A 277,214-nucleotide genomic window follows, 5' to 3' on the forward strand; every position below is an offset into this window, starting at 1 on the left:
GACCCATAAATTGTTTATATTCATCCAAATTCCACGAAAATTTTCATGACTTCGTCCAAAATACTCAAATTTGGGCGAAGGCAGTAATAGGTGTTGTAATTTAGTTGTTGGCCCATATTTCAGGTACCTACCATACCAAAAGTCCCTAAAAATTTAACTTTCTGTACTATAAAATCGTTATATGTAGATAAATTAAGTATAATAGTTTTTTGTTATTTTTATTATAATATAAAAACTATTTGATATCCTTTAATAACTAATAAATTACTTTTTTATAATTCACAACATTTTCAAACACACATCATATATATATATATATATATATATATATATATTGTCTTCCCAAATGTACGATTTAGTATCATCCACATTATAATCTCGGGCCTTTACTTTATGGCTGTTTAAAGATATTACAAGGTCGGTTTGTAATATAAAATACTAAATAAAATCCTTATTTAACTCGGCTTTAACAAAAGTTCGGGCTGCTACTAATTATTTGTTGGCATGACTTGTTAGCATCTTGTGAAAGTCGCTCAAAAGGTATTGTACTGCACTTTGCATATCCCATGCCATGAACTAATATTTTTCTGTATGAACTTTCCACAAAGGTAATTCATGTGCGACCTCTAAATTTAGATTATAAGATTATGTCTCAAATGATCTGATAAATAAGTATAATCTTCAAACTGACTGAAAATTTATTTAAAAGCTATATTTTAAAACCAATTCTCCCATATCTCCGCTTCGAATAACGTTTTCACCACTTAATTGCACATTTTATGTAAAATATTGTATTATTACTATGTTCTGAATCCATTTTCTCCTTCCTATTTGACCCTCAATAACTTATTTAATTGTATACATAACATATTTGACCATTCGCTTCTAACCATTTCATGAATATGCCATATTTTTTCATAAGGTGGTCACCAAAAAAGTTAAATAACTCTTAGGACCGCAGGACTCCGCAGCTAATTTTTTTTATTCCTTAAATAACACACTTTTCACCACTCAAATAAAAAAAATTAGAGCTAACCTTTTTTAAACTTTTTTTTTCTGCTCCACTAATTTCAAAATTTGTTTTACAAATTTGATGAACTAAGTACTACAAGTGTGGACGACTGTATACACCATATGATATCTATATATATATACAAACTAAAGCGAATCCTAGTTTTTACATCCACAGCAACCAAAATAAACACTTTTATAATAACCGTTAATTTGAATATTCAAATATTTGAGCATCAGAAAAACACACCCATTTTTCGAAAATATGGTAAAAAATCAGTTTATAAATAATTATCAGATTTGAACCTTTGTAGAGACAAAACTACTCGACATATCGATATAAAATTTCATATTTATTCTAATTGGAGTATTTTCTATCAATCCTCATCAAAAAATTTGTCCTCCGTGGTACTTGGTTTTGACCATTTTTGGCCGCGGTCGTGACACTGTGCTATTTTGTGGTATTTAATTCAATTATATTTTGCAAAGAATAATAATCATTGAAATGGAAAAATTTTCAGTTTTAATTCCACTTCATGTAAACATTATTGAATAGATATGGTTTTAATAATGGGGGGATGGTGTAGGGACAAAGAATGTGGGAATTGAATAGGAAAGAATTGGATAAATTGTATGTATATAATGTTGTGTTGATTTGAAAAATGGAATTGCAAAGAATTATTAAAATCTACGCCAATTGGACTGATAGTCCTTTGAAAATATTCTTTATAAAATCGACGCCTATTGGAGAGATAGTCCTTTGAAAATATTCTTTATAAAATCGACGCCTATTGGAGTAATAGTCCTTTGGAAATATTCTTTATAAAATCGACGCCTATTGGAGAGATAGTCCTTTGAAAATATTCTTTATAAAATCCACGCCTATTGGAGAGATAGTCCTTTTAAAATATTTTTTATAAAATCGACGCCTATTGGAGTGATAGTCCTTCGAAAATATCCTTTGAAAATATTCTTTATGAAATCCACGCCTATTGGAGTGATAATCCTTTAAAAATATTCTTTATGAAATCCACGCCTATTGGAGTGATAATCCTTTAAAAATATTCTTTATGAAATCCACGCCTATTGGAGTGATAATCCTTTAAAAATATTCTTTATGAAATCCACGCCTATTGGAGTGATAATCCTTTAAAAATATTCTTTATGAAATCCACGCCTATTGGAGTGATAATCCTTTAAAAATATTCTTTATGAAATCCACGCCTATTGGAGCGATAGTCAATTGAAAATATTCTTTATAAAATCCACGCCTATTGGAGTGATAATCCTTTGAAAATATTCTTTATGAAATCCACGCCTATTGGAGTGATAATCCTTTAAAAATATTCTTTATGAAATCCACGCCTATTGGAGCGATAGTCAATTGAAAATATTCTTTATAAAATCCACGCCTATTGGAGTGATAGTCCTTTGAAAATATTCTTTATAAAATCCACGCCTATTGGAGTGATAGTCCTTTGAAAATATTCTTTATAAAATCCACGCCTATTGGAGTGATAGTCAATTGAAAATATTCTTTATAAAATCCACGCCTATTGGAGTGATAGTCAATTGAAAATATTCTTTATAAAATCACGCCGATTGGAGTGATAGTCCTTTGAAAATATTCTTTATAAAATCCATGCCTATTGGAGTGATAGTCAATTGAAAATATTCTTTATAAAATCCACGCCTATTGGAGTGATAGTCCTTTGAAAATATTCTTTATAAAATCCACGCCTATTGGAGTGATAGTCAATTGAAAATATTCTTTATAAAATCCACGCCTATTGGAGTGATAGTCCTTTGAAAATATTCTTTATAAAATCCACGCCTATTGGAGTGATAGTCCTTTGAAAATATTCTTTATAAAATCCACGCCTATTGGAGTGATAGTCCTTTGAAAATATTCTTTATAAAATCCACGCCTATTGGAGTGATAGTCCTTTGAAAATATTCTTTATAAAATCCACGCCTATTGGAGTGATAGTCCTTTGAAAATATTCTTTATAAAATCCACGCCTATTGGAGTGATAGTCCTTTGAAAATATTCTTTATAAAATCCACGCATATTGGAGTGATAGTCCTTTCAAAATATTCTTTATAAAATCCACGCCTATTGGAGTGATAGTCGTTTGAAAATATTCTTAATAAAATCCACGCCTATTGGAGTGATAGTCCTTTAAAAATATTCTTAATAAAATCCACGCCTATTGGAGTGATAGTCCTTTAAAAATATTATTTATAAAATCCACGCCTATTGGAGTGATAGTCGTTTGAAAATATTCTTTTTAACATCCACGCCTATTGGAGTGTTAGTCCTTTGAAAATATTCTTTATAAAATCCACGCCTATTGGAGTGATAGGTCTTTGAAAATATTCTTTTTTTCTTTTCCTACGATAAATGTACTTTCCCATGGTTCCATTTTCATTTCGGCCCAAAGTTTCAATTTTATAATTCCCTACATTTAATTTCCTCAAAATACCTGGATTAAATTCTTCAGTAGCAATTTAAACACCCAAAGGCATTAAATTTAAAATATCTCATACACACAATTAAGCTTAACCTATTGTAATTGAATTTTTCGAATAAAATACTCTTTTTAATGTTAACCTCTAACACACACACACACACACTCTCATTTATATACATTTCAATCATCGCAGTATGATTAAATTAGCTAAGGTCTGTCTATGGTGTTGAACTGATCCCTTTTCATATGACTCCTCATATCATCACAAAACACTTTATATATCCATATATATTTTTCGTAGATAAGATTAAAATAGCAAATGACAAGAAGACGTGACTGCTCATGACATGACCCCATAAAGAAATGGCAAAGGGTCGAAATAATACCACAAAAATCGAATAGAGTTGTAACATTCATCTTCACGCAGATATCAGATAGAATGGCTAATATAATGGCTGTTGTTGGTTTGAAAATCAAGCTGAATAATCATTTTATGTTCGAAACCTTTTTTTCGTTAAGCTCTTTACGTTTTTTGTTTGGGAAAATAAAGAAATGCAGCTTAAAAATGGTTGATTTTTATGCTGAGCATTTGCCAGTGAATTGTTTAGTATGTGTTGTTACCGTAAAGTAATACGACAATAAAATCCTAAACCATTGTAAATTGAAATGTGAAATGCAATGTGTGTGTTTTTTTTTGTTTCAATCTGACCCCAAACACCTTTGTCCTGAGAGAGCAAGCTTACGATGGTTGTATAACAATCATAAACCTGTTGAAAAGGATAAAAGTTCCTTCTGTTTTCTTGTGCGAATATGTATTCGAAAGCTCACATTTCATTCATTTTGAATCAAAATAAGCATTGAACAGTGTGTATATCTGAGAATGTTTCTATTCACTATAAGATGAAGGATATATCAATAAGCGTGGATTTTTAAAAATTTTATTCCAAGGACTATCAGACAAAAATATTTTTCAATTGCGTATCAGATGCATAAGCGTTATTTTTTAAGATTAGTTTCCGGAATTATTGGGGCTATAAGCAAGAATATATGAAATTGGATTTAAACAAATGTTTCCCCGTTGATTTTTGGATATAAAAGGGTAGATTTTTCAGAACTTTTCTTGAAAATAGAAATAAATTCATATAGACTACCAGAGCTATAAGTGTAGAAGCAAGAATTTTACGAAGGCATATCAGAGTAGTAAGCACGGATTTTTAAATAACGTTTTCGAAGGAATAACAGGCATATAGGTTTGTAATACTTTTAGAAGCTCTATCCAGCCTATTACATCTTAAAGGACTATTAGTTATATAAGCGGGAAGTATTAAATAATTTCTACAAAGGATTTCAGGTCCATAGGCGTGGGGTCTTAAATATTTTTTTGGAAGGGTCTTCAGACCTAAAAGCGTGTATTTGTATATAATTTTTTGAACGACAATCACAATCAGTGTCGATTTTTAATGCTTTCAAAGGACTATTTTTGGACATTGATGTTTAAACAATTTTCAGGGACTATTCGGCCCACAAGTGGGATTTTTCAATATTTTTTTCGAAGGACTGTCAGACCTATAAGCGTAGATTTTTCAGTATTGTTTTCTAAGGGCTGTCAGAGAAATAAACGTAGAGGTTTTTATATTTTTTTCTTCGAATTCTTTCAGACTTGGATTTTTCAATAACATTTTTCGAAAGTCTATCGGACCCATATGCGCGGATTTTTAAATATTTTTTTCAGGGACTATCAGGGCTACAATCGCGAATTTTCCAATATTTTTTCGAAGGATTGTGAGATATATTTGCATCGATATTGAAATAATATTTCAAAGGACCATTAGACTTATAAGTGTTGATTTTTAAGTATACCGATCGTCATATCTCGACTAGCTGAGTCGATCTAGACATGTGTGTCCGTCCGTCCGTCCGTCTGTCCATTATAATTTGTAAACACGATACAGGCCACAATTATGGACCAATCTTCACGAAATTTTGCAAGTAGAATGGGTTTAGGCCAATGAAGACCCTTATTGTTTTTGGAAAAGATCGGTTAATAATTAGGGGATGGAATGGACCAAAAGCTTTATTTTAGTCTGATTTTCTGGTCGCTCCAGAGGCCGCAATTATGGCTCAAACACCACGAATTTTTGCATGGAGAAGGGGATCGGGCCAAGGAAAAAGTATGCCTGTTTTGAAAAAGATCGGTCAATATTTAGCGGGTCAAATGGACCCTGACGTATATATTTGCCCCTGAAGAACCTAGACCCAAAAAGTTGATAGTATGTTATAGAGGAGTGGTTGACCTTTAAATTAATACCAATTATAGGGTCGTATGTACTCAGATGTGGGAGCTACACTTAAATATTTACAGGTGCTTACGTATTCAGACAATATTTAGTAACCCAAACCCACACTAGAGGGTGGAAATATAGCGCTGATCGCTTTGAAAATTTCCATGAGATTCCAGTTATGGTCAAGGACAACGCCTATAACTTTCTGTGATGATCAAAAAATAATTTTGGGATGAAGTGGACCGAAGGCTTAATTTTTTATTTGTGTTATTTTCGAGTCGATCTATAGACCACAAATGAAAGCCGAACATCACAACGCAACCCACGGTGAAAGGAATCTGGACAATAGCTGTACTGAATACTCGTAATATTCGGAAAATATGTCAGTGTAAGGAAGAGGTGCTGCTTACCTCTAATCGGGCAAGAGGAAGGAATTATCACGAAATATTGCCCAGGCTCGGAATAAACATCCGCAGAAAGTTCGGTAGTTGTGTAGGGTATCGTATGGTCGGCCTCATCCGACTATACTGCTCCGCTCACTGGTTTAATAACACTGTGCTACAAAATAACAAAAACATTTTTTTCAGGGGTTCTAATGTACCAATTCTGTTTAGTTGGAGTCCCTGGACCACGAAAATACCATTGGTTTTTCTGGGTCACTTCGAAAATTAATTTTATAACGGTAAATATAAAGAAAAACGTGGTTTCATGGATTTTTAATTTTAAACTTGAATAACTTATTTACTATATAACGGATTTATATTATTCTTTTTTTCTTTCGAAGAGTACAATTTTTCCTTTCAAACAAGATATATATTTGGTAAATCGGTTGAGGATTGGCTGAGTTACAGCGGTTGAAATGTGAAAAAATACGCTTAAAATTACAAAATTTATTTTTCTTCGGACTGTACGATGAAATTATGATATCAAGCCATATATGTTTTATTATATTACGGGGAAGAAAATTAAATTAGCTTTCGAAAATGATAAAAATCAAAAAAATCGGTTAAAAAATGTATAACTTATACACATTTTTGTATTGATTCTATGCATATTCTCTAAAGGAAATATGGGTCTGTATCGTTTCCTGTTACAAACCGTTATGTTTGCAACAGGCAAAAGGAAGTGAGATAGACCCATATTTCCTTTAGGGAATATTCATCAATACAAAAATGTGTATAAGTCATCCATTTTTTAACCGATTTTTTTTTTGATTTTTATCATTTTCGAAAGCTAATTTAATTTTCTTCCCCGTAATATAATAAAACATATATGGCTTGATATCATAATTTCATCGTACAGTCCGAAGAAAAATAAATTTTGTCATTTTAAGCGTATTTTTTCACATTTCAACCGCTGTAACTCAGCCAATCCTCAACCGATTTACCAAATATATATCTTGTTTGAAAGGAAAAATTTTACTCTTCGAAAGAAAAAAGAATAATATAAATCCGTTATAAAGTAAATAAGTTATTCAAGTTTAAAATTGAAAATCCATGAAACCACGTTTTTCTTTATATTTACCGTTATAAAATTAATTTTCGAAGTGACCCAGAAAAACCAATGGTATTTTCGTGGTCCAGGGACCCCAACTAAACAGAATTGGTACATTAGAACCCTTGAAAAATTTTCGTGTCGCACAGTGTAATTTAAGAAGGACGTTCAGAGTAATAAGCGTGAAGGTTTCAATATTTTTTCAGGGACTATCAGACCTATCGAAGGACCCTCAGACCTATAAACATATATTTTTTTACATTTCTTTCTAAGGCAGTATCAGACTAGTGTATTTAAAAAATATATATTATTTATTTGCACGAACATCAGACCTATAATCGTAAATTTAATAAGAAAATGGAAGGACTATCAGACCTATAAGCATGATTATCTGAGCTACAATAGTGACGGTTAAAGTTTTTTTTTTCGAAGACTATCCAAGTTTCTGTTTGCACGGAAGATTCTGGTATTGTTATTTATATTAAAATGTTTTTATATCCTACGTAATATTAAATATATTATATGAAAATAGCAGATATGATTATTCCATCAAAGCAGAGTGGCGCAGTGGAAGCGTGCTGGGCCCATAACCCAGAGGTCCGAGGATCGAAACCTTGCTCTGCTAACTGTATTTTTTGCTAAATCGAAAAAGCTATTTTATTTAAAAAAAATATATGTTTCGTTTTAAAATAATATATAAAATACAAGAAATTTTCTACATAAAAGTTGATAGCAGAGCAAGGTTTCGATCCTCGGTCATCTCGGTTCACTGTGCCTCGCTGCTTGCTGTCATAAACATGAACATTGCTCTGTCAATATTGATTGTTATATTTTATTTGAACCGAAAATGAATATAATTTCCCGGCTATAATTTTCTTAAAGAAACATATAGATTTTTATTTGAAATTAAATATAAAACTATAAATCTTATGAAAATTGTAGCAGAGCAAGGTTTCGATCCTCGGACCTCTGGGTTATGGGCCCAACACGCTTCCACTGCGCCACTCTGCTTGGTGCATTGTGTGCGGAAAACTAAAACAATGGGCCATCTGGTACAAGACACATTTGTCAACCGAAGAGAATTTGCCATTATGGATTCATGGTGGGCGAACAATTTCTACGCTCAAAATTCTTAATATAGGTTAATGTTTGAAGATTCACGGTACTTTTAAGGTCCAGCCGAATCCCGGCTGGCGGTAATTTATTATGACATCGCATCCAAAGGGCATGTTAGAAATGTCGAGATAAGTTTGTCTTTTAGTGCGGTAATAGTAATACTAAATAATAGTATAATATATAGAACTCTTCATATATTTTAGTATATCTCCCATATCCGACAGGGCTTTGAACTTATATTATCCTCACACCATTGTTGTGTAGGAAATGAAAAAATGTATCCAGAGCATTTCTTGTAACCATTTAATGATACCTACGGATTTTCGGTATTTATAATATTAAGCATGCAGGAAGGTATTGTTATACAAAAATGTTAGGTTCGAAATTTAGCTATATCGGTCCTCATTTGCTCGTAGGCATATCACCTCATATAATGATGACTCAAACTATTCGGTAATTCCTACACGATGTAATTAATGTTGGTATCGTTTTAATTAGAGGCTCCTGGAACGTACGAATACAATTTGTTTTTCTTCAATGACAATTTTCATATTGAACCAGTAGCTTTTATCCCACCCCTCGAAATAAAATCCTGTGTACGTTGGTAATGGCCTCAAATAAATTTGCCTCATCTTCACATCATTTTGGGGATTTTATACATATGTTCTACCCTACCATGCGTCGTCAAAATCGTCCCACATTTTAGGTTTTGGTTTACAACAATGGCTTGGTACAATTGTTGTTATAGATATACTTTTTTGTATTTTCCCTACATTCTCATTTCAAGTAACTATCAGTACTTACTTAAACCCGAACTTAAAGCGTTTTTCACTTGTTATGTTTACCAGCAGGAATCGATGAGAAACACATGACTGCGAATATTTCATAATTTCCTCTAATATCAATACTGTGAAGAGGAGTTCAACGAGCAAGATATTTCTACATAAGTGGTTCAAGCTCAGCTGGTCCTATTTCTCATTTTAGATTTTCAAAGTCCTTACCATCAATTTTCAGAAACCATAAACCTCAAAAGCGAGTACGGTTACTGAAAAACATTTTTTTGCCAAGTTTCAAGCCGTCAATCTAACCACGAAGTAAGGCAACATTGAACTTCTCAGTGAGGTGGTATCGCTGATAAAGAAGTTATAAGAGTCCGTAACTACAGTCTTCATACCTTACAAACTTAGTTTAAGTTCAAAGATGGGGAATATCGTTCCACCCCTTCTGTTACCTCCCCCACAAAATGGTCAATATTCTGTTAAAAATTAATTTTATAATAACTTGCAAACTTACTATCCGATTTTTACGAAACTTTGTACAACCTATTAGCCTAGATGAAGTACCTCCCCCACAGAGGGTAAAAATTTTCAATATTTACAATACCAATATCAGGCTAATGGAATGTCCGCTTTGAACAAAACTTTGCACAACCTATTAGCAAGCCTAGATCCATTGGTCCACTCTTTCTGGTGCCTCCCCTACAAAATGATCAAAATTGTGCTAACAATTAATTTTATAATAACATGCAAACAGACTATCCGATTTTAATGAAACTTTGTACAACATATTATATATACCAAACCTAGATCAAGTAGGAAGATGGGCCCTATTGGTCAACTCCTTCTGGTACCTCCCCCACAAATGGTCAAAATCCAATATCAGACGAATGGAATGTCCGATGTAAACCAAAATTTGCACAATCTATTATCTTTACCAACCCTAGATCAGGTCCGAAAATGGGAACCATTGGTCGACTCCTTCTGGTACCTCCCCCAAGAATGGTCAAAATTTTCAATGTTTATAAATGCAATATCTGCCGTATGGAATGTCATATTTCAACCAAATCTTGCACAATGTATTATCTTTACCGACCCTATATCAATTCCGAAGATGGGATCCAGTGGTCCATTCCTTCCGGAGTGGCTAAACATGTGAATGGCGTTTATGGTTCCGGTACTATAACAGCCAATTATGTGCAATTTTGGTTTCGTAGATTTCGTTCAGAAATTTTTGATATTAAAGATGCACCACGGTCGTCGAAAATGTCCATAAAATCGGAGAAATGGTCGAATAAATAATAATGGATTTATTATATATATATATTCATATATTTTATAAAATAAAATATATATATTTTCCTCCAATTTTATGTAAATGGCGCCTCAATCTTCCAAAGTTTGTCGTAATGAGATAAACCACATAAAAATCTATGTAGCATCTGCTGTATCCACCCAAAGTTCGGATTTTCTTCTTTCCTTACTGGTTTAAAGCAAATTTAAAATTTTCTTTTATTTCAGAGAATTAAAGATGATTAAAAAAATTAAATGCAGATTGCTTATTTATAACAAAAACTTGCCCTTCCAAGTTTAATAGACACTCAAATCAGAATACAATAGAATATTCTTCTTTTAACCAATTTCACTCGCATTTCATTTACCTTTAACTAAATTGCAGAACTCAAACCCCTTAAAATTAATAAGGAAATGTTTCCTTTCCTTTGTTATTATTTACACAAAAACACAAAAGAGGTAGTTTTACTTAAAGTAGGTCATTGGAGAACATTGAAGGTAAAGAATGCAAAACATAAGCCGGTTTATTTTCGTTTTATATTTTAAGGAAATGTAAACTATGGCTTACACAGCAAATCATTAGTGAATATAATCTATCAACAACAGATCATCATATTTTACCAATTACAGTTTTAAAACTCATTGCCAAACGCATGCTATCGGAGAAGTACATTTAACGTGAATTCTATTGTTACATTGCAATATCATGAATCAAATAAGGAGTAAATTTAATATCACATTCAAAACGTATATATTCTGAACGTTTTCAATATGGAATAATTTTGTAATAAATCATTAGTTTGAAAATCATCATTCATGTTTATTTCACATCATTACTTTAGTTTATTCTTTTTTTGTAATAAAAATTTACTGAACGCAAGGGGTGTTCATCATCATGCGTTCTTCACAATATGTGATTACGATTTTTTTTTGTAATGTAGAAAAATGAACAAAAACCAGTAAGGAAAGTAGTAAAGTCGGACGGGGCCGACTATATGATACCCTTCACCACTTTGGGTATATGCAATAGATGAATCTTAACAGACGTCGCATTTTTGAAGGAACAGTAAAATGAAATTGGACCCATAAACATATCCTTCTGCAACCTATACTAAATTTTTCATGTGGTCAGATATAGAATTGCTTCTTACAATGGGACAGAGTTATGTAAATCCATTTAAAGCATATATCAATCCGTTGATTATTTGGATACATATATGATAAACATGAGGAGTTTAGTGCACTATTTACCTCAAATCGGACGAAAATATTTATAAAAGCTATATCGAAATCTAAGCCGATTTCATCGAAACTTGTTACAGAATATCGGCCACATTTTGAGTTCTTGGTGCATCATTTAGTTTAAATAGGGAGAAAATATTGCAGCTCTACCCAATTTGAACCGATTGCAACAAAACTTTCCACATGCTAGGTTATATAAACTATATAACATTGGGTCTTTGATGCACAATTTACTTAAAATCTGATGTAACTATATATAGGAACTATATATAAATCTGAACTAATTTTAACAAAACTTGCCACACGTTATCTCATAATGACTTCTATAATTTGTGCAAAATTGTGTGCCAATCCGACTCACCTGGGGAATTCGGTGCATCATTTATATCTAAATTATAAGTTCATTACGAAAGATATATAGGGACTCTGGTGCACCATTTACCTAAAATCGGACGAAAATATATATTGGAACAATATCTAAATCTTGACCGATTTTCACGAAACTTGAAACACATCATTGCACACTTTATTCAGTACGCTGTACCAAATTTCGTGGAAATCGAAAGATATATAGGGATTTTGGTACACCATCGGACGAAAATATATATGGGAGCTATATCTAAATCTAAACCGATTTTCAGGAAACTTAACACGCATCATTCTAGACTCAATTCATTATGCTGTGCCAAATTTCGTGCAAATCGAAAGAAATATAGGGACTCTGGTGAATAATTTACCTAAAATCGGACGAAAATATATATGGGAGCGATATCTAAATCGGAACCGATTTTCACGAAACTTAACATACATTATTCTAGACTTTATTCAGTTCGATATGCCAAATTTCGTGCATATCGAAAGACATTTAGGGACGTTGGTACACCATATTCCTTCAATCTAACGAAAATATATATTGGAGCTATATCTAAATCGGAACCGATTTTTACGAAATTTAACACACATCATTCTATACTATGTTCAGTATGCTATACCAAATTTCGTGCAAATCGAAAGATATGTAGGGACTTTGGTGCACCATATACCTTAAATCGGACGAAAATATATATGGGAGCTATATCTAAATCTGAACCGATTTTTCCCAATTTCAATAGGGTTCGTCCTTGGGTCAAATAAGTGACGTGTGCCAAATTTCATCCAATTCGGATAATAAATGCGACCTGTACTTTGTTTACATGGACAGACAGACAGATGCATAAATCGACTTAAAAATCGAGTTTCTCCGGTAGTATAAGTTATGATGTTTTGTGTAACTTAAGGGACCCCACCCATTCTCGATTTTAATTTTTCATGATTTTCAATGGGCTGGTAATTCAATACCAATGCTTGTTATGGTTTGTAACTTTGCACTTATATATTTGAAGATTTAAAAAGGAAGAAAAATAATTTACAAAAAATTTTTGTTATTGCTTTGCTGTTGTTTTTGTGATCAAAGAAAAGTCCTTATTTTTGATGGCGGGCATGATAACTCCTCACTGGATCATCGGAATCCGAAAATTCCAACGGTGTTAGAAAGAGTACATGTCTGGTTCTCGTATGAACTAGGATTATTGACTTCGCTCTAAAATTAATAAAATGGCGGACCTTTGAATTTTTTTTTTTTTTTTTTTGAAAAATCGCCGATTTTTTACCAAGAACCAAGTTAAAAAATAAGGAAGATCTTCACCGATTGGCTTTATCCTAGTTCATACGAATGCTATACACTCACAGAGAAACGTGTAAAAATTTGAAATTGATTGGGTTATTAGTTTTTAAATTATCGTGCCCGCTATTCGCCGTCACTTGATGCTGACACAATCGCCGTCACTTGATGCTGACACAATAAATCGGCTATATCTTCAAGAGTTCTTGAGATTTTCACTTGAAATTTTGTAGAGACATTCTTGAATTAGCGTAGAATCGAATTAAGTAAAAAAATTGACCCCGAGAATGGGGGGTCCCCTTAAATGGTCTATTTGGTTTTGTTACTATGCTTAATAAATGAAAAAAGTGATTCTATGCATATTCTCAAAAGGAACCATGTGTCTATCTCGTTTCCTTTTGTCTGTTACAAAAATATGCACAAAGACATAATACCCTGTACCACAGTGTGTTGAAGGGTATAAATATAATTTATGTTATCTTTCTTGATACATCGATTAGCAGATGTTGAAATTTTTTTGAACGTACCTATATTTCATTGCAATTTTTGTTGTGGATGTATTTGACGTACGAGTGAGTGAAAGTAATATCGATTATTCATTAGCAATTTTAGGTAATGTAAATAAAGAACACATTATATTCTGCAATCAAAAAAAGGAAATAAAGTTGGTACTTAAATCAGTTAATATCACTGCAATATCATTATGTAGGCCAAACTTATTTCTATAAAATGTAATTCGAAATACATATTTCAATATTTAAAAGTATATTTTGTGAACAAATATACGTTGCTTTCATTATTTTTAAATTTTAATATAAATTAAACGAATAATTAAAAACGAACCTTTTGTGCCACATTACATCATATAAATTTGTCTATATGTACATTACCTAAAATTGTACATAGTTTTTCTAAGAATATATGAGTTACATATAGCTTTGAGTTAGTTACATACATATTACTCCTGATAACCAGTCACAAAGTCAAGTCATTCTGTGGGCGAATAAATAAATATAAGGGTTCTTTGGAAATTTACATAAAAATAATTTTGCAACAAATTGTTTACATTTTTTGAGAAGTTTTGAAAAATTATACATATATTTATGTAAACATAAATATACTTTTCATCATATATTTTACATTTGTATAATAAGTAAATATGTTTTTATATTTATATGCATATGAATGTGGTTTACATAAAACAAAATAAATATATATTTTCAAACATAAATATACAGACTGATAAATAAAACAACAAAGTGTCAGTCGATGTTGCCGACTGATTAATACCCCCAGTTTGCAGAGGATTAAGAAATTAATTAATTATTCGCTTTATATAAGCTATAGGTTTTTATTAAGTAGAAGAGTTTGCTCTATAGAAAAATAAGTTTGAGGGGGTCATCTTCGCACCTGGGTCATCTAGGTTTGGTAATAGTATTACGATGTGTAAAGTTTGCATCAAATCGAACGAATGCAATCGCTTGGTATTGAATTTAAGAATTTTTAAATGTTGACATTAACACAACAATTAGAAGGCCAACATTATCTTTTTCTTACACTGGCAATTTCTCCAGACCATATAATCCTGAGGTGGATATACGAGGGCTACCATATGAAGCGTTATACATTTTATGATTTCAAAAGTACTGGAATTCGATATCTGCAAAACTATTTTATTAAACCTTTTTCTTTTGTTAAAAGTTTGACATTGGCGAAAATGAATCGCTTAACTAACACACAATTCATACAAACATCAAAACCTATTACCAAAATGGTGATCCTGCCGCCGTCACTTATCCTTCTTTAAGATGGGATTAAGGTTTACATAATTGTCCTAATACTCAAGCAATAGATAACATTGTGAAGAAATTTGAAGAGACTGGATCAGCTACAGATATTGTAAGGCATATGCATTATTGACCCGCTGTTTTGTTGAAAATATCGCTGCTGTAAGTTAAAGACATGCCGAAGACCCGAATGTGTCGATCTATCGTCGTTCTCAGAAATTATGACTATGTTACGGCACATATAGCGTATTTTGCATCCATATAAAGTCCAAAGCACGGAAAAACTGAATTCAGGTGACCATTCATAACGTCGTAAATAGGTGGAATGGGTGCTAGAACAACAATAATTGAAGAGGGGTCATTACATCCAGGAAAATTAACTCTTTGCTTTGCTCTGTGGTCTTCGAAAACGAACGGAACGACTGTAAAACTCGCGATATGTGTACCCTCTTGACCGATTATAGGTCAACAGTTCCTCTTTCTTACCTTGGCCTATTTTCCTAATATTATTTGAAACAAGTGAAAATTTACGCCATATGATACCAATTTTGACCTGATGAATATTGATCGATCATAATGTAGTATGGGTTCTGGCAAATGAAGACCCCTATAGTTTTTGGAAAAGACCGATTAATATTTAGGGGATGAAATGGACCAAAAACATTATTTTTGTCGGTTTTTCTGGTCGCTCCAGAGGCCGCAATTATGGCCCAAACACCGCGAATTTTTGCATGGAGAATGGGATCGGTCAATATTTAGCGGGTCAAATGGACCCTGACTTTTGTGTGAAAAATGACAAAATTTGTATTCTATGGCACATATATTTACTCCTGGAGGATGTAGACCCGAGGAGTTGATAGCATATCCAAGAGGAGTGGTTGGCCTTTAAATTTATACCAAATATAGTGATGTATCTACTCAGATGTGGGAGTTACAGTCAAATATTTACAGGTGCTTACGTATTCAGATATTATTTAGTAACCCATTACCACATTAGAGGGGGAAATATCGCGCTGATGGCTTTAAAATTTTTCATGAAGTTCCAGTTATGGTCAAGAACAACGCCTACAATTTTCGGTGATGATCAGATTAAAATTTTGGGATGAAATGGACCGAAAACTTATTTTTTTGTGTGTTTCGAGTCGAGTATAATCCGAAAATCACAACACAACCCATCGTTAAGGTAATCTGGACAAGTAATTAGAAGGACTGTACTGAATATTCGAAAAAGTAAGGAAGAGGTGTTGTTGACCTCTAATCGGGCAAGAGGGGGCAAATATCACGAAATATTACTCAGACTCGAAATAAACATCCTCAGAAAGTTAGAGTTCGTGGTAGTTGTGTAGGGTATCGTATGGTCGGCCCCGTCCGACTGTACTGCTCCGATCACTGGTTTGTAAATCGTACAACAATTTTTAAAGATTGTCTGATTGATATGAAATTCTGCAGCGTACCGAATTGAGAAATAATAATAATTCGTATATTATACTAATAGTGTTGCATAATTTATGAATGCGATTAATGCAGAAAGTGAAAAAATATCTTGGCACAGAAACGGTCCGTCGTCTTAATTTTTCTATTTTGTATTATGTTAAGTTTCGCCTCGTTTCTTTTTATCACGAACTTGTCTTGCGTCATTGCACGATCATATTTAATGTTAAACATTCAATCGGGCTTGTTGCTCGTATCAACATTTGTTTGATATATTGTATATGACATTTATATCGAAATAATTAGGAAAATACATATGCGAATTTAATAACACAATGCTGAGGTCAGTAAAGATCATTTCATTTCGATCATTTCTCCAATCTGTGCGTGGTGCATTTTTAATATCAAAAATTCCTGAACGGAATCTACGAAAGTAAAATTGCAAAAAATTGGCAGTTACAGTATCAGAACCATCAACACCATTCACAATTTTAGCCGCTTGGCTTGCATTTTCGCCTTAGTCAAAGAAAAGCTGTAAAATGTACAAAATGTCCTCTTTGTTCACTTCCATTTTTAACACCCTGTAACTCACAACTGAATGCAACAAACAAAAACCAGCAAAATTATTTTTTACTTCGAAATTCCACCCTTCCAACGAGCATAAATCTGAAATTGTTTGATCGATACTTTACGAGAAATCTATCAGTACAGCCATCTGTCGAAAAAATAATGCATTTTTTTCCCCAAACTTAATATAGTTTCAACATATTTGGTCTAAATATTGCTTCAAATATCCATTAGTAGCATATGCCCGCAACTTCGTTAGCGAATGTAGGAAATATTTAATAATGTATTAACATATTATTTTATTTTTACAGCAAACTGCATACGTCAAAAAAAAAAAAAACAATCCACACTTAATATCGACCATAAATTAAATTTGGGTAAATTTGAGTACCAATTTAGTATCAAATTTCATGATCCGAGGTCTAAAGATTCACCCAAATTCACATTTTAACAAATTTTCCATTTAGTACACATTATTTCCATACGTACCCACCTTAACCAATGATTCCAAATTCATATTTCAGGATTCCAACTCTAATAATTCACCCACAATTGAAATTGTACCGAATTTAGTAGTAAAGTTTCCAAAACTTCCTACTTAACCCAAACCTACACCCCGACACCCTTTATTCCTAAACAATTTAAATTGTACCAAATTTAGTACATAGTTGTACCAATTTCCGAAACTTCCTACAGGATTTCAGGATTCCAACTCGATCGGTTCACTCACAATTCAAATTGTACCATATCTCAATCTTACACCTCAACAGTGATCCTGGCTCCAAATTTCATGATTCTAGATCTATTGTACCAAATGTACACTCCGACGGTAATTTTAATTTCGAATTCCAGGATTCCAGCTCGATTTGTACCTCCAAATCAAATTTGTACCAAATATAGTACTTTTCGTACACATGAGTACACGCTTTCCAAACTCTCCTCATATCGACCCTAATTCTCAACCTTAATTTGCATTCCAAGTTTCAAGTTTTTAGCTCAATCCATTCACATGCTACGAAATTGTACCAAATTTAGTACTTTTCCGATACTTATAGTTCGAATTTGCAAAAAGTCCTTTTCTACATCTATTCTACACTCCATCAGTGACCCTCAATCCAAATTTCAGATTTCTAGCTCTACTAGTTCGCCAAATACAAATGATAACATATTTAGTACTTTTTAGCCTTATCTGTCATTTTTGGACCAAAAGTGACACTCACCCAAAATGTCAAGATTCTAGCTTCGTTGATGAATCGTTAAATCAGTCAATCAATCACTTTACTCTTTTATTAGTATAGATTAAATTTGTACCAAATACAGTACCATATAGTACTTTTCGTACACATGAGTAAGCGCATTCAAAACCTTATCCTTAAATGCACCCTACATCTGAACCTTAATTCACACTCCAAATTTCAAGTTTTTAACGCTACCCGTTCACATGCTACAGAATTGTACCAAATTTAGTACATTTTCGTACTTTTCGGATAGTTATAGTTCGAATCTCCAAAAACCCTTTGGTACATCTATCCTACATTTCATCAACGACCACCAAACCAAATTTCAGAGTTCTAGCTCCACTGGTTCGCCAAATACAAATGGTATCACATTTAGTACTTTTCGTACCGTTCTAGTACGAATTTCCAAAAACCCAGCCTTAACTGTCACTTTTGGACCAAGGGTGACCCTCACCCAAAATTACAAGATTCTAGCTTCAGCCGTTTCGTCTGGGCGTTGATGAATCGTTAAATCAGTCAGTCAATCACTTTACTCTTTTATTAGTATAGATTTATTCAGATTTCAGTCTGTGTTGCAGCGTGTATGTATGGATTGATTAAAGTTGGATCATATTTACATATAGATATAATATTAAATTTCGATCGGTGTCATTTCCCAAGTTCACCAAAGATGCTAACTCTGCCCGATTTCAACGATAGTGTACCCATACCACAGAAACCATTTGAAGCCTTATGATCCTCTCTGGGATATTCCCTTAGTGGTGCAGCGTATAATATAATCTGCCCGTGCTACTTTTGTCCTTACTGGTTTTAATTACAATGAACTGAAAAATTACGAAATATTTTGTTCACATATTTTGTATGTCGTTAAATTAATTTTATATTAAAAAATATATATTTACTCCTATCAAGCAAAGCTCAATATTAAAATTTATTTCAATTCACCTACCATAGCTCTATTTTTAACATGAAAGTGAATATTTAAACTTATAAATATAGAATAGTGGTTAAATAGTATTTCATATCAAAATGTATTCATTGAGGTAGTTTGCAGACTGTGTGGTGTTGGTGGTGGCTGTGTTGTGGTCTAGAATATGGATGGCATCATAGCTTGAGGCTTTTGGATAAATATGTCACACAAGACTTTGTAGATTGTCGGGTAAAACGAAAAAGTAATTATGTTCTACATTGATGGCTGTCATTTGCAACAAACCCCTAGAAGTGCATGGATGGTATGCCTTGGGTCGATGGTTATAGAGCAAAGTTTTATTATAAATACTACTGCTTGTTTGGCTTTTGATACCTGGTTCAAATATATACACATGGATATGCACACACACACACAGACAAACATCAATTGACCATAGGCAAATTTTAGAAATATTGAGAAGAAAAAGTATATGCTAACAACTATCGACATACATAGAATTTGAGTAAAAATATTTGCTTCACTTCACTGGTTGGTGTAGAATGTTCAAAGCAAAGGATTGTATAGACAAAAAAACCAGAGTGAAAAAAACTTTGTAGTAGCTTGTTATTAGTTTTATATATTTTTCTAGTAATAATATGGCCAAAATATTTCCTTTTTAATGAATATGTAAAATATATTGTATTCAGCATAGATATATGTATGGAAAGTATATCGTCAGCTAAACTGCAAAAAGGCGTAACTAACAAAAGCATAATTGTGTAGGAGAAACAAAAAACGGTTTTGAATGAAAACTATAAACATGTCATGTGAAATGAAAAAGTATGCCCGGCAGGTTGATATTGCATATGACGAATAATAGACTATAATTTTTTTAACAAATTTAGTTATTTAGTTTAATGGCAGTCATAACAATTAAGTAAAAATTTGAATTTTTTGTTAGTTTATCAAATAAACCCACTTGTAGTTACGTCTTTTTGTTTTTTGTTAATAGAAGCTCCTCTTTTGACCGCTGACGTATAAAACTTTGTCACCACATGTAGTTTATTGACATTCACAATATTCATTCAAAACGTCAATTTTCAATCTTTTGTTAGTTACGCCTTTAGTTTTTGCATTTTAGCTAACGATATGCTTTATTCATATTGCATAAAAATATCTATAAACATGATGTGCTGAAAAATTGTTTTTAAAATTCAAAAGCAAAAGGAGTAAAGGATGAAAACAAGCAATATATATCCCCTCATAACATAACAAAAAAATTTAACAAATATTCAGATGATGTACTTATTTAGGAAGATAAAAATCAGTAAATAAAATAAATTACATCGATATCAATCAAAGGATATAAATAAACACTTTTTACATTAGGGAATGAATCCTTTATGTAGTTATAGTACCAATTGCACCATTTTATACCTACCCAGGATATCTTAAGCTAACCATATCTACAATACCCTCCTGCATAGTACCACCGGAAATTATAATTGATTTCATTGATTGAAATAGAAAGATACCTAATTAGTTTATTAGCCCATATATATATTCTCCCTCCCTACCTCTACGACTTGTTCCTATTGCTGCTAATTGTATTTTTTGTATGTGTTAATCTAATAATGACAATGTAAATATTGCTTATCATCGATGACGATAAATAAATAAATAAAACTTGAGGTTTTTTGTTATTGACGTCGACAACAAACTGACAAATATAAATACAAATAAATAATCACAAACGCAGAGGGAACCACAAGTATATTCACCCAAACAACGCCGACAAGGATGGGAGGGAAATAAATCAAAGTAACGAATTAAATCATTGGTGCGTACAAATTATTGTAATTTATTCAACAATTACAATGAATCAAATGTTGTGATTACAATTAACTAAACACAAATATGTACACAAAAACGTTAGCATACCTGAATTGTTGAGCTTATATTAATGTAAATAAATTAAGAAATCAATGAAAAAATGTGGATACTAAACACCATATAGTATATTATATTCTACTCCTACATGACAGATAGTCCTTTGAAAATATTCTTTATAAAGTCCAAGCCTATGGGACAGATAGTCCTTTGAAAATATTCTTTATAAAATCCAAGCCTATGGGACAGATAGTCCTTTGAAAATATTCTTTATAAAATCCAAGCCTATGGGACAGATAGTCCTTTGAAAATATTATTTATAAAATCATTGGTGCGTACAAATTATTGTAATTTATTCAACAATTACAATGAATCAAATGTTGTGATTACAATTAACTAAACACAAATATGTACACAAAAACGTTAGCATACCTGAATTCCTTATATTAATGTAAATAAATTAAGAAATTGAAAAAATGTGGATACTAAACACCATAGTATATTATATTCTACTCCTACATGACAGATAGTCCTTTGAAAATATTCTTTATAAAATCCAAGCCTATGGGACAGATAGTCCTTTGAAAATATTCTTTATAAAATCCAAGCCTATGGGACAGATAGTCCTTTGAAAATATTCTTTATAAAATCCAAGCCTATGGGACAGATAGTCCTTTGAAAATATTATTTATAAAATCCACGCCTATTGGAGAGATAGTCCTTTGAAAATATTCTTTATAAAATCGACGCCTATTGGAGTGATAGTCCTTTGAAAATATTCTTTATAAAATCCACGCCTATTGGAGTGATAGTCCTTTGAAAATATTCTTTATAAAATCCAAGCCTATGGGACAGATAGTCCTTTGAAAATATTATTTATAAAATCCACGCCTATTGGAGTGATAGTCCTTTGAAAATATTCTTTATAAAATCCACGCCTATTGGAGTGATAGTCCTTTGAAAATATTCTTTATAAAATCCACGCCTATTGGAGTGATAGTCCTTTGAAAATATTCTTTATAAAATCCACGCCTGTGGGACAGATAGTCCTTTGAAAATATTCTTTATAAAATCCACGCCTATTGGAGTGATAGTTCTTTGAAAATATTATTTATAAAATCCACGCCTATGGGACAGATAGTCCTTTGAAAATATTATTTATAAAATCCAAGCATATGGGACAGGTAGTCATTTGAAAATATTCTTTATAAAATCCACGCCTGTGGGACAGATAGTCCTTTGAAAATATTCTTTATAAAATCCACGCCTATTGGAGTGATAGTTCTTTGAAAATATTATTTATAAAATCCACGCCTATTGGAGTGATAGTTCTTTGAAAATATTATTTATAAAATCCACGCCTATGGGACAGATAGTCCTTTGAAAATATTATTTATAAAATCCAAGCATATGGGACAGGTAGTCATTTGAAAATATTCTTTATAAAATCCACGCCTGTGGGACAGATAGTCCTTTGAAAAATATTCTTTATAAAATCCACGCCTATGGGACAGATAGTCCTTTGAAAAATATTCTTTATAAATTCCACGCCTATGGGACAGTCCTTTAAAAATATTCTTTATAAAATCCACGCCTTGTAGAGGCCTTTGAAAATATTCTTTATAAATTCCACGCCTATGGGACAGATAGTCCTTTAAAAATATTCTTTATAAAATCCACGCCTATTGGAGTGATAGTCCTTTGAAAATATTCTTTATAAAATCCAAGCCTATGGGACAGATAGTCCTTTGAAAATATTCTTTATAAAATCCAAGCATATGGGACAGGTAGTCATTTGAAAATATTCTTCATAAAATCCACGACTGTGGGACAGATAGTCCTTTGAAAATATTCTTTATAAAATCCACGCCTATCGGAGTGATATTCCTTTGAAAAATATTCTTTATAAATTCCACGCCTATGGGACAGATAGTCCTTTAAAAATATTCTTTATAAAATCCGCGCCTCCTTTGAAAATATTCTTTATAAAATCCACTCCTATTGAGCTGATAGTCCTGTGAAAGTAAAAATAAAATCCACTCTTATAGCTCTAATAATCCTGATGAATTATTCTTTATAAATCCAGACCTATATATCTGATATGTTTACATTTGCAAACATTGTTCCACTTCGTATTGTTGTTTTAAAGACATACACACAACAATTTTCATTTCCACAAATAAACGGAAACTTCTAATGTACTCAGAATTCCAAACAAACTGGCCTGGAGAACAATTAATTGTTGAACAAAAGGAATTCTTCGCTGTCATTTCATTTAAAAGGAATACAATATTTTTATACATACTTACGTAGGAAGTAGTTCATGCGACATTTTTTATTTTGTATAACAATAATTTTAATATTCCAAATAATATTTTCATTGAAAATACGATTTGTATATAATTAAATAATATTTTGTGGTTTTTTGGTTTGCAATTAATTTTTTCTATGGATATTTGATATTTGTATATTTTTGCTTATTTGAATTTGCTCGATTTGAATAGAATAATTAGATTGAAATAAATGTATTTATATTTTATCTTGAATTTGTCTTTTTGCATCAAATAAATACATATGGCTAATTTAATTAACTTCATATTTATACATGTTTATAGGTTGTAGGTATGTGCCTATTATTTGCAATTTTAACGAATTATTTCTATTTGTTTGAACAATTAGGTGAAGAGTGGTATAATTATCAACATAAGGTCGTACGTTAATAAATTAAGCAAACATTCGAGGCAATCAAGTTCATTATTTTTTCATAACACGGTGCAACAATATTTTTGGGGGTGGAAAATTCCTTATGGGTATGAAAGACCTAGGTAATATTGTCTATAACAATGGTAAAGGTATAGACAAAAATCTTCTTTAAGCAATATAAAATATAGATTGATATCGTCACGACAAAAAATTATGCGACCAGGAAATAGCTCTCTCTTAAAGCCACATTCGCTCGAGTTGTCTGGCATCTGCACTGGCATCTGAAAACACATATTCCCCAATTCGTATTCTTTAATAGTAGCCAAAAAATCTGTTATCCTTTGACCATAACGCTCCGAATTGACCTTCGGGTCCTAATACGACAATTTTATTTATTAACATACCCACCGAGTTAGAAATGTACTTCATCGATCTGCAGCATTTGGTTCGAAAAATTGCCGTCCACAGACTTTGAACTGAAAAGGAAAAAAAATAGTTTAACAACTTTATTTGACATATGTCGAATTCAGCCACATGCTATTATTTTCTTGCATGCAGTTCAAAGATGTGATATATTAATCCACCTATTTAATTTTATATTTCTGATTATAATACAAAATGTGAATACCCTCAATTTTCGGTAATTTGATATTTCGGTTCATCATGAATTAAATACTATAAATTTATTGCTGCACACAAAAAAAAAATAATAATAATGAATAGTTTCATAATTTTATTCGTAGTTTATTTTTTCGATATTGTAGATGTACCTCGCTTAGAATAAAAGTAAAAGTTATCATAATCATGAGAAAGCAACTATTTTGTCCAAAAAAATGTAAACTTTTCATTAATTTCAACATTATTTTTAAATGAAAATAAAAAACTTAAAACAAAAGTGATTTGCCATAGAAAATCAAACAACACTCCAAAGTTGTTTTTTCATTCTATCTGACAAGGAACCAGTATGTAAAGTTTTATGAATTGCGTTCATAAAATGCAGAAATCCGGACATTAAAACGATTTTTTATACCCTACACAACTATGTTGTCAGGGTATTATAGCTTTGTGCAGCCCCAAAAGTTTGTAACGCCGCGAAATATTGGTCCTAGACCTACCTTTAAGTATACCGATCGTCATATCTCGACTAGCTGAGTCGATCTAGACATGTGTGCCCGTCCGTCCGTCTGTCCATTATAATTTGTAAACACGATACAGGCCACAGTTATGGACCAATCTTCACGAAATTTTGCATGTAGAATGGGTTCTGGCCATTGAAGACCCCTTTTTGGAAAGATCAGTTAATATTAAGGGGGTGAAATGGACCAAAAACTTTATTTTTGTCTGATTTTCTGGTCGCTCCAGAGGCCGCAATTATGGCCCAAACACCGCGAAATTTTGCGTGGAGAAGGGGATCGGGCCAGAGAATAACCATGCCTGTTTTTATAAAGATCGGTCAATATTTTGCGGGTCAAATTGACCCTGACTTTTGTGTGATAAAAATTTGTATTCTATAGCATATATATTTACTCCTGAAGGACATAGAGCCGAGACGTTGATAGTATATCCAAGAGGATTGGTTGGCCTTTAAATACCAATTATACCAATACCAATTATATTGTCGTATGTACCTGGATGTGGGAGTTACACGTAAATATTTACAGGTGCTTCCACAATATAGGGCGGAAATATAGCGCTGATCGCTTTGAATTGTTCCATGAGGTTCCAGTTATGGGCAAGTACAACGCCTATAATTTAATAATAAAGTGGACCGAAAACTTAATTTTTTGTGTTTTTTCGAGTTGATCTATAGGCCATAATTGAAAGCCGAACATCACAACACAACACCTGGTGAAAGAAATCGGGGCAAGTAATTATGATGTACTGAATATTATTAATATTTGTTGGCCTCTAGTCGATCAAGGGGGTGCAAATATCGCGAATTATTGCCCAATCTCAGAATGTAGTATCACGGAAAGTTAGATTTTCGTGGAAGTTGTGTACTGCTCCGCTCACTGGTTTTTTCTGTGATTGGAAATTGTCTAAAAAGTTTTTATAAAAAAATGACTGTAATTTCTGGAGCTCTGTGTGTTACAAAATGTGATCGATTAAGCCATCAGAGGTTTAACCCGGCCAGGAATTCCTGATGATGTTGTTGCATAGTATCCGGAAATATTTTAATAAATAAATTGAAGACAAGAGTAAGTCTGCGATTTTCATGTAGATTTACATCTGCTCTAGGCTTTGAGATTTCTCCCGCTAATGTTTCATTCCAAACTATCGAGGAATAGCCGATATTGAGGCAAATACTGCCATAATAATAGTGCTCATTTAAAGGTCCATATTATTTTCGGTATTTCAATATTTGGCGCAGTTTTAAACCTAAGATTGAAATCACATTCTGAAACAGTATACTAAGTTCAGAAACCAACATAAGATAGTCCACCTATTAAGGAAACTAACAAATACAGGCCCGGGTTTTTTTAGTTTCGAGGTCTATTATTGTCCTTTGAAAATATTCTTTATAAAATCCAGGCCTATAGGACTGATAGTCCTTGAAAATATTCTCTATAAAATCCACACATGTAGGACTGATAGTTCTTTGAATATATTCTCTATAAATTCACTCATATAGGGAATATTTTTTATAAAATGACGCATATGCGAATGATATCCTTTGAAAAATATTAGTTTTAAAATCCACGCCTATTGGGGTGATAGTTCTTTATGTTTTTTATAGTCCTTTGAAATTCATAAGATCGTCCCCATAGTCCCGACCACGTTTATTGAAAGTTTTTGCCGAATTTTCGAACCTGAGTATATGTATTTTTTTTAATGTAAAACAGGTTAGCAGTGTTTAAGTAGCTATAATTTAGGGGTTTTCCCTATGTCGAAATAACACATTCCATTTTAAGTCCATACATTTTAAAAATGTATGTCTACATTCTTATATATATATATATATATATATCCAATATGACTTCACATATTTCCTATTAAAACCTATTTCTTCTTGTTACAATTCTTTGTTCCACTTTTACACTCTACCTTAATAAATATAATCTTGTTATCTTATGAAAGGGAAATGTGTTTGAAATGCATACACACATACATATATATGTTGTATGCATACGTCCCGACACAAAGTGCAATAAACAATTTAATTACAAAGACAAACGTTGTTGAACTCAAACAATGCAATCAAAGCGCCTGCCAAACACACACACGCACTTCGACACAGCCACACACGTACACACTAACAAACTTACATATTTCTAAAAGTTCAAATGCAATTGCAAATAAAATGCCTTAAGGCTCATTTCATCTTTAATCAAGTTATAACCAAACTCTTGTACGAGGATTTCTGAATTTCTGTTTGTCAGGTAAAATGGTTGTTGTGTGGAATAGCACATCCCAGATGTAATACGAAATTGAAAAATCGTATTTTGCATGCGAAGAAACAGAAATGTTTGTTACTAATGATTTGCCATTCATTCATAAGTCTTAGCTAACGATTCTCTATTCAAATTGTAAATATACGTATTCTGTTTTAAATTTAATTTGCTCGTTTAATTGTTTAACTCACATTTACGTTATGTTCGTATCTCTCTCTGTCATTGTAGCATGCTGGGCGGTGTAGCTGGTCGACATATGTCGAATCGACGTCGTGGATCATCACCTATGGTCCGTCTAAGTGGCAGCATGCTAAATGCTGGCAGCTTAGATGGTAGCATAGGTGGTGAGGGCAGCGGTAATGGTCCAAATGCCCAGTACATACCGAAAATACCGCCGAGGCGCAGACGTGCCGTAACAACAAGCGACCACAAGAGTTGTGCTCTTATACAAACTAGACTGAAATTGGGTGATATCATGTAAGTATTAGTAATTAATAAGGTTTTATATTATAAATTATAAAGCAATATCTAGTATAAAGCCAATGCAATCTACAAAGTTTATGACTTCTAATACATTTCAGTACAATTTTCCAAAAAACTATGTATCATAACTGACCTACATTTCGTGATAATAGCTTTATCCGTTTTTGGGATGTTTTATTTGTATCTGAAATATACATAAAATTTAAAATTTAAATCCTCATAAAAAATATTTAAGGGAACCCCCCATTCTCGATTTTATTTTTTCAATATTTTCAATGGGCTGGTAAATCAAAACCAATTCTTGTTAAGATTTGTGACTTTGCACATATATATTTGAAGATTTAAAAGAGAAAAAAAAATAATTTACAAAATATTGTAATTGTTTTGTTGTTGTTTTTTGTAATTAAAGAGAAGTCCTTATGATAACTCCTCACTGGAACATCGGAATCCGAAAATTCCGACGGTGTTAGAAAGATTTCATGTCTGGCTCTCGTAGGAACTAGGATTATTGACTTCGCTCTAAAATTAACAAAATGGCGACCTTTGAAAAAATATTTTTGGAAAATCGCCCATTTTTGACAAAAAACCAATTTACAAAATAAGGAAGATCTTCACCGATTGGCTTTATCCTAGTTCATACGATATCTATACACTCACAGAGAAACGTGTAAAAATTTGGAATCGATTGGGTTATTAGCTTTTGAGTTACCGTGCCCGCCATTCGCAAAAGAGAAAACCGCGTTTAAAGTTTGAGAAGCCCGTTAGCCGTCATTTGATGCTGACACAATAAATCGGGTTTCCACATGAAATTTTGTAGGGACATTCTTGAATTAGTGTAGATTCGAATTAAATCAAAAAAAATGTTGACCCGAGAATGGGTGGGTCCCCTTTAACTGAGATAAACACCCAAAAATCCTCGTATAATGACTTTTCATCACTACCTCTCATTGAGGACAGTGCAAAAATTATCCTTGGTAACAAGGCCAACTACTTGAACTCCTTCTTAAATGCCAAAAACAAAAACCATGTCATGTTCTCTGACTCCAGCTATGAGCCACATGTATTTATTTATTTTTTATTTAATTATCTGTGGATGCTGATACTGCTTTCAACAGTTGGCACACATACACCCAAACGTTCATATAATTGCTCCGGAATCTTTTAAGTTAATGTCTGTCAGTTAAAATGGATAATATTACTTTAATTGCCTGTAATTCGTTACCTGCAACACATAATTGGCCTGTTTATGTTTGGTTGTCTACAATGTTTTAAATGCACACAGACCCACCCACAAAAACATCAGCCTGTAAGGATGTTTGTGCCTGTTAAGGAAATGCTTCTTTTTAAAATACAACAACAAACTTGAAGCAGTAAGCTGTTGGGTTTATCCTGATGCTTTAAGTTTGCCAAAAGCAACAACAGTTATGGAATTCAGTTATTTATGTACATGCATACATACATACATTTCTCATGAATTTTTATTTTGTCTGTTGAATAAAACATGTAAGAAAATTGTAAATATGTTGTGCATCGGAAGAAAATCTGTTCTGAGGGTCAATTTGAGCAAGTTTTTCAATCAAAGCATGTATTTTGAAAGTATATTTTTTGAAAGGACTACTAGAGGTATATGTGTGGATTTTTAAAGCACATTTTTTTAAGCGTTACCATAGGTACAAGTGAAGATTTCTTATGCTTATTTTCGAGGGCTATGAGTAATTTTAGCGTTGATTTTTAAATAATATTTTTACGAGGGCTATCAGAGGTATACGCGTGGATTTATGAAACATATTTTTACGAGGGATTTCAGATGTATAAGCGATTTTTAAAGTATATGTATGAAGATTTTAAATAAAGTGAACTTAGCATCTTATATTATTGTAATATTTTTACCAATCCTAGATCGTCCCACTCCTCTTGGTACCTCACCCACAAAGTGTCAACATTTTCAATATTTATATTGTCCTTAATATATTCATCATACGTAATTTATTGTTAGTGTTATTAACCTACTCCAGCATGTAAATATACCTCTACAAATTAAATAATCTTAAATAAATTAAGAAGAAAACAAATAAATCCATACTGGCGATTAACACAGTTGTTCTATTTTCCAGAAACCTATTCTTGGGAAACCCAATACTTAAGAAATTGTTCTATTCAGGTCATGAGACGCATGAATATCAATCGAGAGATGTTTTTTCTAACCCTTTCCTTTCTTGAGTGTGTATGTTCAACTGCCGGACATGTGGTGAAGTAAACCACCACTATTTAAAGGAAAAGGAATCAACAAACTCCATTTAGAATATGCATACAATCACTTTCTGAACATAAACTAAATTTTGTAAATCAATTTAAAGCAAACTTGACAAACGCAATGTGGTTTCCTGCACTGTTCACAATTTAATCTTAATCAGACACCCGTTAATTATTTGGTGCACAATTAACATAAAGCCAGTCGAAAATATATATGGAAGCTATGTCTGCATCAACTTCGACAAAACGCAATAACGCCATTCTAGTCTCAATTTCATACGTTGTGCAAAATTTCGTGTCAATTGAACAAACATTAGAAAATTTGTGGCCACATTTACTAATCCTGACTCAATTCAGTACGCTATGCCAATTTAGTCAGAATTTTTAAAGAATTAAGGTGCTTTGTTGCACTTTTTACTTAAAATCGGACAAAAATAACTATGGATGAATTATCTGAATCTGAACCGAATTTCACGAAACTTAGCACACACATCATTTTAGACTCAGTTTAGTACGCTATCCCTACAACCATATCAATACTCATACTGTATACAATTTTGCATACTGTTGACAGTCAAACATATTAGATATAGGTTTAACATTTAATAAAAAATTTCAGGTTTAGATATGCGAGTATATTTGTTTTTATGTACCAAATGACTAAAGTTTGTTCGCTTAGTGCACAACGTTTTAAGCCGGCAGGTGTGCACGAAATCCGTTACAATCATCGAGTGTTAGATAGTAACGAATTTCTTACAAACTTTGTTCATCGTAATATTTCTTCCAAAGTAAGAATAAGTTTGAACATTTTAAATATCGGATTACTCGTACTACTGTCGAATACGTGTATAACGAACGCCTGTTATAACGAACTTCATCTATAGCGAACACTTTTCCAGGTTCCAAATTTTTAAGACATATTTTTCATACAAATCTTCACTCCTTTAACGAAGTACGGATTTAGCTAACTTTTTTATAACGAACTATTTATTCGGTCATAATATTCATTTTTCACAAAAACATACCCGTTTCTAACTATAATATTCTTTTTCTGCGAAGCCTATGTTTTGCCTTACCTTGGATATAAGGAACTTCTTCTATATCGAATTAATTTCCTTGGTCCCCACAAGCTCGCTATAATCGCACTCGACTGTAGTAACTTCCCCACATAATGGTCAAAATTTAGCTGAAAATTTATTTTATAATGTAATGCGAACGGAGCATGCGATTCGTATCAAAGTTGGCACAGCCTCATCGTTTAACCAAACCCTTCTAATGTTTGAAGATGGCTCCATCTAGTTCCTCCTACACTAAGTATCAATATTCGGATTTTTTTTTAAATTTTGAATGAACCGAACGGAATGTCCCATTCAAGTCCGAAGACGGGATTCGTCGTTCCACCCCTTCTGGTACCTTCCCCACAAAGTGTCAACATTTTTAAATGCAATACTAAGCGATTAGATTGTCTTAATATTGAATCTGATTTTATCAAAATTTAGCTTATCGTAGAAATTTTACCAACATTAAATCAATCGGTCGACTTCATGTCATACCACCCACACTGAGGGTGACAATTTTGAATAGTTGTTAATCAAATATCAAGGGAATGGAATGTCCGACTTGATACAAAATGTGCGCATCGTAATATTTATTTCAAAATTATACCAAGTTCGAAGGTGGGGACCGATTGACTTCTTCAGTGCAAGTCTCCCATAAAGTGGTCACAATTGTGCTGAAATGATTTTTTAATTTCATGCGAAGCTAAATTTCATGAACCAAAATTTACACAACCTAATATTTTAACCTACACTTATCGGTCCTCTCTTTCGGGTACAAGCCTACATCGAGAATGGGACTGGTCGATGATACCTCCCCCAAATGGTCAACATTTTAAATGTCCGATTTGATTCAAACTTTGCAAATCTTAATACTCTTATCAAACCTAGATCAACTGCTTCTTTCTGGTCCAATAACAAGCGAATAGAATGTACGAATCGAACAAAACTTTCTACATCATACTATTTTAACCTATTCTAGTTTAAGACCGTAAATGAGAACTGGTGTAATAAAAATTATGGTACCTCACTCACTAAGGGTCAACAAGTTTAAACTTGTAAATTTCATAAGAAACGTATGGAGTATCTACTTTGGAAAATGTTGATTACAGCCGCATCAAGCAAACCTCCGCACGCGTGCTCTCTTTGAGAGTAATTTGTATGAAAAAGAGCGTTCAAAACGGTTCTCTGCCTGACCCTGTATTACAGAAATTAACACTTACCATAGATTTAGTGCTACATACTATCGGGTACATAGGTCTATCATATATGGTATCGTATATAGTGTATACTACTCCGACTCGCACTCTTGTTTCTTTTTAATGACAATGACAAAACATGTTCTTGTTGTTGTTATGCAGATTAACTTTTCATCTTTCCAAGTAGGATATACACGTTTGTAAATATAAAACATGATGGGTTGATATTAAAAACATATGTTCACGAAACAACAATGCAGTAATCAATCGAAATCCAATCCACACCTGTTGCTGTTACTATTGACAACAAGCTTTTTTGGAATATTTTGGAACATAAAGCTTCTAGCAACATTTAAAAGTATCTAGCGGGGACACAAACCAAAGGAAATGAAGAAAAAAAGGAAAAATTTTTCGAATATAAAAGAAACAAAAACAAATAATAACTTTACATTAATAATAAGATAGAATCATCAATCGATCTATTTAGAACTATATTCGATTTCCAATTTATTAAATTAATGCATTTTATTTCACCGCCATCAAAGCTTTAATTTTGACATTTACAAAAAATCGAAAGCCCCCGCTGATGTTTTCAGTCATCACAACTGTTACTTTACTTACATCTGCCTGTCAGCCAGCGAGAATACAAACAAACACGAGCCAAACAACTTTTTCGTGTACGTGTGAATGAAGAGGGGGTTGTTTTCACTGACACATTAACACACCAACGAATGAATGTCGGTCGTCGGTCGTTTCGGTTAGTGGTGGTGCGTTCCGCATGCTGATGGTGATGACGATGATGATGAAACGACTATAGGCCTCAGCCGACCGATAAAGAAAGACAAATATAGAATACCCCGCCGTGTGTTTTGGGTTAAAACATGTGGCCGAACATAGATTTATCCCATTTGCACAAAGTGAATTAAAATTCTAAACCACCAAGGAGTAGCATGCCGTCATTTCTTTCCTTTTTGACATTTCTAAGCTCAAACATGCACCAATACCAACACATTCGGTTACGAATTTTACAATGCTTACAATGTCGGTGTAGGGATATGGCGTGTGTAGTGGTGCATATGTATGATTTGTGCAGACTAAACGAATGAAGCTGAAGGAAGAAAACACCAGCTACAAATACACGATGTGTGAGTGTGTGCGAGTCTGTGTCGGAGCGTATGCATGTGTGTGTGCGTGTGCAGTGCAAAGTTTTGAGAGATTCGTTGAAATTTTTTCCCCAAATGGTTAGACAAAAATCGCTGGTAGCTCTGTGAAAAATTAAAAAATATTTGGTAAAACTTAGTGAAAATCCAATGAAATTATAAGAAAAAGTTTTCTAAAACACTGCTGCATCGAATGCACATGAAATTCGAACATTTGAAATAAATGCAAAGGCAAAAAGTGTGAAATGAAAATTGTGCCCCAGTGAAACGTAATCAAATTTGGCCAAGACAAAAGAATGAAAAAAAAAAAATGAAAATGTTAAAGAAAAATTAATTCTCTACTTTGCTAAGCGTGAAAACATGAAAAACCAAATAGCAAAACGCCTTTGTGACTATTTGGAAATGAATTTAGTGAAAAATATGCAAAAATTTAGATTTTCATTTAATTTTTTTATGGAAAATTCAATACACATGTATGCAGGTTTTTGGGTCAGGGGGCTGGTGCTGGCACTAGAATTGGTGCTTGTGCTGGTGCTGCTGCTGATACAAGTGAATCTCAAAGCAAAAGTGAAGAAGAGCGGGTGTGCGCGGTCTAATACGAGGTTGAGGGAAATTCCTTATACCTACATGAATTTAAACGATCAAAAAGGAAAAAATCTCATAAAAAATACTAAATCAAATAAGAAAAAATATTGTATTTAAAAAATTATTGTTTAAACATTGTAAAAAATTAAAATAGATAGAACAATTCAAAGCAAAAAATCACAAGTGAAAAAGTTTTCTCAAATCGAAAAAAAGTTTCATGCCAACCAACCAGCCAAAAAGGCATAGAAAAAGTATAACAAACCCGTAACCTAATTTGAGGCAAACGAAACGAAAAAAAAAGAAAATTGTTCATCTCTCACCACTCTCGCTGCATGCTACGATGGTGCTCTCATTCCGGCCCTGCTATTAAACAGCCGAAAAGTGCGAACGATAATATCGAAGGAAAATCAGAAAAAAATGTGTTTTTCTTTTTTGTTTGTGACAAAACATTACAACTTGAACAGAAACAAATTGTTTACAACATAAATAAAATAGTAATTAAAGTTGTTAATAGCATATCAAATAATTTAATAATTATTATCGGTATTTTTTTATTTAATACGAATTTCCTGTTCATAAAAAAAAATATATATTTATTATGAAAATAGGTTATTCTCTAGTCACGAACTTTGTCTGCAAAGAATTTAGGGCAATAGCATTTTTTATAATTAATGAAAAAAATTAGTTTTTCGTATTAAATGAGAAAATTCAACTTGATTTATATTAAAAATATGTGTTGATTAAAAAAACTTTTATTAGTTTCAAAAATCTGCAAACAAATTATTTAATATGTTAATGAATGTTGGGTCATAACTTTACGTGGTTCTATTTTAACAATGTATCTCTGTAATTCTGTCAAAAATTGGAAAACATATTTTTTATGATTAAAACATCAATGTTTAGAGGTTTTCAAATGCGGATCCACTAATTTTTAATTAAACACCATGAAGTTAAAGAAAAACCAATAAGGAAAGATCAAAAGCCGGACGGCTATATGATACCCTTCACCACTTTGGGAACATACAAGAGATGATAATGTGCACAATATTATGCTGATAGTACAGACATAGCATCTTTGGATGACCTTTGGCATGGAATTTGGTGAAAAAATGTTTTCTACATAGATATTTGAACATGTCAAACCGGCAAAATTTTATATGGGAGATATATATATTTTGGGGGCTAATCTGAACCGATTTCAACAAAACTTCACACACATCAAACTGGACTTAATTCAGTATGCTGTGCAAAATTTCGTCTCAATCAGACAAATATTGGGAGTTTGGTGCACCATTTACCTATAATCGGACGAAAATATATATGAGAGCTATATCTAAATTGGACCGATTTCAACAAAAATTCACAGATGTCAAACTGGACTAAATTCCAAAATTTTGTCCCAATCGGGCAAGGATTTTCAGTTTGGTGACCGTTTACCTAAAATCGGACGAAATATATATGGGAGCTATATCTAAATCAGAACCGATTCCACCAAAACTTCATTACGTAATTCTGTACTCTGTGTAAAATATTGACAGTATGGTTTACCATTTAAATTAAAATGGACGAAAGTATTTATGGAAGCTATATTTATAGCTGAACCGATTTCAACAATTCAATACTCTGTGCTAAAATTTGTTTTAATCGGACCAATATTGGGAGTTTGGTGCACCATTTACATAGAATAGGACATAATGGAAGCTAAATCTAAATCTGAACCGATTTTCTCAAATTTCAATAGGGTTCGTTCTTGGGCCAAATGAATGAGCTGTACTAAATTTTATCCAAATCGGATAATAACTGCGATCTGTACTTTGTTTGCAATTTTACATGGACAGACAGACCGACGGACATGGATATATCGACTCAGAAAGTAATTCTATGCATATTCTCAAAAGTAACCATGGATCTATCTCGATTCCTTTTGCCTGTTACAAACATATGCACAAAGATATAATACCCTGTACCACAGTGAGGTGAAGGGTATAAAAGGGGTGGTTTAATATACCACATGTCCGTCATAAGAACCGGCGAAATTGGTAGGACATGCGGCCGTAGTAAGACATGCACTTAAGCATGTCCTATTGATATTGGTATCCTTATACAGCCGACAATCAAGGCACCGGCGAAGTGGTCGCTATAAGCGCTATCTTGAAAGGGGCATACAATTTTTGAGACCTTTATTATAAGCGATCTGTCTTTTAAAACAAATTTGTATGTACTTATAGGAATTTTGATCAATCATCAATAGTATATTTTCCCATGAATAGGTTCGCAAAAGCTGGGCAGTGGCATATGAAATGATTTAACGTTTGGCTGGGCTCCCCACATGCTCTACACCTGCTGCTTCCGACGTATCTAATCATGTGTAGGCTTAAAGGTTATGTGAGAGTAACGATCAGTCTGCTGATTTCCAGTCCCCTCGTAATTCTAAAGGATTGTGTGGCCCTTTACTAACTTCTAGACGAGTTTTGGCGTTGTTCACATCTATAGTGTGTAAGTCAAGTAGCACTTCTTTGCTAGAGTTCTGTTAGCTTAGACTCTCTTTTGGATCAAAACTACTCTTGTTTCAGTTATTGTAGCCTATATTGTTGTGCGATGTTTATCGCTGTTTAAGCCTTCCTGAATAGTGGGCGAGTATGTGGCCTTATAAGAGCTTATAATGCGCTAGTGACCCCACAAGTACATGATTCGCACGGAAAAACCCTGTCCCGCCCTTCCTGCTATCAGAGGACATTTGTGATTGTGTTCTGTTAGCTTATGAGTCTCTTTTTTGTATAAAAACTCACATGATTTAATTATTCTTTTTTCGGGTATTCGGATTGACCATGGTATTATTATAAAAGGTAACCTTAAAAATTTCTCAAAAAAGACGATCTTGAACAATTATGGATCTTACTTAAATGAGCTGATTAAATACCTATTGTAGCGTATACTTTTTTGTGTCCAGTATTGATCCTGTTTCTACCTTTCTGGCCTAGCTCCACTAAAGTCGATTTTACAGCCGCAACGATCTTCGAGCATATTGGGTATTTGAATTAAATCCTCGGTTATGACCCTTAATACACCATTAATAATGGCGACTCACAGGAGTAGCGATATAATCCCTTCTTTCGGTGTCTCTTACCCTACTTATTCTCTCCGATTTCCTGGTCAACTTGAAATGCTTCCAAGGATTGGATAAGCGTTTCGGTGTTGAAGACTCCCTTGATTAATTAACGTGTGCTTTTTCTGGGCTAAGTTTCACTCAATATCGCCCCGTTTGCATATGTACGTTTTCTGGGCTAACGTGCCTTCAATATCTCCCCGTTTACATAAGAACTTTTTTATATTTTAGCGTGTCGTTGGGAAAGTTGCTTTTAATCATGCTGTTGACATATCTTGCCGATTGAATTTCATCCAAATTCCAAAACAAAATAGTCAACATTATGAAAAGGAACTAATCTAAAATATCATTGGAATATAGTATCCGATTCCAAACTGCACACATTTTAGTATTCTTACCAAAACTTAAATTAAATCCGAAGATGGAGTCTATCAGTACACACTTTTTGGCACACTCCTCCTCAAATATGGGCCCATTGTGAAAAACTTGTAAATTAGATACGAAAATTAATTGTAATATTTTTACCAATCACAGATCATGCGTGAAGATTGGCCAGTCCTCTAGTACCTCCTACATAAAGACCAATATTTTGAAAAGTTGTAAACTAACACACCCAAATAAGTTTTATACATTAAGTGTTTCTGGGATTATTCATGAGAGTTGACATCTTAAAGACAACTTTCCCGAGGGTGTCGAGGGTCCTTTGAAAAACAATACGTGATCACATTTGCGGCAGGGACGTTGGCATGGAGGTCACTGGTCCCGGCAGCTCTCTGATTTTTACAACCTTTTTGGCTGACGGTACCCCTAAAAATCATCACGTACGTTCATTTTAAATAATGTAATTATTAATAAACCATACTTTACAATTTTTTATTAATATTTTATTATTATATTATTATTTATTAATATTTCCCAATCTTTACACTCTTTGGAAATGGTAGCAAAAATATTCCTCTTCGTCTTGTAAGGACCGTCACTTCTCGTTTTCTGTTCTGAGGGCATTCTGCTGAAAGGAAATTAAGGTGGATGAGCATCAGTGTTAAAATTCACTACAATATTCAGCCAGTGTTATCATTAGTAATGCTATGATGTATGAATGAACTTCATAACAATAAATAAACAATTTTATATAATTGTAACTAATAACAATTATTTTACAATTCAAAATAACCATTTGAATTAAAATATACTTTATTCCTGAATTTTCTCTTTTTTCTTTGCCTTTAAAACGACACGGTTGAGAGCAAAAACGAGAGAGAAAGCCCAGTGTCTGACACAGAAATAAATTCCCTAGTACACCAGAAAACGTGTACTCATTGTCGGTGTTTTTTGTTGTTGTTGTTATAATTCTGCCTGTAATATCCATGTCAACACTTACACTTTACTCTTTTCGCTTTTGTGTTTTCCTTTTTTTTCGCTATCAGCCATCGACATCATCTATCTTTGCCATAAGGCCAAACAAAACAGTCCAAAATTGCTCTCTTCTAATGGAGGAGGAATATATTGGCTTATATTAACCATGTGGTGGAATATACGAACACAGACGAACAAAAAACTATCCCCAAAATGTTTCGTTAAGTCGTTTGCCTTTCTGTTTTGTGAATTACTTGCTCTCGCAAAGCACACAGACACACACAGGAGCATACACCACAAATTTCCTTTGCCAAAGGGAAAACAATGAAAAGAGCTGCTCGTAGCATTAAACAGGCAATATGTAATCACTCTCTCTTTCCGCCAAAGAGAGCAAGAGTATGTGAGAACTTACCGTTGCTTGTCTTCCTGCTGTTATTTTCTATTTTGTGTGTTTTTCAATTTCTTTCCCTTTTTTGATTATCGCACTTTCTTCTATATCTGGTGTACGTAAGTCTTGACAGGTCGTTGTATCCCCAGCACAGCTGATTTTAATTGTTCATTGAGTGTGTGCAAGAGAGCGAGTGTGTGTGTGTGTGCACACGGTGTATGAGACCAATATACCCAAATACAAACAACACCACTCATTTGAATAGTGCTGCTGTTCGTTCGTTCGGCGATGTGCCTCGTGTGTGTTGCATTGCTGCTTGTTTTATTCAAAACAACAACATACCCCCTCAAACAACAACCCACTGGGCTATCAAGTGTTTTTTGGGTGTTTTTGTTTTTCCAAAATGAAATAAATAAAAATTGCGTTCATTTAGCTGTTTATGCATTTTTCATTTCATATTGTGTTGTTGTTTTTGTTGTTGCTTTACATGTACCACATTACAATATCGGCATTCGTCAATTGTTTATGTTTGATTTGTTTACTCGTAGCCTTTTTTATCTATATATAGGCAATTCATGTGGTATCGTTTGTGAGTTTGGAATTGATTTTGTTTTTGGTATAAATAAAGTACAATATTTTAGTACATGTGTTTATTGAAATATTCAGAAAGCTATTTATTTTCATCAATCTCGCTATGCTTTGAGAGCAATAGCCTAATCAGTTAGGAAGTTTTTCGATTTATCCAGTTTAAATAGACAATATAGTATATGTTCTTTCAGAACTAATCGATAAACGGAATAGCAATTCTGAAGTAATATTTATCGGATATGTGAACGAAGTCGAATTCGAATTCATGAAATATGTAATTAACCACCTTTTGTAAGTCAAGAAAACATTAACATAATTTTTGTGATTTAAAAAAAAAACTTATTTTTTTGCGACGGTTGTGATTTGCGTTCACTGGAACATTGAAAACAGAAATTCCTACGGGATTCGAAAGAGTAAATGTCAGACGTACTTTTGATTTATAGACTTCATAACATATATACTTATTTTCTATTATTAAAATTCAGACTCAAAAGACGTATATTGAGAAAAATATTTATAATCGCTCTTGGCGATTACACCTTTAACAGTGTTTAAAATGTTTACTTTAAATTTAACAAGTAAAAAAGTATCAGTCCGTGTTGCCGATATCCTCAGCCTATGTACTGTATGTTACTGTCTAGTGTCGAATTTTAGTATTATTTTTTATTAATTTATAATTTTTCAAAATTGTGACAGGTTTTTGGTGCTGGTACCAGATATGGTGCAACACATCTTGTTTAAAAATACAGGGTTTACTATTCGCTTTATATAAAAAAAAAAATGTTTTAAATTTTCAAAATATTGTTGACCTTTTGTTGACCCATTGTGGGGAAGGTACTAGAAGCAGTGGACCTGTCTCATCTTCAAACATTACACATGTGTAGAAGAATATTAAATTGTGCAAAGTTTGGTTGAAATAGAATGATAATTTCAGAGTTAAGTTGAAATTGAATATTCCATTTGTTTAATATTGCATTTATAAACATTAAACATGTTGACACTTTCTGACGGAGGTACCAGATGCAGTGGACTGATGGGTCCCATCTTCGGATTTGTTTTAGGTTCAGTAAAAATATTGCTATATGCAAAGTTTGGATTAAAGGGATCTTCATATGATATTAGGTTGGGGAAAAAGAAATCCATAATTTTTTCGGCAGATGGCTGTACTGATAGATTTCGCGTAAAGCATCGATCAAATAATTTCAGGTTTATGCTCATTGGAAGACATTTCGCAATAATAAAAAAAATACTTTTGCTGTTTTATGTTTGGTGCATTCAGTTGTGAGAAAAATTGGTAAATTTTACAGTTTTTTTTTTTTTTTTTGACAAAGGCGAAAATGCAAGCCAAGCGGCTAAAATTGTGAATGGTGTTTATGGTTCCAATACTGTAATAGATTCCGTTCAGAAATTTTTGATGTTAAAAATGCACTTCGCACAGATAGGCCGGTCGTCGAACATTTCGATAAAATCGGAGAAAAGATCGAGAAAAGGCTTTTAAAATGACAACAAAACGGTACATATTTGGTCCAAATCGGACATCCCGAAGCATGTTAAATAAAGTCCTATAGTTCATATAAAAATAATGGATTTCTTTTTCTCCAACCTAATATTTACAAGATTTCAAAATATTGAGCCTTTGAGATGAGGTACTAGAACTTTATATAAGCATGCTTAGTTTGTGTGAAGTTCGGTTTATATCGGATAGACCATTTTCTTGACATTATAAAATTAAGTTTCAGCAAAATGTCCAACATTTTGTAGAGAATGTAAATGCCCCGGCCGATTTCCTGTATTGACCTCCTCAAACATGTTCAATAGAAATGGATAATTTCGGTCCTGAATACGGTTTGCTCCAGAAAAGGAACTAGGCTTTCATTAAAGAAATTTTTTATTTGTATTTATTTTGATACTATAACTCCTCAAAAATGTCTCTTTAAAATTTCAAAAACTTATTTCAAAACAAAAACGAAAATAGGCAATTCTCAAAAAAGTCTTGTCCGATACTTTGCTAATTTTTAATCTTCAGAGTCAGATATTTGCTCTTTTTAATTGCGTTGGAATTTTGAGATTCGGATGTTCCAGAGATTGGCAATCATGATTATGAAAAGAAGGACTTTTCGTCAAATAATAAAATAAACGAGTCTTTAATTCTTCGAATACATATACGCCAAGTTACAATTCCATAACATGGTGAATGCTCATTAGCCAGTGATAATCGCCGAAATTCAAAGCGAGTCAGATAATTCATCTATTGAACGGGAAGATGTAAATGGATCCAACTCAGATTGTTTGGTCCGTATATATTTTAGATCCGTATTTTAATTTACATATGACAATAGTTTTAAAGTTCGTCACAGTAATAAGTGGACCATTCAAATATCTATAATCGGTCGGAAACGCAGAAAACGATTATACAAACACATTGACAATTTATGTTACGGGGTTATCCTTTGAATTCAGAAAATTAAAATTTCATAGACTGCTGATAGGATCTTCTAAAAAGAGCTAATCTTTTCTTTCAGTGATATCTGAATATGTCTATATCACCCATTTTTTATTCCAATTTCTTGTCTAATATTAATAATATTTATGATAGTACAGGATTTCATTGTTTTCTCTACCATAATTTATTGACCGTCATACGTTGCTCAAGCGAAACAATCCCTACATGACTTGTTTTATCGAAAAAAAATGTGCAACAATTGCCTAAAAATACTTCCTCCATAAACAACGAATGTATGCAGGTGAAAGAAATTCCAAAAGTATGCCTATATCTCACATGATGAACTTGCTCAGTTCACGCAGGGCATAACGGCCGTTTTTGCACGATCAAATGGCGACATATCGCCATCCAATGCTGTTTTCTAAAATTACAACTTCAGAGCTTCTACACTTTTATACCAATTTATATTTAATAATTATTGACTTTTTTTAATTTTTTTAATCTGTGGCATTGTATTTATTGATTCTATCCATGATAGTCTCGGTGGTCTTTAGTTAATTTTCTGGTCTATTTTTAAATTTCAAAAATTTTAAAATATATTGTTGTCATGTAAATATTTCAATATTTTCGTTATTCAGTACCCCAAATGACGTTGTTTGATATTTATTTGACACCAGCAAAAAATAGATAAAAATGCTATAATTTGTGTAATACGTGTGTAAAATGCATTTGTAAAAAGTCAGTAGTTCATACAGACTATCGTGCATGGCTAAATTTGGCCAGTGTTATAGCAAATGTTCTTTTTTGTCGTTAGGCTTCCCTGTTCAATGACTAATGTGTAAATTGAATTATATTTGTTGTATTTATGGATTAGTGTCACAAGGTGCTATAAGTAGTCTATATAACATATGTGTACATATTTTGCAAATGAATTGATTGGTAATAATTCAATTTATTTTTATAACAATTATGTTATTGAGTTTTAAAATGATTATTTCAGATGAAATAGAAGATGATAGTTAAACCATATGCTATGATGTGATATCAAAAATTAATTAAAAATATACATATATTTTATAATTTTAATCTGACCTTATTTTTTATTATCCACAAAGAAACATTTCTACGAGATCGAATAACATACCTCGACTTATTGCCACAATTATTATGGACACATAATTATTGATTTCTTGGATACAAAATTTGAATCATTAGTGAATTCTTTCTTAAGATATGAGGATATATCTACCCTTATTATAATACTAGTTCTTTAATACATTTTATTAAAAAAATTCACGCTTTTTATAGTAATTGAAAAAATATTTTAAATATTCACGTTTTTTATAATCCTAGAAAAAATCACGCTTTTTATAGCCCTTGAAAAAAAATATTTTAAATATTCCCGTTTTTTATAGTCCTTGAACAAATCAATTTTGAATATTCATGTTTTTTATATTTAAAAATTCATTCTTTTCATAATTCTTGAGAATAATGTATTTGAAAATTCCACGCTGCTAATAGTTCTTGAAAATTATCCACGCTTATGTTGGTCCTAACTTAAACCATTTTTCACTACTAAATATTGACCGATCTTCATGAAAACAGTCATGCCAATTCTATGGTCTGTGTTAAATTTCGTGATGTTAGGGTCATAATTGTGGTCTCTTGAGCGACCAGAAAAAACAGACAAAAATAAAGTTGTTGGTCCATTTGATCCCCTAAATATATACGGATCATTACCATAGGCGTCTTCTTTGGCCAGAAGCTCACTTACATGCAAAATTTCATGACGATTGGTCCATAACTGTGGCCTGTATCCTGTTTACAAATTGTAATGGACGGACATACAGATCGACTTAGCTAGTCGAGATATAAAGATCGGTATACCTATTGGTGGGTCTAGGACCAATATCACGCGCTGTTACAAACTATATAATACCATAGCATCATAGTTGCGTAGGGTATAAAATCTACGCCAATAATGAACATTAATAAATTGTCCTCTAAAAATGGAGAGATGGAGGTATTTTTCTTCCTAGAGGAGAACTGTAGGTATTCTTCTTCCTGTGGAAGAGCTGCAAATATTCTGTTTCCTTTGAAAGAGCTGGAGGTATTCTTCTACCTATAGGGGAGATGGAGGTATTTTTCGTTCTTGAGGAGAACTGCAGGTATTCTTCTTCCTAGAGGAGAACTGTAGGAATTCTTCTTCCTTTGAAAGAGCTGAAGGTATTCTTAGTCCTTTGAAAGAGCTGAAGGTATTCTGCTTCCTTTGAAAGAGCTGGAGGTATGGTATGCTGGTATACCTTTTCCTATGGAAGAGCTGCAGATACTTCTCTTCCTATGGAAGAGCTGCATATACTTCTCTTCCTATGGAAGAGTTGCATGTAGTATTCTTCCTTTGAAAGAGCTTCCTGTGGAAGAGCTGCAGGTATTCTTTTTCCTCTGGAAGAGTTGTAGATACTCCTCTTCTTATGGAAGAGCTGCAGGTATTATTCTTCCTTTGAAAGAGCTGCAGATATTCTGCTTCCTTTGAAAGAGCTGAAGGTATTCTTCTTCCTATGGAAGAGCTGCAGGTATTCTTCTTCCTTTGAAAGAGCTGCAGATATTCTGCTTCCTTTGAAAGAACTGGAGGTATTTTTCTTCCTATAGGAGAGCAGGATGTGTTCTTAATCCTATAGCAGAGCTGCAGATATTCTTCTTCCTGTGGAAGAGCTTATTTTTCTCTCCTTGAAAAAATTTAAGCTTTCATATTACTTGAAAGAATTTTATTAAAAATACCCACCATGATTACTATCCTTTAAAATATCTTTAAAGAAATCCACGTTTAAGTTGGTGCATAAAAAATACACGCTCCTTAAAGTCTATGACAAATGTATTTTTTTTAAATCCACGCTCCTTAAAATCTATGAAAAATGTATTTTTTTAAATCCACGCTCCTTAAAGTCTATGAAAAATGTATTTTTTTAAATCTACGCTCCTTAAAGTCTATGAAAAATGTATTTTTTTAAATCCACGCTCCTTAAAGTCTATGAAAAATGTATTTTTTTAAATCTACGCTCCTTAAAGTCTATGAAAAATGTATTTTTTAAAAAAATCCACGCTCCTTAAATTAAAGACCATTAAGAAATATTCTTAAAAAATCCACGCTCCTTAAACTCTATGAAGAAATAGTTTTTAAAAAATCCACGCTTATTATAGTCTCCGCTTCTTATAGTCCCTAAAAATATTCTTTAAGAAATCCTCCCTTCTTATAGTCCCTAAAAAATATTCTTTAAAATCCACACTTTCAGCCTTGAAAAAGTATTCTTAAAAACAGTTTTTTTAATGTTCATGAAAAAAATATTCATTAAAAAGTCTCCATTTATAGTCCTTTAAAAATATTGTGTAATAAGTCTTCAAATCTTATAGCTTCTTAAAAATATTCTTTAAAAAATTTACGCTTTTTGAAATTCACGTTTATTTTGGTCCTTGAAATCAGATTCTTTGAAGTATTTAAAAATCCTCGAAAGCCACGCTTTTTATATCTCCTGAAAAATTTTCATTAAAAAAACTTCACGCTTCCTATAGTCCTTAAAAAATTTTCATTAAGAAATCAACGGTTGTGTTGGTCCTTGAAAAAATATTCGTTAAAAAATCCATGCTCTTATTGCCTTTGAAGAAGTAATCTTAAAAAGTCCACACTTTTTACAGTTCTTGAAAAATAATATTCTTGTAAAAAATCCTCTATCAAAAAGACCTTTAAGTATTGTCCTATATTTTGCTTTTATCGAGTGTATTAATTTAGCTTGCTTCCAAAATGGGTTCTGGCATAATTTTAAATATTGATGGGGTACTTAATAAAATTATTCAATCTCTAGCATATTGGCGTGCTAGAGATTGATAACAATACTTATCTACATATATATCTCTAAAATTCGTTATCTTTATGACCTTAACTATCCACTTATAATATGCATACATTGATTTTCTTTCTATTTTTGTGGAAAATGTCAAATAGTTATCCTCCCCCACACACACACACACTATAAATACACCAACAAAAAAGTGGGATACACCACCCTCTTTGTGTTATTAATAACTTTTTTTCCTTTTATTTTCAACAATTTGGCATCGTTGTTTGTTATGTGCCATATTCTTCTGTCATTTATGCAGTTAAATTATTTGACAATAACCCCTAATTATTGCATGACGCCATACCATACCATCTATCCATGTATGGTGTATTGTAAGTCAGTCTGTCTGTCCGTTCTAAGAGATGGTTAATATTCATACAAGTGTTTGAATTTGAGACAGTAAAGATATATCTCAGTGTGTGCATACACCACATACATATAAATTATCCTTATACGAATATGCTACACATGCATATACATATGTTAATATATTTGTATGTTTGTATATATTCAGCAAAGTATTAGATTGTGGGTTTTGTCTTTTGCTGCTAAGCTGGCGCTTGTCATACAACAAAATAAACTTGTTGCCTTAACCCATTACAACAATGACAACAACACGAGAATAATTCTTTCACCCCCTTGTTGTTTGTTGGTATATTTATTATTAGCTAAGCACAAAATACACTCCTCCGCTTCTCATTTTCTGTTATACAAAAAATATTCATTATTATTAAATTTTCCTTTGTTGTTGTTGCTGTAACCATGAAGGTGGAAAGTAAAATCTTCTTTGTTGCAACTAAAAATAGACAGGCATATTATAAATGTGCCATCACACTGTGTTGCTTTGAACTTTTGTCTGCTCTATACCATATAAAGATGTTTCCAGCATATCGTATGTAGCCCTTAAAAGTTCAATATGAGAATAACGAATTGATTTTTCCACCTAGGCACCAACAACAAGTTGCACATGGCCCATAGCATTTACTAAAAGATACATTGGCCGAATTGCCTTTTTTCTCGGTAGATGATGATGATAATAATATTGACCTTTCTTTGAAGTAGTTTTAGAAAATATTTTGAATCCTATTTGCAGTTGTTGTGCTTTTGTTTAGTAATGTTTTTTTTTTCATATAAGGAAATGTTAAATTACACTATGTTACAAATTATTTGTCAATTCCTTAAAAAACAACATTTATTTTAGTCCTTGACAAATATTCTTTAAAAAATCCACGCCTCTTAAATTTCTTACAAATATTCATCTACACTTCTTGCAGACAAAATATTCTTAAAAATCCATGCTCAATAATGATACTTAAAAACATATTTAAAATAAATCCACGCATAATGATGGTCCTTGAAAAACAATCTACTTCTCCAATAGTCCATGAAAAATATTTTTTAAAAAAATCGACGTCTTTGATAGATCTTAAATAAATTACGCCTCTTAGCTCTTGAAAAAATATCCTTTAAAAATTAAAGCCTTCTTAGAGTCCTTGAAAAAATATCCTTTAAAAATTTAATCCCCTTGAGACCCTACCTTTCTTAAAGCTCTTGAAAAAATATTATTTAAAAAATATACGCCTCTTAGGGTCACACTTCTCATATTCCTTGAAAAAATGTTCCTTAAAAAATCTACGCTACGTATAAACGCTTAATGGTGTTCTTAGAAGGTGCACTTCTCACATTTTTTAATGTTTTAAAAGCACGTTGAGTTTTCACAATTGACGTCTTCTGTTGAATGTAAATTTCAACTTTTTCAGAGCGCTGGCGTGTATTGGTTCATGGTAAAAATCTGCGATGTGACATCTCTGTCAAAAGTTATGGCGTTGCCAGATGGGTCCATCGAATATGTGCAACCCTGTAGTTCTTGAATATATCTTGAAATATTCTTTAAAAAATCTACACTTCTTATAGTTCTTGTATATATCTTGAAATATTCTTTAATAAATCTGCGCTTCTTATAGTCCTTAATAATATATGATTTAAAAAATCTACAATTCTTGTAATCCTTTAAAATCATACGCTTCTTATAGCACTGGAAACAAACTTACTTGTTTCCAGGGCTTGTTTTTCAGTATGCTTTAGAACCTCCAGAGAGCATAGACCAGGGATGGTCCGTGTGACGAATTTTTAGGTTTTCGACTGTTTATATGGTGTCTTCTGATTAAAGAGCATTACCTGTATAAAATGTATAAACGCTTAATGGTGTTCTTAGAACGTCATTTCACATTTGTTAATGTTTTAAAAGCACGCAGTTTACACAGTTATTTTCTGTTGAATATATATTTCAATTATTTCATATGGCGTGTACTGTTTCATGGTAAAAATCTGCTTGGACTGACGCTTCAAACGCGGTATGTCATTAAGCGATGTGACATCTCTGTCAAAAGTTATGGCTTGTAGTTCTTGAATATATCTTGAAATATTCTTAAAAATGTACACTTCTTATAGTTCTTAAATATATCTTGAAATATTCTGTAATAAATCTGCGCTTCTTATAGTCCTTAATAATATATTCTTTAAAAAATCTACACTTCTTGTAATCCTTTAAAATCATACGCTTCTTATAGCCCTGGAAAAAATTACTTGTTTCCAGGGCTTGTTTTTCAGCAGGCTTCAGAACCTCCAGAGAGCATATACCTATATATCCTAGCTCAAAACCAGTCAGCAAGATAGACGAACCTTCTTCAATTGATTCCAAATTGGCTGAAACGGATTTGGTCCAAAGACCCTCGGGGTCATAAATCAATATTTCGATGACGCACTTTTCCATCGTATTGATGTGTATATACCCTAATTAGCCATAAGGCTAATGGTGTAAAAATGCATTGAAAATGTGTTCCTGGCCACCTTTACAAAAGTGTAAGGTATAAAAACTGGGTTCCATAATTTTAGAAATGATATCACACATTACACTAATACTGAAAAAATTCTTGATAAAATCTACCAAATACCGTCCATCGAGTCCGCCAAGGCTTTATCCTAGATCTTTTATTGACCAGACAAACGTTGAATTCTATTGATATGGCTATTATCTATAATTTTTTTGTGGATCTTCAGTTGGAAATTAAATTTAAAGTTAACTATTTTTGCTGTTGTTTAGTGTAATTTAATGAATAACAATCAACATTTTATTATGGCACGCCACAATGTGTTAAATATTATTTCTGTCTGGTACTGTTGAAAATATACAGACAAATAGTTTGCGGCGGATATTAAGCAAAATAAAAATTTGATGTGATCATCGTTTGTTTACAAAATTAGACATTTTATAGTTTTGTTTGCAATTATACGAATTTACGGAGATGCTTAAGATCTCCTGAGATTAATATTTGAAATTATAACACAGCAAACAAAACTCATTACTAAATATTAAAATTGTTATATTATACATAAAATCGTGTTACATTACAAAAAAGTCTATTATACTTTTTGGAATGTTATATATTTAGTTGTAATTGATCTTTCCGTACCATTTAATGTATTTTTTAAGACCATTGGTATTCAAATAACCCCCGACACTACAGTCCTTTGGAATGAATTCGAAGAACTTCGATAAAACGTAATTTCGGAAAGATAAGCAAAATGTTATTATAAAATAGGTAAATTATTCTGAAATTTTCACAAAATATTCAACTATTTTTCATAAAATAATCTACCAGTTTATAATCTTTTGCGATATGTTTCAATTGCGTTATGTGATATCTGAAAAACGGTCTGTCTGCCTCATTTTTTTTAATTTGTTTTCCAAGAGAACACTATTTATTGGCATTTCGCTTGTGAATCTGATATGCCTAATATTTACTTCAAATATTGCGACTCGTATCAATCAATGTCAATTGTATGGAAATTTCCCGATACAACTCAATTGCTCGCCAAAACATAATATGTAGAATCTGTACTTGTTTTTTTGTATATTGTTTGATCATGTACAAAATAATTGAAGAAGTTTTATCAATTCAATTGTGGAACATCAAAGCATACATGGTGTTGTATAAAATGTATTTTGTTTATTATTCTTGTATTTTATTGGAAACATAAATAGGGAGAAATATCATGATTCTATGTCAGAAGATAAAATTCAATTTATTGATCGAAATATGTGAAAAATAACACAAAATTCCATATGTAGATCGAATTATTTGCTATTATAAAAATTATCAAAGATATGACTACTTAAAAAGTTTGGTATGCAGTAGGGTTTTTTTTATAAATATGGATTTCAATATGAATATTTTTGAATTTTTTTTTTATGCTTGATTAAAAGTAAGGGGTTTCTAGTTAAGGGGTTTTTATACCCTACACAACTATGTTGTCAGGGTATTATAGCTTTGTGCAGCACCAAAAGTTTGTAACGCCGAGAAATATTGGTCCTAGTCCCACCTTTAAGTATACCGATCGTCATATCTCGACTAACTGAGTCGATCTAGACATGTGTGTCCGTCCGTCCGTCTGTCAGTCCATTATAATTTGTAAACACGATACAGGCCACAGTTATGGACCAATCATCACGAAATTTTGCATGTAGGATGGGTACTGACCAATGAAGACCCCTATTGTTTGTGGAAAAGATCGGTTAAGGGGATATTTCAAAAACTTTATTTTTGTCGGTTTTTCTGGTCGCTCCAGAGGCCACAATTATGGTCCAAACACCGCGAATTTTTACATGGAGAAGGGGATCGGGCCAAAGAATAAGCATGCCTGTTTCGATAAAGATCGGTCAATATTTAGAGGGTCAAATGGACCCTAACTTTTGTGTGAAAAATGACAAAATTTGTATTCTATAGAGTATATATTTACCACTGAAGGACATAGACCCGAGAAGTTGACAATATATCCAAGAGGAGTGGTTGACCTTTAAATTGATACCAATGCGGGAGTTACACTTAAATATTTACAGGTGCTTACGTATTCATATATTATTTAGTAACCTATTACCACACTTGAGTGCGGAAATATAGCGCTAACCGCTTTGAAATGTTCCATGAGGTTCCAGTTATGGTCAAGGACAACGCCAAAAATGTTAGGTGATGATCAGATAATAATTTTTTGGATGAAGTGGACCGAAAACTTGATTATTTGTTCCTTTCGAGTCGAGAGCCGAACATCACAACACAACCCACGGTGAAGGGAATCTGGACAAGTAATTAGAGGGGCTGTACTGATTATAAGTAACATTTGCTGACCTCTAGCCAGTCAAAAGTGTGCAAATATTGCCCAATCTGAGAATATAGATCCACAGAATGTTAGATTTTCATGGAAGTTGTGTAGGGTATCGTATGGTCGGCCCCGTCCGACTATATTGCTCCGCTCACTGGTTTTCATATAGAAAATGGTGATCAGAATTATGAGCTGATCACCATTTTTTTCTAAGGGCAATTAGGACTATAAGCGTAGATTCCCCCAAGGTTTTGTAGGTATGTGGGCATTGATAAAACAAATGTATCCAGGAGTATTAGGCGTTGACTTTTTAAACATTTCCAGAGGACCACCTATACTAATAAAAGAGTAAAGTGGTTGGCTAACTTAACGATTAATCAAGGCCCAGACAAAACGGCTGAAGCTAGAATCTTAAAATTTTGGGTGTGACCCTCACCCTTGACCCAAAGGTGACAGATAGGCGGGTTTTTTGAAATTCGTACTAGAACGGTACGAAAAGTGGTGGAGCTAGAACTCTTAAAACTCCGAAAAGTACCAAAATGTTGAGAAGTAAGGTCGATATAAGAATATGGTTTTGAAAGCGTGTACTCATGTATACGAAAGGTACTAAATTGTACTAAATTTGGATTTAAAGAAACAGGTGGAGCTGGAATCCTGAAATATTTAATTAACATTACCGTCGAAGTGTAGGATTTTGATATGTAGGTAGTTTTAGAAATGTGTACTTATGTGTACGATAAGTACTATATATGGTACAATTTGGATTTGGGTGAACACTGAAGTTTTGAATTTAGATTACTACTGCATTGTAGAATTGAGTTGGTAGTATGGGAAATAATTCGTACTTATGTGTATTAAATTTGGTACTATTTGGATTTAGATGAACCGATAGAGCCAGAATTTGTTTCTGTTGCGATAGGAATACTATAAGAGAACATAGAAACTAAAATTTAAATATGGTTTGTATTGGTTTTCAAATAAATCCCACATTCGCCAACGAAGTAGCGGGCATATGCTAGTTAGACATTTTTTGGTTTTCCCAAGATCTAAAGCTACAACCGAAAAGTCATTTTAAGAAAGAAACGCTTTTTGTATAGCATTTCCTCGAGGACTGTTATGTCCATTAAATGGAACGTTTCTAAAACGTTCCCAAAATTAAGGCGACATATGCGAATGTTTAAGATTTGTTTCTTTAAAAAAATCTTTTCGGTCTTTTTTATGATAGGCCTGGAAATCCAATGTGGATATAGAAAAGAAGAGTCCCATGAATTGGGATAAGAGTCTATATTCTATTAACTTTTCGCGTGGGCTATATACGAGGATTATTAAAAGAAATTTGATTTAAAATTTTACACACTCATTGCTACTATTGTTTGTTACTGAAAATGGGTCATGTCGTTCCATGGGTTGTTATAGACCCATATAATGTTACGTTTTTAAATCGAATTTGCAGTAATTCTGTATTTTGGATTTATATTGAGTAGGAAACCAACCTTCAAAAATGATCAATATCTACCACAATTTTAGACAGTATTAATCATTTTTGGTATCCATAAAACCATACCCCCATTGTTTTTGAGCATCTTTAGCACCACGTAGTTTCTAATTCGATAAAATAAATCTTCCCACCTATCAATATCTGATCTCGTGTTGATTTGGGCCCACAATTATTGGGCACCCACAATTATTGGTATTTTGTAGATAACAGACATATGGGCCCCAAGTTGATATATGATATCTTCATTGAATTATTGAATAGCCCCTTTATAAATGTCTATCCTCTTTATAGATATTTGGGTGTTCATAGACGCAATTTCCAAGTATTTAGCACTACGGGGCGGTGTTTCAAGATTTTGATGGGTAAATTACTTCTTTAAAGAAAATGTTTCCATATGGGCCAATGTTTGTAATTTTGTATTCCATTTTCTGCATTTTGAATCCACTCCATGTTGGTGGGCACAAAAAGTTCGGGTCAGTCGTTGTTAATAAAGTCTAAAAAACTAAGGCGGTCCTGTAATATACAAACAATTTTCAGGGGTTTTAAAGGAACATTGCCAATAGTTCTCTACTCAGTTTAGAGTAAAAAATCTTAAAATTTTCAAAAAAAACTCTAAATCGGGAAGTGTTTCCTAAACATAAACGAAATAATTTCTTGTAGAAAAATATATTAAATTTCTTCATTCATTCAAACCCCCCAAAAAGTTAAAGATGATTTCATTCGCAAAATCCTTCATCTTAAAAATTCGCATCGTTTGCCAATATCTGAAATAAAATTATGAATAAACTTAAAAAAACTTGGTTTGTGGAGTACAAGTGTTTTGTTTTTGGTTTTACAAAAACAAAAACACTGAAACCAAACACTTTGTTGGCCATAGAATTTATGACGGCACCAAAACGACGCATATCCTCAAACTCCAAAAAAGTGAAAAGCACATATTTCATTCCCACTTTCGTTGTAATATTTTTCTTCTTCCACTATTGCTATTTGCACAAAAAAAGAAAAATAAATGTCTATGTGTATACAACAATAATAATAAGCCAGAAAAAAAAAACGAGAAAGCAAAAGGGAAAATGAAAAACAACAATAAAAATTCTCCCCAAAGATGTCACAAAGAAATAGAAAAACGAATAACAAAAAAAGGAGCAGTCATGTAAAATTTTGTTCCAAAAATAAATTACAAAACCGAAAAGGAAATCCCAAACAAAAAAGAAAATCAAATCGGCAACAAACAAGCAAACAAATATATTATGGAGCAGCAATTGTATAGCGGCGAGAGTGAGTGAATGTGTGGAGAGATAACGCGAGAGTAATAAGGAAAAACTTAACGAAACTTTGTTGGTTGGTTGGCTGGCTGGCATACACGTGCTATACACAATCACACACACACTTACATGTAATTAGAAAGCAGCAGCAGCTAACGGCACTTGTGCCTATACCAGAGATTATGTATATCCAGCCGCCCCCTCCTTGCAGTGTGTAATGTAATAAAATACAGTGGCCCAAAAAATACTCACAGTGTGTGTGCGAGGAAAAACCACACAAAGAGAGAACAATAACACTGAGAGCGAGAGAGCTTGTGTCTGTGTGTAAAAATATGACAGCATAAAATGTAAACTAGTCGTCATTTTGGGGTTTTCCGTGGTGTTCCGAGAAATAACCAAATCAAAAAAACTCAGTGTGGAAAAAAACTTCACAGTGAGCGAACATATAACTATATGTGCATCCGTGTGTGTGTTTCCTAGTGTTTCTGTTTTCCAATTGGATTTTTTTTGAAAAATCCAATTAAAAATATATTTATTTAATTTTTTTAGGTTTGTTTTGGAAGAATTGAATGCAAGCAAGCAAGTGTAGAGTGCAAGGTTCCAAAGAGAATTTATTAAAAAAAATTGCAGTGTTGGAACTGGAAGTGAAAAAATAAAATAGTAAATAAAAGAAAATTGCCAAAGCAAAAATTTTGGGAAAAAATTATTAAAGTGTATAAAAATTATAAAAAAAAAACACAACAACAACAAAAATATCATCGTTAAAAAATCATAACAAAAATTTCAACTAAAAAAGAGTTTCGTTAAGAATTAATGAAGTGCCTGTTAAGGCCTTCAGAGAATAGTTCTTTCAAAGAAATTTGAATAGTGCAGCTCCTTCATGATTGAAATAAACACCAACAAAAAACAAATTCTGTAAATAGTTAAATTAACAACAAAAACAACTGTCATTCAAACATCTCCGTCATCATTTGTCGAAAATCTAACCAAACCAAAAAATACTCGGATTCGGTAAATCAAAAATTAACCGAAATATATATAGAATACCCGTTTAAAGAATACATAGGAAAAAATTTAATCTGTGATTTTTGTGATTTATTTAAACAAAATTTTCTCCATTACACAAAAAACCAAACCAACAACAACATAACCAAAATTTTTTCAAATTATTGTTTTAATGTTTCACTCAACACCACAACAAAAAAATTAAAACATCATACTGCTCTGTAAATATACTCATCATTACAACAAACAGCGGAAAGTTTAGATGTAAAAATAACAACTACAACATCCCATAAATAATCAAAAACAACAACATTCAAAAATAAAAATTGGAGTTCGAAAAAAAAACAATTGAAATCGGGGAAAACAACAAAACGTTTCAACGAATTCGGTAAAAAAGAAACAACAGAGAATAATACAACAACAAGGAAATCGTGGAAAATTGTAGTAGTATAAAACAACAACAACACATTACTTTAAAGTAAATACTACGAAAAAACATAATTCTCCTGATTTTATTTTGCTGATCGCAAAAACCATACATAAAATCGTGGTAAAACTTAAAATCATCTGACGATTCGAACCGCAGTTTTGGATTAGACGAAAAGCCAAAGCCACATTTGCAGCAGAAGCATTTAACACTTCGTCAATAACACTAAAACAAATTTTGTCGTACTCTTGTTTCCTGTTATCCTGCTTGAAATACTCGCAACACACACACATACACAAAATAACCCCACTTGAGTGTTGCGTATTTTTTCTACGCTCTCCGACCAAAACAACAAGGCAATACACACTCTCTCACATAGAAAGGAAACTTGTGATAATTGTCACCGCCGACGCCGCTCTTTTAAGTTCAGCAAAACGCGTCTATATGTGTATGTAAAAGCGCGTGGTCGTCGTCATCATCGTCGTCGTCCTTTTTGTAAGTGTGTTGTTTAATTAACACCAATAAGAGAAGTACCACCACAAGGAGAGAAAAATAAAATCAAAAAGGAAAAACCCACAAAAAATAATAGTAGCCGGAACAACGGAGTAACGAATATATCCGAAATAAAACACCAACCGAAAAAGCCCACTGTCGTCGTTGTAGTCGTCTAAAGGAAACTCTTCTTATTATCTGTGTCATCGTCATCGTCGATTGCATGCCATGTGTATGACGTGTCAATCTACACAAATGTGTGTGGCCGTACATCTGGTGTAACACAATTATGGCCGAGCGGTCGTCCTATCAATATCAGAAATTGGATATACTGACGGTAGGTAACATTTAATATATATCTATATACAAACATTTTGTTTTGGGGAAAGTGATTTTAAAGAAAATGCTGAAAAAACGTTGTTATACCAATGTGTCGTTTAAGTAACCTTTACTTTTTTACCAAATGGTTTCTATTTATATTTCGGATTCATCAATAATAACAAAACTAAATTTAAATTAAATTAAAATTATTTTTTTAATAACTCAGTATATGAATAAAAATAAAATTTTAGTTTCTAAAAATTAAGGAAAATGTCGTTAGAAGATTATCGGTCCTCTACTTCGGTACTGAGGTGCCAAAAAATATTTTTCAAAGTAACATACCTTTTAATATATACAGATATTTTATTAACTAATAATTTTTAGTACACTGTAATAGGGTACTCTTATAATATCACCCCAATGACATATCAGTATTCAGCAGCTAAGGAATTGAATCAGTCTCTTGGGAGGTATATCACGAAAATTAATATTACCTAGTAAAAAAAAAATTATAAAACAAATTAATAGAAATCAATAATCATTATCTTAAGTTCAAAAATTTATAATTAGGATGGGGAATCATGACATTGAAATAGGCAATCATTTAAAAAATTGTAATCCCTCTGCTTCTGTCATTCGTAGACGTCGAAAGTCAGTATATTTAATGTCAGGGAATGAAATATTATTATCTTAGCTTATGTGGGCATGACTCATCAATTCGATATCCTCAAGTTTTCTAAATAATTGTCAATTTTTGGTCGAGGCCATCCTTTGTATGTCACTTAGATGAAATCAGGCGATTTTATCTATGGAAGCTTCGTCTTCATGTGGGGCGAGGTAGGATAAATTTTAGATACATTATTACACTTATGCATAGGTATAAGGGTATTATAGCTTTATGTGTCCCCATGCGTTTGTAACGCCACGAAATATATCTCGGACCTTTTAGTATACCGATCGTCATATCTCGACTAGCTGAGTCGATCTAGAAATGTATGCCCAGGTAAAATAAATTTTACATACATTATTACACCTATGCATAGGTATAAGGATATTATAGCTTTTTGTGTCCCCATGCGTTTGTAACGCCACGAAATATATCTTGGACCTTTTAGTATACCGATCGTCATATCTCGACTAGCTGAGTCGATCTAGAAATGTATGCCCGTCCGACCAAGTTATTGACCAATCGTCACGAAATTTAACATGAGATTCCTATTGTTATTGGTGATGTTCGGTTAATATTTCGGGGATAAAATCAGGGACGTACGCAGAGTGGAAGCCCGGGGACCCGTGTCCTACCCGAAATTATTTTTTTCACAGTAAATTTATGTTTGCAACAGTGAATTTTTTCATTTTGTACTACAGGGCCTAACCACAATAGAAGAAGGAAATGTCGCGTTGATAGAAAGGAAATTTTGCATGAGGTTCAAGTTAGGGTCGCCTATAATTTTCGATGTTGATCAAAAGATATTTCGGGGATGAAATGGACCGATAATTTTATTTTGTTTGGTTTTCTAGTGGCTCTAGTTCTGACCAACTATTTTTTATGGCTGTCTTGTTTGTTTATAATAAAAAAATTTGAATATTATGGAGTATATTTTTACTTCGGAAATACACGATTCTGAAAATATGCTGCCAAGGGGCTGTTGGCCTCTAATTGGTAAAGAGAGTGCAAATATTGCGAAATATTTCCCTGGCTAGGAATATAGGAACTTAGAGTTCAGTTGTAGTTGTATAGGGTTCACCGCCCACTGGTTTCATATGCCCTGATCAAATTCATCTGTCCTGATCAAATGGCACATTTTATTCTATGAACGATTCTGGGTCACTTGCAAAATGTTCGAATGTTTGGTTCATAATTTAAATGAAATCGGACGATAGAGACTCTAACTATATCTAAACCGATTTTCATCAATCTAATAGATCCCAGCTAATCTCGATATATTGTACAAAATGTTATTTCAATAAGAACATATGTTTTGTCTTAGGCTCATTTAGATGAAATCGAAAGAAATATGTATTTTAAAGTAAATAAAAAACATTAAGGGCTACTGTGTATATTTTCGGTCCAATATTTTGCGTTTATACTGGTTTGTTATTTTTCAAAGTATTAATAGACTTTTTTCTAAGCTTAAGACAAGATTTATATCAGAAACCACTTTCGAAATAAAGGACTCATATTTTGAATATATTTGGGAGACGATCTTCTATACATTGAAATTACTATTGAAAAATGAGGTCTAATGGGACCATTATTTCCAATTTAGCACTTTTAGATTTATCACATTTTAAACTTATTTAGCACCAACAAAATTGATATTGTTTCTGGAATTTTTAAAAATGTTTGGTGCTTTTGTGTTATTTCAAACAAATTCGACATTTGCACATTGATATTTCCGTTTGTTTCACGCTATAATTTTGAATTTCCAATATAAAAAAGTAAATTTTTTTTAAAGTGGTAGTACCCGACCGTATGTTTGGTTGTTTATTTGGGAAAATGAAAATCCAAATTAAGAGATGCCTTTGAATGGGAGCGATATAAAAGTCATAAACTTAAATTGGAACATTTCTTATTTTTTTTTTAATATTCTAATATGAGGGCTATTGTGAAGATACAAAATAATGAAAAGAGGGTGGTACCGTTATATGGTAGAACGTAGACCAGTATTAATATTTTTTGTGGGAAGGTTTCACACCACATTATAATCAAAAGTGAAAAATGATCGTCAATTTGATTGAAAAGCGCGACCGTTCTATGTGTGCTACCCCGAAAACATGGACCAATATTGATAATTCTTGGTAGGGATATTTTCTACCCAATAATAATCCAAAATGTTAAAATGGAGCAATTTCGGTTGAAAATTGTGGCGAATAATTGAGGCACCGCACTATGGGGCCTACACCGAAACATGGACCACTATTAATGATTTTTGGTGGGGTGATTTTTTACAATGATAAACCAAAATATCAAATTAGTGATAATTTGGTTATAAAACGAGTTAATTGGGTCTATCCTAAAAATTTACTAATATTGATAAAGAAGAAGCATTGAAAAAACGCTTCAAAATATTTAATATTGAATGAAGGATATATCCTATCAATTTCTTTCTAAAATTTTTTTAAACTTTTTTGAACATTTCTAGAACTTTTCTTTATTTTTTAATCAAATAATGATCAAATTCTCAAATTGTTTTAGCTCTGATTTAATTTTTCAGATTTCGTAGTAAATCTAAAAAGGTTATTTTTTTACCCATTGAGATCCTGATTCCGATTATTGATATTTCTTCTATACATTTTATTAAAAACGGCAAAACTGATTATATGGTATAACACGTGTACCGTGTGTCTGCCATTATAACTAATCGATTTACGAGGCGCATAATTTCTCGATTCTTATCAAGGAGATGGCCTGGCCTAAAACACTATTTTTGTATGTTTTCCTAATCATTCTACAGACCACAGTTATAATGCGAACACTACTGAGTTTTCTTCGGGCCTTTGATTAAGCATGCATGTGCTGATGACCATTTAGCACATCTAATTTTATAGTGTGAAAAGGGCTCGGATAGGGAAGATTTAATATTACTATTACTACTAGCTCTTTTTACTATTACCATTAGCACACTAGAGGTCGTAAATGTGTGACAACTGTCACTGTAATTTAAATTGGGAACATGGTTTATTTCTGTTATATGCATTTGTAATTTTAGTTTCGTGGGATATGACAATAAATCAATATCACCTAATTGTTAGCAATAAAAAAACAAATCATTTAACTATGTTAGTGCATTGGTGTTAGATTTTGAAAATTAATCACATATGCAGATTTACACCTACGTTTTGGATTTTGTCACTAAACGAGCGGACAACTGTACAATTCTTACCGATTGTATTGTTTTCCATGCAACTTAACATTTAACACCAGCAGTGTAATTTAGATCATTGCAAATTGGGTTATTGAAAACGATTTATAACTTATGATGCAATTTTGAAAATTAATTGAATGTATATCAAACAAATCAACGTCTGTCATATTTGGAGGCGGTACAAAGGAATTACAACTTTTCTGAAGAGTATCCAAACTTTTTTTCTCGACTAGTACATGGCAAGTCAGATGAACATACAACATTTAACAAAGATAATGATATGGTATATGATTTCTTAAGGGATAGAAAACCCCCCTATATTTGAAGTATTTTAAAAATCGGACTTTTATTTTCCAACCCGATGTGACTGCAATATAGAATTACAGGAATATTTTTATATCAATATTATTGTTCTTCGATTGGTAGAGGGTATACAAAGTTATGACTGGTGGAACATAATGATTTTTTCTTGTATTTTTTGAATACAATTTTTTCAATATTTTCAAAGCCCGATCACTTCTGGTCATATCATCCAGGTATTATATTGGTTAACAAGAAACTTAAAGGGAAGTTTTTAGCTCATTATACCATTACAAATATGAATCAAATCCGAGAGATTTTATTGTAGACTACATTTGGCTTACTGACGTCTTAGTATTGAACATGTGTGTAAAAAGCTCTATATACGACTTTCTTTTTTTCTTATAAATACCAACATATTGACTCTCTTCGAATGAGACTAGATCTGAAAAATCTGAAAAATATTATTCGGGAATAAAAAAGAGGTCCATAATAATATAGGCAGGAACTTCATTCTTGTTGAAATAAATTCAAAATCTTAAGCCATATTTAATTTTGTGACACTCCTCAGCAATGCACGAAGTTCCATTTTTAAAACTAAGTAACATAAGCCCCAAGGGATTCTCTTCTCTAATAATCGTTCTTTTGTTCTTAAATACAACATAAATTCTACCCTGACTTATTTGCATATTCTTGGCACATCAAAATTGCCATCGAATGTGTCATTTATCAGTTTAATCCTTATAATAAATACATACTCGTACATATCTACATACATTGCTTCTTCATCTTAGGGCATAGTTTACTTGCAGTTTTTGACCTCAATAGAGTCGAAGCATGTCATCGTTTTGTTGGATACCATAACAGGCTGCAGCTCCCCAGCTTTGTGTTCTTTTTTTTCCATGTTTTTTATACATTTAATTAATTGCAATGTTTTTACACTGGGGCTAAGAAACAAAAACCAAGTAACAATAACAATAAAAAAGAAAACTATGAAAACCTTAAAAACAATTCTGCAGCAATCATGCATATTTCTTTTACATTTTTCCTTTATTGGGTTGCCGTTTTTTGTGCTCAAACTATTGCTGTTTCCGTTGCAAGTCAATGGTGGTTTTTGTTTCATTGCTCACGCATAAGGGAAGGGAAGTTAGGTTTTTTGTCCGTCTCAATATCAAGTGACAATATCCAACCAACATGCATAAAATTCACATGATATAGAATTGGATGGTATGATTGTTGTTGGTTATTTATGTGTTTGTATGTATGCTTGTCCTAGCCATGAAGCCTGTTTTAGGCCAAGTCTTGTTGGCCACAGTATTTATGGTGGTTTGCATGTTTCGTTTGGGGTTTCTTTGTTTTTAATAGATGCCTGTCAGACTAAAATATCAATAAACGTGGCACTTGCCCTACAAGTACAATAACAACAATCGTTTTTACTGATATGACTACAAAAATTTACATATATTAAGGTAATGATTTGCTGTTGATATTCATGTTAGATTGGTAGGTTATTATTTTCGACGAAATTCTCTATAAATGTCAGGGAGTTAAAAATAGAGATAATCTGTCAACTGTCATTGACATTTTTTGACAAATTAAGATAACACAGAAACAAAATATTGCCGGGTCAATCAAATAAAAACATTTTAGATATGAACCAGTGAGCGGAGCAGTATAGTTGCACGGGGCCGACCATACGATACCCTACACAACTATCACGAAAATCTAACTTTCTGCGGATTTTTATTCCGAGCCTGGCAATATTTCGTGATAATTGCACCCTCTTGCCCGATTAGAGGTCAACAGCACCTTTTCCTTACATTGACATCTTTTCCGAATATTACTAATATTCAGTCCTTCTAATTACTTGTCCATATTCCCTTGACCGTGGGTTGTGTTGTGATGTTCGGTTTGTAATTGTGGACTATAGATCGATTCGAAAAAAATAAGTTTTCGGTCCACTTCATCCCAAAATTATTATCTGATCATCACCGAAAATTATAGCCGTTGACCTTGACCACTGCCGGAACCTCATGAAATATTTCAAAGCGATCAGCTCTATATTTCCGTCCTCCAGTGTGGTAATGGGTTACTAAATAATATCTCAGTACGTAAGCACCTGTAAATATTTAAGTGTAACTCCCACATCTGAGTACATACGACCATATAATTGGTATCAATTTAAAGGTCGACCACTCCTCTTGGATATGCTATCAACTTCTCGGGTCTTTGTTCTTCATGGGTAAACATATACGCTATAGAATATAAAATTTGTCATTATTCACAAAAAAGTCAGGGTCCATTTGACCCGCTAAATATTGACCAATCTTTATCAAAACAGGCATGTTTATTCCTTGGCCCGATCCCCTTCTCCATGCAAAAAATCGCGGTGTTTGGACATAATTTCGGCCTCTGGAGCGACCAGAAAAACCGACAAAAATAAAGTTTTTGGTCCATTTCATCCCCTAAATATTAACCAATCATTTCCAATAGGGGTCTTCATTGCCCAGGACACATCCTACATGCAAAATTTCGTGAAGATTGGTCCATAACTGTGGCCTGTATCGTGTTTACAAATTATAATGGACAGACGGACGGACACACATGTCTAGATCGACTCAGCTAGTCGAGATATGATGATCGGTATACTTAAAGGTGGGTCTAGGATCAATATTTCGCGGCGTTACAAACATTTGGGGCTGCACAAAGCTATAATACCCTGACAACATAGTTTTGTAGGGTATAATGACAACATAGTTTTGTAGGGTATAAAAATTATGAAGAAGATTATTTCCATTCTGGCGATATTAATGAAATCACAGTAGAGGTCCACATTTTAGGCATGACTCCAAGAAATTTCGATCAACTATGTAAAAAATGTGTATGTACTTCACCATAGGTATTTCGCAGTTTCATCAATCTATCAAATCGGGCACTCTATACGCTTATCTTCGGACTTGATATAGGCTTGGTAATAATATCAGTTCGTTTTTTATGAGGTTTACAAGTACTAGAAGAAGTAAACCGATAGATCCATCATCGGATATGATATAGGTTTGGTAAAAATATTGGGTATAAAATCGCATACTACATTCGCATAATATTATAAATTTTTTTCAGCAGAATGTTAACCAGTTTGTAGAGGATTTTCCAGATTCATGGCTCTGAATATTGCGAAGAGCAAAGTTTTGAAAGTTTCAAATAAAAAAACATTAAACATATCGGTTCTAAATTTTAACATGTCACTCTGAACCTCCGTAGCTCTCGTATAAATGGGATATATCCAATCGGTGAAGATCTTCATTACATTCCAGCTTGGTTTTTGAGCAAAAATATACGATTTTCAAAAAAAAAATCTTTTCTATGTTCGCCATTTTGGCAATTTCCAAGCAAAGTCAATAATCCTAGTTGATACCAGAGTCAGAAATGTAGTCTTTCTAATTGCAGTGGAATTCTTATATTTGGACGTTCCACCGATTCGCAATCACTCCCCGTCGAAAAGAAGGACTTTTCTTTAATTACAAACATAATTTTTATTCAATTCAATTTATTTTATTCTTTAAGTCTACAAATACATGTATGCAAAGTTAGATGTCATTAACATGATATATTGCTAGCCGGCTGAAACTCGTCGAAATTTGAAATCGAGAATGGGCGAGGTCCCCTTAAAAAACAAGCGTGTCCATTACCAGCTCATTTAAATACGTCGAACTTTTAATGGCAAACAATCATCACCAAAAATTATATGTATCCTTAGTGGTGCGCCATAACAGACTTGCATAGAATATTGAAAAAATATTTCATTTCAAAATAGTTTCTGGATGACGTTATACCAAATGTAAAAAAACAGCTTTTAAAACCTTTCATTAAATTGTTTACTGTTTAAATTTATTGTTTACATTCTGACTACGACCACTATCTGAACTATTACCCCATTTCGCCACTTAGAGGCCAACCATATGCAAAACAAATGCGAACATAAAACAACCCAGGCCATGTGCTGGGCCTATGCAGTCATTTAGGAAACATTATCCATTGCATGATGATGATGACGATGAGGACGTTGATGCCAGTAAATCAAACAACACAACTAGAACGAACAAACAACCAACCCAACAGATTGTCATCATTATTCAGTGACCCTTGGTGGAAACATGGGATGGGATGCAAATTCAAAAATGTACCCCTTTAAAACAGCAACACAGCAACTTGATTACATTATAATTTTATTGGCCACCAAAAAGAGTGGAACTGCGAAACAGAAACAATGAATTTGATTGGCACCACAATTAAGTGAAACTGCAAATGAAGTGAAATTTAATTTAAGGAGACGGAGAGAATGGGTAGCAAATAACTTTTGAAAAAAGTGTTGCACTTAACTGTGGATATATGTGACAAAATTTGTATCACTACCACAGCCAGTGAATAACAACAGATTCAATGTGCCACATAAACACTTTAACACGCAAGCGCTTGCATGCAGATTTTTCCCTCTTCAGTTGGGTAAACAGAGAAAAAACAAATAAAATCGTTCATGCGGCGGTATCGTATTTCCTTCGTGCCGTTTTTAAATGCTGCCCATATCAGCCTATCTACCAAACCAAACCCAACATATGATTGAAACACAAAAAACAATATCCACCCCACCAAAAGAAAACCATTGAACAGAAGACGATAACAGAAGAAATTGTAACAGACCTGAACCTCAACCACCACCAACACCACTACCATAACCACCAGTTTAGCCATCACCTTCAAACATACATATCACCCCGTCGACGTCCGATATAAGTCACCCTTGGCGCTCCACAAAAAACATGAAAGGACACCACACAATCGCATTTAAAACGGAAAGGCAATAATGTATGCTGCTTTTGGTTCAGAGGGGGTTTTTGTTTGTTTGGTTGCTATTTTTTGTTCATTCATTCAGACGGTCGGTAGGTCGGACTAAACTTAAGTTCATTTATTGTAAAAAAATAACATAACTTTCGTTCCATTGAACTGAACCATGGCATACTTTTTTCGCGTCATTGTTGTGTTTCGCTGATTTTAGTTCATTCTTGTTTTCTTATTCTTTGCTATGCGTTGTAGGCCATCACATTGTGGCTATCGATATAGGAATACGAAGAAAACATATATTGTTAAGTAGCAAAAATTTCCATTTACACAGGAGAACACAATTTACATAAAAATCAGTAGGAAATCGCTTGATTAAAACCGGTACAAAAATCGAGTTTGAAATCTGAACATACAGTTCCAAAAATTTCGTCAAATAAAGTGTTTGGTATAATGAGATGTATTTATGCTAAATAATAGATAAGGCGAATCCGAAAATTCTTTAATATCTACAATCTATACGGAATGGGGGCTATCCTAAAATGTAGGCCAATATGGCAGGAATATGTGCTACCCAATGATAATTCAAAATATCAAACTAGCCGAATCGGTCGTAAAATGCTCCCAAACTCATTAAAATAATGACCATTGGATGCCGTTATAAGGGGCTATAGTAAAAATTTTTGGTAGTGAGATTTGACACCCAATTGGAATTAAAAATACCAGATTTACAGCCAATTCGGATAGAAAACGTGCCCAAACGCCGCCAAATGTCGAAATTTTAATGATATGGATATTCTAAAAAAGGGGTTTTACCAATTGGAACCCAAAGTATACAAATTCGCCAATACGGTTGGAAAAAATTACAAAATACCGAATATTCGGGGGTACCGTTATATGAGGGCTACACCAACACTTGGGCCGAAATATCCCGTTTTCAATACCTTAATATTCTGTGAGTAATAAAACTATATCAAGAATCAGGAACATATTAGGTTGGGGAAAAATTCCATTATTTTTTCGGTAAATAGCTCTACTGATAGATTTCTCGTAAAGTATCGATAAAACAATTTCAGATTTATGCTCGTTGAAAGGGTTTTTTCTGATGCATTGAGTTGCGAGTTGCAGGGTGTTAAAAATGGAAGTGAACAAATAGAAAATTCGGTACATTTTACAGTTTTTATTTGACAATGGTGAAAATACAAGCCAAGCGGCTAAAATTGTGAATGGTGTTTATAGTTCCGACACTGTAACAGCCAAATATGTGCAATTTTGGTTTCGTAGATTCAGTTCAGGAAATGTTGTTCGCACAGGTAGGCCGGTTGTCGAAAATGTCGATAAAATCGGACAAATGATCGAAGTTGACCGCCTTGTTAGCAGTCGTAACATCGCACAGGAGCTAAAAATCGACTATAAAACTGTTTAAAACCATTTACAATTGACCAGAAACGGCCAGAATTGGCCAACAGGAGTGGTGCCTTGTTCCACCAGGACAACGCTAGGCAACACACATCTACAGTGACTCGCCAGAAACTTCAGGACCATGGTTGGGAAGTTTTGATGCATACGCCGTACAGTCCGGAATTGGCACTAAGCGACAATCATCTTTTTCTTGCATTGCAAAATGTCTTTAATGATAAAATAATTGTATTTAGAGAGGATTGTGAAAATCGACTATCCCAGGAGCAGGACTTCTATGAGAGAGACATTATGAATTTATCTTTAAAATAGCAACAAATCATACAACAAAACGGACATTCCGAAGCATGTCATAGCCCCTATAGACAGAAGAAATATTATACGGTCCTTATAACTATAGAAAATATAAATATCCTTCCTCATTTTTTTAATTTTAAGGTTTTAGCAGCAATATGCTAACAAAGTGGCTGAAATTTGGCTCATTTCAAATACTCCTAGGATGTTTTGTATCGCAAATGGGATATATAGGTCCACGCTTCACTATAGCACCCATAGGATACAGGTCGTTATGTAGTTGGCACAAAACCTCTTCTATACATTCGCATGAATACAATTGGAAAACTTATTCCCGAAATTCATTCAATAACATTTCTAAACTAGTATACCCATAGTGTTTGTGTATACTCAAGACTAATAAGTCGTTGTCGTTTTTATTATTTTCTTGTTGTTGTTTGTGGTACTTCTGTTTGTTTTCCTTCTTTTATAGAACCCTATTATCAGAAAGGTAGTTACCAGCAATAGGAGCAGCACCACCAACATATTTTTTGCCAAATGAAAAGCACAACGAAACGAAAATGATTTCTCTTGATAAAACAACACAAAAATAAGAAACAAAAATCGTGTCGGCAAAAGGACTCTTATTGCATACACATGAACCTAAATGGAAGCACACACACACACACATCTATGCTAAAGTTATACACACACAGCCTTAAGTTGAATGTTTGCAAAATACTCTCGTTTTGTAGTATTGCATTACGATTACGATTTGTAAACGAGGAGAGCAAAATATTGGGCAAATACGGACAGAAGAACACAAGAGAAGTGCTGGGAAGAGAAAGGACAAAGAAGAGTGTGTGCGTTTTAGTGCTGTTTTTTTCATTTGTTTGTTTGTGTTTGACATGAAAACTCAAGGTAGAAAACATTGCCCTTAATGGTCAACAATTAAGAAGAGTGGTGGAAACATGGAAATGAGGTCACTTTCCGCATTTGACCGATATTTTTGTTTCATTGTTTGTCTGTTTGTTATTGTAATGTATTTTTAATACATTCGACAAACATACATGCATAAATACAAAAAAAAAAAGACATTCGCCACTGTCGTCGGCATAATTTGCTGTTTTTTGTCAAAGCAATCTTTTGCGGAAAAATTGCAATTTAATGGAAAAGGAGAAGAAGAACATTTCAATATAACTATGGTGGAAGAAAATCAAAACTACATACATGCATGTATGGATATTGAATTTGGAACATATTAGAGGGGTAACACGAATCATGAGTTAAATTCTAAAAAACATGAATGAAATCCTTTCTTAAAGTTTTGCAAAATTAAAATTATCCGTATTTTTTGAAAAACTTTTGGGTGTCCTTTCTGTAATGAATGCCTAAAATTATTGCGAACTATATAAGATATTTTTCACGTTGTTTTTGTTAAATTTAAAATGAACGAATTTGAGGTAATGAACACCAACAATCTATATTGATTTAAAACAAAAATTAACGAAATATTGTTTGAAGAAGACTTGTTGCTGTTTTCGGTGTTTACAGTTCCAGCCGGGAAACAGAGATTATCCCCAAAAAGGACTGCTAGGAATAAAGAAATTTGAAAAGTCTATTACCGATTTCTTAACAACACTTTTGTGATTAACAAAAGAAACATTTTTAGTTAAATCGGAATCAAAATAATTAAATAATCGATTCTAATATATTTTCATGTAAAAATTCAATAATAATGTGATTGCCATCATATTATGGTATGGCCTCAATTTTCAGTATGTTTAAATCTTTACCGAATTTCGGATAATTGGAGGTGATGTAATGTATTTATTTTGGCATACTCCTGTAGGAAGAATAGGGCTACCAGAAAGCATCGACATTTTACTCCATAAGCCATTTTTATAGTTTCGTTAACCATTGTCTGCTTTAGCTTGCCCTAGGTAGCGAGGCTGCCATCTATCGGTTAGGGTTTAAATAGAGATTTAAATTCAGTACAAACATTATTATTACTCCTAGAATGCTTAGTATTGAAAATTGGATATATCGGTAAAAGTGGTAGTGTTGACATTATTAAACGACATCGTCTCTTTTTCCAGTAATTTAAATATTTTTTTTTCATTGTCTGTGGTAGCCTGTCCTAGTTGACGAGGCTGTCATCTGTCGTTGCCTAGAAACAACGCCTCCCTGAATTTTGTGCAGTGGGGTCCTTCCTTATTTAATGTCGAGCTTGGTAATTAGAATATGTCGGGGGCTCTTCGAATGCATTTCATGTCTAATAGTTAAAAAAACTACTGATAGATAAATTACAACGAAAGTAAAAATACCCAATATCTTTAATAAACAGATGACATTCTTTTATGTATTTAACTCCACTTCTACATGCCCACATCCACTTATACAGATGAATGAAAAATATTTTCCACAGCTTTGTACAAAGAAAAGCTTATATGGGCCATCTATGGACATGGAAGACCTTCTACAGGCCTTCTATGGACATAGAATACCTTCTACATGCCTTCTATAAAAATAAAAGTCCCTTTCTGTATATAGATGACCTTTCTCAGAGAAACTATCACAGGTCTTCTACAGACATGAGAGGATCTCTTCTGTATACAGAGGGTCTTCAACATGTTTTCTTAAAAAGGGTTCATTGTGCTGAAATTCTGTAGGCAGCAGAAATTCTAAAATTTTTCAGTACACCGTAATATATTTGTACGTTATATATATACAAAAGTGCATCAGTCCATCTTCTATAGACAGATACAGTTTACCTTAATACAGGATGGTCCTCTATCCACGAAAGACCTTCAGCAAGTTATCTGCAAAAAATCTCTCACATCTATATCAAATACCGATATCTGGTCATCAGTGTGCAGAATACCGTCTGAAGTTCTACTATACTCAGATGTCATTCTACTGACCTTATAGCTATAGAAAAAGGTATATTATTCCAATTAGTGGGAGGGATGACACATACTGGGGATCTATGCAGAGGGGCCCAGAGTGTTGGACCTCTCGAAATATTTTTTTAATCAAAAAAATTATTTTTGTAATGAACATTTTCATTTTCATGCAAATATCGGAAAAATCCGTTATATGGGGTACATAATGGGTTTTTGCCAATTTTGACCGATATCTGGTCATCAGAGTGCAAAATACCGTCTGAAGTTCTACTATACCCAGATGTCATTCTACTGACCTTATAGCTATAGAAAAACGTATATTATTCCAATTAGTGGGAAGGATGATACATACTAGGGATGTACGCATAGGGGCCCAGAGTGTTGGACCTCTCAAAATATTTTTTTTAATCAAAAAAAAAAAAAAATATATATATATTTTTGTAATGAACATTTTCATGTTCATGCAAATATCGAAAAAATCCGTTATATGGGGTACATAACGGGTTTTTGCCAATTTTTGGAATTTTGAAGATGTTTGGCACGTTTCCAACTGTAGTATAAAATGTTGGGTTTTGATTTGGTTCAAAATATTACTTCGAATATTATCAATATAGATCTCTATTGATAATTATACCATCAGCCTTATGCCTAATGATAAGACAAAAAATTTTAGAACCTACGTGTCTTTGAACCAAATACATTTCAGAAAATATTCAATCGATTTAAAAGTGGACACTAATTTTTTCTCATGCTGGCTGGTTCAAATTTGATTGAATTTTTGCATATCGTAATATTCCATGAATTGTAGATCAAGTTCGGATATTGAGACTGATGGTTCCTCCTGATACCAAATGTTCAAATTTAATGTTTTGGTATAAAAAAATGTGATCAAAATTCTGGCAGTCTATGTCGGCAGTTAGTGGGTCTATACTCAAATTTGGATAAATACTCGGGTATTTACCCAAGTACTTACCCATGTATTTAAAGTATTTATAAAATGTATAAAGCTTTCAAATTTTGAGTCGATTTGATAACAGAAACCCGGAAATAGGGTGTAATGGATATTTACCCACCCTTTGAGTATTTACCCAATAAATAGCATCTCTAATTACGGTAACAAGGTATCCGATTTGATTCAAAATTTGCACAACCTAATATTTGGGCTATGTTAGAAGAAGAGGATTGTTGGTTCAGTCCGAAGTGACTGGAATTTAGCATTTCTGGTGGCAAGTGGGTTCCAAAATTAGCTTGTGAAAAATATTTTTTTTAATAGAATTCTGCAAATTGTTGGTTAATATAAGAATACAATGAATTTGCATTAATTCCCTCTGTCCTCTGTATTTAATTATCTGCTCCATATACCAAATTATTTCTTATTCTATTTAAAACGTAATTATAAGCCTCAACGGATCATCTATAATTTTTTTTCTTGTAATGATTTTGGCAACATTATCCAGCCAAAAAGTATTAGTCATTACAATGTGTGGGTTTCTTTGTAAATTTTAGTTTTATTTTTCAATTTTAAAAACATGCTATACTCGTACCCTATGGAAAAATACACACAAAACCCCGCTTCCTTCATTTATTGATATTATTTCCCTTTGTATATATACGAGTTGGCCGGAAAATAAAAATGCCCGTAATAGATATCAAGCAATACAAATAAATAACAAAACCAACTATTTCATCTTACTGTCGTCGCCGTCTTCTTCTTCTTCTTGGCCATTGGAGACATAGCATTTTTAATATTTTCTTTTTTTCGTTTTGTCATATTGCCATCTATAAATGTCATAGGTTGTGCTACTACTCTCTATGTTCAAAAGTCACGTCTTTTCACATTTAAGTACCAGCCAGAGATTTGTGTCTCCTATTATTTTCTGTTGGTTAGTTTTGTTGTTTGGATAGTTCCTACACACAATACCAAATTATACAGTTTCTAGCTATGTACGTGTATGTTTGTATATTTGTGTGTATGTATGGACATGACCAGAAATAAAATTATTTAATGTTGTTGAACAAATATTTATACAATAACTAAGTTATAGACAACACAAAATAAACAATTTGTAGTGTCTGGCTAGTTGTTGATAATATTCTCCGTGTGTGTACTTTTTAGTGTGTTTTGGTATTAGTTGAAAAGTCATTAACTCAAATATGAGGTGTTTTATTGGTAAATAAAATTGACTTTAATAGTTTGCAATTATTATTATTCTGAACAATATGATAATGGCTGATATTGAGTTGAAGAAATTAAAAGGCTTTGTTGAAGCAATACAACTAAGTTGGTAGTAGATTCACTAACCTACCTGTCTACGGTTTTGAAACTATGATACAGAGGAAATTGAGAAGAATAAAACATTCGATTTGTCTCTACATTTATTTATTTTTATTAATTTTGAAATATTTTAGATAGAAAGTCTTCTACAGGTCATCTATACGCAAAAGACCTTCTGGAGGTCTTTTGCGTATAGATGACCTGTGGTCTTCTAAAGACCACTTATATCTTTATACCCTACACAACTATGATGTCAGGGTATTATAGCTTTGTGCAGCCCCAAGAGTTTGTAACACCGCGAAATATTGGTCCTAGACCCACCTTTAAGTATACCGACCGCCATATCTCGACTAGCTGAGTCGATCTAGACATGTGTGTCCGTCCGTCCGTCTGTCCATTATAATTTGTATACACGATAGAGGCCACAGTAGTGGACCAATCTTCACGAAATTTTGCATATAGGATGGGTTCTGGCCAATGAAGACCCCCATTGTTTTTGGTAAAGATTGTTTAATATTTAGGGGATGAAATGGACCAAATACTAACTTTTTGTCGGTTTTTTCGGTCGCTCCAGAGGCCACAATTATGGCCCGAACATCGTGAAATTTTACATGGAGAAGGGGATCGGACCAAAGAAAAGACATGCCTGTTTTGATAAAGATCGGTCAATATTTAGCGGGTCAAATAGACCCTGACTTTTGTGTGAAACATTACAAATTTTGGATTCTATGGCGTATATATTTACTCCTAAAGAACATATACCCGTTGATAGTATATTCAAGAGAAGTGGCTGACCTTTAAATTGATACCAATTATATTTTCGTATGTTCTCGGATGTGGGAGTTACACTTAAATATTTACTGGTGCTTAAGTATTCAGATATTATATAGTAACCCTTACCACACTGGAGGGCGGAAATATAACGCCGATCGATTTGACATTTTCCATGGGGTTCCAGTTATGGTCAAGGACAGCGCTTGTAATTTTCGGTGATGATCAGATAATAATTTTGGGATGAAGTGGACCGAAAACTTATTTTTTTTTGCAATTTTTCGAACCGATATATAGGCCACAGTTATAAGCCGATCATCACCATTCACCCCACGCTGAAGTCAATCTGGACAAGTAATAAGAAGGGCTGTACTGAATATTAGTAATATTCGGAAAATATGTCGGTGTATGGAAGATGTGCTGTTGACCTCTAATCGGGCAAGAGGGTGCAAATGTCACGTAAAATTTCCCAGGCTCGGAATAAAGTTCTTTAGAAAGTTAGAACTCAGTCGTAGTTGTGTAGGGTATCGTATGGTCGGCCCCGTCCGACTATACTGCTCCGCTCACTGGTTTTTAGAATATGGCCTTATACAGGAATTGGATAGGCTGTAGACTATCTATAGTTTTCTTTAACACTAAATTGCTGAAGGTGGTCATTTTGACCATTTTTCAATTTCAAGTACAAACACAACTGTACATGTACTTACACTACACTTTTTTTTTAATTTGGTGACTTTTTGTACCACACAGAATTACGATTATTATAAAAAAGTCACCAAAATTTAAAAAAAAAAAAACTGTGCCATTATATACACAGTTGTTTTTGTATTTGAAATTGAAAAATGACCGCCTTCGGCAATCTAGTGTTAAACGCAAAGTAGTTATGTGGAAATTAGTCTGTTCAAAGGGCTTGTATACTTTTGAAAATTACTTTACAAACAGAATCGAAATTGTCTTCTATTAAACAAAATGTAAATTTTTGAAAATGGTGATAGGGGAAAGCTATACATAACATTTTCTGTGGAGAACTGTTTTAATAAGCCACTTCGATTGTAAAATACCTATAGAACTATAAAAGTGGAATATGGCGCTTGTCCTTTATCTCAATACATGGGTATACACCGAGAATTCTGCCTTTCAACCTCCATAGACCTATATTACCACTCCTGTCGTTTTGTAAATGTGCCTTGGCCAACAAAATATCTAAAGTTTGGCAAGATAATGTCTATCGTGGAGCTGCGTCAAAATATGAGCTTGCATTGAACAATATTTGGGTAGGAAACAAACCCGGAATGCTAAATTACAGCCATTTCCAAATCTTGCAATATTTTTATCAAAACTAGATCAAGTCCAAAAATGGGAGCCGCCTCACCACTCCTTCTGAAACCACTTCCACCAAGATTTCTATACAGGGAAGCCAATTTTATAAGGTATTTTATATCCAGACAACGCCCATTGACAGACGGAGAACCTCTTAAAGGTTTTGTATGAAAACATGTTTCCTGTCGGTTAGCCTGGTGTTGTTAAAAAAAAAACTTGAACCTAATTTCGATGTTATATTCATACCCTTAGCGTATTATAACTTTGTGGGCCCCCTTTGATCAAGAAATATTGTTCTTGATCCACTTATTGGTCCTATAATCAGCTAGCCGAGATATGACGATCGTAGTATACCGACCGAGAGACTAGACATGTGTATTTGTCCATTATAATTTGTAAACACGATACAGGGTACATTTATGGGCCAAATTACACGTATGCTGAAGACCCTATTGTTTTTGGCAGTGGTCGGTTAATATTAAGAGGATGAAATGGAACAAAAACATTATTTTTCTATTTTTTCTGGTTGCACTAGATGCTACAATTATGACCGAAACACAGAGCGGGTCAAATGGACTCAGGTTTTTGTGTGAAAAAAATACAAAAATTGTATCCTATGACGTATATACTCTGTCCTGAATGAAATAGACCTGAGAACTTTAAAATATATGCAAGAGGAGTGATTGACCTTTAAATCGATACCCATTATATTGTCGTATGTACTCGGATGTGGGAGATTTACTTGCATACTTAAATGTGTCCATTTTGATATTGTTTTCCATTATTGATATTGTTTTCCATTAACACCCTAGATGGCAGAAATGTACGTTTATGGCTAAGAAATTTAGCTTGAGATTACCGTCGATGATGATCAGATGATAGCGGGGCTGAAATGGACATAAAACTTTATTTTTGTCTTGTTGCCTAGAGGCCACTCCCTGGGGAGCTTCGCGGGGGTTGTGGTTTCGCCTCTCACCAAGGGGGGGAGTGTGCCTTCTGCATGCTCTCCAATTGGTACAGTACTTCGGTGCTGGAGCGCTGCTGGGCGCTTTTCCGCCTGTGGCTCAGCCACTGTGAGGTAGGCCTATTGGCAGGAACTCACATAAACTCTTCAAGATACTTGTCTAGGGGCCACTATTATAAGCCCAACATCATAAGTTTTCCATGTGGAAGACGTTCTGGCCAATTAATTGGAATGGTTGCCTTAATATTTAATGGGTTAAATGAAATATTTACTTCGGGAAAACTTGATTCAGAAAATATGCCGAAGAACTGTTAACCACTAATCGGCCAAGAGAGTGTAAATATCGCGAAATATTTCCCAGACTCAGAAACGTAAAGCACAGGGGTAGTTGTGTAGGGTATCATATGATCGGTCCCGCCCCACTATACCGCGGATTTATATTCTTACTTACTTACTTAGCTGGCTTGTTACAGAACGGTTGTTCCATAAGCCGAAATTCACCGTCGACGCAGATCGGCCCGTAGATCTTTCGAAGAATTTTTCTCTCAAACACCCCAAGAGCTGCCTCATCTGCTTGCGCAAGTACCCATGCTTCTGATCCATATAATAGCACGGGTAGTATCAGCGTCTCGTAAAGTGTGAGTTTGGTCTGGCGGGAGGTGACCTTGTTTCTAAACTGCTTACTTAGACCATAGTAGCATCTGTTGGCCATCACAATCCTTCTCCGAATTTCATAACTGACGTCATTCGTTTCATTTATGGCGGTACCAAGGTATTTATATTCCGAGTCTGGGAAATATTTCGCGATATTTACACTCTCTTGACCGTTTAGTGGTTTACTGCCCTTTCGCGATGTCTTTTCTGAATCATATTTTCACCGAGTAAAAATATTACCCATAAGATTAAAGTTTTCTTATTTTAATGAAAAAAAAAAAAAAAAATGGTTAATTTGACGTAAAATATTGAGAAAGTGATTTTTTATTTGTGAATCTCAAATGGAACAAATTAATTTTTAGAGCAGTTGTTAAGATTGTAAATTTAGGGAAAAACAGATGAATTGTTTTTCGAGATATTTTAAAAATTACGTATGATTCTAAAAATGTCTAAATAAGTCGGTGAACTAAACCGATTAAAAAAAAAAAAAAATTATAATAATTCTGGGCTCAATTTAGTGAATTGTACAAAATATGGTCGGAACCGAAGAAAAGTTAGAAAAAAATCTTGGAAATCTAATTGGAACGATACGGAAATGTTGGTTCTAACCAAACAACGAAAATCAGACAAAAATATATATCTTCTTAAAAATAGGTTTTGCCCATTTGAGTTATTTTTGCTATAGAGTTTGATTAAAAAAAGTTGTATCAACGTTTTTTTTTAATATTAGATATAATTTCTATACTTTGTTACTATTAGTATTACTTTAACCATAATAAAGCCGAGTAAATAAAAACAAGTAGGTATATAGATATCCAAAAATAACATTAGCAATTCCAAAAATAATAGATACAGCAATATTCACAAATACCAACTTATTTTATAGTTTAACGTAAAACCGACAAATTGGCTTAAATTATTTTTGGTTATTACAGTGTGTGTGTGTGTGTGTTTACATTTTTTTTCGTTTCTGTTATTGTTGTTGACATCAAATGGACACAAAACAACAAAATAAAACGGCAACCAAACAGGTGAATAAACACCTTAAATATTAAATTTACATGCCACTTTTGTATAAACACATACACACACATTGTTATTGACATGCATGCGAGTCTGTCTGTCCCCGTCTTTATGTGTTGTATTTTTGTTACCAACAAAATTGAACAATGTATGAACATAGTTATTGTATAAACAAATACATACACACATAAATTTTATTTTTCATTCATTCATGTTAAACAAATACGACACATTGACAAATGCCCAGGAAAAACAACCCCCCCTTCCCCCAAACAATTTCAAATTATCAAACAAATTCCGCAAACGATTGTTTTTGGTGGGTTCGCTAGCTGGCTGACTGGCAGATTGGTTCGTCCGTGGTTTTATCATTCCCTTCGGTTGTAAAATGATGACGTCAGCTTTGATATGACCAAACAAAGTTAGCTAAAAACAGGACTATAAGGGAGAAAAGCTTTTTTTCGAGCAAAGGGAGAAAGTGAAAAACTGCACAGTATAGGAAAAATAAATGTTTTTGGGAAATAACTATGACTAAAAAAAATTACTATGTAATAAGGAAAAGCACAAAAACATATGTGGGAGTATTAGGAACTTTCTAAATGGAATGTTTGGAATGTTTTATACAGGGTGTCACATATAATATTAATTCAACTAATATTTGGTAAGTTTTGAGTTTTCTTTTTAACAAAAACTGAAGATAATGCAAGTGACATATAACGACATAGGCTTTTGCAATATTTTCCAAACAAATTTACTAAATTTGAAAGCCTCCAATGTCAAATTTAATGTCATCCGGGCAGACGTACAGGGCAGGGAGAGGGTGAAATCTTCGGACTTGATTAGGCTTGGTAAATATAGTAGGTTGTGCAAATTGTTGGACATTGGGCTTAAAAAATATAATGACAATTTGGATTATTTAGTAGCAGAAGGAGTGGACCAATAGGTCCTATATTCGGTCTTTATCTAGGAGTGCTGAAAATTATAAAAAATGCAAAGATAATAAATACCTTATTTTTTCAAAGATAAGCATATCGTGTTGTGTTTTTTTCAGTTTTCAATGGGGAACTTAAGGGGACCCCCCCCATTCACGGGGTCAAAATTTTTTTTTGATTTAATTCGAATCTACACTAATTTAAGAATGTCCCCTACAAAATTTCGTGTGAAAATCTCAAGAACTCTTGAAGATATAGACGATTTATTGTTAACGCGTTTTTCTCTTTTGCGAATGGCGGGCACGATAACTCAAAACCTAATAACCCAATCGATTCCAAATTTTTAAACGTTTCTCTGTGACTGTATAGCTATCGGATGAACTATGATAAAGCCAATCGGTGAATATCTTCCTTATTTAATTGGTTTCTGGTCAAAAATCGGCGATTTTCAAAAATATATTTTCAATGGTCCGCCATTTTGTTAATTTCAGAGCGAAGTCATGTACTCTTTCTAACACCGTTGGAATTTTCGGATTCCGATGTTCCAGTGAGGCATGCCATCAAAAATAAGGACTTCTCTTTAATTACAAAAAACAACAACAAAACAATTACAAAATTTTTTTTGTAAATTATTTTTCTTCTCTTTTAAATCTTCAATTATATATGTGCAAAATTACAAACCTTAACAAGCATTGGTATTGATTTACCAGCCCATTGAAAATCTTGAAAAAATAATTCACAAATGGTAGCAGGCCTACATGCCGGAAAATATCAAGAATGTTATTTTATTTCTGAAAAAATCGGAGAGCCAGATTGCCTTTCGCAAAAGCTCATACTAATTGGAATCCGACTCAGTGGAGAAATATAATGTTCTCGGATGAATTAGAGTTAAATATTAAAGACTCGGACATGAAAAAATACCATGAGAAAGTCCAAAAAATGAAAGGCTCATGCCACAGTATTTAAAGGATACTGGGAAGCATGGAGGAGGGTACGATTGTTGAGCTAATGGTGTTGAGCTGTTTTTTATGGAGTTCAATCTATTTACGAAATTTATGAAGTAATGGATCGAATTGTTTATAAAAAATGTGTTAGAAAACACTATGGTTCCCTTCTCGAAGAAAATATATCTCTTGTTTTGGGTGGTTTCAACAACCTCCGAACATACCCTAAAACATATTAAAGGTTGTTGCGGGAGTTAAAAATCAGGGTTTTCTAATGGCCAACACAATCATCAGATCTTTACCCTATAGACGATTTTCTAAATTATTCTAAATTAGATAGCAAAATCAAAAGATTTTCAAAGACAAACAGACAGAATAGCCAAAATCCCTGTAAGTATCCAATCCTCAAAATACCAGTGATTAACAAAAATATCACAATACAGTCAATTCGGGGAGCATTAGCAAACCCGGATCCAATTTGGTGCATATTAAATCCACTAATTCCCATGGGTATAAGGAGAGTTTGTGCGAATAGTCCCATACAAACTTTCGACTGTTATCGCCGAGTGTCTGTAATTTGATACTTAATTTTCTCAGAGCATGACTACCTACTAGCAGACAATTTGAAATTATATACACTCTGATATACACTCTCTATATAGTTCTCAATAAGTTAGGTCCTGCTGTACATTAAATCATTTTACTTGTTCTCCTTTTTTTATTTTTTTCCTCTGATATACGTCCGAATTTTTCAAATTCTCGAAACACTTCTGAAACGTGCTTCTGGACCAAGAGCTCCTGATTCGGGATTATTCATTTATCTCCCCCCATCGGTGCAACACTTTCATCCATGTCTTTAGTATTAGGTAGATAAAAAAGTTTTACGAATTTCTTCGCATTTCTACGAATTTTTTTAGTAGTACTCCTAACTTGAAGGTAATACTCCTTATTGACCGCAGGATATTGTGGAAAAAGATCATGATGTACCACCCCATTGATTTCGAATAAAACTGTCATGTTTGGCTGACAGTTTCTATTTGGTTTTAATGTTATGATCATACACTCATGATTCGTCACCAGTTATGAATTTTCTGCTCCACTAATTTTGTAGTAATCTTCGATTCGCATGCAGAAGCAGAAGGGAATGCCAATATTCGAAGCAATATATTTCATAGTGATTCGACGATTATCCAAAACCATTTTTATCAATGCAAAATTCTAAGATAAGTAGCTCTGAAAACTTTAAAATAACGGTGTTTATCAGACCTCATATGGACCCGATGGCTAATTAGACATGAAAGTGTCCCCTTTATAAAGAAAGTATATTTTTTAGAATGCTGTCTTTGATTTTTAATAAATGCTGTCTTTACTATGACGCCAAATAAATAACTATGCCTAATTTAGTCAGCATTTAGGCATCTCTTATGCACTTCATACCTTTTTCGAGCATTTATTTTTGGTACATGATTCAGCATATTGTGAAAATCATATTTATTTTGCTTCCAAAAATTAACTTGCTCTCCCAAAACAACTAATCTCCACTATTATTGATGACAAGATACTCAAAACTTGTTTTGGCAATTCTTTTTTATTTTAAGTAGCCATATAATTTACTTTTAACTTCTTACCAATCCCAATTTGCAAGACACCCTCCTTCTTCTTCATCTTCATTTTTTTCGGATGGCAAATAAAACTAAATTTATAATAAAAAAAAGCGTCATGATGGCGCGTAACATTGGCGCTTAGCCATTGACAAGACAACAATAATAAACAACGATAAACGAAAAAACCACACGCAGTCTAACATAGATTAAACCCACTGTACATACTCTACAATTCTTCTGAATGTGATTGTGGCGAACAAGGGCAAATAAAACAAAAATTTTACTCTAGTTGAAACTTAAAGATTCCGGAAATGAAAGTAAAAACAAAAGCAACAAACTGAAATGAAAAGGAAATCAACGAAATCTAATATGTAAAACGGGGCATTTCAATTATATCATAAGTAAGAAGGAGAATGAAATGAGTGCGTAAGGGAGCCGATATGTCTCAGGACATCATACTCTCTACACGACATAGATGTCAGATGAAAAAAATATATACGCATTTGAACACACACATACTTAAACATGGAAGATAAAGATATATGCTATATGTGTGTGAGTGGATTTTTGGCCAAACATTTATACATACTGGCATCACCAGCAGCATCAGCCGTATCATCATCTTCTCAGTGTCATACCAGCACGCACTCGTTTTATTGTTTTTTGTTGTATGCGTATTTGTGTGTTTTTTTCTTCTTCTTTGGAGGCCACCGCCAGTACTTAACAACACTTTCGATATTTGGGCCACCAAGAGTTACTTACTTTGTGACTGTACGATGGTGGAAATGTCCCCCGTTTTGATGTTGTATGAGTCACTCTGTAATGTACAAAGTAGAACCGCTGCCAGTAAATCTATAGATAATCATACATTGTTTGTTTGGTTCCTTTCTTCTCGTTTTCTGTTACTAAGGATATCTGATATTTATGAGTGCCTGTGTGTGGGATATACTAATCTGCTGTAGCAAAAGTCATGCAAACATTCGCCCATATTTTACAATGATTTTATTATGATTGATGCTAATGATTCATTTGAAAGTGGAGGAGTTAAACAAATGAAACGTTTGTTATTTTTTATTTAAAACGGCAAACGATTACTATAGAGCATATAAACGAAAAAATCAAACCTATTTATCGAAAAATAATTTCGTCATTTTACAGAGGAAGCATTTGAAATGTTAGTCTTTCTTTCCAAAAACAATAGGACATTTATTCATTTTGTCTAACCTCTAACAAAAATAACATTTTCATAGCTAATTTAAAGTTTCATTAATAAAGAATACTACTTTTTCTGTATGTAAAATTAGTGGAAGCAAATATATTTGGTAAAAATGCTTACTACAGATTCATTTTTTCACATGGCCCCAATCCGAATTTTCAAAAAAGCTCGAAATGAGAATCTTAATATAATTACCACCATCTGGTGGAGTCTGTAAATATAGTAAAGAAAGAACTAAGGTGGGGCGAGACCGACTTTGAGTATATATCGATGATGATGATGACAACAATGATGCTGTCGATGATGATAATATTTGTATTGGTCTCAGCTTGGCCCACACTCATAATAATAGAGCCATACGCAATCTATTAACTATTGGGTCCGTCTACTTTGCACTCAGCTGTTCGACCTTAAATACAACCTTAAACCAGTGAGCGGAGCAGTATAATCTGACGGGGCCGACCATATGATACCCTACACAACTTCCACGAAAATATAACATTCTGTGGTTCTATATTCTGAGCTTGGGCAATATTTCGCGATATTTGCACGCTATTGGCCGTCTAGAGGTCAGCAAATATTACTAATATTCAGTACAGCCCTTCTAATTACTTGTGCAGATTCCCTTCACCGTGGGTTGTTTTGTGACGTTCAGCTTTCAATTGTGGCTATAGATCGACTTGAAAACACACAAAAATTTAAGTTTTCAGTCCACTTCATCCCAAAATTATTATCTGATTATCATCGAAAATTATAGGCGTTGTCCAGTGACCATACCTGGATCCTCATGGAAAATTTCAAAGCGATCAGCGCTATATTTACGCTCTCTAGTGTGGAAATGGGTTACTAAATAATATCTGAATACGTAAGCACTTGTAAATATTTAAGGGAACCCCCCCCCCCATTCCCGATTTTAATTTTTCATGATTTTCAATGTGCTGGTAAATGAATACAAGTGCTTGTTAAGGTTTGTGACTTTGCACATATATAATTGAAGATTTAAAAGAGAAGAAAAATAATTTACAAAAAAAATGTTGTTATTGTTTTGTTGTTGTTTTTTGTAATTAATGAAAAGTCCTTATATTTGATGGCGGGCGTAATAACTCCTCACTGGAACATCGGAATCCGAAAATTCTAACGGTGTTAGAAAGAGTACATGTCTCTCTTATTGACTTCGCTCTAAAATTAACAAAATGGTGGACCTTTGAAAAAATATTTTTGGAAAATCGCCGATTTTTTACTAAAAACCAAGTTAAAAAATAAGGAAGATTGGCTTTATCCTAGTTCATACGAGAGCTGTTCACTCCCAGAGAAACGTTGCAAAATTTGGAACCGATTGGATTATTAGTTTTTGAGTTATCGTGCCCGCCATTCGCAAAAAAATGTTTAGAGAAAAACGCGTTTAAAGTTTGAGAAGTCCTTCAGCCGTCACTTGATGCTGACACAATAAATCGGCTATATCTTCAAGAGTTCTTGAGATTTTCACTTGAAATTTTGTAGAGACATTCTTTAATCAGTGTAGATTCGAATTATATCAACAAAAATTTTGACGTCGAGAATGGGGGGGGTCCCCTTAAGTGCAACTCCACACCTGAGTACATACGACAATATAATTGGTATCAATTTAAAGGTCAACCACTCCTCTTGGATATACTATCAACTTCTCGGGTCTATATCCTTCAGGATTAAATATATACGCCATAGAATTTGTAATTTTTCACACAAGAGTCAGGGTCCATTTGACCCGCTAAATATTGACCTATCTTTATTAAAACAAACATGCTTATTCTTTGGCCCGATCCCTTTCTCCATGTAAAATTTCGAAGTTCGGGCCATAATTGCGTCCTCTGGAGCCACCAGAAAAACGGACAAAAATTAAGTATTTGGTCTATTTCATCCCCTAAATATAATCGCATCTTTACCAAAAACAATAGGGGTCTTCATTGGCCAGAACCCATTCTACATGCAAAATTTCGTGAAGATTGGTCAATAACTGTGGCCTGTATCGTGTTTACAAATTATAAGGGAGAGACGGACGGACGGACACACATGTCTAGACCGACTCAGCTAGTCGAGATATTACGATCGGTATACTTAAAGGACCAATATTTCGCGGCGTTACATACTTTTGGGGCTGCACTAAGCTATAATACCCTGACAACATTGTTGTGTAGGGTATAATAAAAAATCTTCTTTTTTATGATTTTTCGCACTGGATATTAATTTGACCAATAATATATGACTGGAAGATAAAAGAAAACCAAACAACTTTTCTTACAACACCGTTCGGATTCGATGACTTTTTCACATGGTTATAGTCTCCAAATTCATCAAAAATTAACAAATTGTACGAACCGAAATGTCAGAGTACTAAAAATGGGACGATTCTGATGTAGAATACATCCCAGCTTTAGTGTGAGATCTATGTCAACATAAATAAACCGAAATAAAAAATTACAACTAATTTGTATGAAAAATAAAGCTACAATTTTTAAAATATTAAAAATGAAGCGGAAACGTTCTGTATAGAACAATATTTCCCTTTATAATACGAAGATCCGATGCTTTGTAAGTCGTAGACCCACTCCACCAAGCTCCATATCTCTATGTAGCTATGTGTCCGTTCATGGACAAAAACATTAGTTTTGTATATTTGTTTTTTGAGAGCAGATCTTTTACATATAAAATATTCATAAAGAGAGCACAAGTGCGGGTGTTTGCCTGATGCTGCCCCTAGATGCCACAATAATTATTCAAACATCACGATATGTTATACAGATTTAGGATCTGATCAACAAATGCGCACGGTTGGTTAGATGTTGATCGGCAAAAATAAACTTTTTGTGTAGTGCCTGTGTGTCCAATACGAATGATTGTGTGCCGATTTGTTCAGTGTTTTTCTAATGATAAATTTGTAGTCTATCTACTTTCTGAGTTTCCGGTTCAGTCCTACGCCTTTTCTATATAAAACAGCATCTGAAACTACAATATCACCATCATTGACACTCTCACTAACAAGAGTTTTATGTACGTGTATAACGTTAAAGTATCGGGGAAAGTCATAAAATTTTCGGCAAACATATGATGCGATGTCTTGGTGTTGATTGTTTTGCGTAAATGGCATATTTCATGCGCCATGTCACTGATTCATGAGCATTGTTTCGCACTTTGCCATTGTTGTTTGTGCCGTTATTGTTCCGCTTTTATTTCACATAGTTACATTAACACATTTACAAACACTTTTCTAAGGACTGTCCAAAGAAAGCACTTTAAAATAAAACAATATAATCAACTATTTAGTAGGAACAATTAAAAACGTTGTTAAGTTTATACTCTCCATCATGAGGTGACGGATAATGGGTCTTTCCTAAAAAATGGCTAAAGTATTGATAATTCCAAAATACCGAAATTAAGGAGGCATTGTTATAGGGGGCTATCCTAAAAAGTGTACCAATATTGAGAGTTTTTGGTAGTGTGATTTGACACCCAATGAGAACTAACAAAATACTAAATTACAACTCAAGCGGATGAAAAAAGTTTTCAAAGTCTCCAGACATTTGGGAGGAACCGCAATATGGGAGATATCACAAAAAGGTACCAATATTAAGGGATCCCACCCCATGTTTCAAAAAAATTAATTTTGTGTTTTGTTTTAATTCGAAACTACACTCATTCATGAATGTCTCTATAAAATTTCAAGTGAATTTATTGTGTTAACATCAAGTAACGGGAAGAGTGATCCCCAAACTTTAAACCCTTTTTTTCTAGGAACAGTGTTTTTACGAAGTGCAAGCTCGATTACAAATTATAGCTATCGTATGAACTAGGATAAATCCAATCGGTGAAGATCTTCCTTAGTTTAACATAGCTTGCGGAAAAAATAGGCGATTTCAAAAAAAAAAAAAAAAAAAATCGAAGGTCCGCCATTTTTTAAATTTTTGGCGAAGTCAATAATGCTAGTTCATACGAGTGCCAGACCTGTACTTTTTTAACACCGTTGGAATTTTCGGATTCCGACGTTCCAGTGAGGAGGTATCATGTCCGCCATGAAAAATAACGAATTTTTTAATCAACCTTGAAATATATATGTGCAACGTTACAAACCTTAACAAGCATTAGTATTCATTTACCAACCCTTTGAAGATCTTGGAAATTTAAAATCGAGAAGAAGGTCGGCTTCCCTTAATAATTCTTGGTAATTTGGTACTTTGTAATGTAATAGGATAACACTATTAGAGTCCAAAGTACAGCCAATTCGATTGAAAATTCCGACGAATATTTTGGGAAGAATTAAAAATAACACGCAAAGTCAATTCGGGTACAAAATGTATCGAAATGTCCCAAAATCCGGAATTTGGGAAGACCGATGCATTCCAAGCATCATAGGAAGGGGGGAAATGTATATGCAAAATTGCATAGCTCTAACTTTAATATTGCGAACTCTATCGTGATTTTAGCATATAATGCTATTCTGATCAAGCATATATCAACTTTGTGGGGTCTCAAGTTCATATTTTGAGGTGTTGCGAACGGGATGGAAAATTTAATATACACTCCACCTTATGCCGGAGAATATAAAATATGGAGTACTTACAAACCCCTATAGATTTAATATATATATTAAATCTTTTAATATGTATATATATATATATATATGTGAACCAGGACAATATTAGACATATTGAGACAAGTATATGTTATCATCATATGTATATGTCATCAGAAAAGAATAGCTGAGGACCAGATCAAGACAATAATCTGATCCTCAGCTATTCTTTTCCGTTCTCAAATCTCAAAAGAATTATTGCTGGAAATATTAGCCGAATGAACAGGTGATCGATTATATAAAAATGTGGGTACACACACAAAAATTATATAAAAAGATTCCGATACAAATATATAAACTCCACCCTGGGTTTCTCCATAAACCGAACTGCCAAATAATAAGCACTTTTGTTGGCAATTGTGACTAAAAGCTGTAATCATTAATTATTCACCTCATTGCCATTGTAAAAAAATAATGTCATTTTGTACGTTTATAATAAGAATTGGATTTTTTACTCTATTCGTACATCCTAGTACTGTCGGTACATTTTAGTATGAATTTTTCCGTGCACTTACAGTCCGCCTGTGATACTCAGTCGAAATCGAAATCGGTTCTTCAAATACAAATGTTAACATATTTAGTACTCCTTAGTATGAACACCAACTCACATGCATATTATAGAGTCAGATGTTTCTTTCAGAGAGTCGATGATAACGCAGTGTTAACTGTCCCAATCTGATATTTCAATGTGGAAATTTAATATATTTTAGAATAAACGTACTCACTGCAGTTCAACATACGTCCATGTGCTATGTTGTTTACAGTGACTACATCATCGAAACTTTAATTTTGGTTAAAAATGTTTAGTAACAATTCGTATGTCGCCCCCCACCCCCTTGGAAGCAATTATTACGGAATGGTTTATCAAAAAATATTTCATTATTTAAAACCTCGTTTAAAAATATTCCGTAATCCTCTACCTCCATATACATCATTGATAAAAACCCCGAATATGTTATGCTAACAAACTCAATAAATAATCAATTCAATAAAACCATCATATAACCACCTCCCTTTCAAACTTATACAAAAAAGCTTCATCAATTATTTACCAGAACAGTCCTTACATTACAGATCCACATGTTAAATACATACATGTATAGACAACTTGGCATAAATGTTAAACAAAAGGATTTGTAACACATACTTTCGCTCTCCAATGTGCAATTAACAATGATTTATTGTCAAATGATGTAATGCTGCTGTTGTTGCTGCTATTGCTACCGCAACACAGACAAACACAAAAAACATATCATTGAAAATAATAAAAATGCAAAATGCCAAAAAATGTTTTTTTTTTCTTCTTTTTCATATATAAATAAACCACCACTATGTATATATCGCCGTATTTTAAGGCTTTTATTTGCTGTTGTTTTTTTCTACCACATAATGTGCGAAGAATTATTTTTTTTTTTTATTATCATTTATTGTTATTATTTTATACTTTATACTCTCACATGGTTACCACTGGCCTATTGTTGTCACATACATACATACGTATATATGAATCTATGTCAATCCCCATCTATCTGGGGCTGAGATATATCAATGGCTGAGTGGTTGGTTGGCTGGCTGCTGGATTGCATGAATGGTTGGTTGGTTGTCTGTATGATTATCAAGTATTATCGAAAATTTCAATGGGTTCATAGACATGCAAAGCATCTATTATATACGTACGTACATACATAAATCTTTTTATATATTGCTTATATACTTAGGATATACAATGTGCATTGTTTCTATTCTCGCCATAATTTTGTTCCAAATTTCAATGAATTTACGGAGAGGGGTAGAGACAAAAGATATGCTGAATCTGATATATAATTTGAAATAAAATCAATAAATTACATACACACATAGACAAAGTAAGGATCCCATTGTATGTGTATATAATTTCCAGTTAGTTGACATGAAAGCTAGTACACTTCAAAGGACCACAACCATCGCTACCACCACAACCTAATTTTATCATGCAAAGTACCACCAATTATCACCACAACAGTAAAGGCAGTGTCGTAATACTTTTCATACAAACAAACAAAACAAAATATATATTCGCTGACTGTCAGCGCTGAAGTTAAGTATATTAGCTGTTAAGAAAGGGGGACAATTGTTAAAATATGCACATATTATACTACAAACAATAGAAATATTTGTCACACACACTCTCATTCGTATGTAACACACCTTTCCGCTCCCCCTTTCCGTAGGGAATAGCTTAATGGGAATATGTTTTATTTTTCCATATAATAAATGGATTGCATAAAATTATGTTAACCTTTTGGAAAGAAGACAAAAGGAGGAACCATTAACCACAGCGGCCACTTAGGGGATAAGTTAGGGTGAGGCATCGGAGGCATAACATATATTTAATGAATAATTATGGAATTGTTCGTGTTATAATAATTACATCGTAAATATTTTGAATAATTTTAAATGGGACATAAATTAAAATCCTGCTTATATCCCTTAGAGTATTTTGATATAATAATACCTACGAAGGGTCACTAAAAATATGCCTGGCCTACTATTAAAAAAGCAAATGTTTATCATAAAAAATTATGTTATTGTTTTTTTTAAGTATTTGCGATTTATACACTTTTTTCGTACGTTCAATCAAATTTCCGAGTTTATTTGTTAACTCCGTTTGAGTTACTTTCAAAATATATGTTTTTGAAAGCCCCAAAATCATTGACAAAAAATTTTACTTTTCACACCGTCTCTAATAGCTCGATGTATTTATCAGAGAATCCATAAATTACATACATAAATTCCGGATCAGAATAAAATTCTATGTTGATACGTCCTTCGGTGTGAGCGTCTTTTGTAATTGCGATAGAGCACGTCCTATTTATAATGTAGCTTCGAACTACAAGTGCTTCTAGGATGTTTGGTATAACAAATTTAATTTATCGGTTCACGTTTTGATATAGGAGAGTACCGTTATCCAGTTTTCGATATTTAAGGAATTTGTATATAGAAAATAGAGAAACTAACTTAATTCATATAATGATAGTCGCCATTATTAGCAAAATCCGAAATAATTTTTTTTAATATTGGTCCACTTCGGTATTTGATGAAGTTTGACCACGTTTTCAGCCAAAATTGCTATAATAATACACCACACAAATATTTTGTAAGGATATTATAGCCTTGTGCGGTCCCAGGAGTTTGTAATGCTGCGCATTATTGGTCATAGACCCATCTTTTAGTATACCGATCGTCCTATACCGGCTAGCTACTTCGATCTATACATGTGTGTCCGTTCGTCTGTCCATAATAATTTGAAAACATGATACAGGCTAAAGAACAATCGCCACGAAGCATGTAATATTTGGGAAAAAATATTTTTGACACACTTCTGTATTAGAGGCCAATATGATCCGAACATTACAAATCTTACGCAGAGAAAGGGGACGGGCGTGGAATGTTTTGATGGAGATCAGTCAGTATTTAGCAGGTCATATGGACCCAAACATTTGCTTGAAAAATTCAAGAAAATGTATTCTATGGCGTATATATTTATTGATGAAGGACATCGACCCGAGAAGTTGATAGTATATCCAAGAAGAGGGGTTGACTTGTACATTGATAACAATTTTATTGTCATATCTACTTGGATGTCGAACAGTTACTTAATAACTATTCCGATATTGTATAGCATTACCATTACCACATTAGAGAGCATACATTTTCGAGCTGATAGCTAGAAATTTTGCATGAGGTTCAAGTTATGGTCAAGGACGACGTCTCTATTATCTCTCTCGGTGATTAATTTTTGTACAATTCGAATCTTATTTTTGTATTTTTTACACATTGAATGACATTGATGATAATGAAAGGTCAATACTAAGCGGATCGAATGAGCCAAAACATTTTTGTGTAAAATAACAAAATTCGAATCTTATGGAGTATTTCGTCCAGGCTCGGAAAAGATGCCACAGTCATTGAGAGCTGTTGGCATATAATCTCCCTACGAGATATGTATAAATATTGGCTCAAGTCTCGGCTAACTCCCAATACAGTTTGACTTTAATATTATGTTTTTGCTCATAGGTAAAATCTTTCTACTAATGTTTATTAATATATTCTTGATTTGGTACATACTAGCCAATTTTAGTTTTTTGATAATTTCGGAATGTTCAAGACCCATTTTCCAACTTCATAATCTTAAGTTTGATATTCCCTTTTCTCCTGACAGAAATGTATCAGGACATAAAACTTATAGAAAAATCTTAATGACTGTATGTATTTTGACTGTGCAACTCGATGTAGAGATTACAAAAAGTTCTGCCCGGCCGAACGTATAGGTGTCATTGGTTGTCATTGATGGCCATATCAGGTCTGTATGTTTTGTTTTAAAAATTTTATTGTGGGTGAGGGACCAGAAGAAGTGAACCAATGTGACCCATTAAAGATATTTTTTAGTTTTGGCAAAATTTCGATAAATTCGGGTTCTCATTTAGCTTAATATGGGATTTACTCATAATTAAAATGTGGACCCTTTTTGGAGATTTACTAGAAAAAGTGGATCTTGACATGGTAAACATACTGAAATATGTCACATTTTGATAACGATTTTTACCTTTTTTAGCGTTATAGAAGATGTGGAAATATATTCGCTTCAATCGAACATGACTTTCGTTTTTAAGACATATAACGTATGCAGCAGCTAGGATAACTGAACGGGCATGAACTGATGAATGTACATATTGACTCTAAAATCTGTATATGATTTAGCCCAGAATTCTCTCTATGTTAGTATTGTGATATTGTCACCTCAAATCATTGTGCAAACGCATTAACGCTGAAAAATATCAGCGTTAATTAGTGAGGAATTCAAAATAACTTACAAAAATATCAATAATTAGTTGGTCTAAAGACGTGTCTTCTGAAACTATTAATAAGAGTAAAAAGGGCCGAATTCCTAACATGGACCTAAATTGCAAAATGTCTACCCGGGTGTTTTTCTATCTTCCTTTAAAATAAAATATCAATTTTCAAACATCTCCGCCAGAGAATGGTCTACAATCCATAACGACCCGAGTCTCTTTATGTCAAAGTATGTCACCTCAACCCATTCTGCAAACGCATTAAGGCTGCTACAACAGCAACTAAAAAATGTCATTGGCAAAACGGAGAAAGGACGGAGCGTTTTAAGAGGGCTTTGTAAAAACATTGAGAATTTTCGGGAAACATGTTGTTACCGTGCGGTAAAATGGGGAACCTATTTTCATATTTTTGGTTTTTTGGGTTCATGTAAAGACTCATGTAAATTTCTTTGTATAAATATTAAATGTTGAGTATGGTGATTGGTCATTCCCAAATGTATGTATTTCTTCAAAAAATGACAATATTTGAGCTTTATTGCATTTTGGAATGCAGTATGGCGACAACATGTAAAGTTTGGTCGATCGGATCTTTATATACTCTTACCAAGAGATTTTGCTATAAATATATTGATATTTTTTCTTGACATATGTTACCTATTGAGAAACCGCAAATCTACAATAATTCATTTGGAAATTACGGTTAGGACCTTTAAACTACGGAATCTTTCTATGACGGCTATTTTCAAAAATCCACTGAAATCTTAAAATGTCAAATTACAGCCACTTTACTTGGAATTTCAAAATACTCAAATTTGGTCTTTATTTCAGATATTTTTTTTTAAACTACACAATATCGATAAATTTCCCACAAAATTTCAAACATCCTTATTATCTTTGCCATACTAGTAAATAAACTTTATCTGACTTAATCTTCCTTTTGAACTACAAAAATTAGTAAATACATTACCGAAGAAAATAAAAACTAATAAAAAATGTCAACCACCAAATATAGTGGTTAACCTACAAAATTGAATAGACATTTGCCAAAAGCCATTTGATTTATAATAAGCCAACTTTAACAACAGCATCCAACAACCACAAAAATTCAACAGCACAGTAATAGTAACAACAACACAAATAATAATAAACATAAAAACAATAAAAATAAACTGGACTAAATAATAAAAACTGAAATAAGTAACTGTGGCGAATATTAATTATCCTTTTTTTGTGTCGTCTATTTTCTATTTACAGGTTGGCAGCGGCTCAGGAAGCGGCGCTAGCAGGGCATCAACAGGGCTCCACAAGCGGGGGGCACTCGGGTCGAAGGGGAGCCCATCGCTTAGCTGATAGAATGGGTGGCCCAAAGAAAGAAGAGACACCACCTGGTGGTGGTCCCACATCATTATTTATCCTCACCGAGGATAATCCAATTAGAAAATACACACGTTTCATAATAGAATGGCCGCCCTTCGAGTACACTGTGTTATTGACAATCATTGCCAACTGCGTTGTGTTGGCATTAGAAGAACATTTGCCTGAGTGTGATAAAACAGTATTGGCCCAAAAGCTGGTAAGTTTCAAGTGCCAAAAAAGCAAACAAACAATCCTAAAAAATACTCAAATCAAAAAATGGATCCATGGCTTGTTGCAACAGAAGCCATGCAGTCAGGATGGCTATTAGTCGGGCGAGCAAGCATAAAACGCCAACGGCCAGCTGTTGCCATAAATTAATGTTTAATTGAATTTTTTTGTCGTTCGTTCTGAAACAAAAAACGGCGGTTTGCTGGCAATTTTGTTATTTATTGAAAATATGTTTGTCCATTTCTTTCTTCTTTTTCATCTTTAGGAAAAAACGGAGACCTATTTTTTATGCATTTTCTGTGTAGAAGCATCGCTCAAGATCCTTGCCTTAGGTCTAGTTTTGCATAAACACTCCTACCTCAGGAATATTTGGAACATCATGGATTTCTTTGTAGTAGTGACGGGGTAAGTTTTTCATTTTTTCGATTTGCAATGAAAATTCCAAATTTCTTTTGTTAAAATATTTGTTTGTTTGTTTTTATTTCTATTTCGTGTTTTTGTTTTGTCTTGAAAACAAAAAACCACCAATTATGTTTTTATTTGTTATTGTAATTTTACTTTATTAACAACTTTTTTCCTTTAAATATTAACACACACGTTTCAAATTTTGTGAGTGTTTGTGTGATCCAATCTACAACTCTCCCAATCTTCGTTGAGTATGCGTTTTTTTGAAAAACCGATACTTTTTCTTTTCATTCTATTTTTTTTTTCTTTTAAAGAACCATATTTTCCTGCAAATTCTCCCCCCGCCCCTAACACCATGACTCTTTTGTTTGTTTTTCGTTCGTTTTCTGCGAGCCGTTTCTAACGCTTTCTTTCTTCTCTCTTGCTGTCTTTTATTTGTGTTTAAATTAAAAAAAATAACTCTCATTTTCTTGTTTTGTTTTATGACATTTTTGTGTTGTTCTTGTTTTTGTTTATCCTGTTTTTTAAATTTTGCGCATTTTGTTTTTTTTATTTGTTTGGTTTTCTTTTTTCTATTTTTTTTTATAATTTTCACAACTTTATCTCGCCGCGTTGGTTGCGTTCCCAATATAAAAAAACCGAAATGACCGCAATTTTGAATGAATGATTTTTGTACACCACCACCAAACAATATGGGGTTTGGGTCCAATCAAAACACACACACCTCAACCACGCACCCCAACCACAACTCACATTAGAGCCATGACAATCTTTGCCGAGGCCAACATAGATGTCGATCTTCGTATGTTAAGATCATTCCGTGTTTTACGGCCATTGAAACTTGTTTCAAGAATTCCAAGTAAGCTTCAATATTTACTTTCTATCAACAACAACAACAATAAACAAATTACAAATCACTGTGTAGGATGAAATTAGTTCTTCAAAATACAATCGATTATTTCAAAATCTTAGGCAGCTAGATAAATATTTGTTAACAAAAATTGAATTAAAATAAATAATATTTCTCTTACATCTCTAGTAATGAAAACCAAAACCGCTAGGGTAATCATCGTTAGTTTGATCTATGTATCATCTAGATAAAACTCAATGTGTGTGTGTCTGTGACTTAAGTCAACACAAAATTGTCATTTTAATTTTCTAAATAAATTTTAGTGTTTTAGAAAGCTCGAACAAAGTATTTATTTAAAAAAATTAGTGAGTATCATAAAAAATGTCTCAAATCTTTTAAACAAGGTGTGTGTCTCTAATACTACTTTTTTATTTTTAATTTTATATATTTTAAAACATCTAGATATAGCATAATATGTGTAGTCTAAACCTAACAACAATTTGAAACATAATAAACTTACATGTATGTAAAATACATTAATAAGAAATATACGATGTGGATGTAATAATACGAGAGTTAATATATATATATATATCGACGCCTCCGAACCATAGTATGCTAAGTCGACTTAGCATGTTTTAAAGTTCTTTACGTGTTTAGATACTACGGCCCTTAATTTAAATTCACTGAAATTTTGGTAATCATCGGCCAATCCAAACCAAAGTTATAAGCAAAAATGTACTTAGCATGGCACGTAAGATTAAAGAAACTTCCATACTTTGAAAACTTCTACTGAAAAACTCACTTTTCAGACTTAGCATACTATGGTTCGGAGGCGTCGATATATATACATCTGTTCTATGCAACATTAAAAGTTGACTTGAACATCTGACATATCCATTGTACGGATAGACATTTTGTAGCCTGAACGTAGTCAGAGTGCCAATCACAAACTGGGTTCAAATCACTTCGAAAGAGAAAAACGTGTTTCAAAGTGGGTTTCAAATATTTGTGAGGCTTACATCCTCCTACATTGAGTCCGAAGCCCCCTGACATTATATAGAATCAACTTCGGCATCAACGCAATGAGAATGACACAAAATTGGAATGGAAAATAGGTAAATGTCAACACTAATAAAGCAATATCCCCAACCACTGCACATAATTTAAGGTGTCGTTGTTTCTAGACTACGATAGATGACCCATATGATAGTCTACAGCAGACCAATCATCTACTTAGCAGGAATAAAAACAATAAAATTAGCATAGAAAACTAATACAAGGTCTAATCGTGTAAAACACTTTGTTTTTTGAAAGACCTATGCTCCCAAGACAAGTAACGGGAGAAAAACTTCAATATGGTTTGACGTACGAACATGTGTTGTGTTGTTTACAATGACTTGGAAAATCAATGGAATTAACTTGTGAAAATATTTGTTCGATAATTTTTCACATCTTTCGACGTGGATTATGACGGCATGAGTGCATCTGTGAACTCAAATGTGTGTATGGCGATTAAGAACTATCCTATATCGCTGTACAAAATTGGTTTTATAATTTTAGTCGTTGTGGTCCAAAAAACGTCGAAGATGAAGAAAATTTAACGAATATTTTTCTTGAACGGAGCATTGACAAGCAAATGGTAGCCTGTTTATTTGGCAAAACTAGTCATGTGACGATTGTTCCGTCATGTTCCGAAGTCGCCAAAGAAACATATTCGTATACAAAATATCGTGGCAGTATTCGAAAAGCATGGCTTGGAGATGAAAACTTGTATAAATAGGGTTGGAAATACTTTGAGAAGCAAAACAACATATAGTAGCCATTTCGCGGAAAGGTACCAGGATGAGCGCTCCGATTGGACTCCAAATTGGCGAAGACATTTATATCAACTGTGATTATTTTTGATTTTTGTCAATCAAAAATGAACACAATAAGAAAAGAGGTTCGTCACCTTCTCAAACTGAGCTCATGGGAATGTCAAGATTGAATCTATATATTTGGTACCAGAAGGTTCTGGTAGAAGAACTATATGTAATATGTTCCATTTCGAACTTGATGTCCCACAATTTGGCATACACCGTCGCTTTTTTAGCAGAAATCAAATACTCCCTCCTAGCTCAATTTTGTTTTGGTGTTTTTCGTACCCCACACCACTATGTTGTCAGGGTATTACAGCTTTGTGCAGTCCCAAGAGTTTGTAACGCCGTGAAATATTGGCCCTAGAGACACCTTCAAATATACCGTTCGTCATATCTCGACTAAATGAGTCGATCTAGACATGTGTGTCCGTCCGTCTGTCCATTATAATTTGTAAACACGATACAGGCCACAGCTATGAACCAATCTTCCCGGAATTTATATTTTAACGTGGGTTTTGACCAATGAAGACCCCTATTGTTTATGGGACAGATCGGTTAATATTTAGGGGATAAAATGGACCAAATATGGGAATGGGCCGCATATAGCATATATTGATCTATAGGTCACAATTATAAGCCGAACATCACAACACAACCCACGGTGAAGGAAATCTGTACAAGTAATTAGAAGGGATGCACTGAATATTAGTAATATTCGGAAAATATTTCAGTGTAAAGAAGAGGTGTTCTTGACCTCTACTCGAATGCAAATATCACCAAATATTGCCCAGGTCGTGAAAAAACATCCCCAGAAAGCAAGGCATCCATGGTAGGTGGGTAGGGTCGGTCCGGTCCGGTCCGACTATACTGCTCCCCTCACTTTTTTTGCAGGGTTCCATACTTCATGAAAACTGGATTTTCTCTCTGTATACCCCTCACCACACTGTGGTCCAGGTTATTATGTTTTTGTGCATATGTTTGTAACAGGCAAAAGGAAACGAAATAGACACAGGGTTCCTTTCTGAGTCCATTTGAGCGTGTCCGTCCGTGTTAAATTGTAAACAAAGTACAGGTCGCATTTATGATCTGAATCGGATGAAATTTGGCACAAGGACGAGCCCTATTGAAAACGAGAAAAATCGGTTCTGATTTACATAAAGCTCTCATATACAGTTCCGTCCGTTTTTAACAAATGGTGCACCAAATACCCAAAGTCCTATTTTAAGTAAATGGTGCACCAAACTCCTCATGATTGATAGATTGACACTACGTTTTCCAAAACGTACAAAATTGGGCGTAGAATAACGTAATTGCGTTTTGTAGCAATACATACATAGCCCATATATATTATATTTTCGACCGACTTCATGTTAATTAGGCACCAAATTGTCCGATTAAGATTTGCTTTAAATCGATTTACATAATTTTGTCCCATTGCAAACAAATGACGTTATACATGTTCAAATGAAAAATTTTGTTTAGGTTGCAGAATGACAAGAAAATGAACTGGAGAGACTGGCTCTCAATGTTGGGCTTGAGATCAACATCAAGAAAACAAGGTCAATGTTAATAAAAACACCAGTACAAAAGAATTAAAAGCCAAACAAATGAAAACGTCGATAGCTATTGCGGTGCAGAAATGGGCACAATGAATATATAAAACAAAACGAGAGCAGTATTCGGACGAATGCAAGGTGTGTCGAGAGATCTATAAATCGGTTCTACTATTCTGCACCCAAAACCTGCAGGTATTCCCAAACAAATACCTAAGGATAATATAAAGTATATTCTGACCCAACACTATAAGTAATAAATAATGAAATGATAATAAATGAGAGCTATATCTAGATTTGAAGGGGTACAATTGGGTTCTAGAGGCCAAAATTAATTAGTTCTCCCAAATGTTATCTAAATTACTTAAAAATGTAAACAAGCTGATGTTGAGTATCGTGGCTTTATTTAATTACATGGGAACGTGGATTTATGTGTTTCACTGTACCTGTAAAGACTTAATAAAGTACTGTTAATTTTTTAATATTAGTTACAAAATTATGTATTTCTAAAAATTTTTTAAATGAAATTTACTTTGTGGATGTGCTAATTTACTATTTTTAACCCTTCTTATTAATAAATAAAAACTGAAATATCCGGAAATGTTTTATATACAATGTATGTATTTGTGGAATATTATCGTTAAAATCTTATAAAAAATGTTTCAAATTGTTGTTAAGGTATAACTGAAAAAAATATATATTTAATTTTTTAGTTAGATACCGAAAAGCTAAAAATACAAATAGCTACAGAAATAGGTATTTAGATAATGCTAAAAAAGATTCATCATAATTTATCAGAAAAACATATAGTTTTTTTTTTTTAATTTTCAAAACACAAAATAGCTCTCGTTAGTTTATTATATACATTTTTAAATATAATTTAAAAATATATTATTATTTCTATTGTTTTAAATTAGTCACACAAAAATACAGTTGTTTCAAAATAAAGGGAGTCAAATATTTGTTATATATATGTTTTTCAAAAAACCTTTTTTATAAAGCTATCATATATTTTTAGTCATATTTTTATACCCTGAAACATTAAAAATATTCCCGATCTTTTTTTTCGAATTTGAAACAACTGTACCAAAACAATATGCAATTTTAGTTATATCTGCTTGGGTCTCTATTACGCGGAATGTGTGGAATATATATATTTTGTTTGATTTCTTAATTTGTTGAACGTTTCTGTTATTGTTTTCTTATGATTTTCTTGTTTGATTTGTCGTTTTGCTTTGAATGTAGCTTTTCATTAAAACAAAACAATTTTTGTTTAATTTTCTTTCATTAATAATTCTTTTTCAATATTAACCACCAACAAATTCATATATATTTACAAAAAAAATTATAATTTTTAGTTTTAGATGCTAGTTAAATTAATAGTAATATCTATTATCATAAATTAAATATATACATATCTACAATATATATTTCTTTTTTTGGTTTCTCTTTTCATTTTCTTTACCTACAAAACAAACAAAAATTTTGATAAATTGTTGAAACTATTGCTAACAAATGTTGCAAAACCATTATAAACAAAACAAACTGAAAATCTGAAAACCAATCCGCTTTATAACTGAGCAGATTCATGACACAATTCCCACAATTAGGGCCCGAAGTAGATCTAAGAACTCTTAGGGCCATACGTGTGCTAAGGCCCCTAAAATTAGTCTCTGGAATTCCTAGTGAGTAGTTAATTAGTATTTAATTATATTTGAAATCTTTAAACCAAATTGAAATAAATAATAATGTAGAAACAACATAAATGTATAATATTTTTAAGTTGTAGTAATTTTCATTTAAAAAAAATCGTAGTAATTTTTTTGCTAAAAAATAAAAAAAAAATATTTTATTTGCTAGTGAAAAAAATATATAGAAAAATAAATAGCTAATGTTTTAGTGATACATATTTTTATTATAATAAAAAAAATAAATTAAAATCTCTTTCCAAGATCAAATACTAATCTATTATTTTCTCTTTTCCCCCCTTCACCCTAATACCTTTCTCTCTTTCTCTACAAACAACTTTCTTATATATTTACAGGTTTACAAGTAGTTTTAAAGTCCATAATAAAAGCAATGGCACCGTTGCTGCAAATCGGTCTCTTGGTGTTGTTTGCGATCGTTATATTTGCCATCATTGGACTCGAGTTCTATTCGGGTGCTTTACATAAGACTTGTTATAGTTTAGAAGATCCAAGTATTTATCGTCCAACAACAAAAATAAAAAAAAAATAACTACAAAAAAACTGAACTAAGAAACAAGGCAAATCTGTTTTGCCCTGTTTCAGAAAAAAAATGAAAACAATATTGTGAAACACTTCCGGTGTGATCGAAACAAAACCACAAAAATATCTCACAAGTGTTCATTTCTTTTTTCCAGATAAGCCTGTAAAAGAGGGTGAATCAGAAACACCGTGTAATACGGATAACGCCACAGATAAATCAGGTGGTTCATATGTATGTAATTATACGACGAGTATGTGTTTGGAAAAATGGGATGGACCAAATTCTGGCATAACTAGTTTTGACAATATCGGTTTTGCCATGTTGACTGTATTCCAATGTATCACTATGGAAGGCTGGACAGCAATACTGTATTGGGTAAATGACTTTTAAAATTCAAATCAAAAAAATAACAAAAACAAAAAACCAAAGTCCTCAAGTATTTCTCTATCTCTCTGTTTCCACTACTAATGTGTAAATCTATCTTTGCTATTTTGCTCTGTGTACTATAAAATATCCCTTCTATGCTAGTTTTGGTTTATTATGACCAAAAATATATATATAAATATAATCAACTCAAAACTTCTTGCTAAGATTCAACTCATTTTTTTTTTAATTCATTCAAATATTAAGATTGGTGTAACAATAATTTTATATGGCTATTTTTTATAAAATACGATTAAGTATGCTGGGGTTTATATAAATAATCGATTACAGTATTATTATAGCTGAAAAGTAGTTGGTAGTTGCAAGAATTATTCTATTTTTAATTTTTTTATTTTTATTCAAAAATATTTTTTTTATTTTTAGTTTTATTTTTTTATTTTAAGTTATTGTATATTTATATATACAATTAAATAAAAAAATATATAATTACAAATTATTTACTTCAAAAAAAAAGATCCACCCTGGGATCAAAATATCTCCTCTAAGAAGAGATAACAATTTACAACATACTACGAGGGCTGCTACATGTATTTTTGGCCTAATAATAAGATATAATAACGTCATTCGGTTTCTAAAACACCTTAAATCAATCAGGACTATTATGTGATCCTGATAAATTGCTATCAGAAGAAAAACGAAATTCAAAATTACAGACGTGATGAGTAACCTCTAAATATGAATATAATGAAACATGGACTTATGTTCTGTAAAGCATTGTTTACAGCCACTTCGTATTGTTAAAAATAGCCACTTCGGTTGGAAAATGCGCCTAGGGCCTAGAATTAAATTACAGGGGACTGGATCATTATATGGGATTTATAACAAAAGATTGACCGGATGTTATAAGTTTTGGTTGAAAGATTTACGATACAATGAGAACTACACATTTCAGGTTAGAACCATGTCGTTTAAAAACCCGTGCCTGTAATACTAACAATACCGTAAATCAGGGCTAACGTTGTATGAGGTCTATATGGACCTATTTTGATAATTTTTGTATGAAAAATTGAAAAAAGTGCCAAAACAACATGTCATTGATACCGCGCCGATACTCCCCTAAATTAGAGTTACCATAAAAAGCAGATCAATATTTATAATTGGGGAGAAAAATGTGCCAAAAATTCCCAAAAAATTAGGTTGGTGAAAAAGAAATCCATTATTTTTATTTCAACTAAAGGACTTTATTTAACTCTTTGAGCCCCGAATTATTTCTGTGATCATGGAACGATTTTCTGTGTACAGATTTAATGCAACTGTCCTAAATGGGATATGAACAAAATTTGACGTCGCTACATCTTCCCAACCAAGCTCCCGAAATTTCTGGCAAGTCACTGTAGATGTGTGTGGCCGTTTCTGGTCAATTGCTATCTTCAAACGGTCCAGTTGTTGACAGTAGAGAACTTATATAGCATAGCAGAACCTTACTGGCCGTTGGTACTGGTTTGGCGAGTTACTGTAGATGTCTGTGGCCTAGCGTTGTCCTGGTGAAACACAACACATCTCATGTTGGCCAATTCTGGCCGTCCAGTTGTTGACAGTAGAGAACTCATATAGCATAGCAGAACCTTACTGGTCGTTAGTACTGGTTTGGCCACCGTTTGAGATGCTTCACCGCTCTTTGACCACGATCGTTGTCGCACAGGGTTATCGTATGTGATCCATTTCTCATCTCCAATCATCATCAGTTTAATAAATGGGTTTATCTCATTCCGTTTGGCCAAGGTTTCGTACATGGAAATCCATCTTATTTTTTCTGTTAATTGGTGTGGCACACAAAATCATCATTCTCCCATTTTATCGATGACCGGCTTAATGGATTTCTTTTTCCCCAACCTAAAACATGTAAAGCATGTTTCCGGAAATTCCTAATTCCGTTCTTTCTCCGATTTATTTTTACCATTTTTATGTAAATTATATATTATATTATTTTATAAGGATAATTTCTTGTTCAAACTCCAAATGCTTTTCAGCAAAACTGCAACGTTTTCGTGGTATCGAATGTAAAATATGCAATAACTATCGTAAGAAAGGAAAATAAGAAATAAACCCCCATATCTCTCTGTAATTATAACCCTACAACCTTTTTCAATCAGAACGAGTCTGCTACGATTTCTCTTTTCGAACAATGAATTTATTTGCGAAATTGTTTATATTGTGGTAAAATCGACAAACATCAATAACAAAAGAAAGCTCAATTCAAATTTTAACGAATTTCAAATAAATAAATAAACGGATTTTTTCCTTGCCATACTAACTGAGAATATTTTTGTACGTATGATCTAATTAACGCCTGTTTAACATGTGTGCCGTCAAATCAAATTTTTTGAACGCGATGATCATTAAGTACATTGTTATGATAACGGTAATAAATATCTTAGTAAGCTGAATAACGGAAGAAGAATCCTCCATCTTAATAATATGAAATAGAGTAATGTATTTATTTTCTTCATGAGTGTGTAATAATTTACCTAATACAGAATTGCCTATCGTTGATCGGTAGCGCTCTATATATTTTAAAGTTAAAAAACATAAACTTCAGATTATTTATGAAATTCACTTGATTTTTAATACAAGTGAATACTTATTACAAGTTCTCTTTGATGCATTTTCTAGGGCATAAAATGAATTTCAAAAACAAAAGAAATTTAAATTACGAACTGTGATATTCAGTCATTGTTATTGGTGTAAATTGGTTCAACAATCGGGTTTCAATTCGCAATTTTATTTTGAGTTAAGAGATGAGAATAAAACTTATTCAATCTATTTAGAACTTTAAGCATATAGGAAAATAATAAATTTCTCCAATGTGTGTGTTTTTTTTACATCTGGGTAGCAAAAGAATCTAATTATGGCCACTTCAATGTGAAAATACGGCTAGGACATTTGAAGTGCCAAAATCGGATTGTGATTGTGTATACGAAAAACATGGGCCTATTAAAAAATCTTCAGTTTAAGTTTTAACTTTGAGACCGGAAATCTAAATTCGGACGGTATTTTTATCTATACTAATAAAACAGTAAAGTAATTAATTGACTGACTTACCGATTCATCAACGCCCAGACGAAACGGCTTCAGCAAGAATATTGAAATTTTGGGTGAGGGTCACTCTTAGTCCAACGTTTTCAGATAAGACTGGGTTGTTGGAAATTCTTACTAAAACGGCACGAAAAGTACTAAATATGGTACTATTTGTATTTTTGCGAACCTATGGAGCTAGAACTCTGAAACTTGGATTGTGAATCAAGGTTCATATTAGAAGGTGGATTTGGAAGTTTAGTCATGTATACGAAAAGTACTAAACGGTACTATATTTGGTGTAGTTTGGATTTTGATGAACCGATAGGGCTGAAACTGAAATTTGGAGTTAGGATCACTCTAAGGGTGTAGAATTGGGGTGCCTAGGAAGTTTTGGAAATTTATTCTAATGTATACTAAATTGCACTACAATTTGGATTTAGGTGAACCGATAGAGACAAAATCTTTAAATTTAGAATTAAGATTGGGATATGATGGAAGTTTTTGAAAATTTGTACATATGATTGTTAAGGCCTGGATATGAATATTGAAGCTAGGTCGTATTAACACTAGAACGCCGAAGGCGGTCATTTTGACCGCTTTCCAATTTCAAGTACAAAAGCAACTGTGCATTTAATGACACTTTTATTTTAAATTTGGTGTTTTTTTTTATAATAAACGTAATTCTATGAGATACAAAAAGTCACCAAATTTTTTAAAAAAAAGTGTCATTAAATGTACAGTTGCTTTTTTTGGAAAGCGGTCAAAATGACTGCCTTCGGCGTTCTAGTGTTAAACTTATATAAATTTGACTTCACGGTTTGAAAATTCGGTGGGAGCCTTAAAATAACTTAAATCGAAAGCTTCAAGAAATTAGGATGTATTGTTAAATATTGCTCACAAACGTTCCATTTTCAACACCATTTTCAAGGATAATTTCGAGTTACTTCCTAAAGAATTTTATTTTTTTTTTATCGATTTCTGAAAATTATAACCAACAAAGAACTTCGGCAAATTAGGATTCTGTCATTAAAAACCCCTGATATATTTCTGGTAGAAACATTTTACACACGAAAATATTAAATTAAATCCAATTTGATTAAAAAAAGTGTCCAAAATCTCCAAAATACCTAAGAAAATGGAGTACCTGTATATATAGCCTACTCCGAAACTTAAGTCAATACATTCAATACATTACATTCAATTTGGTCGGAAAAGGTGTTAAAATTTCACAAAATAACGAAATTTGGTTGGTACCGTTATATGGGGGCTACCCTAAAAAGTAGTAGTTGATCATTTTGATACCGAAAAATAAAGCAAAATCGGCTAAGGAATATACCAAACGTACCTAAATTTGCATCAATATCCAAAAATTGGATAAATATGAAATATATCTGGTAGAAATATTTATTGCCCAATTCAGTTGAAGACGTGCACAAAGTGGCACCGTTATAAGGGGCCATATTAAAATTTGATCCTATATATACATATATATCTATTACATTATACGAAATTCAAAATACCAAACATCCTAGGTGTAGACATCCTAAACTGAACAGACATTATGTTGTAACCCATCATGTCTGTTGAAATCTGGTAATTCGCAACAGGTCAAAGTTTTGAGATATAGGGGATTTGCTCCTTTTAGATAAATTCGTTGCCATACTATAAGAATAGAGTACATTTTCGGTAGAATCCTTAACACTAAGATTTCGATATTTGAATGTTTAATTATTTGTATAACTTCCGTCCAATTCTTTGTATTAATAAATTAGTTAATAAATTTGTATTAATAAATTCCATACAAATTGAAATTGTGAAGTTCTGCAGAATTAGCCTGAAGCATTTACCAGAAGCTTATTTAGTTATGCCGATCATGCAATTGACATTTCTCCTCGGATTTTTTTAAACTGGATTTAATTAATAAAAGCACTTAAAGTCAGTCAGACAAGGTTGACTCTTAAACAAATAGTGTGGTCTTTAGATTATTAAAGCAGTTTATTTTTTTTAAGAAAATATATCTCAAATTAAAAACAATATCAAATTTCCAGCAATTCATTTTTGTTTGTAAAATGCATCACCGACAGGACTTTATCAAGTAAATTTAAATACCAAATACTATATGTAGTAGATTGTTAACATATATACATTGTTTTGAGTTATAATTTTTTATTAGAGATTGATATCATTCTGAAATTGGTAAATTATTGGACAAAAAACAACAAAATCAAAACTAACAACAAAGGAAAATTCTCATAATTTTCGTTCTCCAAAAAAGAAACCACTCAGCGCACACACTAATAATAAAAATTAAAAAAAAAATTGCTTTAAAAAATTAAAAACAAAATATATATTTTTTTTGTTTGCGAATTTGATATAATTGAGCAAAAGTAATTGAAATTGAATAATAATAATTAATATGTTTACCACAATTATTCACATTTCATTTTCCTTAATCCTTCTTTATTCTAATTCTAATTGTCATTCAAATTCTCTATTATTAATTTCACGTACATATTGCCAAATTGTTTTGAGTTATTGCTTTTTACACACATGCATACGTAAAATAGTATGTCATCTGATGCCATCTGAATTGAATTGGGTTTTCATGCGAAACGAAAAAAATCAAATTCATATCATTGTATTGAAATAGCATATAAATAACATTGTAATTATTTAGAATTAAGAAAAATAAACTAAAGTAATATTTATTTTATTTATTAATTTAAAAAAATGTAATATATATAATTTAGATATACATATATGGAGTTATATGGCAATTTGTTATGAAAGGTTGGTCCCCTCTCACTTTAGAGAGAGAGAGATCTAGCCAATTTTTAGCCAAAAGTACATTTTTGCTTATAACTTTGGTTTGAATTGGCCGATGATTACCAAAATTACAGAGAATGTAAATTAAGGACCGTAGTATCTAATAACGTAAAGAACTTTAAAACATGCTAAGTCGACTTAGCATACTACGGTTCGGAGGCGTCGATATTATCTCTGTTATTGTCATATGACTCGTTTGTCCATTAAGCTTGTGACTCAACCGAGATTCAAAACTCAATATGTAACAAATCTCAAATTTTTCAAAAATAATTATTTTTTTACTAACATTTTTCTCATTTTTTCTCTCTTAATTCCCATTGTGTGTCACATGAAACATTTCTTTACAGACCAACGATGCTTTAGGTTCACAATTTAATTGGATATACTTCGTGCCTCTTATAGTTATAGGCTCATTTTTTATGCTCAACTTAGTTCTTGGTGTTCTTAGCGGGTAAGTCGGCACAAAAACTTATAAATGTTAATTTGAATTCTTCCTATATATTATTATATAAATTATTTATATTATTTAATATCTTAATTCTGTTCTGTTATTATTAAATTTATTTTCTATCAATATTTTTAATGTCTTATTTTAAATTATAAATTCTATTTTATTATTTCCGCCAAAAAAGAAAAATTAATACTTTTTTATATTATTGAATTTCTTTTATATTGCAAATTTATTTTCAAGTGAATTTTCCAATGAACGTAATCGCGTCGAACGTCGCATGGAATTTCAGAAATGTCGTTTTAAAACCATGTTTCAAACGGCCATGGTCTCATACCTTGATTGGATAACAGAAGCAGGTTTATATACAAAAAAACAATATTTCTATGCAAAATTAAGCAGAACCAAAAACAAAAATAATTATGAAAAAATATACAGATACCAAAAAAATACCCATACGCTATACAAATTATTCGGTTGATTAGTTATCAAAGCTACAACAGTTACCAAAATTAAAGCTAATGTCCCTCCAAGCAGTTTCCATCTACCCCTCCGCCCCCTTATACTCAAGCAACTGCAACAATGACAGCAAGATACATGTGTCTCTTTAGAAAAAAATATTCAATCAACCAAGCAAACAACAACAAAAACTCTTTCTCTATAAATAAAACAGAATGTTATTTAAGACCCCCAAACCCAATTCCGCCACCATCCACAAAAAACAGATACTGTTCCTGCCCCCCAATCCAAAAATAGATAGTCTCAATCCCTTGTCTTTGGAACATAACAGAAAATATTACACCTGGCACACACACACTCACAAATATTTTTGTTTGTTGGTATTTTGTATACGAAATCGGAGGTGGGTAATATTAGAAAAAGATACTGTGTCACAGGAAGCTGGGTTCTAAATTAAGAAGTAGGGAAATGCTATAGGCCATCCTTAATATAAACCAAGGGTAGCCTTTGCGGAAATCTCAACAATACAAGAGCTAATAATCATGGATGTTATGCCGGACGATACTGTAGGAGATATATTGCTAAAACTGTATTCAATTCCAAAACAGTAAAAACTAGAGAAAACGTTCTGCGAATCTATATTCCGAACCTGGGTGATTCCTCGTGATACCCTTAAATAAATTTTATAATTATAACCTACACAACTATGTTGTAAGGGTGTTATAGATTTAGTCGATCTAGCCATGTGTGTCTGTCCGTACATTATAATTTGGCCATACACAAACACAGGCCACAGTTATTTAACAATCGTCACGAGATTTCGCTTGTAGGACGGGTTCTGAATAAATAAGACTCCTATTAAGGATCCGTTAATATTTGGGTGATGAAAAGGAGCATATGATCCGAATATCACGAAATTTTACAAGGGGAAGGGATTTAGCCAGTGAATAAACATGACCCTTTTCAAGGCAATCGGTCAATATTTAACAGGTTAGATGTACCCATACTATTGTGTGAAAAATTACAATTTTTTTATTTTATTGCATATATATTTACTCATGAAGGACATAGACCCGACAAGTTGATAGTATATCCAAGAGGAGTGGTTGACCTTTAAATTGTTGCCAATTATTTTGTTGTACGTACTCGGATGTGGTATGTACCAAAATACTTAGGTAGATCCCTACCTATTTTGATATTGTTTAGTATTACCATTACCACAATAGAAGCAGGAAATGTAGCGCTGATGTCTAGGCAAGTATACATGAGGTTCCGGTTATAATCGAGGCAAATACTATATTTTCGATGATATTTTGGGGGTGGACTGACCAAAAATCTTATTTTTGTCTGGTTTTCTAGTCATCCAAGACCCCATAATTTTAAGCCGACCTGATTCGGAAAAGCTACCGCAGAGGAGCTATAGGCCTCTTAGCGGTCATGAGGCTCGGAATATAGATCCTCACTTGTTTACAACGATGTTGGAAAGCGTGTCCACAATCCCTTATATTTGATGTTACCAAAATATATTTTATAAACTGTCCTGGAATATGTAATATGATAGCTAACGGAATGAGTAATGTAATATACTCTCCATCTTTAAGTTATACCCTAAACGGTGGAGCAGTGGATTTTATAAAATTGTGCACATCCAGTCCATACTGACCTGAAAACGAAGTATTTTGACTCTTGCAGAATAATTCAAATAAGACGTTCATATTTGTATATACAGATAAACATATCGTATACCTTTATAAAAACCACAATACATCCTATATTTCGTCTATGATTGCCAATATGTCCTTCACACCCTCTTTCATATTTAATATTCATATTTACAAGTCCCCCCTTCATTAGATATCCGATTTAAAAAAGCTAAACTCCTCAAACAACCAACAAAACCCTTTCTAACTTTGTTTCGTGTGTGTGTGTGTACTCATGTGTAATACATATGTATTCCACTCACATAGTATGTTAGTGTGTATGCTCTTTAATTTAATGTTTAGTTTATAGTGTGTTGTTATACCAGCTGCAAAATACGTTTGTCTGATGAAATTAATACGTATGTAATAATATTTTTTTATAAATTATTGTCTGTACTTGAGCGAAATGCGATTTTGATTGATGAATGGTAAATTACAATGACAATGATGATGATGATGTTGTTAATACGTTTTGTGATGGCGTTACTGATCTGTTTCAATGATTGCAAATTTCCAGAAAAAATATGTCCAGTAGAAAAAAGTACAAAAATACAAAACAAATCATGCAATGGAAAATAATCGTATCTATGTGTAAATGAAAATCACAGTAATTGCACAACATTATTATGTTTAAATATTAAAACAAACCCAAAAAAACAACAACTACTATAACTCCTTTTGTGTAATGATGCACTCACTGTTCAAAAACTAAGTATCAAGTTATTATTAAATATATTAACCCACACGGTTAGGATGAGACCCCTTCGTAACATTTGCCAAAACATTTCATAAATTGTCATCAAAAAACATAAAACATTAATCAATACAACACTTGTTTTATAAATAAATATTTACATTGAAACATTAATAATAATAATAATCTTCGAATTTAATTTGGGCTCTCCCTAAGACATAATTCATTTTCGTCTGAGAATATATTTAAATATACATGAAATGGTTCTGGAACTTCATATGATTATTACATATGGATCACTTGATTGGAAATTGCGGTTGGACCTTCAAAAAGCCCAAAACGAATCGGGAATATATATATATATATGGAGGATATATTCGAAAACTTGGTCTATATTATTCACCTGTCAGCAGATATTTTTGGAATCGAAATTAAATTATGCATTGACAAATTGATTCAGGTTGTCTTTTATGTTTATCTGAACTTCCACATAACAGCCATATAGATTAGACACTACTATTAGGACGTTAAAGATTTTAAAAATAAAATTCTGGCATAATGGACATATTTATCTTCATAAATAATATATTTATCTTCAGCATTATGGCTAATGAGAGTATATAACCTCTGATACCAAATCCGTTTCAAACAATATGGAGGTCGATTTATAAATGTCGGTCTGTCTGTAGCGATTACTCTCGAATGGAATAACCGTTTTCGTCCAAACTTTACACATCTTAATATTTCTTCCAAACTTAGTTTAAGTTCGAAGATGGGGAATATCGATCCATTCCTTCCGGTACCTCCCACAAAAAATGGTCAACATTTTGCTAAGAATTAATTTTTTATTATTATGCGATAGACTATTGGGTTTGAACCAAACTTCTCACAACCTGATAGTTTGCAGAAGCCTATATACTGTTGGAAGGTGTGAAATACTGTAGAACTTTTTCCAGTATGATTAGAAAGGATTAAACCATGATTTTTGAACGCATCAACAGCATCTGCTGTTGACGAAAATAGTTGAATTTTCCATCAATATTTCGAATTTCTCCAACGATTTCAGGCAAATTGTAATATACCTCTCAGAAATTGTGGAAGTCATTCATCCACAAACATTTTCATAGGATTTGGCTCGTCTTCGAAGACCAACACGATCGATGATTATTTTTTTTTCGAACTCATTTTATGATACGTCCATAGTGATGGTCTTCTCAACGAGCTCTTTGTGCGATATTCACACTAATGAATACTGCCTGGTATTCATCTAATAACGAGAATATGCCCAAGGATGCTTTTATTTTGTGATATATCACATGACGAACTTCCATAAACATAGCATGTACGAAATCAGCATTCTGTGGCACAATGGCAATTTTAGAAAGACCTATGTCTTTGAACATTTCCGCCACGTTTGGAATTTTGAAACCAGTTTGTCACTATGCTATAGAATGACGTTTTATTGATGCAATTTTGTCGTGATAGTACACATGGAATATTGTGAAAAATTATCACACAAAAATGTTCCCGAGGTAATGTGATTTTTCAAGCCACGTAGGTAAACGTACCAGGAACGCTAAACATTTCAAACTTTTCAATGGACTTAGTGTTGCATTCTATAACATACCTCGTGGATAAAGAAGAGAGGAAACTTTATTTGTGTTCAAATACCCTGAAATCAGAATTATACCCGTTCAAATGGTGAATATAATCTCCAAAGTTCCAAAATCACATCCTCAAGGTTTTATTATTTTTTTTTTTATCTGCTGAAGTTTTTTTTAACTGGCTGACTCCGCAAAAATATTAATAAATACTGCGCCACATTCGACTGTACTCCCTTTGAGAATTGAAAATATAATCGACATGATCCAATAATATATAAACACAGCATTGAATTCTACTGGGTCACACATTACGAGGGCCGCGGGCCATTTCAAATATTAAATTTTGGGTTTCTATTTAATTCAAAGCCGATTTCTAGTGCCTGCATCAAGTGAGGGCAGAAGTGCTTATCATACTTTAAGAACATTTTTCTCGAAACAGTATTTCTACAAATGGCGGGAACGCCATATTCTGCACGTATATAGCTCGGCCAAGATCTTCTTTATTTTTTCGATTTGTGGTCGAAAATACGGAATTTTGTTAATTTTTGTTCGATGTTAATACTTCAAGTTCAGACCGGTGCCAGATATTTACTCTCTCGAATACCGTTGGAATTTTGGAATCGGACGTTCCAGTGATCAGAAAAGAAGGCCAACTATAAAACAACATACAAAATTATGTCAACTAATTTTCTAATACTTTAATTCTTAAAGTCTTTTTTTATAAAGCTTCCAGTGCTTAATGTAATGCATGTCCATTTGCCGATTGAAAATCGTAAAAAGTTGAAATCGGAATAGAGGGAAGCTGTGCCAACGTGTACCCATTGCAAATATTTCTAAAACATTGAAAATATCGAAAATAGGTTATGTTTCCAGAATTTGGATCAATATATTTTATTTTCATATATATTTTATTTCTACATATTGTCCGATTCCAACAGGCAGTTAAACATTCATTCGTGTGTTCGATTTATCCAATCTTCGTTTTTTAAATTATGTGGCAATTTAAAATTTGAATAATGACCAGGATACAAGCAGTATTTCTATTATATATTCACAGATTTATACATCTTTTGAGGTGGATAATACGATTGCAACACATAGATATTAGTAACCAAAAATCGATAAAAGTCGGACCTTAAGATCATATTTATTCAAATATAATTATATGGGGTGGGTATTCTTAAAGGGTGATTCGATGTTCCAATGGGAACAACTATTGAGAAACAATTCTATTTAATAAACAATTTTAAGCAGGGTTATCATTCTAAATATATTTGTAGAGAAAAGCTCGTCCTTGCATAAAGACCCTAAATAGCTAGAATCAATGTTTGAACCCCCCTTGTCCAATCTAGGATCTTATTTCCTTTTGAGAATATTGTGATATTTCGGAAATCATTTATAAAATTCATGCTTTACACCAATCAACTTGAATCATAATGCAGAAATCATAGATCTCTTCTACATAATGCTGTCATTTATTTTATATATTCATTATTTTTATTTTTAATTTCATATATATTATTTTTCTTATGTTACAAAAATGTATTTATAAACATTTTCATTAGCATACAATTCATACATCCTTTTGCTTATTTTTATTATTTTCTATTTATTTTATTTATTGCCTTTTCGTTTTATTTTCATTTGTAATATATAAAAAATACAAAAACAACATCAATTAATCAATCAACCAACCAAAAATATTTCATTTTGTAGTGAATTCGCAAAAGAACGTGAAAAAGTAGAAAATAGACAAGAGTTTCTTAAACTTAGAAGACAACAGCAACTAGAAAGAGAATTAAACGGCTATGTTCAGTGGATATGTAGAGCTGGTATAGTATTTTGTTAATTAAAAAATAAGAAACACACACACACTACTACACAACTAAAAACACATTTACTAACACTGACAGCAATACAAAAACAAACATATTTAACATTTACTAAAAAACATCACTCACACACACACAAATACACCAATACATTTCTTATATACACATACATTTTTATGTATAACAACACTTTTTGTAAAATGTCTAAAATAAAAAAAAAATCTTTTATTTATTTAATATTTTATTTGAGTTATGAATATTGAACTAATCTATTTCATTGGGTGTATTAATTTTGTAATTCACAGAGGAAGTGATATTAGCCGAAGAGCGTACAACAGAAGAGGAGAGAATGCACATAATGGAGGGTATATATTGCCAAACAATTAAAAATACATCTCTGGAGGAACACTCATAATAAATATTGTCCTTTTTTTCTTCAACATTTTAGCACGAAGACGAAATGCTGCCAAAAGAAAAAAACTGAAAAGTCTGGGCAAATCGAAATCAACCGATACTGAAGAAGAGGAGGGTGAAGAAGATTATGGTGATGATGGTATGTTAATTATGAAATGTTTTTTTGTTTTATTATTTTCTATCTATCAAACAAAAAACCGAATACACTTTGTCTGACACACACACACAAAAACCTTGTACTAAATGTTCAACAACAACAAATCTATTACCAAAAAAACAAAAAAAAAAATAATGCAAAAATTCAAAAGAAACCACTACACTTTAATAATAAAATAAATTGCAAATAAAATATGGAATGTTTTCAAATTATAAAAGAACAAAAAATAACAAAATTTGAAAAAAAACACACACACACAAATTTTCAACAACGTTTTCGTAGCACCCTGTTACACCAGAATAATTTACACGGTGACCCACACAAACAATCAAATTTACTAACAATGTTAATATTCAATACAAACTGAAAAGTTCAATACACTCAAAAATTTGTATTATTCAATTTATTTAGGATTTGTTTTGAAAAGTGTATTTTGTACCAAATATTGTTAAATGGAAAAATTGTGTACACTTGTTATATACATACAGTTTTTTACAGTAAATTAGGTATTTTTCAACACTTTGTCAATATTAAAGATATGTTTTGTATAGTAAATTTTTGTATGTTTATTTCTGTTCTTTCAATTTTCTTTCATTATTTCGTTTTGTATTACTTTTATATTATTTCTATTGTGTATGCCAAAACCAAAACCAAAAAAATACAACTATCTCCAAACTAACTAACCAGAGGGTGGCGAAAAAGCCGAAGGTAATTTCATTTGATTTTTCTTCGATTTGTTTCTGTTTTAGTTTGTCGAATTTTTTGCTATAGTATTTTTTTAGATTTTGTTAAATTTACCTTTTTAATAAAGTTAATATTTTTTTTTTTGGTTTATGTTCGCTAAATATTTTTTCTCTTGTATAACTTTGAAAATAAGTTTTAACTCCAAAGGAAATCAATTGACTTAAAAGCGACCTAATGATTCCTATCAATATATTCTTTAGGGTTTAAACCCCAATCTTCACCTTCGAAATATTAAAAAATATACTATGTAGTAACATTTTCATGACGATCGAAATATGTTTAAGAGATTTATTATACCCAAAACAAAATTTTGTTTTAATTTTTCCACTTTTTAAAAAATATATTTCGCTATTTTTCCTTTATTTCTTAATTTTTTTTTTTTTTGCTTCTTAGTTTTCCTAATGACTGCTCTAGATCATTAAAATAACTCTGTGCAACACAAAAAATAATTATAGGGAAATTCCAGAAAATACTACGATAGATGAGCTAAAAATACAAGACAAAATAAGAAGACGTGTATCGGCATTTTGAAAGTTTACAACATGCGTTGCAATGTTTCTCATTTCCAAAATATTTGAAAATATTCTAATTAAGATTTCTCGAAATCTTTGCATTTTAGGTATATGATGTCTTTGACAGTATCACCGAAATGTGAATTTTTTGTCTAATACGTCAACTCTCAAACGGGATTATATAGGGTCAGAATGTTCAACAAAAATATTGCCCATAAAGTTTTACTATAAGGCTCAAAATAGACCAAAAAATAATAAAACTCTTTTTAAGGTTAAAACCGATCTTATTCCCAGTTTGTACAAATTTTTCCCACTAGATGTCGTTATTTAAAACATACATTTATACTACTTCTAGGATGTTTAATATTAAACATTGGATATATGGTACACTTTTCAGGGTAGTTGCCATATTATTTTGTTTAGCAAATCGTCCTACGAAAATATATTAACATTGGCCCAAATCCCCCCACATAACGTTATCTTTCCATTAATCGGCACGTTTTAAACTCCTACACAGAACATTTTCAGTAAAAGTCCATATTATGCTCAAGGTCATAGATAAATTTTCCATCCCCGGTGTCTGTAGTTTGGAATTACGGTTTCTCCTAGCAGTAATATACCTTGGCATATGAACATCAATTTAGGGTATTTTGAATTCGCACTGTAGTCTTGATCAATCTCGTTCAGTACAGTGATCGAACGAACTTGGTCATTTCTTTAAAATTGAACTAGGTCGTTCACCTCGTTCATTTGCCTTATATCTTTCAAATGGTCAATCGGTTCAATTGCTATTGCATTCAAGCTGTCAGTTCCATCAACCGCAAAGAATGACGAGCTTTCCCAATCATTAGAAGAACTTGACTATGCACTCCGTTATATTCGGCTGCACATTTGTTTGCACTACAGTTGTTGCTCCGGACATTTATGCCACTTCTTCCGGAGTTTCCAGCTCCCTTTTAACGTCTGTCCATGGGAGTCCATTTAAGCAAATGGGTGCTATCCTTTTAAATGTCACTTCAAATTATTTACTGTCGTCCTAGCAATGTTTAAAACGCTACTGTAGTAAATGCATTTGGTCTTTTGAACACCGCAATGGAATAGCAATGGACTAATTTTCCGAGTGTCTTTTCAATTTATCAGATTTTACATGAAGTTTATTTCTTTTTTGACGCCGTTCAGTAGATCAAAGCCCGAACACCCATGAACGACAATGAAGGTGTAGAATAAAATTCTATGTCGTTCAGTGGCCAACGTCGTTCAAATCAAAATAGTTTCATGAACGACAATAATAAACATTTAACTATGTCGTTCACTCGTTCAGTGGAGTGACTCCTTCAATTGCACTAGGTCGTTCACGAACGACACAAGACTACAGCATAGCATGGTTAGGTTATAAATAGTTCTCTTCGAAAAGAGGAATTTTTGGACGATTTTCGAATGTTAGGTATCCAAAAAGGATTGAACTTTTTATGGGTTTTTGTAATATTAAGTTATTATTAAGTATTAAATGTATGCTGGATATTTTCATCTCACGGTAACTCACATGACGATTTTGCGTTTTCAGTTGCCATACAAAGATTTATGTTCATTGATGCACTCTTGTCGCGAAATGTTCTCATAATAATACATTTTTTTGACAAATTGATTTCTAAAATCACAGTAAACAACACAACACATGGTCGTACGTCTAACTGTACTGCGTAAGTTTGTGCCAAAAAATGTCAAACCTTTCAATAGAAATTTCAGATGTCGCTAATAATGCTGGGCGTAAGAAGTAATATAAAATTAATTTCAAAAAGTAAATAATCATTTGGAGTTAAACTGTACTAAAATATTTATTTTCATTTTAATGTGATACTCTTATTAACTCTATAACAGTTACATTTTTATATAAACCCAGTAATGCTTGTTTCATTTTAAATGTATTTATTTTTTGTTAGTTTTTAATGGATCGTTTCAAAATATCGAACGGTCAAAATCGGTCTGTCTCACAATCTACACTAATCTTCTTTTAATAAGAATTGTTTTCGGTTTTCCTTTTTATATTTGAGTATATTTTATTGGAACATTAGTACTCAATTGCGTTCGATATTGTGAAACAGAACTTGTTATTCTATAACCAAAAGATCACTTTTATGTGTCAATAGATTAGGAACAAAAAAAATTGTATTACAAACGTTATTGTTTTATGGTTGTTGTTATACTTTTCTTTAATGTCTATATAGAGTTCCACTTTTAAATATACAATTTTCCTCAATTTTTTATTTGATTTCTTAATTCCATATGTATATTTAATTATTTCCTCTACGAGTTATTTTTTTGATTTGTTATATTGTTAATTTTTTTATATATAAATTCTTCTTCTATGTGTTGTTAAAAGTTATATAAAACGTTTTCTAACGTTTATTAATTTATTTATTTTTCTAAAAAAAATAGAAAACATAAACAAACTTAAATTAATACTCTATAATTTTATTTAATTTCTTTGTCGAAAAACAAAATATAAAAAATACAACGAATATTTTTATTGAAATTATGTAAGTAAATTTTGTTTAATTCAATCAACAAATGAAAACTTTTTTTAAAGAACAACTATTTTCACAAAGTATTTACGATTCAAATACTCTTTCACGTATTTTTCTCAACACACCCACACACAAATCACAAAATCGTATTATGTCTCATAGGCCTAGAGAAAGCATTTTTTTTAATACAAAGCAAATAATGTAATAAATTTAGTTGATGATCATGAGATAGAAACAATTTCAACTGCAAAAGTTGCACACTTCCCCCAATAATAAATTGAAGTAAAATTTTGTAGAAAGTCGATGCAAAACATTAAGCTTTATAATTATAGATAAAATATGACAAATCAAAACATTTTGAGCCCCATGATAAATACACCATTTTAAACACCAATGCTAATCATTTATTAATCATTGACATTTTTTAATAAACATTATACACATTCATTTTATTCTATAAATGCTATAACGAAATTAAAAATCTGGAAATATTATGACACACTGAAAAAATATTTATAGAGATCCCTATTACATATAAGAAATACCAAAAAAAGCAAAAATAATAATATGAACCAATTATAATGTTTAATAATATTTAATAATTTAATTTTATATACATTATTATATTTTTAATATAAAAATAATATAATCATAAAGAAAATAGTATTCTCCATTAACAATGCAGTAAAACTACAAAAATGTTATTAGAAACATCCTATAAATCCCTTAGCTTCCAGAAAAAAAACATTACTTTAGGTTACAAATTTTAATAAATATATACTCGTATGTTGGTAATATCAGATATTTGGTTTTAACGGTTTGTTTTTGGCAGATAAAAAGTTTATTTGTGTTTTAAGATTTGTGTAAAAAAATAAATTAAACGTGCAAGGAAATTTGAAATGCTGACAGTGGCGTTTGGCGAGTTAAATTCGGTTATAACCGGTTTAAAGAAGCCAGGGTAGATTTCAAAGACGATGTTCGTCATTGTCGTCCGAGCGAGTACCAAACACCAACAATTTTTTTCACAATCGTCGAATTACTATCGTAGAGATTTCTGATGATGATCTCGGCATATCGTTTGGTTCATGTCAAGCTATTTTTACGTATGTATAAGGCATGAAATGTGCCAGAGCGTATATGGTTCAAAAATTGTTAATTTGGAGCAAAAGTATAGGTACATGGACATCGGTCATAGGGTTTTGAAAATCGTTGTTCCGCACTACTTTTTATAATATTTTTTTTGCGTACGCCAAGACCAAATATACAACTATCACCAAACTAACTAATAGAGGGTGGCGAAAAAGCGGTTTTAGTTTTTCAAATTCTACATTACCTTAAAAAGGTCATAAGTGATGGTGAATCATGGGTGCCCAATCATCCAAAATGGAAATGTCCAAAAGAACCAATCCCGAAAAGAGGTTTCTTTAACGGTACGAGATTGTTATTGATCGATAAATAGACGTTGCATTTTGTATCAGACCTTATCGGGTTGTTTTTGATGACCCTCATATACTCTTACGACAAAAATATTTGTTAAGGTCCCATAGTTTCCTTGGACCAAATCCGTTTCAGACAATTTTGAGCCGTTTTACTAACAGCCCTCTTTCTAACTTATATCCAGTTTGAGATTTAGAATATCGGTGCACTGCTTCTGGTACCTTCTTCAATGTGCCACAACAAAATGTACAACAAATGTACCTCATGGTTTCCTTTGACCAAATCCGTTTCATACAATTAGGAGGCAATTTATAAATGTCCATCTGTATTTCTGACTGATGCGTAGGTGTATCCGATTTCGTCCAAAATTTGCACATAGTCATTTTTCTAATCGAAATATTAGATTTATACCCCAAGTTTTTTTTGGCAAACCTAATTTGTAATTAATAAAATCGAACACTATATTATAACCGATTGCATTCAAACTTTACACTTTGTAATATTTTTCCAAACCTAATTCAAAACCGCATATGGCACCTCTGACTACAGATGTTCAGCTCATTAATACAAATTTGTTCATAATACAAAGCGAATGATGAATCCTGTGTGGTCTAAACTTGGCAGACGCTAATATTTTCACTAGTCATACAATTTGTGCAACTATCAGCAATATAGGACCATCATCTCCAATAAGCTGTTATTCTTTTGTAATACCTATATCGAAATTTGTTTAAAATTATTCATTTTTCAAACATAAATATTTTTTGAAAGTCTTTCGTATGAGTCCCATTACAACTGAAGCGCTATACATTAAAAAATAAAATAAAATATTTTAAATATTATTTTGGCTATTCTTACATTTTTTAAAAGTTGTTCAGATGTGAAGGACTACAAGAGTAATATATTCTGTAATAAAAAAAAACCAGGAGTATTATTTGATCTGTAATCATCCGATATAATACGATAGTGCCATTATCAAGCACAATAGTCTTGTCAATTAGTAATGCTTCAACAAATTTTACTAAGCACAATAATAAAAAATATAACATTCTAATACTACCATAACATTTTATTTTAATTTATTTATAATAATTTTAAGATTACCAAAAATGTACTCCCCAAATATTATAAAAAAAATAGTACATAGAAACAGTGTGTCTTCAAAATTTGTAACGAAAACATCAGTATACATCTTTCACATACATATGCGAATTTTACATAAACCAACATACAACATTCATTAGTTTTTAGGATTTTTATACTATAAAAAATTATGACAATACTATTTTCTATGACATATAAATAATACCAAATTTTATTTTTCTCTCTTATCCCACAAATAGGCTATTTGAAAACACGTTCAAAACCTCAAGGAAGCTGTACGGGTTTTTGGCGTATAGAGAAAAGTTTTCGTTATTGGATACGAAAAACCGTGAAGAAACAATGGTTCTATTGGTTTGTCATAGTGCTGGTGTTCTTGAATACAGTGTGTGTAGCAGTCGAACACTATGGTCAGCCGCCGTATTTATCCGATTTTTTATGTAAGTCAAGCGATTATGAAATGAAATCACTCAGATTAAAATATGGTAACATGTGAATTTATTTGGCGGATATTTTTAATGTTTTTTCTTTCTCTTAATCTTTTTCTCCTTTTGTTTTCTTCTCTTGTATGCTTTTTTCGTTTCTCTTTTTACAGACTATGCTGAATTTGTGTTTCTGGGCCTGTTCATGTCGGAAATGTTCATCAAGATCTATGCCATGGGTCCAAGGATATATTTCGAATCGTCATTTAATCGTTTCGATTGTGTCGTCATTAGTGGTTCGATATTCGAAGTTATATGGTCTGAAGTTAAGGGTGGCTCATTCGGTCTATCCGTTTTGAGAGCGTTACGTTTGCTGCGTATATTTAAAGTGACCAAATATTGGTCGTCACTGCGAAATCTTGTGATTTCGCTATTGAACTCGATGAGATCCATCATTTCATTGTTGTTCCTGCTCTTCTTGTTCATACTGATATTTGCCCTACTTGGCATGCAATTGTTTGGCGGGCAATTTAATTTTAGTACGGAAACTCCCGAAACAAATTTCAACACCTTCCCCATAGCCTTACTGACTGTCTTTCAAATTCTAACCGGTGAAGATTGGAATGAAGTTATGTATCAGGGTATTATATCACAAGGTGGCGCTAAAAGAGGAATGATTTACTCTGTGTAAGTTTTTATTTCGTTTTCTTCTTCTTCCCCCTTACTACTACAACTTCTACTTGCCTATTTATCCTCTCGTTATCCTACCCCCAAAGCCTTCCGATAAATATTTTTATGTTTGGCCTTATTTTATCCTTTATTTTAGTATTTTTTTTTTTTGATCTCCCATTCAGTTTGAACTTTTTTGAAATTAGATTTTTCTTAAAACTACAATAATGAACAAATTCCAATTCTCCTTGTAAAATATCTATCAAACCACCAAATAATATCAACAAAAAAATGAAGATTATTGCTAAAAAAATTAAAATATCAAAGCTTTTATCTTCCATTTTTTATCCCTCTAAAATAATTAAATAGCTTAGATTGGTTTAACCAATTAATATTAACTCAAATTGTAGCTTCTCTTTTTTCTATTGTCCTTATTCTGTTTTTATTTTACTGCTTTTTTGTTCGACATTCGTTTAGTTGTCCTTTTAGTTTCTCCCATTTTTTTACTTACAACTATTTTATTCCTACTATAAATGTGGTGTCACTTTTTACGAAAAATCAAAAAAAAAAAAACTGAAAGAAAATCAATAACTCTTAGGAAACAAATAATTAGCTTAGTCGATCTATTCCACCAACAAATCATAAAATTCTCCTTCTTCAACCAAGACATTGATGTCAAAACGTAAAAAAAATCATCAATGTTTTCTAAATCAAAAAGTAGTAAAACTTTCCTTTTTTAGATTTTCCATATCAACTTTATAAGAAAATATTTTTTTAACTAGAATACCCGTTTAGAATTGAAGAAACTAAAATAATTCACAATCACCAGCTAATCATAAATTTTTTTGTGGGGTTTAATAGCAAAATTTCTATTTTCTATGAACTTTAAAGCAGTAGAATATCATTTCCATGTTATTAGTATTTGGTAAGCTAGTATGCTTCTATACACGAAGAAAACTTAAAGGAATGTATACGATGTGAGTATGTGTGAGTTGGAATATTTAAGTATTTCTATTTATTTAAAAATTGAAATTAATAATTGTAGTCTAATATTGTTATACCCTATGTTAGAACTTAATGCCTATTACGTATCATTTTGCTATATATTTCAGGCCTAAAAATGAATATACGTATATTTATCATTATATTTATGATGTATGATTTACATGTGCTCAAACTAATTGATTTTAGGATGCCATTTTTATGATGTACGACACAAAAAAGACAGGTCAGGGCAAAAGTTATGTGTGTTCTCTTTTTTTTTCTAATTTCTTCGAAGACGTCAGACACACAAATTGTGATGTTCCACTCAAAGCGACCATATTTTCCAATGAAAGATGCGACCGTTTTATGTGCCTCTGCAGCGAACAAGCACTTCAAACATCTTATAAACGTCTTTTTACGGAAGTTTAAAAACAATTATTTCGAGAAAATGTTCACGTGTTAATTCAAACATTTGGGAAAATAATTTTTTAAGTCACTGTAAAAATACAACACATGATCGTACATCAACCTGTCCTGAATCAAGAAGTATAGTCGGACTTCCACGAAAATCTAACTTTGCGTGGTTCTATATTCTGAGCTTGCTCAATATTTCGCGATATTTGCATCCTCTTGACCTACTAGAGGTAATTAAATATTACTAATATTCCGTACAGTCCTTCTAATTACTTGTCTAGATTCCCTTCACCGTGGGTTGTAATGTGATGTTCGGTTTTCAATTGTGGCCTATAGATCGGCTCGAAAAAAAAAAAACAAACACAAAACACTCCATCCCAATATAATTATCTGATCAACACCTGGATCCTCATGGAACATTTCAAAGCGATCAGCTCTATATTTTCGCCCAATAGTTTGGTTACTGAATAATATATGAATACGTAAGCACCTTTAAAAATTTTAAGTGTAACTCCCACATCCGAATACGGCAATATAATTGGTATCAATTTAAAGGTCAACCACTCCTCTTGGATGTACTATCAACTTCCCGGGTCTATGTCCTTCTGGTGTAAATATATACGCTATACAATACAAATGTTGTCATATTTCACACAAAAGTCTGGGTCCATTTGACCCGCTAAATATTGACCTATTTTTATCAAAACAGGCATGCTAATTCTTTAGCCTGACCCCTTCTCCAAGTAATAATTCGCGATGTTTGGGTCATAGTTTCGGCCTCTGGAGCGACCAGAAAACCCGACAAGAAAAAAGTTTTTGGTCCATTTCATCCCCTGAATATTAACCGTTATTTACCACTTGCGACTGCACAAAGTTATAATAACCTGACAACATAGTTGTGTAGGGTATAATAATACGTTGGCATTTAAGGGAACCCCCCCCCCCCATTCTCGATTTTTTATTTTTAAGATTTTAAATGGGCTGGTAAATGAATGCCAATGCTTGTTAAGGTTTGTAACTTTGCATATATATATTTGAAGATTTAAAGAGGAAGAAAAATAATTTACAAAAAATTTTTGTTATTGTTTTGTTGTTGTTTTTTGTAATTAAAGAAAAGTCCTTATTTTTGATGGCGGGCATGATAGCTCCTCACTGGAACATCGGAATCCGAAAATTCCACGGTGTTAGAAAGAGTACATGTCTGGCTCTCGTATGAACTAGGATTATTGACTTCGGCTATATCTTCAAGAGTTCTTGAGATTTTCACTTGAAATTTTGTAGAGAAATTCTTTAATCAGTGTAGATTCGAATTTTATCAACAAAAATTTTGACCCCGAGAATGGGGGGGTCCCCTTAAGTCAGTATTTAGTGACAGGGGTTCGGATATACTGCAGCACAGCGTCATGGCGTTGAGTTCATCATATTTTGGCACTTTTCAACAGAAATGGAATCCCATGCACCCTTAACAACCTCCCACAATGAGGCGTTGCTTGTAGGTTTTCTTTGCGCAACCACAGCCTTTGCATCACACCATAAATTCTCAATGGAATTGAGATCGGGAGACTGTTCTTGTCATTCCAATACCCTTATGTTATTTTCTGCCAACCACTGTTTTGCAAGAAGGCTAGTGTGGTTTGTGGTTTCGTCTTCAGCATATGGAAGTATTACTTCATATAATATTTTGACGTACCAGTGGCGATCCATGATATATGTGATAAAGTACATTGGTCCAACTCCGTAGAAAGAAAAACATGCCCATATCATTACACTGAGTTCTCCACGTTTTACAGCCTTTAACGTAAATTTTGGATTATTTTCTGAATTAGGAGGCCGTCTTATGTGAGCTCGTGAGCCTTTCCGCCATATAGGACAATTTTCGACTCATCGGTCCACAAAACATTCCTCCATTTTTCAGTGGGCCAATCCAGGTGCTCATTAGCTAATTTTGATCGATTACCTACATGTCGCGTCGCATCTTGAAGATTTGAGGGAACAGTTTCTACCCTAGCTTCCTCAAAAAATGGAGTGTATTTTATAACATTGCGTATCATAGTCGGCGAGCAGCCATAAATTAGTTTTACTTCATAAGATTTTCCTTCCGAAATCAGCCTTCTTATCAACAATCGTTTTTCTACTGTACAATTCGCGCCATGTCCCATTAAAAAAATAAAAATAAACAAAATTTTGTTAAATAATATACCTATTTTATTTAAAATAAATTATGTTTACCTGTAAACACTGAAAACTTGTAAAACGTAATCTTGATCAGTATATAATGTAATTTCGTAAATTGGGTTATTAATATGTAGCAGATCGATTCGCAATTTCCTTAATGTTAAGTCTAGGGTATAACAATATTTTATTATGCGACATATTAAAAAATTCTCATATTTTACCAAATTTTATGTTAAAGATTGATTTCAAATATTTATTAAATAAATTTGAAAAAAATCAGACATCAATAAAACTGTATATAATCTGCAAAAGTCTAAATCAGCTTACAAAACCCATTTTTGGCAGTATTCCCCATAATTAATACTGTATACATGATAAACATATTCAATATATTTTATAATTAATATATACACAATAGAAGTAATCTATATTATAAATCCTGGCTAATTTTTAATATTTACAAACCATCTTTTGCTTAATATATACACAATTCAAATTTTAAAAATATTCATAAAATTAAATATTATAGTTCCAGATATATTTTGTAAGCCTAAAAATATTTATATCATATAAATTTTGCTTCAAAGATCTTTTTATGTTTTAAACAGTTATACAGATACCTTACATATAATTTCTTATTTATTCAACGCACATCTCTAGTATACATTCCTTTAAGTTTAGAAGAAAAAAATTATTTCCACTCATTCAAAATTTAAAGAAATTTAAATTAAAAAAAACTACAACAACATGCCCCCATCCCTAATAACACATACCCTTAACAAAGAAAATGTCTATTTAATGCTAAACAACAACAACAAAAGTTTATAACTACGCCAACTATAAATCCAGTATTAAATAGAGCTTTTCATCCTTACTCAATAGCATATATATTTCAATTTCGAAGGGTTAGTGAATAATTGTTGAGTTGTTGTTCTAATAACATTAGAAATAAAACAAGAAACAACAACAAAAACAATCACTAAATATTTTGAATCCCTGCTACGATGTTTAGAACGTCGAACCATTAATGTGTGCAATCCTATTTTGTGTGTGTGTGTGGTAGTGTAATCATGAGGATAAACCTAAAATGAAACTTTGTGAATCCTTGTTCACCAAACCAACTACGTAAAAAACAAAGCTTTAAAAGTTTGTTTACATTTGTCATACAAAATAACAAATTTCAAGTTTGTAACATAAAGGTTATACCTTATGTTCGATCCATGACAAATAAACAAACTTTTAAAATTTAGAAGCTTCATTTCCCCCCAAATGCAGGTATTAGTAGAATTAAAAAAAAAAAGTTTGGTTTTTTAGCAACAAAAACATCGTAACTTGTGTATAGTATTATTAATTGTTAACAAAGTTTCTCGTTCAATTTATACATAAACAACAAAATACAACCATTTCATAATTTCGTAGAGTTATTTTTCTTAGATAGCTTTCATTTCTGTTAATCTAAAATTGTAGTTAAAATACACATTTTCTTCACCATTTATAAAAAAAACAGATTTCAATTTGTTCCAAAGAAAACAACAACAAGAAATTCTACTCATAAATTTTTACGAAACATTTGGGTAGTGTTTTACACATTTATAGATTTTTATTTTATTAGCAATTTTTTCAGTGCATTTTTTTACAATTGCATGATGTAGAAGTTTTCATAAGACACCACAAAATACAATTTTTTTGAAAATGTATATGAGGCACAATTTTACAAAGTTTCAAATTGAAGGCATTAAATTACAAATAAAAAATTATCACAACATGATATACAAAAATTGCTAAAGATCATCGATCTGTAATTTGAAAATCACATCTATTTATTTTTCACATTTGTGTCATCTTACAGCTTGTACAGTACATAGCTGCCTTATTCAATATCAATTTCATTCTTCTAAATACTTTTTTCGTTGCATCTGCTTTAACATATATATTTTTTTCAAGTTTATTTTTGCCTTTTAGTTTAAAAATACTATGGATTGTATGAAAGTCAATATCAATGTGCAGATTTAAATATTATATTTATTACATACATGTATTGATTTTGGTCCTTCGTCCTAATTTATACTCGGCAAAATATCGAATTACCAAATGATAAGATTTTTTGCATTACCAAATAAATTTGTTTAGCAATCAAATAATATAAAATTTTAACAGAAATTGTTGTGTACAGTCCAAAATATTTAACACATCGAGGCACAATATTGTTCACAAAAAACAAAATTTTTAGGAGGAGTTCGTCTTCAAACAGCTTACAAGAACTCTCCCTTATAGGAGTAAATCACGTCTACCCACTTTAAAAGGAAATGTATTACACTTCTGTCTGAAAGTCAACATTAATGTGTAGAAATAAAAATACAATATATTTGGTCCTTCGACTAATTTCTACTCGACAAAATATCGAACTACCAATTTATAAGCATTTTCGGTTTACCAATCAGCTAGTCTAAAATGGGACCAGAAAGTGCATTGTGTACAGTCAAAAATATTTAACACATAGAGGACAATGTTGTGTAAAAAACAAAATGTTTTGGCGCTTTTGTTGTTTTTAAACAATTTTTCCTTCCAAAAATGCAACTTATTTTTGTACTCTGAAACGCTTTAAAAAGACCCTTTTAGTAGCTTTACTACTAAAATGCACAGTAATAGAACAAATATTATTTATTTTACTTTTTTTAAGCAAAATAATTTTTGTTACCAATTTTTCGTTCACCAGCCAATTTTTTAATTGCTGTGTTCAGAAATGCTTGAGTACATATGTCCCTTTTGCGGTCTTACCCCACGGTGCTGTAAACACCAGTTAATATAACGAAATATTACCAAATTTCACACGTATTTGGGCCCTTTCATGAATTGCTGTGTACAGTTAAAATGGACATTTTCAAAATTCAAAAACGAACAAAAATAACAAAAAATTAATTGCTGTGTACAGTTAAAATGAAAAGGAGGAGAATATATAATAAATGTTTCGTACCGTAAATTCCAAATAAAAATTTTATTTATTTTAAGCAAATATTATATGGATAATATGATGTACTGTACACTAAAAACTCTAATTCTAATGCACTTGATTTCACTTTCACTACAATCCATATAACAAATCAAAAAGCTTTCAATAGATGCATTACAATTTCAAGATATACCAAAGCACAATAAAATAGAACCTTTGGAATCAGGATAAATAAATAGGCTGAACAATTTTGAAATTAGATCAAAAATCCATCAAAGAATATATCAGGATCATAAAATTAGATTCAAAAACTTATAGATTTCAAAACAAAAGAAATAACCAAAGGTTGACTATATATTGCAGTAGTAGTTTACTTGTTAGAAATAAATTTTTAGGTATCAAATTATTCAAAGTCAAGTTGATCGATAGTGCGGTGTAAATGTGTCGATATTTCAGTGGTGTTGAAAAAATCAGAAAAAAGTTATAAGGATCCGCGGTATGTACAAGTATTCCAATGGATTAAGAATGTATATTTTCAGCTTCTTCAGATAAATCGATTTTATCGATTATCTTCAGTGAGGTCAGTGTGGAAAAAATTGATCCTATCTACATGGTTTACAACATACATATATATATGATCGGAGGATTTAGATTATTAATCAGAGCGGAACGAAGATTCTACTGAAATAAGACCAAATAAATTAGAGAAAATATGTGCCAATAAATTCGAGGAAACCTGCAGAAAATATTTTTGAATGCTTTCTAACCAGTCTAAAGAAACCATTTTCAATTTTCGATTATTACGAAACAGTCTCTGAAATAAATAATTTAATCATAATCCAACTGAAAAGAACTCCGAAATATTAATTATATATCTCCAATATGTTTGGTTATTAATGCAGAGTCCATCTAAAATATATCTCATCTCTGTTCAGAAAATATTTTTTCGATAACTTGAGTCTGATAAAAATCTGAACTAATTATGTCGTAATAGATTCTGATAGAACTAATTTAAATCGCTTCAGGAAATCTTTCTTTCCGATGTCCTTCAGACATAACTGATGAAATTCTAAAACAATGTCACAATAACCAAATATGACAGAACATAGAAATAATTCTAAAATTTGTGGATTTGTTCTTCTTCTTCATATTACGTCTACTCTCTTAGAAAATATTTTTTTTCGATTACTTTTAGACCATTCTGATAATATTCGGAAATAATTTCCTCATAATCAAGCTTGACAGTACACAGAGTAGTTCGAATATTCCTTGTCTTATTATTTTTCATTAGTTAATACATCCGGCGGAGCCCGTCTTGGGGCCTTTGAAGGAATGCATTCAAGTTTCGACAGAAAACAAAAATCCGATTATTGTAAGACACATCTGATAAAAAGATGATACCAATCGAACAGAAATAGTTTTAATATTTTTAGAAATTAGTATTAAATAAATGCAAATATATTTCACAATTTACATATTTATCACATAGGACAATTAAATATGTACCATTTTTTCATTAAAAAAAAATCACAGTTTTTTAAAGCACACCACTGAAGAGTTTATTTTTTATACACACACACAAAACACTGCATTATCGATTATTAAGTGTTTGACTAGCAAAGAGGAACAAAATTTTGAATGACAAAATAACAAAATTGAAATAAACACACACGTTTATTCCACACACCATTTAAAACATGCATGAGTTCAAATATAAACCAAACAATAATAAAAAAGTTATGATGCATGAAGCTCTTATAAATGAACGAATTTTTAAATTTGTCACGAAATGTTATCCACAGGTGGACAACTGTTTCAAAATACTCCTGGATATACATATAAACCTATATGTGAATGAACAACTGGAGGACTGAAAAAAATACAACAGGAAACAACGTTTATCAAAAAACAAAAACATTTTTATAATCTTTTCATTAATTAGGAGTTTAACTTAAAAATTTAAGATATTCCAATTTGGGAATTTGCTTAAAATTTTCAGTTAAATTCAAAGAATTTTTGCAATTAAATGCAAAAAATTCCAAATTTGTGCTAGTATAGAAATAATAAAGATTATAAAAATGTTTTCAAAAAATAATTTCAAGTAAATTTCAACGATATTACGATTGCAAGACGTAAATTTACTTTTGAAATTAGGTGATGGATTTTAATCGAGTTCTGGCGAAAGCTCAACGCATCGTTATACACATTTGCTAGTTGCCATTTTTTTATTCTACTTCTTCTTCGATTGTAAGCTATTTGTATCTAATCGTAATCGAAAACCACGTTTTGTAATTTTTTTCTCATTTTATATATAAGTTGCAGCTTTATATCATGTGGACTACCTATAACTATTCTACGCTATCCTTTACTTCTAAAAGTAAAAAAAAAAAGTAAAAAAACAAAAGCTACATTCGTGTGTATATGCCATTTGTATATATGTATCTCTTATAGATTTAAGGTTTTTTAATTACTACACTTGAATATATTTTAAACTTTTTACTATATATTTTTTTTAAATAACGAAATACAATTTCTACGTGCTCCAAAATGCTTAAATTCTCCGATGCAACGGGTCACAAATCTTTTGGCAAGACTAACGTTAACGAACAACAGAGAGAGTTATCATCTAAAATATTAACAAAAACAATGTGCTATACAATTTGTGAAAAATTGTATATTGCATTAAATTTTGATGTCTTCAATTGCGAAAACTTTAGAAAACCTATTGACATTTTTTTGTTATGTATGACAAAAAAAATTATATAGATTTTCTTTAGTTTTCCCTTGAAAAATAATGTATATTTTTTTCAAAATAATATTTGCATTTTTTAACAAACTTTTTTCTCATAACAAAACTTTTTTCATAAAAAGTTCATTAATTCTCAATATTTCACATAAATGTGTGTACAGTACGGTGACAAAAGTGATGCCAACCCATTAACGATCTGAATGTTGATCAACAGCATTATCGACTCTTTATCCAACATTCTAAAGATGAAAATCAGTATTAGCGACTTAATAACAATTACCGTTAATTATACGCTATTACCAACAAATTATTAGACAGAACTCAAAAATATTTCTGATGCAAATAACAAAAATTAACGATTTTTTTTACAAATACTGTTCATTGTACTGTACACTTTTTTTTATATATTTACATACCCATTTAAATTTCATTACCACCTTTTTAAATATTCACAAACATTATGTAGCTTTCATAATAATATATTCCAGTTCAAACATTTTTTTATTATACCCTACATACAATTTTAATATCTTTGTTAAGATAACAATTAACCCTATTATAATTTATTTTATTAATTAATTTATTTATATAATGGCTTTTAAAAACGAAAAGCCTGCAATCAAATCCCCCATAATTAAAAATTCCTACAGAAAAACAAAAAAAAAAAAAAACTAATTCATGCTAACAAAAATCAAGAAACTTTAAACCTTATGCAAAACATTATGTCTCTCTCTTTCCCCCCAAAAAACAAAATAAAATTATATATAAACAAATTAACAACATCAACAACGATCTGGCCCCACACATGACCCTCCGTTGTCTACGACTGATCTACGATACCTTATACCCTCTACTGCCCTCATCATTGCAACATTTTGGATTCAAATATCAAACAGTTACTTTATCGTTTTGGTACTCTTCGGTAATTATACATTGCTAAACGTGTTCTTGGCTATCGCTGTTGATAATTTAGCAAACGCCCAAGAATTAACTGCTGCCGAAGAGGAACAAGTCGAGGAAGATAAAGAGAAACAATTACAAGAATTGGAAAAAGAAATGGAAGCGCTACAAGGTGATGGTGTCCATGTTGAGAATGGCGGTGACGGTGCGACAGCGGTCAAAGCGAAAAGCAAAAAGAAGGAAGAGGAAAAGAAAGAGGAGGAAGAAGTTACGGAGGGTCCAAAACCAATGTTGCCATATTCATCAATGTTTATATTATCACCGACAAATCCGTAAATACTCATTTTTCTATTTATATATTTATTTTTGTTTGTCTATTCGTCTGTCTGTCTGCTGTCAGTCTCTATTTCTTTGTCTCTCTCTATATATGATATTTGTTATTTTTATATTTGTATTACTAATATATCATATGCCGTATATTTCTCATATATGCTTTTGATTTTCATTTTTGAAAAAAAAAACTTAATCTCCTTAACTTTTCGCTATACATACATAATATTGATTCATATATATTTTTTGCGAGAAAAAGGGTTAAGTATTTCGTAGTGATTTTTTTTGAAGTTTTTTTCTTTTTCTTTATGTTTTGAGGATGTCACAAGGGACCTGGAAGCCTATTAATTAGTTATTGAGTAAGAAAATGAACTGTATAGACGATGGGCGCCAAAGTTTGTAAATTGGGCGCCAGATTTGAAATGATGATGGATATATGTTGGGCGCCAAGAAGTTCTTGAACTTTTCTTTAACATTCAGATTTATTAAGTTGGATTTAGGTGTCGTTGGGCGCCAATTTTGAAATTATGTTTTAGCGTATTCTCTTTTTTTTCTAATATATTGTATATTTTCTGTCTTCAAATAGTTACATTATTCTGATTTCTTCTTTAGCGCCAAATAGATATTCTCTTTTTGATTTATATTGTCTTGAATATTTGAACGCCAAATCTATTCTTTCATAATTAGTCTTTGCAAGATAACATTAAGATTTAAATGCCGCCAGCCGCCATTAGTCAAATCTTTATAAGACTATTTTTTTTTAATTTCTACCTCAAATCTAGAGGTCCCTCTGGGCGAAAAAATAATTTGAAGTTTGTGACAGATTTTCATATGTTGGGCGCCAACACAAACTTCACTTTTTGTAGCCCAATAATGCTTACAATCAGAGATTGAATCATAGCTCCTAATATTTTAGAAATGAAGACCTAAGACGTTTTGGATTTCGAGAATTTGGAATACATTATGAGAGAAAGACATTTTTTTACTTCTTTCAATGATTGATAATAAAGGATCAGGAAAATTTTCAATAAATAATTCAGGAAATACGTATCATTACGTGAAATACTCAACTGTATTTTGTCTGTTGGGCGCCAACACAACCTTCATGTACGGTTCATAGCACAATCCACAAAAATTGAGGATGATACCAATGTTAACTTAATGAAATAGTATCAAAAAGTCCATTATGTATATTCCTAGTCTTCGACAAATCCATAGGCTTGTATTGTCATTCTGTTCTCTTTTGGCACAAGTTCATATTATTCCTTGGTTCGTAGTTGCTCGTCTCCTTCAATACCTTCGATTTCTTTCAGGGTTCTTCCATCGTACTTTAAAATTAAGCTAGCCTCCCTTTCCGAATCATGAAGCTTTCAGTCATACTTTTTTTAAATCGACAGTATGCTAGAGTTCGAAAATTAATCAAAAATGTTCTACCGATTTAAGGTAGTTTAAGGTTTTCTTTTTTAGTGATACCTTCAATCGATATGGCCGAATCTGGACTTTATTATTGGTACACAACATTTCCCCAGCAAATATTGTCAGAAAGCCTCATGTTTTGGTTTTAGAACAGTGGCGTTCCGCACACATAGCACATAGAGAATTATGTGCATGTGTGTTGGTAGTGGATATCGAAATGCGCGTTTCTGGTTTTGAACGCCACAAAAACGAATAAACGTTGTTGATTGAAATATTTGAAAATATTTCGATCAATTCAAAAACCATAGGATTTTTCTCTAGGCTTTTTGAAGTGATTTTTTGTCGGTGTCTATTAAATTCTCTCTAGAGTTGTATTTGGAAAGTATAAAAAAGTTGTTGGATTCAAAACATCTCGCAATATTCATTAGGCACCGCGTATATTATATATTATATATGTGAGTAGTCATAGTCAATCCGGGCATTCAGGGTGTAAAATACCAACTAAAAAAATATTTGAAATATAGGTCTATGTTCGCTTCATTTTAGATATTTTAAAGGATCAAGACACATTTTTAAACCGACAATTGGAACTACAGGTGTATGTTTTGATATAGCCTCATTTTAGATATTTTAGTGGTCTTAGACGCATTTTAGAGGTCCCAAATGCCGGTACTTGAAATATTGGGTTTTCAAAGAATATAAAACCTGTAGAAAAATGTTAAGGTAGATCCACGATTTTACATATTTATTATATAAGATTAACGTATAATTTTAGACATTTGTAAAGGACATTTGCAAAATCATGTCACTATGCAGATCTATGCTTGGACTCTAATATTAGCACCCGGGACCTGAGAGGTTACACCAAAACATTGGAATATCTTAGCTTCTCATTTCGCATTCCAAGAATATTTCGATGATAGGTCCATCAAAGAATAAAAACCACCTACAATTTGTCGTTGATATTTTGAAGGTGATGTTCGGTGAAGGTTTTTTTACCTATGGTGGTTGATTTATAAATTCGGACCTGTGGGACTTTTACTTCGTAATTTAAAGTGGCTATTGGATGATCTTGTAAACCCCTAGTTCTAGGGTTTGTTGGACTTTAGGTTTTTATTGTTTGTATAGGTGTGCTCCAATTGATTTTGGCTTAATTAGTTGTATAATATCGATAATTTCAAAACGTTTTAGAATTACCAGGTCATAAAAATACGAAATTATAGCATCCTCTGTTATGGGTTTGAGTTATTCGTGGTTAAGGAACTCTATAATTGAGATTTAGTCTCAATTAAACTATAGTTCGGGGATAGAAATTATTTCCTCCATACTTCTCCATTTTTGTTTGATTTTGAACAGTGAATAACAAAACTTCTTGACATAAAATTGTCATTGTATGCTTAATTTACCGTATGGGCCCAAGTCATCAATTTTAGAAAATTTTCTAAGGCCATAGTTCCTCATTTTTGGTAAGGTTCTATTAATTCAGAGGTTTAGAATTGATAACCGTTTATAGTGTCTTTTATTTTTTCTACATCGAAATACGAATAAGAAGCGTCATGAAATCCCTCAAAAAATTTCCAGATCCCCTTCAAACATCCTCATATTTTTTCTTTTCCTTCATTCACATAAATACTTATTATATTCTAAAAAATATCTCTCATATCTTCTCTGTAAGTTAGTTCTATAAGATTTTCATAAATAATCTCTAAGTGTTATACTTTTTGTCTTCTTAAGCAGAGGTAAACGAAACAAATGATTAATATAAACTTTTTCTCTTTTTTATATCCTCTTTTTGGTTTGAAATTTTTATTTTTTGTTTGTTTTTTTTTTTTTTTTGTATTTTTTCTATGACTCCCTGTTTTCTTATGTGGATATGATTTCTTTAATTTATGATTTGATGATCATAACGTCATCATTGCTATCATCATCAACAACAACAACTTCAACTGCTTTGCATGATGCACGATAAAAAACCAACAATCATCAACAAAAATATCATGCGTTTATTGTATTGCTAAAAACAAACTCTACTCCCCTACAACTTGCCAAACAAACAAAAAATCATCATCTGCCATGGAAAAAAAAATCACAACACGAAACCACGATGAACAAAATATCACCCCAAAAAAATAAAAACAAATTACGAATGCGCCCAAAACCAAAAATACACCCAATACACCAATGCTTTTACAACAACCACAACAACAAATTGGATACACCCCCTACCTAAAAAACCCCGAAAAACACACCAATTGGAATGACAAAATTTTGAAAATTGATACCAAACAAAAATCGCAAAAACCAAAACCACAAAATGTTGGCGAAAATTTGAATACCTCCCAACCCCCAAAAAATACCAAAAAACAATATTTGAAAAATCCAAACAAATACAGCATCAGACGTGGCGCCCATTGGGTCGTTAATTTACGTTACTTTGATTTTTTCATTATGGTCGTCATCTCATTGTCATCGATAGCGTTAGCGGCTGAAGATCCCGTTCGTGAGAATTCACCACGAAATAAAATTTTGAATTATTTCGATTATGCATTTACCGGCGTATTCACAATAGAAATGTTACTGAAAATTGTAGATTTAGGTGTTATATTACATCCTGGCAGCTATTTAAGAGAATTCTGGAATATTATGGATGCTGTGGTCGTTATATGCGCTGCTGTTAGTTTTGGTTTCGATATGAGCGGTAGCAGTGCTGGACAAAATTTATCAACAATCAAATCGTTGCGTGTCCTTCGTGTCCTGCGACCATTAAAGACAATTAAGCGCGTACCCAAATTGAAAGCCGTCTTCGACTGCGTAGTTAATTCATTGAAAAATGTTGTTAACATTCTAATCGTGTACATATTATTTCAATTTATATTTTCTGTCATTGGTGTACAATTATTCAATGGGAAATTTTTTTATTGTACGGACGAAAGTAAACATACTGCCGAAGAGTGCCAGTAAGTAAAAAACCAAACTAAATTTTTTAATCAAATTCCTTACATTTTTAGTTTGTTTTTGTTTTCAATATAAATTTATTGCTAAATGTTTTTATTTTCTAATTTTTATAATCATTTAAAAAATGTATTATTTTTTTTTCAAAAATAACATATACTATATATTAATTTTAAATTTTTTTCTTGGTATTGCTAACAACAAATTTATGCTACAACATAACAAAAAATATTAACAATAGTCCTGTCTAGGTCCATACTTGTTGTCGTAATTTCATTTCTTCTTTCTAGAAAGCTAGAAAACTTTTAACTACTCAACTGACTAATTTTTGTGTGTTTGTTCTTTTCGTTAAGAATCGCTACAAACTAAACATAAATGTTTTTGATAAACCAATCAATCAATTTTTGTTTAAACATTTCAACAACTAACACAACAACAACAAGTAGTTTATCGAATTTACTTACACACGTAACACAAACGACACGCCTACATTTCTGTCTGTTCTCTGTTTTTTTTTTTAAATTAAATGTAAACTTCGTTCGTCGTACTTACGTAACGTAAACGTAACGTCTATATTTTAGTTATTACTACTACTTCTTCTTCCTCCATCACTTTTGTATTTCTCTTCATTATATACAAAAATTATTTTTGTTCCATATCAAAGTAAAGCAAGAAAAAAAAACGCAACGTACTAGATTCGCGAATATCTTTTGTCTCGTCTGCCTATATCCATATTTTCCATGATTGATTATATTTCGTTTCTATCCAAACGTCTTAGTAAAAATAAGAACAAAACGCTCTTTTCCTTGAATCCAAACATCCCTTCCGAAATAAATATTTTTTTATTTCTGTTAATTTTAAATTCATCCTAAATTTATTAGACGTTCGTTCTATTTGATTTTGTTCACGAAAAATAGTAACAAAAATATTTATAACTCATTATAAACAAAAAATTAGAAAATTAATTGTAAATATATATTTCGCTAGACAAATATTTGATCGATAAACAATTTATGTTAACTAAATAAAATTAGTTTTTAAATTAGAACTTCGAAAATATAGTGATGGCATTTAATGAATATTTTAACAAATAAATAAAAATAATCAAAATTATATAAAATGACATCTCCAGTCGATAGTGTAAAAAAAGTTCCTACAACTGTTCAAAATTATTGAAATATACAAGCTTTGGTAGTCCCTGATTTAATTATTTAACATAATGTGAAAAATAAAAATATTGTAAAAATATATTTAAAAATCAGTGAGCGAAGCCGTATATATGACGGGGCCGGCCACATGATACCCTACACAACTACAACGAAAATCTAAAATTCTTAGCCTGGGCAATATATCGCGATATCTGCACCCTCTTGACCGATTATAGAACCGAACAACTCCACTTTCTAACCCTGGCATATTTTCTAAATATTATTTTCCTGAGGTGAATATTTACGCCACAAAATAAAAATTCGATCACTTTAGGTTTTGGTTGATTTGACCCTCGTAATATTGACCGATCACCACCTAAAAAGCCATTTGGTCAGATCCCCTTCACCGTGTAAAGTATGAGATGTTCTGCATATAATAATGCCATCTGCAGCGACTAGAAAATCAGACAAAAATAAAGTTTTCGGATCATTGCACCCACTAAATATTATCTTAACATTATCGAAAATTATAGGCGTCATTCTTGACCATAAAAGGAACTTCATGTAAAATTTCAAAGCGATCAGCCCAACATTTCCCTCTAAGAGTCAGAATACAAATTTTCACACAAAAATCTGGGTCCGCTAAATATTTGTTTTTAATCTTCTTCCCGGTCAGAAAACAGACAAAAATAAAGTTTTTGGTCCAAAATAATAATACATAAAACAACAGGGGCCAGAACCCATCCTACATGCAACATTTCGAGGCGATTTGCATCGTGTTTTCAAATTATAATGGAAAGACGGACACAAATGTCTAGATCGACTCAAATAGTCGAGATATGTACCACAAAGCTATAGTACCCCTACGACATAGTTGTGCAGGGTATTAAAAACACATATTTTTGTAGACTTAAAAAAAGCCTTTGAAAAATTTTACCTAATTCACAATTGAATTTTCCTTAAAATATATATATTAAATAGCTTCGATAGCCCTTGTGAAAAATGTCCTTTAAGAAAACTACGATCTAAGAAAACTATTCCTTGAAAAAGTGTCCTTTAATATAACAATGATTTCATAGTTCCTGAAAAATTATTTATAAAGAAATCTACGCTTCGACAGTGATTTAGAACAAATTTCCTCAAGGAAACTACGCTTCGATCTCCCTGAGAAAACGATACTTTAGGAAAACATTGTTACTACTTAAAAAATATTCCTTAAGAAAACTATGATTCCATAGTCCCTGAAACAATATTCTGAAAGAAACCTACGCTTCGAAAGTCCTTTAGAAAAAATATTCTCAAAGAAACTACGCTTCGATAGGTCTTAAGAACAAATTTCCCTTAAGAAAATTATACTCTAGAGAAATTATACATTGTTAGTCCTTAGAAAATATCCTTTAAGAAAACTATAGTTCCATATTTTTAAAGACGTCTACTTCTTATTTTTCTTCGAAAGTCATTTTGAAAAAATATGCTCAAAGAAACTACGTTTCGATAGTCCTTGGGAAAAAATGCACCTTAAGAAACCCATGCTCTTGGAAAACTGCACATTGTTAGTCCTTCAAAAAGTCCTTTAGAAAAAATATTCTCAAGGAAACTACGCTTCGATAGGTCTTAAGAAAAAAATTTCCTTAAAAAAATTATACTCTAGGGAAACTATACATTGTTAGTCCTTAAAAAATATCCTTTAAGAAAACTATAGTTCCATAGTCCCTGAAAAAAATATTCTTAAAGACGTCTACCATAATTCCATAGTACATGAAAAATTTTCTTATTTTTCTTCGAAAGTCCTTCAGAAAAAATATCCTCAAGAAAACCACTTTTCAATAGTTCTTGAAAAAAATGTCCCTTAAGAAAAATATGCTCTAGGAAAACTACACATTGTTAAAAAAATTATGTTCTAGAAAACCTCGTCATCTGAAGTGTAAATTTTTAAAATCTACATTAAAGATATCTAGGCTTCGAAAAAGAAAATATCTTCAAGGAAATATATTCCTTTGGAATAGTCCTCAAGAAAGAAATGTCCGTAGTCATAGTACCTGAAGAAATAAATTTAAAAAACCACTTCGGCTAAGCTCCCTCCAAACAAAAAAAACTTTGAAAGTTCTAAAAAAATTCTTAACCCTTAACCTTTAGCTGCCCATAAGAAGGGCACTGAGACTTAATAATCAAAATATTTAATAACTCTTTTTTCACCTCAATTTTTTGTGCAAAAATCATGTATGTGTTTTGTTAGAATTTATTAGATGCTATCACTAATATAGCTAAATTTCAAAATAATTAGTTAGCCAATCAGATAAACTCAAAATACATTATCACGTTTACATATGATGGAATATAATTAGAGCTCACAAAATTAGAAAAGAAACATATAAAATGTAGATGTAGAAGAAAACTCGATACAAATGGTTTTTATAAAGTAGTATACAATATAAAACGAGCCTTCAATACACATTTATAAAAAAGGACCCTCAGGGAAGTTTATGTAAATTATAAGTTATTTTTTTATCCCAATTCAAAAAGTTTAAAAATATGTTCCTACATGTTACGAAAATAGAAGCTAAGCATTTGCAAATTATTAAGCCCCTCAGTCCACACATCGATTAGCTCCATAAAACGATTTTTTAATTCTTCTCATAATTTGAATTCAACAATGCAATGTAGAATACATAACGGTTAAAATTTTATCAGTGGCCTTAATCCTTAAACTAAATATTTTTCAAAAAATTAGAGTTAATCGATATGTGGGCTCATATAAAATCACTTTTTCTAAAATTAAAAATGTTATATATAAAGTATGCGTATAAATTAAAATGGTATGTTAATACATAATTTATTATACGTTACATAAAATGATATATTAAATATATTGCCGGGAATAATGTTATCTGAATTATTTAATATTTATTCATTAATAATGATTTACCTTTCAGTTTAAAACTTGAACAACCAAGGACACTATATGTAAGTACTTTATATTACACCCAAATGTAACGAGTTTTCTGCTAAATTATTTCAAGAAAAATATAGTATAATTATTAATTTAATTGATGTTACATTTCTTAATTAGAAAAAAATACTCTATTAGTTTAGAAAAAAAAAACATTCCACTAAATTCTATCATATGTAAACAAAATTAGTAAACAAAAAAATTCCAGAGAGAGAATTAAAATGTTAGGTTTCAAAACAAAATTCTTTCAAAACCGAAAAAAGTGAAAAGAGCGCAATATTTATCAGGATTACCAGGATGCCAACTTTTAGGATAATTTCAAAAATATTTCTATTTATTGATAATGAAGAAACGTTAACGAAAAACCCATCGATGACGCCAAGTGTTGAATAAAGAAAAAAGTGCAGATATATTTCAACAAATATTAATAATACTAACTTCACGACGACTTTAAAATAATTACTTTTGATTGCACTGAAAGTCTGTACACTAGAGGCAATGAGGTGCCTTTTAGAGTTAGGAGAAAAAAAACAAGAACAATAAAAAATTAATCAAACAAAATAAAGCTCAGCTGAGACACGCACACATTTAAGCCAAAATAACAAAAATAAAAAAAATCCACAAGCTGTGAACAAATATTTAAATGTTTTTTTGAATAAGAATGTCAGAAGAAAGAAAAAAACAAAAGCAAACAACCAAACATTGAATGAAATATATTTCAAAATAATAAAAATTTAGAGAAAAATTTGAATTTGGAAATAAATTCATGACCGAAAGTCAACATCCCCTTTAAACTTTTCAATACAAAATATCGATTAGTCGAAAAACCACGCTCAGGCCTCATATAATATATAGCTGTGTAAATTTTATACTTAAACTTCTTCCATAATGTGACAACTTCTCCGGAAAAATGACATATGTCCATCTTCCTAACTAAAACAATTGTGGGTAATTTTTGCGTCTTCAATATTAAGCGATTATCACTAACAATCAAATACTAGATTTTTCAGAATGCGAACAGCAACAGGGTATATCGTCATGAGGACTACTTTTATGTAGTACTTGGATTTACAAATAGCGATATTTTTTTGTTAACCAAACTTTATGTCTTATTCGTTTGGTCGCGTTTTTTAACCAAGTCAACTGTTATTTTACATTTTTTGTATCTGAAATCTACCAAATTGTTCCACTACACATTGTTAGTCCTTAAAAAAATATCCTATGATATGAAACTATGATTTCATAGTCCCTGAAAAAATATTTTTAAAGACATCTACACCTCGAAAGTTCTTTAAAAATATATTGAGAAGTCCCTAAAAAAATATATTTTAAAGGAATCTAATTTTCGAAATTCCTTTAGAAAAAAATATTCCCAAGAAAGAAAAAGAAAAAATGTCGCTTATGAAAAATATGCTCTAGGAAAATTACACATTGTTAGTCCTTGACAAAATATCCTTTTAGAAAAATGTGATTCCAAAGTCCTTGAAAAACTATTCTTAAAGAAATCTACGCTCTGATAGTTCTGAAGACAAAATATCCCCAAGGAAACTACGCTTCGATTGTCCTCGAGAAAAAATGTCCCTTAAGAAAACTATGCTCTAGGAAAACTTCACATTGTTAGTCATTGAAAAAATACCCTTTAAGAAAACTATGATTCCGTAGCATGAAAAACTATTCTTAAATAAATCTACGCTTCGAATGTACTTTAGAAAAAATATTCTTAAAGATATCTACGCTTCGAAAGTCCTTTAGAAAAAATATCACCAAGAAATCTACGCTTCGATTGTCCTTGAGAAAAAAATGTCCCTTAAGAAAAATATGCTCTATAAAAACTACACATTTTTAGTCCTTGACAAAATATCCTTTAAGAAAATTAAAAAATATTCCCATAAAATAAATATGATATATTTGTGTATTTGTTAAAATTTGTTACAAATCTTCTCAACAAAAATTAAAATTTGTTACAAATCTTTTGGGTAAAACTCCCCATCAAGTCAAGTTCCAGATCCTTTATAGACATTTGGATGATCGTGCATTCAAAATTCCATCGCTTTTTCTGATATTCTTCAATATAATGATATTGTTCACTGGCTGTTTACACACATTCAAACTTTTGCAAAGAAACACACACACACAAAAACACAGACAGACAAAAAACTGTCAATACAAAGCCTTCGAAAAAAAAAACAACAAATAGATCTTAACGTGCAATAAAAAGTTACAAATTTCCCATAATTGAAAAATGAGTGTTTCTTTTAAGTTCTTCATAGAGTTTTGCTCATTTCTTTGTTAAGTTGAAAACATTTTACTTTTTAGTTTAGTTTTTTTTTGTTTTCATTAGAAAAAAAGAAAAATATATGCGTGCACAGATTTTACAGAATGTAAGAGTAGCATTTTAAAGTTTCCCCGCTTGTTTATTTGCCTGATTACACTTTTGCCAAAAAAGTTGCCAAAATCATGCAAGCAAACAATGCTGAAAATGAACCTAACCGAACCAAAAACGAATTTGAAAAAAATCATAAGACAAAACACTGGCTTCCAATTCGTAGAGAAAAAAAAGCAAAATAAATATATAAAAAATTACGAAAAATTCCAGAATTACAAAACAAACCAAATTCCAATCAGATGAGGAAATATCAATTTATATCTATAGGAAAAGAAGAAGAAGAAAAAAGGCGAGAGCGATGCTTTAAAAATGTTGTTACAAACAATCGATTATTAGACATTTGAATTTAATACTTTTTCTTATTTTTGCCGTCTACTTTTGCATTTTGAGTAGTACAAAATCTTAATAAGGATAATTATCACAAACTCTATCACAATGTCACTGATAATAAGCTGCTATGGCGTTTCTAACAAACAAACAAAATCTAAAATTAAAACAAACCAAAAAAATAGAAAAGCTGAATATTTTGTGAATTGGGTATTTTATTTTGTTTAAGTTATAAAATACCAAAGGTCCATACTACTGCCAGAAGATTTCTTAATAAGCTTTATAAACACGCGCGCTCAAAATTCCAATTCACAATTCTATTTTTATCCAATTAGCAACAAAATTTTGAACATGGCATAGCTAGATATGTGCATAACAATATTTTGCTGCACATCTCTACACCGCCAAACAAAAACTCTCAAAATCCAAAAAAAATCAAGAGGAAATTCTCAAGTCTGGATTTAGTCAATCTCAAATACTACTCATTTACTACTTAACTATACATAAATATATATTTTTTTAAACAAAATATATAATCAAATTAATTAGATAATAATTAAACTCTTAAAAACAAAGCATCTTAAACTCCTTTTGAACTCCTCATCCTTAAACTAAAAAAAAGTAATGCTGCTAGCAAATTAAATAAATTAACGGCAAAAACAACAACAATTAGCTTTAATTTTATTTAGAAAAATCGAATTAGAACAATTAGCAATTTCGATATTCGCCATTAGAATCAAAAACAAATTAGTTATTATACTACCCATTAAATAAATTAGTTAACAAAATTTAGAAAATTTTATCAAAAATCGAATTTTTAGAAAGCTAACAAAAATTATATGGCAAAAAAATTAGTACATCTTTTTTGTTTGTTTAGATATTAGATATTCAGAAAATCGATCAAATAATCACAATAACCGACGATTGGTATTTGTGTTATGTTCCCTCCTCTCTATATATATTTTTTGTTTTTGGTTATAGAACATATATATCTTATATATACTCGTATGTGTGTATAACTATACCCGATAACTATTTATTAATTTCTTCTTAATTAATTTTCTTATTATGAAACCTTAAAACAAAAACAACTACCTACCTAATTAATTAATTAACTAACCGATCTTACAACACACTCAATATCTCAATGTTTGATGTAAATAATTTATATATTCATTTATAAATTATTTATCGTATTAATTTTAACAAACGAACAAAAGATTTGTAATCTTTTGACTGTTTGCCTTCGTGTGCAATTCAACTTTTACAAAAAGCGAGATAAACAAACCGATGGTGTTAACTTTTTTTTAAAAAAAATCGGTTGTACATAAATGATACAGTGTTTTGGGTATACCGAGATATATGGGTATAATAAAGGTAGGAATATTTATCATAAAAATGGGTTAATTGTATTTCCGAACGTTTTACCCCTTTTATAGCATTCCCTTGACACTGGCTTCAGCCAGTTTCCACTAAAAATTATTCGTCATTTTTGAGTGTTTTCAATCAACTAATATTTTTATTAGGTGTCAAATCTTCTTACCACAACTATCAATACGGGTCGAAATTGTTGGTGTCCGATCCATTTTAATAAAAGGAACAAAAAAAGTTTCAGTCGCTGTTGTCGACAGATAGATTGCACACAGTTCTTATTATTCGTTTTATCTAAGGTGTATGTTTTTATCAAAGAGGTTTCGGATTTAATGTGGATCAAATGTTTATATGAAACTTTTTTTGGGGGAGGAACCAGAGGAGAGGGCAGACGGGTCCCACTTTCGTAATTGATTTAGGCTTGGTAAACATTGTAGATTGCGCAAAGGTTTGTTCAAATCGGATGGACATGACCAATGGGTCCGATCTTTGGACTTCATCTCCGCTTGGTAAAAGTAATAGGCTGCAAAATTTTTTTTTTAAATCGGATAGTCCGTTCGCATTATATTATAAAATATTTTTTTTTGCACAATTTGACCATTCCATTTTGGGTGGGAGGTACCTGAAGGAGTGGACAAATTGGACATTTTGTTCACCTAATATTGGATTTATAAATATTGAAAAGGTTTACCATTTGTGGGGGAGGTACCGGTGGGAGTGGATCAATAGGTCTCATCTTTGGACTTGATTTAGGCTTGGTAAAGACAATAGGTTGTGCAAAGTTTGGTTCAAATCGGTCATTCCATTCTACTAATATTGAATTTATAAATATTGAAAATGTTGACCACTTGTGGACAGGTACCAGAAGAAGTGGACAAATGAGTCCCATCTACGGACCAGGTGTAGACTTGGAAAAAATAATATGTCCTGCAAAGTATGGTTAAAATCTATTGTCCCAATTTCCGATGTAGCATCCCTTAAAAATCCAAAAAAAAAAATATATATATATATATATATATATATATATATGATTGGTCCAACCAAATTGGTTATAATGCGATAGTTTGTATTCTCAGAGTGTGACAAATATTCTAACAAAAAATAATTAAGAATATCGGGCCATGTTTCGGGGTAGCCGCAATATAACGGTACCGTCCATTTTTTTGCAATTTGTCTCCTGGAGCAATCTGGGATTTTCTCTATTACAAAAATATACTTGTTATAAGAACAAGGATAATTTCCCCCTGGTAACCTCAAAACCCCATGTGTACGCCATCGTTTAACGGTCAAACTTATTTCAAGTTCAAGCTCCTTCATATTTTGCTGGTTCTAGGAACATTTTCCAACTAAACATAACTGTTTTAGTATTTCTTCACACAAAATGTGCAATATAATGACATGTTTAAACTTGCAATCCATATAAAGGTCACTTGACATTTTCGGAATGTGCAGTGTTAGGTTTTTGTCCTGACTTCATGGCATAGCCTCTCTGTAGTCCCATTCGATTTTAGTTACTTGAATGTCCACAAAAAGTTCAGAATTTAACGACGTTTTTCTGTAAAACTATGAAATTCTGTGGGATCTTGATTTTTCAAGTCTCTGTAAACAACATATGACTCCAATCAGCGTTTAAATGTCACCTATGTCACCTATAGTGGCCCTCGTAAACATGCAATTTCTGAAACAGTTGTAAAAATGTCGTGGAAATATTACCCATAATAATTTCAAAAATATTAATGAAAGACCATAAAACACGCATTGCATCGCTTGTCTTAAAAATGTACGATAATGCCTCAAACAAATGCCAACAAATGGTCGGAAGAGTATTCATTCAAACCCAGGATAAGAAATTGAATTATGCACATGAACCAGTGAGTGGAGTGGACGGGGCCGACCATATGATACCCTACACAACTTCCACGAAAATATAATTTTATGTGGTTCTATATTCTGAGCTTGGGCAATTTAAACCATGCTCTTGACCGTCTAGAGGTCAACAACTATTGCAAATATTCAGTACAGCCCTTACTTACTTGTCCAGATTCCCTTCGCCGTGGGTTGTGTTGTGATCGAATCGAAAAAAACACAAAAATTAAGTTTTCGGTCCACTTCATCCCAATGTAATTATCTGATCACCACCGAAAATTATAGGCGTTGCCCTAGACCATATCTGGATCCTCATGGAAAATTTCAAAGCTATCAGCGCTATATTTCCGCCCTCTAGTGTGGTTATGGGTTACTACGTAATATATGAATGCATAAGCACCATAAGCACAAATATTTACGTGTAGCTCCCACATCCGAGTACATACGACAAAATAATTGGTATCAATTTAAAGGCCAACCACTCATCTTGCATATACTATCAACTTTTCGAGTCTATGTCCTTCAGGAGTAAATATATATGCTATAAAATACAACATTTGTAATTTTTCACACAAAAGTCAGGTTTCATTTGACCCGCTAAATATTGACCAATCTTTATCAAAAAAGGCATACTTATTCTTTGGCCCGATCCCCATCTCCATGTAAAATTTCGCGATGTTCGGGCCATAATTGCGGCCCGAATATTCATCCCCTAAATATGCGCCGATCTTTACCAAAACAATAGGGCTCTTCATTGGCCATAACCTATCCTACATGCAAAATTTCGTGAAGATTGGTCCATAACTGTGGCCTTTATCGTGTTTACAAATTATAATGGACAGACGGACGGACGGACTGACACACATGTCTAGATCGACTCAGCTAGCCGAGATATGACGATCGGCATACTTAAAGGTGGGTCTAGGACCAATATTTCGCTGCACAAAGCTATAATACCCTGACAGGGTATACAAATTACAAAATTGTGGAGAAGGGTATACAAAGGATTCATAAAGACTTTTTATACATTACATTATAAAAAAAACATACTAAAAATTAAAAAAAAAAAAAAACATTTTTCAAATTTCTACACAAAAAGGTTCTTATACTTCCCTCAAAATATAGTTATGTTATACCCAACATACCCTATAACCTATAAGGGTTAATGATAGCTTCATAAAGGTAAACTAATAATAAAATACCATACCATACCATGATCGAAACCGCTTAAAATTATATTTGAAATATTAGCATTTCATATTTACAATTTCTATAAAAATTTCTCCATTCTTCAAAACCTTTTTCCTTTTTCAAAATCTAACTATTAGGTATTTTTAGGATTAAAAACACTGTATCATTCATGAAAAAAAGCTTTTTGATTAAAAGTATATCTTAATTATTATAAATATTTTTTAGTATTTAAAAAAATGAAAAAGAAACCAAAAAAAATTTTAAACACAAACTAAGAAAGAATGCTCACAATATTCGATAGAAAAACGAGAAGAAAGAAAATCAATACAGCAACAACAAGAAAATCTATAACATTATTAAACAATTAAGCGCCTAAATAATATAAAACGAAAAACAATAACATATACCAACCAAAAAACACAAATTCTCAAAAGCTGTCATTCGAAAAATACAATCAGTCAGTCTTAACATGCGATTCTGCTTCTAAAAAACTATAAAAAATATCACCAAGGAAACAAAAACTCACAACGCTTCTTTCTACTTGCTTAAAAAAAAAAAAAAACGTAGTGACGATTTTGTAACATTTACTATTTCTTTACGCCTAATTTGTGTAAAGAGAAAACTTGTCATGCAAAATACACCTATAACAATACAACAACAAAAAACATAAAAAGCTTCCTTCACAAAATTACCCCGATCCAAAAAACTGCAATAACAATACCAAGCATTTAATCATTTTTACTCACAATTACATACAACATACATGCCTACTCTCATTAGCTTTTAGTAGTTGTAGCATTGTATTTTATACATTTTTATATTTTTTAAGTTAAGTTATTTAAATTTTTTAAGTTATTTAAATTTTAATTTTTTTCGTTAATTTTTTATTTTGTTAAAAATTATTTTTTTATACCAACAAATATTTTTATTAAAAAATATATATAAATCAACAATTTACTTCAAAATAATAAAACCACCACCACCACTACCACCAAACAACCAACCAATCAATCAACCACACAAATCAAAAATTTCATCATCCTTGAAATTTATCCCAACCCAACCAACCAACAACCATCGTCGTCGTGTGTTGTGTTCTTGAATCACCTCAGGGGTTCGTATTTTAAATTCGAAGAAGGAGAACTACTGCCAAGACAAGAGGCTCGAATTTGGAAGCCGCAAAGTTTTCACTACGACAATGTTGCTGCGGCGATGTTAACACTATTCGCAGTACAAACCGGCGAAGGATGGCCACAGTAAGCTAAACGTTTTTCCTTCCTATTCTAGCATTTATTTAGTGATAAGTTATTTTTTGTAAATAACACAAACGAAAAGTTTATTGTTAAGTTTTTTTCTAACACCAAACCTAGAGTTAATATATTTAAGAAAATTATACGAATTTTATTTGTTTTTTAACCAAACAATCCAAAATATTTAAACCAATTATTCTAATCACCATTATTTAAATACTTGTGTTATTATTATTACAAATCAATAATTTAGAGTACTGCAACACTCCATGGCTGCCACTTACGAAGATAGGGGTCCAATACAAAATTTCCGGATTGAAATGTCCATATTTTATATCGTTTATTTTATCGTATTTCCATTCTTCTTTGTAAACATATTCGTGGCCTTGATTATCATTACATTCCAAGAGCAAGGCGAAGCTGAATTACAAGATGGTGAAATTGATAAGAATCAGGTGAGATTAAAACGCCACAATCTGCGGCTAATATTTCTTTTTCGTAAACAAAATTTAATTCGTACTAACTCGAAAACAATAATAACAACAACAACCAAACTAACAATAAATATAATCTGCTAAAAAAATTGGCTTGCTTAAATTTAACTTAAAACTAAAAAAAAAAACTATTTGATAGATGTGTACATTTTTGTTTATATGTTTGTCTGTGTGTAAAAACTAATAAAAACAACAACAAAAAATGCTAAAATCTATTAGAATTAGTTCAAAATTATTTGCTAAAAAAACAACAGCTTCAAAAATATTAATCTACGCAAAAAAATAAACTCTTAATGGTCTATGTGCTAAGTGAAATGTTTTGAAATCTAGTTTATAGAAAATTTAATCATTTATCAGCTAGAAACATATATACATTAATCATTATGCACATTAACTCCACATATATGTATTATAAAATTATAAATATTTAAATTAATTATTTCATTATCATATGTAATCGTCATACACCTTCTTCTCCTCTTACACAGTAGCTTATATATTATTGCAATATGTGTATTGTCCGAACACATCAAAAGTGAAATGAATTTTAAAACCTAAATATGCAGCCCGATCATATTTTGTTTGGATGGAATTTCCACGTTTCAGAGTTTACGGAATACCTACATTTCGCTTTGCGAATATATGTTCCATGCGGATAATTTGTTCTTGATGTAAGAAAGGGGAAATACGAGATATTCTATGGATTTATTATTCGTGATTTGGTTAATAGATGATAAAAATAAGATATATAAGGCGAAGTGTATATTAAATTTGTCCTCCACTCGCGCATTGCAATTTTGCATATACATTGATATTAGACCGTTTTTTAATATCGTGCATTTTGGGTATTTTTGGTACATTTTCCACCGAATTGGCCGTTATTTGGTATGTTTAACTCCCAATGGGAAGCAAATTTTCCTACCATAAATGATCAATATTAGACTATTTTTTAGGATAGCCGCCATAAACAGTATTTTGAATGACTTACGCTTATTTCCCAACAAAATAAGTCTTAGAGGCTGGCAGATGCAGAAAATTGTCAATTTAGGTCATGGTTTGGAGATAACCCCCCATATAAAAGTATACGTTTTTTTTAATATTTCACGTTTTATGGTTTTAAATTATAAAAAACTAAACTCTCTCCACACTACAAATCGAATACTTAATTTATGCAATCCAAGCGGAAGCTGTGCTGGATTCGTATTCCAGTTGGGTGGGAGGATACTATTGGTAGCGGGCCAATCTGTGGGTAAGGGATTCAAACAAAATCAAACGGAATTTCCCATCCTTATCCTTTCCGTTACGTTTCAAATGCTTGCGGATGGCAACAGGCTTCTTGATGCTGTGATACACATATTCTAGTATATCGGCTTTAATGCCGACAGATTTCATTATGCGCAAAATCTTTCTATCATTGACAAACCCGACTTGAGCGAAATCATTGGAATCCTGAAGAAACCATTCTTGCCCTTGATTAGCGTTAATTTTCAACCACAAGGGAGCGGTTCTTCTGTAGGGTAAAACTGATTGGGAAATACCCTTGCCAGGAGCGTGCATACGACCCATCCTCTCAGATGTTTATTTCACACAGCATTGCCCCTTTAAATTGAGTGTAATTTGGTATTGCGGGTTCTTGTTGGGTAAAACTTATTTAACAGAAAGGCTGCGTCACATTTGCTTACTTTTTAAGACTTTGGAAACATTTTCCCACCGAAGTTGCTGTAATTTAAAAAATACATTTGTTGCATAATTTGATATGGCTCCCATATAAAGTCGTGATCCATTTGCGATATTCTGAAGTGGCTGTATGAAGTTCTTTCCAGAAAATCTTTACTAAAGATTATTGATTTTTACATCGCTCCCATACAAAGCCCCGCTTAATTCTCAGTTTGTTGATCTATCTGCTTTAAGTTACAAAGACTACTATACAATTCTGGCCCTACAATGAAAATACGAATATTTATCGTTTCAAATGGTTTTATTTCAAAGAAGTTGAAACTAATTCTTAAGAAAATTTTTCTTGATGTTTGGCGGATGACCTCTCCATTCCACGTTTTGGCCGATAAAGAAGGTGCTGGTTTGAATCTATATGTAAGAGATCGCTTTGTTGTGAAGCATAATAATTAGTTTTCTCTTCTTCGTTTTTCGAATATCTTCGAAGATTTATGTCAATCAAATGGTGGTGAACTGCTCGTCTCCGAGGGCCCCCTTTTGTTTCGGGCTCATACACATAAATCTGTTCTCCATCGCCTGTGAACCCGCATATACCCTCGGCGAATATATTTTTTGTATGATCCCATAGTTTATGAAAATTGCGCTACGTTTTATTTTTTCTATTGTTATTTTTGAGATGCCAGGTGTACAATTGAATGAGGAATGTTTTTGGGGGAATGTTCGTCTTGTGACTGCAACAGGATTCATACCAATTGCTCGAAATTTTGCACGTAGAACCGGTTTTGACCAAAGTAGACATATATTGCTTCTGATAATTATCGGTTAATATTTAAGGGGTGAAATGGACCAACTATTTTATTTTTATCAGTTTTTCTGGTCTATTTAGAGGCTAAAATTTTTACACGCAGAAGGGTATATGACTAAGGATCTCTTACAATATTTGCATAATATGGCGCAATTTTTTCAATCCCGAAGGACATAAAACCGCAGAAGTTTGCAATATATTCAACCGGAGTGATTGACCTTTAAATGTATACTAATTATAGTGATGTATCTACTCGATTGTGGGTTATACTTAAATATTTACATGTGTCTACGTATTCTGATATTATTTAGTAACTTACTACCACATTAGAGGGCGCAAAAGTACCGCTATGGAGTTTTACATGAAGTTCTGATTTGGGTTAAGGGCGACAACTATTGTTTTCGATATTGATCAGATGATATATAGGCGATAAAATAAACCGAAAATATATATTTTTATGAAATTTTCATATCTGTCCAAGGGATAAATTTATAAGCAGAAGATCACAAATTTTCACAGGGAAGGGTATCTGATCTACTTTTGAAAATTGCTGTTTTGATAATGATCATTATCAATTCCGGGTACTGGGTACCTTGCCAATGGAAATATTAGATTGTGACAGAAAATACCAGAAATATAATCTTTGTATTCCTAAAGGTTTACGTTGTGTGTATCGTGAAGTGCATATATCAACGGCTTTTTCACTTGTGGATGAAATACCCCTTTCTCCATATGACTCATTTCCCATATTTTCACGTAAAATGTTTTGTTTGATAAAGCATGGACTTCGTTCCGTCATTAACATTCTCATTTTTTAACTTATATCTCATCCTTTTTCCCTAGCAACCTCTCAAAGGAGGTGTTAGCTGTCTGATAGTTTACGCCTTCACCATTTTCTAGCTCTTCACGTTGTTTCATATAAACATTTTATAGCCGAAGCGACAGTAAAACATTTTAAAATTGTCGAGGTCTAATTGGTTGGGAGTTGCAACATAAAAAAATTTTACAACTCTGTGAGTTTCTAATGAATAGCTTCACGAAAACTGCAGGAGGGATTATTCATCTTTGCTCCCGACGACTTTGTAGCCAGATTTAATGATGCACCACGCAATTGCAGTCATATAACCGAGCTTGCATACTTCTTTAGGACGTTTCCAATGCAATGATTGGGAATTGATTTCAACATTATCATTAGTTATGTCCTTTTTGAGGTAACCTGGATCAATGTTCATCAACGACGGTATTTCAAATATCCTTGACGTTTAATTAAATTTTTACACAAAACTGAATCCAGTTTTTTCGATCAATTCTTTGGAAAAGTAAAATATCAGGTCTAACAATAAAAAAACGAAATTTTGAAATTAACGGTTCAGATCTCGTATATTCTATACAAACTCATAATCTTGTCGTAAGGCAGATAAACATATGTGTTAAAATCAGACTAATTGTGATTTTGAAAATTAACCCTGTTCACTAATATTTATTATCAATATATTTTTTGGTACAAAACATCTGAACATTTTCAGGAAATAATAATTTTTTAGAACAACGAAGGGTCAATTTTTCATTAAGTTTCAAGTATTAGGTGACAAAACTAGATATCTTTACAATTACTTATGAATTATAATAGTTAAATTAACTATAAAACATTTCACTTAGCATTATAACGCCATTTGCATAATAATACTACGAAAACAACATTTCTACTTTGCTAGCAAAATTTTTTAGTAAAAAAAAAAAACGAGATCATTGTGCATAGTTTTAGTCTCTCATCAAAAAACCAAAAAAAACGTAGTTGATTTTATATAATTTATTTTTATTGTATATAAAAAAATGAAAAAAAAAATCTTCTAGATAACCTAGATGCTAGTCCTTAACGGCCGACTCTTCTTTCATTCATAGTTTTTTAATTTCTTTTAAGTCATCTTTTTTATAATTAATAATTTTCTTTATTATTTTTTTGTAATGTGTATAAATGTTGAACATTTTCCGGAAGTTGATAAAAAAGTTTTTAATTACAATTATTAACTTTCACAATGACAAAGCATGATTTTATGCAAAACAATTTATTTGCTCAATATTCAAATTGAGTAAATGAAATGTTTTGCAATAAAATTTGCAAATGAACTTAAATTTTTTTTCTATAAACAATTTACAAAACTAATATGTGTATGTGTCTGTATGCTATTAACAAGGTTTGTATGAAGCTTTTAGATGAAGAAAAAAACACAAGAAATGAGAAAAATTAGCTGCATAAGATTTTTGTTCAATTTTTTTTAATGCTATATATAATTATATTAATTGCTAATTAGATAGCTGGAAATGAAATGCAATTTAGTTTTAATTTAAACGGCACAAAAATAATATTTAATTTATAGTATGTTTTTTTTTTTTTTTTTGAACGAAATCAGATGTTAATTTATTTAAAAAAATAATATAATTTATCTTAAGAAAATCGGGAAACCGAACGGTAATAGTTTAAAAAAATAAAAACAAATATTTTCAAAATGAATATTAAAACAATAAATTAATAAAAAATATGCTGATAAAAATATTACAGGCCATTTAAAAAAAGAAAAATTCATTTCCGCTTATTTAAATTAATTAATTTAATATTAATTCAGAAATAAAATAAATTAATCTAAATTGAAAATAATATTCAAATATTTCTCTGTGGGTTATTTAACATCTGATTTCATTGTTCTCTTTAAATTATTGTATTTTATTTATTACAATTACAATTAGAAAAAAGATTTTAATTGCCAAAAAATTACCATTCACATGCTTCTATTTTAACACAAAAATTATCAAATTTTAATTTAATATGATTTTCTATTTTCATTTATTTGTTTTTTTTTTACAAAGCTCAAACTAATTAATTAACCTAGTTTATAGATAATTTAAAATATAAGTGTGGAACGTCTGTAAAATCAAATATCTGCTGTAAACAAATCTTGGCAATGTCTTCTAAACTCTTATCTGTAATAAGTTAACATCAACAACTACAACAACATCAACAAACTAAACCAACAACTAATATAAAATTAAATTACTATTTACCCATTAATTAATTGTGATTATATTACGAAACTCTTTTTACAGAAATCATGTATAGACTTTACAATAGGAGCGCGACCATTAGAACGTTACATGCCCAAAAATCGTAATACATTTAAATATAAAGTATGGCGTATTGTCGTATCGACACCATTCGAATACTTTATAATGATGCTAATTGTGTTCAATACTTTATTGCTGATGATGAAGGTAAGTTCATGTGAACCTAAAAATATTTCCTGCTCCCCAAAAAACACTCGACATTTTTTCATAACATATATCATAGTATCATATAAAAAGATCATGTATTTTGGATTTAGAAACATAAATGCATTTTTTATTGTCATCATCTCCGATATCCGTTAGTAGATGTTGTGATTTGTTATTTATTTTTTTGTTATTTTTTTATAAAAGTGGTAGTTTTATTAGGTGTATTTTATTCGAAATAATCTAAAAATCAAGCAACCAAGGGTTCACATACTGAACCCTAAGATTTATATTTTTTTACGTCGTAGAAATGTGTCTTTTTCCATAATTTGTAAATTATTTGTATATGTTGTTTATATTAACCAAAAAATTGTATAAAATCATTTAACTTTGCATGGACTACAACAAACATAACCATTTATTTGACTAACACTTTTATTTTGTTTAAAAATTTTGTTTTTTTTCTAAATGTAAATTATTCATTAGTATATATGTTAAAGCTAAATCAGTTAACATCTGTCTAGCAAAAATAAGTATAAGTAAAATTTGGACGCAATTTCATATTTCACAGAGAAAAAAAAAAATAAAAAACGGGATTTTGATTCCAATTTTCATACCTGACTAGAATTGAACATGACATATTTGATTTATTGTGTTGAAACAGCCTTAAGGGTATTGAGTGTACAATACGATCAAAATGATCCTCTTGGTAATATCGATTTTAGACTCCATGTGTCTTTGACCACATGAGTTTAAGAAAATTTGGAATCGATTTAAAAATATGCGTCTGGCTTATCAAATTAAATGAAAGCTTAAGGGGACCCCCCATTCTCGGGGTCAAAATTTTTGTTGATATAATTCGAATCTACACTGATTAAAGAATGTCTCTACAAAATTTCAAGTGAAAATCTCAAGAACTCTTGAAGATATAGCCGATTTATTGTGTCAGCATCAAGTGACGGCTGAAGGGCTTCTCAAACTTTAAACGCGTTTTTCTCTAAACATTTTTTTTGCGAATGGCGGGCACGAGAACTCAAAAACTAATAATCCAATCGGTTCCAAATTTTGCAACGTTTCTCTGGGAGTGTATAGCTCTCGTATGAACTAGGATAAAGCCAATCGGTGAAGATCTTCCTGATTTTTTAACTTGGTTTTTGGTAAAAAATCGGCGATTTTCCAAAAATATTTTTTCAAAGGTCCACCATTTTCTTAATTTTAGAGCGAATATCGATGCACTTATTCTAGTACCTACATCACATAATTTATTATATCGTGAGAACGGATTATCCGAATTGACCTCAGTTTTACACCTGGTAATATTTTACTAAAACCTGTTAACTGCTGAAGATGGGACCCATCGGTCCACCTCCCAGAACTGATTTGATCGCACCCTTGTCCTACTTAAGGTTTTATCAAACTTACGATACATCGGTCAATTCCAACTAGCCCCTCATCACAATGGGTAAAATAATAAATCTCATATTTAGGCAATTAATTCAAGTTTTTCAAACCTAGAGCAAGTCCAATGATGGGGCAGCTTAGTACACATCTTTTGGTACCTCACCTACAAATTATTTACACAATTATCATATATGATGTCTAATTAAAAAAGAATCGTTGGATTCAGATGAAATGGCTTTGCCCATAGGTCACATAATTTCATAATTTCCTATTTACCTTACGACCTTGAGTCACCTTCATAAGTCACCACGCCATTGCAGTTGAAGAAAACATTGAACAAATCTTCACATTTGACCCTTGTCTATTTTTGACGGCCTTGTCTATTCTGGCCGTTTCCGCTGGGATGATTGAGCATTCATTCCAATGTCATAGCCATACACCAATCTTGTTTCTAAGCGATATTCATGGAACTTAATTTATGATTAAAATATAATATATAATTTTGAAAAAAAAAAATATCCGTAAAAATAGCTTGGCATGTGCCGAATGATATGCCAATTTCATCAGCTACCTCTCTAATTGTGATTCGATTAACAAAACCACCAAAATCATATTCTTTACGTATTCATCGTTTTCATCAGTAGTTAACGTGCTTGGGTGACCAGAATGAGCATCGTCATTATCTTGGACTTCCTTACGGTCAGTCAGTCAATCAATTTACTATTTTATTGATATCGATTCATCGGGTTTATGTTAAAATAGCATTGTTTCATATTTATTTATGGAACTATATGGAACATTTTCTGAAGGTATGTTCTTTTTAGGCACTTCAAAACAATTAAAATGACCTTTATAATGACCATGTAAATACAGAAATCCAATGTGAATCCAATTTGATTGAAAAACGCACACAAAGTTGAATCTTTAGGGTGTAAATACTATCGATAACTTTGTACAAAATGTTATGATATTTAGATGTTGTATGCATTCTAAGTTATTTGTTTTAAAAATACACATTTGTTCTGATCATTACAAAAATACATACTTCAATAGTACTGAATTCGTTATTACTTATATATGTGTATATCATAATATCCGATTCACAGTAAATCCCATCAAATATTAATTTTCATATATAGATCCATTCCCGAATTCATATACTGTATATCCATACATTAAAAATAATATAAATTAGTATCAACTTCTGTATGTCCACTCATCTGTACAAAATTCCCCTCATTTCCCCACTCAAACAAAAAAATATATATATACTAAATGCAAAATACGCTTATCTGATATAAATACGTTTTTTCATTATTGAATTTTTTTACCCATTATGTTGTTGTTATTATTATTACCATTAGTATCATAATCAAGGTGAGATGTATGAAAAATCGCTGAAATATATCAACATGGGATTTACGGGAATGTTCAGTGTTGAAACAGTACTGAAAATCATCGGATTCGGTGTGAAGGTACGTAAGATATGCAAGTGAAAAGGGAATAATTAAATTTATTTCTAATATATAATAAAAAACGATGTACAAATTGTACTTATAGGCTTATTATGAAAATTGCCTTCTTTTATAAAGCTGTACAAACAAATTTGAACAAATGCTGAAATTTACAATGTTTTCACTTCAAGGTTAATTTATATAAATATTACAATATTATATTTTATTTTTTTTTTTTTAATTTAATATCTTAATACCACTATTAACAATATTTTACATATTTACTGCTACTGCTAATTTGATTGCATTAATTAATTTTTGATTTTAAAGGTGAAGGTAAGTTTAACTAACTTGGTTGCGGGCCATTACAAATAATTTAAGAAATGAAAGGTTGCATGACTGAAATTTTTACTTTTATTTAAGTCTAATTTTGGTTTTATTTTGTAATATTAACATATGACACAAAATAGCATGTCAATTTCTTTCAAATTTAACGCAAATTCAAATACCAATATAAAAATAACTTTATAATAAGTACATCCGGAAAAGACACAAAACAACAGGTTTAAATTCAATTTTTTAATTTTCGTGTTATTGCCTTTAATGCTATCTAATTCTACGAACATGATATCAGATCTATTGAAGCTAAAATTCGGACAACAAAATGAAATCTTTATCTAATGCGAAATTTTGTTTATAAATAAATTAAATATTTTTAGGTAGTTTTATCTCATTCGAGTCCCCGAAAGTCGACTTACGATTTAGACTTCTCGAATAGCTAAATAGTGGTCTGACATTCTTTTTCAAGTAGATTTTCTACTTTTTGAGATCCACAATTATCCATTTAAATTCGCAAAAATACTTGAAATAGCATTTACCTTTGTATATGAATATCAACGATTCTGAAAGTTATGTGTGTATTTTATATATAGCCAAGCCTGGCGCAATATATTAAGATGACCAGTAAAAAATGTTTATCGACTGTTCTGTCAATAACTATCAAAGCCAACGATTTATTATTTAACGTCTATTCAAGACGTGATTTTTTGCAAAATTGACGCCTATCCAAGGCTTCAACGAATAGTTTTTCAATGAGCTTTATGTTTGCAATTTTAACGAATAAAACTTCTTTTCAAGTTAAGGAATTTTATAATGGATATTGTTTCATCGATTATCCAAGGTCCACAATTTTTAGAGGATAATTTGTCATCGGTTTTTTATATATTGTGCCACATCAATCATAGGTGTGGATTTAAAAAAAAAAAAATAAATTTTCAACGTCTATTCAGTGCGTGAATTTTTTATAAATAGTTTTTATTGGCTATCCTAGGGAAATTTCCAACGGAATTAGGATTCCATTAGGAACACTTTAATAAAGCCTATCTAAAATCGGTTCCTAGATTAACTTCTAGATTAATAATATGCCCACTAAGAAAACATAAGCTCAACTGCGTTAGATTTCAGTAGAGAAATCCTCAATTCAGCACATCTGAATTGTTTTCGCTCCGGTATCATGAATTCAGCTATGGATAAATCAGTTTTTCCTCATAAATCAAATCAGCTTAGCTGAATTAGGTTTCCGTTAGGAATTCTTCAATACAGATCAGCTGAATTATGTTACCGTTAGGAATTCTTCAATACAGATCAGCTGAATTATGTTACCGTTAGGAATTCTTTAATTCAGTTTAAATGAATTAGGTTTCCGTTAGGAATTATTCAGTTCAGAATATTTATATCATGAATTGTTGAAAATACATTTTCAATATCTGCCCGATTTTTGGATTTTAAGGGGTCTGAACAGAATAATACGGGGTATGCTAAATGAATTCATGTCCTAGTTGTATAGAATTTTACATTGATTTCTCTGTTATGAAATAATGTGCATTATCTCTAAATTAACAATTCTGATTTTCAACATTCTTCATATATAATGTGACAACGATAATATCGGGCTTTCTGCAATCGAAGCCATGTTAAAAAATGAACTTTTTCATCTATTAGTTTTAGTTCAAGTTTTAATATTATTACTGGCCATATAAGTCAATTTCCTTTTTACACATCCTTTAACGTTTTTGTTTTATCATTTCCAAATGCATTTATCCAAAATCCAAAAACAGACTTCAATTTAATTTTACTATCTTGTATTTTACTATTATATTATTTGTAATTGATTATTTTTCTCCAAATTGAATATTTTATTTTATTCTTTTAGTATCACGATGCACCACCGAAACACAATGAAATATTGATCATTCTAAATTTGATCTTAACATTTTTCTTTTCACTGGAAACTCTAATGAAATTAATAGCATTTGGTATAAAGGTAAGATGAACAAAGCAATAAAGGTGAAGCAAAAAAATGGATTTCAGCTAAAAGGGAAACATTGAAAATTTCAGCAAAGGCTTTATAAAAATCGTACAATAACAAAAGATAAAAATGTTTTTATAAAAAATAAATAAAATGTGTTCTTATAAAATGTATTAATCAATTTCATTCTTTTAGAATTTCTTTAAAGATCCCTGGAATATCTTCGATTTGATAACAGTCTTGGGCAGTATTGTGGATGCACTATGGATGGAATTTGGGGTAAATATTGTCAATATTAAATTTTTTATTATTATAAATATATATTGATTTATGCTGTGGCAAATATTCAAAAATATTTGAAACATTACATAATTTGTTAGGTATTTGTTTGATGAAAAAAAAAATACAATGGAAAATAATAATGAAATATATAAAAGAACACTAGAGAAGACTCAATTAAACGTTATTGCTTTATATATAAAAAAACATCAAGTTGCTTTAACAAGGTCTTTAGTACCGAAATCTTATTATGTCCAAATGATTATTTTTAATTTAATTATTCTGTAATGTCTTGCGTTTGTTAAGGGGTTACTTCATTGTAATAAATTTTACACCAAGTTTATGTTGTGAAATGATAATGATGATGAACAAAAAAATACTCAAAATATGACTGCATTATGTTAACTTTTATGGAGCTTTAGCTTATATATATTTTAAGGGTTTTTTGGAAATAGGTTTCTTTAAATTGCAAATAATATATAAACATCAATACATATATAAATAGCAACATTATTTTATAAATATATATAAAGTTTCTTTTATATACATATATAATATATATATATTTATATGGGAATACAAATGTTATTGTTTAATATTTAACGTTTTTTCTTAAATAACATAACTATAATAATAATATGCTCATTTATAATCATAAGCCATTTTGAATATAATTAATCTCATATATTTCTTTTTTAATTTTCCTTTTTTTCATAATTTATTATAAATGTGTACGATTGAAAACAATTTGACCATAACGACAACAAAAACAAAAATTAAATGAAATGGGGTCTGACCAAAACAAACAAAAAATTATTTGCAAATATTAAAATAATTGAAACACCCAACAACAACCAACACCTACCAACGTTACCCTGCAATGACACTTATGAACGAACCCTCTACCTACACACGCCACAATCTTCAACACTGTTGCTACACTCAATACCACCACCAACACCACCAATACTTTTTTTCAATCTCATCATGAAAATTCGACTCAAAATTTGCCAAATTGACTTTTGTCTTCAAAATTTTTATTCCATTCTCCGCTGACAAATATTCCCCTCATCATCCGAAAATCATCAAAATTTTCAACGTCATTTTTATCAACAACAACAACAATAAAAAACGAAAATTTCTATAACTCTCTTCAACAACATGAATATCTATCAATCATCAACAACAAAATATACAACAAATATTAAAAAAAAACACCAACAAAAAATAATCTCATCTCCACCACCACCACGAACTCTCTATAAAACTACAACAACAACAGCACGATGTAAGTACAGATATAAATATTAAAAAAAAACACTAACGTTTAAGTAAAACAGACTAATCTTAAAAAACAACGACAACAAAACATCATATCAAAAAAAGAAACACTTTTTTCTCGTTGATTTCCTCATTGCCTTTATTTCGATCCACAACTATCCCCCGTAACCTTACCCATTACCCTTTCCCTTTGAACTACTCATACATCTAACATCTACCTAGTTAGAAGAAGAATCGATCGATGTCGTTCCATAAATGTCATTATTATTTATCAGTTTAGTTGGTTTTGCTATACTAACCCCATCATTTTCGTTTATTGCATTGATATGGCAACTCTAAATTTTTAATAAGCATTATTTGGGACTCAAAATTATTATCCTTTCCCATTGAATGTTTTTTCTTCACCAATTGATAGTATAAAAAAAATATTAAGTAATTCAATGTTTAGTTTGATGTTTTTCGATTATACCCCCATATTTTGTCATATGTTTAAGTTTATTTCTGGAATTTGTGAGAATTTAAAAAAAAAACTTTTAAAATTTTTGAATAGTGGATTTATGAACAAACATATTTCTTTCGACATATTTTTTAATCCACATTTTTTTCAATAATATATTTTATGCGAAATTATATAACTTCTATTACCATGCATTTATTTTTCTTAATCGGGCCTTATCAGTTGGGTCATGAATAGTATAATTTCCCAAGTATTGAATTCGAATGTCTGCAAAAGCGGCCCAATGGAATAGGAAATGTTACAATGTTTCGTTTTTTTTCAGCATGTGTTAAAGTGCGTGCAAGTCCTAGGAGAATACCTGTCCGTTTGCAGATTTATTTTTGGTAAAACCTTAAGATTAGCTTGGTGTTATCTTCATTTAGATCTGCCCATACAATTTATGTGTTATTTCCAGTCCTCTTGTTGTTCAAAAGTATTTAGTAGGACTCTCTCGTCCAGGAACTAATTTCTAGACTTGTTCCGCTGGAAGGTTTGACGTTGTTCCCATCATAGTGTGAAGGTCATCTTTGAATTAAATTAAGGCATTTGCGCAACGATTTCAGCATCGATAGTATCAAAATAGCGAAAGATAACAATATACAATATATAAAATTCCGTATATTTTGTACTGCTCCTCAGCATAAAATGTCAGTTCTTTTCTATTCCATAGCATTGAACCACCACAATTATAACAGCTTGTGAGAGATAGTTGTACTAGCGTTCCATCAATCCAGGAGCCATTTTGCGAAATTTTTAAAGACACTTTTTTAACCTCCTGAAATATTTAAATATTCAATGTTGAAGGAAAATGTGTCAGAATTGATTTAATCACACGTTTGTGGGATCTATAGTAAATCTATAGCCGTTCCATGAAAGTTTTCTATATAGATGTTCTTACAGATATTTAACTTAATGTGAAATATTATTCCACATATTCAGAAAAAATGGTACATGAAAATATCCCATTTGAAGCATAATACTAGAAATTATGAGGAAAATGTTACGTTCCATAGATTTTGAAATTACGTTTACACAGCATTGACTGTGAACAAATAAAAAAATAAAATAAAATGGTTTCGTATTAGGATAGTGTCTTGAATAAGTAGATTTTTTGAAATATTTTTCCCCAAAGCGGTCCATAGGTTCAAACATATACACAGTTAGAAAACTGGGGTTATGGCATCTGAATGTGAAATTTGTACGAAGCCTTCTGACTTTCTAATAAACTGGTCTCGTCATCAGCATCACCACATGAGGAAAACACAACATAGGAATAGCGGGGTATAGCGCCACCTATAGGAAAATAGTAACACAACAATTACAGGCTCCACCAATGGGAAATTAGGTGGATGTTGTTTCTAGTCAAAAGTTGATGGCAGTCCTATTAACAAGGACAGACTGCATCAGACCAATCATCTTCTTTTTTAGAATAAATGCCGGTGATAACAACACCTAGAGGAAAATATCAAACCTAACATCATAGACCAATAAAACTGACAAAATTCAGATGGGCTTTGTTTCTAGGAGACAATATATGGCAGTTCCACAATCTAGGTCATGTTACAACAGACCAATCCTGACATTCTAATTATCAACCTGACATCAACAATAGAACATGAATATAGCACAAAATAGGAATATCATAGGATAGCACCAACAAGAGACTTAAACCACTGTAGAAATTAAAGTGGGCGTTTTTCTATGAGAATATAGATGGCAGTCCGACCATATATGACATGACAGAACATGTATATTGAAAAATTTCCCCAGAGATGTTTTCACCCTCTAAGAACCAGAAATACCGGACTAACCTGTAAATACACTTTTTTTTATCAATTTATTTCATTTTCTATGTAATTAAGTTGTTAACTTCCTAAATCAATAATTTAATGGCTGATATTATATCTATCATCGTCAAAATTCAATCATAAAAATGTCAAGTTTTATTGTGATTTTAACAGAGGCATATAAACATTTTTTACCGAAAAATTACTTATAAATGCGAATTTATTAAAACAGGACTGTTTGAACATAATTGTATTTTGCTCTATTATAAAAAAATATATAAGTTTTGGTTATGTAATTAATAATTAATTAAAACATACAGTCGAAAATTTTTATTGCAAAACCAATTTGGAACCAAAAAATTTTAAAACTCTCTCTTATAAATATCAACTAGTAAATTGAAAATATATAAACATTTTCGACTGTTTCATATTCTCACAAATTCTATTGTAGTTTATTATTTCAATACATACATATTGTTTTAGTTTTTCATTTTTGTATACATACACAAAAATATCCTTACAACTGTACTTCCCACCTCAAAACAGTAAAAAAAACATATTCATCATCATTATAGAAAAACTAAAACTGCAAAAACACATTACATTAAAAAGGTCATATACTGCAAAAGAAAATCAACAGTAACCCAAAAACAAAAGAACAAAATTCAATACGAAAACTCTAAAATTTAACACAATTACTATTATAACGCTTTTCGAATGTCTAAATGTTGAGTTTCTTTATGTCCAATCAATCAACTAAAAAAAAAAACTAAAACTAAATTTAATTTTTGGAATGCTATTTCATTTTCAGTAAACAAATCAAATCAATTATTAACCAAAAAATTATCTTTTTTACTTAACCAGTAGCTAATAAAGAAAAAACATGAAACGAGAAAAAATGTAAACCCATCTAAATGATATTTAAACTATTTATTGGTTATCTATTATAAGTTTAAAAGTAAAAATTAATTTTTAATGTTTTAATTTTTTCTTAATTTTATTGAAGATATATTATTTTGATTTAAAATATTTTTTTTGTTTCTATATAACACTACTGTTTATCACTACTGAACTGAACTGTTTTTTAACACTGTTTCTTGTATTTTTTCTATTTTTTGGTTTATTTGTGTTTTGAACAAATCTCTTTCAACAAAACAAAACACCAATTTTTTCCAATGAAACAAAATAAATAAAACACCTATGAAACACCACAAAACCACCACCACCAACCACGAAACACCTTTACCTACCCACCGATAATTTGACATTGCCTACAATATTTTTTGAAATGAAAAACAAAAATCAATATAAATATTTCTCAACTGCAACTATTACGACATTGAATATTAAAAAAAAATACATCATTGTTGCCTTTTTTGAAAAAAATAATAACCTGAAATGTCGTTCATTTTGATGTCATAAAACAAAAAACAAAAAAAAACCTTGTCACTGATTGAAACAAAAATGCTTGGCTGTTGTTCCCTTGAAATGATAACCCAAAACAAATTAAAACACTCATCATTTAATGAAACAAAAAATAACCCGAAACACTGAATCATTGAATGTTACACTGGTTCTACAAAAACAAATAAATATCCCAATACTCAACTCTGGCAAATAATCATCATCTCTGTCTGTCTATGTGCCTCTGTGAAACAACACCCAAAAAATAACTACACCACCTACTAAAAAAAAAAACATCTACAAAACAAACTACAACAACAACAATTTGAAACCAACATCTACAACAACTACAATTGCCTGCCAAAACCCAACTCAAACGAAAATCGTACGAATGAATGGCTTTGATATGTGAAAATAACCCACCAAAAAACCCAAACACACTAAACAACACACCATACCAAAACCAAAAAATTACACCGATTACACAAAACTTTAAAAACCCATCAGCAAACTCCTCCAGTTATAGAATACCATTACACCTACAACCACTATATCAGTTCCAATCACACCGCAAGGCAATTTACAGTCCATATCGATCATCAGCAAACTTTAACTGTAAGTAAAAACCGAACCAATTTACAATGCTATTGAATATTAAATTTATTAAAAAAACAAATAATATATATTTAAAAAAAAATCGAAAAACCAAATTCTAAATACTTTGCCTATATATATTTTTTTTAAATCAAGTAAAAAATTTGCAAAAATATATTTGTTTTATAAAAAATGTAATTCATGTAAAATTTTGAAATCACCAGATAAAATTCAAAATAATAATAGGTATCATCTGAGATTTCATATACTCCTACTTTATACTAATTAGTTGCATTTGCAGAAGATGAAGAAGAAGAAAACTTTCTCTTTTTTTGGTTTGCCTTGTAAAAATAAACAAATAAGCATTTCTTTTTTTTAATTTAACTTCCTAAATAATAATCACTTCAGCATTTAAATTGTAATGGCTTATTTTGCTCACAAAATTACACCTATTTAATACACCCACCTTTGTCGTCTCTGTCCCGCTATCTAACTCTTTCTGTCTGTCTATGTCGTCTATCTCTATCACTGCCTTGGCAAATAGCAATTATTTTTTCTATCTAATAAAAAACAGCATTTTGTTTTATAAATATTCTTAAAGAAACTCACAATTGTCTTCAGTTTTTTTTTTTTTTGTATTAAATGGAATTGTCCCACCCAATTTTTCGCTCTATGAAATATTTAAAATAATAAACAGCACCAACAAATGTTTTACTTCTTTGACAAAAAAATAATTTTTCAAAGTAGTTTAAACGATGGCATGTTTGGTATAAAATTAATTTTGTAAAAAAATATTCTCCACCTAATTTTTTTCTCTAAAAATGTTTAAGGTTGTACACAATATACTCTTTTCCTCACCTTTTTGTACGTCACCACGTTTGTTCGTTTTCTCCCTCTAACACTTTGCAATAAAAACAAATTAAATTTTTAAAACACTGAATTTATATATTTTTTCTTTTAAACTAAACACCTCTATTTTTGTTGATAGTATGAACACAGTTTAAGTAATTTTTTTTATTATAATTACATTTTTAAGTTTATTGTATTATATTTATTTATTATTTTCAGTTATATATTTTTATTTGAAAAATATTATAAAAAGTGAAAAAGAAAACAACTTAAGTATTCAAATGTGATGGGTTAACATAATAAAAATAATTATGTCGTCGTCGTCCAATGAAATTTACAATCATTTAAATATATACTTGTATATATATAAATATATATTTATTTTACAAGTGTAAATCATCCAAATGTTTTTGTTTTAGAGTGTAGTAGTTGTGTAAAGTACTCTCACAAATACATGGTCATAGTTATGTATGTATGTGAAAAATTAGAATATTTACAATTATATATATAAAATGAAATTAGCTATATGAACATAAAGAAAAATAGCTTTACAATGTACGTGCAGAATTATTAAGTTAATTACCTGGAAAATCAATCGAGAAACTGGGAGAAATTTTGACAACCCTCATGACATATTTGGTGACTAAACAATTGTATGCAAAATATACCTACACAAAAGGTCCGTTTTTGAACCTCGCGAAAAGCTTCCGCTAAGACTAAAAATGTTCCCTAATGTTATTTTTTCAATTTGTGGTACACTTTTTCAACGTATATAGAAATATAAAATAACATTCTTAATACAGACCATTTGGGATCATATAAATAATGGAAGAATAACACACACTTATTCAATATTTAAGATCGGCCACCTCGAACCTTTTTATATCCTCCACCATGAGGTTGTCATTCAAAATAAATAAAATAGATCGAGGCTTTGATATGAGAATATTAGATACTAAATGCCAGGTTCAAACACTCAGAAAAACTAAATACCAAACCTTGCTTCTTTTGTTAATAGTTTTTTACCCACTCAGATTCCGAATTGGCTAAGTACAGCTTTTTGATAATGTTAAAATAGAGTGTCTCCGGTTGAAAAATATGCCTAGGGCCATCAAAATACCTGCATATTTTTTGAGAAATATTCCAGTAAGGAAACCGGTTCGTCATCGTTCGTCATCGCCGAACATTTTTAACCTCCATCATGAGGTGAACATTCATAATAACTAACTTCAATCGGTACATGGATATGTATTGAAATACTAAATACCGAGTACAAACACTGATGAAAATTTAATACCAAACGACAGGCACTCAGGTTAGAAAATTAGCATATATGGAATATTCCTTCTGTGAAGAATTTTTTATTCACTCAGATCCTGAATTACCAAGTTCAGCCTTTTCGAAATACCAAAATATAATGAATTCTGTTGGAAAATACGGCTAGGAGATATACCTTAAGATCAACCGATATTAATATTTTTTGTGAATTATTTTTTAACCATACAGATTCAGAATTGACAAAGTACAACCTCTTCGTAATACCAACATATAGTGACTTCTGCAGAACCTTTATTTGGAGGATATACCGGCAGATAAACCGATATTTATAACTTTTGGTAAGAAGATACCAAAAATTGGGGTAGAGATCAATAGCACCTGTTCCTTACACTTACATATTTACCGAACATTCCCAACATTCCGTATAGCCCTAATTAACTAATATAGCCCTCCAATTACTTGTGCAGATTCCCTCCACCGTGGGTTGTGTTGTGATGTTTGTTTTGTGGCCTATAGATGGACTCGAAAAAAACCTAAAAAATAAGTTTTCGGTCCATTTCATTCCAAATTTTTTATGTGATCATCACCGAAATAAGGATAACGACCATAACAGAAACCTCTTGGAAAATTTTAAAGCGATCAGCGCTATATTTATGCCCTCTAATGTTAATGGGTTACTAAACAATATCTGAATACGTAAGCACCTATATATTTAAGTTTAACTCCCACATCCGATTATATAAGACAATATAATTGGTATCAATTTAAAGGTCAACCACTCCTCTTGGATATACTGGTATATACTGGCAACTTCTCGGGTCTATGTTCTTCATACAAATATGTCCATAGAATACATATTTTGTAATTTTTCACACATGTAAAATTTCGGGCCATAATTGCGGTTTCTGGAGCGAGCAGAAAAAACAAAGTTTTTGATCCATTTCATCCATTAAATATTAACCGAACAATAGGAGTCTTCATTGGCCAGAACTCATCCTACAAGCAAAATTTCGTGAATTTTCGTCCATACCTGTGGCCTGTACCGTGTTCAAAAATTGTAATGGACTCAGCTAGTCGCGATATGACAATCCGTATACTTAAAGGTTGGTCTAGGATCAATATTTCGCGGCGTTACAAACTCTTGGGGCTTTAATACCCTGTCAACGTAGTTGTGTAGGGTATAACAAGAACCAATTCAGTAAAAAAACGTACCCAAAATACGAAAAATGAGGGTATGTGTGCTACTTCGAAACCTGGAGGCGATATTGATCATTTTGGGAACTAAATCTCGAAGGAAGTCACAAATTTCATCCAAACTTTGCACTTAGTTCAAGTTCGAAGAAGGGAAATATCGGTCAACTTATTCTGGTACCTCCTCCACAAAACGGTCAAAAATGTGCTAAAAATACTTTCATAGGATTTGAACAAAATTTTTACCACCTATTCAAGGTCAATTTCAAATATGGGACACATTTGCCCACTCCTTCTGCACCTCCCCTACAAAATGCTCAAAATTGTGGAAATAATATTTTTTTAAATATCATGCGAATAGATAGTTTGAGATGATGATGATAACAAGTCTAGATCAAGTCCGAAGATAGGACCCATTGGTATCCTCATTATGGCACTGACCCTTTGGGGAGAAGTACTTTTCCAATATTTATAAATTCAATATTAGGTGAATGGATTGTCTGATTTGAACCAAACATTGGAAAACCTATTATCTTTACCAAGCCTAGTACCAGAAATACCATTCCTTCTGGAAAATATTGTTAAGGCCTCCAAAATAACTATTGTGTAGAAGAGCTCCCAGTGGAATCAGGGAAAATATAGTAATAAGGTGTCATTCCAATATTTGCAAAATCGGAACTCAAATCTTGTTTATAGAAAAACAACAAACTTCGATTACGCCTGACTATTTTGCAATAAACAAGATTACCAATATCAATATTCTTTATAGCATTCTGGTTTAACCCAAACTAATAGGATGTGTTCATACACAATTAGAACTTAAATAAATCAGACTCGGTTTAAACAAAATGGTTGATACAAAAATTGTGGAAATTATTTGCAAACCTAAGTTTTGAGATATCAAGGACCTAGCAATACAGTGTAATATTATATTTAGCCAAACAAATTAAAAAAGGCCGGGCTAGGAATAATAAAATGTTGCTAAGAAATTGTTCAACCAGAATAGATATTCAAAGAAGTCCCCTACCTTTCTGTAAGATTAGGTCTTCTGTTAACAGCCAACATTGATATTAAATTTAGTTAAAAAAATTATTCGCGCCTATTTTGTATGATTTTAGGTCTATACAAGAAAGTGTACATGTTCATATAGCTAATTTCATGGAAAATATAAATTATAACAACAATTAGACAAATAACTATTAAAAACATAAATTGTCGATGTTTATTGATATGAATAAACTATAAAACAAAATAATAATACACTTTAGAACCAGTATACACAAATATTCACACTAATTCCATCCTGCATAAGAAACACAAACATTTGAATCTTGCGTGTTAGAGGAGAAACATTTAATTGTAAAGTCCCATCTATGGGTGCATAATTTCCTATTTCGATGAAAAAAAAAACAATCATTCATTTCAAAAATTCATAATCATTCATATGTGTGTATGATTTTGTTAGCAAAAATACTACAAAACCCTAGTAAAAAATGCTTACACAAACACACAATACTTTCAACACCCAAAATATAAACTCTTAACAGAAATAAACAACCAAACATTCAACACAAACAACAATTAGAAACAAACAAACAAACAAACAACAGAAATGCCTCGTTACAAATGAAACTTGTATTTTTCAAAAAATTAGATCAGATTCCAAAATCAGAAAATAAAAATCCAAAGTTGTACCATACCCTAGAGCTGTGTATAAAAATTCCAACAACAAAGAAATGTTAGTTTACAGAAAGAAAAACCAAAAACAAAATGCTATTGAAAATTTTCTTTAGATAATTTATTTTCATGTTGTTGTATTAAATTTACAAAATGTTGCTGCTTGTTCGTTATTATTTGTTTTATGAAAAAAAAAATAAATAAAAAAATTAAAATTATATGAAGTCATCATCACCACCAAACACCACAATTAACAATTTGTTCAATCACCAAAATGTTCAATGTTTTTGTTTGATCTAACCGAAATGAAGGCTTTTCAATAAGATACTATATATTTATAATTTTGGTTTCTTATTACTTTTTTAATTTGCCAATTGTTGTTTACAGAAGAATACAATTTGTTATCCTACAGCTACAGCGAATATATCCTTAATTATGTTTTTTGTGTTGTTCAAAAAAACAAAACCCCTCTGAATACAAACAACAATACACAGAATTCTGTTTTGTTCAAATTTCAGAAACAAAAGATACAAAATTAAACCAAATTTCTATATCTTTCTTTTTCTTCTACTTTTTTTATTCTTATAACAAAAAAAAAAAAAAAAAAAAACAACAAAAATATATTGTGGAAAACTTTTTTTTTATAAAAATATATATATAATTTTCAAATTTGTTTGAAATATTGAACACCGGCAACATCTTGAATAAATAAAATACGCAAAAAAAATTTTAAAAAAATCTACAAAAACCTGGGCTTGTGTGCAACTTGACAAATTGATTGACTCAAATCGATTACACTACAATAAACAAAAATTTTAATTTTGAAATAAAAATGTGAATGATTGTGTTGTTCGTTCTCTCATTATTAAAAATATATTTACAAAACAAATATATATCCTGTGTTATTTTCAACCAAAAACAACAACAACAAAACTCTTTGCAAAAATAACAACGTCCCAAAATCCATTGATGCAATTCTTGGAATGCTTGTTGAAAACAAACTGCAACAACAATACCCTATTGACACCCACCTGCAAATTTGCAACAAAAAATCAAATCAAAAATACAAATAATCAATATGTATCGATCATTTTCAAAACCAAATCACCACCACAACCACTATCTACTACTACTACCAAACAACCAACCAATCAACATCATTAACAACTTTTTTGCCTATCAACTACTACAACTATTATCACAACAAAATTCAATACCAAATCTAAATCACGAACCAAATTCAAAATGCCAACAAAATGGTAAAAATGTTATTTAAAATTTTCATCTTAAATAAAAAAAAAAACAAATATTCAAAAAAATTAAAACAACAAAAACTAAAATTTACACCACATCATTTGAATTTGAAAATCAAATTGAAAACAATTTTTTTAAATCACATTCAGGATGTAAGTACTGGTAGCAAAAAATAAAAAACAATTCTAATTGTATATATATTTAAAATTTCTTATATATACTCTTATGTATGTATTTCCAATTATTACTATTAATTTTGCTATTGAGTGTTATTTTTATATAGTTCTACAAAATTATTTTTTTTTTATAAAATAGATCTGTTCATTTTGAAAAAAAAAACAAATAAGTACACTGAAAGAAATCTTCATTATTTTAAAACACATTCTAAAACTATTTTAACGTAGAAAGTGTAGACTATGACGAATTTAAAAAAGTCAGAGGAGGCGAATTCATGTTGCGAGAATTAATGGTCCATATTGATAATTTTTGCTAGATTTTCTAACTCCCCAAAAACCAAAATTTGCGGATATGCAATTTAATGGGATCTACCCTACAATATGGGCAAACATTTATAATTTAAATTAAAGCCAAATTTAAGCCAATTAGCTGGAAAAAAAGCCCAAAGTGTTTGGTGGTCTGTTGAAGACATAGTAATCCACTTTATAACGCATATTGAGCGAAATTTCAGTTAAAACTTGTTGAATATTGTTTTAAAGTGCACGAGAGTTGAAGATTTATCAGCATAAACAGGAACTTTCGCGTAGCCCCATAAAAATGTATAATAAATCACATGATCTTGGTGGCCAGTTGATATTGTCACCATGAGAAATTACAAAGGAAATGCCTCTTGCAATAAAGCCATGTGGCACCGTCTTGTTGAAACCACATATTCTCCAATTCGCATTCTTCAAAAGAAGGTAATAAAAAGTATGTTATATCGTTCATTTGCTGCAAGACCGGCTTAAATCAAAAAATTGTGATTTTTGAGTTAATGATGCAGAATTATTCGCTATATTAGACTTCCCACTTATTAAGGTGTAAGTAAACTGAAAACATATATAATGTTCTACAAAATCAATATTTTTATTTATGCAAGTCGAAGAAGTTAGGTCCCATCACACATTCGGGCTTCAATTATTTGAGGATTCTCAGAATCACAAATATGTTTATTATCATGCCCGTAGTATGTGAACCACAATCTCCTCTTAAAGCATGATTTGTGGCTTTCCCAGAATCACCATTTTATATACCCTCAATATACCATCATGGTTAATGATGGTATATATATTTTGCCACGAAAAGAATGTGCCTCTTCGAAATATTATATTTAGACCCCATTTTTCTTTGGACCAAATTTAGAGTCGATTTAAGTCCGTCTTTTGGCCTGGATGGCTGATGCGCACGATAACTTTCGAAGGTAGTAACCGATTTCATTCAAACTTTGCATATCGTAATATTTCTTTCGAAGATGTGAGCCATTGATCCACATATTCTGGAATCTCCCAACCAAAATTGTCAAAATTTTACTAAAAAATTAATGTTGTAATATCATGCGAACGGACTATCGGATTTGAACATAACTTGCATGAACATTTCATATGTAGAGAACGGAAAATATATATATATTTTTAGCAAGCCTGTATAGTGTTGGAAGATGGGAATTATCGGTACACTCCTTCTAGAACCTACTCCACAAAGGGTCAAAATGTTGATAGTGTGTTTATACAACGAATTTTTGTCAATCATAGATCAAGTCCACCCTATCGGGCACATTATAATTCCAAGCTCTTTTTAAAATTCCAACCTCTTCACATCGTCATATTTTTACCAAATATAAATCTAGTTCGATGATGGGACCCATTGTTCCATTCCATCAGTAACCTATTCCACGAACAGTACATTTAATGAACTTGATAATCCAAAAACACGGAATGTCCGAAAATACCCACATTTTGATATTTCTTTCAAACTAAAATCAAGTTCGAGGGTGGGACCCGTCGGTCCTCCATTTCTGGTACGTCCCCCACAATGAGTCAACATCTTACAAACTTCCAAATAAATAATAATTCCATAGACCTCCGCAATTCATAGGCTGAGGGTACAGCTAACATTGTGAGATGCTCATATCAAGTGGGGAAGCACTTTTTCCACTCTGATTGAGACACATCCAAAACGTGATTCTTGGACGTTTCAACTGAATTTTTTGGCTACGAAATCGATAATCAGACGTTCGGGAATGAATATATTTTATTAGGTTCCTCGTCATAGATTACCCATCACTTCCACATTTTGCTGGTCAAAAAGCATTACTTTAAACCAATGTTTGAGAGGTTCCATTATCACAATGATTTGTTTTCCCTTACTCGTTTTTCGGATTCTCCAAAGACTTGAGGCACACAATTTCTGATGTGGCACTTAGAATTTACCTCCTGTGTTCTTTAAAAAGAACAGTCTTTTTGCGGAAGTAACAGCCTACCATTTTCTTTTAAGAACAACTTCTTTGGATTGGTCTCGTCTTTGAAGACCTGCACTGCCGATTACTGGCACCACTCTAACATTATACATACCAAATATCCTAAAAGTTTAATTTCAAGGCACCATTATAATGTTAAATTACTGAAGGCATCCTTTTCATTCAGTGTACATAAAAAAATACAGTAGATATCGAATATAAGAAACTCAAAAAAGCCGGCGATTTTTTTCTTATATGCGTTTTTTTCTTATATGGAATTATCGGATATAAGAAAGTATAAGCTCGGTTTTTTTATAATCTTTCTTATATGCTATTTTTCTTATATGAGATGTGCTTATATCCGATATCTACTGTATTTTAATCTCTAAAATTTTTATTCTGATATCTATGATTAAAGATACCTGCAATTTCTATTTGCTTTTATCCCAATTATTTTTTTCATAGCATAGAAATCAAATATATATATTTTTGCAATGGCTTAATATAAATGTGTGTTTCAATGGCTTTACGAACAGATCTATTTTTAGTTTTTTTTCTTTATAGAATATACTATTTATTATTAAAAATGTTTGCAAAATTCTATAACCACAAAAAAAATCTATTAGAACTATCTAGACCAAAAACTCAATATAGAAATAAACTTGACTGATCGATGAATGTGAAAACACGCTGATTTAAAATTGTATACTTTTGAATGTTGAATTTTCGTATGGAATTAAATAGTTTACAGCTATTGTAATACCAGGGCTAGGAATGTAAATGAAAGTATTCTCCAGCATGATTTATACACTTTTTCATGCGCTCAAATCTACATCGATTGAGAATCTTTAAAAATCATCAGCATCTACTGGCAACGAAAATCGCTGACCCACGCATTTTTTTTTTTTTTGTGGAAGTTTGGAAATAAAAATAAGTCACTGGGTGTCAAGGGTCAGGAATGAAGGGCAGATGACCCATAAATTCCACATTTTTACCGTTCAAAAAGGCGCTAGTTTGCGATATCGAAAGTTGTGAAAAATTTTAGAATGAAAATGTTCACAAATGAAATCCCTTTTTTTGCAAATTGACAAATTAAGTCACTGTAAACAACACAACTTTGCAATGAAAATGTCAGATTGTGTAATTTTATGCTGCCTAGGCCGGCTATAGATATAATAGCCCTCATAATTAAAATTAAACTATTAATTTTATATTTTAAATGGGGATGTGCCGTGGTATTAAAATCAATGAGACCAAACGATACAAAATCGAACACACGGAGACACCGAACATTTCCTATATTGTTGAGACCTTATGTTATAATCTAAAGCTATTACATTGGCTTTTTGCAGATGAAAAACCAGTGAGCGGAGCAGTATAGTCGGAGGGGGCCGACCATATGATACCCTACACAACTTCCATGAACATCTAACTTTCTGTGGCATCAAATTCTGAGCATGGTCAATATTTCGCGATGTTTGCACCCTCTTGACCCACTAGAGGTCAACAAATATTACTTCTATTCAGTGCAGTCCTTCTAATTACTTGTCCAGATTCCCTTCAACGTGTGTTGTTTTGTGATGTTACTTGTCCAGATTCCCTTCAACGTGTGTTGTTTTGTGATGTTCGGCTTTCAATTGTGGACTGTACATCGACTCGAAAAAAATACGTTTTCGGTCCACTTCATCCCAATATTATTATCTGATCATCACCAAATATTATAGGCGTTGTCCTTGACCATACCAGGATACTAGTGAAAATTTTCAAAGCGATGAGCGCTATATTTCCGCCCTCTAGTGTGGCAATGGGTTAATAAATAATATCTGAGTACGTAAGCACCTGTAAACATTTAAGTGTAACTCCCACATCCGAGAACATACGACAATAAAATTGGTATCAATTTAAAGGTCAACCACTCCTCTTGGGTATACTATTAACGCTATAGGATACAAATTTTGTCATCCCCTAAATATTAACCTATCTTTTCCAAAAACAATAGGCGTCTCCATTGGCCACAACCCATTCCACATGCAAAATTTCGTGAAGATTGGTCCATAACTGTGGCCTGTATCGTGTTTACAAATTATAATGGACAGACGAACGGACGGACAAACATGTCGACTCAGCTAGCCGATATATGACGATCGGTATACTTAAAGGTGGGTCTAGGACCAATATTTCGCGGCGTTACAAACTTTTGGGGCTGCACAAAGCTATAATACCCTGACAACATAGTTGTGTAGGGTATTATGATTATTCCTGAATTGTAAGACCTGTTTTGTCTATTCCTTAAAATTCTTCTAGATATTGAATATCGTTTTGGGAAATTTTTCAATATAAGGAATGTTTGATTATTCCTATGATATAATAGGTTTATATGAACAGAAATAAAATGACTATATAGGTACAGAATATTCCCTATCAATTCTGTGTGTTTTCACATTCAACATTTTATATAACTATTTGTTTTTAAATACTACTCTTACTTTTATTTCAACTGATTTTTTCATAACTCTTTGTTTTTAACAAATACGGGGCGGGCTTAGATGAACGTCGGAAAAATAAACCAATAAGGTTTCTCTTCCCCAAAACTATTTAGAATCTCTCCAGTCTCTCGATGTATGCCAATAGATCACCAATGTAGTTCAACTTACATAAATTTTAAGAATTATTATTTTTGAATTTGCTTTCCATACTTTTTTTCATTTGTATATTTATAGCGAAACAAATTGAACTAGTCCTAACTATAACTTTTGAAACTATATCTCCTATACATATATACCTAACTATTGCTATTTAGTTTTATATAAAAAACATGCCAATTTATATCTATATTTAGTTTTAAGCATAAATGACGAGAAACATTATATGGAAAAAGGCCATATATTTTATTTAATCTCAAGATATTTATATGGTGATATGTGATGAATAAAGCTGTGAAGCCATACTGCGAGGCGGTATACGTCATAACATTAGCTGGCTTCTCTGACACTCGGCAAAAAAATATATGAATTGAATATTACTATTATATAATGTCGGATAGCTGCTGATGCGTAAAATATTTTGGTCATTTCTGAAAAGTGAAAACAGATTTTTGAATATCATTTAACCATCACCACCAATAGAGAATGTGTTGCACATTCTGTGGATTTGAAAAAAATCTACCTCAAATGATATTTAAAAAATCATAATTAGGAAAGTTATATTCTGTCTATTAATTGATGGTGTATTTTAGCTATAATTTATATTTATTTACTTTTGTGTTAAACTAAAATAAATTATTTACAGTTTTTATAAAATTGGCATTATATTACAAATTATATTTCACTATTGTAGAGATTAAAAATTCGAGTAAATGGTGAATTGTTGGATTTGTTGCAATATCTTCTAACCTATTCCGCATTAAGTACATTTTTAAAAATTTTACAATTTAAAATAAATTACTTCTTCTATAATCGTGAAACAGATAGAATATCGAAAATTCCAAATAAAATGTTTTCAATTTTAATTCTTGGTACTTCTTTTGTAACAATCAAACAATTCACAATTTATTCCTCCCTATTAGTTATTAGCATCTATCTCAATCTAAAATTGGCATAAAAATAAGTTAACAAAATTCTCCATTTAACATAAATATTATTTTCAGTATATTTTTTAAATTAATTATCTTTAAGTTGTAATAATAAATATTAGTTCCGAAATCTCTTGCATTGGATCTATATTTTCTTTCGATTCTTGAAATTAAAATCTGTCAGTATTATTATTTCTTATTATTATTTTAAATACCTCTTTCTCTACTCTACTCTTGCTCTTTTGATCCTGTGTAAAACTAACCCAAAAATACTCTATCACTCTTTCTATGCGCTATACTTTCTACTCCTCTCTTTCCCTCTAATTTTTTGCAAATGATTTAAGTAATATTAAAGAGAGAATAGCCCACCAAATTCCCTCCTTATTGTAAATTTTCCCAAGCGAAGAAAACTTCTTTATGAAAATTTTTTCTTAACAAAATATTTATATATACTTCAATAATATCCCATCACAATATTCCTATCCCAATTCAGCATCTAGTATATATCTTGATGAACATTATTTCCTTTGTAAAAATATCCCGATAGTTCCCTATTTTCAAATAAAAATGGTGGAACTTTAAAGTCAACAGTTTATGGAAAGTTTCGATATTTAAAAGAAATTGCATAGGCCTCAAATGAGAAAAAAAAAACAACAAAAATACAAAATAGATTTTGTTCAGATCATATCAGAGAGATGCCTTAATGGATTTCCTATATATTTACACATCCTCACCTTTGAATATTGTAATTATAGAAGAAAGAAGATCTGCTATAGGATTTCTATAAACGAAGTAACCAATAAGCGATAAATCTCAGAAAAATATTAACTTATTCCACGGAACCTCCCATATATTTCCTATCTATTGCAGACATTCCGAATCCAAAATTCGAAATGCCTAATTATAGCCACATCGGTTCGTAATACTTACTATGGGAACGGACCTCTCTATGGTGGCTAAGTAAAAACATTCTGACAAAGGTAATTTTATGATCGTTAAATCCGAAATGACTAATTATCGGTTGGAAATGCGTCTGGTACTTTCAAAGTTTTTCCGTTGGAAAATACGACTAAGGGAATACCTTCCATATGTTTTCGTATATAAAACCGCTTTACAGGTTTTCTATAAATAGAAGGTCTTCATGAAGTCTGCTACAAAGAGGAGATCTTCCGTATGCATATTTAAGGCGATCAACTGCTGATGTATCATACCAAGATCATATAAGACTATTCGATTTGTCTTCTATCCTCAATTTTCTTCTATATAAAACTTCATATCAGTTTTCTGTAGACAAAAAATCTTCACGAGATCTGTTAAAATTAAAAAAAAACTCCCGTAAGTCCCTTTTATGAAATAGAAACATGGTATAGAGCGATTTGCACTCCTTTTAGAGGTATTTTATAGATGGAAAGGTAACCACATAATATCCTGAAGAGATGTTTTATATCGAGGAGATTTTCAGGAGGTCCTTTTCTGAATGAATACTCTAATGGGTTATTCTGTAAGCTTTTCAGTATTCCTTCCCTAAATTCATGAAACTTTTTTCACATATTTTCGAACTTCATTAAGGCCCTTTTATGAAATAGAAACATGAGAGGTCTTCAATAAATAGATCGATTTGGAGACTTTTAAGAGATAAAAATATAGATAAAAAGCCTCAGAAAGTATTGTGCAGTATAGCATACCAAGATCGTCAATAATATAACCAATTTAACACGACTTCTTTAAGTAGATATCCTTCCTACAGAATGAAAAAAAAACAGGGAGTTATTCCCTAAAATTAATCTGAAGAGATGTTTTATAGCGAGAAGATTTGCAGGCGGCCCTTTCTCTAAATAAATTGCTTTCACACAATAAATAAATGTCCTTCCTACATACCGAAAAAAATCCAGTTATTCCCTATAATAATCTGAAGAGAAATTTTATAGAGAGAGGATTTTCAGACAGTTCTTCTCTGGTAGAAGACTCTCAGTTGATCTTCTGGAAGGGTTTCCGTATTCCTTTCCTAAATATATGAAACCGTTTTTAAATATTTTCTGTAGAAATAAATAAAAGTCCTTCATACAGTCCGAATATCCGAAAAGACCCTTGTGAATAAGGGACATCTATAAATAACACCTTGCAGGAGTTTTCTTGATTGATTAAAGTGGTATTTTTCATATAGAAGATTTTCCCCTAGAAATATAGAACCCCTTTCAAATATTTTCTGTAGATAGGCGTCTTTGCAGGCCCTTGATAAACGTGGAACATCAGATGTCTTCTATGGATAGATAGTCTCGGATTTTCTTTCCTATAAAAAAAATCTTCTTCTATTACAAGGCATTCAAAATTTTATTTTTAGATATTAGACTTCCTGGGAGGCTTTCAGAATTCCTTCCTTATATACATAGAACTCCTTATTCACATTTAATGTTCCGCAGTTCTACATTAACATAAAAACCCAAACTTCAATATGGATTCAATTATTATCCTTAAAATATCATACACATTTCCCATACAAAGAAGATTTTTAAATGGCCTACTAAGATCATCAAAATATGTACTATGAGTACAATTTGATCTCTAATAGATTTTTGTTAAATTTTCAAAATTTGTTAAATGTCAAAATTATAACGTATATCTTAACAAATTTATACCATTTCCAACGACAACTGTCTGCAACCTTCCATATATATATTTTTCTTATTATAGGTTTCTAAAAAATTAAGGAGTTTTCAACACACAAAATATTCCCTGTTGACTTTAAAATTTAACCATATGTATTTAAGATTTTTTGTAATATTATTACTCTCAAATTAATTTATTATCATTATTTTCTATTAATTTCTTGTAAAAAAGAAAATAATTTTACTAATTGGTGTCTTGTAAAAATATGTTTTCATTGGTTACAATTCTATGTTTCGTTTCAAAATCACAGTTAAAAATTATTTGATTTGCTTTAAATATTTTTTATTATTTTGCTTTACATTTGGTTTTTGTTTTTATTTTAAACAATTAATGTCTTTTTCTCATTTTGTTCACCAAAAAATAACAATTGACAACAAAAACAAAACTTGTATATCTTGTTCGAACTATTTCTATCTAAATTATTTTTTATTTTTGTGTTATGCCTTAATTAGTCGAAAATAAAACTAGTGTAATAATGAACTGCTGAATCGATTCTAAATTTATATATAATTTTTTTTATATTCTCTTAACAAAAAACCAAAAAACTATTCTTTACCAAAATATAACTAACAGTAAATTTTTGTTTACTTTATGAGTATTAAAAAAAAAATCCCCCTTCTGCCCCACCCAAAGAAAAACGTAAAACAAATAACAAAAATTTTAACTTTTTAACACATTACAAAAAAAAGAACATACACAACACATTACCAATACCAGTAAAAAATCCGGCTAATTATTTCGAATTCTTGTTGTTTCCTTTTCCTTTTTTTCTTCTTCAATCTACATTTTCTATTACATACATATATATTCTATATATAATCCTGTGTGTTACATCTGTCGTATGTAAACGCTATCGTTGTGCGTATATGACCAAAAATATTTTACAGTCGAACTCAATCAACGTTGGCTTCCTGCGTTTATTTCGTGCGGCGCGTCTTATCAAATTGCTTCGTCAAGGATACACGATACGTATTCTCCTGTGGACATTTGTACAATCATTCAAAGCACTTCCATATGTCTGTCTGTTGATAGCCATGTTATTTTTTATCTATGCCATTATTGGTATGCAGGTAAGTTGTCGTTTCAATTGTTTGTTATTACTATTATTAATTAATAATAAATATTTTTGTTTTATACTTTATAAATATTATATATATTAAAAAAAATTATTTGTTTCCATATATTATTTTTTATTAAATGTATATTTTTTATTATAAATATGGAAATCCGTTTGATTAACTATTGATTAAAACAAAAAAATATATTTCCATATTTATAAGAAGTCTTTTATTTTTATTTCAATAATTACTTATGCTTAATTATTTCATATTTCTTTGATTTAATAATATATCTTTATAATTTTAAATATATATTTGGCTAATTGGGCCTTAGCACCCAATTTATAGTGAACATTTAGGGAACCTTCTTTGTTACAAAAAACAGTTTTATGAGGTTATAGTCACAATTTGATCAAAAATTTATTTTGAATAGCAGTTAAAAATAATAGTTTATTTAACATTTAGGGATCTAATTATTTTAAATTAGATATAGTTATAAAATATTTATTATTCGCTAGGAAAATCAATATTTTTTTCTTCACATATTTAGATGAATAGAAAATGAACGAATAACAAGGGAATGGAATTTATTTCGATTTACAAAAGTGCACCAATTTATAAACGTACAATTATTGAGGGAGCATTATTTTTATAGAATAATTAAAAAATGAGGTATTTAGTCTGACATAAATTACAAAATATTTAAATCGCTTAAACTTTACATTATTCGGATAAATCGAAACATTGACCTCTTTTCATACAAAATTCTACATAAATTTATTTCTGGCCTAATAATAACAATTTTATAATATATTATCAAAAAGTTTTATTATTTTTCAAGGTATACTCGCTCATGACTTCGCATACCCTTCTTCTTCGAGCGTTCGAAACAATTGTCGAACACTTTACCACTTCAATATTGTTGTTGTGCATTTTGTGGCGAAAACAAATTTTGACAACGTATTTATTTCTTATTACCTATTTGAAATAGAACATTTGTTCCATAAGCCGATCGGTCCGATCTCTTCCAGTTTGATAGACTGTGTTTCGAAATGTTGTCTTCCACTTTCCATCTTCCCCTTCTGCGTGAACCATCTGTTGGCTCGCTTTTATATGCCTGGGGCATCCTCATCCATTCTCACAACATGACCTAGACAACGCAGTCGCTGCAGCTCGATACTACTGACTATGTCGATGTCCGAGTATAGATGGTACAACTCACGGTTCATTCGACGGCGATATTTACCGTTAACGCAGATCGACCAATACTAGAAATTATATTTCAAACTCCAAGAGCTGCCTCATCTGTTTGCGCAAGTACCCATGCTTCAGATCCATACAACATATTTTGTAGGAATGCCGAACGCAGACATAAGCTCTTTGATGCGGCTTTATAGTAGAATGTGCCGATGTCTTTTTTGGGAGCTTTTTTATTTATTTATCATTAAGACGGGTGCGAACCTTGGCTGGTACAAGGTAATGGTCCGAATCGCTTCTCGGATCGATCGAACGTCTAAAACACTAGATGAATGCCTTCAGCCTATCACAACATGATCATTTTAATTTCTTGTTGCTTGAACGGGAGAAATCCAAGTGGCGTTTTGTATATCGAGATGCTTGAATCTGGTGCTGCTAACTACTATGTTTTTTGCTGCCGCGAAGTCAATCAATCTCATGCCGTTGTCTGGTGTTTCTTCATGGAGGCTGAATACTCTCTTCCGTTTTTTGCATTAAAATCAGCGGTCATATGCTGTTTATAGCCTTCGGAGCATGGGCTTTCGCCCATGAAGACGTGGTCTTTTATTCTCTTGTTAACTATAAATCCACAGCCAATTCATGTCTATTTTCATAGCAGCTATAATACACTGTGCAATCGTCTTATTTACTTACGCCTGTCCATTTCCATCGCATTTCCTGTAAGGCAATAATATCGGCTTTGTACTTCTGAGTACATCCACCAAGGCTAAAAATGCGCATGTTTTGTACAACGTGCGCCCATTCCATGTTCAGATTCGCAGATCGTGGTCCTTTATACGTTTGCAGGGATCGTCAACATTCGGGGGTTTAGGTTTCTTTTTCATAGTTCTCATGGATGAACTCGCGGCCATAATTGAGATGAAAGAGGGGCCAAGATAAAGTCCTCTAGAAACTAAACACATTTCAAGGATTCCGGAACTTAGTGATTTTTACATTTAAATTTGAAAGATTATTTGACGAACAACAATATCCTCTTGGTGCACTTTTTTTAAATGTATATAAACATTTTGGAATTAATATTTCTTTATATTTAAATAAATAATTTGATCTATATTTCACAAATCTTCCCTCGTTATTCATTTATAAAGAAACATATTGTATAGGAATTTTATATATATTAACCAGTATATTTGATTATAAAAATTATTAGTAATTTCTTATTTTCTTCCTCTCTATAAAAAAATAATACAAAACCAACCAAACAAATATATTAATAACGAAACATATATATTTATTATTTATATATGAAAAATCAAACCTTAACACAATCAAAACGCTATATATACGAAAACGTAAAAAAAATCCCTTCAACGAAATGAAATCGTAATACGAAAACCAAAACCGAAAAAACAACTGTTACAAATTTCTAAAGGTTTTCGGCAATATAAAATACGATCCGAGATCTGAGCTAAACCGGCACAATAATTTTCAATCGTTCTCCGGAGGGATCATGCTGCTTTTTCGGTAAAAACCATTGTTGATTTTGAACAAGTATTTGCAAAACAAAGTAATTATTTTTTTAAAAAGTATATTTCGTATTCAGAAAAAAACCAAAACTAATATGAAAAAAACTACATTCCCCCCAAAACCAAAGAAACAAAATTTTAGTTAATGTTGTTCTTTTTTTGTTTTGTTTATGTAGTCACATAACCAACCATACAAAGTTTTTAGTACAACAAACATACAAACGTTGAATTACGAATTGCCAAAATGCAAATACACACAATTGCCACCAACCAAACAAACAAACTACCAACCAACCACTCCACCCACCAAATATCACCACTACTCGTACAACAACAATGAATCAAATTTGATCAATTTGTATACTATACAACATACTATAATCTATATACTATATATATACATATACAACAAAATGTATAATTACCAACTTAAAAAAATCAATATAACGTTACCTTAGATTTTGTTGATGATCTCTATATAAACGATTTCTATATACAATAATAATTATATAATTAACCAATTAAAATGCTACTAATAATAAATTTATCGATAATTTTTAATTATTGAGGGTTCCTTTTGAAAAGTAGTTAGTGATTTGATATTGAATTGAAAAATAAATATTAAAAATACCTATGAAGTATTTCTTTAAATAATAATAATATATTTGTTAAATATTCAGAGTGTTGTTGTTTATTTTTATAATTTTCTTTGAATGCTTCGTTTTTCAGTTTCGTTGGTTTGTTTTATTTGTATTTTCATTCATTCGTTCGTTCTTTCTTTCATTCATTTATGTGCATAAAAGTTAAGAAATTAGTTTATTGTTTAATTATTTGTGCAGCAAAAATGCAATAAAAAAATTAGAAAAAGTGTACATGTAAACAAAACAGTTACGTTTTTATTGATGTTGGATTAAAGTATTGATTCCAAAACCTCCTCCAAATTTTCAAAACAAAAATTACATGAGAATATCACAAATTGAGTAATTTCCCCCCTATCCAATTGTTAACACCCCAACGTTAATATTAGATTAGAAGTAATTATAAAAAATAACACAAAAACAAGGACATTTTTGCTAAGAGAATGTTTAAATGTGAATGTATTTTTTTGTTTTTGTGTAATATAAAAAATAAAATATATAATGATATTATTTTTAATATTTTCCATACTTAAATCAGCTATTTCGCAAACACCACCGCTATCCAAATATGAGTAGTAATAGAAAAGTCATTTACTCATCTAATATTGTTATTACAACGTCGTCTATCGGGCTTATACGGCTAAAACATCCACTCTTCAGTAAGACCTTCAAAAAATATTTTTAAATCATCCACTCTTCAGTTAGACCTTCAAAAATATTTTTTAAACATCCATTCTTCAGTTAGAAGACTATTCACGCATCTGTTAGACCTTTAGGCATTTATTGAAAACAACACCTTTGATATACCTTTAGAAATTTATTAAAAAAAAACATATTTGACAGACCTTTAGAAATTTACCATGCCTATTTTTTTCTTCTAAAATACAACAAATGTATTCTAGAAAATCCACGCCTATTGTAGAACCTCAAACCGATTATCTTTTTTATTTAAAAAATATTCGATAGCATTTCAAAAATATTACATCCGCTAGTCTTTCAAAACTATTAAAAACCAGTGAGCGGAGCAGTATAGTCGGACGGGGTCGACCATATGATACTACACAACTTCCACGAAAAAGTAACTCTGTGTGGTTCTATATTCAGAGCTTGGACAATATTTCGCGATATTTGCACGCTCTTGACCGACTAGAGATCAACAAATATTACTAATATTCAGCCCTTCTAATTACTTGATGTTCGGCTTCTGGCCTATAGATCGACTCGAAAAAAACAAAACAAATTAAGTTTTCGGTCCACTTTATACCAATATTATTATCTGATCATCACTGAAAATTATAGGCGTTGTCCTTGACGATACCTGGATCCTCATGGAAAATTTCAAAGCGATCAGCGCTATATTTGCGACCTCCAGTGTGGTAATGGGTTACTAAATAATATCTGAATAAGTAAGCACCTGTAAATATTTACGTGTAACTCCCACATCTTAGTACATACGACAATATAATTGGTATCAATTTAAAGGTCACCCACTCCTCTTGGATATACTATCAATTTCTCGGGTCTATTTCCTTCAGGGTAAAATATATACGCTATAGAATACAATTTTTGTCATTTTCCACACAAAAGTTAGGGTATATTTGACCCGCTAAATTTTGACCGATCTTTATCAAAGCAGGCCAGCTTATTTTGTGGCCATAATTGCGGGCTCTGGAGCGAACCGATATGAACCGATCTTTTCCAAAAACAATAGTGGTCTTCATTGGCCAGAGCCCATCCTACATGCAAAATTTCGTGAAGATTGGTCCATAACTGTGGCCGGTATCATGTTTACAAATTATAATGGACAGACGGACGGACACATATGTCTAGATCGACTCAGCTATACGAGATATGACGATCGGTAAACTTAAAGTTGGGTCTAGGACCAATATTTCGCGGCGTTACTAACTCTTTATTTTTAAAAAATTCCCATTTCAGTTAGACCTTCAAACAATATTTTTTCAATCCTCCGCCTCAGTCATTAAAAAATACATTTTAAAAAAATCCACGCCGCAGTTAGTCTTCAAGCTCAAAGGTTTGGTCCCAAATCATATCAGGATATTACCTGCTTCCATGCCCGCTTTATATTGTAAGATGTCGTGTCGAGATCAACATACTTTTTTCGGAGGATGATCTCTGTGGCCATGTGGCCAGTTTTGGTTTCCTACCAATTGTGCATTTCGACACAGCATTCTCAACTGAAAAACGTATGTTTGGTATCAACTAGAACGTAATTTTTTCGTATATGCAAAGTGGTGAACTGCCTCTAGATCGATAGGGAAGATACCAGCTGTTACAAGACCGACACCGTTCTGAATGATTAAGTAACACGGAGCGCCGCAGCTATTTGTACAGATAATAAAAAAATAAAATTCCCTCAAAAAGTAACAACATGACGTTTCCGAGACTTTACAGAATAAAGTCTAGAATGATGTGTTTTAAGTTTCGTGAAAATAAGTTCCGGTTTAGATATAGCTCCCATATATATTTTCCTCCGATTTAATATAAATGGTGTACCAAAGTCCCTATATATCTTTCGAATTGCACGAAATTTAGCATATCGCACTGAATTGTGTCTGAAAATCAGTTCAGATTTATATAAAGCTCCTATATATATTTTCTTCCGATTTTATGTAAACTGTGCACTAATGACCTAAAGTTAGTCCGATTAACATACTATTTTATACAATGTACTGAGGTTAATATAAATTAATCTCTGACAAGTTTCGATGAAATCGGTTCAGGTTTACATATAGTTTCCACATATACATTTTCCTCCTACTTAATGTAAATGGTGTACCAAAGTCCCTATACTGAATTAAGTCTAGAATGCTTTATGCTAATTTTCGTGGAAATCGGTTTAGATTTAGATATAGATCCCATATATATTATTTAATGTAAATTGTACCCTTAAGACGCAATGTACTGAATTTATTAGAGACTAATTTCATACAAGTGTCGTTGAAATCGGTACGGATTTAGTTATAGCTCCTATATAGTTTCGTGCGTCTGATTTTATTTAAATGGTTCATCGTGGAGCCTACGACTGTTCCATATACACGAAATGAAATTGTGGACAACGCACTGTGCTGCAGCTCAATTAGGTCCAGAGTTACATACATTCATAATTTTGCTTGGTTTTATACAAATGGTGCACCAACGAATCGAAGTCTCCCCGATTGACCAGGAATTTTTCATAGATTTCAGAATAGTATGCGTACGGGATTCTTGTAATAGGTTCAAATATCTATGTTGATCACACATTTAATTCCATTTCAGAGGTCCTCTAAAGATGGTATGTCTTTTCTATCTACAGGATATTGTACATATGAGCATCCCAAAATGGTGAAGGGTATCATATAGTCGGCCCAGTCCGACTTTGTAACTTTCTTTACTGGTGTTATATAAATTATATCCTGGTTTTAGTAAGGTAAACAGAAGAAGGATATATTCCTCATTCGATTTGACCGAAGATAAGTCATCTCAAAATTAACCTGCAATATCCTAAAACAATGATATTAAGTTTTTTCTGCGAATCGAATGTCTAATTTGTCCTTCTTGGTTCTTTATATACTCTCCAATGGCTTTCATCCCCATAAGAAAATTTTCTCCCCCAGACAATGAGCGAAATTTTATGTCACTGTAAAATTTGCGTAGTTATTGTATGGAAATTATAACAAAAGTTTGATGAACTTGATAAATTTTCAATTCAACATTACTTATTTAACTCTAAGAAATAAAAATAAAAAATTACAATAAATTTAACTTACCAAAATATTTATCACATTCACATATCCTTAGCGTGAAAAAATGTCCTTGACCTTAGATATCCAATATATCCAAATATGTTGAATTTTGTTTAGTAATATTTGCAATTGTTTTTGATTATCTGAAACAAAAGATAACAAAAAAATAAAATGTTATTTATTTAAACGAGTTGTTATTTGTAGTTAAACAAGTTCTTCTTTGTACTTTAAATTTAGAACGCTTTTCTATAATTTCGTTCTGATCATTTACATGAAACACTCCACAACTAATGATATATTTATTTCTATATATTTTTTTATTTTATTGGTATAATTATATAGACTTTTTTGTTCTTTATATTTACTTTTATTAATTTTTTATTTTATTACAAAACATTTATATATCTATATAAGAAGATTTATTATTTTTAATTTCATATTTTTATAAAACTCATTTAATTCACAAAAAACCAAACAAAAAAACTAAAACTTATTTTGACATTCGTAACGCGTGTGTCGCTGTGTGTGTACTGTTGTTATTGTATCGCAAATAGGTATTCGGAAATATCAAACTAGGGACAGTGGAAAATACGATAACTAGGCACAACAACTTCCAATCATTTGTACAAGGTGTTATGCTCCTATTCAGGTATGTAATGCTGTTTTAAACTTAACCAAACAAACAATGAACTAAAAAAAAAAAAAAAAAAAAGAATACAAAAAAACCTAACAACAAAAAACTCTAAAATTATCTACTTTGGAAAATAGTACAAGACAATTAAATGCAAAAACGAAAAATCGAAAATTACAATAATTTGATATAGTTAAATGTTCAATAATCAGAATAAAACGAATATTCATTTTTTCTTATATCCTCTCTATAATAGAAACAAAAAAAAAAGAATTAGAAAGTAAATCTTTTTACAAAGTTAGCTGTTTACTCGACTCTAGATAATCATGAAATATAGGCCTTAGGCTTATATTTCCCTACATGTCATTAGGGTTTATTAGGTGGAAAAAAATAATAAATCAATTATCTGTTTTTATAGACGGTTCACATATACATAGATAATAATTTCGTTACATAAATGTCAGTTTTTCTTACTTTCAACATTTTCAATTTTCAAAATAAAATAAAAATATTTACAAGGAAACTAGTTCTTTGTTAATAGTTTTCATTCAATTTTTTTAATATATAATTTTTTATCATTTTTGTTTTCTCTTTATTTGTCTAAGCTTTATGTTTCAAAAATAAAAATTTTTAATTATTTTTAGCTCTTTCAAAATGAAAAAAAAAATATGAAAACAAAAACTCTACAACAAATGAAAACTACAACTAGAACACTGAAAAACTCACACTTTATAACTCGCCGCATATTCATATAATTATGGTTATGGTTTCATCTTTTTTCTAGTTGATTTGTCATTCTTGAAACAGAAGACTATGTTGAGTTTATTCGTTGATATAAAGCTTGCATTGTTCAATAAGTTACAACTTGTGTTTTAAATATGGTTTATAATATTATTATAACTATTATTCTCAAACAAATATTCTGATTAAAAAATAAAACAAATTAAAAACAAAACAAAACGCTAAGAATTTGCACATACAATTTGTTTAATATATAGTTGTGAAAAAAGCTACATATTATTTTAATTTTTTTAGTTTTAATTTCTATGTTAAATCAATTTAGTTTTGTTGTAATTATACCCCCATTACGTAGAGAAATTAAAATATGTTGCAGTAAAATATTTTATGCATATATATATATAAATATATATATATTAATATTTTTGTTTGTAGATGGTAATTTTTAAAACAACAACAAAAAATATATAAATATTTACTCCAAAAATCTAAAACATTTTTGTATGAAATAATGAAGTGGAATTAAAAATGGACTATTTTGTTACACCCTCCATCATAGGTACATTGATTTTTATTTGAAATAACATTTCAATAAACTAATGAATTGAATCGTGTAGTAGGTTGGGAAAAAATCCATTATATTTATATGGACTTTTTTAACATGCTTCGGAATGTCCAAATTTGTCCAAATATGCACCGGTTTGTTACCATTTTAATGGTAACTTCATAATGCCTCTCTCATAGAAGTCCGGCTCTCAATTAAAAAAAAAAAAAAAAATTAAAAACTCTAGTAGACGATTTTCACAATCCTCCCTAGATACCAATTTCTCACCGTTAAAGAAATTTTGCAATTTGAGAAAAAGTTGATAATCGCTGGGTGCTAAGTCCAGAATGTATGTCGAATGCATTAAAAATTCCCAACCAAGCTCCCGAAGTTTCTGGCGAGTCACTGTAGATGTGTGTGGGTTACCGTTGTTCTGGTGGAACACGACATCTCTCCTATTGGCCAATTCTGGCCGTTTCTGGTCAATTTGGCTGTTACAGTATCGGAACCATAAACACCATTCACAATTTTAGCCGATTGGCGTGCAAAAAACAACTAAATATTTTTTTAGTGCAAAATGTTACCCCTCCAACGAGTATAAATCTGGAATTGTTTTATCGACACTTTACGAAAAATCTATTAGTACAGCCATCTGCCCAAAAAAATAATGAATTTATTTTTCCCCAACTTAATAAATGCAATATTAGCCGGAAGGAATGTCAAATTAAAAAAAATCTTGCAAAACCTATTATCTTATCAGTCTATTTCATATCCGAAGAGAGATCCATTGGTCCACCCATTCTGGTAAAAAAAATCTTGCAAAACCTATTATCTTATCAGTCTAGTTCATATCCGAAGAGGGATCCATTGGTCCACCCATTCTGGTACTTCCCCAATAAATGACTAACATTTTCAATATATATATATATAAATCATTCACCGGGATTTATATATATATATATCAAACACCTTAGCAAAACCCATTATCTTTACCAAGCCTAGTTCAAGTCTGAAGATGGGACATATTGGCCCATCCCTTCTGGTACCCCTCCACAAATCCAATATTAGGCCAATGAAATGTTCGATGTGAACCAAACTTTGCACTATCTATTATACTTACCAAACCTTATCAAGTCCGCAGGTGAGACGCGTAATATTTTATAAACTTAAAATTTAATATTACAATGCGCAATATTTTATAAACTTACAATTTTAATTTGAATCGAATTGAATAACCGAGTTGGTCTACCTTAAATTTTTTTATAAAAGGTATAATAAAACCTGTGAGTACTTCCTAGGAACTCCGCAAACCATAGACTGTGGGTATGTATGAATGTATCTGTCGGCAAGACCGACTGGCACTTTGTTACTGATTTATTATAAAGTTGAAATTTTGCAAGCATTGATTACTTTGAGGTAATATTCCAATTGAGGGCATAAACATGATCTTTCACATAGCCAAGAATTCCAAAATGTCGCATGATCTTGGTGGTCAGTTGATATTACCACGACGAGAAATTACGCGACCGGGAAATGCATGTTACAATAAATCTATATTCGTTCTAGTGGTGTGGCCTGTGGCACCGTTTTGTTGAAACCACACATTATCTAAATGGTAGTCTTCAATAGCATGCAAAAATAATCGGTGACATGTCGTTTTCGAAGAAGTAAGGTCCATTCACAGCGCACCAAACAGGTACGTTTTGTTGATGTAATGGCCTCTCTTCAATTACTTGAGGATTCTCAGAAATGCTCAATGTTGTACATTAATATATCCTCCCAGTGAGAAATATGCTTTATCGCTGAAGAAAACACCCATTACACGTGTCTACGACGTTGTGAATTGACCATAGAATGTCCATAGAAGTACGAGGAATCGACCCTTTTGGGACGAGCTAAACGATGATTAATAGGCTTTACAATATTTCTATACTTTTCAGTCTCTTTAAATTTCTCGCTAACGCAGTTGGACGATTATTTAAATCATAATCGGCTTTTAATGTACGAATGTGGCAGGATCACAAAAAAAGTTTAAAAACAAATGTTGCATTTTTTGACCCATACATTTGATAACCCTGTAATATGAATTTTGATACAATTGTTTGGCATGAGCCGAACAGCTGATTTCAGTTTTAGCGTGAGCTGGACTTTATATGGATGTAAGTCCATTGATCCATGGATCTGAATGACTCTAACACCCGAAAACTACGAGGAACGAGCGAAACGATGATTCATTGGCCTTACAATATTTCTAACCTCTTCAGTCTCTTCAAATGTCTCGCTTTCGTAGTTGGACGATTATTTAAAGCACCATCTGCTCTTAAATCACGACAGTGACAGAATCACTGAAAAAAATATAGTTGTCGAATTCTGATACATTTTATGACCCTGTAATATGGATCGTCTTTGACGATGTTCAACAACTTCTGCGCGAAGTCCATGCGACGTTGTTTTTGCAATTTAGCAATTTAGGAACAGTAGACATGCCAAACGCCACAGTCTTCATTTCAAATGCCCTTGCGCATTTAATTTATTTTTTTACACAAAATTTAATACAACTTCGTTGATCCATTTAAATAGTAAAAATTCAAAGAGTATGGCAAACCTCGGTTAACCTTTTTATCTTCCAAATGGTTGATATTATCAGGCAACTATTAAAACAAAACTTTTTTTAGACCCTCCATAATGATCGTATACCCTCCAAAATGAGATGGACACTCCAAAAATCTAAGTTCAGGGAGTATCTCTTTATGCGGGGGCGTTTTTTTACCATGCGAGAAAATGAAATACAAAATTACAGACATTTATATTGGAAAATTAAGCTATATGTAGTAAAGGACAAATATTCAGAATTTTAAATACAAGACGGCACTCACATTGGATAGAAAATACGCCTCTTTCCATGAAAATACAGAAAATAAGGCGGAACCTTTATAAGATTGATTTTCTGTTACATCTTGGGACTACAGAGCTTCCTCAAATCATTGACATAGGTTAGTTTCGTTTTTTTTTATTCCGGCTTGGTCCTTTTACTGCCATCTATCGTTGCATAAAGCAACCCCTACTTCAATGTTGTGCAAAGCTTGGGGTCCTTGTTTATTTAATATTGTAATTTTCATCGGCGTATTGTAATTTTCATCTTCTGCCATTTATTTTCGTGTTATGCACAATGCATCTCCTTCGGTTAGCTTTGCTTATTATTTTAGCTATGTAGATGATTGCTAGCCTACCCTAGGTGGTGAGACTGCCATCTATCGTTGCCTAGAATCAACATCTCTTTCAAGTTTATGCAGTGGTTGGGGTCCTTGCTTATTTAGTGTTGTTATTTTACTATGGGTGATGCTATCTCTTGTCATTCCTATTAGTGTTATCCTCATATGTTGATCTTGATGGGGATGTTAATTAGTCGATGGACTTCAGATGCATTTCATCAAGTGGGGGATGTAAGCCAGTTTTTACAAATATTCAGAAGCGCTCTAAAATCATGTTTCCTCCCCCGATTCAAACCTGGGAGCCACCAGTTTGAAGTCTTGCACACTACCCACTTCATTACGGCATATTTCTTTAAGTTTTTTTAACCAAAGACGGTCAGGAAATTTATATATATTTGGTAAGTTAATAATAAAAATATTAAATATAATCAAATTAAAAAATAATAAATATTTTACTGCAACATAATTATGAACACAAAATTATCACAAATTGGCAATTTCATTAGCATATTTTTTTAGAAATTAGAATTGGCAATATTAGATTATCATAACGAAAACAAAATATGCATTTCTTAGGTTTTTAATAAAATTAGGCTATTAAATTTTATTTTTGTTTAATTTATTCCTCCCACGGCCCTTTGTTTTCTAGTTTACCACTTCCCAATCTAAAAAAAATTCAAAATTTTAACAAAAACCAAAAATCAAGTACTAATTAATGTTAGTGTGTAAATATAATTAAATATTTTTCAAGTAGATAATTTGAGTTTTGAAAATATTTAACAATTTTAACTATAACAAAGTAATAATAATAACATTAATAACAAATATATAATACCCAAAAAACTACAAACAAACCAACAATTTATAGTATATAGTAATATAAAAAATTGTGTAGTATAAATGAGAAAAAATAACAAATCAATGAAGACACTAACACAATAACAAACATAATTTTGTTAATTTTCTCCATGTAATGGAATGGAAAATTAGACAAAATATATTACACAAAACAAATTGAACACAATTTTCCCACAAAAGAAAAAACAAACAATTTTTCTGAACAACAAACCAAACAAGACATACTCGTTTTTATCCCATTTTATTAGAGTTGAACATACATTTGACATACATTGTTACAAAAAAAAATTTACTACTACTACTCTAGTATTTTGTGAAATTTGACAATTTCTTTTTTCAGTTTATTAGTTTTGTAACTTTTGACATAATATCCTTTATTAACACTAATATACTCTCTCTATATATATTAACCAGAAAAAACACATAGACATACTTTTGATATATCAATAACATATGTATTTTTTTAAACATTTTAAAAAACACATTTTCCCGATGAGATCATACTAATACATTGTCATTTTAGATGTGCAACGGGCGAGGCGTGGCCGAACATTATGCTGGCGTGCCTTAAGGGGAGGCCATGCGATGAAGAAGCCGAAAAGGGTGACGAAACCTGTGGTTCGACATTGGCCTATGCCTATTTTGTATCGTTTATATTCTTCTGTTCATTTCTAATGTTGAATTTATTCGTTGCTGTCATTATGGATAATTTCGATTATCTAACAAGAGATTCCAGTATATTGGGTGCCCATCATTTAGATGAATTTGTTCGGATATGGGCTGAATATGATCCAAATGCGACGTAATTATCAATTTAATATAATTAACTAATTAATTACTTATTCGTCTCTGTGTATATCTATTTGTTAATCATTGTTACAATTGTAGTTATAAATTTATTTTTTGTTGATTTTTATTTTGTTGTTAGCATTCTTTTTTATGTTTATTCATTGCAACGTATTTTTATTAATTTATATGTGTGCGTGTGTTAATTTCATCTGCAATTTTTCACTATCTATATGTGTATGTTGTTTTAATTTGCAAAATGTTGTGTTTTAACAAAAAAAAATATTTTATGTTTGTATTTTTTTTTATTTATTCGTGGTGGATACCTAGATGAGATCACCTATTTCAATATTGAAGGAAGATGGAAAAATACAATGGAAATTGTAGGGCAATTGTCTGGGTTGATTGGGATTAAAGACCCACAGAATTAAAAACACTAATATTCAAATTCAAACTAGAATTTGGCCCTTTTAAATTTCAAAAATCGTCCGGTGCCGTTATATAAGAACCAATATATTAATAAAATGTCACATCATGTCAAAATTCAAGATCTTTCAAACACTAATTTTGGCCTTATGGGTAATATACCAAGATATCATGTTTTTATTAATTTCATTTGATGAATATTAATCTATATTATCCAATACCTATAGATATTGATAAATCAAATCAGCTCATAATATCGGTTTGCAAAATGTTGGACCAAGAACATTAATTACTAGAAGGAATGAAAATCCTTATATATGTCCTTTATTTAGAAAAAAATTAAGTCAGTTTAAGTTCTGATACAAATATTGGTTTTCAAGGAAAGTTTACAAAATATATTATGTTATATATTCTATCATGATTAAGGACACAAATCTACAAACCGAATTAATACCACTTAACAATATTTTTAAAACAAATGAAGCCCAATCATTTAAATATGTCAATATGAGAAGATATTGGCTCAAACCCCTCTCTATTTTTTATTAAAGATATTATTTTGGCCGAATAATTTTATATATAGGTATCCACCAAAAATTGAGAAAATATTCAGATTAAAATGTAAAATTCTTTCAGAACTTAAAATGGGGCTGGACCGTTGTATTTCGACTATATATAAACTTTGACTAATATTAATACGAATACATTTTTCCGCAATGAAATCTTCTATCCTCTGAAAATCTAAATCCCAAATTACAGACTATTTGGCTAAAAAATAGCCAAGGGCCTTTAACAACAATCTGTCGGTACCTCCATGTTGTGTAGATCATTTATCCTTCGAATTAGAGTAGCCATAATAGATTTTCTACACCAGACATGGTCCCCTCTGACTTCAAAGGAACAATATAATCATTGAGGAATAAATTAGATTTATGTCAGACCTTAGCGGTACTTTTTATACCCTCAGATTCATTGCTAAATGTGCTTCACCGACATTTTGCATTTGGACCCCATGTTTCTTTGGACCAAATTCGTTTCATTTTTAACTGAATGCATTTTTTTTACTGCGAAATGTCACTCTTCCAACGAGTATAAATCTGAAATTGTTTGATCGATACTTTACGAGAAATCTATCAGTACAGCCATCTGCCGAAAGAATAATGGATTTCTTTTTCTCTAGCCTAATATGATTTTTTCCTAAGGTTCTATGGACGAAAATTCCAACACAATCTTAAAAGGATGAATTGAATGTCTTATATTATAAAAGACCTTTTCAGAGCTATTCTTTTTTGGACATTTTTTTAGAGAACACAGGTTTTTTCAGACCTAATATATTTTTAGAAGACATTTGGAAAATCCGAATAATCTTTGTAAAGAACTTTAGGGTGATGGTCTGGACGACGCTCAACTCTTGAAAACGCCGTGGAATTGCGTTTTCCTTCTGATATGACATCTTCAGAAAATCTTATCGAGTCTAGCCCTCTCAGAAATATTAATATTAATTGTTGAGTTCTTTAGAATTTTTTGTCTATGGGAAGCTATGAGATGTCCATTAGAAGACCAATCGATATTATTTGGGAGATTGACCATTTAAGTTTGAATCATAAAACTAGATAGTCTGTTATTTTGGGGATATATAATTTACCAAATCCCCTTTCAATACAATTTGGCTATATCGAAGACATACCAGAGATTAATTGTCGATCGAAGGCCCTTTTGATGAAATTTCAGACATTTTTTGAACTTTTCTTTTTAAGAATTCTACAAAATTTTTATAGGAAGATTGTTTTTCTGAATGGTAAGACCTTAAGTTAATTTCCGATTTTTATATTCTTATGTATTCTAACAAATACCGGCCTAAGAAACACTGAGTTTACTACATCAGTTTCCGGTGCTCACAGTAGCACGAAAACGAATGAACCGACCAGCATATATTTAAGTAGGATAATTAAGAAATAAATGAAATTGTATTTAAGGGAAAAATAATTAGCAATTTTCTTTTTTAAAAAGGTAAGCTGTCAAATTAAAATCAGTATTTTTTAAAAGATTTTGAACCTATAAGTTTTGAAAAATATCCCATTTAAATTTCAAGTTATTGTGTCAGCATCAGTCGACTCAAAATTTTCTCGAAGCAGTGTTTTTACGATTGGCGGGCACGATAACCCAAAAACCATTCCAATCGACTCCAAAATTTAATATATTATTCTGGACCTACATAGTTATCGTTAGGTTAAATCCAATGGTGAATATTTTCCCCAATTCTCAGCATGTTTTCACCGAAAATAGGCGATTTTTCCAAAAAAAAACTTTCCTAGATCGTCTATTGTGCTAATTTTCCAGAGAAGTCAATAAGAGTGTAGAAATAGTTACAATTTATGAATATCGGGTATACATCATTTTGAGCATCGTATTTTATGATCCAATATGATTAGAGGTATAATCAAAACTAAAACTTTAAAAATGTAATATATAAAATATAAAAAATGTCGATATTGCTGACACTTACCTTAAGGGGACCCCCCCATTCTCGGGGTCAAAATTTTTGTTGACTTAATTCCAATCTACACTAATTCAAGAATGTCCCTGCAAAATTTCAAGTTAAAATCTCAAGAACTCTGGAAGATATAGCCGATTTATTGTGTCAGCATCAAGTGACGGCTGAAGGGCTTCTCAAACTTTAAACGCGTTTTTCTCTAAACATTTTTTTGCGAATGGCGGGCACGATAACTCAAAAACTAATAACCCAATCGACTTCAAATTTTTACACGTTTCTCTGTGAGTGTATAGCTATCGTATGAACTAGGATAAAGCCAATCGGTGAACATCTTCCTTATTTTTTAACTTGGTTTTTGGTCAAAAATCGGCGATTTTCAAAAAAATATTTTTTCAAACGTCAGCCATTTTGTTAATTTTAGAGCGAGGTCAATTATCCTAGTTCATACGAGAGCCAGACATGTACTCTTTCTAACACCGTTGGAATTTTCGGATTCCGATGTTCCAGTGAGGAGTTATCATGCCCGCCATCAAAAATAAGGACTTTTCTTTGATCACAAAAAACAACAACAAAACAACAACAAAAATTTTTTGTAAAATATTTTTCTTCCTTTTTAAATCTTCAAATACATATGTGCAAAGTTACAAACCTTAACAAGCATTGGTATTCATTTGCCAGCCCAGTTAAAATCTTAAAAATAAAAAATCGAGAATGGGGGGGGGTTCCCTTAAGTGAAATAAGACTGATTTTTTTACTGCTTCCTGATACATATTTGTAATAGTTAACGCAAACACATTGTTGTATTTTTTCTGAAAAAAGAAAAAAAAAATAGTTTTCTACACAGTAGTGTTTGGCCAAAATAGTCAGGCTTAATCCCAGTTTGTTGTTTTTATAAAAAACAACATTTATTAGTTATGGCATTGTCCGCCAAGGGGTAAGGCAGGGAAGACTATAGTTTCGGATCTCGCCACTGATCCTCATCAGTTCCCTTCTACACAGTCAAGAATTTTGTGGTAAAGTTTCTTTAATGAAATACATTTATTTCTATTTTCCATTAAAAGAAGCATACTGACTACTGAATATTTTCTCAATTTTCTTTCATTTTTTATAAATGATCGGTGTTGTTTTAATTGTAGATAGTTGTTGTAAAATATTTCAAAAAAATCTTTGACATTCATTATTTTTTGTTATAATTTTGTTCATACGTAATTTGTGATTATTTGATGTTTTATGTTTTAATTTTCTATTTGGTCAATTTTATCAAACAAATGTTATTATATATTTAAGCTTTTTAACAAAAAAACTCACATTGTTTAAGTTTCGTTATTTAACACAAAATTTAAAAACCAAACAAAAACAATAATTTTTGCAATACACCCAAATGCAAAAACAACTCTAAAAAGCTTAAAGCGTTTATATTAAATGATTATTATTTGATCGTATTTGTTTCATATGCGCAATTGCAATTTGATAAAAAACACATATCTAAAAAACTCCAAACCAAACCAAAACAAACAACAATAACAACGTTCCACAAAAACACAATAACTCTCAAAACAAAAAGGTAACCAAAATTTATTTTATAAATTTCAATGCTAAAATATAAAGCTTACCTTAATATACTTTCAAAACTAAATATCCTCTTTAGTCAAAAGCTAGTTCTCCTTAATAAAAAAACCTAATTTTAGCAATCTCAGAAAAAAAAGAAAATTAGTCTTCAAATAGCTCAGTCATATCTAAAAGCTTCAATAACTTTTTTCCACAAAATATGAAGCTTTTTCTCAAATAATAGAAGAAACATGTTTAGCCATGCCATTTAATTTAAGCACCAAACAAGGCTTAAAGCTAGCTACCATTTATTTAAGCTAAAAACCAATATCACTCTCTTAACTCAACATTACACTTAACTACTTTTTTCCTAAATTTTAAATTTCCTCATATATATTTTTAAAACTAAACATAAAAATCTAAAATTTCGTATTTTAAAATTTATTTCTACGTAAATGTTTCTTAATATAAATTTTAAAAAGAAAATTCTCAATGTTGTTGCTAACGTATATTTATTATATATATGTAATATATGTGTGTATGTGTGTGTCTTTTGTGTATAACTTGTTGCTGAAATGCTAAACAACAACAACATGAGATATATAATTAAGCTTACTTTCAAAATTTTGATTACTGAAATTAATTTCAAAACGTTTTATCTTCACATTCGTTTTATGTGTATATTGGGGGTCTTTCTAACCGTCCGCCGATCGCCTTCACAAAACAAAATCGTTCTTGTCCATTACAATCTGTATAAAGTGGTCGTATACTCTATACGGAAATGTATGACATGTTAAAAAATATGGATCCTCCATTGGGGTTCGGTAACAAATGTCCCAATCGCCTCGCCTTCAAGAAATTAATACGAATGAATATGCCCCTGGATGATGAGATGAGAGTACAGTTTACGACCACACTATTTGCATTGATACGAGAGAATCTTAGTATAAAAATGAGACCGGGTAAGTACAGAAGAACAGTTGATGATTGTAAATAAAATAATAAAATTACCCTACAACACCACAACATGATCCCGTGACATTTCTCATATGTAATAGCACGTATATGAGTTCTACTGTTTCTATTATAATTGTAAAAATGCGAATATTTATAATCAAAAATTGTTGTATTGTTTTTCAAGGTATTCTCAAAACCAATTGTCTAAGCATTTTTTTTACAGGAATCCCTATAATGTTCTTCATAGCAATAAAATGCTATGTCCGTCTCTCTGTGAAATCGCGAGCTCGCATTCTTATATTATAGCTTCCATATTAAGCTCCCGCTCCACTTTTTTGCTACATTTTCCAACCAAGTAAAATTTTTGTAGAGTTTTTTCCCAGAGTGGCTGTAAAGTGCAGTTCTGGATTCCTGGTGAATAATCAAGTTCTTCTCAGAAACTAGCCAAGCTGGCTTGTGACAGAACGTTCGTTCCAAAAGCCGTCAGTCTTGTTCCGAGATATTGTCTTCCTCGATCTTTCCATTGGATTCGTGGCCTTCCCTTTCTGCGTGAACCATCACTTGGCTCGCTTTTATATGCTTTTTGAGCTGGGGCAGCTCGATGCATCTGACCGGTTCCATAGACGGCTATATTCACCGCCGACGCAGATCGGTCCATAGATCTTTCGGAGAATTTTCCTCTAAAACACTCCAAGAGCTGCCTCAACCGTTTTCGAAGGTACCCATGCTTCAGATCAGTGGCATGTGGAGTGTGAGTTTGGTCTGAAAAGAGGTTGTCTTATTCCTAAATTGCTAACTCAGACCATAGTATCATCTATTGGCCAACACTCTTATTCTCCGGATTTCAAAGCTGATGTTAGAAGTTTTGTTTATGACGGTACCAAGGTATATGAAATCAAGGTATGGTCCGACTCTACTGAACGTCTTGTGCGTTGATACCATTAGGTTGGTCTTCTCATCATTTACTGCCCACTTTGGCAGACTCCTTCTCAATTCGTTCAAAGGTGACTGCTCGTAATGTTCGACCCATTATGTTGATGTCGTCGGCGCAGGTGAGTAACATATGCTGTTTGGTATACAGAGTGCCATTTCTGTTCACATTTGCATCTCCTATGACCTTTTCCAGCAGGTTTAACAGGTCACACGACAAACTGTCACCTTGTCTGAACCCTCGTTCGGTATTGAAGGGAAGTCTTTTTCAATTTTAACAGCTGACCTTGGGCCAGCTAAAGTTACGCTGCGTAGCCGTATTAATTTTGCAGGAATGCCGAACCCAGATATGGCTTTAAACACCTCTGAGCGGATTGGGCTGTCGTATGGGGCTTTGTAGTCGACAAATAAGTGGAATGTGTCGATGTGTTGTGGGTCTTCTCCAGTATTTGGCGCAGTGTGATTGGCAAGGTCTGAAGCCGCATTGGTATGGTCCAATAAAGTAATTGACCATTGAACGACTGAAGCCAATATGCGATGGGAAGGATAGGGCACAGGTTCCAATCATTGGGCATGCATTCCTCTATCCAAATTGTACTAATCAATTGATGCATGCTCCAGATCAGCGTCTGACCACCGGTCTTGAATAGTTCAGCTGGCAATCCATCGGCTCCTGCTGCTTTATTGTTCTTCAGCCGATTTATTACTATTCTGACCTCAACTTGGCTAGGTGGTATATATATCTGTATATCTCGATTTAAAATTGAGATGATAGAGGGGCGAAGATAAACCTGGGTTTCGCCATCTTAAAACCAATCAGAGCCGTTGCCTTGTATCTATCATCCCCTACGCCATATCACATACCACGAAAATTTTCTCGTGTTATTCCATTTTTGAGGGGCGAAGTAAACCTGGGTTTCACATGTTAAAACAACACAACTCATGGTAGTATCGACGCCATATCACATACCACGAAAATTTTCTAGAGTTACGTTTTTATTCAAAAAAAAAAACTTTCAAAATAAAACTTAAAAAAAAAAAAAAAATAGAAATGTCCTGCATCCAAACTTTGCACAATGTAATATTTTTACCAAACAAATAAGATTGTACCCTTCAGGTAACTCGTCCATGTTGTGCCAATATTTTCAAAATTTGTATGTAAATCTAATATTAAATAAATGGTGGTTCGGATTTCGATCTACTTATTCTGGTATTTCATATATCATTTAAATCGAATGAAGTATTAGATTTGATGGGTTAATTGGAATTATATGACTTTGTTTTCAGTGTTATAGCCATGTACCCATGATTCGTCACCAGTTATCATATTTATTTATTTTCTTTGAAAGTAGAACGAATTCAATCCTTTGGATATTTGCGATTTTTCATTGTGGTGGTGTAGGTTAATATCATAAAAATAAAAAATAAAGTGTTTCTAGTCTCTTAGTTCAACAATTTCAAAAATATTTGTATTCATTTCATTTTCCAAATAATATTCTATTGTTTTTCCAAAACAAAAATTATAGCTGAAGAAATGGATCAAGCCGATTCGGAACTTAGGGAAACAATAGAAAAAATCTGGCCATTGCAAGCCAAAAAAATGCTGGATCTACTGGTGCCGCCCAATGATCAATTGAACAAGGGCAAAATGACAGTGGGTAAAATCTATACAGGATTATTATTGCTGGAAGCATATCGTTTAAGACGAGATGGCGGCGGCGGCCAAGGTGGAATGCCGGTAAGTTTTTTCATGATCTTTTCTATGCAATTTAAGAACATCTTAAAGATTACTTTTCATAAAATACAAGAAATTAAGAAAGAAAATAAAAAAGAAAATTTATTAAATTTTTATGAAATATTATATATATAAAAAATAATTAAAGAACTATGGTATATATGATAAGGGTATATAAAACAAAAATTGGCTTTAAGTTTGAATCAACAAAAAAATTAATAACTATAAGTTTTCAGGATATTATTATTATTTAAATGTGTTTTGTCAAAATTATGCTTAAGGAAAAACAAAAATTAATTAAATTATTATTTCTATTGTAAATATTTCCATTAGATTTTATTTTTATAAAGCAAAACTATGTGGTAGTATTTTGTAAAAACAACTACAATTTAGGAAAACAATACCTAGCGTTTATTATTGGCACAAACAAAAACAAAAAATCTTAGAGTGATTTTCTTTATTAACATAAAAATGCTCACTGTTTCGTAAATAAAAAAAAAAAGAAAAACAATGTGGAAAACTAACAAAAAAAGTATGAAAACTCATAAGACACGTTGATTATAAATTGATGATTTAACTTGCACCAATACGACCTATTTTTTAATAATATATATTTAAGCAATCGAAAATAGATTTATTTGTAATACATTATTGAAAATCAAAAAACAAATTATCTTATTTTTAAGCGTCTTAAATTCTTTGATATATGTTAATTTGATTTATTTTTAACTTCTTTTCACTTGCTCGTAAAACAAAAAAAATTGTTTCAAAAACTTGGTCATCAAAACTTTTGTTAACAATTCTCTAACAAAAACACCCAAACAAAAAATTTGTGTAAAATCAAATTCAAAAATTATAGCAGAATTGGAAAGAGGTACTTATTACTCTCTTACACCAAAGTTAATATTATTAATGTTTTAAATATTGTTACATCAAATATATATTTAATTTGTTGTTGACAACATATACTCGTTTGTATTCCAATATTAAAAAAAACAAGTTAATTAGTTTATTTTTCCAATATTTGATATTTAATGAATATATATTTACGAGAGTTTAAAAAATATACATATTTAAATTTATTTTATTTATTTTTTTACATATTTAAACATGTTTTAACTATGTAACCCCTTAACATGTACTTTAGAAAAACCTCTGCGATGATCATTTGAAATTGAAAATGAGTCAAATTTTCTTGAAACGCCTCTAAACAAAATCTACAATAGATACAAATTCTGAGAGCGCATTTAAAAAGTTATCTATCCTCGAAGCTTCAAAAAAAAAAAAAAATGGAAAATGATTTTCAGATTAAGTTGAAAATATCATGCGAACACCGTATCAGATTTTTACCACACCTATCAAAGGTCAAAATTGATTCTGCCACATATACAACAGCCAGGCAAGGCATTTTGTGCGCTTTGGAAAGAAAGATTATTACTAGTCCTCCAATACCTCTCGAAATTACATGTTTTGTTGAAGTCCTTGAGCATTTTGAATTGGGTTCACCAATGAAGGATAGTGTCACGAATTTGGATTTGAAGATTCCCTGTCCAGGACTTCATGCTAGCGGAGAGTCATATGTGCAACAACACTCACCAGAGTTAATTTGTGCTAGTGCTCCGTTGGCGCACAAGTCTCTGTACAGGTATTTTGTATCGGGACAGGGATTTTATTTGAATAGTCATTGAATGTATAAATAATAAAAGGTATCAAAGCTCAAGTTGGTGTTATCTGTTTTGTTCAAAAAATATACCCAGGCAACATGTACTCTGAAATTTCTGAAGTGCTTTTGCAGTATATTTTTCTCCATTGCAGTGTATCATCTTTGAACTGAAACCCCATATAGATCCTAAGGCTCTTATCGACCCATTGCTGTAAGTGGTATTTTCATTTGAGCTTCCTACTCAAGATAACCTCTAGGTATTTAAAATAATTGGATATGGATATTTCTTTCTTTTAGAAGATTGACACCTTATACCGTTCTAGTTTTTATACCCTACACAACTATGATGTCAGGGTATTATAGCTTTGTGCAGCCCCAAGAGTTTGTAACGCAGCGAAACATTGGTCCTAGACCCACCTTTAAGTATACCGATCGTCATATCTCGACTAGCTGAGTCGATCTAGACATGTGTGTCCGTCCGTCTGTCCATTATAATTTGTAAACACGATACAGGCCACAGTTATGGACCAATCTTCACGAAATTTTGCATGTACGAAGGGTTCGGCCCAATGAAGACCCCTATTGTTTTTGGTAAAAATCGGTTAATAATTAGGGGATGAAATGGACCAAATACTTAATTTTTGTCGGTTTTTCTGGTCGTTCCAGAGGACGCAATTATGGCCCAAACATCTCGAATTTTTACATGAAGAAGGGGATTGGGCCAAAGAATAAGCATACCTGTTTTGAAAAAGATCGGTCAATATTTAGCGGGTCAAATGGACCCTGACTTTTGTGTGAAAAATTACAAAAGTTGTATTCTACAGCGTATATAATTACTCCTGAAGGACATAGAGCCGAGAAGTTAATAGTTTATCCAAGAGGAGTGATGGGCTTTTAAATTGATACCAATTATATTGTCGTATGTACACGGATGTGGGAGCTATACGTAAATATTTACGTACTTACGTATACAGAAGTGGACCGAAAACTTATTTTTTGTGTTTTTTTTTCGATTCGATCAATAGGCTACTATTATAAGCCGAACATCACAACACAACCCACGGTGAAGGGAATGTGGACAAGTAATTAGAAGGGCTGTACTGAATATTGGTAATATTCGGAAAATATGTCAGTGTAGGGAAGAGGTGCTATTGACCTCTAATCGGTAAAGAGGGTGCAACTATCACGTAATATTACCCAGGCTCGGAATAACAATACGCAAAACAAATAAAGTTCTGTGGTAGTTGTGTAGGGTATCGTATGGTCGGCCCCGTCCGACTATACTGCTCCGCTCACTGGTTATTTTTGTAAATGGGCCACCAAACTCTCATGGTTTGTCCGATTGTGACGAAATTTTGCATAGCATCCCGTATTGAGTCTAGAATGATATATGTTAACTGGTTTGTTGCAGAACGGTTGTTCCATAAACCGAGCTTAAAAATGATTTTCAAGCGCGTCGTCTACTGCGCATCTCCTACAATTCGAAACACCATGTTCCGAGATGTCTTCTGCTTTATCTTTCCATCTAATCCATGGCCTTCCTCGTCTGCGTGAACCATCAGTTGGCTCGCCACGTATAGTTTGTAAAGCTCATGGTTCATTCGACGCCGATATTCACCGTCGACGCAGATCAGCCCGTAGATCTTTCGGAGAATTTTTCTCTCAAACACCCCAAGAGCTGCCTCATGCTTGCGCAAGTACCCATGCTTCAGATTCTTATAACAGCACGGGTAGTATCAGCGTCTTGTAAAGTGTGAGTTTGGTCTGGCTGAAGGTGGCCTTGTTTCTAAACTGATTACTTAGACCATAGTAAAATCTGTTGGATAACACTATCCTTATCCCAAGGTATATAAAATCTTTAAATACCTCGAAGATGTAGTTCTCAAATCCCCTCTGATCTTTCCTTTGTATTTACATGATGTTTATATTTTAACGGATGTTAGTGTCGTCTCTTCTTAATATACTAAGTTTTTTCATTATCGATATCAATCAAATATATTATTTTTTTTCACATTAAATGAAAACGAACAAAATTGGTCTACGAATAAAATAATAACTCTCGTAAATATTCATTAAATTATTAATACAAATATTTATTTCAATATATTCCTCAATTATGTTAAAGTTATAAAATTCAGGTTGATGATAACCATTATCGTTGTGATATTATTTTTTTTTTCGTTTACAAGTTTAGACCATAGCCCAGTAAAGTATATTTTTTAATATAAAAAAATCAAAAAAAAAACTTGTGGCATGTTTTTGTTGCCTTAGATGTTAAACAAAGTAAATTAATATAAAAAATTAACGTTGTGAAGTTGATGTATTTTAGGTGGTATATAAACAATATATATTTTAAATATTTTGAGGTTCTTAAATATTTTATGTTTTGGAAGAATTGTTAATTTATAAAACCAATAAATGCACGATGTTATATTTTATATGGCCCCTATATGTTATTATATGAGACAAAATGATTTTCGGTCAAGGTAGTCCTTTATAACGGATCCTATTGGGCACTAATAGGTTAAACAATTCTTCCATAATACCTTTTTATATTTATTTTGTTTTTTATTTTTCCTTTAAAAATATATTAATATGTGTCACATACATATAATAAAAAACAATTATATATATATATACAAACCAATACCACCATGTCACATAAACATATAACAAACAAATAATATAAATATATATAAACCAATTCATTGAGATATTAAATATTTTCATTCTTCTATATTCAAAAAAATAACATTCATTTGTATGTGTTCGCGTCTGTATGTGTGTGTGTACAAAAAATTCAAAAACATATCGAAATTACTTCGATAGCGGAAGGGTCGTGGTGAAGATGATGAAGAACAAATGCTCAGTCCAACAGCTGATGAAGAACCGGTATATAACTAACACCAACTAATGGTTTTTCTTGTATTGTACAAAACAAAACAAAAAATATCAATTATTTCTATTTGTTTTCCAAATATGTTATGCGTTTTCTTCCATAAAATCCCAAAAACAAAACACCAAAAAACAAACTTCCTGTGTATGGCTATTTTGTATATGATTGTATAGAAGAACGTCAGCAAACAAACAAAAACAATGAAGCTAGATGAATGTACATAATCTCTAAACTGATATGTCCCACCACCAACAACAAAATGCTCGTTTTTTTAATAATTATCATATTTCTGTTTCCTTTTTTGTGTCACATACAAAATAAAAATGAATGCCTGTCCCCAAACAAATGGCTATGAAAAATATATCCTTTGCAAAACAAAATACACCTTGCCATTTTTCTCTATATATATGCTGAATATTGAAAATGAATTGTAAATGATTCCGCTTCTTTTTTTCGAAAAAAAAACCAAAACATTTATGCTCCGATATATATAAATGTTGTTATGATTCAATTAATGAATGAATATCTCATATATATACATAAATATATACAATACATTTGCATCCCTTCTAAGCCACCACCAAAAATTACATTTAATTAAAAACCTAAACAAATATATATTTGTTTTGTCATAGTGATTGAGAGACTTTAGCGAAAATATTTGAAATCAATAATTAAGAAATGTCTTAATAAGGTAAGAATGTAATGAAAATGCAAATATGTCCTAGCTGAAATTTCTCCACTTCGAGACAACTTCAAAACATAAGTTGTCTCTTACTTACTTATTTAGTTTGTTTGAGACAGAACATTTGTACCATAAGCCGAACGTGCTTTGATATGTCCTATTCGTTCGATCGAATTCGTGGCCTTTCTCTTCTGCGTGAACCATCAGTAGGATCGCTTTTATATGACTATTGAGCTGATGCCCAAGCCACTGCAGTCGCTGGAGCTCAATACGCCTGAATATATCGATATCCGTGTATAGATTGTATACTGCGTGGTTCATTCGACTCGTAGTCGCATCGACAAATAAGTCGAATGTGTCGATGTGTTTTTCGTGGGTCTCGTTTGCTACTCTGACCTCATCTTGGCTATGGGTTATACAATCTAATCCGTCACCTCTTATTGGTTCTGGGGTATCTTCTGCACCGCCACTATTTGATACCAGAAGCTTTGCAAAATGCCAGGTTTCAATCTTCATCTCTACAGGAGTGTGTCTTCACCAAAGCCTTTTACGTCTCGATTTGCTCCCGCTCAAGTTATTCTTGTTTTTTCGGAAAACATGTGTCTCCTCTCTCCTTTTCACTCGCTGCGTTTTCCACATCCGTAGCATTATGACTCCTGATCGTACCATGGATTTTTTGATGGTGCTGTTGCTTCCATATAACGGCCCACTATTAGGGATTTTGGGCATTGTTTTCATCCGAATGGGTTTTAATTTGATAATTATGTTCCTCTACCCACCAAAAATTATATTGATATGTCCTCGTTAAGGTATAGCCCCAATATAACGGTACACCCAAATTTTGATGATTATGCTAAATAGTCTTACTATTCTTCGGAACATAGGGTTTCCACAAAGCATTGCCACCTTACTCGATTAATTGCCGTAGTTTTTGCATCTTCGCAAGTATATTCGAGAAAAAAAAACAAAATTTTCGATTGTGCTTTAAGTTATTTTTTGCATTTTATGGATGGAATTCATAAAACTTTAAATAATGGTTTCTTGTCAGAGAGAGTTAACAAAAAAAAAAAAAAAAACTTTGGATTCTGTGTGTTTGGTAGTGGATGGCGGGTTTCTATGGCACATAAATTCTTTGTCGTTTTAATTTTTCTATTTTAATTTTGTTTCTTTCTTCTTTGTTATGTCCTGTCGGAATCCTTCTTATTTGCTTACATGTTCATGTTCTGTGTCATTAGAACAACCATATTTGATAAATTGTATTTATATCGAAATAATTTGGAAAATATATATGCGAATTTTGTAGCACCAATGTAGTGGTCGGTAAGAGTGTGTGGTATACAAAAACAATGAAAAACTTGTCAAAATCGAGTAAGTGGAACTTAAACAGCAGTAAAATAAAAGAGTGGTTGTGATGGTGTTTTTTTTTATATTTTTCTCATTCTTCTTATTTTTTATAAGAAATTTCATTAATTTTTTTCGTGCTCTACGTTACTTATGGTGTTGGATCAGAATGTCCTACAGATGATCCCGAGGCATTTGTTTATGAATACCTGTAGTTTTTGCGTAAAATCTAACACCAAGATTGACTGAAGTATAACAGAATCCGTTTTATACATGCTTCGAATATTTTAATATTGGGTTTCCTGGTTATACGTGATTTTCTCTACAGTTTGCATCATAATAATGCAATGTGTGACAAATTATAATTAAGAAAACTTATAATCTTATAATACAGCAACAGTCTCTCAATCACTATGTATAAAACCTAAATCCTAATATTTTTATCATATTACACCTAAACACAATAAAACTAAAAATTTACACATTTCGACGCAAATAGTGACAAAATAATTGGTATACAATTGGACTGATAATATAACTACAAAAAATTAATATAAGAAACAAATTATAAAAATATATACAATTACACTAAATTAATAAAAAAAATTTGCGAAGAAACCAAACTTTTTATAATTAGCATAAACACATAAAGTGAACGAAACAAACAAATATGAGCACCACAAATAAATTTGTATTTATGAAGCACCAATTTATTTTTCCTATATCAAGTTTATTCGTATTTATTATGTATATATAAAATAATTAAAACTTAATTTTTGTAATGTTTTCTCTTGTTAAAAAACACTATACGCTATGGTCTTATTGTTATATAGAATTTTAGATAATAATAATTATATAAAGAAATGTTTTTTTTTCATATTCTTCGTTAAACCTAGATTAGATGCCAAAACAAATAAACCAAAATCACTTATCATTAACAACTTAAAGCGTAAACAAAAACTATATTTAAAAAATCTCCAAAATCAATGTGAAATTAATTATTATTAGAAATTTGAAAAACAAAAAATAAGACAAAAGAAAAATTTTAAACTAGTAACAGCCAGGAATACATGTGTCCTATATTTAAAAACAAATGTTACAATTCATAGAATTTTTAGTGTTTTGGTTTTGTGATTTATTTACTTCTTTATTTATAAAAACTATGAATAGTATTTAGTGTTTTAGTTTTAATTTTTCCGTTTTCATATAGTTTTAGTTGTTTAATTTATAATTTATTAATTTTCCTGTATATGGCTAGCAGTATTAGCATGTAAATAATTTGTATTGTTTTTTTTTCAATGAAACAAGCATGTTTCATTTTTGATTTAATTGATTTTATAATTTGTAAAAAAAACTTGTCTTCCATAACAAAGTCACTCGTTTGTCTCCAAGTCTTTTTACATTTTTCAATTGTTTTTCTTATTTTTCTTCATAGTCCTTTGTAAGATTAGATTCACATATTTTATTATTACATCAAAATTCCAGCATGTATTTTCTTCCACATAAATATATTTTTTACAAAATAATATTTCAATTTAATATTTTTCATCCGTTTAGAAATGAAAACACTACCTCTGTATACTAGAAATAATGTGGATACTATAAAGAAACCCAAAATGGAAGACTATGTCTATATGAATATATTTCTGGTCTTATTGGTTCTCAAAATATTCTTCGGGATATTTTCTAAAATTTTCTCCTCTAACCTTACACAGACTTCTGAAGCTAAGGGTAGACTTTTGCGGTACTTATATACAATGAAATACCTTTAGATCTTGTATGGTCAATAGAAGCCCAGATCTAGATCTTCTGTAGACAACATTACACCTCTTGACATTTTATAGAAGACGAAGAGACGTAGTTTTATTTATACAGTAAAAATACTCTATGCCTTATATAAACAATAGACTAGATACAGTTTAAGGTCTATAATATCGAAATAATTTGGAAAATACATATGCAAATTTTGTAAGACCAATGTAGAAAGAAACAATGGAATACAAAACTAGTCACAATCGCGTGAGTGGAAAGACGGCAATTGTTAGCAACAGAAACAGTAGTCAAATAAACCGTTCCAAAAATAACAAACACCAGGCAAGGGGAGAGGTGAAGAACGATACCAAAACACAACCGAGCAATGATTGATGATTGTGGTGGTGAAAAAAAAAAATCTTTTCAAAAAAAGAGAGAGAGAAAGGAAAAAATAGTGGTAAGTGTAGGGCAAATCAGGAAAACAATTGTGATGTGTTTATATTTTTGTGGAAAAATAGTGGCTTTCTAATCAGTATAAGATTTTTTCTTGGATTCAAAGTGGGGTAAATGTACAATATGGGAAAATTAACTATGAATTAAATTTTGAAGTTATTCATTAAATTTTTTACTTATGGCTACTTATGATGTTGGGCCAGAATGTCTTACAGATGATTCTGAGACATTTGTTTACGAATACATAGAACTTACAATGTATAGCCTTCAGAAGAATTCTGTGTCTTTTATAGGTAATAGAAGACCTTCTGTAAGCCCTTTATCTATCTATATACAATAAACGACTTTTAGGTCTTTTAAAAACTGTCGCAGACCTCCACAAAAGCACTGTACTAAGTATTTGTTTTTACCAATATATGCAATAAAGGACTTCTAGGTATTTTGAGAACTGTCGCAGGCCTCTACATATCTACATAAATACTAGAAGACCCATATGTCTTCCATAGACGATAGAAGAGCTCCATGTTGTCTATTATCGACAGAAGAGCTCCATGTTGTCTATTACTGACAGAAGAGCTCCAGGTATTCTATAGCCAACGAGGGTTATAATCAATGGAATACCATAGAATTTCTGTGTTAATAAAATTCAATTAGGCCTCTAGATAATGGGAGATCTCATGGTAGATATCTTGCTTGGTTATAAACAAGAGAATATTCCTAGATCTAAACGATTTCCAACGACCAAGTCTTCTTTAGCCATTGATCTTCTAGGCTTTCTATGGCCAATAACAGGCATCTAGGTGTTCTATGGACAATGATTGACTGGTTTTTCGTTAACAGTAAAATTCCTTAGGCAATATAAAATTTGTAGAAAATCTATGGGCAGTAGAAAACATAGATGGTCGGCGATAGACAATACAGAGTGATAAAGACCTATAGGTCTTCTACATACTGTGGAAGGTAAATAGGTATTTTATAGACAATTGAATAATTGTATGTTTTTTAGAGACAATATAAAACATCAGTAGGAATTCAGTAGAGAATGTAAGTCCCCTTGATCTTATAAAGACTTTAGAAGGTCAAACGATACATAATAGACAATAAATTACCTTAAGGATCAATATGGACAAAAAAATCTAGATTTTGTATCCACCAGCTCTTCTATAGATTAATATCATAGGACCTCCTCCTACCATTAATTAATTAATAGTGTTTTCATTTCAAAACATTTATTTCTTTTTTCCCCTAATTGCACTTAGAGATTTATATAGAAAAAAAACTAAACATTTTTTTAAATAAAATCAATTAATAACAAAATAAAAAATTGCCTGTAAAATAAATAAAAACTAAAGCTAAAAATTAGTAGTTAAAAATATAAAAAACTAAACACTTAGAAAGAAAAGCTAGCAATAGTAATGCAACTTTTTTCTCTCTGTACAACTATATATATACAAACAAAAAATATTTAACAAATTTATCAGCGAGCTAAAACCAAATAAACATCACATTTTTTCTCTTCTTATTACTTATTATTATTCTTAAGTATATTTACTCTAAACTTATTTATATACATTTATATATAATTACCAACCAAATATTAACATTTTTTCTTTATATTTTTCAACTGAAAATGACATTGAGTACCAATCATTATTAATCATATTTTTTATATATTTTTTCGTTTTTCTTCATTCAAAATGAAAACCAATTTTTTTTATGTTTTGTGTACGTTACGATGTGAACGAATCGTTTGGGGTGTCTATTTGCAAAACAAACAAAATGTCTTCCTCGAAAATTTTGAAAATATCAACACATTATTGTATTATATGAAAAAAAAACCAAAATAAATCAAATGTTTGTGTCTGAAATCTATCAATCAATCAAATCATCACCAAATACAAAAAATCAAATCACTTACATGGATCGTAAAAAATGTCTATCACCAAAACAAAAACAACAACAACAACTCTAATAACAACGAAAATCAAAATGCACTACTGTACAAATAAATCTGTCCGCTATTTTTTTAACAAACAACACCCACCTAACTAAAAAAAATAAAAATAATGTAAATTGAAACTCAACACTTGTACGACAAAATGCCATTCAATCGAATCAATTAACGAAAAATCCAAAATCACCCACATACACACACACAGAAACAATCATTTTTCGATTGTTTGCTCGATATGACTGCCCTTGACAAAGGAGGATCACGTCAAGGCTCAATTAGTTACGAAGCAAACGGCCACGATGCTGCCAATTCACAAACGCATTTATTGGCCAATGTCCATCATCAGCCAAATGGTGATACGGAACAAGGTAGCTTGGCAACACTGGCCCGCCGGAGTACAATGCGTAAACGTTCTGTTAGGTAATATTTTTTCGTTTATTATTTTGAAGTTTTTTGAAAAAAAATATACAGTCTTTTATGTTTATCTCATTATTCATTCATCTACACATACACGTACTAATTGATGAGGATAATCTGTGATATTTTATTTATAACTTATTGACCTATCAATCGTCTATATACAATAACAGACATCAAGGGTTTATATAGGCACTAAAAAGACTACATGGCCTTCAATAATCAATTTATGACATATAGGTGACAACGTAGACAGAAGAAGATATCTATAGACAACATAGCACATCTTTGTTTTATATGGGTAATATATAACTTCTGGTTCTTTTCTAAACAAAATAAAACCGATATAAGACTGTTTGAAAATATAGATGGATATAAGTTATTTTGTCTTTATTAATAAAATATTCATAGTGGACTAAAATCTTGAGTTATTTTGTCCAAATTAATAGGGTGGTTTGTTGGGAATTCTTAGTAGAACGGGACAAAAGTGCTAAAAAGTACTAAATATGGCGTCATTTGTACTTGGCGAACAGGTGGAGTTAGTACTTTCTAAATTTGGAATGAGAATCACTGATGGAATGTAGGACAGAAGTACGAATTATAATTTGGGTGTACGGTTGGAGCTGGAATCCTGAAAGTGTAGAATTGGTATATATACGTAGCTTTGGAAAAATGTTATTTATGAGTACGAAAAGTACTAAATCGTACTATAATTGGTATAAAAAAATTCTAGGTCTTTTGAAGATATTTTTTCCACAGACTATAGAAGAGCTCCAAGTCTCATATAGTCAACAAAAGAACTCAAGTTTTTCCGTAGCCAACGATGATTATTAGACATCTTCAGGGAATAGAATTGCTGTGGGGTGTCTATAGGTTATAGACAATCTAATCTAGTAGGTCTAAGCGACTTCCATAGACCAAGTCTTCTTTAGCCATTGGTCTTCTAGGTTTTCTATGGAAAATAGCAGGCATTTAGGTCTCTATTGACAATGATTGACCTCTGGGTTTTCCGTAAACAATGAAATACCCCAAGACAATATAAAACCTCTAGGATATCTGTTGGTAATAGAAAACAATAAACAATAGGGAGTTAGAAAGACCTATAGGTGGAATATCTACGATAATTCGTAGATCTTTTAGATAACCGTATCTTTTATAGTCCACTGATTACTAGTAAGTCTGTTCGCGAATTCTACAGAAAATGTAAAACCTGTACATTCTCAATCTTCAATTTAAACTCCTTTATAGACAGTATAAGTTCTCTGGGTTTTTTATAGACAACTGAAGACCTCTAGATATTCTATAGATCATAGAAGGGCAAGGATTATTCTAAACTACCTCTTTAAAAAATAATAGCTCCAATAGCAGACTTTCATATTTTCTACCCTGGGGAAGATCTCTAGGGCTTATATGGACAATATTAGTCATCTTGGTCTTCTAGATTCTCTCTGACCTAAAGAAGACATAGGAAATAAATGATGTGGTATGTAGTCTTCCAGAGCCTAAACAAGGCATCCAGACAGTCATAAGATAAGCTCTGCATATTGGTACGGATAAAATTTTGGGTATTTTGAACGTCGTGCTCACGTTTTTACATATTTTTAAGGTTCATGATGTATTTTCGAAATGTTATTCGATATTTCAGGTTTTCAATAGGTATAAGACCTCCTCGCAATAAATGTTCAAAATAGCCTCATAGTTCTTGAGCGCTCTTTTCATTTGTTTCGATCTGGCAACTTCTTCATATATAAACAGGTGTTCAAAAAAGACGCATCTGCAATTTTTTACAATGAAAACACGCATTTCTAATGTTTCCATAATAAAAAACTTAAACGTCAGGTTTAAGAATGAAATATATCGCCCTGCTTTTATGCCCCCATATAATGCTATCTACCGATTTTCGGTATTTTTAATACAGATTTTCGGTATTTTTAATATTTAGCGATGTGATGCAAAAATGTTAGTTCCGAAATTGAACTACATCAGTCCTCAATTAGGCATAGCACCTCATATAATGACAACTCCAAATGATCGATAATTCCCACACGATGTAATCAATATTGGTCCCTCTTTATGCAGAGCCTCATATTGAACCAACAGCTTTCACCCCACCCCCCGAAATAAAATCCTGTGTAAGTTCGTGATGTCCACATATAACTTGCCCTCTTAACTGTCTATGCCTCTTAATTATATTATATAATTATAGACAATTTTACACTTTTATTATATTCTAAGTTGAGGTTTTATGAACAATTTCTATAATTTTTCTCCATGAACTTTTCCTTATATACTCAATTTTACAATATCACAGATTACCCATAGACAAATATATATTCAATTATATCTCGTACAAAAAAAAAATATACCATTACTAAAACACATTTTCATCAAATAGGCAAAAACAAAATCATCATACGACAAATATATCATCGAACAAAATCATTCAAAATAACATTCACAACCATTTAATATTCTAATAATAAAAAAAAAAGCAAAAAAAAAAAAATACAAAATATTTAATCAAACGATCTACATTACTTTTACATTATTTAATTTATTTTATAATTTTTCTCAAATTTCAGAAACAATAAAAAGGTGAATAAGAAAAATGTGTGTTATGATCACAAAATCAAAAGATATATCATCAAATTAAATGGTAACACGTACAACAACAACAAAATTTTCCAATGCCAAAATTATTAACCAATATCACCAATCCAAAACCAACAACTACCCATTCCCAAAAGAAAGTAACCCATAACTAACAAAAAAAAGAAATATGCAATTAAAAAAACAACAACCAGCATATCCAAATCCTTTAACAAATTCACATATACATATATACGTAATCTACATATATATGTGTACACGTACCCTTGTCCTTTGTATACCTCCTAATAATAATCGTATACTCTTTGTGTATGTGTGTGTGTGTGTAATTCTCCATATATATCAATACATACATATATACATTTTTCTGTGTGTGTGTGCAATTATTTAAATCAGTGTGATTTCATTAATATGTGTCTCCTTATTTGTTGTGTAAAAAACAGAACTACAACAACGTTGCAATATATCCTTTTTTCATTTGTTGTTAAATTATGAAAACTAGGAAAACAAAGTCAGTACTCGTTACTTTTTTCTGTTTATTTGGTGTACATATAAATTATTAGGTGTTAGTATATACAAATTCACAATAGATGTCAGAGGTTTTTCTTGTGGTTATAACTCACATGAAACTCTGACACTTTAACTAATTAGAAATGCAATAAATTATGAAAAAGTCAATAGTTGTATTTTGATACTGTAGTAAAATTACAACGAATGTTATAAATTTGTCGTTGTAATAATCTTTGTTTAGGTTTATACAAAATAATGTAGGTATTTCTTCTAAATATTGAAAAGAAAAGAAAACTGTGTGCTCGTGTTATGTAAACGAAAAAATTTAATTATTTTAGTCTCAAAATTGCTTGTGTGCAATTACCTGTTCGAGGAAACGTATAAAGCAATAATAAGAGACTTTACAGATAATAATCAAATAACGTATGGTTTTAAAAGCCATATCGAATTCTTTGGTGTTCTAATTAATTTTCGAATTATCTAGCACTGTGGTTAATTATAAATACATTTTTCTAATTTGTTAAAAAAAATAGATAGAAAAGTATCTTCTCATTCCGCAATTTGAAATAATTAACAATTCGTTGTTAAAAATATATATGAGAAATACGAAATACAATTATTTTTATATCTGAGCACACTGTTTTTTTTTTTTTTTTTTTTGTCTATAAAACAATAATCATTTCAAAACTCAAATAGTTTTTTAAAAGTAGATGGGAAAACTAAATAACTAAATTTTAATAAACATTTTAAATTAGTCAATAATTAATTAGATAAAATATGACAAATTACTCTACAATATTCAAATTCGGGCCTGAGGATGTGTTTGAATCACTTTTGGACAATTATAAAGCATTCATTCTTGAACGATGTGGGCCTTGTGTTAATGGTCATTATCTTATCTATCTCTTTCACATTTCAATCCCAGTTTTGCACATTTCAATCTAATTCCTTCAATAAAAACGAGATTTTCTATCCCGGAAGCGCCCGTACAGTCCCATACAATTACAAAGCTTCATCCGTGCTATATGGTTGGAATTGTATGCCGCATATGGTTCACGGCTTTATTCGCCCTGTCCCATACCTTACTTGTTTTATTCGACCCAAACAAGTTAAATTTGCTTTCATCACCAAAAATAACAGATTTTCAAAATGAGCGAATCGAACGAACTCCAAACTGATCTTCCGGTTTTTGGGGTTTATGAATGGCTTTTTCAGTGAAACTCTACCATAAAGACCATGCTTACGCAAAATTCTTTGCGATTTCAGTAAGTTTAAGTACACTTAGCCTTGGATTATCAGATTATTCACTTTTTGTCTCTTATATAGAATATTTTCGGTTCACATTTTCCAAGTTCATGGTGGTAAAGAAAGATAAAGATTTTGGTGCAATATTTGTGTGGCGTACCATGGCTTCAAATTTTCACAATGGCTAAGAAAATTCTTGTTCATTAAAAATAATAAAATTGTATTGATTAATTAACACGCACTTATGGAGTTTCTATAATGATTTTGATGCACATTGTTCACCAAATATCGCATTGACTTTTTAACAGCTTTAGCATACCGAATACATCAAATCGGCCCATTAATTGTTTTCGATTATCGTATCCTCTTATTTTGAAGTTGTAAGGATTATGGATGAATGTAATTAAATATCTTTTGTCCTCATTGGGTGACTAATTTTTTTTTTTTTGCTTTTCTTGCTTGGTCCCACCAATATTTGCTATTTTAATAATTTCAGACATGTTTTTTTAACCGAGTTCTTTTTGATATGATATTTTGAGCTTTCATTGGGTTGCAAATTCTCCTACCAAAATATCTGTTAATCCTTGTATATAGACCTCATAAAAAGTGGGTAATATTTCTACATATTATCCATATAAAGATCATGTGTCATTTTTGGTGTGTTAAATGTCTGAGCCCAAGTTTCCAACCTGGATATCTGCAGTTTGTTAATTTTTGTGCAAAGTCAATAATCCTAGTACATACGAGATCCAGACATGTACTCTTTCTAATGCCATTGGAATTTTAGGATTCCCATGTTCCAGTTATCATGCCCGCTATTGAAAATAAGGGATTTCCTTGAAAATTTGAAATGGTGAATGGGGGTCCCCTTACCCCTTTGTGGCCCAATGTTGCCCACAGGCAACAAAATGTTTTAGAGCTTATATTTAATATGCAGCTAGTAGATATGTATTATTTGGATTTCATATCAATTTAGTTTCATATCATATCAAGAGAAAAATAAAAAAATTCAAAGTGTTGGTAAAGTTATCAGCTTTTCAATATAGAGAAGAGGCTAAATTTGTGTACAGTACCAATTTCTGTATACAGTCCAAATTATTTAAATCGCTTCGTTTTTAAATTGTATGAATTCTGCCATCAAAATTATTTTTGATTCTTGTAAAAATTAATATAGAGAATAATTTAAAATGATTTTTCAGCAGATTTTGCATTTGGTTTTCTTGATATTGGACTTTAATTTTTCCGAAAGAATGTACTGTATCTCCCAAATGCAAGGATGTAGCGATGTCAAATTTTGAGCATGTCCTATTTGGGATAGTTGCATTAAATCGGTGAACAGAAATTTGTTCTATGATTGCGGAAAAAAATTCGGGGCTCAAAGGGTTAAAGAAGCATATTTTTCCTTGTATATGCCTACCCCTTAATCCCAGAAATAAGATTAAATCTCTTTTAAATAATGACCATTTCCATCAAAACTAATTAATTTTTTATACAAAATATAAACATCTTTGTTTATGTTCTCCCAGTAAGTGCCATAGGTCGTTTTTATATCCTTCTATGTTGATTTGTATTTCGAAAGAGAAAAACTGACTTAAATAAAAATAATTCAAACTGTATGTAGAAATAATAATAATATATTTTTAAATATATTTATTTTTTAAATCTGGCATTCAAATTTTCTTAGTTGATTTTCAAAAAAAAAAAAAAAAAAAAATATTAAATGAGTATCTTATGTGATTTCGAATATTACGACAATTTTCAAAAATTATTGCCTGTCTATTTTTGCAGTCACCTGTTTTTTTTTGCGTCCGCAAATAATTTTATTCCAAAAGATTCGCTTCAGAATATATTCGATTTTCATATGTATCCACGGTATACATTAAGAAATGTGTACACATTGTACATTTTATAAAATGTCTTATGCATTTTACTCACATTTCTTCTTCTCTCATTTCTGGAATATACTCAAGAACTCCAATAACAAATAATATAAGAATAAAAATAACATTTCACCGAAGAGTTACCATGATTTTGGAGACATCACAAAAACCAGTGATACATGTCATTTTATTTTGACTTTCTTCTCAATTTGTTTGTAATTTTCTTCTGGTCAAACATTTTGCAGGAGCTGGGTTAAAATTCAAATCCTTAAAGGAATCGTGCCAATAAATTTACTTTCAGCTGAATAAATATTATTTGGGATTAAAATAATGTTTTCAATATAAAATATATTTAATAGATCATATTGTAAATAAATAATTTACAAATAGCTTCATACAATCATTTTTAGCACCACACCCCACTGTACATAGCAACAAATACACACTCATTTACCATCAGTATTATTTGTATTAATTATTTTTTTATCATTTATCACTAAAAAAAATATATTAACAATACATGGTAAGTATGGCTTTGCTTCGCTGTAAATATTGCCTTAATGTGTTATTCGAAAATAAACAAAATATTAGTGAATGCAAATATTAAATTAAATTAATGTATATTTTGCCACAAATTGTATAGATGCAAATAGAAGGTCACATCACAACTAGTGTGATATGTTATTATTTTTCATTTTTAATCTATCTTAAAAAAGTTTGTAGTTTTTTTGTTTTTAAAAAAATAAATTTTTTTTAGTTAAAAAATATTTTTTTCAAATTTAAATTTTTAATTTAAAAAAGTTTTAGTTAAATTTTTCTTTTCAAAAAAATATAGTTCTAAATATAGGACAGAAAAAAACTACAAAATAGAAAAAAATATAATCTAATAAAATTATTGTATTACAAAAAAACACAAAAATTATAAAAATTAGAACAACAACAAAAATATGAGAAAAAGAAAAAAATTCATAATACAAAAGCCATCATATGAAAATGAAATTTGTTATGAATTTTTAATGTAGGGGATTTCTCTCTCTATATATCAATGGTTAGTTATCGTATATCATCATCATTAGTTTTATATACATATATAATATTGTTATAAACAAAAAACCAAAACAATACTAAGTAGTATTATTTTCAATGAAATGTTTAAATGTTAATTAAAAATATATATTTTACTCAATATATATATTTTGAAATGTTACATTACCCCCGCCCGCCCGTTTTTCCCTATAATCCTGCATTGTAACTCCAAAATAACCAATCAACCAATCCACATTGATAATAATATTTATAGTTCATAATCCAATCCAATACACCTTTACCAAAACTAAAGTTTATTTGTAATATGTTTCGAATTTGTTTTCATATTGTTATTTATTAAAACAAAAATCCTAAAAAATTATTTTTAAAAATACATTCCTAATATCAATTTTTTATTTTTATTCCCATTAATTAAACTAATATTCTAGATGCTGGAATTAAGGGATGCACCCAGGCATCCATCTCAGGAATCATTAACCGGTGCCGATGCTGGTCATTTACATCCTGGACACGCCTATCAAAATGGTCATCGCCGATCACCTAGTTTAAGGTAACTTTTCCATTTGCCCACTGTAATGTGAAAGGATTTTTTATTTCTGCTTACAGATTTCTAAGATTTTCTTGTTTAATAATCTACGTGCTGCCTTCTTTTTTCTATATCTATACCATGCTCATCAATATCAATAATCATCAAACTATCTCTGGTGGAGAAAAGATCTCAGATAGAATATTGTTCCTACGAATTACTGAATTTTAACTATCAGTTTAAAGGTGGTTTATTTATAAATTTTCTGTTACTATTCAATTGACAATGAAAGGTTGTTTTGAAAACGAGTTTTTAGTATTATTATTTTTTTTTACTTTCTGCATGATTGAATGACCTCAGAAAAAATATTATCCCACAAATGATATTGAACTTTGCGACCTTCGTTGTAAGAATGCACATATAATTGTTGCCCGATTGATTCTAGTATTCACCCTGCTGATTATTACCCTAAATGTGTATGATCGGATATTTGTTTCGCAAGATTATTTCTATATTTCAAACGCATTGATTTTTTTTATTGTGAAATTGAAAACTTCCAAAAAAGAAAACACACACAATCGAATTGTTTGCTGATTCAGAGAGCAGTAACAATTTGGTTCATATGCACATTTGCAATTTGCTATATTGAATAAATATAGAAGTAATCTTTTTATGATGGTTAGGTCTGAAATGAAAAGTCCGAAGGGAAATTTAAAGTACATGTATGTCGCAAACTATGGAGTAAAATATAAGCAGAACCCTTTTTAAAAAAAATGAAAAAAAAAAAATTGTCGAATTTTTCTCGAAGTCAGTGCCCGCTATAGCTCGAAAGCTGCTGTACTGACCATCATATTATATTTTAGGCTTATTATTAATGGAAAAAATAACTTTTTTTTGGTCTTGTTTTGTATGTCACCCTCCCTTTGTCATTGTCCGTGCAGCTAGTCCTCCACTTATCACCAACACACTCCCGAATAATAGTGCTGTACCACGTACTATCCCCATCCACCACATCAGAAGACGTGAGCCCTACATCTCACCTCTAGATCAAGCGGCACGGCGTCAATCTGCATTTGCAGCGCCTCGTCAGTTTCTCCTTCAGCCGATCAAAGTGAGCAAGAAAATTCAACTTATATATACCGTTATTTAGAGATACTTAACAGTACTAGAAGCAGTAAAAAAAACCAGCTCGAATGAAGGGAGAACGACTGTGTGCCAGCATACCTTTCCGTAGCATAAGCGTCCTCTTCTCGGTTGCAACCTTCACTCCAACTCGTTCACTCGAGGTTTACCCCATCTGCATAGCTTGCTCGCCAAGATTTTCCAGTTCAAGCCGAATATTCCCTTCTACCACGATGAGCAAGTCGTCCGCATACGCACAAACCTTGAAGGAGGCTGCTAGCTCCCGTAGCAAAGGATCCATCATCATGAAGTTCCATATACATGAACCACAAATGAAACCCTGTGGACAAACCGAAGCACAGGCTGCCACGACGCAAGCCTTCCCGTCCCGGAAATAACTCGCCTAGAGAGCAATCTCACTACAGCCGATCTCTGACAACTTTGTGAGCAGCTATCCCATACAACGAAGTAAATGCTCTTTTGAATCACAAATATTCCAAGGACATATTTGAAAATTGGACCCGCCTGTTGTTCAAGCACCCATTCCACTTTTCTACGACATTATGGCTAATAAGGGTATATACACCAAATCCGTTTCAGAAAATTTGCAGCCGATTTACAAACGCCCGTCCGTCCGCCGGTTGTCCGTCTGTCTGGCTGGCTGATGCGCACGATAACTATCGATGGAGATAATCGATTTCATCCTAACTATTCATATCTCATTATTTCTTCCAAACTTCGATAATCATCTTCCTCTTGCATTACAAAATGTTCTAGAGAGCATTAAAAAAATTATGAAACCTTTAAAATGACAACAAATCATACAACAAAACGGCGCATATTTGGCCCAAATCGGTCATTCCTAAGCATTTTAAATAGAGTCATATAGTTCATATAAAATAATGGACTTCTTTTTCCCCAACCTAATAAGTTATACAAATATTTAAATGACAACAAAGCTCGCTTTCACACAAAAAAACGGGACATATCTTGTGCGCAATTTGAAAGACCATGTGCCAATGTCATCATCCCCTTGATCTTTCCGTCGAGTTCGTGGCTTTCCCCTTCTGCGAGAACCATTAGTTGGCTCGCGTTTGTATACCTTTTGAGATGGGGCATCCTCATCCATTATCACAACATGACCTACCCAATGTTGTAGTCGCTGCAGCTCGATACGTCTGACTATTTCTGAAAATAGATTGTACAACTAACTCATAGTTCATTCGAAGTCGATATTCACCGTCAACGCAAATTGTCTCATAGGTCCTTCGTATAATTTTTCTCTCAAACACTCCAAGAGCTGTCTCATCTGCTTGCGCAAGTATCCATGCTTCAGATCCATACAACAGCACGGGTAGTATCTGTTGCGTCTTTTAGAGCGTGAGTTTGGTCTAGCGAGAGGTGGCCTTGTTTTGAATTGCTATTCTCCTCCGGATTTCTAAGCTGATTTTATTAGTTTTGTTTATGACGGTACCGAGGTATATAAAACATTTCACTAACTCGAAGCTGTGGTTTTAATGTTCCACATTTGGTCCGAGTCTACTGGACGTCTTGGTCTTCTCGCCATTTACTGTCAGTCCCACTTTGCAAACTCCTTCTCATATCGTTCAAAAGTAGCTGTTGTGTACGACAACTATGTCGATATCGTCGGCGTATGCGATTAACATACGCAATTTAGTGTACAGAGTGCCATTTCTGTTCACATTTTTATCTCGTATGACCTTTTCCAGCAGGATGTTAAACAAGTTACACGACAAACTGTCACCTTGTCTGAGTTCTCGTTCGGTAGTGAAGGGCTCCGAGAGGTCTTTTCCGACTTTAACTGCTGGCAGGATGTTAAACAAGTTCCATCAGGATGTTAAACAAGTTACACGACAAACTGTCACCTTGTCTGAGTTCTCGTTCGGTAGTGAAGGGCTCCGAGAGGTCCTTTCCGACTTTAAGTGCTGGCCTTGTGGCAGTTAAAGTTATCCTGCATAGCCGTATTAATTTTGCAGGAATGCTGAAAGCAGACTGTCGAATGCGGCTTTGTTATTCGTCGACTTAGTTTGTTATGTGTCGATGTATTTTTCGTGGGTATTTTCCAGGATTTGAAACAGTGTGAAAATCTGGTCTATAGTCCATTTGCCAGGTCTAAACTCGCATTGATAGTATCCAATAATATCATTGATCATTGGCTTCCGTCGTTTGCACAGCACGCTGGATAGCATTTAGTATGCAATGGGAAGGAGGCTAATCCTGATATTGTCTAAATACGGAAATAAGTCCACAGAGATTCAAAAGTTGTCACATATTGATGAGACGTCTGCTGATCTCATGATAACTATACCCGATTTTCTGATGAACTGTAGCTATTAAACATCGTTTCATCTCTTAGATTTGGATTTACTATGTGGAAGGATAGGCTCATCTACCCCATACCAATCTCTATTTTATTAAACGCATACCGCACTCCTAATGGAAATACAAGATGTTCATATAGAACTGTTTCCATACAATGGAACTTTCCTGTTTTATGAAATCCCTCCATGAAATTGGACAATTTTAAACATGTTCCTCTAAATTCTACTGCCACACGATTTTCATCAGTTGCAACATATTTTAATGTTGTATAATTTCAAATTTTGGTTTATTTTTCTTTTGAGTTGAAATAAATTATCGGTGTTGGTTAACCGAGTTATTAGTTGATAATTTGTATTTATAACGAAGTTATTGCGAAATTGCGTCTGCGAAGTGAATTCCAACGTATTAAGGTCCGATATTTGTCATAACTTCAAGAACAGTTCTTTTCAAAGTAGGTTTTGAAATTTGAAATTTAATTCTACGTGAAACTACAATTGACAAATTTCTTTTTTCTATACAAAATTAAACTACCCATGCTGAAGATCTTTTCTCTCACAAACAAACTCACCCAATCACAAATCATCGCCATCATTTAAAAACTTTTTCTTCCGCAATATTAATCTTCTATATGTATATAAATGAAGCTATCATCAGCACTGCTTTAAACAAGTTTTTTTCCAACAAGCATCACGCAAATATAGCTAGCTGGTGGTGGTGGTTGATAAACAAAAGATCTTCGATTTCGTAGACCCATACTACTTATTTTTACCTATCGTAAATCGGAGATCTTTTGTTACAACACCACCCTGCAGATCGCTGTTATTCTACTACTACTCCCACTTCTTCTTCTACATCTTCTTATGGATTACTCTGTGATTTTATTGACAAGCAAGCAATCAACCAAAACAAAACAACTCTTCTTCTTTTATAGATCACCAAGTCCTCGACGGCGTGGCCATCCATACACACATCATGATATTGGGTTCTCTGATACTGTATCTAATGTGGTGGAGATGGTCAAGGAAACCCGTCACCCAAGAGGATATGGTCATCATGCGCGTTATCCAAGAGGTATTTATTTTTGTCTTATTTAAAACAAAAACAAAAAATAAATAAATTTACAAAAATACATTTTGAATTTTTGGTGTGTTCTTTTTCGAAACTCTTATACAATATATAAAGTTTATTTTAAAAATATATATTATTTATATAAAATTCTATTCAATTTATGATTTTATTTTTATTATTATCCTATGGCTTTTTATAATTAACAAAAAACGACAACCATACGTACATTGTTTTTTCTCTAAATTTTTATTTTATAATGCATGTTTATTGTAAATTTTATGTTTTATAAATATTTATTTTTTTATTTATTCTATGTAACTTTTTCCCATTTTATCGTATATTGAAATACTGAAAAAAACATTGTGGATTTTTACCAACCACACATTAACACATTTATAAAAAAATTTAAAAAAAAAACAAAACAATTGAATTGAAACAATTGCATGACACCAATTTAATGTTGTCTGTTGTTGTGAACAAAAGCAACAATACCAAAAAACAAAACATACTGAAATCTAATCCCATTTTTAATCAGGGTGCAAAACACTAAGAAAAGAGTATATATTACAGCACAACATTTTACATTTTCCTACATACTTTTACTCTTCAATATTATAAAGAAAAATAATGTTTCATTATTTTTACAAATCATGTCAAATATACAAACATAGTTAAAATTACTATTTACATAGTTCATTTATGATATTATGATAAGAGTAGTTTAATATTGATAATACCACTCCTGAACTTATTACAAGTATGTCCAAAAACAAAAGGTATAGACGAACTTAAACTATTGAAAATATCAATTTATTATAACTTGAGAGCTTCTTTGGCAAATACACACCACACCCCTAAAGTTACAACGATATGGAAATATAAAACGTATGCTGGAACTTCCCTTTATTAGCTTTAGTATTCTCTCCTTTCTTCCACCAAGGAATTCGCAAATATTAAACATATTTCTCTAATTACTCCTGTCTGTCTAAGTTGCGACTTCCTCTAGCCTGTCAATGGCGACAAATATACCCCCCTAGACACATACTGACCTCTATTTATACCCTACACAACTATGTTGTCATGGTATTATAGCTTTGTGTAGCAAACAAAAGAAATAACACGGGCGCAATTAATATTCTGATTAGGGATGGTCCGTATGACGAATTTTTAGGTTTTCGGCTGTCAAAAAGGTGTAAACGTCGAAAACGTCATATACCTGTATAAAATGCAATAAATGTAGAAAACGTCATTTATTCAAATATTATTACCATATACCGTTATTTTCAAAAATACATATTATTTTTACATATTTCTGGGGACTAGAACTAATACAAAATTCTAAACTTTTTGGAGAAAACATTTTTGAAATTTTTTATGGATTTCAGTAAAGCATACGTAATTTCCAAATTCAATAATGGAAATAAGTATTTTGTCAAAAACCTAGTGTTTTGGGTTGGTTTCCGACGTTTCTGACGTATGTAATATACGTCGAAAATGTATGTCATTTACGTCACTGTTTCTGACGGACCATCTCTGATTCTGATTAACGTAATCTCTATTTTATTAAATGCATATCGTACTTCAAAAACAAATACAATATGCCCGTATTTAATTTTTTTAATACGATGGAACTTGGAGAGAAGCAAATCCATTATATTCTTTTTGTCGATTTTTAGCTCCTGGGCGATGTCACGACTGCTAACATGCCAGTCAACTTCGATCATCATTTCTACCGGCCTACCTGTGCGACGACCTTTAACAGCAAAAATTCCTGAACGGAATCTATGAAACCAAAATTGCACATAATTGGCTGTTACAATATCGGAACCATTCACATTCACCATTCACAATTTTAGCCTCTTGGCTTGCATTTGTCAAAGAAAAACCGTTAAATGTACCGAATTTCCTCTTTGTTCACTTTCATTTTTAACACCCTATAACTCACAACTTAATGCACCAAAAAACAGCAGAATATTTTTTTTACTGCGAAATGTCACACTTTCCACGAGGATAAATCTGAAATTATTTGATCGATACTTTACGAGTGATCTATCAATACAGCCATCTGCCGAAAAAATAGATTTCTTCTTCCCAACCTAATATTTGCCTAACATCTTTTAGTACTGTGTTATTTCCCCATACCACACATCTCCTGACCTATCGCATTTCTAATTGCCAATACGAAATAACGATTGTTCTATACGATGCAAATTCCGATCATTATCTAAAAATTGACTCCTTGCATTGCATTGACAAATACATTGAAGCGAAATTCTTTAATAAAGAGCTATTATCTTTGTTTCAATGTAAAAAATCTTCAGTTTGGTTTATAATTTAACCATTTTTCGTTTTATAAACGAGCTTCAATCCTTGAACCAGATTTGAAAGAAATTCCTTTCCTATAGCTCTTAAAAATCACCATTTATATTAGGGCTAGTTCAACACAATCTGTTTTGTGCATAAAATTCTTTTTTCATTTTTCGAACTTCTAACAATAATTCAAACAAATGTGGTATACCAGTCAAAGGCCGCCAAACACTCACAAACCGAGGTACAGGTATGGGTGAGAAACGTAACTCTCTATAAGTCAGGGACCCGGTTGCAGTGTAAATCCAGGCCGAAACATTACTTGATTTGGAAATGAACGACAGCCTAAACGGTGAACTCTAACACCCAACTGGCAGGCTCTTTGCGTTCCTAAAAGCCTTGACAGCATCTGCTATTGAAGATTTTCGGTCAGGTTCATAGTCTTAAACTGCTCCTAGTCAGAGATGGTCTGTCAGAAACAGTGACGTAAATGACATACATGAAAATTACGTATGCTTTACTCAAATCCATATCAAATTTCAAAATTTTATTCTCAAAAAAGTTTGGAATTTTTTATCCGTTCTAAGTAATATTCAGATATGTGCAAAAATGATATATATTATTCTAAAATAACCGTATACGTTTACTACATTTTATACATCTAACAATTTGTCACACGGACATTCTCTGCTCCTAGTAGAACTCCAAACAGGTCGCACAGAATATAGCATCTACCCAACCTTATACCCCAAGCTACTACCTTTTATGTCAAATTAAATTTTCAAGTCATTGTAAACGACGCAACACATGGTCGTACGTCGGACCATTTATGTTACAAAAAATCAAATTATGCAATGGAAACGTTCGATGGATCAAGCCCACACTTAGTGTATCCTTGGCCAGAAATAAGCATACTCGTATGTAGTCTTGTATTTCACACAAGGTAAATGGAGAATCTGATGTGGTATAAACTTTACGTACATTCATATTTGTACTAAACAATGAAGACAGACTATATAGATCCATTTTCTCCAGAACCTTCCCCATAACTGGTTAATATTTTTAGAAACTATTCTAAAATTTGCGAAATGATTTCCAGATCAACAATGTTGTGAAGGTATTATAGCTTTGTGTGATCTCAACAGTTTGTAACTCTGTGATATATTAGTCCTAGACCTTTTAATATACCGATAGTCATATCTCGACTAGCTGAGTCGATCCATACAATTGTGTCCGTCCGTCTGTCCATAATAATTTGTAAATACAATACACAGTTATTTACCAATCGTCACGAAGGAAGATCTAGGGGATGAAATTGTCCATGAACTTGATTTTTGTCAATTTGTCAGGTCATTCTGGAGGCCACAATCATGTTTCGCCTTACCATAGAATAAGCATGACTGCTTTGATGAAGATCGATCAATATTTAGCGAGTCAAATGGCCCAAAATGGCAAAGTTTACTCCTGGACATGGTCCTGAGAAGTTGATATGATATCCAAGAGGATGGGTTAACCTTTAAATTTACATCATTCATGTTGTTTTATGCACTCGGATGTGGGAGTTATACGCAAATATTTGCAGGAGTCTACTTACTGTGATATTATTTAGTATTAAATTTAGTGTGTGGTACTACAGGGAGGAAATGCCGTGCTGATGGCTAGAATCATACTGCTATGCATTTGTTTGGACTGGAAGGGTGTTATTTATTATGATTTGCTTCCATTTGGCCCATTCTGATCTCTACTGTCAACATCTGGACCAGGCCACACGATAATAACATAAAATATGAATGAGATAGCGCCACCTAGACAGAAAATGGCAACACTAATATGTAGCGATACATGGCAGCCGCATCACCTAGGACAGATGCAATAAAACCAACGATAAACGTTTTTTAAAGATTTAGTTATATTTTTATATCAAACATTCTGACAAACTTTTAAAGTCGACACAATATCTATCCGATTGATACGAAATTTAGCACATCGTACTGAAATACGCTGTCAGTTCGATTGGTTCTATTTTATAATTTTCTTTGAAAACATATAAGTAATTTACTATGTTTTGATATTTGACGTGTATTTAATTATACAAACAATGATTTTAACTAGCTAATACCCAATATTTCGTTCACCCAATCTATTTATTTTTTAGTTTGCATTTTTCTTCTCCTCCTACTGCTACTTATATTATATAACATATAATATTCTATATCTTTAAATTCATATTTTAGAATTTGTATTTATTTTAAGTTTTTTTTATTCTATTATATTTTGTTTGCTCAACGAAAATAAAGTTAAGAAGAAAAGACTAATCTAACGACAAATATACGAAACACAAAAATGCTATACTTTTCGTTTGTTCGTTTAACCTAACTTCGTATGTGTATCTATTATTTATTGCCTATTTGTTGTTGTTTTTTTTTTCTTTTTTCGATATTTATATGGTAACGCCAAACCAACAAAAAAATAATAATAATATACAGGTTCATGGTCAGCATCGACAAGTCCGGCCCGTTCGCCTTCACCGTCACGTTATGGTGGCCACACCAGACGCCCTGAACTGCCTTATCCCTCATATGGGACAACAAGTCTATGTCAAAGATCACGATCACCGAGTCCTGCTCGATTGCAGGAGATGCGTGAAAGAGATAGACTTGGCTATGGGATTGATATGGGTACTTTCTCTCTCTTCACACAAACACTCTGTCTCTCACATTCACAAAACAATAAACAAAAATACGCAACAGTCATACATAATACAGCAAATAATCGATTAATTTTACATGCGCATAATTTTCAGAAAAAATACAAAAAACAAAATCGCCTTACACTACTACTACAACAAATTTCTAGACTAACTCTAAAATCTGTGTTACTTCCTCTCTCTCTCTATCTACATTGATCTCTATCTATCTACTATCTTACTGTCTGTCTGTCTTGCCTTTGTCAAAAACATGCATACATATTTACATAATAATATATACTCATATACATAACATATAACATTCAAAAAAATTGTTATACTCGATTTGTCTATTAATCTCGCTCTCGTACTATCTCTCTCTCTCGCTCATTTTCACAGTTACACTGTTCGTTATTGTATTTGTTTTGTCTCAAATACAGTTCATGCATTTAGCTTACAAAGGATATTTCCCATTTCTTTTAATATCCTTCATTCGAATTGAACAACTACAACAACACAAAGAACACTTTATTCAAAATGAAACAGTCAACTCTATTCTACTCCGTTTTATTTTCCTTAGCAAATTACAAAGACACACATTCAAACCTTTCTCTCACACACACACACACAACTAGAGAATGTAGCAAACAGCAGCGCCTCATCATTCAAAACTGACAGTCATACCTCCTATTTTGTTGTCTACGTAGTGCAGTTTAACTATCGAATTGAATTGAATTTTTTTCCTAATAACAACCTTAGTTGAATGTGTCAGCCGCAGAGTCACTTCATTTCAAAATGCATTCCGTAATTTGGCCATCATCCGTCCGTATCGTCCCATAATAATAATAAATACCTATTTTCTGTTACTAAAAATCAAAACATGTCTCCTGTGGACTCAGTCAATCAATCGATCTCATCATCTGAATAACCGAATAAATTTAAAAAAATATACGTTTGCCTAACACTTTTTGAATCCAAGAACCTAGTTTACTACTAACCAAATGTCAAATCAATGTGTTGCGCCGCCTCTCATCACTCTTGTCATTCTCGTACTTGTGTCATGCGTCAGTCAGTCATCATAACCAAACAACTTCCATCCGTATGATTTTTTTTCGTCTTCAGTGGGTTATGCGTTCGTTCTTAAAATCATCTATCAAATCTAGAAGTAATTCTCATTCTCGTTCGATATAATTTTGTGCTGGATATATTGAAGCTGTGTTTTTTATTTTCGTTTTTTACTTTTTTATGCTTAATGTGGTTTTTCATTTTCTTTTTGTGGGTATATTTGTACTTTTTGTGTTGTTCTCACCTTGAAATATATATTTTTTTGTGTTTCACTTGTGTTGTAGAAATTTGTTGTTGTGATATCAATAAAAATAAATATTATTTGTTTTTCTTATAATTTTTCTATTACTAGCTGTAAGCATAATTATCATTAATGGATGAAAATAAAATTAAGTGTTTCAATATTTTATTGTATATAAATTCTCGTAGACCTACGTAAAAAATTACAGGATTATCCACTTCGAGGTTTTATTTTGTTCATGATATACAATTTTTATACTCTTCACCACACTGTGGTGCAGGTCACTTATTTGGCCCAAGGACGAACCCGAACAAAATTTGGCACAGCGTACTGAACTAAGTCCAGTACAGATTCACGTCCGTGAAGTTTTGTTGAAATCGGTTCAGATTTACATATAGCTCCCATATATAGTTTTGTCCGATTTTATTTGAATGGAGCACCATACTGTCAAATTTTGTCCTATTGAGACAAACATTTGCACAGAGTATTGACATATGCCCTGATTGATGTATGCGAAGTTTTGTTGGAATCGATTTCCATTTTATCGGTTTAGATGTATATATAGCTCCCACATATATTTTTGTCCGATTTTATGCAAATGTCCAAATGGAGCCTATGTATGTTCGCTTTACATGAAATACTACGTAGCGTATTAGATTGTAGTCGTTTCAGATTTATATATAGTTTCCATTGTGTTGGATTTAAGTCAAGAAAATTTTTCATTGCGCACTGTGCTGCAGCATACAAATGATTGACATAAAATTGTTCATAAATGTCAGATTGCTATGTGTATGGGTTATTTTAATTTAGTTCAAATACCAACATATGTACTTCAAGCAGTTAATTTCGTCCGATTTCATTTCAATGGTCTTCCCAAGAAGCTATGTGTATTCTATCAAGAGGATATTGTACATATGATTATCTCTTTTATGTACCCAAAGTGAAGAGTATAATATAGTTGTATAGAGTAGTATAATATACTTCCCTTACTGGTTATTATTAAACAGCATCTAAATTACCTCCACGCGAAATGTCACAAGCATTGATTCTTTTGAGGTAATTTGAGACCATTTGTTGACACATGCTGGACGGTATCTCAGCCATAACTTGACGAATGTCGATTCTTAACGACGAGAAATTACGTGATAGGAAATTTTTCTTGCCTATCGCCTTAAGTTGTGTAGCGTAGCCCAAGTCCTATTTTTCAATAGCAGGCAAAAAGTCGGTATCACATGATCATAACCTCCGAGTGAGAAATTTGTTCCATCGTTGAAGAAAATTTTGTTAGAAAAACTGTCGTCTGTTGTTCTATGGCGTATATATTTAGTCTGATGGACATAGACCCGAGAAGTTGATAGTGTAGGCAAGAGGAGTGACTGACCTTTAAATTTGTACCACTTATATCGGTGTATGTCCTCGAATGTAGGAGTTATAATTCAATACTTACAGGGATATTGGATTTTGATTAGTATTAGTATTACCACATTAGATGGCGTAAATTACGCTCTGATGGCTAGGAAATTTTGATTGAGGTTCGGCGACAATTACATGAGGAAGGGAATCTGGCCAACTAATTATAAGGGCTGTTTTGATAATAATCGGCCAATATTCAGCAGGTCAAATCAATAAAGACCTTTCTGTGTAAATTAAAAATTTGCAAGTTATGGCGTAAATGTTCAATCCAGAATTACAAAATTCGGAAAATATGGCAGGGTAAGAAAAAGGAGCTGTTGATGTGACATGAGGCTGCAAATGTGAAATATTGGCCATGCTCAAAATATAAATGCAGTTATGGCGTAAAAGTTCAATCCGGAAATACCAAATTCGGAAATATTGCCCATGTTAAAAATATAGATCCGCAGAATGTTAGAACTCACTGGTTTGTACTATAATTTGAAGTAGATAAATCTCAGTATGATGTTGTTTTTGTTGCGGAATTGTACGAGTCTTACATATCTCTGATCGCAGACATACAGCACTGATTTCTTCCTAGTGGGTATTCATGCATTTGGGATCTTTTGTGTAGTCATTCAGAGCCACAAGTAGTTCTTCGAAGTCTCCAGAGTCTTGTACATCCATATTTTTTTTACCTTGGTCAAGTCAAAGAGCTCCTGCATTGAATAAACTTTTTCTTTAGTCCACAGCGCACGTATGATTCCAGAAGAATTGTTAGTTTTTCCTTAATGGATTGGTACAATATATGCGGGGAATTGAATAGATTACTCCACATAGCTTTAAGTACCATAGCGATCCTTCCTGTCCTTAACTTGTCAGTGGGGATATTTGAAGCGCCAAATACCTTGTATTTTCTGGGGCAAGCTACTCCGTTCAACCCAAAGTATACCCAATGAAAAATACGCACCAATGAAAATAGAAAATTGAATGTAATGGAAAGGAGTAGTTCCCATAACAGAACGCATAATGAGTGGTACTTAGAATGGGCTGATTTATTTTGGCTATAATCAAACCAAATTTGAAAGGAGTAGCTACCATAACAGACCCCAAAGGAGAGTTCTGCACAAATGTATCCGTGTTTATTTGAATGTAAAGGACAAAAATGAGACACCATAATAATTTTAATTAAAAATATGCTGCGCATGTGGTCTTAAGGTTCAAATGAAATATTTTATTTTGACTATAATGTTATAAACTTAAGATTCCTGCATTAAATAATTTCATACAAAATGGTAGTTAATAGTGTGTTTCTAAAAAATGGATAAATTTAATAAGTATTTTAAATAACACTTATCTCATTTTGATAACCAAGAGGTACTCCATTTTCAACACGAAATCTTTGGTAAGAATGTCATTCAAAAACTGAAAAAAATAGAATAAAAATATATTAATTGATATTTAATAATAATAAGACCGAATCGGAAATTTTAGATTTTTCTAGTCAAAAATATTAGATTTCTGAATTTTTGATCAATTTCTCAGATCAGAATAAAATTCTTAGTCCATTTAGGTTCACTTTTTAGGATACCTCAAAAATTTGGGGAATTTGGACCAGTTTTCAATGAAATAGGTAGTATATTTTAATTTCGGATTCTCAGTTTGGAAGTATAATAGGATCTATTATATATTAAATGATATATATTTATATATTATAAAACTAATTTGAAACACAATTTTATTTTCATCCAATTACATACATATAAAATTCTAAAAAGAAATATACAAAAAAAACCCTCATGCATGTTCTCGAAAACCTCATTGTATGTCAAAAAGTACTACTAACGCACTAAATATATTTTTATTTTTCGATGTCTAAAATTATTTAACAAAAAATATCAAACGTATTTCATTTCAAACAGCCTACAAAACATTTGTCAAAACAACTACTACTTACATACAAAAAATCTGTTCAATCATTAAAAAAAAGAAACAAAAACTAATATTATTGTTTATCAGTTCATTATCTAACACATTGACTCAAAACTATAAAACTCCATGTACATATTTTAATAAATAAATTCAATTTATGTTTATGTTTTAATAAATAGGTGGACCCCATGGCCAACATAGTTACCCAAATTTAAACCATCGCCGTGGTGGTGGTAGACGTTTGCCACCCACACCCAGTAAACCATCGACCTTGCAGCTAAAGCCAACAAATATTAATTTTCCAAAATTAAATGCAAGTCCAACACATGTAAGTAAACAAATGTCTGTGTAAAGGAAAAACGTCTTTTTGTTGTGTTTTTGTTTTATATGTTTTTTGTTTATTGTTTATAATTATTGGTTTCGTATGTGAAATAAAACGCTACATACAAAAACATTTCCAATGGAAGTATCGACTTGTCATTCCACACAAAAAAAGTCATTTAAATAAATTTAGGATATGAAGAATCGCATTTCGAAAATATTATCCAGTGCTTGCCAATATAAGGCCGGATAGAACCATTTGCCACATAATCATATGGCTTCGCAATAAAAATATAGTTGCGTAGGAGATAAACATAAATTCGACTTAGAGTAGTGATAATGTTTATTTCGAATCATGTGTGTCATTTTCAAAATATAGGCCTAATGAAAATAATGTCAATTTATGGCTCTGTGCTAGTATTTCGATTTCTGGAAGACATTCTTCACTGGATTAAATTTAATATAATTTGAATCAAGGAAATTTTATGAAGAATACCTCGACGTTAAAACACTGGTTTTGACTTGATGATGCAAAAATAAACATATTGCAAGAAAAGAATTGTTTCATTGGGCTTTATGAATATAACAAGTGAAGTACGGAAGGTATTACGTGATAATCGGAAACCTTGAAATATTAGACGGAGTCCTCAAAAATTTTATAAATTCTTAATTCAAGTTGATTTTTCGCATTTTATGGCTAAAGTTTTTGAAGACCATTTATGTCTTTTGAAGAAAAACTCTTGGCCGATTTATAGGAGAAGCATCAGCGTCGGGAGCGATTTAAAAACCCTAAATATGTTTTTTTTAAATAGGGCTTTTAATAAAACCAGTTCCTTATTTTGGTTCGTCATTCAGGAACTAAAATCACTAAACTTTATTTGTGTCTGAAAAATATGATATTTGTAACGCCGTTGGAGATTAAGGATTCTGAAATTTATCGATCACACCTCTCTACTTGAATTCGAACGGGAGTACTCCTGCGGGTACTATTTTAGTTTTTGTCATACCGTAATCGTAAGTGTGGGAATTTTCACAATCCACAACTGCAAACGAAAAAAAACTCTATTTTCAACATTTTGAGTCCCACTATTATTTATCAAAAAGTTATATCGCTCGGCTGGGAGTCGAACTGACTTCTGACTGACGTCCACTCATTATAAATAAAAAGTCGCGGACAATCAAATTCGCAGGTCTTAAGTCACTTCCTACATAACTGGCCTCTTTAACACTAGGGTGTTTGCCGACCTCGTGTCCATCAGTGTTAAAGGTTGCAGTCGCGGTCCCGATTCTACCCGAACGAAACCCCGTTTATACCTGAGCGCCTCAAAAAGCTTTTTAAAGCTTAGCTGACGAGTCCTTATCATGATAAGAGGCTATGCCATGGCTGACCTCAAGTACTCACTTCAAAAACGTTTATGGTGCCGACCTTTAAGTACCCCACGCCCCTTATTCTTCAAACAATAAACATGTTATTGAAAGTGATTTTTCGACTAATGATGGTGTGGCTTCCTTGGCACCCTCAGTCTCGAAATCCACAAGGTTAGATCCCAATCAACCTCCAAAAAAGGATGACGACCAATGCTAATGTACCGCACCACTCTTCTATTTCATCAAACCAAATCACTCTCCACGCAAGCCTGGAGGGACATACGGACCATCTCCACGACCTTATTGAGGAAACCACTTCTTAACGCCTTAGTCAGAAGAGTATATAGATTCATATCTGGAATGACTTACCCTTGGCAGACGAAGAAGATGTTATGGATACTGTGATTAGCACTAGAGTGATTAACACAATGACAATCCTGATGATTCCTCCAAATCATGGAGAGTCCTCCCCGATGATGAGAAAATATGCAATCCCTGGCGAGGATGAAGATCCCAACTCTATCTCCACGGCGTGCAGTGAAGTCTTAACACTTCTGAGGAAGCTGGTGCTGATAACCCTCCCGTCGAAACGATGGATGTATCATCAGCACAAGAAACTATCAAACGCTTTAATGCCAAGGAGATCTTTGACAATAATATTTACCGGAGAGAAGTTAACTTCTGCAACCGATTTAAGGGAGGGGACGGGCACACTATTACTGACAACGACAGGATGTCAAATTCATTCAGAAGTTCTCTTGCAACTATCCGAATAACATTGCAAGTGACTTCTTAATTGAAAGAAAGTCGACCACAGTAGCCCCTCCAAAGGAGGATAAGACTATACGTAGTCTGATTACAACCAGGAATTTGATGGAAGGGACCTATCCCTCCAAGGGCAATCCGCCTACTGCCTACCTAAATGCAGGGTTTTGAAAATTGATCAGTTGTTGCTAGAGAAACCAAAAGTGGCAAATACTACGCAAGTGCACCCAAAATTGGTAAAGATTTTGTTCCACTTGAGTGCGTTTTTCAACCAAATTCGCAGTAATATGGTATTTTGGATTCGTATTTGTTAACAAATCTCCCTACCAAAAATTATTAATATTCGGTATCTTTTGGGGGAGCCCCATATAACCCCGTTTTTATATTAAAAACGTTAACTCATTTATATCGCATTATCAGGGTTCAACTCGAACTTGTCAGTTTATATCCTGCAAAGTGTGGAATTCTATGACAATTTAGCCATTTCCGTCCGTCTGTACATCTGTTCTTATCATACTACATTCGAAGGATATCAAGATACAAATCTGAAAGGTCTGTTTCGAAAATGAGCTATATATTTAGGTAAAGCCCTCATATAATGATTAATCTCACTTTTCGGTATTTTAATTGTTAAGTGCCAGGATGGTATCGAGATACAAAACTAAAGGGTTCGGTTCGAAAATGAGTTATATGGGTTCACATTTAGGCATCATACCCATATATTGATATCTCCCGATTTTCGATATTTCCTAACAGAGGTATTCAATATTTGTCCCCTTTGTTGGTATGGCCAAATAAATAGAAGTATTTTGAGGATTTTAGGCGCATGTTGCACCTTACCATACATTATCAATTTCGGTCCACAGTTTGGAGTTTTAGAAAAAATCCCCATTAAAAGTTGCTGGAATTTATATTTCATGTGCATAGTGATTTACATAATATTATAATCCCACCCGTTAACCATTACAGTTAACCCGTTAACCATAACAGTATAAGACGCGACAGTATAATACCTCCCTCATCATCAAAATTGCTGCAATTTAGCATTTCTGGTCTCCAATAGAGTCTATGATATCACTGGAAAACATTGTTTAAATTTTTTTTATGTGTCCTATCAAACGATCCCACCCATTTTTGGATTACATCGGAGTTTTTAGCCACATGGGGTTGGAACTCTCATGTCAAGTAACTCTCTATGTACCTATGGTGGTATCCAAAGTTTGTCCTGTGCGCTCGTTTTACATTGGATGAGTAACAGAACTCCCAGAAAATGTCCCTAAAATAATGGTCGTATTAGGTATTTTTAAGGATGTAACTGCCTTTTCCAATCGATGTGGCTATAGTTTTGCATTTCGGATTATCAGAAGAAAAAATGCCATGCATCCTTGCCTTATTAACATAACTTCAGTCAAATGATATCACCTATACCTTTTTGAATACTTTAAGCAAACTATAAGCAATTTGACATAGAGATAATCCCTATTGCTATGCTACTAGAATTATTACATAATGATCCAAGATATAATTCCGATTTCTTGGCAAGAAAATATTTTACTGAAACAGAGGTTATCAGCGATACGACCAGTATTGCGATTGGAGTTCCCCCACATTTTTTTTTTTTTTTTTTTTTTTTTTTTTTTTTTGTATTTAATGATGTTGTTACAGAATGTGACATCTATCCTTTACAGTCTGTATTTTCCTTCCTAAAATTAAATATAACATCCGTGAACTTCTACTATATCTTATACGTACACATAAATTAAACATGAACCGACTCCACTTAGAAGGTTTGGAATCTTTTCTATATTTTGCTTGTTTAAGGGATTTTTAAACTAGGAGCTCTTATATTGTATCTGGTGTTGAATTGTCTATCATGATTTTTGAAATACGATAATTCAAAGCTTCTAGTCAGAATGTCTACCAATTACAATTATGAACTTCTATTCTAAGAGCTTCTAATTCGCTGTTCTTCATACTGTTCTAAAAATCTCAGGTAACACCAGACTTTAGATGTGAGTAAGCAAAAGTTTTAAGATCTACAATTCATCTAAATTTATACTTTAAATCAATTGGGGTGTGTGAAGCACATTGGCCTAAATGGACTGATTCGAATTTCGTATACAAAAATATAATTAATTTTCTGTGATTAGATCTTCCCATAGGAAACATACTTTTCACATCACTTCTCACAAAAAATCTATGACAATTTTTGGAAGTTATATAGAATAGCCGCAAAATACCTTAATCACTGTTATGTCAGCTTGAACTTAGTATTGTATTAACTTCCAAAATCAACAGCAAATTCTGCCTGCAAATAGAAACTACATTCATACATACATTAATAATTACTGTACAAGAAAATCAAACAGATTGTCGATTATTCATTTGTCAGTCAGTCAATAGTTTAGAGATAATTCACATATTTTTTTCTAAATGTTTCATAAATTCAAACTAACCGAACCGAACAGAGTGCTCGTCGAGTGCATGCCCAACTCGAGGTTATATTATTAAAATTGTGAAAACAAATGAAAATCAAACTTTAAACTTAATGTGAATGAATGCATTTTTGTTTTTGTGTAACTACAAAAATCACTCAAAGCCTAGATGTTATACGAAAACTTTTAATTTTTAGTAGTGATGAAAACCAATTGCTACGCAACTTCAGTTTGTAAGGCAAAACAAAATCCGATTAGACACAAACAGAGAAAGTGAGAAAAAAATCAGGCAGGCAGGCCGAGAAGTTCTGGAGGTACAACCGATCATTGACTTCGTTCGAACTTCAGTAACAAACAAAAAATAACAGGCTTCATACTACAAATCCAAAAAATATCCCGAAAAACGAATGCGGGGGACAACGTGTCTTCACAACATTCCCACCTACCAATTGTTCTTCTTCTACTTCTGCTACTACTACTACTTCTTTCGATTCCAACCAAGTTCGTCAAGTTTGCTTATGCATGATTTGCAACCCAGCTACAGATGTTTATTAATTGGCGTTCCCCAATTCTGTTTTCTGTTGCAGACACATCACTCAACACCTCATAGTGTTCACTCGTTGGTAAACCACCGCGATCTAATACCGGACCCTAGAGAGTTGTATTATAGCAGTAGAGAACGTGAACGGGATCGCGCTCGTTACAGGGACCGCTTACGTGACTACGATCCACGATATGAATATCGGGATCGAGAACGTGAGCTATACGAACGAGAACGAGAGTTGGAGTATGAAAGAGAAAGGTAAGTCGGGAGAGATTTCCCATTTCAGATTTCAATATTTAAATATTTTTGTTTTGTTTATTGAAATTTAGACTGGAATACATACCACCCTTGTCGTTTGAACAAGCGGTTGCTATGGGCCGAACGGGGAGAGTGTTACCCTCGCCGGTAATGAATGGCTATAAGCCAAAGGGTAGCCACCATGCACGCCACTCCGATTCCGACGAAGAGGACTGGTGCTAGCAAAGGCTTTGATTGCGATCGCGTGATCGAAGGGAACAGATCTGGGTATAGCATCAGGCCATATTGCAAACCGCACTGTCCGCACCAGATTTAGATCATAATTTTGATACAATACCAATGCAACATTTTCTTCACCCACAGCACCACCATCACTACCGCCGCCACCACCACCAACAACTACAACGACCAGCCATTACCGCCGCCATGTCATATAACGATCTCTATAGTTTGCAAACACCACTCGATGAAAACCAAAGACTTATGATGCCGCCATCACGACCGCCACCACCACAGCCACCAACATCGCCGACAACACCCACGTCACCCCAACAATCACTGCTAGAGTCGGAGGAACGCAAACGCTACGAACAGCGTCTGCGCAACCTAACATCGTTGGCATTCCTGAGGCACACCTATGCCTCAGATGTGGATGACGCTGATGCAGCGTTGGAGCGCATCATAGCAGAGACAACGTTTATGCAACCAAATATAGCAACAACAAAAGTTTATTCAGATCATGAGATAAATTATATCACAACTAGAAATTCAGATGCAGCAACAACAGCCACCAACAATAATACCAACAACAGCAACAAAAATCATTTAAACAAGACCAATAACAGCAACAACAACAAAAACGACACTACTACACTACCAACAACACATGTCGGCAGCACTGCCGTTGTAATGACACCGCCGTCGGATATAACCGCAACGGATGCGGAAATATTTATGGAGCCAATACGAGAGTCAAGCATAAGGGCCAGTACTTCAGGCAACACTGCTGCAACATCACAACAACAGCAACAAGAACAACATCTTTATCACACTTTATAAGGAAAACAAAAGGAAAAAACCAACAAACCAGCAACAACAACAAAACAACAACATCTCGAAAACCATCCATCATCAAATTCATCATCGATCGTTCTAAACCAAACCAAAGACTTTTTTAAAAATTACAAAAAAAATATTAAAAATAACGGAAGTAAAAAAACAACAACATTATTAACTCAAAATAAATCGAACCACAAGAAGAACAAAAGGAAAACATAAATAAAAATCTATAAATTTTTTATAACTGCAAAAACAAATAAAAAACCAAGAAAAAAAAATTAAATATACCTGCATTTGCCAGCCAGCAGCCGCAGCAGCTAACCGAATACCGAAAATCACTAACCTTAGCTTCATTTTAGTTTAAAAAAATAATGTATTTATAAATTTTTAATAATTTTTTTGTGAAATAATTAAAATTAAAAAATTAATGGAAAAGAAAAAAATGAAATACCACACACACACGTTTGTAAAAGCTTTAAATTAATTTAAGTACCTTAAGCGACATACTAACTACTCTTGATACCAAAAACAAAAGAAAAAACCGCAAAACAAACCGAAACCAAAACTTAATACCAAAATACAAAAATATTAAATCCAGTCAAAAAGAAGGTCAGCAGGAATTTATTTTTTTGTTTTGTTAGATTTTCATGGAAAATCCGTTTCTTTGTTACCAAAAAATATACATAGGAGATTTAAAAAAAAGCATATTTTAAAACGCATCTATTAAAATTATTTTACATACATACTTACATATACATATATAAGCCAATTTGTTACGTTTTATACTTGTTTTCATTGTTTTAGCCAAATTTTTTATCCTGTCTCTTAATTGCAAATCACTACAACAACAAAACTACTACGCATAGCTTTTATTTACCAAATTAGGCATTTAGGGGTTAATGAGGGTCATGTTTTTTAGCTTTTCTTCTCTAGGGCCAAATTTGTTTGCTTGCGAAAACTACTATATCTAATGGATCTCGCTGAAAATGTTGTTAAACCAATTGTTTTTAAATTTTTTATTAAAAAAAGAAGTAAAAAGAAGTATACATTTTACATAAAATATATTAATCAAAAAAAGTAGCTATAAATTTTAATAGTATGGTGTAAAAAAATTAAATAAGAAGTGGAGAGGAGAATCTGACAAATTTTAAAATCTAAATTTTTTGAAAGAGATTTTTTTGAAAATATTCGATAGGTTAATTTCTATCTACAATAGAGAAAGACTAGGTTGGCATCTTTAGTTTTAAACAACTATTAATATATGAAATCGAAAACAGGCGTTACCACTTAATAATTTTTTTGAAACAAGTCAAACTCAATCCTTTAAATTTCTTAATAATATAAAACACGGACCTAAATCATTTTCAAAATAAACGACTCAATTTCAAACGAAGTTTTCTATTATGTCCGGCATATAATGAAATCACATATTATTGAAGCATCTGGATGAACTAGGAACAGAGTATCTAACCAAAGTCCTCAAATCGGAGTTATCTATCCTAAAAGTTCTCGATATCTTGAAAATAGGTAGAATTATCCCGCTAGGCAAGGATGTCAACAAAGAATAATCATACAGACCGATTTCATTTTTGTCGCCCACCCAAACATTCAAGATTACTATCCAATTTGCCGAATATTAATACGGATTCCGGAAGCAGCACAGAAGGACAACCGATCTGTACAATATTTCCGTGTAACGTTGTATCATGGACTATATTAATCGTACGTATATAATTCAGAATAAAGAAGTCAAAACCCCGTATAGTGCAACATTTCTCCGGGACTGTTTAATCTTGATCTTTTTGGTATTCTACGTCCATCATCTGCCATAGGTTGAATATTTGTCTGGTAGAAATATTCCATACGAGGAATATGAAAATATCCGCTACGAAGTTAATGACCTCACTGTTAACCACATAAACACCGGAGATTCGACTACCTTACCAGGTCGATATGCCCATAATTCCGACCACTTATTAATTTGAGAGGTCACATTCGAAGCGATACTGGACCATATGAAAACCCAACACAATTACCACTGCAGTAGTTCTGTAAGGTACCTATATACCAAGCCCGGACAATATTTTTCGCGATTTTCACTCTCTTGGCCGACTGGAGGTCAACAACTCACCTTCCTTACCCTGAACATTTAAATCACAAGATTAAAATGTTCTTATTTTACACACAAATTTCTTGGCTCATTTGACCGATCATTAAATTCTCAATAGCAGATAGCAGATTCCCTTCCTCGTGTAAAATATGTGATTTCGGCTTATAATTAGTCCTCTACACTGACTAAAAAACATGTCAACAATATATTCTTCGGTCCATAGGGGATGACCCTATATATCATATGATCACTACCTTGACCCCAAATGGAACTTCACAGTGGAAGCTCTCTAGTGTGCTAATGTGTTACTCAATAAATATTTATGTGTAACTCCCACATTCGGGTAGATACATCACTATCATGTCTACGTCATTCAGTGTTAGTTACCACATGAAGGACATACGCCATTAATACAAATGTTGCCAGCTAGGTATGTCAGGAAGGATCATCATGATCTATAGAGGTCTAGAGGTACAAAAGAGAGCATATAGGGTTAGCCAACAATACATACATATGTAAATTACAATGATGGTTTTGTGCACACTGATAGAATCATTGAGAGAATAATTTTCGATGTCGAGAATAATGTCGAGTGCGAACACATAATTTGGATTGTATTTATACTCTATCAAAGTGACCATGGTTGCCTTTTTGGTGAAAATTGATCTATATCAAGAGATTTAGTAAACAGAATTGAATTCAATTCACAATGATTCAGTTGAGGATGCAATATAGACTTAGAACACCCACCACTGATAGCAGAAGCTTCCAAAACAAGCCAGAGGGTTTTTTTAATAGCTGAGATTAGGGAGGTGTGCTGGGGCCGAATTGATGACATGGTCCACATGACATAGTATAGCTCTTCAATTGCAACTAACCCCTTGTAAGGCCAATAATATTTAACCCTAACAACCAGATACGTTCGTACCTTTTTTAATTAAAAATGCTGTAAAATTTGCAGTAATGGAGATATTTGGATCAAATTATGAGGAATCATTCTCGAGGTGTTTCTACTCATAATGGATGAAAAAATTAAAAAATATATATATATTATTTACATGGATCTAAATTAGTGGTTCCCCAATCTGCCTTCTACGAGCCGCCATGATGGTCCCTTGTTATCTAGAGCTATAAAAATGTCCAGAGATGTTGGGGAATACCTAAACTAGATCCCTATAAAAATAAGGTTTTTCATCAATTATGAAAAAACCTTAACACATTTAGAAACTTTAACGAAATAACTATATCTGATGTATATAGATTATCAATTAACCTGGATTTTAATATATATACCCTTAATGTATAAATAATTTTGAGTTCCTACATCTAGCTCAGAGTCGTATAAACATATTTCTAAATGAATGAATCCTAAGTCTAGAAACCTTTTCAAAGATCTGTGTATATCTATATCGGAAATGCAAAAGAAGAATATCATCGAACAATCGGAAACTCTTTCCAACATAAGAAGAATATCGAAGTTTCTAAGCCAAGGGATATCTGAAGTGTGTGGAAAAAGTAAAAATCCTTGACGGAATTCTAACCACCAGTATAAACACATTTTTGTCAACTACAAAATGTTCTTGTTTTGATAATTATGGGGATCCCATCTTTGCAAAAAAAAATCGACCTCGGAAATAAGACAAGGTTTCAAATTCAATATTTGCATTCGGTTCAGCAGACAGTGGTGGCAGCATTTCAAATAACTGATTATTGTGAAAGAATAAGTTATTTTAGTCTTTAAGCTAAGATGCTATAAAACGTTTATATAACTTACAGAATTTTGTTATAGGATAATTTTTGAAACAGTTTAGTAAACATTTTCCTTCTGGTTATGGTTGTAATGGCTATAGTATTGTGTAGTTGAAGAATTTTTATTAAGGAAAAGTTTAATATTTCGGAAATTTAAATTTATTTAAAAAATCAGAGAACCACCTTTGAAGGCAATATAAAAATATATTGCGTTTCATTATAAAAAAAATTAAATAATTTATTAACACACTAAAAATAAAAACTCATTATGTTATATACCTCTTTTCAATTAAAATAATAGTTATCAATTTATAATCTCTCACCTCTCCACTTCTTATTCGCCACACCGCCATAGAACAGGGTTTGTAGGGTTTTTTTTAAAATGTGCCTAATTTGGTAAATTAGTTCTCTATTCCTCTTATTACAAAGTTTTTAATTAATTAAAAAATAAATAAAATTGTTGAAAGAAAAAAGAAAGCATAACATTAGTTAGAAGAAATTTACATTTTAGCCAAAGGAAAAAACACACTCACAAGCCATATTAGAGAAACTTTAAACATTCACTTGACAAGCAAACAACAAAAAACATAAACATACATAAAGCATACCATAGATGACATATTATCAACCGATTATAACAACTATATAAACACACAGCTCTATAAATCAAGTTTTTAAGAACAAAAATATATCCATGAAAAATCTCATACACATACATGTGTATGTGATAACATAGTATATATATGCAAGTTTATATACACATACCCCAAACATATAACAACCAAAGAAAACTGTAGTTAGAACAAATTTGCAAAGGAAAATCATTAAACAATAACAAAAATAACTCGTATCTCTATATAACATACATACATACAAACATACTATATATCTATCCGTGACATTCAGAAAGGAAGGAAAAAACAGAAAACAAAACAAGCCAAACACATGTACTCGAAATACCTACCTACTAACATCCCCGTTATTTATATAGATCACTTGCCTAAATATAAAAAAATATAAAACATTACAAATCAATATTTCATAATGCCATACAAACATACATACCCACATATACGCATACATACATACATACATTGAGATGTTTGAATGCCCAGATTGGGATGTTATACCACATACATCTAGCTATGAATAGGACTCGAGCAAATGGTTTGAACTCGATCGCAAAACAACAACAACCGGAAATGAATTAAAGAGAATACCAGTCCGAATATAATATAACCAACCAACCATTGAGGGTTGATGACGGAACAATAAAACAACAACAACCAACCAACCAAACAACAATTTTAGGTCTGAGTAGAAAAAAAGTTCTTTTTTATTTGTTGTCTATTCTCAAAGAACAAAACTAAGGCCATAGTTAAATAATAAATACATTTTTGATTATAATTATTATGTACTATTATTATGCATTATTATTATTTTATTTTTATATAATTAAAAAAATATTATTATTAACTATTTATATATTATAGTATAGAAAAACATTGTATATATAGACATACATATGTAAAAGTATCGAATAAATAAAGCAAAACAAACCAAATAAAAAAACAGAGCTATACAACCATATAATTAAATAGTTAAATTAAATAAAAGAAAATATTTCTACCACAGCAACAACCATAAAACAAACAGAAGTACATAAATTACAAACTACAGTATCGGATCGATCATATTGTACAGGTACACCAATCAATCTCCTTCTCCATTTTTTCCTTATTTTTATACCAAAAAAATATTTTTTGAAAATTACGAAATTTTAAGAGAAAATCCATTCTAAACATTTGTCGAATTTCATTATTCATTCCTCACCGGTTCTCCATCATTATCCGCAGAGCAACACAAAATTTGAAATTAAAGTTGTTAATGTAGATTTCTGGTGTACAATGATGTCGTATTATATTTAGATATAGAAAATAGTAATTGTTTATGATAATATTTATGAATTGTTTATATTTTTAAAATCTCTATGAAGAAAATTAAGATCTGAGACCCATCACTAAGTCAACCGGTGCAATACTAAATCTTCGGGTTGTAAACTATAACTCGATTTTTTATTCTTACATGTTGAAGGTATATCTTCAGAATCTCTATGATGAAAATTAAGATCTGAGACTCAAAACAAAGTCAACACAGCCTAATACCAAGTCACTGGGTTTAAAACAATAGGTCGATCCAAACGATAACATATAAGTTATCGATTGGAAAATGCATATTATATGGATAACATATAAGTTGTATATTCCCTATGCAAAGTATAACCTCGGACCCAGGAAGAAATTAAGACATTCTGGTGTTCTATATTCTTCTGAGCCTGGGAAATATTTCGGGATATTTGCAGCCTCTTGACCGATTATAGGTTAACAGCTCCACTTTCTAACCCTGTCATATCTTCCAATCTTGTTTTCTCGAGATAAATATTTACGCCATAAAATAAAAATTTTGTCACTTAGATGTTGGTTGATTTGACCCTCGGAATATTTACCGATCATCATCTAACCAGTCGTTCTACGTATTTGGTCAAATCCCCATTCACCGTGAAAAATATATGATGCTATGCATATAATAATGGCCTCTATAGCGACCAGAAAATCTGACAAAAATAAAGTTTTTGGTTCATTGCGCCAACCTAAATATCATCTCAACATGACCGAATTTTGTATGTACACGAGTACATACAATATTGACCGATCTTCATAAAACAGTCATTTCTATTTTTTGATGTTCGGGTCATAATTGTGGCCTCTGGCCAGAACCGGTCCTACATGCAAAAATTCGTGTAGATTGGTCCATAACTGTCGACTGTATCGTGTTTACAATCTTCTGGTGTCACACAAAGCTATAATATACCCTGACAACATAGTTCTGCATTGAAACATATGGTATGTCCGGATCAGAAACATACCCGCAAAATAAAGGTATAATTTGATGAAAATATCAGACCTTGAAATTAAAATATTTGACATCAAAAATGACTTGACCCGATGTGTGTTATATGCCGCATTGTGATGGTGTACAGAAATGCTTAGGTACCTACATTGTGGTCTTACCCCACGGGGCTGTAAACAACAGTTAATACATCACCTCCTTGGATGAGGAACGAAGGCCATCAAATACTCCTGCATTTCTATGCAACTCTATGTAATGCAACTCCACACCGAGCCGAAGCTCTACCCGCGATTTGGGTATAAACCACCTCCAGCACGATGCTTCAAGAAAGCCCAACACATTAGATCCGCAGACCTAGGGTCCCTAACACCAGTGCTGCATAGTTGCTGCTCCAGTTGCTCCACACGCACAATGATTCGTCTTCTATTGTTCCTGTTTTTGTGAATTTCTCAGAAGACTCCCGTTATACAAATTGTGGTGTACCATTCAGAATTAACCGTCCCGCTGCTGAATAGAAATAGTCTATTGGTACTATATTTCAGGCTTATACACATAGATCACACCTGCTGATCTTGTGAACGTATATTGATGCACTGCAATCGTATTTTCAAAAAAAAAAAAAAAAAAAAAAAATCATCAGTCGGCACAATCCTTATTGAGCGATTGTCAAATTATGCAGGTTTCGGCCTGATGTTCCAGCAATGGCAGAATATTGTTAATAAGTAGTAGGGGTGCCTGTAGGAAAAAGAAAAGATTAATGGATTTATGTACTAATTGTATTACTGCAGAGAAAAAGCATTTAGCCGCATTTAAAGCAGTAGCGAACAAACTACTGACAGAAAAAGGTCATAGATTTGCAGGGTATCTGAAATTTGCCCATAAGTCTTAAGAAGCAAATAAGAGAATACTTATGAAGTAGTGTTTGAAGTCAGGATGTAATAAAACGGTAAACACATAGGTAGGGAGGAGTTAAAACAATTATCAGTCCTTCTTAGGATAGTATAACCGTTTCGATCGTGCCGGACCAACTACTAATGTATAACAGCCAAAAAATAATTTATCCATGACAAAATACTCTACAATTTGGAAAGCGAAATGTATGTCGATGTACATAATAGGATACAATATTTTTTTTATAATGACAAGGCTGTTGTCGAAAAAAAGTATGTGCCTTTGAAAGGTGGTTATCCTCATCAATTCGTACAACATGGCCTAGCCACCATAGTCGCTGCAGCTCGATACGTCTGACTATGTTGATGACCGTGTATAAATGGTATAACTCGTGGTCCATTCGACGCTTATGTTGAGTCGTTGACGCAGAGTCTATTGGACGTCTTGCGCGTTGATACCATTAACATGGTCTTCTTGTCACATTTGCATCTCATAGGACCTTTACCAGCAGGATGTTAAATAGGTCACACTACAAACGGTCACATTGTTCGATGTTGAAGGGCTCCGAGAAGTCCTTTCCGACTTTAACTACTGTCCTTGTGCCAGTTAAAGTTATCCTGAATAGCCACAATTTTTTGCACGGAACACAGACTCCTGTTGCTTTATTATTCTTCAGCTGATTAATTGCTTTCTGACCTCACCTAGAGCTGGGCCTTAAGGCACTGCAGAACAATATAGATCCTTGATGTGTAGGAAATTGTCTCCTTATTTTGAATCGATATATGGAGATTTTAAGAGCTGTGACTAAACAATTGTGAGAAAAATTGTAAGAAATATCGATCCTTGATGTGACTCCTATTTATTTTGAGTTGATATATAAATTTATTAAGAGCTAATACTAAAAAAGTTGGAAAACAATTCCCAATGCAGTTTTTTCTTTAGAAATAAATATATTATATCCACTCAATTAGTCCTGACATGGAAGGGAGGAGAACAAAATAATGTGAACAATTTCTCATTACATCAAGTAGTCTGGTATAATTTGGATTCAGAGACGAAGGACATATGTATATGCTCTTTTTCGATCTTATCCCAAATAGATGAAATAGTAATTACAAATCTATATTTAATAATTTGAAATAAAGGCTAATAATCTATAATAATAGTTTCATTTACGAAGTTTACTCAAATCTTAATTTTAATATCTACAATAGAATATATTTAAAATATATTATATTCTATACTATTCTATCTACAGGACATCAAACTACACCAGAAATAATGCATTAATTACTTTTTATTTAAAATTTAAGATTGTCTTCAACATATGAGAAAATCGATTAATAGAATGAAAGAAATTACAAATATATAAATTGAATGAATAACAAAGAAACAAAACAAGAAATTTAAAACGTAAAAATAACTACGACATGAGCGCACAAAAAAACTTTAACATACGAAACTCTTTAACAAAAAATCTACGGAAATAAAATAATATTTGATAAAAAAAATGTATTAGGCATATATAGTGAACGAGAAACTGTAGGATCTTATGGTAGATTTAACCAATTAACTACAAACCAACAAAAAAAATAACCCATCCAATTCCCTATTCTCCACCTTCTCCTCCACCAATAATATAATATTTGTAAAGGAAATAATTGATATAAGAATCAAAAGAAAAAAAACGTAAATAGATGATAGAACAAACCCAAATCGATGAAATAGTAAATATAACGTTTAGTGAGTAATTTTCGAAAAGTTAAAGTGTGTAGTTAAAACGAATATATCTCGAATATTCTATAATATTTTGTTTCAGATCAATAGAAGAGCCTACCCCGAAAAAAGGAAATTTATTATTTATTGAGTGACAGTGAATTTTGTAGTACCTAGACATATTTTCGATTCCCCGGATTTCATAGTTTCAATGAGAAAATATAGGTTGAACTGGCGTATTTGATTACTAATTTAGAAAATGTTCGGAAATGTTTTCTTATTCAGATGACAGCAATGAAATGTGAAGAGTATCAATGCCTAAATAGGAAAACATTCATCTTTACCTTCTTAAATGTAAAAAATTTCCTTGAGTGTTGTTTGTTTTTGAGATGCTTCTACTCCTTTGGAATTGCATGAAAATTCCTCAACAAAAATGTCATGTTTGTTGATTTAATCTGCACGTTTATCCCCTATTCCATATTCTATCTAAAAAACAAACACATACATATAATATTGTAAATATCTTTTGTATATAGTAAATAAATTGGAAGGACATATTTGTAAATGAACTACTTTATTTAAATATATTACTATCACTTCAAGGCAAATTATATAGAATATGAAATATGGGAGTCACAGTCGAAAGTATTCAATTTGCTTTTTATAATAAAAAGGTCATAAGTGCATGTTTATTAAGGAATAAAATTTTATTCTCTTTTTATATGTGAACATGAACATCGTAACTTAAAATTAAAAGTTTTTTTTTTTTTAACAAACGAATTATTTTGGATGGTTATAGCCTCTAATATTTGTTTCTCCAAAATAGAAACTCTATAAGTTCTCTATAGGATTCAATGCGAGGACTGAGGAGATGTTCGAATCACTTCTGGACAATTATAAAGCATCCATTCTCAAACGATCTGGGACTTGTGTTTGGTGTCATTATTTTGATAAAATTGAAATATTGTCCCCAATCCCATTTCAAATAGTCTTTTAGAATGTTTAAATAATAAATCGCATTCACAACTTCTTCAATAACAACGATATTTCATACTCCGGCAGCGCTCATACAGCCCCATACAATTACAGAACCTCTTCCGAGCTTTACGGTCCGAATTGTGTGCTTAGGGTCCACGGCTTTATTCGCCCTGCGCCATACCTTACTTGGTACATACATCTCAATAAAACAGCAGATCGAGTAATATTGAGTATTTCCGCTATTATTCGTTGAGATTTTTCTAGTTCAGCACGATGACGATCTCTCGGAAATGGTTGTGTGACGTCCCATGGCAGCAAACTGCCCAACTCTCTGCTGCCCATCTCTCTAATGAAATCACGGTAAATATTTTTATAGTTAAAATAGAACCTCCTTTATGCGCATTTTTTCAACCAATTGGCTGTTATTTTATATTTTTTGATTCTCATTTGGTTGAAAATCTTGTTATTAAAATTTGCATAAATTTCGGGGTAGCGAACCAGCCAATTTTTGAATTTTGAGAGTTGCCAAGACGATTTTCAAAAAAATACCAATATTGGTTCTCAGTAGATCGCAAGTATTCCTACCGAATTTTTTGAATATATGTCGATCTTCGGGTATAACTCCAATATAAAGGTCCCTTTATAGTGAGTTATGCCCATTAGCATTCCTAGATGTAAGGAGGACTTCTCGTACCACAATAAAATAATTGTAATTGATTTTTTTGTTTCTATAAATTTATAAATCATCAAAATTTAAAATCGAGAATGTACTGATCCCTCCCTAAATACATCACACATATAGTTGAGGATATTGCAATGTCAACATTTCAGATTTTTTTCATTGAAATTGCCAAAATATGTTTCAATTCTGTCATTTAATGTTTTGAGCATCAACAAGAAGGATATTAAGAAAAAACACAGCTAAAAGATCACGTCTCTACACGCAAAGTTCTATTTATAATTTAAATGATTCGAAATTTGTAACCAGTGGGGTTCTATTGCTTTTCTTGAAGATCAGTTTCAAAAACTTTTGAATTATGAAAATGGACATGTTTTGAATTGAAATTTTAGCTAAATAAACGTTCTCTTTGCTTTGAAATCCTTGGCATTGTTTTATAAATTTCCACTCGTGTTCTGGATACTCTCAACATATGTAATCTTATAATAATATCAAATGCGCCTAAAACTATGCATCATTCAATTACCTAAAGAGTACCAAATCATCAGCTGTTGATATTCAATCAAAGCAGTATTGTGGAACGGCCTTTTAATTTAACTATGAATTATTAGAACAAATTCAAAACTTTACAATGGAAATGGTTTTTGTTCAACTATTTAGGTTGATAATCATGAAATTTCAACTAAGCATCATTTTCCCATTTCTCAATTTTCTTTAGAATTCTAAGTTTTTCCTTTCTGTGTTGTAAATTAGATTGTATTATATATTCCCAAGTTCTTCGGATTGTTTTATTAATTCCTCATATCAACATATGTCATCTTATAATAATATCAAATGCGCCTAAAACTATGCTTCATTCATTTACCTAAAGAGTAGCAAATCATCAGCTGTTGATATTCGATGAAAACAGTATGTATTGTCAGACTGGCCTTTTAATACAATTTTGAAATATTTTTCAAATGTGTGTTCCCAACAGAAGAATATTCTCCATCTTCATAGATCCATTAGATCACATTTACGACAACAACAACAAAATATAATTCATTGGAAATTAAAATCTAAAAACAAAAAAATATATGTATGTTGGAGTACACACACCACAAACTGCCTCTCAACAAAAAAAACAAACAGAAAAATTTTGCGCTTTGTATATTCTTAGTAACCCGTCCATTAGAAAAATAAATCAATAATCAAAGGAATTTTTCTCATTTTAGCTATATATTGAACAAAAATGATAACTTTTTTTTTTTTTTTGATTTCCGAACAGAAAAAAAAAACAAACAGCAATGACTCCACATCATAAAAAATAAAAAAATTGAAGTAAATATTGGAACCCAACTCAATGCTTTTATTTATTTAATATTATTATTTGTATTATATCTCACATCCTCCCATATCACCAAAAACAGAAAAACAAAAACATTACAGAGTAGTTAGCAAAAAAGTTTATAGAGTTTTATTCATTTTTCCTAAATCGGTTTAGTGTAAAAAAATAATAAAAAATAAAACATCACCCATTACTTTTGTATATAAACTTGTAAAATATAAAAAAGAATAGGAAGAAAATAGAACAGAGTAAGTCAAAATGAACTTTACAAAAAAACCAAAAAAAAAAACAAAGTGTTTATAGTTATAACTGCCAAAAACGAACCTACAAACAAACAACAAAAAAACGGAAAACACTTTAAACTGAGAAAAAATACGGCGTAGAAAAAAACTAAAACCAAAAAAAAAAAAATCTTAACAACTGACATTTTCCATTACTTTCTTTTCCAATTAAGATGTTGTTCAAAACCAAAAACAAAAACTAAAAAAAATACTATATTACACATTAACATTTATTCACATATAAAAAAAAAAACAAAAAAAAAATACTACAAACAAATACACTCTTACATTTACACTAGGCAACAAAAACCAAAAATGTATTAAGCTACACTTTAAATGATTTTTATTCGTGACAATTTTTATGGCATCATTTCTAGGATTCTATAATGACATAATCTTCTTCTCTTATATATTTTTTTGAGATTCACCACTTTTTCTGTTTCATCCTTTCTCCTTAACAAAAAGAACAACAACAATAACACTTTTTTAGCTTGATCTGTTCCTTGGATTACGAATTATATAAATATAAAAAATTATAAAAAACCGAATACAAAAAAAAACACACAATCTAGGAAATTTATTAAATATTAAATTAAAAAATTAAGAAACTGATAGAAAAAGAAGCCGAAAGATTATGTAAAATATTTATAAAATAATTTATTATAGTAAAAAACAAAAATAACAACAAAAACCCCGAACAAAATTTAGTCTTAATTAAAAATTAATTACATATATAAAAAAACCGATAACTTTAACTTTAATGAATAGATATTAAACAAGAGAATGGCCTGTTTCCTCTTTTTGACACATTCATTACACTTCTCAAAAATTCCCAATATATTTAATGATATTCAGTGCTACAAAAATTAAAAAAAAAAACTTTGGAAGACATTATTTGGTGGATACTAAGAGCAAAACTTATATAATGTTCTAAAATAGATTTCCTGAAATTAGGAGAGTAAACAGCATATATTATAAACTTTAGGATGGCTCTGAAGTCTGTAAACCTTAAAAATAAACTTTTAAGTTATTCTGCAAGAAGTAGTTGCAATCTTGAGGAAATAATTACCTAAATATTTTTTTTTTCATTTCCGCCACTTGTGGACATTGCAGTGGTCAAGAAAATGTTTGCTATACGAGCACCATTCAAAAATTAAATCCTCTATAACATGTTTCATATAGACTTTTCCGAAACATATATTCTCCTCTGGAAATGGAGGGTTCAAATCCCAGAAGAAGGAAGTCAGACTCAACATCAACATGATGGGCTTGGCAGTAGACCCAGACGAAAATGCCAACACTAAAAAAGCAAGGACCCCAACCACTACAAAAAATCAAGAAGGTTTTTTCTCGCGTCGATAGATGACAGCCCCATATCCTAGGACAGATTACATCAGATATTCTAATAATAAACCTTAGGCTCAACATTAAGACATGATGTGTTTTGGCAGAGGAACCTGACGAAAATGGCAACACCAAATAAGCAGGGACAACAATCATTATAAAAATTCAAGACGGAATGTTTTCCAGGCATCGCTAGATGGCAGTCCCATATAACTGTAGAACAATCAGTTGCTTAGAAATGATAATATCAAAAAATCAATCAAATGAAAAATGATCAAATGTAACTGCAGAAATGTTAATTGATTCACTTCATTTAGGCCTTTGTCAAATATAGAATCTAGTAATAGAAACATTCAACATACAGAGGAATTGGCGTAGAACGGATTGTGATCGTTATGAAGGCCTAGAAAATTTTAAAGACCAATCAGTGAGTGTTAATAGATGGCAGCGTCGTATCCTTGAACTAATTATAGTGGGTATTCTAATAATCAACCTTGGCCTCAACACAAAGACATGATGGGCTTTGACAGGGGACCCAGACGAAAATGACAACACCAAATGTGCAAGGACCCCAACCCCTAGAAAATATTCAATAAAGCGTTTTTTTTAGCCATCGATAGATGGTATCCCCATATCCTTCATCAAGTAGTATTTAAAGGCGATCTAAAGGCATTCCTATAAATTTGCCCTTGATGAACTGAACTCCCTACTTCAGGATAATGGAGGTATCTTATGCGATATCAATGAAAAAGGAAGTCCTTTAAGTTGGAACATAGAATTTTTATAGATTAGCTGCAGGCTGCGAATTCTGTATTGACAATCTCATGGACAAAGTGAACTTCCTGGCCTGTTATGTTCCCAACAGTAAGTTGACCCATGTTTACCTTCATATAGATATCCTTCTAAAAATAACCTTCCAGATAGATTTTGAAGTTCTGAAGTTCTTAGCCAAAGCTAAGAGATGTTTTAATAGTACCCTAAACTCGGTCGATCGACTGAGCTGCAATTCTTGGGGATTCTGCCAAAGATCTTGGGGATTCTGCCAAAGCTAAGAGATGTTTTAATAGCATCGCTTGAAAATCGCTATAAACCAAAAAACTACCGAAATTAGCTATATTACGAAAAAGTATATAGCCACCGGCCCTAAGTACAAAACAATAGTTCCTTCAGAAAAATTCCTGCACCTGCCTCCCTCCTATATTTTAGAAACTTTTGCATATATTGACAGCTTATAGAGATGTGGTAACTTCGTGTTCAGATTGTGTATACCGCCCCATTTCTTTTTCCTAGAACACTTCTGACTGCAGGAAACTTACTTACATAGCTAGCTCGAAAAAGAACACTTTTCCGCAAGCCAATCTTAAAAAATATTTCCAGACGCGTCGATCTTGTGCAGTTTTTCCAATTTGAAATATCCAGTTTTGATATACCATCATCCACTTAATCTTTCCATCGAATTCGTGGTCTTCCCCTTCTGCTCTCTTTTGTGTCTCTTGAGCTGGGGCATCCTCATCCATTGGCACAACATGTCCTAGCACCGTAGTCAATGCAGCTCGATATGAATAAATATGTCGATGTCCGTGTATAGATGGTATAGCTCGTCGTTCATTCAACGCCGATATTCGGTACCTAAATCTTTTGGAAAAAGTTTCTCTCAAACACTCCAAGAGCTGCCTCATCTACTTGCAATCCAGACACCATGCTTCTGATCCATACACCAACACGGGTAGTATCAGCGTCTTGTAGATGGTGAGATTGGTCTGGCCAGATGTGGCCTTGTTTCTAACTGTCACTTTTTCCGAACCCTCTTTCGGTATTGAAATGCAACGAGAGGTCCTTTTCGACTTAAACTGCTGACCTTGTGCTACTTAAACTTATCCTGCATAGCCGAATTAATTTTGCAGGTATGCCGAATGCAGATATGGCTTTAAACACCTCAGAACGAAAAAGGCTGTCGAATGCGGTTTTATAGTCGACGAGTAGATAATATGTGTCGATTTAGGGTCGCATTCAAGGCAGGCTCTTATCTATGGAATTCTTGCCAGAATTCTTCTTTTTTCCACTTTCAATGGTAGGGTAGTTCCAATGAACTTTACTACCACAAGGAACTCCAGAGCTGCTCCATCCATGCTAGGTATAGGGATTATTGAAATCTTACGCTTCTTTGTGAACGTTGTCAAGTCTGTCTTCATAGAATTTACCTCAAGGCCATCGTTTTATTTTGGAGGAGAATTTATCTATATTTACGATATCTTCTCTGGTGGAAAACATTTTTCCTTGGAGTCACTGTTCTACTCTCCAATACACTTCAGCATTTTAAGACCTTCGACCTTTATCTTGAGTAAACTTGGAGCCAAAATCTTAGCGAGATTTCTAGATTCACATCAGGGAAATATTCCCTTTCCATCCTACAGCCGAGGGGAAACAGGCAAGAAAACTCTTTTTTTGTAAATGTATTTCCATGAAAACCATTAACATACTTTATAATGCCTCTAATTAAATTTAAATAAAAAGCAAAACCAAAAAATATTACATACATACAAATTTGTATAAAATAACTTTAACGTAAACTAAACTAGCCGGTTTATACAAACAATGTTTTCTATAAACAAAACAAAAAACCAAAAATAAAATTAAATCCTTTAAGAAAAAAAAATATTTAACAGAAAATCCAAAAAAAAAAAACTCCCAAGCGTAATCTAGTAAAATAAATAGGAAATATTAATAAAATAATAAAAAACCTAAAATAATAAAATTATTATAATTATTATAAATATAAAAACAAAACTAAAAAAAATTGAACTGTATTTATAAAAATAAACAATATAACACCTGCCTTCAAACAAAAGTTTTATTATACCTTAAAACCAAAAACAAAATATTCATTAACTTCTTAACATTAAATGAATTTAACGAGAATAAAAAACAAAAAACAAACATAACAAATTTAAGTAAAACACGCTAACATTTCGATACCCCCCAAAACAAAACACAAAAAAATATATATAAAATAATACAAAAAATATAAAAATAAAACCAAAAAAGCCAACTTTTACAATTTGTATAATAATACCATAAATAATTTTTGCGTTCAGATTATTCGATTTTTCATTTAGTTTTTAATTTAACTTTTGTAATAAACAAAGCGATACATAAAAATTTAACTATAAAAAAAACAAAACAACAAATCATTAAATATAATATTAAAACAAAAGAAAAAACAACTTTCATTACTAAAATAAACAATAAGAAACAGCAAAATAACAACAACAACAAAAAACCAAATACAAAACATAAACTATAATTTGGCATTTAATAATGAAATAATATTTGAAATATAAGCCGAAAACCAAACCCCAAACAAAATAAAATATAACAAAACTATATACATTTAACTCTTAATAAAAGAAAAAAGAAAATAACAAACCGATAAAAAATAAAATAAAAAATACAAAAAAAAAACTTTTTTATTACCAACCGAATACAAAAAACCAAAAATAAACATCAATCTTTAATAACATAACAACAACAAAAAGGAAAATCAATCGCTTAAATTGAAAAGTTGAAAAAACAAAAAAAAAAACGTTTTTTGAATTTAACTGAAAATGCGAACTTTTTTCTTTAAAGTCATTATTTTTTTTATTTTTTTCTTTGTTGAAGCTGAGATTTGTAAATACGTATTCAAAAAAAAATTAAATAAATAAAAAAAACCCTTAAGAAAAAATAAGAAACAAAAACCGTAAAATCATAACCAAACCAGAGTAGTTAAACAATTTATAATAATAATAACAAATATAATAATTATAATTATTATAATTTATTTCTATTTAAAAAAATAAATAAAGAAACAAAAATTTAATAAATAAAGAACAAAACCAAACGATTTTTTACCAAAACAAACAACAAATTATTATATAAACTAAAAATATAAATAAAAACCAGAAATCCAATTTACAATAACACACCCACACACAACCGTTGAAAGTCTAGACATGTCAGGACAAAAGCAAGAGCAACAACAACAATACAAAAGAAATATGTAAAACCTCCCATAAGAAATATGAATAATAGAAAGAATGATAAATTTGAAAAAAAGAAGTATTTCTTAAAAGTTATTGCATCTAAACGAGATCGTCGAAGAAGAAGAGCAAAATAATAGGCAAACATATGTTTTTCGTTTTCTACTTCTCTACAAACCAAAATGCAAACTAACATTGTTAACTAATATTTATGAAACCGAATCACAATTGAATTATTAAAAATAAATTATCAAAACATTCAATATTTATTTTTAACGCTTCAGGAATATTTGTTGAAATTAAATTTATCAATAAAGATGAGCCTCAAACCATAAATTTCGCATGGTGTGAACAATTTCAAATTCTAAAATTGTTTCGAATTCAAAACCGCTTTCTTTAATAATATTTCTTAAATATTATTAGAAGATTCCTCTAAAAGTATGTGTTCGAGAACTTTGTATTTGGAAACGATCAAGATCCGTAAATAACAGCTGATTTCATTGGCGCCCGAAACTATGCATCAAACATGTATTCATTAATCACAAACAAATATGTGACCAATTTCAAATCAAAAAAATGACTAGATTCAAACCCTCTTTCTTAAAATTATAATTTTAATGGCTTTTATTTAGGAGATACAAATTGGAGTCTAAAAATATATTATTAGTTCGTAAAATTTATATTCTGTAAACGATGAAGACTTCTCGGTCCTCTTATTAACAGGTGATTCAATTGACGAATATTTTTTTATTTAAATGAGCCTTAAAAAATCCTGTAACATACTAGGTTCAAGAACTTTATATTTTGGAAGCGATCAAGACATTTTTGCCGGTGCATAACAGCTGATTTAATTGGCGCCTGAAACTATCAATCAAACATGTATTCATAAACGTCAAAGTAATGGCTAGAGTTCAAAATCACTTTTATAAAATTATAATTTTGAACACTTTTATTTAGGCGATACATTTAAATATATTAAAAGTTCTTGAAATTGATATTTTGGAAACAATCAGACTTATTGGCCACAGCTGACTATATTGACGCCTGAATCTATTGATTAAACATAGGTAATTTATTATATATATGCAAATTCACATCATCTAGGCAAATATGGAAGTGATATAATAAATGTATATGTATAAAAAAATCGTATTTAGAATATTTATACTTAATTCTAATTAATTCAGCTGGTTTCATTGGCGCCCAAAACTATGTAGCAAACATACATTATTAAATGTTTATGTCTTAAATCACACTGGCTTGAAAAATAAAATAGCAGCCTGGAAATATGCAGCAAAAATCACTTAATCCTAGGAGCTAAACTGTCGATGAGCTTATGCATGCCTAAAACTATGCATCATACAAACATGCAATCGGGCGATGACATTGATCGAAATTCAAATGTACGCTCCTAAAACATTCGTGGTAATATATATATATATATATATATATATAAATCAGCGTCTATGTAGAAATAATTAGGTAAATTTTGGAGGCGACCAAAAATTTTGGTACAGAAAATTCTATCTTATATATTCTAGGACACATTTATATAGAAACGTAAAAAGTTCCTGGAGATATACATCAGCGAATTTGTAGTTTCTCGTTCCTTTTTTAAAAAAATGATCTAGTTCCCTTAAATTGTTCATTTGCTCCATATAGTTTCGACTCCTAGATAGTTCCTTTGAATATCTATTTTTCAACGTTCATTCGTTGACGGATAAAAAAAACAAGTGAGCAAAAATGAAATAAAAAATGGATTTAAATTAATTAATAGTTCCTATCGTTCCTTTATCGGAATATTTGAAATGAACTAGTTCGTTCAGTTAATATTACTGTATTTGGTATGACCTGTTCGTGTGAGCTTGTTAAGATTGCGCCAAGAACTATACATTATGCAAAGATATATAAACGAGTCCAGTACAAATGTTTTTATCTGTTGTCAACATTCCTGGGGAATAATGCCCTAACAGGAATTAATTAATAAATTTACACCTTTGGTGTGATTCTTAGGTCTAGGAAGATTTTGGCTTATATATAAGGCTTTTATAAGGAAAACTATCGGTTTTACTTCTACAAATTCATTGAGTCTTCTATAAGTAGTATAATTTCTGACATACTTTAATTGATCTGCCGAGATTTTTGGGATGATATAATCATTTACTCACATAAATTCTTGTCCTTGAAGCAAAGAAGTAGGACTATTGATGTTGGAATATTATAATAAAGCTCCTGTATATGTATTAATAAACAGAATCTTCTGACTCCTACCACTTCTTCAAAGATATTAGGTGAAAATGATCAACGTTTCATGGGAATTTGTTTAAATTGAAATTGCATCTTAACATTGATGTTAATAATCCTGGAATATATTGATACCAATTGTTTATAAAATTTATTGCCACGTATTTAAAAATACACATAAATTGCTTTAGAAAATTCTATATAACGTGATCTATGACCTGACCACAAAAATGCTCATCTTATCAGTCTTAAACAAATATTTTATCATTTTAAATGCCAGAGATTAAATCTTGAGACATGTGTAATGCATACTTTTAGGCAGTTGGTTTATGAATACAACTATGTTTCGATATATATAGTATATTATATATTTTGACATCTTCATTCAAAATGTTTTTTTAATAATTCCACATTGAAACTTTTTCAATTTTAATATTGATTTATAATGCCTAATTATACGGAATTATTTAATTGTAATCCAAATGAAATGCCTTTGATTCAGTTTCATAAATATTATTTAAAAGGTTACAGAATTCATACTTACATTAAAATAAATTGTTTCTTATATTCTTATATTTTTTAAAAATAAAAAACGTAATAAAACAAAATTTAAAACAAATTTTTGTCCACACCACAGACTACGAATTAAAAAAAAACAAAATGAGAAAAAAACAAAAAAATATTATATAATAATAACAAAAAGACAAAAGGAAACCAAAACCAAAAAAGTAATTTAGTTATTATTGTTATAAATAAATTATAAAATTATGCATAATTATGAAAAAACAAATCCGAAAAGAAAAAACTGCAGTAAAAAAAAAACTAAATAATTTTTTTCAAATACATGAAAACATGAAAAATATTAAAAAATATACGTCTTAAATGTGTTTTATTCGAAGGAGGTTTCAGAGATGTGGAATAACAAAAAATAACGCCAATTAGGGAGATTTTTCGATTGGGAGGGGAACTATTTTTAATGGTAGATAATGCAAAATCTAGCAAAATACACGAAAAGGAAGATTTTTTTAAATTAATAAAGTGGTGTGGTAGTGCAGTGGATAATGTACGAACCAATGAATAATTATTTTTACCCCTAAAATTGCAGCCAAGAAAAAAATGTTTCAATGTGGTTTTCGAAAATTTAAAAAAACAGATTCGGATGAAATGCATGCGAAGCAACAACCTGATATTCTCATAACCAACCTAAACATCAATATCAACACATGAGGAAATAGGAATGCCACGCCACCCAGCGTAAAATTGCAACACTAAGTAAGCACGGAACCAAACCATTGTACAATAGTCAAAGATACATTGTCTTTAGGCAACGGTAGATGGCAGTTCCAATACCTAGGACAGGCTACAGCAGATCAATCATCTGTATAGGTGGAATAAAAAAACTTATACAAAATTTATTCAATGAATAATCACGTAAGATGGTCCTATGCTCTGAAGATGAGTAACAGGAGGAAATCAACCTGAATTAATAAATATGTTATATTAGAAGCCACAAATGGCTGGAATTTCGCAGAGCTGATAACAATATTATTATTTTAGTGCGCAGGTCAGAAGACAAAAATCTGAATCCACTCAGTGTATCATCTGTTAAGAAATGACCCATATAATCACTTTCCAGCTCACATCTGATCTGCTAACAGGAAACATATTAAATCTTTAACAAAATTCAATCATGCACCGATCATGTGGCTCATCTCGAAAGAGAAATTACCAAAAAACATTTACATGAATGATCCTTCGACCTACAAAGGCATAGAAACAAAATTAAAAAAAAAAATCAGCTTGAGCCCGGCTGGGATTTGAAACCAGGTTCCAATGGAAAAATATTGTAGTCAGTATCGAAAAAAGTCCGTCACTACAAGAAAAATCTGCTCTGAAAAGGAATGTTCTGGTGTGATGCCAAATGTCCGATTCTTGACACGGTTGAATTTAATTCGTAGATGCAATTTCGCAACAATAGTCGACATAAATACAACTTATCAAGTAAAGACATTTGTAAGCCACATTGCCCAAAATGCCTGATGGACCGCTTAACCAACGGCGAAACGCGTCGCATAGGGGTGGGAATGTAGTATCTCTCTGGCTTTCCTTTTCATTGCAACTCCGATCATGTAGATCATCTCGAAAGAGAAATTACAGAAAAAAATGCAATCAGTTTTTCAAAAACCATTTTCTTCGCATATTAAATTTGAGAAAGCATTGAGTTAAACAAATATATCTATCATATCGGAAATAAAATCAGTAAATTTAGCAGCACCATTGGTAACAACTAAAGTACCAACTCTAAAAGGGCTGATTATTTCCAGGAAACTGGATGGTTTCTTTTTGGCAGGAGATTTGCTCTTTTTTGGCGGTTTCTTAGTCTCTTCTTTATTTTCTTCATCCTTTGGAGCATCGCTTTCCTTTGGAGAAGCACTATCGTCTTTAGGATCTTCCTTTGCAGCATCTTCAGCTGGAGCATCTTTATTTTCATCAACTGGGGCATCTTCGGGTTTCTCCTCTGCTGCAGCTTCTTTGGGGGCTTCTTCTGCTGGAGTTTCTTCGGGTTCTTCTTCTACTGGAGCATCTTCGGGTTTCTCCTCTGCTGGAGCTTCTTCGTCTTCTTCAGGAGCCTCTTCCTTACCTTCATCTGATGGTTCTTCAGCATCTTCGGAAGGCTCCTCCGGTTTAGTTTCAGTTGCATCTTTCGTAGCAGCTGCATCCTCCGGTACGGGCTGTGCATAGCCTATTTGGCTCATGGCCAAAACACAGAGGCCCACAAATAAAAATATCAACGAAAATTTCATACTGCAATTAAAGAACAAATTCAACTAAATGCCTTCTCAAATTAACCTTCGACATCCTGGTGATATTTATACGAAATCAACGACTTTTATTTATTGTGAAAATAAAATTCAAACATTTAAACAGCTTATTGAACAAATAATAATACAAAAGTAATTGTCTTTTAGAGAAAAAATGTGTTTTATTGGTTTGTTTTATTTGGTGGTTTACTGAAATATATACGGTAAGTAAATGCTTTACTGTTTACTTTTGTATGTTATTTGGGGTTATACAGTCTTATTTTTAGATATCAAAACAGTTTGGAATAATCACAGCTTTGCACTACCATTCTGAAATTTGCTATAGGAAACATATTAGTTCCGTTCCAGAACATAAAATAATCTACTAATTTTACAAGTTTTCCCACTTTTTACCCGTTCCTGAACCCACAAATCTGGTAAAACATTGAATCAAATTTAAGTACAAAACAAAATGGCATTCTCTTTGTAAACTTTTTACTCGAAAAATTTGTCCGAGTAAAAATGGTAAACAGGAATGCCAAACTTCTGATTGGCTGTAATGTTGATTTTGAAGTATTGCCATCTAATTTTGGCATATTTACTAGATTTGCGTTCCCGAACTTTTCAAATTATTTTATAGTAGTATCATTTCCGACATTAATTTATATTTATATTTTTTTATGGTCACGAGAGTATTGTAAGATGGTTTAATCATGCTCTCCATCTGTTGCCATTCCGGCAACTTCCAAACGAATCGAAGTACAAAGTTTAAATTTGAATGAGAGTCTATTTTTTGCTGCATGGTAAAGTTTGAAGATGAACTAAATGGATCTGCACGAAAATCTGAATCTTATAAAAATTATATACATTTTTGTATGTATAAAGTGACGTCGAAGTACAGTTACTTAGGTTGAAAAGATAGTGAATGTCTTTTTGTGGGTCTCTTGTAAAGGGGAAAATATCCGTGTGAAGCATATGGAAACGATCCCTGTTAACATTGGTCCTTAGAGTCGGATCAGTGACCGATTCTAAAGGAAATTGATCCTGAAGAATTTGCCTTAAAGGTCGAGGAATTTCTGTCAACTTGGTGGCTTGGTCCGAAAAGAGGAACGAAGGGGTGATGTTATGGGACGAGTCGCACAATGGCTCAGCACCGACCGAAGACATAAAGTCTCTACTAGCAAATATCTACATGTTGATCGTGGTAATCAATACGACCGTGAATATACAGAAGATAGGGAGCGCTGTATAGGAGATCTAACGAGGGGGGGGGGGGCACCCGATGAAGTGAAAAATGATCCGGTGGTTCGTGATCGTTGTATGTAGCTATTGGCAAAGAAATCCACGCCTGAAAGTATGGGGATTCTTCCTAATATTTTCTTTACAAATCCACGCCTAAATGTATTGAGATTCTTCCTAATACCTTTCCGCGATGAAGAGACTTGTGAATGGAATGTGCCGGGCATCTACTAGAATATGATGTGGCTGGTGAGAATCTGAAGAAGACAATGACAAATGATTCAGCCTGAAAGAGGAAACCAGCAGATGGTGGAGGTGCCAGCATGAGAAGCAGGTTGAAGAAATGGCGGTAGTAAATAGATGCGATCGTCTAGATCTTTTTGGATTTCTTTAAATTTAAATTATGGTTGTTGGTGCATTTTCTGTCCCTCAAGATAGCGAACAGAGATTTTCGTATAATAAAGATAGTAATAGTGCAGTGGCTCCCTTTTGTAAAGGAGCGAATATTTAGTTAAAAAGGGATATATTTTTGTATCAGATAATAGCTTTTTCTTGATGATGGTTGTATTCCAGAATAATATAGAATTTTTATAAACTTCACCACATTGTGGTACAGGGTATTATGTCGTTGTGCATATGTTTGTAACAGAAAAAGGAATGAAATTTGGCACAACTCATTTATTTGGCCCAGAGACGAACCCTATTAAAATTGGGGAAAATCGGTTCAGATTTAGATATAGCTCCCATATATATTTTCGTCCGATTTAATGTAAATGGTGTACCAAAGTCCATATATATCTTTCGATTTGCACGAAATTTGGCACAGCGTACTGAATTAGGTCTAGAATGATGTGTGTGAAGTTTCCCGAAAATCGGTCCAGATTTACATATAGCTACCATATATATTTTCGTCCGATTCAATGTAAAAGGTGTATCAAACTCCATATATATTTTTCCATTTGCCTGAAATTTGGCATAGCGAAATGAATTAGGTCTAGTATGATGTGTGTTAAGCTTCCTGAATATCGGTCCAAATTTAGATATAGCTCCCATATATATTTTCGTCCGATTTAATGTAAATGATCCCTATATATCATTCGATTTGCTCAAAATTTGGTACAGCGTACTGAATGATGTGTGTTAAGTTTCCTGAAAATCGGTCCAGATTTTGATATACCTCTCATATATATTTTTGTCCGATTTAATTTAAATGGAGTACCAATGTCCCTATATATCTTTCGATTTGCATGAAATTTGGCATAGCTTACTTTACATTAATATTTTCTTCCGATTTTAATTAAATGGTGCCCCAAACTCCTCATTTTATTGTCATTTTGACGCGAAATTTTGCACAAAGTACAAAATTGAGTATAGAGTGACGTAATTGCTTTTTGTAGAAACTTAGAAATGTTGGCATAGCTCATATATTCGACCGACTTTATGTTTATTGGGTTTGAAATAATCAACGAGTGTCCGATTGAAATTTGCTTTAAATCGATTTACAAAATTTTGTCTCATTCTCTATCTATCCAAATGACCAAAGTGGTGAAGGGTATCATATAGTCGGCCCGTCCGACTTTACTACTTTCCTTACTGTTTTTAACCTACGCCTAAAGGTATGAGGTTCTTCCTATTTTTTTTAATCTACGCCTAAAGGTATGAGGTTCTTCATATTTTTTTTAAATTCACGCCAAAAGGTATGGTGATTCTTTCTATTTTTTTCCATCCACGTCTAAAGGTATGAAGTTATTCCTATTTTTTTAAATCCATGCACAAAGGAATGGGGATCCTTGCTATAATATCCATTAAAAATCCGCGCCTAAAGGTATAAAGATTCTTGCTAAAATTTTTAAATCAACAATTAAATGTATGGAGATTCTTCATACAAACTTATTTTAAAATCCACGCATAAAGGTATGGGGATTCTTCCTAAAATATTCATTAAAAATCCATGCCTAAAGGTATGAAGATTCTTCCTAAAATAGTCATTAAAAATCTACAACTAAAGGTATGGAGATTCTTCCTACAATTTTCATTAAAAATTTACGCCTAAATGTATGGATAATATTCCTAAAATATTCATTAAGACTCAACGACTTAAGGCATAGGCATACTTCAAAAAAATTTTTTTTGTTTAAATTCCACGCCTAAAGGTAAGATTCTTCAAAAAAAAAAATAATAATAATTAAAAATCCACACCTAAAGGTATTCTTCTTCCAAAAAATATGAATTGAAAATCCACGCCCAAAAGTATGGGGATTCTTCGTAAAATATTCATTAAAAATCCGCGGCTAAAGGTGTGGGGATTCTTGCTATAGTATTCATTAAAAATGCACGCCTAAAGGTATGGTGATTCTTCCTAAAATATTCATTATGAAACTGGTTCCGGCTTTGATGATAAAGCCGCTAAAAATTGTGATCCGAAAGTGGAAAATGGTTTAGCCAATATTCCGATATAGTACAGTAAAACTTCAAAATACAGATAATGGGCGGTACCGTTAATTGGAGACTTTATCAAAACGTGGGCCGATATATCGTCCTTTTTATACCAAACTCGTACTCGGACGACATTATTCTTTTTTTTTGGATTGTGTAGTAACCAACTTCTACATAGTATTTAGATTTATACATTTATTTTGAAGATTTTAAAATATATTTTCACCGTAATTTGTAATACAAACTGCAATAAAAAGGCTTCCGATTAATTGTATTAACTAAAAGAAAATAGATAATATCTCCTGACCAATTGTTCTGATTGGGTTCGGTTGAGGTTTTGGCTTTGGTTTAGGTTTAGAAGTCTTTTTGGCCTTCGGTTTGCGTTTTTTCTTATTCGGTTTTTTGCTTTTGGGTTTCTGATTTTTCTTTTGAGGTTTCTTTTTCGGCTTCTTCGATTTCTTTTTGGGCTTTTTCTTTTTCGATTTTTTACTTGGTTTCTTGGCTGGCTTTTTACTTGGTTTTTTAGTTGGACGTTTCGTTGTTGTTGTAGTTGGCGTCGTGGGTGCTGGTGTAGTTGTTGTATCTTCAGATTCGGTTGTAGTAATTTCTGTTGTTGAGGCTACAGAATCGGCACTTGGTTCAGTTGTGGCTTCGGTAGGTCTAGTGGTTGTCACTGTAGTTTCTTCTGTAGGTTCAGCTGTGGTTTCAGTTGTTTCCTCTGTAGGTTCGACCGTTGTTTCGGTGGTTTCCTCCGTAGGTTCGACTGTTGTTTCGGTGGTTTCCTCTGTAGGTTCGACCGTTGTTTCGGTAGTTTCCTCCGTAGGTTCGACTGTGGTTTCAGTTGTTTCCTCCGTAGGTTCGACCGTTGTTTCGGTCGTTGCCTCTGTAGGTTTCACTGTAGTAGTTGGTTCGGTATCATCCTCTGGTTCTTCTTCGACATCCTCTGGTTCCTCGGCTGCCTCTGCAGGTTCTTCAGCATCATCATCCTCTTCCTCAGGTTCCTCTTCGTCATCTTCATCCTCTGCCGCATCAGGTGCTTCTGTACTAGCTTCAGTTGTACTATCTACGGTAGTACTTTCCTCGGTAGTGGGCGCGGTACTAGTTTCCAAAGGAGTTGTACTCTCCTCTGTGGTACTCTCATAGGTAGTACTTTCTTCGGTAGTTGATATTGGTGTTGTACTCTCCTCTGTAGTACTTTCTTCAGTAGTTGGTGTACTCTCCTCTGTAGTACTCTCTTCTGTAGTACTTTCTTCAGTTGTTGAGATGGGCGTTGTACTTTCCTCTGTGGTACTTTCTTCTGTAGTTGATGTACTCTCATCTGTGGTACTCTCTTCAGTAGTACTTTTTTCAGTAGTTGATGTACTATCCTCTGAGGTACTCTCTTCCGTTGTACTATCTTCAGTTGTTGAGATGGGCGTTGTACTCTCCTCAGTAGAAGTACTTTCCTCAGTGGTTGATGCTACTGTGGTGCTTTCTGAAGTCTCATCTTCAGCCGCTTGAGAAATATGAGCTAGTCCCAGAAATACAAATAAGCACAATATTAATAATTGCAACAACTTCATGGCGCTAATTTAACGCCTTAACTTCCCAAAGCAAGGGTTTGGTCTTCGTAAAATGAAGTGACTTGCCATCATATCTATCATCGATATTTATTGCAATGAACCCCTTATTGAATTTTAGCATTGTAAATGATAGCAACCTATTGTTTGTCGCAAAAAAAAAATTGCATTGATCGCCATTGAACAATGTATAGAAATAAAATATTAATTTATTGTTTTACATTTATTTTTGTGGCACAGAACAATAAAGAAAATTTAATTTGAATTAATGATGTATTAATTCTTATTAAAAATATATTTATTTATTATAAAAGGCTTTGTTCATGAATATAACGTAAATAACGATGTTTAACAAATTCTCTACAACAATGTTTGAAACAAAACACAAAAACTCCAATAAAAAGTAAAACAAATATTCAAATAAAATACATTTTAAAATGTTTGATTGCCAAACGATAAAATACCAAGACATTTCCACAATCAGGATGCTGTAACATGCGACCAAAAAGTATGATTTGAGATGACATTTGACTGAAGACATGACATCTCAAAAATAACCTGCAATAGCCATAAACCAAGATAAAAACGTTTTTCTTCATCAATATTACAGTTACCGTGTCATAACTCTTCTTCAGTTCAGATGTTGTCAATCACAAGCTCTTCTAAGCTCTTTTCAGAAATTATTCTGAACATAGAAGCCCATAAAGAGTTATTATGCTCATAGAAGAACATAAGGAGAATTTGGAAATCCTTTCATTAAAATATAGAAATGCTTAGTATTTCATTAAAAAAATGACTTATTATTAATTTTTGATAATTTGTATACGTTAGAAATACAGCTTCATGCTTAAGGGACCCCCTTCATTCTCTCTTGAAGACTTAAAGAAGTAAATAAATTGACAAACTGTTGTCATATTGTTTTTGTTTTCATAAAAGGAAAAGTCCTTCTTTTCCAAGTGTACAATATCTAGTTCTGGTATGAACTAGGATTATTGACTAGGATTATATGACTTTGATCGAAAATCAGCCAAATGGCGGACCTAGGAAAATTATTTGTTGGATAATCGCCTATTTACAACCAAAAACCAAGTTGAAAACTAGGTAGGATCTTCACCGACTGGATTCATACGATAGCTATGTAGGTCCAGAACAACGTGTTAAAATTTGGAGGAGATTGGAATAACAGTTTTTGAGTAATCGCATTTGCCAATCGCAAACACACTGTTTCGAGAAAAACGCGTTTAAAGTTTGAGAATCACTCTTGCCGTCGCTTAATGCTAACACAATAAATCGGTTATATCTTCTAGAGTTGTTAAGATTTTCAGTTGAAATTTTAAAGAGGCATTCTTGAGAAGTTATAGGTTCACATTAAATAAAAATATATATTATGAAACCTAACCTAAAAATATAATGTTTGTAGAAGATTGATAGAAAAAAAAATATAGGAAAAGTACCTTTGGGTGGATTCGGTATTTTGAAGTGGGGCACATTCGGCTGTATTATTTCCTTATTTTTTTTTTGGGGTTTGTCTTTAAAAAATATTTTAATATGGTTCAAAATTACATATAAAAGACCAAACGAGCTTCTATAGACGAAAATGCGATAGAAAATGTTTTTCTGATGGTGTGTGGCCTTGAGACCCGACTGAAAATATAGCCTTAAAAGTCAAACATCTAGTCACATATTAAAACAAAATTGAACCTTTAGAGGATCTGAATTTCAACCAGACATATAGCGGTGATAATTACCAGGCTATGACTATGGTACCGAATGACTATGGATCAAATGACCCCGGGTAGGGGCATATTCGGCGAATTTGAACTTTTTTACAAAACTATAACAAATTTTAATCAATACTAGTTTATTATATGTTTTTGTTACTAGTATTTAAAATTAAGTATCAGAGGACAATTATCAGCCATAAAGTGTTTATATCTGTTAAAAAAGTACTGAGATGTAGAGCTCTAAAAAGTGCCGAATGGTTTCCAGTCTCCCCTACTTCGAATTTGCATTACGTCCAACACACATAACCATAGCAAAGGTAAAAATATGAGTTACGACAAACAAAATTCAAAATCAATTTTTTTTATCTTCTCAGCTTTCATGTCTAAAACATCCGAAAATATTTATTGACATGATCCGAAAGATATGTCATCATCTTAGTCAACAAAACTGAATGTCAATCGGATATCTATGAAATCGGACAAATCATATATTATCTATATAAAAATCTGAATTGATTTGAAAAAAAAAATTAATATAATTTGGACCTTTCTGCAACATTTCTTCCCAATCGAACTAACCTATGGTACAGTTTACATGAAATCAGCCACATACATATATTCTGGTGGCCAAAACAATCCGATGTACTTCATATCTCGTAACTTCATAAATCTCGTAAATATCAAATTGAGACATATGTTCAATATATATGTTTAACGAATCTAAATCTGCCCGAATGAAATAGAATTTAGCATAGGTTGCAAAAAGGCATGTGTATGTTCTTTCGAGGGAACATAGACATGAAATTGTTAAGATACATATGAACAATATATTCAATATTGTCGGCCCAGTTTAACATGAGAGAGGTTCCGAAGTAATCACACTCATCTTCGAATATATGACAATACTTGTCACTGTAATTTGATAAAAGACACCCATTATTTTTTCGGCAGATTTATGCTCATTGGAAATTTGACATTTCGCAGAAAAAAAAAATTTTGCTGTTTTTTGTTTGGTGCATTTAGTTGTGAACAAAGAGAAAATTCGGTACATTTTACAGTTTTTCTTTGACAAAGGCGAAAATACAAGCAAAACGGAGAAATGCGGTCGTAAAATTGCCCAGGAGCTAAAAATCGACCATAAACTATTTAAACCATTTAAAATTGACCAGAAACGGCCAGAATTGGCTAACAGGAGAGGTGTCGTGTTCAAATAGGATAACGCTAGGTCACACACATCTACAGTGACTCGCCATAAACTTCGGGGGCTTGATTGGGAAGTTTTAATGCATCCGCCATACAGTTCGCACTTTTCACCAAACGATTATCATATTTTTCTTCCATTGCAAAATGTTTTTAATGATAAAAAATTGGTATCTCTACAAATAGAGAGCAGGACTTCTATGAGAGGGGCATTATGAAGTTACCTTTAAAATGGCAACAAATCATACAACAAAACGGTGCATATTTGGCCCAAATCGGACATTCCGAAGCATGTTAAATAAAGTTCTATAGTTCATATAAAAATAATGGATTTATTTTTCCCAAACCGGGGTATATACCCGACGTGGATCTATGCCAACAGTATTCGGCGATGCGGATTTTCATATAGTGATGACTTAACATTTCGAAATTAACCACCTAACTATTTTTTGAATATGTAGAACATACATGTAAATTGCTTCGAAAATAAATAATTAATATAATCCTAAATATGTTTTATTGGAATTTATTATAAACTAGCGGGCCCGACAAACATTGTCTTGCCTTAACAATATTGTTAAGAAATAATTTTCAGTATTTCAGATTTGTTTTTCTTTTTGTTTTTTTTTTATTCATACTTGCATAAACAATTTTTCTGGGTAAGATATATATTTCGCCATATACCGATTTTGATCGTTACATTGGAAGCTATAGCACACACGCAATAAATTTGAATAATGTCATAGCATACTGAACTGAGTCTTGGATTATGATGCACTAAGTTTCGTGAAAATCGGTTCAAATTTAGATATACTTGCCATATATAGTTTCGTCCGATTTTACTAAATGATGCACCAAAACCCCTATATATTTTTCGATTTAAATGAAATATGTCATAGCGTACTGAACTTAGTCTAGAATTATATGTGCTAAGTTTCGTGAAAATCGGTTAAGATTTGTATATAGCTGCTATAAAGACCCAAAGTTTGTACGATTGACACAAAATTTTGTACAATGTACTGAAGTTAATATACATTAATTTCTGGCAAGTTACGTTGAAATCGTTTCATATTTAGATATAGCTCCACACGAAATTTTGCACTACGTATCAAATTGACTCTTGAATAACGTTATTACGTGTTGTTAAAATTAGCGCAGATGCTTCCATATATATTTCAAACGGGTGTCAGATTGAGATTAAATTTTGAAGAGTGCGGCCTACCGAATAGCGTGTATCAAGTTTGCTCTACATCGATTTACTTAAATTAGTCCCATTGTACTCAAACGACTCTAAACTTTCCCGAATGAAATGAAATTTAGCATAGGTTCCAGAAACGCATAAAGACCACCTATTCAAGTTCGTTCAATTTCATGAAAGTGTTCTTTCGAAAAGGTGACGTCTGTTAGGAGACATATGTAGAATATATCCAAAGTGGTGAAGGGTATTGTATAGTTGGCCCCGTCTGACTTTACTTCTTTCCTTTCTGGTTTTACCTTCTAATTGAATTCGTATTTCGCAGTAATTTTATATTTTGTTGAAAATGTACCTATCAATATTCACGAAAGCTTCCGAATAGCCCCATACAATGATACTCCACATTATTCGATGCGTTCGGAGGTTTGGCCAACGGTAGCCGCAATATTCGGCATTTTGGGGAGCTTCTCTTAGCAAAAATTATCAATGTTGGTCCAAGTTTTTAGATAGCCCCCATATATGTTATTCCCCTTTGTTCGGCATTTTCTCATGTGGTGTCAAATCTTCCTACCAAAATTTCACATTATAGTTGCTGCAATATGTCATTGACTGGATGGATATTAGAATTAGAATTCTCTGAATGGACACAATCTCGATTCCGAATGTCTTCTGATTTTCAATTCTTGCATTGCCCCAATAAATTCGTGAAACGTGTGCATACAATGATCGCGTGTACATTCAATGATATCCTTCTGAATTATTATTATTATTTTTTTTTTTTTTTTTTTTTTTTTGGTATTCTCACCTAAAATATTTTCAATACAATGACAATCCAATTGAAAAAAATAAAATATGTACATACTTTGAAAATTTAAAAAAAAATTGACAATGCTTCATAATATTTTTTTGCAAATTTTTCGCGGTTTTCGATTATTTCTCACCTTTTAAACCTTCCCTGAAGCTCCACGAATATTTCAAGACTAAGATAAGAAAAATCCGTTCAGCCGTTCTCGAGTTTTAGCGAGACTAACGAATATATATAGATAATAGGCAAATTTAAAAATTATATCCTTTCGTTAAATGCATTTAAAAAAATATATATTTTCCTTAACGCTTCAAATTCAATGGATTCTTAGTTTTTGGGTTGCATAGGCTTCCTTGGCCTCATAGGTTTTCTTGGCTTTTTAGGTTTCCTCGAGTTCTTTGGCCTCCTTGGCCTTTTAGGTTTCTTTGGTTTTTTAGGTTTCATGTTTGGTTTCTTTGGGGGTTTTGCTGGATCAGTAGGAGCAGAATCATCGGTCGGTGGTACATCGTCCTTGGGTGGGGCAGAAACATCTGTTGGTGGTTCAACAACATCAGTTGGTGGTTCAGGTTCTTCAGGCACAGGCTCATTATTCTCCACAGGAGCTTCACTTTCTTCTGCGGGATCTTCACTGGGTGGTACAGCAGCTTCATCTATAGGTGCTTCACTTTCATCGATGGGAGCTTCTGGCTCTTCTTCTACAGATTCTTCAGAGTCTGCTTCTTCAGCTTCAGGAACTTCAGCAGCAGTTTAATTTTCTTCTGGAGGTGCGACATCTTCTGAAGGAGGATTTTCAATTTCTTCTGCTGGAGCAGAAGGGTCACTTTCATCAACTGGAACTTCCTGGTCTTCTGAGGGTACTTGTTCAGGTGCAGGCGAATCTTCGGCATCCGCAGATGGATTTTCAACTACAGGAGCTTAATTTTCATCTTCAACCTCTGGTATTACGTCAGAGGTATCTGAAGAAGCTTCGGCTGCTGCTGTATCAGCTGCTGTATTTTCATCTTCGGGCAGGGGTACAGCCCTGCTGTATCAGCTGCTGTATTTTCATCTTCGGGCAGGGGTACAGCCCGTACAAATAGTAGTAGCGTCAATAACAAGAATATGCCGAATAGTTTCATGTTGTAGAAAAAAGTCGATTTGTGACTAACTGTCATTATTTTCAGTCATATTTATTTCAATTTTATGTTCTATTTGGATTTTCAGATCTAACCATTTGGCGGATGTACATATTCTGATTTCCCTAGGTTACACTTTTTGCAGATATTTCAAACACAATTCGTCTATAGAAATATTGTTGCGTTTTAAATAATTAAAAGAAAACAGACACATCAAATGCGTCGTTGTTCTAAGAATTGTTCGAATGCTAAGGTAAATATGATATTGATA

General features: G+C 31.9%; 4 protein-coding genes and 2 non-coding genes across 6 annotated transcripts; 2 read left to right on the forward strand and 4 right to left on the reverse strand.

The window, feature by feature from the left end:
• The first annotated feature begins 7,814 nt into the window (after positions 1–7,814).
• Trnam-cau (transfer RNA methionine (anticodon CAU)) lies at positions 7,815–7,886 on the forward strand. The gene has a single exon. It is a non-coding gene; the product is annotated as a tRNA-Met (tRNA).
• A 314-nt stretch (positions 7,887–8,200) lies between these two features.
• Trnam-cau (transfer RNA methionine (anticodon CAU)) lies at positions 8,201–8,272 on the reverse strand. Its single transcript has one exon. It is a non-coding gene; the product is annotated as a tRNA-Met (tRNA).
• Positions 8,273–55,817: 47,545 nt separating this feature from the next.
• On the forward strand, positions 55,818–242,019 carry LOC133326658 (voltage-dependent calcium channel type A subunit alpha-1). Its single transcript, XM_061535282.1, has 32 exons — positions 55,818–55,959; positions 91,939–92,257; positions 92,534–92,673; positions 98,523–98,623; positions 98,983–99,138; positions 99,322–99,542; positions 105,803–105,906; positions 106,147–106,262; positions 112,498–112,557; positions 112,641–112,745; positions 119,325–119,522; positions 119,678–120,191; positions 130,342–130,677; positions 134,485–135,048; positions 147,395–147,538; positions 147,786–147,987; positions 153,608–153,772; positions 156,535–156,645; positions 159,128–159,211; positions 180,600–180,782; positions 188,432–188,526; positions 194,384–194,662; positions 199,874–200,076; positions 202,528–202,739; positions 213,686–213,900; positions 216,480–216,492; positions 221,618–221,739; positions 226,112–226,251; positions 231,042–231,233; positions 236,051–236,199; positions 241,348–241,562; positions 241,634–242,019. Exons 2-32 carry the CDS (start codon positions 92,039–92,041, stop codon positions 241,782–241,784), a joined length of 5,709 nt encoding a protein of 1,902 aa, XP_061391266.1. The 5' UTR covers positions 55,818–55,959; positions 91,939–92,038; the 3' UTR covers positions 241,785–242,019.
• LOC133326659 (small ribosomal subunit protein uS15-like) lies at positions 149,251–149,609 on the reverse strand. The gene has a single exon (XM_061535283.1). The coding sequence runs from the start codon at positions 149,590–149,592 to the stop codon at positions 149,251–149,253; it is 342 nt and encodes a 113-aa protein (XP_061391267.1). The 5' UTR covers positions 149,593–149,609.
• Positions 242,020–265,091: 23,072 nt separating the features above from the next.
• Positions 265,092–265,673, reverse strand: LOC133326660 (fibrous sheath CABYR-binding protein-like). The gene has a single exon (XM_061535284.1). It carries the CDS (start codon positions 265,671–265,673, stop codon positions 265,092–265,094), a length of 582 nt encoding a protein of 193 aa, XP_061391268.1.
• Positions 265,674–269,623: 3,950 nt separating this feature from the next.
• Positions 269,624–276,562, reverse strand: LOC133326662 (uncharacterized; the record flags this gene model as incomplete). Its single annotated transcript, XM_061535285.1, has 3 exons — positions 269,624–270,855; positions 270,974–271,044; positions 276,241–276,562. Coding segments are annotated over 3 exons (1,625 nt in total), but the record flags the coding sequence as incomplete, so codon positions are not given.
• Positions 276,563–277,214: the final 652 nt, after the last annotated feature.

The sequence above is a fragment of the Musca vetustissima genome, unplaced genomic scaffold (genome assembly GCF_032173495.1).
Source record: "Musca vetustissima isolate MV318-11 ecotype Yass unplaced genomic scaffold, APGP_CSIRO_Mvet_v1 utg7864, whole genome shotgun sequence".
Lineage (NCBI taxonomy): Eukaryota > Metazoa > Arthropoda > Insecta > Diptera > Muscidae > Musca > Musca vetustissima.

Excerpts from the sequence above, each read along its gene's own strand:
- LOC133326660 (XM_061535284.1), bottom strand. The coding sequence starts at position 265,673 with ATGAAATTTTCGTTGATATTTTTATTTGTGGGCCTCTGTGTTTTGGCC.
- LOC133326658 (XM_061535282.1), top strand. The coding sequence starts at position 92,039 with ATGGGTGGCCCAAAGAAAGAAGAGACACCACCTGGTGGTGGTCCCACA. Across the intron at positions 119,523-119,677 it reads GTATTTATCCGATTTTTTAT|ACTATGCTGAATTTGTGTTT; the intron begins GTAAGTCAAGCG and ends CTCTTTTTACAG. Across the intron at positions 221,740-226,111 it reads CGCCGATCACCTAGTTTAAG|ATCACCAAGTCCTCGACGGC; the intron begins GTAACTTTTCCA and ends CTTCTTTTATAG.
- LOC133326659 (XM_061535283.1), bottom strand. The coding sequence starts at position 149,592 with ATGGGTCGTATGCACGCTCCTGGCAAGGGTATTTCCCAATCAGTTTTA.